Genomic DNA, 243265 nt, shown 5'->3' on the forward strand with positions numbered 1-243265 from the left:
TCTTGACAGACTTTGGTACTTTCCTGTTTATTTGGTGTGATGTATATTGTTTTGTATACATCATCCTCTACAGAGAACACATGTCTTCACGTTTTAATGCACAATTACTATGTATTTGCTAAGTTTAGCATATTTTGAAAATATATAACACAAAATGTGGCCTGTACAAAAGTTTTAGCACATTTGATATTTTCTGTTTTTCATTTAAGATATTTTTCCTGTTTTCCAATGTGTTAAACTCACCAAATAAACTGTAATTGCTTATAGTAAATCTCATATTGAAGCGAGTTCTCTGTTGAAGTTGTGGAAACTTCTTTCCACTTAGAAAATCAACAAAGTGTATTTTGTGACCAGAAGTGCTCAAACATTTGCATACGACAATATTGCATTGAGCAAGTTTAGGACACTTCAGCAGAATTATCTAGCAAATGTGTTTACGCTTGTAAATGCACCATATAACATTGGAATACATTCAAACAAACATTTGTGCATTAGAAAGTAACAAGAAGTCTGAATAATTTTAGTTCACCACTTCTCTGGACATCCTTAGCCATTGCATGGACTTCAAATCCATCACTAGCACACCAGATTTAACATAATGATAATCAATTGAGCCAAACCTGAATCCACTCCAGACTTAGACCATGTGTAAAGCTACAGAGGACACAAGGTGGCTCTGCTCTATGAGTTTGCATGGTCCACTGTTCTGTGGCTGAGCTGTTGTTGCTAGATGCTTGTTTTAAATTACTAATGTTTTACAATACTATTATGTTAATTATTGCTATATAATAGCAATAAACAGACACGTATAGGGTGCGGTGTTTGCCCAGGCATGGAATTAAGCCCCAGTCTACAGAGCAGAAGGAAAAGGTGTTACCCACTACACTATACCAACCATCCAACAGAAACAGGTTTCAAAAAGCTGACACAGGACAACATAAGACTGGTAAAGTTGTATAATGCTAAAAATAAATCAGTGGAACATCCCCCTGAAAGCCAGTATTGGATGCTTGTGATGCTTGTGCAGGCCCTCAGGTGGCATTGCATTAAAAGCAGACATGATTCTGTAGTGGAAATCACTGTATGGGCTCAGAAACACTTCCAAAAATCAATGTTTGCGAATAGAGTTTGTCACTACATGCAAGTAAAACCATGACAAGAAGACAACATATAAAAACAGGTTCCAGACGTGACGCCACCTTTTCTGGGCCCAAGCTCAATTAAAATGGACTGAGGACTGATGTAAAGTAGACAGGAGTCCTGTGGTCCGACGAATCAAAATCTTTAAAAAAAAATGGACGTTGTGTCTTTCTGGCTAAGGAGAACAGGGACATTACAGCTTGTTATTAGCACGCAGTTCAAAAATCAACATCCATGAAGGTATAGGGGTGCATTAGTGCGCATGGCATTGGTGACTGTGGCGGCACCATTAATGCTGAATGATACAAACAGGTTTTGTAGCAACAAATGCTGCCATGCAGACAACGTCTTTTCTAGGGAAGGCCTTGCTTAGTTTAGCAAGACAATGCCAAATCACATTCTGCACATATTACAACAGCATGGCTTAATAGTAAAACAGTCTGATTGCTAAACTGGCCAGCCTGCAGTCCAGACCTGTCACCCACTGAAATCGTTTGGCACATTATGAAAATATGACAAAAGAAACACAAAACTGTTAAGCAGATGAAATTCTATATCAAGCAAGAATGGGAAAACATTTCACTTTCATCACCACAGCAGTCGGTCTCCTCAGAAACCAAATGCTTCCGCATTGTTGTGAAAAGAAGAGGTGATGCAACACAGTGGTAAACATGCACCTGTTCCAGCTTTTTAAAATGCATTGCTGGTATCAAATTTAAAATGGGCAAATATATAAAGAAACAATAAAATTTCTCAGTTTCACTGTATGATGTGTTGTATTTGTACTATTTTCAATTAAATATAGGGTTTAAATGATTTTTTTACATCTTACATTACATTTTACACATTTTTTTAATAGGGTAACAATTACATAGCAGTAATGATGGTTATTGAGCTGACATCAGCTGAAAATGTTGGATTGGCTTTCAGAGGGGAAAATAAATAATCCATCCCAATACTGTCACCTAGGCGCCACTGCTGGACTGAGAATACTCCACCAACCAAAAATATCCAGCTTACAGCATCTTGTGGGCAGCATCCTGTGACCACTGCGAAGGACTAGAGGATGACCAACACAAACTGTGCAGGAACAGAGCTGTTGTCTCTGACTTTACATCTGCAGAGTGGACCAACAAGGTAGGAGTGTCTAATAGAGTGGACAGCGAGTGGACAATGTGTTTAAAAACTCTAGCAGAACTGCTGTATCTGATCCACTCATACCAGCAGAACACACCAACATCCACAACTATGTCAGTGTCACTGCAGTGCTGATCCACCACTCAAATAATACCTGCTCCATGGGGGTCCTGACCATTGAAAAGCAGGGTGAAAGGAGGTCAACGAGGTATACCGAGAAACAGATGGACTATATTCTGTAGTTGTAGAACTGCAAAAGTCTCCTATATAGTAAGTGGAGCTGATAAAACTGAGAAGGAGTGTAAAAACAAGGAAGTGTATGTATTGCTAACTCTGATTGGTAGTTTGGCAGATCTGATGTCACCTGCACCAAATGTTGTCATGCACAGCTCAAATCTAGCTGAAGAAAATGGCAGAAAAGCCCATTTCAAAAATATCTCAACAGAATAGGCCAACATTTGTATAGACTATATTTTATTAGTGAAAATATCTCAAAAACTATAGATATAATAAGAAATTAAAGAAAATAAATATTGAGATATTGTCACCTAGGGACTAAAACCCCCTTTTTCTGAAGGGTCATACTTCAGTTAAAAAGAACTGCACAGGGAGCAGCGAGTAATGATTTATCATTGCTGAGAAAGGCAACAGGAACATTTACACATCAGTAATTGCAAATCTCTTCAGGATCCCATGGGTATTGTGTTTGATGATGATAGTGCAATTCCAAATGAAGGGATTTAATCAACCGGCGTCCCCTTAAGGACATCCTGTGATCAGTTTATAGTGAATATAAGGGCACTGTAAAATCCCGCTGGTGACATCCTTTCTTAATAAAAACAACATGTGGCCAGCATTTACTTTAGTTGTGGGAATAGTGTCCTAAAGCATGGCTATTATTGATTAAGGAGAAAAAAACACTAAAATATGGTGTCTGGTGCTGCTTTGAGTCACCCTGTAAAAACTTCAATGATAATTTAAAAGTCAGAAGTGTCGAGTTGGAATTGGCAGGATTTTTTTAAGGTCACATCACACGTCTTCATGAATTGACATCCCATACACAGGCTCAAAAAGAAGGTACAGCACAATGTTTAGGTCGCAAAAGAAAAATCAACATTATACTGATGAAGATATGATGTCAGTGATTTCTTAAGCAATCTTTATAACAGAATGTAGCCAGTAAACAGTGCCCATCACCTGATTTCTTCTATACATGCTAATTTGTGACACTTAAATATTTCAGATCATCCAACTAATTTGAAGATAAAGACAACACAGGAAACACAAAATCATTCCATTTATTGAAGATAAACATTTATTCAAAACCACTTGGCAGTAACAACTGCAATTAAATTATTGTAAAAACTTGTGATGAGTCTTTCACATCATTGTGGAGGCATTTTGCCCTACTCTTCTTTGCAGAATTGTTTTAATTTGGCTACATTGGGGGGTTTTTGAACATGCAATGGCTGTTTAAGGTCATGGAGATGGGATTCAAGTCAGGACCTTGACTGGACCAAAAAATGTTGTTTCTGTTGAGCCATTGAGCAGCGAACGTGATCTGTGCTTCAGATCGTTGTCCTGAATAACTCAAATGTGCTTGAGCTTTAGGTCACAAACTGACAGGAGAGCATTCTCCTGCAGGGTTTTCTGAAGAAGAATTCATGGTTACATCAACTATAACAAGTATGATGTTCTTTTGGGGGAATGCAGTGTTAGCTTTACACCAGATGTCTCAAAAGTCTTGGGGGTCATCTAGATGTTTTTTTTTCGCAAATGAGAGATAAGCCTTTGTGTTCTTTTTGGTCAGCAGTGATTTGCACCTTGTAGTTCTTCCATCGATGCCATTTTCACACACTGTGTTACTTATTGTGGAATCTTGCGCACTGACCTTACCTGAGGCAAGTGCGGCTTGCAGTTCTTTAGATGTTTGTCTGTGTTCTTTTATGACCTCCTGGATGAGTTGCCAATGTGCTCTGAGTGAAATTTTGGTAGGCCACCCACTCCTGGGAGGGTTCACCACTGGTTCAAGATTTTTCCTTTTGTGGATAATGGCTCTCACTGTGGTTCACTGGAGTACTGGAGCTGTGGCTATGGCTTTGTAACCCTTTTCAGACTGCTAGATTTCAACAACTTTGTTTCGCATCTGTATTTGAATCTTTGTAGAATGTTGCACCATGCCCTGCTTTTTGAGACCTTCTGCTGCTTGACATTGACAGGTTCTGTTTAAGTGATGTTTAGATTCAACAGGTCTCGCAGTAATCACAACTTGGTGTAGCTAGTGAAATTAAACCCAATAGTCCATTGAATATAGTTAGTTGATTTAGTAGCTAAGGGGGCAATTTTTCATATAGGTCCAGGTAGAGCTGAACAGCATTTATCCTTTAATAGATGTAATCATCATTTAAAAACAGCATTTTGTGTTCACTTAGATCATCACTGTCTTATGTTATAGGTGAATTTGTTGGTTTGCAAATATGCAACAATAGAAGAAATTGGGAAGGGAGCAAATACATTACATTCAAAATATTAATTATTCATCTGTTAACCATCTGATTTGCTGTAACTTAAAAAAGCAAGCACTAATTATTATTTATTTATGTCATTGAGATTGCATAGCAGAGTGCCATCCTGCAGGGATAGAGTGAGTGCACCATAGGCTGTTGTTTTCTATTAAATCTAAATGCTACTTTGCAAGTTATAAACAAAGTTTCAGTCCAGTTCACATGGAACTGCGGGATTATATTATTGGAGGTATACAAATAGACTGAGGAATTGAGGAATAGCAGATTTCCAGACCTTATCTGTTCATTCCTAATAATTTATTTGTATCCATTTACATCTCTAAGATTATATATATATATATATATATATATATATATATATATATATATATATATATATATATATATATATATATATATATAATGTATATATGTATGTATGTATACACCTCAAATTTTTGCAAATATTTTATTATATCTTTTCATGGGACAACACTATAGAAATGAAACTTGGATATATCTTAAATTAGTCAGTGTACAGCTTGTTCACACAGTTCACAGTTCACAGTTCTCAGTACTTTATTAGTCCCAAAAAGGGCAATTCATTTGCAGCCTCAGTATCTCATCGATACTCACGACTATACATATATACACATATACACACACACACACACATCTATTATCCACATTTAATTTAATAGCTTGATAGCAGAGGGAATAAAAGACTTGGAATATCGATTTGTTCTACTGAAAGGCATAATATAATGCTGGCCTGACAGCATTAGAGTACATTACAGTAAAAAAAAAACAAAAAAAAACGGGTCTCTCTGTCTGACTCCAGTTATCTTTGACCAGATTTTTACAAACGCCCTTCAGGCTATTCTTGTCCCTCACCGACAGCCCATTGAACCAACAAATAAACGAGAAAGTTAAAACACTTTCAATAAAAGCCTGGTAGAAACTGCACAACACTGTATGACAAACATAAAAAGAATTCAGCTTAAGCAATAAATGACCTCTTTGTTGACCCTTCTTAACAACCAGCTCTGTAATCGCATCAAATTTAAGTTGGGAATTGAATACTGTCCCTAAATCGAATACTGTCCACAATTTGTACATCTTTTCCATGTATGACACTAGCTTTTGGTTCCTTTTTATTTTGCCTGAAATCAATAGTTAATTCCTTAGTTTTGACACATTAAGGTCAAGAAAGTGCTCATCACACCACATAAGAGCACAACCATGATCTGACTCTGAACCCTGAAGAAGAGATAATAATACAGTGTCGTCAGAAAATTTTACAAGACAGCTGCGCTCTCTAAAACTCCTGCAGCTGTCTGTATACATAATGAAAAGCAAAGGAGACAGGACACAACCCTGAGGTGTGCCCATATTTGAGACATATGGCCATTCACCCAAACTTGCTGAATTCTATCGGTCAAAAAATCCAAAAGCAACACCAGCAGCTGATCAGGTAGTTTAAAATAAGAAGACAGTCGCTCAATCAAAGTATGAGGCTGCATCTTATTAAAAGCCAAAGAAAAATCAGCAAATAAAAGCCGGTCTTAACTCACTTAATTCCTTTTGCGTTTTTCAATTTTTGGAATAGGTATTATCGTGGATGTTTTCCAGATTGTAGGTATCTGACCACATTTAATACACAACTGGAAAAGTCTTGTGAGCTGGTCGGCACAATGACGCAAAATGTGCCCACAAATGGCATCAGGACCGGCAGCTTTGTTCATGTTCACACTCTTAAACAGTTCTGTAACACATTCCTGAGTTATCACAATCTCATCCAGAGATACAAGAGACCCGAGAGACCCTCTAAGCTTAGACACATTCTCAGAAAACTCAGGCCTTTCAAAACGCAAAAAAAAAACTTATTGAAAACATTTGGTAATTCAGACTCGTCCACTCCGTTAATCCTAATAGACTGTCGTGACTCGTCTACTCTTTGGTTAACAGAGGCCATTTTTTAAATTCCTTGCCAGGCTTCTCTTAAATTACCCCTGCTATACTGCCTTTCTATCTTTTCCCTATATTTCATTTTTGCCTTCCTAATTTCATTTCGTACGTCTCTGGAGATAAGCTTTTTCTCCAGCGGATTTCTGATTTTAAAAATCCTTTTCTTTTTATTGAGTATCATTTTGAGCTCTTTTGTTACCCAAGGTTTATTATATGGATAAATAACAACCTTTTTAATTGGAATAGTAATGTCAACACAAAATGTAATGTAAGATGAGACCGTATCAGCTAGTTCATTAATATCATCACAAGCATCATAAAAACACTGCCAGTCTGTACAATCAAAACATGCTTGGAGAGAGGAAATACTGTCTTTTGACCAAATCTTTACTGTTACATGGGCATCAGATACACACTATTATGATAGGATGCCCCAAAAGCAGGCATCAACAAGGATTTATAAGCACCAGTCAGAGAACCATAACAAACATCAATCATGGAGTTTTTTCATGTAGTGGTATAGCTCACATATTGATCATACGTCCTAAGAGTTTTGTCCAGTTTGCAATGGTTAAAATCAGCGAGAATAAATTTGGGAGCATCCGGACAAATTGAGTCCAACCTGTGCATTACATCGGCAATCACCTGGGCAGCTACCGATGCATTTGCTCGCAGGTGTATATACACTAGTGTGAAAAATACCTGTTGAAATTTGCGAGGCAAATAATGAGGGAGGAGTGAAATTGTCAGCAGTTCAATATCTGGCGTACGCATCCTCTCCCGAACCACCACTGTATTACAATACCTCTGGTTAATGTAGAAGCACACACCTCCTCCACGGTGCTTGTTAGTTATCTAAGTCGAAGCAGGCTAGTGAACCAGTCGAAGTGGGCTACTAAACCCACTTATTAACAGTTCTTCGTCCCGGTCTGATTCGTTAAGCCATGTTTCAGTAAAGGCCAGAAGACATGCTTCCTTCCTTTCATGTCTGAATTTAACCCATGCTTCCAATTCATCCATCTTGTTTCGGATAGACTGCATGTTGGAAAAAAGGACTGTTGGCAGTACAGGAAGCTTGCTGCGGTCACGGAGGCATCTAAGTCTGTGGCGTATTCCACATCTTCTCCCTCTTTTCCCGATGATTCTTCTTAAAAAACGATCTGCAAAGCCATGTGGGAATGCTTACTAGCACAACGCCATTTGTTGAAGCCCGTAAAGACAGGAGAAGCTTGCGGGTGAGAATGATTGTCTCCATGGTAGTACCGCGATGTTGGCCCACGCCATGGGCGGTTTCCCAACTAAAACAACAAGGGCTCAAAAACATCCATAAAAATAAGAAAAACACCACAAACATTGCTACGTCCATGTCAATATGTCCCGACATACAAAACATGCAAAGAAAAAAAAACACATATGACGAGCCGCTACTCGAGTCACACACTATGAAGCTGTATAGATTTACTGTCCTCTATAAATAACTCAACACACAGCCATCAATGTCTAAATAGCTGGGAACACAAGTGAGTACACCTCACAGTGAACATGTCCAAATTGTGCCCAACTGTGTTGTCCCTGGTGTCATGTGACTTGTTAGAGTTACAAGGTTCTAGGTGTGAATGGGGGTCATGGCTGTTAAATTTGATGTTTTGGGTGCAATTCTCTCATATTGGCCACTGGATATTCAACATGGCACATGGCAAAGAACTCTCTGAGGATGTGAGAAATAAAATTGTTCCTCTCCACAAATATGGCCTAAGCTATAAGAAGATTGCTAACACCCTGAAACTGAGCTATAGTACAGTGGCCAAGGTCATACAGTCGTTTTCTAGGACCACTGGGTCCAAAGGTCCTCGCCAGGGTCAACCAAAGAAGTTGAGGTCACATGTTCAGCGTCATATCCACAGGTTTGCTTAAAAAATAGACGCATGAGTGCTGCCAGCATTGCTGCAGAGGTTGAAGAACAGGGAAGTCAGCCTTTCAGTGCTCTGGCCATACACCGCACAATGCATCAACTTGGTCTGCATGGCTGTCGTCCCAGAAGGAAGCCTCAGAAACACCCAGAAACAGTTTGCTGAAGACAAGCAGTCCAAGAACATGGATTACTGGAACCATGCCCTGTGGTCTGACAACACGATAATGACCCCAAACACACCTCCAAGATAACAACTGCCTCGCTGAAGGTAAAGATGATGTACTCGCCAAATATGTCTCCAGACCTAAACACAATTGAGCACCTGTGTCAAATCGTCAAGCAGAAGGAGGAGTGCAAGGTGTCTGACAGTGGTTTTACATATAGTTCATTTTAAAAGAACCGAGTCGAGTTCTGTTAAAATGAACCAGGAAGGGAACCAACTGCAACTCCTCATAAACTGGCTCTGGTTTTTCAGAGGTATCCCGGATATAGTTACAGTTGCTTGGCTACAAAGGACCACCTGGGTGAACCAATTTTCTACACCCCAAGGCAGACCAGTGCAGCATCACTAATCAGAAAGAAGACAGAAGCTTGTCGACTGTAGGTGAAGCAAGCCAAAGAATGGGCCTCAATTACCAACTCTAAGAATTTTCTCCTTAAAACCAATTTTTTCTTATTTGGGGTTTGTTCTTGAGTAAGAACAGAATATACGCACACTCAAGAGCACAAAAGGAACAGTTATGCAGTTTCAAAACACGTTTGGAATCTGACACACCCTTTTTCTCAGGGTCGTCCTCAAGAACAATTTTAAGAAAAACCTACTAAGATATTGGTGAACGAGGCCCAATGGCTTCCCATGAATTCGTATTTGACCGTCTGGTTTTCTCCTAACAGACAAAATAAGTTTGTTTTCAGGGAGCCTTCAGAATTTTGACTGAAACATTCAAGGAGGCCAAGAGGTTAATGGGGTGGTTGTGGACCCTCCAGGACCCCCGTATGCCGCACCTTGCATGTGGTTTCTGTTTTGTATACCCCCTATTGCGCCGCTCAGTGCGGATGAGAAAAGCGCTTTTGTTTACACCAGCTCGCGCTCTGCTCTTTGTCATGTGACCTTCCTGACTATCTCCCGGATCAAAGCGATGTTAGTGTGATACTGTAAGCCCCCCCCACTTCTCCCCCTCCAACCCCTCCGTGCCTCTCGTAAGGCGGCTGAGCCTCGCAGTGGTAAAAGTGAGGCCCTGATGCAATCTTCGTGACCGCGGTCGTAACGCGCGGCGGTGAGATAATAACGGCGCGTTGAAGAGCACCAGCTCTCCCAGGAAAAGCGCTGACTCTCCCAGCTCACCGCGCGTTAATTGGTCCGCGGGGGCGCCGTGTTTGCGCAGAGCGTGAGAGAAAAGTCAGCACACACACTCAGACGGGGCACCTCAATCACTGTGTGCAGAGACGGCTAGTAACTAGTTCCGTTTACTCAGTTCCAGCTACTTTCCTACACTGCATGCTTCTTGTACTTTTCTAAGTACTTTCACACGCTAATACTTTTACTTCTGCTCCACTGCAGGCCCATTGGTGGGATTTTACCCTCACTTCCAGTTTAGTTTGTACTTCTTTGTTTTGGAGTTTAAATTCTTTCAGTTCTGTTGGATCAGTGCTTGCACGATAACTTGTGTCAAAAATCTTTGGCTTTTGAAATTTTCACTTCTTTTTAAGCGAGCTTTAAGCTGTAAGTCTCCAAAAAAAATTATAATTGAATTTTAGACCTTAAGTAAAAAAACATTATGCTGTTTGCAGAGAAAACGTCCTATCTCCACTTTTATCACTTTTCAGTTGACAGTTTGACATAATTGGAAAATGCCCATTGTCTTTTACATTGTGTGTAAACTTCTCTGCTTCCACTGACTTACATTATAAGTAAATCAAGTTTTTTCCTTCTCACGTAAAATGATCATTTTGGAGATATGAGGTTTCCTTACAACAACAGTTATATACAGGGTGATTCAAAAAGTTTAATCAGATTTCAAAGCATCGTATTTTTACAACCGTGAGGCCCCTAGGAACCAATCATATACCAGTACAGTGACACTCAACATACTCAATCGAGTATGAGATGAATTTGACTGTGGCGTTGATATTGTCTGTATAGCTGGTGGAGCCAATATTGAGCACTTGTACAGTTACATAATAAACTTTATGTTCACTTAAGCCATTTACAATTTACTGCATTGTTCTGTAATAATTTAAAAGTGAAATCAATCATGAAATCGGATGAATCTTTTTGAATCGCTCTGTATATTTACAGCTTTAAATTGCCCTTGGGCCCATATAGTAGAAAAGTGGAAAAAAACATGTACTAGTTATAAGGAGGGTTTTAGCCTGAATGAGATATGCGGTACAGAACAAAGATCATTTACATATATCCGTCTTAAAGGCACATTAAAAAAACAGCCTGTTGAAATTTATGGGATAAAGAGAAGGAAGTTGGAAAAATAGTCATGGGGAAAGGGGAAACTCAGACAATGCTGGTGAGCAGCATCCATCTGTTTAGCATGACTTAAAAATAATCTGTTTACTTGTGTAACTTCCTAACATTTGTGATCAAGAATATTTTTATATACAACAGTTCAGTCATTTTTGGAACACAGAATTGCATAAAATATTTCAAAACTGCTGTTATATTTTTAAGCACTTGAACTTGAGTTATAGGACTTTATAACAGTGCCAAATGTACATCCATGACCTAAGTGAGCACAAATAGCTTCACTCAGCTCACCAATCAGCACTCAGGAACACTAATGTCAACCAGTCAGCACTTAGTAGCAGTAATGCAAACCAATCAGCACTCAGTAGCAGTAACAACAAATCAGCACCCAGTAGCAGTAACAACCAATCAGGCTGTAGTGCAGTTTAAGTTGCACAGTTTGTATTTTCCACCTTGCAATGCATCATCAATAAAACACTACAGCACTTTGCCTTTCCTGGCCCATCATAACTACACTTTATAGTATATTTGTATAATATAATTGTAACCATTGTATTATTTTTTCATGCTTGAACAGGTTACAGGAAAATCTACATTTTAGTGTTCCACAACACAAACTTAGCCCTGTAAGCTGAACACATTCAACACTATGGAATATCTGTAAAACTCCAAATGTCTCAGGTTCCACAGGAATTTGCATCATCCAAATTTCCTGAAGATCATGGGAAGAGGAAGAAAAGTCACTCTTTTTTTCCTTTGCTATCAGTGATATTGCAATATTGACTCACATGGACACTCACAAAAGCACAACCCTGCTGTCCAAATTAAAGATTTAAGTAAGTTATTCATTTAAAAACTAAATCAATACAATGTCCTTGATGTCCTCTTGCCTTTCGCATGGTATGCTAATTCTAGGCTTTATCACTGAAAATCTTTCATTTTTAAAAGTTTCAAGGGCTAAATGGTACCCCAGCCATGAAATCACCTGCTAAAAACTTCTCTTCTTATGCTGATAAATGTTGAATGCAGTAAGAAGCATCTGTGCTAAAATGCAGGAAGATCTCTCCAGGACCAGGGTTGGGACCACTGTTCTAGTTATTATGGAATAACAGAAAAGATGAGTTAAAAGTTACAAACCCATTTCCAAAAAAGTTGGGTTGCTATGCAAAACATAAAAGAAAAAACAAAAACAAAATGCAATGATGTGCAAATCATTTAAACTATATTTAATTGAAAATAGTACAAAGAAAATATATCAAATGTTTAAACTGAGAAGTTTTATTGATTTTATTGATTTATTGCTCGATTTGACAAATCAACATTTGAAATTCTTTTTGGAAACCTTAGATCTTAGTGTCCTCCAGGTTAAAAACCACTCAGCTTGTTATCAGTGCACAGTTCAAAAACTAGTATTAATGATGGGATGAGGGTGCATTAGTGCAGAGGCATGGGTGGCGTGCTCATCTGTGAAGGCACTATTTATGCTGAATGATATTTACAGGTTTTGGCAACATGTGCTGCCATCCAGAGGACGTCTTTTTCAGAGAAGGCCTTGCTTATTTCAGCAAGACAATGTCAAACCATATTCTGCATGTATTACATCAGCACTGCTCTGTATTAAAAGAGTCCAGGTGTGAAACTGGCCTGCCTGCAGTCCAGACCTGTCACCATTGAAAACATTTGGCACATTATGAAATGAAAAATACAACAAATGAGCCCCTGAACTGTTGAGCAGCTGAAATCCTATATCACACAAGAATGAGAAAACATTTCACTTTCAAAACTCCTGCAATTGGTCTCCCCAGGTCCTAAACCTGAGTGTTCTTAAAAGAAGACGTGATGAAACACAGTGGTAAATATGCCCCTGTCCCAAATGTTTTGGAATGTGTTATTGGCATTAAATAATAAGTGCCAATAAATTGCATATTATTGCACTGTACTTTTTAAAAATACTGCACAATATCCCAACGTTTTTTGAAAATGCAGTTGTATTAACAAATTATTGAATAGCAAGAAATGTGTCTTGTGTCTTCAGTTTAGGAATGGGTCAAATTCCACTTTTCCCTCTGAACTCTTGGAATACTGGTTGAGTCATTTTAACAGTGCCCAGGCCTTGTTTAAGTTGCCGTTGAATGCATTTATTCAGTATTTTAAATTATTTTCTAATGTCTTTCTAATGGATGGATGGATGGATGGATACATAGAAGGTATGTGACTTTGGCCAGGGTGAAAAAATGTGCAGATGTGGTTTTACATGCCCATTTACAGCCCTATGATTTGGCCATAGAAAGAAAAATGCTGTTTTCCTTTTTTTATTTAGTTAGCAGTGCCAATTACTTGGAAGTAGTGAGTAGCTAACATTACCTATACTAGCTACCTGCTTTCAATGTCGACAACAACAGAATGTAAATCAAAAAGTTGTTAGCTCACTGTGCAAGCAGTTAAAACCACACAGCATGGCTGCTACTTACAGGTGTGGTTGAGGTTGTAATGTTAAAGTTGTACTGAAATCCTGAAAAAGTCTCTTTATTCTATGCTAATATAAATATAGTTTCCATTCTACACACCGTCAACGTTCCTAGGCTGTGATTGGACAGATAATAATTGGAGGTGGGGTTTGGCGAGAAGTGTGTTATGATTGGTTTGTTTCGATATGAAAGGCCATGGTATTAGTTTAGAAATATAAGCTTTTATTCTATTATAGAAAGCAGGGGAGTAAAAAAAAGTAGGATATGTACTTTGAAACATAGTAGAAAAAAATAAAGTAAAAGTTCTTGGGGAAAAAAGTATGTACAGCAACAAAATGTACATACTTCAGTGTCCACCGCTGCAGAAGAAACTCAGGTTTTTTTCATTTGTTCACACTCAAGATGGCTTACGGTAGCTAATTGTACTTCTCCTCAAGTCATTGTTTCATCGAAGTAACACTACTTTTCCCTAAGCGTGGTTTAAGGCTACCTCCGACGGTGTGTGTATCTCTCTGCTTACTTTTAGTCTTTTTTTCCCTCACAGTGTGAAACAATAGCTGATTCTGCAGCCACAGACCCACTTCAGCCTTCAGCGTCGATTAATCAGAGCTAGTCCGGATTAAAAGCGCCCTTTAGAAGGGTAAATCTCTCCTTAAGCCTTGCTGTCCATAAGCTTAACCAAGTCAAACGCGCTCCTGTACGCTTTTCACGGTGCTGTTTCTCCGATGGGAAAGCTTAGCCTACCATAGGCTACATAGGGGGCGATAAATAATAGAAACGCTAAACTTCACGAAGAGCCCCCATTGGAGCCCTTTATGTGTGTATGTTTGTTTTTCTGGCCAATAAGAAGCGCACCCCCAATCCCTCCCTCCCTCGCCCCCTTCTCCTTCAACTCATCATGTGTGTGAGTGAAAGTGTGGGTGAGGGAGTAAAGCACAGCACGCCAACTTCATGTATGGCACATATTAGTAGCAGTTACATCACAATTTCATCACCATCTCTCTCGGAATTCATTGTTGTCTCTAAGTTTCTCTCCCTCTCTCCCTATCTCTCTCTCACTCTTGCACATTCGATCAAAACATCTGAAGTTTCAGAGTGACTTGATACTGTATCAAACGGCTAACCATACAATGTGTGTGTATGTTTTTTTTTTTTTTGGACCAACAGGGACCAGCAAGCCGAGAGAAATCTCAGCAGTATTTCTTTTGTTTCATTTTCCCTCACTCAACCAGCCTTTCTGGGGACTTTCACTAAATAAGCACTACGTCTCCCTGCACAAACTACTCCTTTTCTTCTTCCTCCTCCTTTTCTTCTTCTTGTTGCTCTCATAAAGCATCCACAGATCACATAATGAGTCTAACGAGTCTATTTAAACAAACACACTCCGGTTTAGGCAATTAACTAATAGCCTGCGTGGTGCAGACAGAGGTGTAGTTTGTATGCAAGCGGTGCAGTGATTTGGGCTCCTCGGAGAAGGAGAGAGGGGAGAATTAAAAGTTGTTTGATTGTGAGTGAAGCCCATTTGTCTCGCCGCTCCCGAGGGGTCGCACCGCTCTCGCTTTATCGTTTTTAACTCGCACAGCAAGGCGAGGGCAGATAGGCAGAGAGGAAAAGGCACTCAAGGACAACAAGCTCACCGAGTTTTTCCCCGTGCCTAGCATTTTTTTCTGCCATGCAGCACGGAGCCGTTAATTAGAGCGGAGTCAGGCACTGTGGAACATCAGGTAATGGCACAGGTATGTGTTCAGGGGGCGAATAACTGGGAGACTTTGGGGGAGTCTCACCCAGACGTGAACTGCCCCAAAAAGCTGTAAGCGCAAAAGATTTTCTTAGGAATTACACGAGATTTCTCAGATGTCCTTAACCCGTGTTCCCCATTGTGTAACTACCATTTTGAACACCCCTACGGCGGACCGTACCATTTCTTAACCGTTGTCACTGTAACTAGGTAAACATTTCGCGAGTTAGCTAGCTAGCTATGTATGGAAATGTATGGAAGCCCGTTTCCGCCACTGGAGAAAAATATATGGCTATTTAGAAAGTCATAATGATGAAAATTAAATTATAACTTAGTATGTCATGATAATGGCTGTCATAATTATGCCTTAGTATCTCAGTTATTTGCATCTCATAATTATGACTTACCTTCTCATAATTATGACGTAGCATCTCATAATTATGACTTACTTGCTCAAAATGATAATTTACCTGCTTATAATTGTGACTTAGCATCTCATAAATATGACATACTTGCTCAAAATGTTTTTTTACCTGCTTATAATTATGACTTAACATCTCATAATTATGACTTACGTGCTCAAAATGATAATTTACCTGCTTGTAATTATGACTTAGCATCTCATAAATATGACATACTTGCTCAAAATGTTTTTTTACCTGCTTATAATTATGACTTAACATCTCATAATTATGACTTACGTGCTCAAAATTATAATTTATCTGCTTATAATTATGACTTAGCATCTCATAAATATGACATACTTGCTCAAAATGTTTTTTTACCTGCTTATAATTATGACTTAACATCTCATAATTATGACTTACGTGCTCAAAATGATAATTTACCTGCTTGTAATTATGACTTAGCAACTCATAATTATGACTTACTTGCTCAAAATGATAATTTACCTGCTTATAATTATGACTTAACATCTCATAATTATGACTTATGTGCTCAAAATGATAATTTACCTGCTTGTAATGATGACTTAGCATCACATAATTATGAATGGTCATCTAAAAATGATGACTTACCTGCTCATAATTATGACATACCTTCTCATAATGATGAGAAAACTTTCTCATTATCATGAGATAATTAATAACATTGAGAAAATGAGAATTTCATTATTATGAGACAATAAGTCGTAATCTCCATATAATGAGATAGCAAGTTACAGTAATGTGATGCTATGTTATAGTTACGAGATCCTAAGTCAAAATGTGTAAATATGCTCCTTCACACTGATAAAGTGAATGTAGTTCATCATTAAAGCTCATTTAATGGACACAGTTGGGCCATAAGACCATTGTTGTACAATTTAGGTTCAATGTACATTGTTTGTACTGTATCAAATTGTTTCTGACAAGGTGCACTTCTGAGTTCATGGTTCCTTCACTGAACACAAGTTCTATGTTCTATTTAGAACCTTAGAGTTCTACAAAACCACTGTATGCTTAAATAGTTCTTTGCATTGTTGAATCGTTCTTCAAATTAATGGAGAAGGTGCTGTGTATGGTTCTATATAGAAAATTTAAAAAATGTATATAACCAAAAATAGTTCCCCTATTGTTACAAGCTTGGCATCACAACTAAACAGAAACATAAACAACACATTCTCTGTCAATCTGAAGAATAATTTCACCAAACAAAGAACTATTTAAGCTTTAAAATGGTCCTATATAGAATTCACGTTTCTAAATAGGACCATTGCCTTTACTAAAGAACCCTTAAAGAACCATCTTTTTAAGTGTGTAAAATGGGGCACACATTATAGGCCAAAGCCATTCTTTTTATTAACCTGTCAACTAAAATGAATTTTTCATTTTGTTTGCTTTGGAGTTTTACAGTATTATACTTTTTTTCATTTAAAAGTGCTCTACTAAGCATCAGCTAAAATTGGAAATTGGAAGTTTCTTAAAGTGTCTTCTATTATCTGATGGTCCAGGGTACCTGGAAGTAGCCTACATTTTGCTGCATGGTTATTAATAGCCTAGTTAAATTGGCAAGCTTGCATGTGTCTTTCTCTAATGCTTGTGTGTGTGTGTGTGTGTGTGTGTGTGTGTGTGTGTGTGTGTGTGTGTGTGTGTGTGTGTGTGTATGTTTCTGTGTCTGGTGTTTGGATGTGTAATCCCTACTGTACTGGCGTGTACTGAGCTGCGGAGCCCCATGGTTCATTCAGCTGGGGGTGTCAGTCCCTTGAAGCAGCTTCAAAGTGGGACGTGTTTGACTCCCGTGTGGCTGCTAGTGTTATAAGATGAACTGCAATAGTGGCACTGCTCTCATAGCAGCTTAAAACGTCACTCAGTAGGTGTCGTTTTCACTTTATGCATTGCGATGAATATACAGACAAGTCCAAAGGCATTTAGGCTGTTGATAAAAAAAAAAACCCTGTAGCACTTCATGAACTCACACTCTGACTCTCAAGTTGGCCACTTTGAGTTATACACATTGTACTTCACTATGTACAGTCTGTATCCTGGATTTTTGTAGAATTGTATAGTTTTCAAATTAGGGTAGTCAAATTGAATGTTGGATGACAGGTTACAGCACGACACTTCACGTCCTTGACAAGGCCGCCTGAACAGCTTAGTGAGCAGTAGTTTTGTGGTTATGGTTGTGTACTGTAACATTAAAAAAGAACTACCTTCTACAAAATGAACAGAAATGAACTGCCTGACATGTGAAATATATGTTGTGCGTTGTTCACAGCCACAATTACATGGGTAACACTTTATTTGGATGGTCCCCTGTAGATGGTTTGTAAATGCTCAGTATATCTTTAAGTAACATTCAACTAAATATCTATGTGACTGAACTTCAAGTTCAGTGTGAAAGATTTTATTAAATCTGTTCCTAACCCTAAACCTAACCCTAACCTAAACCTCAAGACAAAACTTACACATATTCCTAACCCTAACCATTCTGTTGTTGAATTAGGCCAGGCTTAAATGTCTTAGGCAGTCTGCGTTAAAAAAATAACTATAGCATACATTTAATAAACGTCTGTTTTTAAAAAGCTTAATGACAATTTCTTGTCCGTAGAAAAAAAAGTTACTGAAGGACTAATGTTTAAAATTTGATAAAGCATTTTGAGGTGGACACATCACTTCCAAGTGACCATTGAGACATTTCTTTGTTTCACAAGGGTCTGTTTTTGGGTTCACCTACTATCACTGCTACACATTACACAAAATAACATTTTGGTGTTTGGTCATTTTGCATGTCAGTAAAATGGCCCCTCCCAGTCAAAGTAAATGGTTCGTGAGTTTGATCCCTGTTGATGCTACAGCCATCCGTGGCTGGGAGTTCAAAAGAGAACATCTGACCCCGCTGTCCCTGGGAGAATGGCCCTCCCTCTCCTGCTCCTCCCATGACTCAGTGCAGGCCTCTGTTAGCTGACATAACAGAATTGGCATTTAGTTTGTCCTAACAGTTAGAAAAGATGCGGTGGCTGGCTCCGCATAACTCGGACTCAGAGGCTGGTGTTTGCCCTCCTAGTGCTGGTGGAATTGGATATGACTAAATTGGGTAGAAAATTTGAACCCCCCCCCAATAAAAAACAAACAGAATTCAATTTATTTTAACTCTACATTAAATTTAAAAAGTACAAACCCAACATATCAAATGTTTTTTAACAATGTGCTGAGTAATGAAACCGATGCCGGCAACACTTTTCTAAAAAGTTGGGGCGGGGTCATGTTTACCACTGTGTTGCATCACCCCTTCTTTTAGCTGCACTCTGTAACTGAAGACTGTAGTTTCGAAAGTGATGTGTTTTTCCATTTTTGTTTGATATAGGATTTCAGCTGCTCAACAGTTCAGGGCTTATTTGTCATATTTTTCATTTTTTAATGCAGCAGATGTTTTCAGTGGGTGACATGTCTGGACGCACCCCGGATGCTTTTACCATGGAGCCATGCTGTTGTAATATGTGCAGAATGTTGTTTGCCATTGTCTTGCTAAAATAAGTAAGGCCTTCCCTTCCCATATATTGCTCCAAAACCCATTTTGGAATATTTGGAACCCAAATATATAACTCATAGGTATCTTCACAGATCAAGTCCCCCTGCCATGTGCATTAATGAACCCACATACTATCATGTTACTGACCTGTTGTTAACCTAATTAGTTGAAAGATGTTCCACCAGGAGTGTGTTTTTAGCGTTATACACTTTATCAGTCTTTTGCTGCCCCCGTCCCAACTTTTTTGAAGTGTTGCTGGCATCAAACTCATTGCATTCTGTTTTTATTTATGTTTTGCACAGTGTCCCAACTTTTTGGAAACAGCACTGTAGAAATCTCTCTTTCAGTGACGTACTTTTCAATAATAAACTTAAAAAAAACAGTTTTTAGCTGGACTTTTGGCAGGCAAGCTGTTTTTTTAGATGTTGAATGCAGAAGGAAGGCAGATAGCTATAGGTTTATAGCTAGGATATCTCAGTACAGCTGTATAAATGTGGTAACTGTTCTTCAAATCATAATTAAAGAGAAGAAAATCAACTACTCAAGCGACAGAAATGACCTGTATTATGCTAAGCTTAAATTTGCAAAGTAGCTACCAGGCTATCTACATGAGCTACCTCAGTTTGGCTCTTTTTCTCTGGCTAAGAGGCTAAAAAACCGGTTTGTGTTGTCCATTTTGTAATGAATGAAGGTAGAATCACTGTTTTCTTCATGAATTTGTTGGTTGACCAAGATAACAGTAACAATAATGCTAGCTTAGTTGTTCTTAGCCTGTAGTTCAGTGACTAAGCTAGCAGTTACAACTGGTTTATATCACCAGTGTTTGTATGATGTATTTACAGAATGCATACTCTGTTGTGTAGTGAGAGAACACTGATGAATGAAAATAATAAAAAAAATAATACTAATAATATAAAATTCTGTCAAATCAATGAGGCTAAATGATGGTAATGCTGCTCTACATGCTGCTAAACACTGTCTAACACAACAAACAGCATATAATGCTGTAGTTTTAAGCTGGAATGCCCCTTTAATTCAGGCTTGTGAGGCTGCAGAAAAGATGACCCAGTGACACTTCCATGCCATGGATTCACATTAAAGAGAATGTTTTATTCTGTTTGGTCTCAGGCCTCACTAAGTCAATGTGCAAATTCAGAGTAGTGTTCTACTTGTCGACTAGGTGGCTACATAATGAGTACAACCAACTGCCACTTTAAAATAAGATGAAGATATCTAACTCACTATTGCACACTGTTTACACCATTTTCAAAAGTGCTGCAGCCTCTGATGCCCCTCCCCTTCCACTATATATGCAAAAGAGTGCTGTTCCATTCCAATCATTCTTATGCAGTTCAAAACACATTATGCAGGTACGCTTTCATTTTGTTTAGCTGCTCATGTGTTTATATCTTAACTACATAATTATCTATTTTACAATTATAATCATATTTACTGTTCTAATTTGCATATTGTGGCTCTTTTTTTGGCTACAGAGTTCTATAAAAGACATAAACAAGTTCAAACAACATAATGCTTTGATGAAACTTAGCTTTTAAAATGAGCTTGTCTGCTTGCTTTTCTGAGTTGTTGTTGGTTAGCCAAAAGCATGATCCAGGTGGCTGCTAAGCAGTTGAACTTTGTATGCCTGTAATAGCTGGACTTTGTTAGCTGCCTCGTAGACTGAACTCACTTAGTCCCGTTACTTATTCCCCGACAAGCCATGGCACAGCTCCAGCGGCTCTGTGCTCCATTACACAAGACTTACTACTGAGCCAAAGCACAACTTGTAGCATTTTTTAACATATTCCAAAGTGTCATTGCTGTTTTTTATTCTGAATTTAAATAAAAAATATTTTTCACACTTCTCACACACACATAATCCATTTACAGACTCAGTAGGAAAAACGACAGTAATGATTTGCATGTCCTTTTTGATCTGTATTCAGTTAAAAACAGTACAGAGACAAAATTTTTATTGTTTCGGGTAATTATCTTTGTTGTTTTGTTATGTCAATATTCTTATAAGAAATTTGATGATGCAGTGTATTCCACAAAAATTTGGACAGCGGCACATAGTAACACTGTGTTACATCACCCTTTCATTCAGTAATAGTTTGGGAACATATATTTGTAGAAGTGGAATTTTTCTCCAATTCTTGCTTGATATAACACTTCAGCAGCTCAGCAGTCCGGGGGCTCTGTTGTATATTGCGCTTTATAATCCACCACATTTTTGGGAGACGGCCAGTCTATCATTTGCACTACGAAGCCACACTGTTGCAACACGTGCAGAATGTGACCTAGCATTGTCTTGCTCAAATAAACAGGAACGTCCCTGAAAAACATGTCATCTAGATGACAGCATATTTTATCTCCCCCTCAGCAACATGTTTCCCACTAGAACACCCCCATACCAAGACAGATGCTGGCTTTTGAACTTTGCGTTGGTAACAACTGGGACGATCCTTTTCCTCTTTGGCCCAGAGAACACGACATCCATTATATCCAAAAACAATATGAAAGGCGAACTTATCAGACCACAGCGCATGCTGTCAGTTTGTCCATATTCCATCAGTCCATCATCGAGCTTTAGCCCAGAGAAGTCAGAGGTGTTTCTCGACATTATTGATCTCTGGTTTCCACTTTGCTAGTAGAATCTCAACTTGCATTTGTAAATGCAGCAACAAGCTGTGTTTACTAAAAAGGGTTTTCCAAAGTTTTACCAAGGCCATATGGGTATATTTATTACAGGTGCATGCTGGTTTCCAATGAGGTGCCATCTGAGAGATAAAATGTCACAGGCATTCCGTATTGGTTTTCGGCCTTGCCCTTTATGCACAGATTTCTCTAGACGCCCTGTTGGACTATTCGTTCTTTTTCACAAAGTGGCAATCCTTGACATATCCCTCCTAAAAAATAAAGCATTTCATTGCAGCATCACTAGCATCACCAGTTTCCTATTCATCTATGGAAAGCTCCAAAACAGGTGTTCCACAAACTTTCCAGTCTTACAATACCCTGAATATAAATTTTGTGGAATGTGCTATAGGTATCATATTTGGAATTAGCATATATTTGCTACAGTCAGTAATAAGGAAAAGGAAAGATAAGGGAAAAAATGAGATATCTCTTAACTGTGCTTCAGTTAAATACATTTTTGACATCTGGCTGGACACAAATTGCCAATCAAAATCAATTGGCATTTAAATATGCCTACAGTACTTTGAAACATGGTTATTTATGACATAATAAAGTCTTCATTATCAGCTTTGGCTCTTGGAGCCTATTGTTGGTGTAAAACATCAGGGGGACGAAGAATGTGGTAATGCAATCAAAGCAAGCCACTATCAAGATGACTGGAACACATCAATCATGGAAATAGCCGAAACATTAGGAATGCTATGTGGTACATCATTAAGAAGAAAAAGCACCAGTGAGCTCAGCAAGGGCAAACAGGGGAAAAGAACAAAGAAGACTGCAGGTGAAAGGCTGAGGAATCCTTTTAGTTGTAAAGTGAAGCCCTGTAATGAGAGTAGTTAATTCATTCATTGATTGTGTGTGTTGTGTGTTTTTACTAATTGTCATTAAAGCTTGTGAACTATATATAAGTTGTGTACTTGAATTAGATACACTTAATTTAGTTGGTGATTGTGGTGAATTATTAGTTTGTAGCCTGCAGTATTTAGATGTTGTTTGTGTATTTGTAATGCTCTTCTGCGTTGTAACACCGTTAAATGCCTAGCAGCACACGTCCATGAACATTGTTAATTCACTGTTCATTTTACAGCTAGAGACAGTTTCACCAAAGTCAGAGACCACCTTCATTTATTTAATCTCTAGCCAAAACACCCATTAGATACAAGTTAATCATTTTTCAGGAGATATTTCGAGGAGATCACATATATCTTATCCACTTGCATAAGGAATCAAAGGAAAATATGTGTAAAAGCTTCCAGGAGCTTCCAAAACTGGAGTTCTTATCTGAGAAGTGATATCTGGAAAAAATCCACAAATATTTCTGTCCTCCTTCCGCTGTGAGAAGACAACTCAACACTATGTCTGAAAGGATGTGTAGCTGTCAAGAGGTCGTTACTGAAAATAAGGTATAGACACAAAAGAAGACCATGTACAAAGTGAACATAGAAGCTGCTGGTGTTCTCAGAACAATGGCGTTCAGACCTCAACCTCATTGAATGTGTTTGGGATTGCTTGGCCTTATAGCACCCTGCATCCTCCATGAATGGATTTTAAAATATATGTTGTGGGGAAAACCTTACCTACAAGCTTTTGGAAAGCTGTGTCTTAGGCATCAGGCAGCATCTGTACATGTTGTGTAATAACTTTCTGCGAGGGAGCTTTTAGACACATGAAATGCTTTAGACATCTGGTTCCCATCACCACCATTGTGAGTTCATAAATTCAAAAGAGTAAATTCCTCTAGTACAGTGCATTTCACATCAAATCCCTCTGAAAGACTTTGTTTTATGACTGTGTTTGGGATTACACTGAAAAACCGATAATGGGTACTTAATGGATATTAAGTAAATAAAGGGTGGTCTCTGACTTTTGCACAGTATTGTATATAAACCTTAACTGACCACGACCTGTGCTGCTGCCTTTATGAAGTAAGTTAATTCCTCGTCCTCATCCTGGTGCTCTGATAAGCCTTCGAGCATGAGCCACTCCTGCAATATAGGCCTTAGAAGCATTCCTAACATTATTTATTCAGTAATATTCAGTACATCTGGTTTGTTGTGTCATTGCATCATAAATGTGCTTGATATATTAGGGGAGATTGATTTAACACGGCTGAATGTCATACATATGCATCATGACAACAACGTGTAAGAAGCAAGAGGGGGTATGCAGCAGGAGGTTTAATGTCTGAGGGAATACGGCACTATAAAAAGTTTGAGCACCACTGATCCATGTTATTGGATAACAAATAAATGGAAACTTTTTTTTTGTTTTTAATCATATTGAAAGGATTTGAGCAATACAACAAAATACACTCCTTTATTTCTGGTGCCTATTATTATTATTTATGAAAACTTCAGCTGAAAGTGACAGGAGTGCAACCTTGCATACTCTATAGCACTCTATAGGTGGGGTTAACTGTAACAGAGGGGCTTGTTGTAGCAGTCACTAAAACGTTTGCTCATTTCAATACAAAATGAATTCAATACAATGTACAATACAATACAATGAGTATTTATTTACATGATATTTGAAGCATATTGTTTGATTGATCTGTGAATTAAAAGGCCCAAAAATGTACTATTTTGAATTAATATGAGAGAATATGGACTTTTCTCCTATTTTACTTTAGAAGGCTTAGTTATTACACTGTGTTACAATTAACCCTGCCATGTGGGGGCTGTACTTTAGAGTGCCTAGCTTTCACTGCAAGCTGTTACAGCCACCAAGAAGGTGAATAAAATAATATAGGAGTGTATTCTGTGACTTGTACACACTACTTATCAACTGAAAATCAATTATGTTCAAAAAGAAGTTAAGGTACAAAAGTGTTTAGGGTGAATCTTGAGAAATATTAGTCTATTTATAATCTGTTAGTAAATTCACAGATTATGTTACAATGAGGATACAAGGGTATGTATAAAAGCACAGTCAACCTGAACCTGTTTATTTACATGAAATATCCATGTTGCATTTTACCCTGTGTTAGTTTGCGCACCCCACCCCAACTTATTCATTGTAAATGCAGTAATTGTAAAACATGTAGTAAAAAAGTAACTCTTCATTCCACTCCACAGTACCACAACTGAAACAAGCATGCACACATGATGGCCAAATGAACCACCTGATCTGTCTTCACTGGTGGTTTAGTGAGCAAGACAACTGTTTGAAAAGTCTTTTCTGCCCAGATACAGCCAAACGTCTTCAAGTCATTGAAATTCACCTCATGACACAGCATGGCAATGACACAAAACACACAACCCTGGCAACCAAGGAGATTTGCACGGCCACAAAGTATTGCGTTGACTAGCTATGTGAAGTAGTCAATCTAGATAAAGTGCGGCATGTGTTTCACACAGCCTGAAGGCAGCGAGACCGAGTAACTAGTGGTCACTAGTGAATATATCACTACAGGCCTCGAAGAACATCACCATAGAAAATCTATGTACACTCACTGTATGTACTAAAGGATCCAGACACCGCTTCTGATTACTGAATCCAGCTACTTTGCTGACACAAGCTTACCTGTGCAATTACTTTAGAATGGGATTCTCTGGAGCAACTGTACATGAGCCAAAGGTCACCATGCCCAGTGCCAGGCTTCGGATTGAGAGGTGTGAAGCTCCCTGGAATTTGGCTGTGGAACGATGAAACTGCATTCTCTGGAGCGATGGAGCTCCATAAGACACCTTTAGAATGTACTGGAGTGCCGTTTGTGATCCAGAACTAATCATCCAACATCACTACCTGTCCTCACTAATGCTCTTGTGACTGAATGCAGTCAGATCCTCACAGCAATGTTCCAACATCTAGCATAAAGCGTTCCAGAAGAGTAGAGGCTGTTACTGCAGCAGAGGGAAGAAGAGACTTCTTGACTTTACAGTGGTGGTGATAGGATCCAGGGGTTGTGATGTCTACAGTTAAAGTACAGCCTGTTAAAGTACAGTACTGAATTTATGAATTTATGAACCTACACGTCTTCTGAGTTTTTATACGTAATGTTGATAATGGTACCACGCAACCCTGTCTGGCCTAAGCGGTTAACGACGATGGTGATGATGATGTTGATAATGGTAAACTAGTAGTGAATCTGAAAAATATATATATATTTGATTACACCACTAACCCCTAAACTATTGTAAAGCAATGTCTTAGGCATCAGGCAGCATTGTTCCTGTACTAACTGAATTATTAGCCTTAGTATGTAATAAGCCTGAGATTTTAACAGTTAAGTTAATAACTTTCAGTGTGGGAGATTTTAGCCACATCAAATGCTTCGGACGTCTGGTTCCTATCACCACCACTGTGGGTTCGGTACATTTCTCTAAAACAGAGCATTTCACGTCAAACCACTCTGAATGACTTTACACCTTAATTAAATTGTGCAGGAAAACTGGTGGAATTCCTCTTTAAGCACGGACTCCTCACTGAACATTTCCGCTTAAGTACTTTTGGTAGAACAAGACAAGGTGACTAAGTCATGGTATAATTTCTAAAAGGATGCAGTTTTTAGCTCCAGCAGGTGTTGAAGTCCACAAAAACCATATGCTGACTGGCCACTTGCTCTACTTATCATAAAGGAGCATTTTGTTGCTCTACAATTACAGTCTGTAGTCCATCAGCCTCTCTGATACTTTGTTAGCCCCCTTTTACCCTGTTCTTCAGTGGTCAGGACCCCCATGGACCCTCACAGAGCAGATACTATTTGCATGGTGGATCATTCTCAGCGCTGTAGTGACACTGGCGTGGTGGTGGTGTGTTAATGTGTCTCGTGCTGGTATGAGTGGATCAGACACAGACACAGTTTTTTCAACACTATGTCCACTCACTGTCCACTCTATTCGACACTCCCACCTTGTAGATGTAAAGTCAGGGACGGTAGCTCATCTGTTGCTACACAGTTTGTGTTGGTCATCCTCTAGCCCTTCATCAGTGGTCACAGGATGCTGTTGGCTGGCTATTTTTGGTTCTCAGTCCTGCAGAGATACTGAAGTGTTTAAAACCCCCAGCAGCACTGTGTCTGATCCACTCATACCAGTGCAACATTCAATCCACCACCCAAATAATACCTGCTCTGTGGGGGTCCTGATCATTGTATCTTCTTCTTCTTCTTCTTTCGGCTGCTCCCTTTATAGGGGTCGCTACAGCGGATCATCTGCCTCCATCTTGCCCTATCCACTGCCTCCTCTACTTTTACACCAACCATCTCCATGTCCACCTTCACTACATCCATAAACCTTCTCTGAGGTCTACCTCTTCTCCTTCTACCGGGCAGCTCCATCTCCAACATTCTTTGACCAATATATCCACTATTCCTCCTCAACACATGTCCAAACTATCTCAACCTGGCCTCTCTGGCTTTATCTCCAAACTGCTCCACCTTCACTGTCCCTCTGATCTGCTCATTTCTAATCTTGTCCAGCCTTGTCACTCCCAACGAAAATCTCAGCATCTTCATCTCCGCCACCTCCAGCTCAGCCTCCTGTCTTTTAGACAGAGCCACAGTCTCCAAACCATACATCATAGCAGGACGGGTAAAGGCGTTACCAAAGTATGCAGAGAAACAGGTGGACTAGAATCTGATTATAGAACTACAAAGTGCACCTTATAGTAAGTGGAGCTGATAAATTGGATGAGTAGAAACAAGGAGGTGGTTTTAATGAAGTGGTACATTTATCGTCTTAAACAGACACGTATCTTTTAAAATTGAGAAACACTGTAAGGACAAAGACGGTTCTCTGTTTGCTACAGAAGCTGTGTTCTTTGTGCTAAACGCGTTCGCGTGGAGTTCTTCTGCGCCGTGTTAGCTAAAACTGCTCCGCTGCGAACTTTAAAGGCGGATGAAATTGTAACAAGTGATGAATTAATTGGTGAGGCTCCTCCGCCGCCGCAGACAGATGGGCTCGTTAAGAGCGCTGATGACATTTGTTAGTTGCACATTTAACTGTTGTGGTGATGGTGGAGGCGCAAAGGCGGCGAGGAAAACAAGCCCTGAGCCCCGAGGCCTCAACGCGAGAGAGAGAGAGAGAGAGAGAGACAGCCTCCCCCATCTGAAGCGCAGAGCCGAGCAGCAGCGTGAGCTGTGAAACAGCGCCCTCTAGTGGACGTTCACAGAAACGGTCACGTCTGTCACAGACTGAATTAAAATAATGGAAAAGAAGAGCCAGTCAAAGGTAAACAGGGCCAAATATCACAGTACTACACATATATAATGCTGAATGTACTACTGTTGGTCCGTGCCGGGTGTATGCAGCGCCATTTAAGGTGGAACGGATAAATTAGAATGAGAAGAGCGCGAATAGGAAATTTCACACTGGTTTCGCAGCAAGTGCCACAGTTTAGACTTTGGCCAGGGTTTCTCGCCGGAGTGTGTTGTTTTCACGGGGCGTTTCCAGGTCTTTTTAACAGGGCTTTGCTGTGAGTAAAGCCGAAGGCCGGGATGAAGTGAACTCACTCAAAACTGTCATAAACTCACGTGCTTAACCGAGCGGGACTCAGGGCTTAATCTCAGGCAAGGTCTCAAAGACCTAAAGCAGATGTCAATATTGTTTTAATAAAGGATCAGTGACTTCTCAATTCTCTCTCCTGATTCCTCCCTTCCACTGGTGGAAAGTGTGAGTTCTCCTTCTGCACTGACAGAGTTCTATGAGAGAGAAATAAGAGCTGTGTAAGAAAACAATAAGATCTTATGAGATTTTTCTAATGGAAATATTCCTCAGTCAGACACAAAATAGCTCATCCACACGTGTGACAATGTTTTGATCACTGTGAGAAAACCAGAGGGTTTATAAAACGGCTCTAGTCTCACTCTGCTTTCAAATAGGACTTAAGAGTGGTTAGAAGTACATGAGATTAAGAGGAGATCTCATTCAGAATGCTTCTTTCCTCTGGGGAATAGAGTTGTAATTACCACTTATTCACCTGTAATTGCTATGAACCTAGATCACTAACCCTGTTAGACTAAAGCCTTTTGTTGTGGGACTCAGGCTGGAGCTGTTCTCTCTGCAAAAGTCGAATAAAATGCATTTGTGAGTGAATCTGAGGAGGTAGAATTTACGGAAGAGAGAACTGCCCGATGGCTAATCTGTAAAAAGTGCTGTTTTATTTCATACAGTTTCATGAAAAGGATGACACTCAAAGGAAATAAACTATCTTACTTCAATTATACCCCACATTTCCATTCAGTCAGACTGAGTACAACATAGAGTTGAATTGCTGATGGAACAATACTGACACATTTCAGTGTAATTTATTTGGGTTTCACTGGTATTGAATTCTCTTTGGATCACTGTACACCATTTTTTTTATAACTTGAAATGTACTTTCATTCAAATTTGTCCATTTTACATGAAATAGTTCACTTATTTAAACCAATAATAAGTTAAACAGCACAGTTGAGGAAAGAATAAAAACAAAAACAATAGTTTTTGTTACACATTTTATTTGGGTCTGGCATCCATATATTTATCACTGGAGCTTATAAAGGTTACTATATATGCCGTAAGAGTGCACTGGTGGAGTTTTGTTAGTCTATTGCTTCAGTCAAAGTGGACAGGTTACTGCTATACAAGTTATACTGAGCTATTAAGAAGGCCACGATACTCTTTTCTGTCAAATTATATATTACATTTCAATACATCTTTGAACGGATTATGTAATTAAACATGAGAACTCAACAGTGGAGTAATGCTGCATTTACACATGCCTGAAATGATAAAAGGCACGTTAGGCCATTGTCCATAATCACTACTGTTCCACACTCACATATAATTTTGTGATACAATGTAATACTGGACTTTTGAGGTTAACCTTTGGCATGAACTGCACTTTAACAACACAATTAGGTAAAAAAAAAAGTTTCAATGGTCCCCCACCAAACGTTTTGGACTCAAACATACAAACCCAACAGCAAGCATACGTTTCTTGTTATTTAACAAAGTATAAAATATATTTGAAATATGTAAAAAAAAAAAAAAAAGCAGCTAATGTGTCTATTTCAGACAAACTAAGACAATATATATAACAGCACAGATAACAATAACACATGGAAAACGTCAGTTACTTTTACATAGCGAACAAAAACAAGTGTTTTCCTTACAACAGGATTTCGCAACATTAATACTCATTAATACTTTCTTTTCGTAGCTTCTATTCTGTACGGCAGTAACTCACGACGTGATTTATAGTGAACTGATGTAACACGCTCTCAAGGTCTTGGCACCTGAAGTTCATAAGGACTATTGTGGTCTGATTATGACAGGCCCTAAGTGGTTTTAAACATTTGGCAGAGGAAAACAATATTTAAATCCCTTTTGTATTAATCCAAATAAAAAATTCTTCAAGGCAAAATGATAACATGGAAATGTTGGTATAGGCAGACCCAAAGTGATACATTTTTTACATGAATGAGTAATAATAATAATTATAATAATAAAAAAGAGCAGGTTGTATAATAGTCTCTCTTGCTTTGTTTCTTCTGAGCACCTTGTTATCTGCCCACAATAGCAGAACACTGTCCTCCTCCAGTCATTATGCGTCCATCCAAACTGAGTCCTGATACAGACCACATACAAGTCAATCAGTGTGGGCTGAGAGCTCAAGTATAGCTGAAGTTCAGGTTTCCTGGAAAGAACCGATCGACCTGACGAGCGCTGCCCACTCTCACAGCCAGTGTTTAGTCATCTTTCCCTCAGGTCATAAACTGCGTGTAGCCCTCGGCACCTGTTACTATCACATCCATCCATATTCGCATGGCCTCTGGAGAAGGGGCCACCATGAAGTAGAGCCGGTCGTGGGTCTTCACGCAGAAGGTCAGGGAGGGATTCGGACTCTGTTGGGACATAACAAAGAGAAAAGCGTGTGTAGGGTGAGGAGAAGTGACAGAATAACAGTAGACGGGGGGAAAAATGAAGCAGAGGAAAGCATGACGAAATGAACGTGAAGCAGCCTTTGATCTGCGTCTCTTTCTGCTTGCCGTAAGAAATTCTCTTTACAACGAGATGTCTGTGTTTAAACTTTCACTATAAACTTGCCGACCATCAGGACGAGATCGATGGCTCTGGCTTTGTGTGGCGTGGTGACTTATTGATGCTGATTCTAAACAGAGGGCATGCAGAGGTAAGACGGCAGGCGTTTTTACCTTTGTGGCGCTGCGTAGATGGTCGTAATAGACTTCCTCGATGGCCTGGAAGTAGATGACTCCTTTCAGCTTGGTCTCATGCTTGTCTGAAAGCAGAAAACGGCTTTTAATGAATAATAGGAAAAAATAAGGCTTTTGTGTTTTATTGGAATAATAATAATTTACTTTTATTATTATTATTTGTATCATTTTTATAAGTATGAGGAGATGGTAACATGTCTATTACAAAGCTGTTTAAGAAACAGCAAGAGCTGAGAGGACAAACGGTGGACAATAACACTTGTTACATTTTTGCAGCTGTGGACAATTAATTATTTAACTGCAAAATTCCTAGTGCTGGTTTGACAAGAAAACGTGGCTCCAATCACATTTAACAAATGACTCTTGATGATTTAAAGAGTCAAAAAACCAGAAAGAATAAAAGCATTAAGAACATATTTTTAAACCCAAAGTGTTGTTTAAGTTTCTTGTAAGCATCTTGTAAATTCTGTATATTTTACAGCTCCTCCTAATATTGCAGTTTCCTTCAGGACTGATAAAAGTTTCTGTTTATCGATACATTCAAATGGTTTGGAGGCCGCAGCTCTTATTACACCTACCTCTTTGCATCTGTGCTCGCAGTGGAGATGTTTTGTTTTATTTATCACTGACATAAATCTGTCAAAATCAGCACCGCCCCAGGGTTTAAACCCAGCATTTACAGTATAAGCTATAGCGCATACAGCGTGAGTCACCTAAAACCTCCACTGACGCTTTTTAATGGAGTCTCAATGCCACCCACTGGAAACCGTAATTCTAAGGAACTCCTCTTTTCAAGTTAAAGCCAATTTATTTTAATCTTTCAAAAAAAAAAAAAAATCTCATAAGCACCGCGCCTGACGAATACTTCTGAAGCACCACAGTGCGCTGTAAGCTTCCTCACACCTGTATCTCCGGTTTAAACTTAATAGTTTCCTTTGAACCAACTCCTGCCTGTTTTTTTCCCCCTTTATTTTTACGATCCTGCCTCTTTTTATTATCCAAATGTGCTTAGTAATGGGCTAAATTGTTTTGGGCTTTTTTCTGTTTTTGAAGAGTTGTAAGTCTGGTTTTGTTAGTCACGACCAAGCCGGGGGTAAATCTCCCTACCCCCTCCTCCCCACCTCCCTTGCACACCCCTCTCAAACGCAGGGCTGGAGAAAGTATTGCAGTTTATTTCATCATCATCATCACTACTACTAACATGGGGAGTGAGGGGGTGAAAAGGCTACACACATGAGCTACGTGTGTGTGTAAGAAAGAGAGAGTGAAAAGCGAGAAAGGCAGGACAAGTGAAGAAAAAGAATGTATAGTGAGGAGAACGGCCAAAAACATCAGAACATGCCATGACTTCATTATAACGAGGGCGGGTCATGGGTTGCGAAGATATTGCTTGTTTTCTGCCTGCTGAAGCTCTGACACTCGCCACTCATTTTTGCAAATTATTCTATCGTTTAAAACGAAGCTCTACACACAATAAGCTAAATGAAGCATGGCCAAAAAGTGAATCTGAACTGAATCCTGCGCTTCTCAGTTTAATCCAAGGGCGCATGCTCTTTCAGTTAATTCTGCATTAAAATGTCTTTTTTGTTCAAAATATTTTACGCAATATAATATGTTTAGTATTTCTGGAATCTGGTGTATCAAATGTGATTAATGTCAAATGTGATGCAGTAAATGGGATTTCATGACTGTCACTCTGTTTTCAGCCACGGTGGGAGAAAACTTTATTTAATTTGATCAGGACTGGGTTCAGCAGAACCTCTTCCTCTCAGAGCTGACACCTATTCACCTACCCACGTAATAGGAGAAGGTCCTCTTTAGACGGTCAAAGACGAACCAGCGCTTCTTCCATGATTTGATCTTGCCGCCCATCTTGACCAAGTGGCCTTTGCACATTTTCTCCGTGACGATGACGTAGGGGCAGGTGTCCACGCAGTGACCCGCTGACTCCACATGAGACCGTAGGTCAAACTCCTCCTTTCGGATGGGGAGGTAACGTGTCATTGGACGAGCCTGGGAGAGGGCGGAGTTTAGATTTAGATGAGGAACAGGTTCTGTGATTTTTGGGCACAAAATAAAAATGATTCAGTCTTTTAACTTAAAAAGTATCCTGGCTGCCTTAAAATGCTGAGTTAATTGAAAATCTAATAGCAAATTACCAACAACAACCTGTACTTTACATTCTGTTAACCTATTATTTGAAGTTAATTTAAAATTTTAAGGCAGCCTAGTATCTTCAAGAAACACTAGATAATTTTTTACAATGTAGATGTATTTATTACACATTTAATGTAATGTGTACTGTCAGCAGGGCTGGGCAATATGACAATATTTAACATTAAATTATGTCACAATATGTAACCACGCTGTTCTCTAAGCATACTGTGCATATTGTCAGTAATTTAAAAATACTTCCCAACTGCATGTTTAATTACAAAGAAGGCTTATTTAGGCTTGTTTAATTGGATTAAGGGCAGCACAGGGTGTGAAATGTTGAATACAATTCACTGTATTAAAATTTTTAATAGTGTTTTAATGTGGCAGCACTGTGACATTGTGTAGTATGAAAATCTCCTGAAGTATGATGATATCACATTTATCGCCTAGTACTAACTATATATTATTAGAAGTTATTAACAATGTATTGTACAACATATTATCTAATATATAGAATTGTTATTGTTCTAATATATTATTGTTGCAAATATTAAATGTGCAAAATGTATTTATCACTATTAAGGTGGTCAGAATTACTTGATTTAAAAACGGCAATTACATACTACTACATACTTAAGTACTTTTTTTGATGAATCAGCAGTGATTAGGCTGCAGTTTACATGGTGATTAGGCATGTTAAACCCTTTTACTGGTCTCTCTTACAGTAAGAAACAGAACTTGATGAACCCATTTCTTGAGATCCATTTTTTAGCTTTTTTTTTTTTTTTTAATTTAAATATAATCTCTTTATAGTTGGTATGTCATTTTTACAGGCTGCCTTTACAGTTTCTCTTTTTTCATACAATGCACTGGATTTTTTTTTTTAAGTTTATACATGGTTTGTTATCTTTCAGTTAAGTCCATTGTCACTGTTTGGCCTTTAAAAGCTTTGCAATTTTACAATTTGTCAAAAATGATCAGTAGATTACTTGATCACTTCTTTAATTATTACTGACAGCCCTAATTACTACTTGCTGTGCTCTAATTTTCATAATAATGTAAGTGACAAAATACATCATACAGCAAGTCCTTTTTGATGCTTGTACACATGGTGTTTTATAGTAACATTTTTTTTAAACAACCTACTCGCTGAACAGTGTTTTCCAAATTTCCATATCTGTGTGGACAGCTCAGAATACATTTGTAAGGTGTATTCATACAGCGTCCTACGGTATTGCCCTGCCCTCTGTAATTCCTCGCCTCAGCCTCCGCCCCTCCTTTTTCCTCTCGTCTTTTCATCTTTTCATCCTGTCTTCCTCTCACCATCTGTCTGAGTGTCTCCTCTCATCTGCCTGCTGTGCGGAGTGGTGCAGCCCCTGCGCTCTTCCCACAGCAACCTACCCCTCACCTTCGTGTTTTCCCCCCTATCCCACCTCTACCCCAGGATTCACAAGTTGACCTGATAAAGACTTTGCACTCCTGACTTTGGTGGCTTACTGTGTACATTCATTGACCTCCACGCTGTAGGCAGGGATAAGTCACTTAGCCACTCGATTCAATTTATTTTCCACCCCACCCCATGGCTCTTTAGATTGACTTTTTACTGATATGGTCACAGCTGTGAGTGCTCTGCCACTCTGAGATCAGCGTGCAAGCCTGCCTTTCTAAGTGCTTCCTTTCATTTGAAGCTATTGAGCATTGGAATAAAATGCCAGCTGACCTGAAAACCTGTACATACTTTTATACAGTACTGTGCAAAAGTCAGAGAATGCCCTTCATTTATTTAATTTCCCGTCAATACAGCTTGTAAGGACAAGTCATTCAAGAGAGATTTCTGATGAGAGATATAAGATTCTCCACTTGCATAAGGGAACTAAGGAGTTTCCAAAATTATCCAAAAAAATTATTAAAAGATGTAGAGAAAATGGGACTCCGAACAGCTGCACAAGACCTGGTGAGCCACTTAAATAAGCACACGCACGCACACACACATACACACATTTTCTAAGCCACTTATCCTCCTGGGTGAAACAAGCACCCTCAGATAAATAACACTTAAAACTTTCATCTTTAAGAAACAGGAGAAAATAAAGCTCCACTCTTGTTTCAGATATGAAAAGTCCAGATGTTTCTTTCTGTAATCCACTGTGTCAAGACAACTCAACACTATGAATCTGAAAGGACGTGTAGCTTCAAGAGGCTGTTCAAACAATAAAGTTGCCAGTGTTTTCAGAACAATAGACAAGACTCTCCAGAGTCCAGACCTTAACATCATTGAATGTGTTTGGGATTACTTGGATCATGAAAAGCAGAAAATGCAACTACTGTGACTGAACTTTGAAAAACTGAAAGGAAGTCTCACTAAAAGAATTGAAGCTGTAATGAAAAAAAAGGATAAATATATTAAAAATTGTTTTTTTTTATTAATAATGTTGAATTGCTGAGGCATCTGTTATTTTCAATTAACTATATATTTTGTGCTGTTTTTTTTCAGAAGGAACAATTAATTATTTGCATTTAATGGTTGTTTTGACTGGAAATGAAATAAATTACATTTACATGTATGGCATTTGGCTGACGCTCTTATCCAGAGCTTACAATTTGATTAATTTACACAGGTAGGCAAAGGTAGTGTTAGGAGTCTTGCCCAAGGACTCGTATTGGTATAGTGTAGAGTGCTTGTCAAAGCAGGGGACTGAACCTCAGTCTACGGTGTAGAAGGCAGAGGTGTTACCCACTATACTATACAAACCACTATTAAAACATACAAGAGCAGCAGGACAAGCCACATGCAGGGAGTGTCCACTAGCAGAATAAATGAAGCAAAGACGCTGACCATTGCGCAATACTCCAATTTCCTTTAAGTAAAATGGAATTGAAGTAACATATGTCTGCGTTCATTTAACTGGACACAAGGACCATTCCATCACTATTGTAAAAAAATGAAAATAGCAATTTTACAGAAGGAAAAAACACTTTTAGTTTAACAGATGTTAATACAGCCAATTAATATTATTCCAATTAATTGTATGCAATTTCTATTGGCCCATTCATCATGAGATGTTCACACAATGTAAAGAGCAGCTGTCATTTTCAAATGGTTTGGAGAAAAAAGGATTTCTGGTGTCAGTAGTAATTTGAGTTTTATCTTTATAAACTAACAACTATGATTATCAAGGTGTGTATTTGTCTCTATTGTATTTGTATATATTGTGTATTTTGTGCTTTGTATCTTTCTGCCCAAGGCTGCATATTCAAAATGTTTTTTACAGCCACTTGAGATTAATGTTTTTTGTATATGGTACCTGACAAAATAGAATAATCATCTAAAACCAAACACAAACTCCGGACAAAAAAGCCCTCCAACATTTTATGTCTGTAAGAAGTCTCAGGCAAGCTGCACTCTGAGGGTGCAACTGATCTCCAAGCAGCTGGTACTCTTTCATGTCTGCTCCTTTTCATAGCCCTGCGCTGACCTGAGAACAGTGTTTCTCCCTCAGCTTGACCTCCTCCTCCACTAGCCTCTGCCGGTGCGCGGTCTCGTCCTGCAGCCTCCTCTCCACCTCCTCTCGCCTCCTCCTCTCCTCTTCCAGCAGCTGCCTCCGAGCCTGTGCCTCCCTCTCCTGAGAGAGAGAGAGAAAGACAGAAAGTGAGAGAGAGACAGAAACAGAGAGAGAAGGGCATTGAACTAATAGTGAGAAGATGAAACAGGCTGAAGGGGGAAAAAAATACATTTGCAAAAGCACACAGTGAGAAGTGACTGGGGATATATGAAAAAATAATTTCACAGGAGAATGTCAATATGTGTATTACTGTAGGAGAACTTGTTAAGAGCCTGTCTTTCATGTCAGTCACCCTTTGTAGGTAAGAAACAATCTTCAATGCAGCAGAGGCAAAGGGAGTTGAGGCTCTGCTTTAAAATTCAGGAGAGAGATTATATTTCGCAGACAATTAAAGTTTAATGGGACTCACACGACTCTCCACCAGTCGGGCCTTTTCCTGCTGAGCTTCCTTCAACATCTTCTCCATCTCCTCCAGCCTCAGCCCGGCCAGGCCGCTGCCACTGAGACACAAACACATCCAGCCGCACTGTTACTGTGGGAGCTCAAAGACAAACATAAGCACTTATGCTCAACTGGCTTTTTTTTATGCAACTGGAGCAGCTGCTAGAAAGATGTCGGACAGTTGGAGGCGCTTGTTTGAAACTAGATTTCTTTCCCCACTACAACTGATTCGGCAAGGAACAGCCAACATGTTACAACTGATCTAAGTGCTAGCGCTCAGTTAGAGTTTGTTTTACTATCTCAAACAGGGAAAGGGAAGCTGACCGTAGGTCGGGACCGGGGGCTGTAGCTCTGACGTATTAAAACTTCAAAGGGGATGAAAACATTGGCAAGAAATGGAGCCAAAACCTTTTCTGAGCTCCGAATCTAACTACTAGAATTGAAAAGTAGGCTGGCATCAAGAGAACATCCTCTCACGGCTGACAAAATACCCGAATCCTCCCCTACTACGGGGGAATACATAATATGACAGTCTACCCTTGTTCCGCCTCGGGACAAGACAACTCTGAACAGGTGAGGAATCTCTTGTCTCTTGCATGGTTGGGGGTTGTCATGGCAACAGGCTGGGCAACTTTTCAAAAGGAGAGAACCACAAAAAATGAAAAAAAAAAAAAAAAACATTTAGGGGGAAATTGGGCAGGATGACCCGTTGTCAGGGGAACAGAGGCAGACCAATGTTCCCATGGAAACTGTCTCTCACCTTTCGGGTGAACAGGCAGAGTTGTTGCCAGTGGATACGCTGGTCTCCACGCTGTCTGAGCTTTCCAGACTCAGAGTGTCGTACGCAGGGCCACTTGCTGAGGGCATCTGGTGGTGCAGGATGGAGTGGTGCACAGTGGGAGCTCCTGTGGAAGAGTAAGGGCCGTTGAGCTGGGAGTAAGAGCCTTGCGGCGCCCCCCAGTGGAACTGGGGCTCCATGTCAAGCCTCTGTTTCAGATCCGTGGGGCGGATTCTGGAGTCGTCAGATGTTTGGAGCCCTGGGGAGACATGTACAGAGAGCAGGTGAAGCTTGACAAGAGAACAAATGAGAAGTACCTGGATGTATCTTGTGTATTAGAAGCTCTTTTCCAATTGCAATACACAGTACAACTTTAAGAGTCTTGAACCTTTATGTCTACACGCAGCAATTAACACTCAGCACGATATACACAAGTGCTACTGTTACAAGAAAGCCTTGTAACACACACACACACACACACACACACACACACACACACACACACACACACACACACACACACACACACAAAAATATATATATTTGTGTTGTAACATTTGCCAGCTGCCTTTTACATTGTGTGAACATTTCATGATGAATAGATTGGTAGAAATGGTCCAAAATTACTTGGAATACTTAAGATGTCTATTTGCTATACTAAGAATGTTATTTTTGGGTCAAATTACTTTTTGCTGTTTTCTTATGACATTTATGACACTCTTGTGACTGGCAAGCCTTTTTACCTTTGCCCTCCGGAGCGAGTCTCTTGGTGTCTGTGTCCAGATGCGAGGTCGACAGGTCTGGCAGGCTCTGGTGGTTAAGGAACACGGTGGTAATGAACGATAATTCTACACATGTAATTTGAAGTGAAAGATCTGCAATGACAAGCCTGACCATTATAAGATATTGGCTGCCACAGATTGAGCCAACAGCTGTCATAACATGGCCCTGCAAAAATTAGTAGTAGACAACTCTGACAGCTTGGATGCTGCAAAACACAGCATCTGTAACGACTATGACAAAATCTTTAACCAAAATAGGGGAAATATCATTAGAAGTAACATAATGCAGCCTGGAAGTAATTGTACAGTGACAACCTTTGTTGTTTTGGCTCCAAAACCCAGCACATTGGACTTGAAACGCAACAGTGATTATGAGGTTAAAGTACAGAATGCTGGCTTTCATTTATGGAATCACAATCTGTTTTGTACATAACCCATCAGGGAACCATATGTAACTGGACAAACTAACATAAATAAAATTGTCATGTTTAACGTCTGCTGTGCAATCAATAACTGCCAGAATCCTGCAATCCACAGACAATCCCCCAATGCTGGGTATCTTCCCTGGTGAATTTCTGCCAGACCTGTAAATGCAGCCATTTTCACCTCCTACTTGTTTCAGGCTTTTGTCTTTGGCCTTGTCTCCAGTAAGTGAAATGCATACCCAGCGGGGTTCAGGTTAGGTGATTGACTTGGCCAGTCAAGAACATATCACATTTTGGGTCTGAAAACATCCACAGTATATTTTGGTATGTTTCCTGGTGCAAAGTTTAAAGCTGTCCACTGAGTTTTGAGGTATTTGTTTGGATCTGGACAGATAATGTACTTCTGTATGCTTTACAGCATGCTTTATGGCAGTTACATCATCAATGGATTATGTGCAGTTGTTTTTTTCTCCACACTTTATTCATTCCATCACTTTGATCTCATAACAAGAAATGCAACAAATTTTCAGAAGCCAAAAACGTTTGAAAGATAAAGCAAGCCAAAAATCTTCACCCAAAACAACAAAAGGAATATAATGAGGTGTCCAAATCTAAGGCTATACAAATAATGTTAATCATGAAAGAAAATTAGTAGTTATTAAAAACACTCTTTCATTCAACAGGGCCAAAGAGCCAAATCATTCTGTTTTCTAGGACGTTTCATTTAGTGGCACAAGCTGTAGTCTACATACTGTAATCATTTTAGCAAGTATGTAAACAGTTTTTTGTCAGCTTTTTTGACTTTCTTTTTTTGGCCAAGTGTTCATTTCCACTACTCATAATGGCCTGCTTCAACACTTTTTGGTTCTCATTCTGAGAGACACCAGCAGCAGCCTACACCTGCAAATGCCACTGAATCAACTCTAGACATTTTATTTTTGGGTGTGCAATATTTTATTATAGTCAGTCTAATATTGCTATTACAAATGGAAATTAAAACCGATAACTTCATGTTCATAAATGCACATGCAAATGGTGACTGTTCTTCTCAAATTCACAGAAATGAAAATCACAATGGGTACACAAGGTTTACTTGTCCAGACAGAAATGCTACTCTTATACCAATAGTATAGGGTTGCTGATATGATGACAGATGGACAGATGTTTAAATCTGACCTATATATTTTAAACTGATATTTAATGACATACAAAAGAGCAGAATGTTTAAGTCACACTGGGCTACTGAACTTAAATTGTCTTCTAAAATGCATTTTATTCATTTTACTGCATTTATAACCTGCCAGAACAAAATTATATTTCCTTATAATACTAATCCTAATATAACTCCAATTTTCATATTTCATAAATGTTTATTTCTCTGTGTTGGCATTGGCATCTGCAGATATGCACATTAAAAAATATTGGCCCACAATTTCTATATTAGCATTACCCATAGTAAACAGATGAAAATCAAGCATGTATACACTTATGATACACATGCATGACATATGTGGTAGTCACTATTTAACTCCATGAACTGCTTTCTTTATACAGTTCTGGAACTATTATAGTCGGTCATGTTAAGCCAGCAACAACATCTTTTCAACTTGCTGCTGACACAACACTGTTCTTACATGCTTTAAGGAGAACACTAACCGACAATTCTGTTACATCTGCCAACAGACGCACACGTTGCCTAGTGCTGTGCTGAGTGATGGAACAAGGAGGGAGAGCCATCCTACTCATTCAGAGACAACACCCTATTATATTATCTTGGACTCCTGGCCATGGATGGCAGTGTCATTGCTGGAAAACGAATTTGTGTTCTCCTACCGACAACAAATGTATAGTACTTTGACATTAACAGGTGATAGAACAACAGGCAACAGGTCATTTTCTATGGGTATATTCGATTTGTAGTCACGATTTAGCAACACAGCTGGTTTGGAATTTTCACAATGAAGAAGTTCCTATTCCTAATAGTATTAAACAAAAAAAAGAAGAGAAACATTTTAACTTACAACTGCAGTTCATATATTTAAAAAATGGTGATACATCCACAGATATCTTTACATTTTCTTGTGAGCAGCTCAACATGGCACACGCAAACACAAAAACAAATGCAGCCTGGAGCATAGTCACAAGAGACAAACTTGAAGCAACATTAGGTGATTTGACACCTGCTAATGTGACTGCAGCACTCTGATCATTCAGTTCATCTTAGTATTTAGGCATTATCTTAGAATTTAACACCTATAACAGCAAAACATGCAACAATTTCAGACATTTTAAGACTTTATAGGACATTTTAATATTCTACAGGAACTCTGAATAACAGTCCTTCAGCTGGATTCTAAACATTCAAATAGATGAAAGTCACTCTAAGAGCTTCTGCTAAATATGCAAATGCTAACAACAATTGTCTTTACGCTCATTTAGTTGTGTCATCACCATATAAAATTAATGAATTATTCAACTCTTAATCTGGAGTTTTAAGCTCAATGTACTTCATATTTGGCTTTTAATGTGAACTTTATATAATAAAAGCTGTTAATTATCCATTATAGTTACTCGCCCAAGAAATCCATATTGGTGCATCACAGATGTGCACAACTGGAACGACACACAGTTGGCCAGGAAACACATCAACAGACAATTATTTATTTACTTAGGATCCTGAAAATAGGACTGACATGTAAAAGCACACATTAAAAAACTCTCAAAACTCAAAACTCTCAAAAATCTAGAAAAATTTGTCTAAAACTCTGTGTTACCTTAGTGGGGGTGTTTCTGCCCGGTGTAGCTGTGCTGGGTTGTGAGGAGCCATTAGTCTGACAAATCCCTCTTTCCTGCTTACACCTGTACATCTGCGAACACATCCATGAAAGACTTTGTCAGATTTAAGCACTACACACAGCACTATAGCCACAGTGACAATCACAATCATCTTACACAACACAGAGACAAGTGACCAAAAAGGCTTTAACTAGAAATGGCACAATATGATGCTGAGTAGTAGCTGATACTGATTCTTTAAAAAACAAATTCTTTAAAACTGGCTTGTTTTTTAACTGAAGCACTTCAATGGCCATCTGTAAGTGCCATGCTCAAACTGCTTAAACAAATGTTGTCATCACATGACCTACTTTGCATTATGTTGGGCAAAGATGATAAATATATAATATGACATAATAATTCTGATATTTAAGGCTAGATTTATTCCAGAATTGTGTTGGATTATTTTTTTCTTTTTCCAATGTCTTGCATTTTCTGGTTGTATCAGTCTTATATCAATACATCAGATCTGTGCCATGTCTATCTTTAACACAACACAAAATGACACTTTCCAAGTAACAATTTTGAAACTAAGGCAATTGTTAGTGGGCGATAACTCTTGTGCAAAGACAGAAAGCGACAGAGGGTGCAGGGGTGGACATGAAAAAATGAAGGCACAGAGTCGAAAAGAAGCAGAGTGGAGTTTACCTGCGTGGGCTTGCGTGTGGAGAAAGACTTAGCTGGCAGAGGAGGAGGACAAGCATGGCTCGGCTCTCCAGCAGCCATGATGTCCTGGTACCAGCGCTCTAAATCCAGCCTGGGGGCCAGAGGCCTGCTTCGATCAGCCTGGGTCTTACATGCACGGCAAAGAAATGAGGAAGGCAGCAGAGAGGGAAGAAATGAAGGAGGAAATAGAATGATCGAACAGATGCAGCCATAACTTCAGAGAGGAAAAAGGACACAGATTTGCAACTGAAGACAGCAAATAGAAAATTGTAGTAGATCTTAACTAAAAGTACAAACCTCTGACTGATTCTAATCCTTTTGGAAACAATTCATTGCATCATGAAATTAATTTTTTTACCACAATACAATTTGATTATTTTTAAAACCTACTAAACACACAAAAGGAACAGAGTATCATTAGTTGATAAACAGTCGCTAGTCAGCAAGCAAAAAAATAGGAATGTCTCCCATAAAAATATCAATTGTAGACAGTTAACTCTGAAATCTGATTGGCTGAGCAAAGGTTAAAACCATTGCAAAGCACTTGATATACACACATGTATGTATGTGTACATATCAAATAAAAAGTGTTTCTTGTAAGGATTGTAGAACACAGTTCAGACGGATGGAACTATGCATCAGCGTGTACATGAAGTAAACAGCTCAACCACCTGTGAAACCCTTCATGAGAACTTAGCTTTGACAAAACTGCGGGGCTCACAACTATAATATCAGCTCTCAAAAGCCATTGCCATCCACTATGTCCTTCTCTTCACACCACCATGCAGGACACTTCGTCTCTGAGAACATGGACAAAGTAGGTGTCCGTCTTATCGCTTACAGATGTTCACTTTTGATGTGGTACATTGTTGCAATTGTACTGTCTTTTCACAAACATGATCACCACTATTTTCAGTTGTATACTTTTTGTAGTAGGCCTGTCTAGTGGAGCCAACTGCCTATTGCTCCCTCTCGTGCACAATTAAAAAATGTTCCTCAACTTGAATGACATACCTACCCATTAAAACAGAATAATTATTTTTCAGATGGTTGCTTAATTAGTAATTTACTTCTCCAGAGCCCACTTAATTTGACTATTGTTATATCTTTATGTAATAACAATGAATCATAACCTTCAGACCAGGCATCATAACGCATCAATGCATTTTTGCACCCTATTGTACTCAGTATAAATCAAGCCATCAGTACTGTTTTCTCTTGTATGTATTTATGTATATTTTTATGACGATGAATACTAGAATGACACAATAAATAACAGAAAACAGTATAGGAAAAAAAACACACCTCAGCAGAGGGAGACTGGACTGGGCCACACTCCGTTATGTGGCTAGAGAAGGCAGGGTCAGCTACAATAGCTTGGAATGATTGGACAGGAGCCGTTGGGGAAGGATCAGCCTTGGGCATCCCAAAGATCTGGTTTAATTGACTAACTGTCACATACTCCTTTACACAATGTATTGTGCACACATACACATACATACACCACGTGCCCACACACATACACGCACACACACACACACACACACACCAGGATGAGAATGTGGTGAAGGTGTTTAAGGTGGTAGAAAGCAGAAAAAGAAAGTTACTATGTTTAGAAACACCAATAAGCAGTAAATAGACACTGTGAAAGAACTGAAAAGAAGCCAAAAGTGGCAGTAGCAAAAAAAGTGAGAGATAAATGGGTTGTAAGAGCAAGTGAGAGAAAGGAAAAGAGAGAACTGAGAAAGTGGAGATCAGTCTGACAATGATTAATAATGGAGCAAAAACAGAAGGAATAAGAATAAAAACTGAATGGTGACAAATAACACATCTGTGCATCAGTTAAAAGTTTGGACCTACTTATGGAAACCTTTTCCCTTATTTGTACTAATTTCCATATTTTAACATTCACAGTGGAGACAAACAAAACCATGAAATAACATGAAATTATATAGTGCCCTAAAAGTGTGCTAAACAAATTCAAACTACAAATCTTCTACTGTGGATTCTTCAAGAGAGCCTCCCCCTTTGCCTTGAGTGAGCTTCACACACTTTTGGCATTCTCTCAAGCAGCTTCATGAAAAGCCACTTGGGATACTTTTCCAAGAGATTTGAAATTCTACATATGCTGAGAGCTGTTGAGGGGGTATTTAATATATTGAGAAGAGGGCATAAGTTTGGAATCACCTGTCATGTTAATAACTGCCTGAGATTTGATCAACACATTTCAAATATAAGGCATTCTGGACATTCATTTCAGTATAAACTTAATTCCCAACTTTTAAATTCTCTAACTTTTAACTTCTGATCCCAAACATTTGAATTATCATTTCAAACATTTGAATGCTAATATATGTCAATGTCATTTTATTAGTTGTGACAAAGTTAGTAAATTAATAATGTGTAAATGTGATAAATGATTAATGGCCAAATTTTTTCAATGCTGTTAGCATTTTTTCCAGAATTCCAAACTTTTGACTGCTACTGTAGATGAGTGATGGGTAGGAAATGCAAAGGAAAAGAAAGAGCTGTAAAATCATACCTCGCGAGGGGTATCTGGTGTTACAGAAAGAGAGAGGCAGGGGGTGGGAGGGGCAGGGGATGTGGCTGGAGCTGGAATGCAACCACTGCCATACATCTTAAATACATCTGAAAGTCTGAGGTACTCCTGAACACACACAGTACAACATCCACTCACTAATCACAAAAAACACTAATTCACAACAGCTACCATATACTGCTAAATCTCCTGTCACAGAATAGGCAACAGCAGGAACACATCAGCACATGCTCAAATACACTAAATAACACAAGCCCACCACTAGGGGTGTCACAATACACATTTTCCTGTTAATTTTTGTAGATACAGGGGATGCGAGACAATGCAAGCTGTGACTCAAAGGCCATCACGTTTTATGCAGTGTCACATATGCTGACATAAATGTCTTCAAATGTTCTATTAAAAACTGCTTCATCCTAAAATACTAATTTGAACAACATTACTTGTTTGTGTTAATTATGCATTCACCAAGCACCTGTGCTTTGTTTTATGCTCTTGTTTTGACAATATACAGAACTTTCTTAAAGTCACAGTTCACCCTTCATTCATTTAATTTTAATAAGTACAATTAGTCATTTTTCAGCAGCAGAAAAAAGAAGTGAACACACATTAATAAAGATTAAAACAGATTGCACTGAAGCCTCAACAAATAAATATTTAGCTTGTCCTCCTTTTGCCTTTATTACAGATTCCTTTCTATTCAAGCGACTCAGTGTTTGTGCAAAGAATCTGCAAAGATAGCTCCAAAGTTCAGTCTTAGAAGTTGGTTACATTTACTTGGATCTCACAATACAAGTAAACACAAACACATTCAGACTCTGGGTTGGACAGTCCATTGTTCTGAACACCAAAAGCTTTGTTTACTTTGCCCATGTTCTTTTTTGTCTATTTCCTTTTCTTAGAAATGGCTGATTGCTACAAATACTTTCATACACACAGCGGTGATAGTTTTGGTGGTCTATCAGGTCTGGCATGGTTGCTAGGAGTTTTTTTCTGCCACTATTTTTTTGTTTTATTTTGGAAACGCCTGGTTATTTCATTTACTTTCCTTTCACTTTCCCCTTGCTTATGCAAGTGCTTCACATCTCTACTTAAAAATATGTCTGAAATGAATAACTCTGTATTTAATGTTTTGACTGGACATGTAATAAATAAATTGTGGTTTCTTACTTTTGCACAGTAAAATTTATCAATGTATCAGTATATTTCTTTTCAACTTTTATATATTTTGACAATGTGCCATATTGTGTTGCACAAAACACAATGAATATCACATTGTGAAACGTGTGTATTGCTACACCCCTACACACCACACTATAAATATAAATATATAATTGCATTCCCACATGAAAATACTCCCATGGTCTCTAAAATATCTGCCTACAACTAATGATCAATTAATGATCAGCAACACCCACAACAGAGCTTAAGTCTCAGGAACAAGGTCTGTGTCCACTGAAACTGTTGAGTATACATGTTTATCAGGCTTTACACTGAACCACAAGAGGTGGTCAACTATATGCATTACACAGTTCACAGGAAAGACAACCAAACAGACCAGAACAACGCTGAAAATCATGCACCACTAATTTGTTAATAAATTGCTACTTTAAAGCAACAGTTTGGCAACTACTGTTGAATGCAAAAACCCCCCCCCTCAAACATAGTAAATCAGCCAAGACGGCTGGTGTTCGATGTTTGCTTCTTTAATTTTACATTTGAGCTCCAAGCTCAAAACAATCATCATGCAACACTGCATTTCTAAATCACCCACAAGTTGTCAAGTAATCTCAAATAAATTTCCTCACAACTCTCTAGAACATACTACTATCTATAAAATGGACAAAATTGCTAGCATTAACACTGATTTCTGATATTTTCGTATTTATTTTTGTATTTTTTTGTATGTATATGTTTATGTGTCAACACATCAACATTCATTAAATGTAGAAATTTGGAATTCATCTGTCTGGATTAGCACCTTCAACAAATACATTTTTTTCCTATTGGGTTAAAAATTCAGTAAAGTCAATGCAGACTACATAGATTTTATTACAGTAGCCCAACATCACCTAAACATTCTGCTTTTCCAGATTACAATAAATACATCATTAAACACTGGCTTGAAACTTTGGTCAAATATAACCAATATAATATATTGGTCCGATGTTGCTCATTTTTTAACCCCTTAAAATCCCAGACTTATTACATACTAAGGCTTATTATTCAGTAACTTCATTGCAAATGGGTTGAGCTATTCTTAGGTTGTAAATGTGTGCAACAGAACTCTGGGCCAGATGGCAGAACCATGGCCATGTAAAGGGTTCAGCCATTATTCTGATATTATCTGAGATCTCTAAAAGTACCTAATATAGATGTAAATTCAGTGGCAGCTGCTATCTTGAAGCCTGAATTTTGTTTGTATTTTTGTCCATTATTTGAGAATACTTAACAAGTTGACGCTGGCTTCTATTACTTGTAAGCTTTATTGGCCTTTTAGCTCCAGTGCTAAACCAAAGAGCTCTTGGCCTACCACCTACATTTGAGCAGGAGGAAGACTGTGTAAATAGATTTTTCACCAAACTATCTCTTTAAGTATCTTGTTAAACAATTACAACAATATAAGCACCTGCTTTAGAACTAAGATAAACATCACAATCAGTCATGATTAGGGCACATAAGCAGAGAAATCGTGGTAAAATACCATGCGGTTGAAGTTTCTTGAGTTAGCTTATTTAAAATTCTTCACAACCTGTTTGAATCCATCACCCATTCATGCATTTCTCCACCAACCACCTTTCTCTTATCATAAATGTAATATTAAAGATCCCAGATCAGCTCTGAAGGCCATTGAGCACTAGCATGCCACTCGTTTACCTCCTGAGGTCTGATGGGGCAGGTCTGAGAGGTGGGGCTTTGGGTGCAGGGAGCAGCAAGTGGGGAATGCTGGGTAGAGACTTCATTGTAAAGTTCAGGTTCGCTGATATGTAGCACTTCCTGTTTTGAATATCAGTCACAAGGTCAGAATGAACGGTGGGGGTCGTTTTCACACACACACACACACACACACACACAGGAGCACCATTTCCACAAGCCGCTGTGCTTTATAATTCTACCCCCTACTCCTTTTACATATTTAATGGCCAAGCGGAGAGGCATTGCCATGGAGCTTATCGCCAACGGCAACAGTCGAGACTGAATTTTTACATCGCTGCCCAGAGACAGAGTGAAGCGGATCCCTATAGATATCAGTAGCACCAAGAAAAGTACACAAGATAAGGGTGAGTATTTCAACAGCCAGTACAAAGCACCCAGCTATCAAACAAACAGCAACTCATGAATATTGATGATGCTCCAGAAGAAAACAAGTTCAAGTCATGCAGCCGTTCTATATACTCTGCTCTACAGAAGAGGGCCTGTCAGATCAATGACAGTGAAGAGTGACAGGAGCTTAATATCATCAGACAGCGCTGCAGTAAAGATTCTTGGATCCTTTGCCTGTGACGGTTAAAGAACTCGGCTGGTGCCAGTAGTGAGTTCTTACCTCCTGCATGGTGGTAGAGATTTTTGGGAAACTCTTCCCCCCAGTCAAGCTGTGGAATCTCTTTTCCAGTGCAGCCAGTCGCTCTCTTTCCTATAGGGGTCATACAAAGCATGGTATTTAGACTCTATGGCTATGTATCTAATTGATTTATGTTTCAAAACAAGAGGGTCTGTTTTACTGACACTGGCACTAATATGGTCCTCAACAGCATGTATGGCCTGGCCACTGTGACAGATTTGTCACTGAAATTGATACAACTTTTAAGGAGCTGAGAAGCAGCCTGACTTGGTCAAATGCAACAGACAACACCACTGTCCTCTGGCCTTGTGTATGAAATAACATATAATAAATTAATATAACATAATATTATCCATCCATCCATCCATCCATTTTCCAAGCCGCTCCTCCGTCAGGGTCGCGGGGGGGGGGGTAACATAATACTATGTTTGAAATATATATATATAATTTTTTTTTAACAATTTCTCTCAGCAGTGAGTTTATCACAATACACATTGGAATAAAGTCATATTCATAATTCAAATAAACATAAAAACAATAAAAAGTAACAAGAATTTCTTGGGTTCATTTTTGTCCTTGACACCTTCACAGCTACCACAGAGACTTGTTAATATTATCAATTATATCATGAGCACAATTTACTAAAGCACTGATTGGTCAAACCAGGAGTTGCTTTATAACTACATATAATACTGGGCTTCCTCGAGGATAGGCTTGAAAATGGTTAAACAAACACACAAACATCCATAAAATCACTATTTATTATATATATATATATATATATATATATATATATATATATATATATATATATTATTTAATCCCATTCCAGCCTACGCTGCTATAATAAGTGGCTGGTGATTGGTGAGATTAGGAATTGTTAGAGATGTATGTTCATTGAGTGAGGATATTATTGATAAACAATAATATAAGAACCTTAATATCAGCCAACTGATACGTGGTTATATATTGAGCTCCACTTATGGTAAAATTTATGCAAATGACCATGCAAAGAATCTAAATATTTCAGCATGAACTAAGTGGTCATGGTTTCTGGCAAACCTTTTGCAGCATCTGTAGGGCCAGGGTCCGGTCTTTGGCCATTCTCTCACAGTCCTGAGCTGCCTGCACACCTAGCTGGTTGGCCTGAATCTCAAGCGCTGCCATTTTCTCCTAGGGGATTATGTTAAATGCAGTTTCAGGCATGACTCACAAAGTCCCAATCTGATCATTAATCTGTACCAGCTTCTTCAGGTCAACCCCTGAATTACCAGTTACAAAAACTTGGATTGACTGAACAGGACCGAACAATGGGAAAGATTCATAAAAACGTCCTGGAATCATACCTTCCTCTTTGCCACGCTGCGTTGGTAATCGGCCTTCTCCTGCAGCAGCTGCCGGCTGAGCGTCTCCTTCTCCTCCTCCAGGCTGCTCTCACGCTCGAGCTGGCGGAACTCCAGGTCTTCAAAGCGCTTGGAGCTTGACTCCAGCGCCTCTACTTTCTACAGATGAACGGGGGAGATGGAAAGAGTAGACGCAGACAGTGGGACAGACCAACAGATGGACAAGACAAACAGGCAGATGGACAAAAAAAACCTCAATGGCAACCTCACGCTGGTCACTCAGTGTATTGAACAGTGTTTTAGAGTGTTTACATTTAGGGCTGTAAAAATGTTTTGGTATAATTTAGATTTTGTTTTTAAAAATTACACTGAATTTTTTTTTATCAAATTGTAGAAACTCATTTTGTTTTAAGTGTATAGATGATGCATACATTACTGAATATGTTTGTATCTTATTAAATGTCATTAACTTATTAAACATATCAAATTTCATGGAGCTGAATGGCAACCTACAGATGCATTTTTTATTATGTTTCTCACAGCCAGTCACAAAACCTTGGTTTAATAAACAACACTGCATTCTACCATTCAGATGTGGTAGTGATGAAGAAGAAAAGACAGGCCTTATGGATCCTGTGTGATATCAATCGATTAGTGAATTGGTTTGGTTAAAACATACAAAGCAAGCAAGCAGCTGAATTTGCAAGCATAGGAATATTAGGTGTGCGATAGTAGTGGAACTTCATGCAAGGACTGAGAAAAACAACTACATACTCAGGAGTAAACAAGAGTGGAATAGCCTTCACAAAACAGTCCATAGCGTGATTCTGGCTATTAAAAGATCTCAAATGGTAAGAGTGAAAATGGAAAAACAGCCAACATTCTCAGACATATCATTATTTCAATAAAGCTTTCCTGTGCAAAACATGACTTGGTGTTGGTGTTATTGGAAAAAGTTTCAGAGCTTTTATCATTCTCTATGTTGATTTTTTCACCTTTTCAAACCTGGTACATGTTCAGTATAGTACCATTATATTACTATTTTGTTCCTGAGATGTACAGTAACCTGAAAAAATTACATTTAAAGCTTTTTATCTGTGCAGTAAGATAAAATATACTCAGAAAAACATTAATATGAGAGAAAATACAAATAAACATTAGTATAATAACTGCTTTTATGCCTTTCAGTGTGTTAAAACAGTACTTACAATTAGTATCCAGAATCTGTTTGGCTAATTCATACTTCCTTATGTCATACTACCATAAGTTAAATCAGGAGAAATCAATGGCACGAATACAGAAGAGAAGAGGAGTCAAACCTACTTTCATCTAACATACACATACCGCCATGATCCAAAAACATTATGTCCCCCTTTTTAATATGCTTTCTGGTTAAAGATAACAGGACTCATCGGATCAGTTGTCCTTCTTCGATTACTCGGGTTAGCATGGGCACTCTAAGCATTCTGCAGCTATGCAGCCCTATATGCAGCAGGATATGATGCACCGTGTGTCATTCTTCTCACTACCATCATTAAAATTTCTGTGACTTATGCAATGACAGCCCTTGTGTCAATTAGATCAGAAGAGACAGCCTTGGCTGCCCTTATGCCTCAATGAGCCTTAGGTCCCCAACACCCTGCTGTCAGATCATGGTGTGTCCCTCCTCTAGCCACTGTCGATACGTACTCACCACTGTAGACCGGAAGCACCCCAACTCACTTCTCTATTTATACTGATTTGGTCGTTGTCAAAAACAGGTCTTCACAGACTTTTCCCACATTCAACATGTCGATTACAAGAACTGACTTTTCATTTATCATCTAATATATTCTGCACCTTGATATGTGTTGTTGCTAAACCATAAACAGTGTGAGTGGTCATAATGTTTTTGGCTCTTCAGTGTATATCAATAACTAGAAAAATGTAATGTTATATGTTGTTTCTAGAAGCAAAACTACACTTACTGCCCAGATAAACAGTAATTAATAATTTCCTCATGTGGCCTAACTGACTCTAACTGAATACTCTACTTCTGATTCACTCGAACTATTCCCCTGGCTCTTCTTGGACTGACTCGATTTAATCTATAAAGAGCTCTTATGTATGCGCTCTGTACTCCATTAGGCAGCAGGAGTGAAGACTGACCCTGGCAAGCTGTTCTTGTAAGTGTTCCCTCAGAGACTCGGGGCATTTGTGAAGCTGGCTCTTCAGCTCACTGTACCCATCCCTCAGCCTGGCCAGGATGTCCCGCTCAGCCGAGACATTAGCCCTCCCCTACGAAACAACATACACATACGTACACACACACACACATACATGCACAAACAAAGAGCCAGCCAGGGACAGAGGAGAGGGAGAAACAAAAATAACACACTGCTCAAAAGCTCACCATACAGAGGTAGGACCAGGGCCTCCATGTAAATCTTTTCATATTGTGTCTATGAGGTTTATACTGCAGCCTGCTCTTCTTCTATAGTGTAGATTCATAGAATGAAAGAGTTATGTCATGCAGTGACCTCATACAATCTCAATGTTTCTCTTTTGTAAGTAATGTACCCTTTCAATAATGGTAACTTACCATGTTTAAAAAGTAATCTACACTTTTTTTCTGCAACTCCATTTCCATCACACAGGAAAATTTCTCCTGTGATTTTATAATTTCCCCTTTGAGTTATGAATTTTGAGTAGTATGTCAAAATTTAGCATATTATGTCAAAATGTAGACTTTTTATCTCCAAATACTGACTAATTTATTCACATTTTAATGTATCCTGTTGAAATAACAACATACATTCTAAATTACTGATAAATGTTAACCTATGTTGAAATAATGTCCTACTTTCACTGAAATGTGACAATCTTGCTCTTTTTTGTGTTAAAAATCTGACTTATTGTGACAAAATAATTACTTATTTTCTCTTTCTTTAATACTTTCTTTAATAACTCACTATTTTGTCACTGTAAGTAATTATTTAAAAATATTACACTACGAAGGAAGAATTTCAAGCCAAAATAAAAAATCTGTCATTATTTTGAGATAGTAATTTTTTTTTATTTTGAGAAAGTATTTTGACAGAAACAAAGAGGAAAAAAGCAAATGCACTACTTTTCTACTACGTGGTGGAAATGTGGGTTCCCTCCTTTTTTTACTAATGGTTCACCAAAAACAAATCTCTTTCTCTGAACCCACTGCCCAATCAAACACCAGTCATAAGCCAAATAAAGACAACCCCATTTGGACAAAGCATAGCATTAGGTTGTTAAAGGTTAGAAAGAGGTTAGTCAAGAGCGCCCAGAAACATCTTTCAAGAGAGAAACCAGGAACCAGGAAATTTAAGGAAGGCAAAATTGTTTTTCCTTACTAACGACAAAGCAAAATGCTCCTAGGTAGGAAGGGATGCCTTAATTAACTTGTGCAAGCGGTATATGCACACTGTTTACCTTATCTTTCTCCCTCTGGATAGTTTTCTCCACTTCACTCAGCTTGAGCTGAAGCTGATTGATGATCTCTAATTCTGCCTCCACTTGATCTAACTCTGCCCTCCTCTCCCCTTGCAGCAATGCCCTCTCCATCTCGGCCTGTGGAAGAAAGCAAAACACAACTGTTGTTCTGATAATATTCTAAGCATGTCCTATAAATCCTATATAATATTTAAATCCTATTCAATATTCTGACCAATTCTGATTAATGCTGTAACATAACACATGCAGTAATTAATTTATCATTCAAAATGACCCAAATTCTACTTCTACCCTCTAACTACATTGAAAACACACTCAGCATTCAACATATTCCTAAAGACGGTGCTTCTGCTGATTGTACAAAATTTACTATTCATATCAACACCATTCATTAATATTCAACAACACTAATGACAGTAAGCATATCTAGCTATGTAAACATCCAACCTCTACGTTGTTACTCAAACAGAGAAATGGAAGAATGTGGCCAACTAGTTTAACCAAGGAAATAATCTGAAATAATTCTAGGCCTATATATTTCTCTGTCTTTTGTTTGGTGCTATAATACTACAAAACCTCTGCAACATATTGCTTAATTCTATTTTTTGCTCAAATGGGATTTTTCTGCATTTACATTTCACATTTACATCTGTTAGTGATCCACATCTGTTTGTTAATGTTAACACACCTCTGTAGTTTGCATGCACACATTCTGTCATCATGACCTGCTATCAAGTCCCACTGATGACAAACTGCCAACACTGGATAATGATGACAGTGGCATGCACATGCATAGTTACAGGAAAACACACTCCATTGTAGTGAAAAAATGATTTTGTTTGAGAAAAATAATAAAAAAGAAAAAAATTAATGTTTCAGTCACTTTTTCATGTACATCAAAATATAAAATCTGAGATCAAAGATCATTTCATCAAAGCATTTTTTTCACAGACCTTAGAAACTTGAAGTCACTATTATTGACATTACTGTTGCTGCTATAATTAGCTACAATATCCAGATCTACCATATCTATACTACATCTGTCTACCTTGTATGATTATTCTTGTAAAAAATGGATTAACCTTCAAGCTGCCTGCAAACGCCTCTGTTTATTTTTCATATTGTTTATGACTTGCCTACAAGACGACTCTTTAACAAATTGGAAATTATTTAACTGTTTACAATAATGATGCACAGAGATGCACAGAAATTTCCACCTGTGAAACATTTTCATAAGTGACTCATTCGGTTTTTGCCCAAAAGAGATTAAAAACAGAAAAAAAGAGAAAAAAGGATTAAATAGGACTTTCATGAAGCTTCAAAACCCAAAACCTAAGAAACCATAGAATTGATGATGGAAATGAGAAAAAGTGATGAGAGAAATGAATGTTGTTTTTTTCCCTCACTCTCTTCCGCTGGTTAGTGTGGGTGTGTTCAAACAGTTTAAGTAGTAGCATTGTGAAATTGTGAAAAAAAGTTGTATAACTACATTTTTGGTTTCTAAGAAGGACACTAGACAAGCAATTAGTAACCACTGTTTATGCTCAATATGAGGAGAGCATATAACACTCAAGAATTAATTTACTACAGGTTTGATAGCACTGGAAAAAATGACATCTTCGGCATGCAGAATAAGGCAAAACAGCAGAAGCTCCTGCTAGAACACTGATGCTATCTGTAAGCTCAGGTTTTGAAATAAAGAAAAAAATCCCAAACAACATTCCCAGTACAAAGTACAGCTGCTAGATAATGTAATGTAATGAATGACCAGCTAATCTCTGTTGTTGGATTTCATGAGAACACTACAATAATTTAGTCAAGTTAGTTTAATATCATCTGTTTTAATTTATTGGCAGCTCAGTTTTGACCTACTAACTTTTTGTTTTCTATATGTAGTATTTAAAAGCATAATTAAAACAGCAAATAAAAAACAACATTTATTTTAGTTTTGGGTTTTCGGCCACGTTTTAAATTTCAGTTTTGGTTTCAGCCAAGAATTTTTATTCTGTGTATCAAACTACTAACACCAAGAACCTGTTGGTTCTGTTTACTGAGTACGGCAGCAGGCATTCCTGCAGTCAGAGCAAACAGCATCTGTTAACTGCTAAAACTTGAAGTTTAATGTTTATCTATTAAGTTGTTAGCTGCTAGTTAGTTTAAGTTCTGTACCAATGAATCAATGTCTAGCAGAGGAATACACAGCAGTATCCCCTGGAACAAGACAATGGTTTATGTATATTCCAATGTTTTCCAATGATTCTGCTGCCTTGAATGTGATGTTATTACAGTTGTGAAATACTAAATATTTATCTAATCTAGGAGCACATATGAAAGAGGCTTGAATCTGATTGAAAAAAATGCTATATATTTTCACACAGCTCTGAAAAAAATCTGGAAATGATTGTGAGGTTGGTGCCACTTCAACCCCGCAATGTGAATGCAGATTCATTTATTGTAAGACTGGGTTTATCTGGATGGCCAACCTCCTGTCTGGAATCCTGAAGCTGCTGTTCCAGCTCAGTGACACGGGCCTTCAGCTCATCCACTCGAGCCAGAACCCTGACCCGCTCCTCTACCAGATAGCCTGCCTCCTTAGGCCCCAGACCAGCAGTGTCCTCATGCTATAGAAGAGAGACAGAGAAATGGGGTTGAAAAGGGTTGTAAAAATATAATGAGCAAAAGTCTTGTTTACATGTTGGTGTAAAAGATACCATTGTTCCAACCAACAGCGGCATGCAACCATGGAAACACTGCCATGGTAACATTGGCAAAAATAAATAATAATCGGAGAGAGTTTGCAGTGTTGACTGCTGGTGGATTTCTGGTGGAAAAAGGCTATTTTTGGTTGCATAACACTGGGTGTATCTGTATTTTTTTATTGTATAACACTGGGTGTATCCATGGCTGACAAAAAAGTCAAGATTTAATTTATTTTACCACCATGGCTGATGGCAAAAGTTGAAAAAACAAATTTTGACATTCCGCTAATCATCACTGCACCAACGAAAATAACAGAATCGAGTCTGACTTTGACCATCTAGTGTCATAATGTAAATACCGCATTAGGCCAGCCAAGAAAAATGTTTTAGGCTATTTATCAGGGCAGTAAATGAGATTTTTCTTGTATAACCCCAAGTAGTATTAGAATAAATAAATATAAACATTAAAACACAAAAACGCAATAAGCTTTTCTTGGAATCTTGACCATTGCACGGATTTGTCCAATTACACCACTAGCACACCTGATTTAACTTAATATAATACAAAGGAATGCTCTGGCGTTTTACAGATTTGGATGCAAATCTCTTTACTAGAGGGATAGACAACTCATTGACCTAATATATACCTAAAATAGAAGCTAATGGGCAGGTCCCAAAGCAACTGCTTACTGGCCTCTATTATATCTGTTCTGAAGTTTTAATGAAGTACTGATAAGCCAAACAAATAATAGTTTGCCTTGAGGAGCGGTATGAAAATGGTTAATCTAATGATTATCACTGAAAAAATAAATTCACCATTATGTTTACTTTGCATTTGATTAGTGTTATTTAAGCAAATAAACACAACTCCCAGGCGACTAGCTTTAAATACAGTTTTCTCAGGTGGCCTAAGCCCAGTTGGCACAGAACAGAATGTGAGAAAAGTTTAACAGGTATTTTTACAGTAGACAGAGACAGTAGAAATGACTCAATGCAGACACTAGGGAGGGGTTTTGACTTTATATTTAGAACTGAAAGAGCATTTACTGTGTAAGTGTGTCTCACCTCCTGGTGCTGGCTCTCAGTGCTGCTGCACTCCTCCTTCAGGTTCTCTTCATCACTCTCTCTCTGTCGGTGTGCGTGAGCGTGTGTGCGCTGGGCTACCACACCCACAGGGTCGGGGCAGGGTCGCCGGACGGACCCCTCCTCCATCCCAGGGAACTGACCTGCCCTTGCCGTTTCCATGTCTACCAGAGGGTCTCCTTTATTATACTCAGCACACAGACTCAGAATGGTCTCCAGCCTCTGTCTCTCCTGTACGTACACACACACACACACACAGACACACACACAGGCACACACACAGAGTTCAGCATCAAGGTGGTCTTAGAGTGGTCTTCTGTGTAAACAAACAAATACAAACAGACACACTCACACTTCAGAATTCATCCCAAAAATGTCTTCTCCACAGACATAGATTAAAGTTTGAAGAAAACACTAGTCATGTTGATAATTCTATAAAGAAATTCTGTGTACTGGGAAAGGTGTTTTATTAAATATTTCAAGCATGCTAGCAGCATACGATAATATCAAAATCACACTGGTATTGGCAGATAATTTCTTAAAATATTCTGGAATCGAACAGATGTTTGACCGATTTGACCAATATTTCATACTGAAACTCACATTCATTGTTCTTCAGAAGCGCAGAATGTTTAATATGCTAATATTCATGTAACTGCGTTAGCAACCTTCGACAAAGAAGTGTTCTATTTCTCTGTAATGCTAATCTAGGTGGATGCAGCCCTGATTTGTAAGAGTGTCTGCTAAATGCTGTAAAATTACAAAACGCTATTTCACAGATGTTCATTTACCAGCATCAGAAAAAAAAGAAAACATTGATATCAGCCCACAATTCCTATACCATGAGTGCCATTTTGGATAACCTCATTCTTTTATTATAACTTCACTCTTGTTGTTACAGTTTTCACAGCCATTTTAGAATCATCTACAGACGATTCTAACATGTCTTAATTTTTGTGCTACAGCTCCTCCTAATGATTATTTGATTGTTGCACAGCGTATTAGAATCTAAACAGCGAATTAAAATCATTTTAAACATTTATCTACAACCAATAAGCTTTTATATTACTGAAAACTGTCATTCCAGTTTTTAGAAGTGTGATTTCCAAGTTACAAAAAGTGGTATAGATAGAGACGTGCATTTATGACCCTTTTTGCTTTTATGTCTTTGTGCAACATGCTTTGTTTTAAGCAGCCAAACGCTGCTCCCTGAAATCTGAATGCCTGCATTCTGACAACTTAACATGAACACTAGTTTTGAGTGTGATATACAGAACATGCACAGAAACTATATGCAAGCACCAAGTCACAAATTAGCATGCATGCACAGAAATACGTGAATGTGCATTTGCCTGCCTTGTTTGAGTTTGAAGAATGCTTGGTTCCCCTGACAGCTGTGAGAAATCATCCTTGCACACACACCCTCGAAGACCAGCTCCCCCGTACCTCAGTAACTGTCTATGACCCCCCAACTTGTGAACTCATGTGGCTTGTCACCCGGCTACAGTCAGCAGCTGCTACTGCCACTCTTCATCTATTACCAGTAGGGACTGCATGCATATTTTGTGTGCTTGTAGTTGATCTCTACCTTTCTTCAGAGCTTCATTATTTTCTCCCCGAGTCTCTTGCTAGCTGGTTGCAGTCATTCGTCCAATATGCACCTCTCTGTACTTTGCACAGACAGCTGACAATACCCAAAGCTGCCTGGCTAACTGACACCAGTGCTAAATAGTACGACTAGCATGACTAAAATAACACAGCAGGCCAGCGTGTTCTTACACGAGCTGCACTAAAGAGAAGACACAGGAGACCACTTTGGCTAATTTAAAGAAAAAAATTAAGTATTCATTTACACATATATAATTATCAAAGAGACATGTGGCCATTTGAGGCTGAACATGCTAAAGTGTGTGTGAGCCACTGCAATACAAGTTTCATGGTGGACAGGCAACATTTTTAAGGAGACAAATATAGTAACAGTAATTGTAATGACTGGGGCTGGTACAATACTTGAAGGCAGTATCATTATAACATCCCAATATTTAGTTTTATGAAGGTCTGCAAATAAGTTGGAATGCCAGCAAATGTACCAGTAGTCCTACCATTAAAAACAGCCGTAGCTACAATACAGTGCAATTTTTTTTACAAGTTCAGAATCAGCTAGAGGAAACAACTGATAAAAATATATTAATAAAATTACACAATGGCATCAGATCAGCTACTTCTTACTCATTAAGAATTAAGTTGTTATTTGTTTATGTAGTTAAACACTGGTTGCTGTTGTTCACAGGGTCTCTATAATTGGTTTAAATCTGTTTTTGCGTGATACATGCAGTTGTTTAGTGTTCAAGAAGTACTAACTATACACAAAATACTCCGAAAAGCATGTTGGCTTGTAATTTAAAGCCCTGTATTCCATAATAATCCTGAGCATTTCATTTACCCTGCCAGCTACAGAACTGCTGTACTTTTTAAATTAACTGACAGCAGCCATTACACATACCTGTGGGAGGAAAAATAACTCAAAAGGTTTTATAAAAATTTAAAAACTGGTCGCCATCAGGTTCTACTGATGATTATTCCACTAAGCACACATATGAAAAAGTCCACCTTTGGCTAACTGGTAAAATGCAACTTGTTATGAGAGAGTGCAGTGGCTACTGAGAGAAAATAACTGTATATGGACCTCATTTTCAAACAGAATCGGAACAAGATCTAGCAAATTCCATCTGAAATGTGTGAACATATTTTATGCTTTCATTACAACTGTGTCATTTATAAACTGTAATTTGGAAATTCTGGGGTGAATCGTGTCACTCGCAGCCCTCCATTTCTAGAAGGCTGCCAGTGTCACGATTCCTGAATGTGTAAATATTCAAATCTGTACCTTATTTTGCAAACGCAACATCGCATTGTATGCAAACTCCCTTCTCAGCCTCTTACCCTTAAACTGACAGTTTCTGCTGACATTCAATCTAATGAAATTATCGACGTGTCCAAAGCTGAAGTACAGTTCTATGAATTCACTGAGTTCTTTATGGTGAAATCAATAACAGCTCTTAAAAAGAACGGCTGGTTTTTCACACATGCTCTCTTTCTGAAGAGGTCTTCCCTGTCAAGAGAGTGGAGACACAGAGGCTGCTGTGGTAAACGCTATCCGCAGGGTAGCTAAGCAACAGCATTCTCCTTAACAAAGAGAGTGTCAGCTCAGCTGGCAAAGCCCAGGGAAGATGCCTCTGCCCAAACAAACACAAAAAAAAGGCAATGCACAAAACATCTGTGTGCACAGCTCACTTTATGGCAAGAGCTCTCTGCTGGAACACAATACACACTCAGTCTTGGGGTCTTTAAGTGGAAGACCGAACAAATAAAAGGGTGAAATGAGGATTTTACACATCTTATGTGTTCAAGCTTATTTCCAATCTGAAATGGCAGACTTTTAATGACAGAGAGGTTTTGTAATGTAAGGACCTGACTTGGTTTGACCGATTTGGGTCAATAGGGATGTGTATTCTGACTAATACTAATATTAGTATTAATAAGTGATAATAATAAGTACGACAGACAGCTGATGAACAGTTATTCTATCTATTCTATCTATCTATTCTAACTATCACGAAGGACAAAGAAAATGTAGGCCGATAAAAATGTGTCATAAAAAACAATATGAAAAACAAAGAGAAATAATTAACTGAACTGAAGTTCAATAACAAATTTATCAAATGTCAACACAAACACAGAATGCAACTTGTCCCTGATTTTACATTAATGGCATTAATGGCATATTTTGCAAACTCTCTCTCAGCCACTTCCCCTTTAACTTACAGTTTCTGATTCATTATGATTTCTCATAATGAAACATTTTGAATATCTAAACAGTGTTTTCATTATTAAAATAGGTCTTCCTTTGGAACTAGGTCTTCCATTAGCCATAAGAACCTTTAAATGGTACAGAATAGCCTTTCCCAAATTGTCATGGAATGAAATGTAAGAGACTGTGTTTACATCAACAGGATCTTTCAGTTTAGTCAGATAACTTAAGTGTAAATTCAAGTCAGTCCAGTAAGAAAACAGCAGAGATATTCCTACTGGACATTATTATTGGACATCAGCTTAGATTATCTGGCTCATGCTTTGTGAAATACTCCCAAGGAGCCACTCTCAATAACAATAACAACACAGCACGTTGTCATGTCTATAAACAGGTTATATTATCACATTACTGGACAAACAGGACTACTGTTACTGAGGGACCTCCGTATTTCTAAAGTACTTCACTCCAAAATTATTTTTTACAGACTGTAAAAACTACACACTGCAGATTCATGCTGGGTAAAAATCCCTTAAAATAAAGTACCAACTTGAATAGAGCTGTACACATATATGCAGAGACATACACACAAGCAGAGTCACAGACAGACAGACACACGCACTCACACAGAAACTATGCCTGCAGCGTGTGTGAGGGTATAAGGGTGTGAGGGGGATGCTGAAAGCATAAAACAAGATTCAGTTACTATCTATCCTGAATGAGCTTATTACAGACCAGTGTCTCTAGGTTACAGTATTCTACAGCCATTTTCCCTATTAAGACAGGTCCTGGATCATCTGTGAGGCAGGTCATTTACTCAATACAGGGAAATACATACAGTAATGATGTGCTCTCTGTATAAAGATACTTCAATAGAACAAAAGGACTCTGCAGTGTCTAAGGACTTGAACTGCATGTCAAATAATTTTCTGAAAAACAAGTAAACAATGAAATGAGTATTCACATCGCTTTCTAATCCACAAAATGTGGTGATAGGCTGCCCTCTAGTGGCGAGCACCACAATCCGCATGCAGTGGCAATCTTCTCAGTTTCCACGGTGACACCAGGAAGAATAAGGAGTGACCTCCAATACCGAACCACCGCCTTAGGAGGCAGAGCCACCTTGGGACGAACGTAAAAGAGAGGAGAGTGTAGAGTGTAGAGCTGTACTGAACTTTGATGTAGGGAAGGAATGTGTGTGGTGTGTCTGTGAGTGTGTGTGTGTGTATGTGTGTGTGTGTGTGTGTGTGTGTGTGTGTGTGTGTGTTACTTCCAAGATAATACAGGCAGGGCACAGACTGAGGCATCGCAAAACAGCCATGGCTTTGAGCCAAGTGGGCCATGGCCCAGAATCTCTACTTACACGTGCTTACACAGTCCACTCCACTCACACACTCTCACACACACACACACACACACACACACACACACACACACACACAGCTACTGCACTATTGTCGATTCATTCACATTTATCCCTTTACTCTTTATCATCAAGCCTTTTTCCTTTCATCTTACATGTTCCTTCCAATATCTCTCCCTACAATAGAACATTATAGAGGCTGTTACAGAAATATAATAATTACATTTTATCCATAACTGACATCACAGACTTTACAACAACAACTTTTGATTAAAACAACACCAAGCTATTCTTTGAAAGATTCTCCCTCTACTTCATTTGGGTCTCTTCTTTCTGACTCTCTTCCTCCCGCTTTCCCTCAGCCATTCATTCTCTCTAATCCCACAACCAGCTTACACTCCCACGCCATGAGTTCATCACTGAAGGGAGTGATCATAAACACAGGGTTTGATGTACATCAGGTCTGATATAAGATTACTGGAACACAAACATGTATTATATAAATACTTCAACTAGACAGACCACATCAACAGAAAATCTGACAGCTTTTTAAAAAGTGCAGCAAGTCAAGAACCATGACAAACTCAAATGCTGACCCCTTATCAACAGAATCAGACAACTGTTGACTACTCTCCAACAATGAGAATGGGGGCTGATTTGTGGGAGTGGTGTTTGATGTGTAATTTTGTATTTTAACCCCTTACATTGCCAGGGCCTGCCAGTGGGTCCAAAGCTTTATTATACACTTCTATAACCTACAAACAGCTCAACCAGTTTGCATTAAAGTCCCTGTAGTTACTGAATAATAAGCCTTAGTATGTAATAAGACTGGGCTTTTAACCATGTCAGTAGTGACTATGAAAAACGCTGTTCTTTTTGTTATGTAATGTTGTTCATTCTTATAGATAACAGTATGTCATACTGTGTTAGAAACCACAAAAACAATCTATTTGAGATTACTGCACACTAAACTTGTGTGATAATTTAGGCCTGGTGTTAGCACAATAATTGATTTACATAAGTTTCCATTATTTTTTAGCTACTTTAGTCTTGCAGCTCCAGAGCAAAACTAAAGAATCACACATCAGACACTAAACACGTGTTGGTTGGTTAAGTACTACAAGCCAAGCCTGTGTTCTTAGTTGCCTTAAAATACCTTGTTACAGCAGAGGGCTAAAGGGGCTTCAAGGCTGCTTCCAGACTACTGATTATTTCTTTCATGGAAAATGACTTCCTGCTTGTATTAATTTCACTGTTGTCCTAAAGGACTCATCTCCTAAAATAGCTTTTCTGCAGGGAATAAGAGGAATGTGTCTCTGCTGTGACAGCTGCTCGACTGTACATAATTAGGGCTCTGGGTGTGCTCGTGCTTATGCATGTGTCTCTACTTACAGAGTAGTGTGGACATCAGAATCCATTTGCCTTCACAGACAGGTAGACCAGAAATAAATATGTCATGTATATTAAATAATGTATTACTCATGAAGAAGGAAGAATACTCATGAACTTAAGTAGAAAGCTCATACACGACGGGCGTTTTGTAGCTGGACTGGCTTTGGAATTGAAGAGCCATCTGGGTGTATAATGTGTGCAGAAAATTACTAGGTTACTGATGGAGTGAGTGTGGAGGCAGTTAAATGAGGGGGACGTGAGCAAGTGTGTGTGTGTGTGTGTGTGTGTGTGTGTGTTGGGAAGTGGTCTGAGGCTTTGAGACTGTGTTGGGTAAATATAGCATTCAGATAGCCACACCCTCTGCCCTGGGCTCTTTACAAGACACTTAGGAATTTACACCAACGTGTTACTCTTGTCTACGCCTTAACTAGAAATCTTGCACTGCCACCCACCACCAACCAACCTCAGTTTTCAGAGCACTGAAAAATCTACCTTACAATTTAGACATTAACCAACAAATCCCTCTTTACACACAGTCTTCACTTCAAAAAATCTCAGTTAGTTCAGCTTTCAGTTCATGGTAAAGCCGACCCTTGATCCAGTCAAAATCACACCATTCCACTTTCACTCTATATCACTCACATGCACTGGTTGCACTAGTAACATAAAAAAGAAAAGCTGCAGGAGAAAGAAAGAATAAAATTGTACTGAATGATAACATTTGTTCTAATCAATTACTACAATATTTTCAAAAAGTGAAAAAGGCAGTGTGAACTTTTTGTTTACTGTCTGTGTTCCACTACTCTGTAAAAAGTATATATATATATATATATATATATATATATATATATATATATATATGTTGTCGGAAGAAAACCTCCTATCTCCATTTTTGACTTTTTTTGGCTTTTCACATAATTTTTAAAAATACCTCTTACCTTTTCATTGTATGTAAATTTCATGATGAATGGACTAAAAGAAATGACCTAAAATGACTTAAAAGTAAAGTAGGTTTTCTTCTGACATCAGTGATAAGTATGTATTCACTGTATTTTAAAAAATGATTCTGAATTGTACCAAAACAGTCAATGACACATTGTTACTTAAAGAGTCTTAATCAAATCACTCTGAGGTCACCATGAATGACCTAGAATACACACACATACAGACATAGAGAACACACACACACACACACACACACACACACACACACACACACTCACCAGTCTCTCCATCTCTTGTTCTCTCATTCTCTCCTCCCGCTGCCAGCGATGGTACTCTAGAAGTTCATCCTCGTTGTCACTGATTTCAGAGATGCTGTTCTTGCGTTCCCGTGTACGAGGCTGAACCGGCCGCTGCTCTCTGGAGCTCTTCCTCTGGCTGCGGGGGCTGGTGAGGGGAGAAACCCCAGCCTGGGCACTCAGTGCAGGGCTTAAAGAGGCTGCAACATGTCCCTTCTGCCTTCCACCATGGTCCTTTAGGAGTGCAGATACAGGAGAAGGGCTTCTGGTCCTAAGTCTTCTTGTACCTGCTCTATCTTCTTCTGCTGTGGTTCGCCTGTTGAGTCGAGGGCTCTCTGGTACAGCCTTTCCTGATTGGCTACGAGTGGTCAAAGAGACACCAGGTAAAGCTCCAGGTAGGACAGGAACTCCTTGAAGTACTCGACGTGATGTAGAGGGGCTGGGAGGTGGACGTTCCAGCACTGGAACTGCATTGGACGATTCCAGGCATTTATGAGTGGACTGAGGGCTTTCTGGGGGCAAAATTGTGCGTGGCTGGGGTTGGACTGTACGTTCCACTGGAGGAGTCTCCTGGCCCAGGCTGGATCTAGGACTTGAGGAGGCAGGAGATGAGGAAGTTGTGACCCTGATGCTGTTCTGCCTGCTTGTATCTCCAGATGCTGAAGAAGATGATGCTGAGGAGGAACTCAGAATTGACCTTGGACTTTCTAGACCTCCTCTAGAAAAGACATCCAGGTTTTGGCCTTGGCGGTTCGGTGAAGAGCTTGGTGGTGCCTCAGTCAAGGCCTTCTTTGAAAGTCTAGGACTTTCCTGAACTTTCTGCCCCATGCTGCTACTGCTATTCCGAGGTACTGACACCCTTGGCTGAGGAACTGGGACCTGGACTTTATGGCTAGCTGAATGTGAAGGTACAGGCGCATTACTTGGACTGCTGGCAACCGAGGGAGACGAAAGAGGCGAATAGGGAGGAGTGGCATTTTCATAGCTGGAGCTCACTGACATAGCTCCTGGGCTGGTCGGAGGAGAAAGGACATAACGCCCACCCCCATTGAACATCGGGGAAAGGGGGGACTGTGGGATGGGGTGGTGAGAGAGCTTGGCAGCCTCAGATGAGGAAGCCTGAGAGTCAGTCATAGACAGAGAGTCCATGATGTCCTGAAGGTCTTTTTCTATGGAACGGACCAGCGTGCCATGGCCAGGACGAACCCTCTCATGAGGAACAGGCTGGTGGTTTCCATTCAGTAGTCCATGGGGTTCTATGGGAAAAAGAATAATGGTTAATGTTGATATGAAATATCCATCCATATCAAGTTAGGCAAATTTGTACTGGTAAAGACAGAGGAACATAATTCTTAGAAAATATGGTCACTAGGGAAAACCACAAACACATGCAAATGCTGAATACTTACTGCGTTCAATTTAAATAAAATTTATGCTGCTTCTTTTTTCACATAATATATAATAATGTACAGTACCAGTATAAAGTTTGAAGACACATCTACTTTGCCTCGATGCATCTTTGCATTCTCTCAAGCAGCTTAATGAAGAGGCACTTCAGATTTTCCAAAAGGCTTGAAGAAGCAGGAAATATTTTACTTTGCTGAGACCTTGTCGGCTGATAAAAACTACATCTTAAGGGGACTTTTTAAAAATTATTATTTTATTATTATTATTATTTTGAAAACTTACAATTACAATTTTAGTGCTGTTAAAATATGTAGAATTTGTTTTCCTAGTGTGTGTACAGCATACTCATTGTAGTGTATGCCAAAGTCTAGTGCACAGGTGCTATAATTTTGCTGCAAATACAATTTTTAAATATTCCTTTGAAGGCTCTCTTGATGAAAGGTATTACCTGGTATTGCAATGGCATGCAAAACTAACAGCTTATTAGGCTACACTCACAGTAAAATATGGATAAATCAGTGAGCAGTAAGCAACAGTTCACCATGAGAGCCGTCACTGTAGTAAGAATCCACAGGTTGTATGGGCAAAAATGACAGCAAGATGCTACAATCACAAAGTTGAAACCATAGACCTTATATCAATCTGTCTATCTATATACCTGAACTGATTATGACTGCAGTTTAAGTACAGCTAACTCAGTTATTATTTTATACAAGACCATCAATAAATGAAAGTTGCCTTTGTAGATTCAGTCATGAAATAGTGGTAGATACAGTATGTTCAAATTGACAGGAAATATGAAACAAATCCACTGAGAACGCAGATTAACTGTCCATACTTTACCAATACTTCACAATCAGGATAAGCACCACTGCTATAACAAAATGAATCCCATTTAATTCTACTGTTAATATACTTGATTGAATTAAACACTAACAAACATATTAAACAATTCATGTATTTATACTCCTGATGATAATAATAATAACAAAAATAATAATATTATTAAGAATAATAATACAAAGAAGAATTAGTAGTAGTAATAGTAGTATTAACTACTAGTAGTAGTAGTTATTGTGCTTCGTGATGACTGAAAAGCTGCTAATAAACCCTGAGGTAATAAATCCAGGTGCACTTATATGCATATGTGTGGATATGTTACATAGTTAAAATGCATACTTTGCAATTTTTTTCAACCGCATTCACCTTTTAAGAGGACCACCTGGCTAGTGGCTTAAGCAAGTGAAAAAACATGCATTTATCAGGTGTGCCCAAACCTTAGACTGGCACTGTATCTCACTTTACTGGTATCATTAAACACTGTTTAAGTGCCTGCAAAATTGCACTGGCAGCACATGTACACTATGCTCAGTCACAAAAAAAAAGCTTAGGAAAATACAGGCAAAATCTCGCCATCTCCTCCACACATAGTCACTCCACCTCTTTTTTCCTGCCACAAAACACACACACATACACACAGGAGACGTGGGTGTGTCATGCAGGCTTCCCTCCCTCAGTACAAAGGTCGGTATGGACAGAGGAGAACAGAGCCTGAATTACAGCATGACTCACACTCCTCACACTGTGCCACTCTCCACCACACTCCACACAACTCCCTACACTCACTGCCTCATTCGTGGCCCATAAACTCTTCAAGTTATTGAGCAAGTTATTTTCTTAGATAAAGTCTTGACAAATAATCCTTCTACAATCCACTGTACACTCTACAGTAGGGTCTGACTAAGATTTGGCAGATAAAATCAGCCGATATTAAGGTTCCATTTATTTAACTCTACAATCAACTATGTTACACTTTTCTATGAAATAGTTTCACAGCTATGAACAGTATAAAACAGATAATACTTGAATTTAGTCCTTGTATGTGTTTCACTCTGTGCTTTACTCCTCTGTTAAGAACATGTCAACTTCTAAGAGTTGATTTTGTATGCTAACCCCTGCTCTCATTGGCTGTCTCAGTAAAGGCGATAGGTGTAGTTACTGCGCCGTGCTAGAGCACTCAATAATGGCTGCAGCAGAGGACAATATAAAGAGCCTGCATGTTCGACTTGTTTACCTGTTTTAGCGCCTCTAAGATTATGATAAATTCTGCTAGCCTGATTAAAGAGATTTCAGTGTCTTAGCTTTAATTTATTTGTGGTTAATAATTGCATCTAATGGCTTTTTATTTTTTCTCATGAGAGAAAATTCAGCACATCCAACAAAAAAGACAGCATGGTGCTTATTTTACATCTAGAAAACACAGTAGCACAAAAATGCCACTTGCTGTTTGATTTTACTATAGATGCATGCATCATAACTAATCATTTGCAGAATTAAAGGGGATGAAACATTGAGTATGACACGGTTAAAGCACTGAAAAAGCTTTCTTAAGGTGATATAATGAATAATATTCAGGACTATAACGCTATTTGGAATAACATCCAAACATGCCGACAGGCACTATGGGAATGCTAGTTTAATGTTAGTAGAGTTTGTGTTATTGGTTAAATTTTTAAGTTATTGGGCTATTCATAAGTGGTTTGTTTTATTTGTTTTATACATTATGAGTTTCTCCTGTTTACTTTGAAAAATCATGTTGGATAGATGCCAACAGTAATCTTAAAAGTCAGCAAAGCACCATTTAACTAATACTACTTAAACTATTTCCTTTTTAATCATATAAAATATTATCATCATATATAACTGGTCATGTACATTTCAGCTCCTTAAAATCAGTGAAAAAAATTCTCAAAACGTTTTGAGAGAATTGTATTTGCTAGAGAGAACAGAACACAGGACGTTCTCTTAAAAATGTTTATTATGACAAATCTACTACACATGCATTAGTCAAACATAAGGCTAAAAATCTCATCACATGGCCCCACACAGACCATCCCCTTCGTCAGTAAACAAAGCAACAGATTTCTGAACTCTGACCCTGCACCTGCCAGGTCATGCCCTCAACAGTCTAAATATCTTTATCATGATGATGTCATTCTGACTCACACATCCAACAGGAAATTCACCCTGATGGGGTCAAAGAATCTGAAGGGGCTTTCCAGTGACTACACACACACATATAGACAAGTGCCTTAGGCCATTTAGCTTCTTATTCATTCTATTGGAGCTACTTGTCTCCTTACAAACTCACTTCCTGTGCAAAGCCGAACAATTAGTGGATAAAGCACTAAGTGCATCATTGCTGTGTTAAGTGATATCATCTAAGGCCAGGATTGTAACCATCATAGTGAGAATTAATAAATCAAATTTGTCAAATTTTGGGTATTTTTCAGTCATCTAAATGCAGCCTGTGAGCATAGCATAGCTATACATTTTACAGTAAGTTTAAGCTTACATCATCATACTGAAACATTAAACTGAATAATGAACATATTAAATAAAATCTGCCATCACAAAGAACTGTAAATAAATAGCTGCACTTAGAGCCAGTTGTGTAGTGAGTGCAGCTCAGAAGCTGTACCTGAATGGCCTTTGTAGGTGCTTGTGGGGCCGGGGTTTCCTCCTGGTATCATACTCTTCATCCTGAGAGCCTCCTCTGGGTGGTTGAAGCGGAAAAAGGTAGACTGACCAAAACAAAGCATACACCCTGTGAAAAAAGTGGAGAAAGGCAGAAGAATGAGAATGTTGAAACTCTTGGCAAACTCTGGTCCATGCAGCATGAAGTCCAGCATAGTTTGGTGATTTCATCGCTTCATCAGTTAATCACCATGTGTAGTTCATGTGTTAAAGCAGGGAAATAATAAGCAGGGTTTAGGTTTCAAATAAGTCTTAAGATTTGCAACTGAATAATAAACCTGAACAAGGCAAAGAACGTTAAAAAAAAGTTTGCATTCATCTTTAAATGGGGAACAACTCTGAGGGTAGGTAATGAAACAGTATGTTGTGCATTGCATGAGCTACATATGAAAGACTTTCATCATGGAACTGAGTTGGGTGGAATTAGATTGGTTCCGGCCACAACACACACAATGAAACGGCCTTTACTGAAAAACTGAGGCCACGTAAAGGTTAATGGGAAACCTTTTCCAACAGAGGAACAGTGTTTTGGAAACACAGCAGATGTTGCATTATCTGGATCGCATATGCGTATATGTGCCCGTCAAATTCTACAGTAACAGCTAATCCAAAAATAAGAACAAAGTCCACAGAGGCTCATATGAGAAGCTTTCACCAAGGGCAGCTCATAAGAGTAGGAAAAACACAGTCCATTTAGCAGTGTAAGTGATGACATTTGGTTCCAGAACTTGTTCTTTTATTGTATGGCTGAATTAATGTATATAATACATACAACCCCAATTCCAATGAAGTTGTGACATTGTGTAAAACATAAATAAAAACAGAAAATGATGATTTGATTATTTTCAATTGAATACACTGCAAAGACAAGATATTTAATGTTCAAATGGATAAACTTTATTGTTTTTTGCAAATATTCAGTCATTTTGAATTTGATGCCTGCAACATGTTCCAAAGAAGTTGGGACAGGGGCAACAAAAGACTGGGAAAGTTGAGGAATGCTCAAAAAACACCTGTTTGGAACATTCCACAGGTGAAGAGGTTAATTGGAAACAGGTGAGTGTTATGACTGGGTATAAAGGGAGCATCCCTGAAAGGCTCAGTCATTCACAAGCAAGGATGGGGCAAGGTTCACCACTTTGTGAAGAACTGCGTGAGCAAATAGCCCAACAATTTAAGAACGTTTCTCAACATGCCATTGCAAGAAATTTAGGGATTTCATCATCTACAGTCCATAATATCATCAAAAGATTCAGAGAATCTGGAGAAATCTCTGCAAGTAAGCGGCAAGGCAGAAAACAAACATTGAATGCCTGTGACCTTCGATCCCTCAGACGGCACTGCATTAATAGTAAAAGAGTGCGGGTACTAGACAGGCCTGCCTGGCCTGTCTCCCATTGAAAATGTGTGGCGCATTATGAAGCGCAAAATACGACCACGGAGACCCCGGACTGTTGAGCAACTGAAGTTGTACATCAAGCAAGAATGGGAAAGAATTCCACCTACAAAGCTTCAACAATTAGTGTCCTCAGTTCCCAAATGCTTATTGAGTGTTGTTAAAAGGAAAGGTGATGTAACACAGTGGTAAACATGCCCCTGTCCCAACTTCTTTGGAACGTGTTGCAGGCATCAAATTCAAAATGAGTGAATATTTGCAAAAAACAAAATTTATCCGTTTGAACATTAAATATCTTGTCTTTGTAGTGTATTCAATTGAATATAGGTTGAAATGGATTTGCAAATCATCGTGTTCTGTTTTTATTTATGTTTTACACAACGTCCCAACTTCATTGGAATTGGGGATGTATATATAATAAGTAAAACTGAATCTTAGCAAAAAAAATCTACAGAAGGTTTGGATTGTCAACACTTAAAAAGGTCCAATACACAATACATTAACCTCTCTATTCCCTCACCCACTTAGTATTCTGCCATTATGACGGTGCTGTGATTAAGGACCCAGATGAATCAATACTGCCTGCTCAAGAATTATGGCCTCCATTTCATAATGAATACTGGCCTGGGCTGGTTGGAAGACAGGAAGTACTGACTGAGACAAGAAGGACATACATCATGATGCTGGTTTAGATACCAGATATGAGCCTTATCATCTACATCAGCTCAAATGACTTCCATTTAACCCTGCAATAACTGAGTCATTCAGGATCAACAGATTGGTTTTGCGATCATAACAATGTAATTCATATTCAGGCCGTGTCCCGTCTTATCTCACAGGAAATTAATATTGATACTGCCTTTCTTTTGGATAAAAGGCTTTAAAACATGTATCCAGATTGTTTTATATTTATTCACGGCAGCAATAAAATGGCAAACAAATAATGCAGCCAAACTGATATCAATTGGGTATGTTTCATAAGTCGTAATTTGCCTGCAAGCTTAATACTTGTTACACAAGCACCATGAATTGGGTCATGTCTTTTAGAGCTTCTGTTTTCAGACGTACAGCAGAATGTCTACTTTTCTTCTTAGCAGACAACAAAACACACAAAAGAGTAGGGCAGCCTGAGGTAAGCCATTGTAAGTGTTCAGGGTTCAGAAAAAAAAACATGAAAAATAAAAATGTTCCAGCCATGCCTAATGCTCCATTAGGTCACGTACTGACTGAAAAAAGCTAACTGCTGGAAATTCAGGTTAAAGTGCGAATGTCAGCAGGTGTCTATGACTGCAGTACAGTAGATAAGAACCTTCAAATCAGCACGAAGCTCAAGTCAGACAATTCTTTTTTTATTATTATTATTTTCCGTTCCACCTTAAATTGAGCGGCGTTTGCATTCTGGAACGCGCACAGGCTCCAGAATGCAGCTAGTAACTGTTACACACTTTAAGGTGGAACGGAAAGTTAGTATATTAATATGATGTCAGCTTCGTCAAAACTTCATAGCACTTTTTTTTTACTGTACAGTTATTACTGTAGTCTATAATTCTGTTTGACATTCTCTTGTGAGGAGAGGTAACGTTTATATAAAATAATAAAGCAATGTGATAAACCCGAAAGCCTCTTAAATTAGTCCACTGTAACCATGGCTAACGAACATGAAAACAATTTAGTCAATACAGAACTACTGAACAAATTACTGTAACACATTATTGCCTTGTAAAAAAAACTTAAAAAAACAAGCTTACATTTCACACGCTAAACACAGAAAGATAGAAATCCTTACATTTATAGCCGTTCGCTTCCAGTCATTAGCGACAGAGATGCTAACTTTTATCCTCTCAGGAGAGAAACATCCAAACGCCTTTCTTCCGAGCAGCCTTTGCTCGTGTGCCGCTTTCTAGCGCCTTTTGTAATGGTAATGTCACTTACTGACTTTCTCTTTCACACAGAAGAGGCCAGATGTCCACCTGCCAAACTGTTAAGCAAACCACACACGAGCAAAGAGCATAAAGCCAACGGAAAACGTGAGACTGCAACGTTAACGTTACTCCAGCGTGGCCATGTGCTGCTCTGAGCCCGACATCACAACAGTTAGTTAACTAACATACCGGCATCCACTTCTCGGGGGAAAACCTGCTGCTCGCGCTTCTTTTTATCCTCCTCTCCAGACTTCAGTGATGTCGAGGCAGAGGGAACTTAAATAAAGCGGGTTTAAAAAAGAGCCAGGCACAGTAGTAGCACTGCAGAGGAGCAGAGAGTGGAGTGTGTGTGAGTGTGCGTGTGTGTGTGCGTGTGTGTGTGTGAGGGCGGTGCGTCGAGCAGCTGTTGCAGCAACACCGGCTGCTGTCTGAGCCATTAGGGATGATAATATTGTGGTGCGCGGCGGGAGAGCAGAGCAGCAGGCGGGGCTGTAATCTGCTGAATAACATTAACACCCCGCTTTATTGTGGAACTTACAGAGGAATTCTGTAGGGTTTTCTAATTTTCTGTGTAATTCAGCCGTTGAGATTTAAACTAAGTCATTCAGAGTGGTTTGATGTGACATGGTTCATTGTAGAGCAACTTACAGACCCAGATCTCCTTACAATGGTGGTGACAGGAACCAGGGCCTGTTATGTCTACAACACAAGACTAGCCATTTTGCATTCGACCCGAAATGACCAGCAGCCCAAGAAGGTTTCTTCCTAGACGAGTTCTTACATGTAGGTCAGTAAAACAGCAGTAAATCTTAAAGAAAAGATTATTTGTTCACTGTTTCACCTCATCTGTTGGAGCCCTGTTTGCAATGATCATCCTCTAGTCCTTCATCAGTGGTCACAAGATGCTGCCCACAAGTCTCTGTGGGGGTCCTCACAATTGAAGAACAAGGTGAAAGTAGGGAAACAAAATATGCAGAGAAACAGAAGGACTCCAGTCTGTAATTGAGGAACTGCAAAGTGCATCTGATAAAATAGGAGTTAACAAAACGTACAGCATAGAGTGTAGAAACTATGAGGGGGCTATTTGTGTAACATCAGGCAGCATTTTCATAACTATTTCATGTAATAGTTTCCTGTGGGATAACTTTTAGGGTCATTCAGCATTTCAGATTTCTGGTTCCTATCACTGCTGCTGTGAAATTCTCAGTAAGTTTCAGTAGTTTCCCATTTCAAAACACTCTGAATGACTTTATTTAAATCTAAATGAGTTCATTATGCAGGGGTTTCCTATTTAAAAGTATTAAAAAAAAGTAGATGCACTTTTTTGTTTGTTTGTCTTTTCAAACTACTAAAACAGAGAACAATAGTATATTTAGCCAGCCTTCACGTTAAATGCTGACAGCCTGTGTGTTGATGCTACAGAAGAAAAAGACTTAACATCTAAATTAAAAACATCTAAACCTAAATTTGTAATTACCAAACCTGTCAGAAAACAAAGCTAGAAAGTTGTAGAAGTTAGGTTAACTTGCTCCATGAAGCTAGTCAGCTTGTGGCCAACTAAAGGAACACATTTTAATGTCAATGTCAAAGGCAATTTGCTGAATTGTCCATCTATTTTTACCTTTTCCTCAGGAGGGCATGTCAAGGCTGAGCTGGTGAAAACCTTATTTTAATAATAGCTTGGTTTTAACAAAAAGTGCATTTGTTTTTGGCTCACTATATCATTTTCATTCATAAAAATTCTCCAGAACCCAAATCAAACCCTGGTTACAGTCATGCAGACTCTATAGAATAAAGAACATGAACTTGTGTGGGTTCTTTTTACTCTATTTTTCCTGTCGTGGCTGTTTGCTTTGTTGGAGCATCATGTTTTTGAATTGCATAAGATTTGTTTACCACCCTTTCACTATGTACAGCACTCTGTTGTATTTGAATGTCCACTGTACCTACATAAAGTCTATATACAGACCAGTGACATTCCAGACTGGGCAGCCTTAAATAGCCGTAGAATATAGCAAGGTCAATGTCTTTCAGGGGAAGTTCAAACACATATCCATACCATAGCTGTTCAGTGAGTCTGTAGTAAATATTTTGTTACATACACAGAAGCAGAGAATGATGTTCCATTAGTTTAACCCCGTACATGGCAGGGGCCACCAGCCATTCTATAACCTATGAATAGCTCATGCAGTTAGCACTGAAGTCCCTGTAGTTACTGAATAATAAGTGTTAGTGTGTAATTAGCCTGTGTTTTAATGGGGTTGAATGAATAAGAGGACACACTGAAGCTGAAAATGGCAGTGTTTTACTCAGATCAGAGCTGGCGTTGGAGTGGTGACATTTGGCCTAGCATTGTTTTCATCTGACTGAATCTATTGATTTACTGCCCTTTAGGTTTAGAAGTCCCTGTTCTATAAAAAGTCAGGTTCATACATCTTACCTGAAGTTAAAATATTAAGATTAAAACAGAATTTGGCTTTATTTAGATAAAAGGCACATTTGCATTCTTTGTATTGCTACATCTTGATTGTGATTATTAGTATGTCTTTTCCGTTATCCCTGTTTCCTTTTCTCTTGAGTGTCATCTGTTGCTGCCATTGAATATTATAATTATTTTAATGGATTGGCTGGTTAAATTAAAGGTTAAATAAAAGAATCTTAAGAGTTTTTAATGTAAGCTATATGAGAAAGGACTTTTGGCAAAAGAGTTATGAAATTCAATGTTTAAAAGAAGACTTTTAAAGCCCTGGGGATTGTTCTCTCTTAGTACACAAATAGAAAGTTTGCCCTATAAATGACATTCCAGTGTTCAATTAATGGCTCATGTATTTAGCCCATGTGACGTTTTACCCTCACCAATCACTTGTCGTGCCCACACAGCTTTAACTCCCTAACATTCCAAACTACATACTAGGGCTTATTATTGAGTAACTACAGGGACTTCATTGCAAACTGGATGACCTATTCTTAGGTTAAAGAAGTATATAATAAAATGTTGGGCCTGCTGGTGGCCATTTAAAGGGTTAACAAAACCACATCTCCAAATATCTCTTTTTATTCTAATCAGAGTTAGTGACCAAAAGCTAACCACAAAGTGAAAGCTAACCTAGTAAGCACATCAGAGCTCATCTGCCCCTTAATTTGTTCTTCCCACCAGCCTTAGCAGCAGTACATGTGAGTGCAGAGATAATAACTATGATGTAATAATTAACTTGTTCTAATTCAAAAAGCTTATTATTATTATATGCAATGGTATTATAAGCAATAGATAATACTAAAAAGACATGCTAACAATTACAATCAAAACATAGCCACGCAAATGTAAATGTGACTTTTATCCAAATAAAGCCACATTCTGTTTTAATCTTAATGATTAAGGAGCTTCTGAACCTTTCTGATATAATCTTAATGTCCTTAAAAGTTGCAACTTAAAAGCTGGGTGATATTTTTAGTGGGCCGTGGACACAGTGAGGTCTAAAATACCACCTGCAGCAGTGTTTAAGTAGTGTTTTATTCTATTTAGTTTTTTGGGGTTTTTTTAATATACATATGTGTAGTATGATACAAATATTTTAAATATTTTACCCAGTGTTCCCTGTGAGTGTTGCAGTGTAAACTAACAAAGAGGAGATTAGAGCATTGAAAACTGAATGTAAAAGGAACAGGAGCACCCTCTTATTCCTTCTGGAGCTCTGGAGGGACGACTTTCACACATTTTTATTGTTCTCAGGCCATTTAACATTAGAAGCATGTGTATACCTTGAGAGAGTTGTACAGGCTTGGGGACTGCAAAGCCGTCCATGGAGCAGGGGTTGCCGCAGGGGAAGAGCGTAATGGTCCCTGCCTGGTTCTCAATGTAGCAGTGCAGCGCAGCAACGCCTGGACCCTGGATATTAATGTCCGTGTTCCCATGACCCAGAGTGGTTTTCCCTGCAGTCACAAACAACAAATGGTACTTAGTCTTTGCTTATCACAAAATGAGGTAACATTATTTAACTAATAGTTTAACATTATATGCAATATATGCCTCCAAAACTTTCTCACTTACAACTACTTAGATATAAATATTATAAACCAGACACCAATGATATTTTCATATGTTTTATTTCATATTTAAGTACCATACCATATACCATATAAGAATTTTGGAAAAAAAAGCAATACGTTACTATACATGCTGCAATTATTGGGGGGTAACTGTTCACAGATATGACTATTCAATTTGATATGACACAGTGAAACACTTGATTTGATAGATATTTGACACATGCCACAAGAGTTAATGGCTAAATATATGTTAATATTTACATTTTCAATTTATTAGAGCATTCAACAAAAATATCTATTTATAATATCTGAAACAAAAGTTGTATTTTAGTGTCTCTAGCCACAAGCTATGTTGTCCCTAAGCTAACAAAATAGCTACAAGTTATTTTAGCCCCAAGATAACACAATAGCCACAAGCTAATATGTTAACCTTAAGCTAGCACACTAGCCACAAGTTAATGTTAGCTCCAAGCTAACACACTACCCATGAGCTAATACGTTAGCCCTAAGTAAATACTCTTGTTACTAAGCTAACATAGCCCCAAGCAAACTAAGCAATTATAATATTAAAATCTTTAAGTTAAAAGACCTGATACAAAGTGCCCTGGATATTAATTGCATTATGACTTTGTTCTTCATGCTTTCTTAGTCATTCTGGAGTCATCGACAGCTCTGTTGATCATTTCTTTATAGCTTCATAGCTTCCTATTTGAGAAGTTGCACAGGACAAGCATGTGAACGTAGAGTGACCAGACATCCCATTCCCCATTTTGGTGGCCTGTCCCTGGCTTGAGCTGTCCCCAAAAATGTTCCCGTCTGTGAATTCAAGACCCACCAGAAAGTTGTAAGAAAGTCCTGGCAGCAGAACAGGTGGTCAGACTTTGCGCGTTGTGCTTGTTTTGGCCAACAGAGGGGCCTGGCTGCAACTATCTACCACTTCTAATTACATCCACTACTTGCTCACCTAGTTTTAAAGAATACTGCTGTGTAAAACTAGATCAGAAGCTAGCAAGTGTCAAAAAAGTCCACAACATCACCACTAAATATCTTTTCAAGACAGGTGGTAACCCAGGGATTAAAAGCAGGGGTAGGATTACATAACTGGAATCGTACTGCCAGGTTAAATCTAATTTGTATAGATAAACAGTTTACTTATATGTAGGCTTCCATGCAAAGTACAAATAGTGCATCATTTTTTTAACTGCGTCACTTTTTAGCCGTCCATATGATATATGTTGACAGAAGCCATCTCTGTCTCTAAAGAACTGGAGCTAGCCCAGGGGTGTGATTAGGGTCTGGCTATTGAGCTACAGCCATGAGTCTCTTTTTACTGTCAGTATATTTAATATGACTGGGAATTATGGGCTCATACAACCACTGAATCTTCTGTGGTAAATGTATCCCTGCCTCATCCTTGCCTAAGCCACTGGACTTTTAAGACCCTTCCTACTTCGCGATTCTATAATCATCTAGCAACAAACCTCACAAAAGGGGAGAACAGGAAATATAAATCTTTCAAAGGACTATTTATTCCAATGCATGCTGACCATTTTCTTTGCTGAGTGTTCCATATTTTACCATAGCTTCACTTACCATGGTAGGCTATTGTATGGTTTTGTGACACAGTTTAAAAAGTCATTATAGCTTCTTACAGTACAATCAAAATACATGAAATTGCAGTTGTTCCCCCCCTTTTTACTTCATTGATAAGTAGGTATTTCAATTATATATTGACCAATATGAAAAACTGGAAATGTACAGATTTCATTTCAGTAACCGGATCACTTTATATTAACAACTGTTTTATACATTAACTTGCTACAAAATTGTTTTTATATTACTATATTGTTTTAGAACTTTAATTCCAAAAATCCTCTTGGAACAGTGACTTTAAACACTGAACAGTACTGTATGTGTAATACCGAGAAAGCTTCACTCCAACCTTTAGAAGGGTAATGTATGTCCTACAAAGTCATATGCAAAAGTTAGAGCATGCTGTTCAAATGACATATTTTATTGATTTTCCACAGAGAGCAGACATCTGTATATTTTAATGCACAATTTCTGTTTATTTGCGTAATTTAAAATATTGGAAATAAAAATGAAATCTTATGAAAAGGTATAAGACATACATACTGTCAGAGCAGGGGCGTCCCTCGCTATTTTTAAGAAACTCCTGAAGACAGAACTCTTCAGGGAGCACTTACTCTGATCGCCTCTTGCAAATCTAACCATTACCAACCTCATCTCCTTCTTGCCCTCCTTCCCTTCTCTACCCCGCTATTACCCTTTGGCCTCCTTTAAGGCCTGACTATGTTTGTCCTATGTACCACATTATTTGTAAGTCGCTTTGGATAAAAGCGTCTGCTAAATGTAATGTAATGTAATGTAATGTAACATATTATATGTAATGTTTTTCCTACACTATCAGAATCAGAATCAAGTTTTATTGGCCAGGTATGCAAGGAATTTGGTTTTGGTTATAGGAGCTCACAGTGCATAGTATCAGACAAATATTCACATATAGGGAATAAGATAAAATAAATACAAAATATAACAAAATAAAATAAAATAAAACCTGCATTCCTACCTCAATCACTCAGATAGACACACACACACACACACATTCATATCTGTAAACCTTACATTGTGCAAAGTATGAGTCTGAAGTTAAAGTGCTGAGTGCAGCAGCAGTTAAAGGGTGTATAGTGGCAGAGAAAGGGATCAATGAGGTCAGATAGGTGGGGTAATATGGCAGATGAGTAAAATGCTATATCAACAAATAAATGGAAATTATTCATTAAAATATGCAGAAAAAAATGAAGTTTGTTGTCTGTAGAGAATGTGTTAACTTATATTCACTTAGACAATCAGTATTCGTATGACTGCTTTGACTTGGCAGACAGAGCCGCTCCCCTCCTCTGTCTGACTCTCCTTCATGCCTACCATGTCTCTGTCTAGCTGGCTAGACCGACAGATGTGCATAAAGGATAAGTAACTGAAGTTCATTGTGCTGGAGACTGGGGCGTCGACGTAGGCATTAAGGCATTGTGTACACATTTGTTTGCATGCATGTGCTGCATTTGACATGGAATAAGGTTTTAATTCACTTCCTCTTAGCCCTTTATTGTGAGCCCATGCTTCACTTCAACAGTCTAATCACAGAACTTATATATTAGTTTCATAGTACACACACACACACACACACACACACACATCTTCTAAGCCGCTTTTCCTTTGGGGGGGGGTTCATAGTATTTACGAAATCATTCTTATAACCCATTTATAAATGATTAATACATTTTAAGATCAATAACTGAAAAATAAGCCAGCAGTTTAAGAGATGAAAATATATATGTTTGTTCTTTTAACAAAACAAAAACAAAAAACACACAAGCATAGAGTGTGTATGAGAGCAACAGGAGATGGTCAAGGGTCTGGTCATGGGCCTATAAATTTCCCTTCTGCTCTAAAGAGGTGTATTAAATCACCCACAGACCGAAAGGAACTACACAAACATACTTGAATTGCTCAGTTACTAAAGCACATACTGAAACACATGTTTGCATGAAAATGTATGTAAAAATGCAAATTTCCAACACCCTATCCCCTAAATTTCCATGTGAAAAAATAGTTACATTTTATTTTTCAAAGTCTTTCTTTTAAAAGGAAGTGAAAATATTGTCATAAGTTTAATATAAAGATAAATAAATATAAATGTTAATAAATTAAATATAAATAAAAAGAGACTGTATTCCTGTCCCTACTGGCCACATGGTAAGCAGTTAGATTCATTGTTTTAAAGTAAATGTGCTCAAATCAGTGTGTAACTTCAAGAATTGTCACTACTGAAAACACATATTTTCTGCAATTAAGTAAACTTTTTTATGAAAAACATCCATTTTGATCACATATTTATGAATATTAATTGTATGTGTGTGCAAATATTCAAAGCAGTGCTTGCTAGTCACATACTAAAACTTGCTAAAATTGTCACGACCGAAACAGTCGTTACTGTAATTGGTAAAGTTTCAGTAGTATTATGATTGTTTTGGTAGTATTAAAATGGAATGTTCAAAGATTTGTTTTAAAACGATAAACATAATTAATGTGCAGGGTTACTGAAAACAAAAGAAAATTATTTCCAAGTTAATAGTCTGAAATGGGTTTGTATTCCATTAATCTTTGTCAGGTTAGTTAAATCTGATGTATGTCACAAAACTAATGTATCCATCATGCGCCCTCCTGTCATGAACCGAGCATGAAACAAAGGTGTGGGAATGTGCTCAGTGTGCTTTTAAACACAGACGTAATAAGGCTGTGAAGTTTAGATATATGGCACAATCATGAGCAGTTCCACTTGTGTTATTTGATCTGCTGGTTAAAACTTCTAGATCTTTACAAACTCACATAAGTGGATGCACACACACACACATATACACAGACACAGACACACACAAGTCGCTTCTCCCTCAGGGTCGCGGGGGGTGCTGGAGCCGATCCCAGCTGTCATCGGGCAGAAGGCAGGGTACACCCTGGCCAGGTCGCAAGTCCATCGCAGGGCAGACATTCACTGACACACTCACATCTAGGGTCAATTGACCATGTCCAATTGGCCTTACTGCATGTCTTTGGATTGTGGGAGGAAACCAGAATAACTGGAGGAAACCCACGGAGACACGGGGACAACATGAAAACTCCACACAGAAAGGACCCTGGTTGCACGGCTGGGGAATATAAGTAAACGTTGAAATAATCTTTTGCAAAGATATTAAAGCAGGAACAAGGCCACAACATGGAAGAGTTTATTAATTTGGAAGGACATTCCCAGAAGGTAGAGCAGAAATATTTAATGTTGTTATGATTTTTTTAAAAATAATATCTTCTTTTCTTGAGATTTTGACTGATTATGTTGAAAATAATGTCTTGTTTTCTAGAGATTTTGACAGAATATGTCAAAATAATATCTTATTTGCAATAGGACACTTCCACAATGTTATGAAGAGTAAATATAGCACTAATCTTACTACTCCACTACATCACTAAACATTCTCAAGTGCAAGCATCATAGCTGACTAATGCTTGATAGCTAACACATTTTAGCACCAGTTCACACCTCATTCAATGCCCCCGGTGCCCATGGAACTACCTCTTTTATAAAATCAATTGTATCATTCCAAAGTGGATGCAGGTGGGTCACTATCCTTCTATTCACAATGTGTCAATGCATATTAATTTCCCTAATAAGAACTCTTTGGTTAGCCACTTAATAACTGGGTCATATTTTCTGTATTCATTCATATAATAAATGAGATGAATCTAAAGTTCAGTCTCTGGGAATATAAAAAGGCAAGTCAGCTGAGTAGTGTACTACATTTAGCACACTTGGGACTAGCTTCTGCATGCACGTTCCCATTCCTCTTCAGTGTCAGGGGAAAGAAAGTCCTCTATTTGTCATTGTTTGAGTGATGAGATAGTATAGCGTAGCTATGAATACAGCAAATGAGATGCCCTACTACTCTGTTGCCTGTGGTAAACATCCCAGCATGGGTATACGTACACACACACACACACACACACACACGCTTGCTCTCGTACCTTCCATCTCATTTCCAGCTTGGCCAGCTGCCAAGGCACGTTTACGGAGAGAGTGGAGTCATTAGCAGTAATGGAACTGCGGTTTTTACAGGTAACATGAAGAGATCTGCTGAATGCAGCAAAATGATCAGTGACAATCATGCTCTGCCTAATGGAATGAATCGCTCACGTCCTAATCTACAGAGACATTTCTGCAGCAGTGGATGACGTAATCTATATAGGCAAGCTATGTAGATACAGTTGAAATGGAAAGGTTTGGTCAAATTACAGGTTTTGCTGGTTCTCTAAGTAAAAATAAGTACACATTTTCCACAGAGAAGACAAATATGAATGTTTGCGCTGTCGCCTCACAGCAATAAGGGCCTGGGTACAATTCCTGGCAACCAGAAACAACCAGGGTTCTTTCTGCGTTCTCCCTGTGTCTGCGTGGGTCTCCTCCAGCTACTCCAGTTTCCTCCCACAGTCAAAAGACTTGTGGTCAGGCCAACTAGACACACTAAATTGCCCCTAGGTGTGAATGTGTGTATCCTTGTCTCTGTGTCTGGACGTATATGTCTGTCTGTCTGCCCTGCGTTGGACTGGTGACCTATTCAGGGTGCATCCTGCATTCGGCCCAATGACGGCTGGGATAGGTTCCAGCACTGTCCTGTAACTTTTTCAAGTATGTTAAACTCAGAAAATATATAATAATAATAATAATTTTTATTTATATAGCACTTTTCATGCCAGTGGCAGCTCAAAGTGCTTTACAGACAGATGATATTGCTTAAGAGTAGAAGAAATTCTAAGTGTTCATGTAGAATCATACAAGAAAAATGACACAGATCAAATTACAAGATAAATGCCACAAGAATTTACTTAAATAAGTTAAAGAGATATATTTTAGCTTCTTAAAAGTGAGCACTAAGCTTGCCTGTCTAATTAAAGGTGAAATTGAGTCCCACAGTTTAGAAGTATAATAACTGAGCGAGGCCTCTCCATGTTTTCTGTATGTTACAGAAGGTATTTGCAGAACGCCAGTATCTGCAGATCTAACATCTGTGATGTAAGCGGGTGCCAGGTCATTTAGAGCCTGAAATCTGTATCCTGAATGATACAGATAGCTAATGCAGTTCTTTTAACATAAGAGTGATGTGATCTCTCTGTTGCTGATGCATTTTGTATGAGTTGTAGGGAAAATATTGTTTTCTTAAGAAGTCCAGTACGAAGATTGTAAAAATGTTTGTCTGTTTGTAAAAATGCATTAACAAGTTTCTCTGCGTCACTCGGAGATGAAAAAGGCAGAACTTTAGTGATATTTCTAAAATGACAGAAAGCTATTTTAATGACTGTTTTTACATGCAGGATAAAACAGAGCTTAGAGGATAGAATAAAGCAGGTTTCGTACTTCAGGTCTGGTATATGAAGCTAAAGAATCAAGTTCCTCATAAAGCAGCTTTATCTGAGTTTTCGTACTAGCGACTAGTATTTCCATTTTTTTGCGATTTAATTGTAAAAAATTTTGTGACATCCACTGAGAAATATCTGACACAGCTTAATCATCAGAAGGAATGGAAATGTATAATTGGGTGACATCACCATAGCTATGAAAATATTTAGATTATGTTTTGTAATGACATCACCTAGAGGTAGTATAAACAAAGAGAGGAGCAAATGCCCTAAAACTGAACCTTGAGGGACTCCATAAGAAATGCCAAATCTTTTTGGTGAATGATATAGAAATTGTACAATATTTAGTTTGTTCCATGTAGAAGATGAGGTAACTTCATTGAAGTGTACTTTGAAAAGAGGTGTTCAAACTTTTGAATACAATAGTATAAGCTAATCTAAAAGACTGAAGTACTGGAGAAAGTTCTCCTAATGACAGAGGAATGTACATTCAAGAGGCTGCATTTTATTATTTTTACTGTAAAGTCCAGTTAGGACATTTATGTGGTTCATGTACTAAAAACAGTCATCTCATTTTCATATGAGCATTTTGCAGCTCTTCATTCATAAGAACCAAACAGGCAGCTGTTTAAGACTAACATATGTATATTATAAATTTGCTTCCTGACAGTCAGAAGCAGCACAATGTTTGATCATTTTCTCATCTTTTCATCTTTCATCCAAGAAATGGATTCCTGGAGTAGCAGCGTTTATGAATTCATCGTTTTTATTTTAAGCACCCCCTTTAACTTCAGAATGAATGGGAACTGCTGAAGATTGCACAGGTAATGATATTGAAATATGTTCATTCCTTTGATAACACAACCATATTAATTGCCAATTTAGTTTTCATATGCAGACCATGTGGACTGGGGAAATAAGACTTTGATAACTACCAATTATCAAACTCTAGTTAGAAAAAAGCAAGTTGTCAATTTTATGACCCTTTTAATGAGTAACTATAAGCATATAAGTCGAACATTCACCTTCTGGTAAGGGCAACAGTGTGATGGCTGTGCTCAGACGTCCACTTCCCAAGCTGACCAGATGGGGGCGCTCTGCTTGGACCTTGAGGGTCTTACCAGTCTCAATCAAGTCCAGTGGGGTACTCTGGGAAACATATGAGAACAGAAGAAAAAACATATTAATGTTTCTAATAGGTCTATTTTTTTTTAGTTGTAATAAGCAAAGATTATCCTTCCTTATCTACAATAACTGGATGCCTCCTTAGAGGTGAAATTGAATGTTGAACACCAACAATCTTTGACCATTCAGTGTACAGACTGACATAACCTCTACCAATGATCACTCAGAAGCATTGATGCACTGCTTAATGTAGTCTATACAGCACAGTAATTCAGTCTACATTCAGGGTCCACTGACGTCCGATTACAGCACAGTTCGAAAAATCCACCAAAATGACCAGCCCTGTTTTGGATGACTGCTTGCAGTGCTCCAAACAGGATTAGGCTGATTCGATTAGGGCCATGGAGTAAAGCAAGGGAAAGCTAAAAGGCTAACGGGGCTAACCAGGTTTGGCTCTATTAGATATGGCCACACACACGACAGGAGGCTAACAGGATTTAGCCACCGAGATGAAAGGAAAAGAGGCTGGGTCATGACTGACAGAGAGGACAGAGGCAAAGACACAGCCTGAAGTTTTCAAGGGCAACATGATGAAAATTATTTGCACAAAAGCAACTCTTGACATTCTAGTAGAACAAGACTAAGGCTAACAAGGCTAGCAAGTTAGCATTTAACATTATAGTGAATAATCGTTTCGTAAGATATTTAGCATTAATCTGTTTAGCATTTTTAGATTAAACTGGGAAACAGCTGCTGTTAGAAGAACATGCTAATAGTTTTAGGCTGGAAACTTCCCAGCCTCTGGTTCACACTCAGAACAGAAGAAGGTGTCAAAAACGTGTTCACAGTACTAGCCTGGAAATTTCTCCACAGCCTGTACCTCCTCTGAGATAGAATGAGTTGTCAGTCTGAATAAAAGAGCTCTTTGTGGGTTTAGTTACTTATTCCATTTCACAATTGTAACCAGTGAGTCAACCCCCCCACTCCCCATCCCCCCATCCCCTTAAAACAATTTACTGACATACTGAGGAATAGTTCTACAAATAAATCAAATCTTTCCCCCTTACTCTATTTGTATTAAATAAAAAAAAGTAGTATTTGGTTTCAGTAGTTTGCTTCTTTTGTTTTGTACTGAAGTTACGAGGCTCATGTAGGCAACAAGCAACGGACGCTTATTTTCCAGCAATTAGCACCGTGCTAAATGCACACCTAGCACGCACTTGCCTCAGAATGCAGAATGTTGTTATGTAACTTCCAAAATACCTGCATATGTGTAGTTTCTAACATTAAAATGACATACAAAAATGGCCAAAAAATGGACACTGCATAGTTGCACTTGAACTGCACTGCATCTTGAACCTTCCACTTTGTCCATCCTGCTGAAAAGGGACTGGTAGAACCATTAGGAAATTTTTTTTCTAATGGGAATTGGTTTAATGGTTACTGTTTGAGACCATTTTCCTGCTAGCTAGCTATTTAGATAGACAGATACTGTGTATGTATATACAGTGGGGCAAAAAAGTATTTAGTCAGCCCCTGATTGTGCAAGTTCTCCTACTTAGAAAGATGAGAGAGGTCTGTAATTTTCATCATACTTACACTTCAACAATGAGAAACAAAATGAGAAAAACAAATCCAGGAAATCATATTGTAGGATTTTTATAGAATTTATTTATAAATTATGGTGGAAAATAAGTATTTGGTCAACAACAAAAGTTCAACTCAATACTTTGTAACATAACCTTTGTTGGTAATGACAGAAGTCAAACATTTCCTGTAAGTCTTCACCAGGTTTGCACACACTGTAGCTGGTATTTTGGCCCATTCCTCCATGCAGATCTCCTCTAGAGCAGTGATGTTTTGGGGCTGTCACTGGGCAACACGGACTTTCAACGCCCTCCACAAATTTTCTATGGGGTTGAGGTCTGGAGACTGGCTAGGCCACTCCAGGACCTTGAAATGCTTTTTACGGAGCCACTCCTTCGTTGCCCGAGCGGTGTGTCTGATCATTGTCATGCTGGAAGACCCAGCCATGTTCCATCTTCAATGCTCTCACTGATGGAAGGAGGTTTTGGCTTAAAATCTCATGATACATGGCCCCGTTCATTCTTCCCTTAACACGGATCAGTCGTCCTGTCCCCTTTGCAGAAAAACAGCTCCAAAGCATGATGTTTCCACCCCCATGTTTCACAGTAGGTATGGTGTTCTTGGGATGCAACTCTGCATTCTTCTTCCTCCAAACACGACGAGTTGAGTTTTTACCAAAAAGTTCTATTTTGGTTTCATCTGACCACATGATATTCTCCCAATCCTCTTCTGGATCATCCATATGCTCTAACTTCAGACAGGCCTGGACACGTACTGGCTTAAGTAGGGGGACACGCCTGGCACTGCAGGATTTGAGTCCCTCTGGGCGTAGTGTGTTACTGATGGTAGCCTTTGTTACTTTGGTCCCAGCTCTCTGCAGGTCATTCATCAGGTCCCTCCGTGTAGTTCTGGGATTGTTGCTCACTGTTCTCATGATCATTTTGACCCCATGGGATGAGTTCTTGCGTGGGGCCCCAGATCGAGGGAGATTATCAATGGTCTTGTATGTCTTCCATTTTGTTACAATTGCTCCCACAGTTGATTTATTCACACCAACCGGCTTGCCTATTGTAGAGTCACTCTTCCCAGCCTGGTGCAGATCTACAATTTTCTTCCTGGTGTCCTTCGACAGCTCTTTGTTCTTGGCCATGGTTGAGTTTGGAGTCTGACTGTTTGAGGCTGTGGACAGGTGTCTTTTATACCGACAACGAGGTCAAACAGGTGCCATTAATACAGGTAAGGAGTGGAGGACAGAGGAGCTTCTTAAAGAAGTTGTTACAGGTCTGTGAGAGCTAGAAATCGTGCTTGTTTGTGGGTGACCAAATACTTATTTTCCACCATAATTTACAAATAAATTCTTTAAAAATCCTACAATGTGATTTCCTGGATTTTTTTTTCTCATTTTGTCTCTCATAGTTGAAGAGTACCTATAACGAAAATTACAGACCTCTCTCATCTTTCTAAGTAGGAGAACTTGCACAATCAGTGGCTGACTAAATACTTTTTTGCCCCACTGTATTCATACAGACCATCATAGACAAGCTTGTTTATATATACTGTATAGCACCAGACCATCATAGACCAGCACGTTTTTTCTATGGTTTCTATTATTTATTTCAGCAGGTTACACTTTAAAGTACAAGATAAATTGTGCATTTGATTTCTTGATTTGCCAAACTTCTTATTCTCTTGACCATCATGAAAGAAATGGCAAGACTGCATATCTATTCATCTTGAGATCCCAGCTAACTTTGAAGCATGCTAACTCTTTGTAACAAGCTCAAAGGCAATGTTGGTTGGTTTTAGTTCTCATATCTTCCCCTGTAATCTCCTAACACTGGTACTATGTATAGTGTTTAATTGCTTCTATTGTCAACTGGCATTTCTTTCACCAGTCACATTGTGCGCCAGCTGACCACTGGCCATGCTTCAGAGCCTGCATGTGTTATCTGTGAGTGGATGTATTGTTTCATTGTTGTAATCTGCCCTGGGTCACCTTTGTTTTGGAAATGTCCAATAAATAGGCAAGCTAAACTAGTTCCATGCAAGCTTTTAGAAAATAGGTTAAGACAAAGATCTGAAATACAGTGTTTTTGTTCAGTTAATGGCTTTGAGGAGCAAAATATCTACACATACAATGTTTGACTGTGATCAAGATTAATCACTTCACTTAATTATATCTTAATCCAAAAATATATATTTCCCCACTAATCTTAATGTAGACTACCTTTATAGATATTGTCCTTCTTGATAGATAGATAATGATAAATCATTTAAACCCCACATTTCAAAGAAAATGTTTCAAAGACAACATATCAAATGTTGAAACTTAGACATTTTATTGTGTTTTGAAAAAAATACATGACTGTTTTGAATTTGATGCCAATAACATGTTACACACAAAAAAAGTTGTGACAGGGGCAGCAGAAGGCTGGTAAAGTTGTGCAATGCTAAAAAGACACCTGGTGGTTAATTGGCAACAGGTCAGTAACATGACTGTGTAAAAAATGAGCATCTTGAACAGTCTTTCAGAAGTAAAGATGAGGAGGGTTCACTGCTCTGTGAAAGACTGCATGATAAAATAGTGCAACAATTCAAGAATAACGTTTCTCAACATAAAATAGCAGAGAACTTTTACTTTTCATCATCTACACTACATCATAACATTAAAAGAAAATCAGGAGAAATCTCTGTATGCATGTATGACATAGGCCAAAAACCAGTACTAGCTGGCCATGATCTTTGGGCATTAAATCAGACATGATTCTCAAGTGGAAATCACTGCATGGTCTCAAGAAAACCTATGTTAAGCAAAAATGGGAAAACATTTCACTTTCAAAACTATAGCAGTGTCTCCTCAGTTCCCAAATGCTTACAGAGTGTTGTTAAAAGAAGAGGGGATGAAACACAGTGGTAAACAAGCCCCCTGTCCCAACTTTTTTTAAACATGTTGTTGGCATCAAATTCAAAATGAGCATATATTTAAAAGAAAAACAACAACAATATTTCTCAGTTTCAACATTTGATATGCTGTCTTTGTACTATTTTCAAGAAAATGTAGGGTTTGGATGATTCACACATCATTGAATTTTGTTTTTATTTACATTTCTTTGTCCCAACTTCTTTGGAAATGGGGTGATATATATCAGGTTTGCTCTTTATGCCAGCATTCTGTGATTTGTGTTTGACTGTTGTGGCATTATGGACCTGTAGTCCACTCAGGTTACTCACCTGTAGGACCTGATGGGTCTGGCGGCCGTATTCAGGAATGTTCCTGTTCAGGCTGTCCATGTCTTCTTCGTTATCATTCACTTCATCACAATCATAAAGGTCCTGTTTCAAATAAAAGGGCAGATAAAGCAAAAGGAAATAAATACAGGGCTAAATACAAACAGTTACAAACACAATACAATGACACTATTGACAAATACTGTTACAACATTACAATGCTTTTGTCATTGCATTATTGCAGTGTATATTGCTCTTGCAAAAAATGCCATACTTACAAACAAAGAGTTTTTGTGATGACTATCTGAGCTCAATCCATTTGCACACAAGTAGACTGTAGACCAGGGGTGTACAACTCCAGTTTTGGAGGTCTGGTGTCTAGCACAGTTTATCAGTTTCACCTAATAATAACATGCCCATTAAACTTGGCAATTAACAGATGAGCGTAATCAGGTGTGTTTGAGCAGGTAAATTCTCAAACTCTGCCAGACACCAGCCCTCAAGGACCACAGCTGTGCAATCCTGCTCTGGACTAAACGCTAAAACAGGGTGTCCAATCTTATCTATCACGGGCTGGTGTGACTATAGGTTTTCATTTCTATGAACAGGATCACACCTTATTCTGCTTGTTTAATCAATTGATCAGTCTTCATACAACTGATCACTTGTGCTGCTGCTTTGCTAGAGTAAAAACCTGTAACCACTGGCCCTGGTTGGACACCCCTGCATTAAAGGAATACACTAGCTTTTTTCTACCTAATCTGTAACATCTGTTGTTTATATCAATACATCTCTACTTACATAATTCACACATTAATTTGCTTCTATTGGCTCCTGCTAAGTGTAGGTGATAGAGAACTGGTTGTAGGCCTATTCTTGGCATAACTGTCATAATTACAATACATTTAGGTATTCAGATCTTTGATCCTGTTTTTTATTGGGTTTTTAGAAAACATGGCCCACAGGTGGCAGCTTGTTTTAGCCCACGGGGCATGCCAGCACATCTAACACGCAGGCTAGAAATGACCAGCTGTTAGGATGGGTTGAAGCGTGTAGTTCAGAAGCTGTGCACAGCATGGCTCAGTATGACTCATCCAAAATACACACACTTGGAACAGATGCTGCTGATTATCCATGGTGCAGGCATATGCACATTACAGTATAAATAGGCAGGTACAGGCCCTCAGGTCAGTAGATAGCTCAGCAGACACATCACAACAGATCAGTCATCCGAACCAGTCACTGAGCTGGAACCCCCTGCCCCCCGCTCTCCCAACGCTCTCTGACTCACACAAATGTCTGTGACTGACACCAGGGAAAACACACACAGATGAAACTTTGTGCACTCACCTGCCACTTTATTAGAAACACTATGTTGTCACTCACTGATTGCTTTCTTAGGCCTACTTGTACTCTGTAAATGTCAGTGACCTAAATTCATTTGTTTCTTTGCCAGTCCAAATGGCCATTAATTATACATTCATCATCAGGGAAAAAGCAGAAAATATATGTTTACCAGAAAATGACAAGCCTCAAAAACTACTTTATTTTAGTCATAATTTCTTAGTAGTCTGTCCACCACACTTATTACAGCCTCTGTTTTTTCAGGAGACTTTCACTTTTTCAAATAAATCTGTAGATTCTTGTATCAAAAAGAGTTCAGCTATTGCCAATTAATCTTTTTGGGTAGTGTATAGACTTCTTTTTGCTAAGAGTATAGCATAGCATCACTCTCCCTAGACACCAATGGGCAGAACAGACAGACAGTATTGTATCCTTTAAAGAGAACTTGAGATATCAATCTGAACATGACAATTACTTTAGTTTTGGAAATGTGATTCAAGCACAGTAGGTCATCACAACAGTGATGTTATTTTTGATAACATACAACCCTGAGTGTTCTGTTGCTTTTATACAACTGTTATGCAAAATAAATTCAAAAACCCAGAAAATGAGTTCAAACATGCGTTAACACTGGCAAATCTGTCCGCCAAAAGAAGTAGCTCGCTAAAGTTAGTTTTATATAAGAAATTCGCTGGATATTAGCTTTTATCTTCTAGCATCCTCATAAAATAAAACTCCAAAAACAAAACAAAAGACAGAGAACCAACTACATTTAAAAAATGTCTCCTGTTAAATTCCACTGAACATCATGGTCTAGAAACACAGATCGCTAATGCTTTCATCATTAAGGGGCCTATGAAGTAGCTGCAAAGCAGTTGTTACTTAGCAAACAGGGCTCAGTGAAATGATGTGAAAATATGATGTTATTTGTAGGTAGAATGCATTTCAACCAAGAAGATTGTGTCGTCAGAACTAACTGTTGTATAATCAGTTATAATAATATTCAATTAACAACACACTCATTCAGTTCTCATACAATTCTCGGGCTGTTTTCAAACAGGTCGTCCATTCACATTTGTGTACTAAGGGATTTCTTTAATACTTCTGGATCTAAAATAATGTAATGAAATTTGAATGAAATTCTTGAAGTGTTTAGCTGAATCATAGTAAATCTAATAATTGTGAATCAGTTACTCCTTTAGAAGAGAGAAATCCTCTCTGTTGGCATGTTCGGTCAGGGGAACTGTAGGAATGTGAAGCTTCGCTTCCTTATACAAGCAAAGACAGAATGCTTACAGGATATAAATATTAACTGAGAGTGATATTTGAGAATAACTTGGTGAAAGGCACTTATATAATCTCACCAGTCTCATCAGGGGTCATATGACTACTACTGGAGAATCCAGCCACAGCATGGCCACGAATGGCCCTACTGTAGAATAGAACAGATCTGCACTAAAGTAAAGATGCACACACAACACACTCACAGTTCTCTGATCAAGGTCACTTTGCAGTAGCAACCATACAATTAAGACCTGGGTGGGAAACTAGCCTGCGATTTGGTGAGATTGCTTATGTTGATGTTCCTCTCGCCAACAAATAAAACAGACTCACATGTTTATGTACAGTGTCAGGATGTGAAGTAAAGAAATATCCCATGGACATGTACGTGGTTGTGTGTGTGTATAATGACATGCCCCCTAACCCTATAACATATAACATATTGCATATAATGATTAACATGTGTATGTACACTATATTGATAAACTTATTCACTCACCCATCCAAATCATTGAATTCAGGTGTTCCAATCACTTCCATGGCCACAGGTGTATAAAACCAAGCACCTAGGCAAGCAGACTGCTTTTACAAACATTTGTAAAAGAATGGCTCTCTCTCAGGAGCTCAGTGAACTCCAGCATGGTACCGTGATAGGACGCCACCTGTGCAACAAGCCCAGTCATGAAATTTCAGGAAGCAATTGGGAAAAACAGCAACTCAGCCACAGTGGTAGGCCATGTAAAATGACAGAGCAGGGTCACCGGATGCTGAGGTGCACAGTGCACAGAGGTCGCCAATTTGCTTCAAAGTCAGTCTCTACAGACCTTCAAACTTTATGTGGCCTTCAGATGAGTTCAAGAACAGCGTAGAGAGCTTAATGGAATAGGTTTCCATGGCTGAGCTGCATCCAAGCCTTACATCACCAAGCGCAATGCAAAGCGCATAATTCAGTGGTGTAAAGCGCCACCACTGGACTCTAGAGCAGTGGAGACGTGTTCTCTGGAGTGATGACTCACAATTCTCCATCTGGCAGTCCAATGGACGAGTCTGAGTTTGGTGGTTGCCAGGAGAACGGTACTTGTCTGACTGCATTGTGCCAAGTGTAAAGTTTGGTGGAGGGGGGATTATGGTGTGGGGTTGTTTTTCAGGAGTTGGGTTCGGCCCCTTAGTTCCAGTGAAAGGAACTCTTAATGCTTCAGCACCTAGAGATTTTGGACAATTTCATGTTCCCAACTTTGTGGAAACAATTCGGGGATGGCCCCTTCCTGTTCCAACATGACCATAAAGACATGGATGAGTGAATTTGGTGTGAACTTGACTGACCTGCACAGAATCCTGACCTCAACCCGATAAAACACCTTTGGGATGAATTAGAGCAGAGACTGTGAGCCAGGCCATCTTGTCCAACATCAGTGTCTGACCTCACAAATGCATGTGTGCGTGTGTGTGTATAGTGCCTAATCTCCCTGTAATAAGATTTTTCAAAGTATAGCCAAACAAAAACAGTTTTTAAAAACAAATACTTTTAAAAACAAATACCTATCTTGTTTTCCTACAAAGTCAGGAATGTTTGTCCTGAAAATGCATAAAAACAAACGCACATACAGCACACAATCTCGCAGTGCTCCACCACGGGGCGATGGCTTATGTGGCTAAACGGAGTGCCATGTCTCTGAAACATGTCATTAGGTCTGCAGCCATGCCACTGTGTCCTGGCCCAAGCAGCAGAAAATAGCCTCAGCCCAACCACACTGTACACACAGGGCTCCTCTTACAGGGGTAATAATCATACACATACACATACACACACACACACACACACACACACACAGAGCACTTCAGTACATTAGTGTTACAGAGAAAACCACAGTGGGAAAATATAGCTAATGCAGTTCCACAGGCAGAACGTGGCATAAGAAATACCAGAATGGAGAGGAGCTATGTCTATGGGTGAATGTGAACTGGTAGAGAAGTATGATAAGCATGTGGGACCAAAATATAACTGAGAATAGTTTTGGACTTTAAATCAAATAGGTGCCTGACACCTAGTTTTTGTAGGCTGGCCAATTCAATTCTGACACCTTAACTTAAATATAAAAAGTTGTCAAGCTCATACGAAGCCAATACACTCACTCAACTAACTCTAATTCAGTGAATGGCAGTGGCCAAGCAGTCCACTGATTCTCACTCTCAAGCCAAAATAAAGAAGCACAGCTTTAATGTGCCCAGCAGAACTGGATATGACAGGAAGTCATATACTCACCATCATTTCTACTCAAAGCTGTCCAAATATTGATCCATCACCTTGTATGGCCTTAGTCTAAATGTTACATGCTGTGTTTACTTCTGCTCTTGTTTGTTCCTGCGTCTTCTGGAGCTCGTGTACAGTCCATGTCTCTGACTAAACACTGCTAAACACTCAGGAGTTCCAGAGCGCAGAGTTACGACTACTGTCACCACCACGGCTGGGGGGGAGAGAGAGAGAGAGAGAGAGAGAGAGAGAGAGAGAGAGAGAGAGAGAGAGAGAGAGAGAGAGAGAGAGAGAGAGAGAGAGAGTAAGAGAGACAGACAGACACAGAGAAAGAGAGAGAGAGAGACAGACAGAGAGAGAGAGAGAGAGAGAGAGAGAGAGAGAGTAAGAGAGACAGACAGACACAGAGAAAGAGAGAGAGAGAGACAGACAGAGAGAGAGAGAGAGAGAGAGAGAGAGAGAGAGAGAGAGAGAGAGAGAGAGAGTAAGAGAGACAGACAGACACAGAGAAAGAGAGAGAGAGAGACAGACAGAGAGAGAGAGAGAGAGAGGAAGACAGTAAGAGAGAGAGAGGGGGGGGGATAGAAAAGAAGAAAACAAGAGAAAAAAGAAAAGAGAAGATGATAAAAAGAAGAGAAGAGTAGAGAACAGAAGAGAGGAGAAGAAGAAAATAGAGAGGAGAGGAGAAGAGAAGAAGCTTTTTGGGATTCTCTGCTCTGTTGTTTCTACTGCACCAAGCTCGTCAGCCTCCGAGTTAGCAGCTAAAATTAGCAAGCTATTAGTGAGATAGCACCAGTGCGAAAACATGGAGGATAAATATTGATGAGGTTGAGCAGAGGTCGCCCTCAGAGTCAACTTGACCCAACTGATTGCTAACTTTTCTATAGAAAAATAACTCAAAAAACTACTTTTTTGAAATGACCTTAATTCTAAAAAATATTGAGGAGAGGAACTACGCTGAGTTTTAACACCCCCACATGTTTTTTTTTATTTTCTAAGTGAATTAAAATAATAATTAGTGATTGTGTCACCATTTATTTTTTGCTGTTCAACTGCTGTTCTGGTGATTTATGTGATATAGCAAGATTCTTTTTTCCCCTCATGTCTTGCCCTCTAATTTGACATATTTCGGATCCAAAGGGTGAAACTTTATACGGATAGGAAGCACCTGATGAGTCATTTATCAAGTAAGCTACATATTCATTTGATACACTAATGTATAGGTTTAACATAAACTCAACCTATACTATATAACAAAGAAGCCTAGATCAAATACGTCTAGATGTAAAATATAAAGAGATATAGAAAAATGGCTGTGAAAAAAAAAATTGTGAAAAAAAGATGATAAAATTCTGGAAATATGTAAATTACATAATTTGTATTGAGAAAAATATGGTGTTTCAGAAACAAGAAGCTCTGATTTGGTTAACCAGTGGAGTAAGTGAATGTGTTGCGTGCAACTTTAATTGGACTTGCATCAAGTTGCAAGGAGATGATGTGGCAGGAAATTCACAACATGCAACTAGTTGCATGAATGTTTCTCCTCAGTGAAACCTTCATAAGCAACGCATTAAGTATGAAACTTTAGGTGGAGCTTTTCTTTGCTCATTTCTTAACTGTAATTGAGGGTTAAACATTTTTGAAAGTTTGTTATTCTCATTTTGCTTAACGTTTACAAAGGAGAGACTTAGCCTACCTTGTGATCTCCAAGTTGTCAAAACTAGTATGTGTTACTAAGACTCTAAGAGTATTATTGGCAGATTAGCAGTAACAGGTTGAGCCGTCACTGGGGCTTTGAGATTTGGATAAAAGAGCCTCAATTCACTCCGTTTTGACGGAGGTGGAGATGGAGGGATGTAAAGGGGCTTGATATTCCATGTAGAGTTCCGCTCAGTGTCTTCCTGTTCCTCCATCACCCTGGCAAAACACCATGGTGTTTTCCTAGCCGGCATTAAACCAGCTGCGGAAAGTGCTGATCCACGCTCTCCAAATGAGTCACCTAAAGACTGGAGTGTTCATTACTGAATGACTCATTTTATTCAAAGAAACAATGCATCTCCTAAGGATTCCCCCACGCAGCATAGTTGCCATGGAACTTTGGAGTAAACAGCATGTGGGATTCTGAACTACACATGTGGACTGAAATGGCTGTTGATAAAGCTTAACCAAGGTTACATGGCCAGAGATGAGGGCCAAATTGGGAAAAGGACATGGGAAAAAGCTGTAGAGTCACAAGGCAGTCTCGCAGGAAATGAGCAGAACACTCTTTGATAGCAAGAATAAGAAATAGCAGAAGAAAAAGAGAAGGAATATCTATCAGCATTATGGATTTTTCCCCTGACCATTGCCAACAAAGCTGGAGTATGTGGGGAAAAAACCCTAACAAATAAAACGGAGACACAAACAAAGTCGAGCTGAAACCAAGCAACCACAGCTGGATCCCGAAGATGGTTCTTCCGGTGCTGCCTCCAGAGCAGGGGCCGTTTCCTGTGCGTTGACCCCGGACCGAATAACTCTCATTAGGAAGGTCGAACAGCTTTCTTTTTTTCTGGAACGTTCTCGATAACATCTACAATCCAAGAAATATGGTCAAAACAAAAGGAAATTTTCATGACCTAACTGCTGTGGATGAATGTCAAGGGCATTTGGTTGAACTACCTTCAAGAAGGTGGCAGGGATCCCCCATCCCTGCCACCTTCTTGAAGGGCATTCAGATTCTCAAAACAGTTGAAGTTTCTACCCATCCCTTGAATGCTCATCAGTGGTGGCATTATGATTGGACCCAGAGGGCCAAAATGACTGCTTAATATAGTTTCAATATTAAAATCTTATAAATAAATAAACCAAATAAACAAAGTCTGAAAAAAATAGAAATATATGACGCATTTAAAGCAGATATTGACCAATCAAAATCCCAGTTCTCAAAATTCTCATTTTGCTGCAAGATGTATGAGTTTATTAAGTCCTGCACCAACAGTAATGAACACAGCTTGTTTTAAGCACAAAAGCGTTTGGGCACACCATATAGTAGCTACAGTTTTCCAAGTGTATGTGGCACAATCATCAACAGGGCTGGGGCGCTTATATCGTATCACAATATAAGCATCATGTGATACAATGACATAACACACAAGATATACAATAGACATTTTGGTCAATTTATCGGTATTTTACTACATTTTATCAAAATCTACAATAATGGATGAATATCTAATTAAGGTTGGGGATAATTATAATGACTTTTTTATATTATTGCATACCCAAATTTTTTTGTGTAAGTTTAAAACAAAAACAAATGATACCTAGCATACGTGTATGTGAGAGCATCTGTGGATGTGAAATTGTCAGTGAACAACTAAATCTTCACTGACCCAAGTTACAGATTACATAAAGTCTGGTATCATTATCTGCTTAGTCTTTAAAAGTGCCAAAATATGAAGCAGCTGTACAAGCAGGTACAGCTTTGGTATAGTAATGGTTAAGTGCTAATCACAGCTGCTACAAACTACTACCCTATTACAACTGCAAACTAAAGCACTTAAAAGAAGTAAACATGTCTAGAAACAAGTTAAACAATCTTCTAATAAGCTGACAACAAAAATATTGTAAGCTAATTAAATATATCAACTAGATTTAAAATAATTTCACTTGCCAAAATATGATTAAGGCATAATGCTAGAAACCGAGAGGACATTGAAATTATGTTGGTTATAATTGCTCATGTGCACAAAGCAACAACTTACAGTATTTAGTTATTTTCTCCTAATATGAGTTAGGAACTCTTTGAATTTGGTCGACAAACTAGCAAGTGTCTTCTACGGCATTTTTATTGCAAAATTTGAACAATGTTTAGCACTACCTCAGTTAAGGTTATATAGTTGTAGCTTATATAACCCTCAGGAAAGAAATACAAGATTTGGCCTACCTGTGAATTTGTTGTGACCATTCAAAATGGCACTACTGACCCATTAACCACACAACATATGTACTTTCAACTAAAATTAAATAGCTGAAAGCCATGTGTAGTTATTTTACTCTTGTCTATGCATGCTGATTGCAAATGCTTCTCGTAAACTGCAGCCTCTTGAACCGATAGCAGAGGTGGGTGGTAACTAGTTATATTTACTCACACATATGCTCAAGTAAAATACTGCTAGATATATACTTTCCTGAGTATTTTCAAATTCTAACTAATAAGCTAATTCTAACTAATAAGCCTAACACTAAAACACAGCTCACAAATAACCCTGATTATCATGTCAAACCTTGCTAAAGATAATGAAGAAAAAGACAATGAAAAGGTGGGAGCACCGCTACCTACACTGGCAGTTGTAGGTATCAATCAGTGTTATCAGAGTCTCTTGCCACTTTGGCTACTGTCAGTTAATTGTTTTGAATTGTAACAGCATTTTTTGATGGATCATTTGAAGTTCACCGATCCGCCACCCATTCTTTGATTGTCCACTATAAACAAGCTACTCAAGGCCCAAGTCCATTATTAATCCCAACCTTAAACAAGGTTCTTAAATGATGTTCTAAGTGCTCCAAAGTTAGGCAGAAACAGGAACTCAGGTAAGCAATGAACAAGAAGAAATATATTTTAGAAAAAACAGGAACTTGAAATATATTTTGTTCATCCAATGTGGATTTATTTCAGAATTAGATGTATGCAATCTCTAAGCTAAGCTAGCTCTGACTCATGAATTACTAGCAGACCCATAAGGTTTTTCAGCTCTATCAGCACTTTTCCCAAAGTCAGCTCCTTCATTATAGTATCAGCTTAAAGCAAGGAGGCGTCATAAAGTGTACCCACAGCTCCCTTAACAGACAAATGTGCATCTGCATACGTGGCTTAAACATTCTTCACTACTCAGACCAGGGGACTGTAAGTGTGTGTGTGCAACGGGACTGGGTCTACTTCTTTGGCACTGTGATATGGAGGCAAAATGTTCTGTCTGTCTGGCCAAGAGAGTCCACGGAATTTCTGCATCATCTGTTTTTGGTTTGATTAAGACATTTTTTCCCCTTTAAATATACACAGACATGCAACCAACTGTCAGAAGTTTTATCATCTATCTCAAATATTTGCTCTAATTTGCAGTTTACGATGGAAAGATCTAATGTGATTGGCACTGAGTGATCTTTTCAGGTTGGGCTGTGGAATTTGGAATTCTGTTTGGATCCTGAAACACACCTGTGCACTCTCCACCTCTCTCTCTTTCACATACACACACACACACACACACACACACACACACTTCATCCCAGCCAAGACATGTTTGGTGTCCAAAGTTTTCTTCTTTAGCTTTTCGCTAGAGCTACAAGGGTAATGTAGCCAACAAGTAATTTCAAGTCAGTTTATGTCCCACCAATTAGCACTATGCAAATTGTCATTAAGTAATCTCAAATAGACTTGCTTATGTGTTTTTGATGTCATACTGTTATCTATAAAAATGGATAAACATTACAGGTAATTGCATTATTTCATACAACTGATCAGCTGATCAACTACAGCAAACGTGTCTTGGCTGACTGACCACATCTAAGATGAGGCGAAAATTCTGTTATGATTGTCTTCCCTATGTTGTGCAACACTCTTTATAACTTCAGCATAAATAGGCGGGGTAAGCTGTTGTAAGCTGAATAGACAGATGTAAATTGTTATATCATGACATCACAAAACACACACACACACACACTTTCTAAGCCGCTTCTCCCTCAGGGTCGCGGTGGGGTGCTAGAGCCTTTCCCAGCGGTCATCGGGCAGAAGGCAGGATATACCCTGGACAGACCAGTTCATCGCAGGGCCATCACAAAAACAATGAATTCAAAATAGACTGTTCTCATTAGAGTCATCTGGGGGGACTTTTCAGTCATGCTAACTTATATTACATCCATGGGCTAACAGCAAGCTTGTTATCTTTTGGACAGTGTTAAAGCCAAAGCATTGGATAGGTTTAGACATTTCACAGTTTGTGCCCACCCTTGTTAGTCCTCACCCACATTCAGTCCACAGTTTCTCATGATTACACGCATGAGCAGAGGTGGACGAAATACACAAATCATGTACTTGAGTTAAAGTAGAGATACCCAAGGTAAAATATTACTCCAGTAAAAGTAGAAGTTCTTACTCTAGACCTCAACTTGAGTAAAAGTACAAAAGTATTCGCCTTCAAATGTACTTAAGTATCGAAAGTAAAAGTGCTAGAAGATTGATTATGACTTTAATGTCCTGTTATCATTTTTATAACAAGACTTGCTTCCTGAACTTATTTTAGGTGAAAATACTCCAGTGTCTCTCTTGGTAAACCAGTCTTTTAATAGAATGTCATTAATTAGTCTGACACTGATCTCTATTAAAATGATCATACGCACAAAAAACTGAAGGCAAACAGTTTCCATCAAGGGAGAACTGAGTGGCTCTGAAATCACTTTTTACACACAAGCAAAGTTTCAGTTTAAGATTACTTTGTAACTTAATTACAAGTTGAATAAAAACTGTCTTTAAACTCAGGATCACAAAGACATTTTCCTTTACTATATTGATCTGTAGGTCTCTGTTCATAAACATAAACTAACCGAAACTAATTTACTATAAAATGAAAGTGTTTGTATGAATTCAGAAAAAAAGAAACACGCCAGTCACGACTGCACATGTGGACATATTTCTATATTGTGCTCTATTTACACAAAGTTAGGTTAGTTCCATCATTTAGGTGACGCATGTGCTCCCAAGTTTTTACGCTGCTGCACTGATGTTGAACCGTGTGCTGCACTGGGTCAGTATGATGCTTTGTGGTTCTTTTGTTTTGACATGTTACATTTTTATACACACAAAAACCAAAAGGAACAACAGATTTCTCAAAATGTTGTGGAATAAAAAGTAAGATATTTGACTTTGAAATGTAGTGGAGTGAAAGTAAAAAGTCACCCAAAATGGAAATACTTAAGTAAAGTACAGGTACAGAAAAAAAACTACTTAAGTACAGTAACTAATTACATTTACTTAGTTACTGTCCACCACTGCGTATGAGATTACGTCTGGCCTGCTAGACTATGCATGGGGTCACCAGACAAAGAGGGGGAGAGGGTGCCAAAGCCACGACAAGTGATACAACATGAAGGCTAAGCTAAATTATATCTAATGTATTGTCACTGACCAAAAAAACCAACAAAAAAAAACAACAAGTATCTCTCAGTATGCTCTTCCACGTGGAGCCATATGGCAGGCTTCATTACATCCTCTGCCTGGAGCAAGGAAGCTAGATACTTGAGTTAATGCAGTATGACTCAACCCCAAGCTAGATACTTAGCTTAAGGGCACATCATTTCCAGATTTGTGTGCATGCATTCAACAGTCTAACCGACATTCCAGCAAGACCTGTTTCTAATTCTTCCTTCTCAGAAGCACAGATTTAAAATGCTGTGCGACAACAGACGAGTGAAGCAACACACAGCATCCAGCCAGGAAAATAACATGCATGAGAAGTGGTCTGGGAACAGATGAAAAGTTGGAAATAGTTGTATATCAGCAACCCAGGCCAGGCAAGTATGAGAACATGCCTACCTTTTTTTAGTGGTTTGTTTCCTAAAGCCCTGCTAAGTAGGGGGAAATCCTTGGTGGAAATTTGAGTTCCCACCTGTAGAAAGGGAAGAATGCAGTGGCTCACGTAGCCATGGCCAGGTTTACTCCGCACCTGTTTTTTAGGCTGGTGTGAACAGGGATGAATAAAGGAATAGACAGAGAGCAGGAAATTGTGCCAGAGCAACCGTAACTCTCTTGGCTCCCTCTCACCTGCTCTAACTCTGCATTAAATAACCCCTTTTGTTCTCCTTCTCAACATCACACCCACACACACACACACACACACACACACACACACACACTTGTTTTCATAGCTTTTCTGGACATGGGCTCAAAAAAATCCACAGGTGCTTCTGTTCATCCTTCCACTGTGAGAAGAAAACTCAACACTATGGGTCTGAAAGGATGTGCAGAAGCTGTTACTGAGAAAAGGAAGATGCTTTTGTTCTCAGAACAATGGACTGATGTGTTTAGCATTACTTAGTAACAAGCACAAAAACATGCAAAATATAGGGGGTCCTGGGGGCACTGTCAATTTATCCACTTGGACTCCCTAAATGTCTCAAAATTAAAGTTCTAGGTAATCCCTGACAACAAACTTATTATGATGTTACGCTGTTCATTAGGGTAAAATATACACTCAAATACAAATTCAGGGAAAGGAAATTGTTTAACCTGCTTAAACCACCAAATGGCGAAGTAAGCCTACTCTTGGTATTCTTAACTGACAAGAGATATACTGGGCTGCCTCAAGGGGGCACTGTAGCAATCTGTTTTGCTCCATTCATTTTTAATTTTAATCTTAATCTTAATCTGGCTATTCTTAACTGACAAGAGGTGAACTGGTCTGCCTCAAGGGGACACTGTAGCAATCTGTTTTGCCATATTAATTCTTTTAGCCTAGATACTGTAACTATGGCCAGAACACCACAGAAAAAAAATTATAATATGCCATAGCATCTTAAGAAATCTGGCAAGTTTTTGGATTTACAAAGAGAAAATTTAAATTATAAAAGAGCATTTCTAATAGAGAAATTGCTAAACCAAAGTTTTTTGCCATTGAAGCTAGCTTCAGCCGCAAAGGCAAGTGAGTTAGCAGCCAGCCAATACTGGAGTAGTAAACAAACATAGGACCCCCAAATACCAAGGAGTATTTTGAACACTCGATACAATTATTTTTTCATGACTTTCTGTTTGATGTTGTTGTGAACCAACTATGACCACATGCTCATTTATTAAAAGGTCTCCTCAAATATTTGATGGTCAGTGTATACAGGCCAGTGATTTAGATGAACTTTCTCTCTCTCTCTCTCTTTCACACTATTCCATTACAGCTCAGAGAAACAATTCATTAAAGGAGCACAATGCTGCTTCACATTAGTGCCCAGTTTATGTGGCCTGATCTCTCTGTCTTGTATGAAAGCTTCCATTCAGACAGACCTGCTGTGCTTGGCTTGTAATCTCCCCATGCCCCCCATACACACACACACTCACTGACTGCAGCAGGTATTAGGAGTGTGTGGAATTTGGCTGATATCTGTGTCACATGTGCATTGCTTTAGCTACTCCATACACACGTATACATATTGTATTGCAGCCGTATCAATGGATTACTTAAATGACAGAAATGACTCTGGTGAGGAGGACAACAAGCTAAAAGCTAAAATTAGGAAAGTACCTAGCTATCAAGAGACCTTACTTCAGTTTGGATACTGATAAAATCCATTTAATTGGAAAGTAACATATCCATATTCACTTTTATACTCCCACCTCTAAGAGGAAGAAAATGGATCTTCTGGAGATCTGCTGGAATGGACAGGTGAGTAATCTATAGGACATCCCTAACTGACCATAGGTCACTTATAACCACAGTGTGTAACTGGGCTGACAGGTACTGCAAATGTGTGTCAGCGGACCAGTCATTCATACACACTTACACACACACACTCACATGTCCAGTGCTGTCTCCACTGGGACAGTATGCTTATTGTTTGTGCTGAGGTCAGCACTATGATCTGTGGGCTATGCTGGGTCCAGAGTGGTCCAGTTTCTCACTGTTCCATTACTCACTCTCTCACACTCATCTTTATATATATATATATATATATATATATATATATATATATATATATTATATATATATATATATATATATATATATATATATATATATATATATATATATCCATGTCCACAAAATGTCAGACACTAAAACATCCTCTAGAATTACATAATGTTAAATGACGTAAATATACAGAGTTTTTCTGCTTACTCTATATTCCTTATTTCCTCTTCCTGCCCAGATTCTTCCTCTTGTTCTAATTCTGACACTGACTCATGAGGAAATTGCAAAACTAGCAATTTGACACAGACAGACTCATAGGCAAGTATATATTACCTTTGTCTCATACTCATAAAAGGAGAGAGAAACCATACATGTTTGTTTTAGGATGCAGAATAAGACAAGCTAATGCAAAGACAAACCCACAGAGTCTCTGCCCATAATTGCCTACAAAACAGGGAAAGCCAAAACTGCACATGTACTTGATCTAGCTGTCAGTCAAACTCACCTCGCCAATTCAAGAAGTCTTGGAGGAAAGTAAAGAGTAACCAGGCTCCTTAGTGGCAATACACCATTCCACCACTTAATCCCATGAAGACAGGGATTACAATCCAAATGAACTTGGACTGGACTTTGTCTCTGGAGCTGAACAGAGAACCAAAACTTAACACAAATCACTTGCAACTAGTGATGAGAGACAAATATGCTCTTTAACTCCCCTCTCTCTCCCTCTCTCTCTCTTTTCCTCCACCCACACAGCCTCTCTTTCTCTCTCTGCCCACCCCTTTTTCTCATTCCCTCTCTCTAATTCAACCTCGGGCTCTGTCTGCCGCCCTCTCTCGCTCTCTCCCTCACCCTCTCGCTCTCTCATTCTGCGGACACAAGGCTGCCTTTTATCCTCGCAGCTGAAGAGGTCCACACTTGTTCAGGCTCTGGAACAGAGACTAAGAGGGATGGACAGACAGACAGATGGGGAGAAAGACAGGCAGGACATAGGAGGCATTGACAGTGGACAGAGAGATGTGGGGTACAATGGGGTCAATTAGGGCTGGGCGATATGATGATATGATATCTCTATTGCAATAAATAATGTCACAATATGCTGTTCTCTGTATGCTGTGGGCATCGTCAGCACTTCTAGAACACCAAAAAAAGTATGCATCATTAAAAATGGCAGATTTAGATCAACTGACCTATGTTTCACACACAAACGTGTTTTTCATAGCAGCTGTTGCAAGACTAGGCAAGTTTTACTGAGCGCTGGCAAAAATTCGATTGAAGCTAATGGCAAACTGTAATAACTAAATTTAGAGTGTGTTATTACAACCCCATTTCCAAAAAAGTTGGGACACTAAACAAAAACAAAATGATTTGGTAATAATTTAAACCCCTATTTAATTTAAAATTGTACAACAAGTGAAATGTTGAAATTGAGAAATTTTATTGTTTTTTGAAAAATATTTGCCCATTTTGAATTTGATGCCAACAACACATTTCAAAAAGGTTGGGACTGGGGCAACAAAAGGCTGGTAAAGTTGTGTAATGCTTAAAAAACACCTGCTGTTTAATTGGCAACAGGTCAGTACATCCCAAAAAAAAAAAAAAATCTCAACATAAAACAGCATATAAATATATACATGTTTCGGCAACATTTTTTCAGGGAAGGCCTTCCTTATTTCAGCAAGACAACCACATTCTGCATGTATTACAACAGCATCGGTCCATATTAAACGAGAGCGGGTGCTAAACTGGCCTGCCTGCAGTCCAGATCTGTCACCCACTGATAACATTTGGTGAATTATGAAATGAAAAATATGACAAAGCAGACCCAGAACTGTTGAGCAACTGAAATCTTATATCAAGCAGGAAAAGGAAAACATTTCACGTTCAAAACAACTGCAATTGGTCTCCTCAGTTCCCAAATGCTTACAGAGTGTTGTTAAAAGAAGAGGTGAATAAACACAGTGGGAAATATTCCCCGTCCCATCTTTTTTAGAACATGTTGTCGGCATCAAATTCAAAATCGGCATATATTTTTTTAAAAAAATAAAATTTTTCTCAGTTTCAACATTTGACTTATTGTCTTTGTAGTATTTTCCTTTAAAAATATGGTTTCCATGATTTGCATATCATTGCATCCTATTTGTATTTACATTCTGCACAGCATCCCAAGTTCAACTCAGAAGCATTTAGCATAGCATACAGCATAGTATAGCACTATAGCCACTTTCTACAGGCCCACAGAAACTATTCCATTTGTGAAATGGAAATCAGAGTTACTTGTGCTGCTAGTGACTAATGAGGGGTGATATTGGGAGAAGTAAGAACCACCTGGCATAAAAATAATCCATACCTCTCCACAAAGACGGTTGTGCTGAGATAAAATGGACAATGCATTTCACTTCCAGGTTTGTATATTATACTCAAATAGAATGCATTTCTGGGCAAAGCACTGATAAATCAATTATAGACAGCCTCTAAACAATAACAACCAGTGCATAGCAACTGCCTAAACATAGCATCACGTAGCTTAGTTTGTTAAATAGTATTTTTTAAAAATTGAGTAAATATATTTTTTTACAATCATTTTTAAGGATTTGTAAATCATGTTTATATTTATCAGATTTATATTTACATTCTGCAAGTATATCAATCTTGATTCATTGTTAAGTTTTGGATCAAAAAAGAACTCCCAGAAAAAAACGGACCAATCAGGAATTGTTTTGTCCGTGGTATCTTGGTAGATACAGCTAAACGAGCTTCCCTATTGGTCAGGACTTTAGGAGCTGAAAAGACAGTCTAACACGTCAGATTAAGTAATAGCATTATTACAAAGTGACACAGTAATGAAGCAAACATGTTTTGATTTCCAGTTGGCAGGAGTAATTTAGAAAAAAGTTTGCTTCTGGCCTTCTGGAAGTCCTAGATAAGGCACTGACTGTGAATACAAGAAGCAGCCTAGGTAGTCGGTTGTTAGAAACTGAAAACAGTGGTGGCAGCGCTATACCAAAGTTCACTTTGAAAGTGTGATTATGAAACTGGAACAAGGTAAAAAAAAAATATGCTAATGTTTGTCACAAGCTTCAAGTAAAACTTAGATTGTCTTTAAGAAGCCTCAACTGTATGTGTTCAATCAAGTACTGCCAAAACCACCATTAGCTTAGTGCTAACAAGCTACTTCCCAGAGTATAATCATAATCATAATCCCAGAGGCATTCTAGCAGAAGTTAGACTTATGGTAGAGGTGGTATTTTCCTATCTGTTTTGAATAAGCTTCGACATTTATCGCCTGAACTCAAGGCCTAGCTCTGCCCAAATGGTCATAATTTTAGGGTCAGTTCACTCGTACTAGAGTACAGATGTAAGAGATCTCCACACGATGTCCATAAGCTAGGTGCTTACTTCCACACAGCAAGTGGAAAGCAGAACAGCATTCAATTTACATTTCATCGGCATCATTTTGCAAAGTGGAGAAGCAAGGGACTCTATCATTGTGTCATTCCAGTGACAAGTTGGTTTAGTACAGAAAGGTTTCATTTCCATGCCACTTCCATAGCTTTAACCAAGCCAGACAGAGCAAAACATAGCATTAAAGTCAATTACGTTAAAACAAGAAGGCAATAAAACAGCCCTTCCAAGAAAAGCTTTCTGTCAAGTGCTTTATGGAAGAAAAAAAGGATGCAAATGGGTACAGCAGTGACTTGAGAATATCATGTTTTTCCCCTTCTGGAGAAGGGAAATGAGGAACTCATGCTGTTTTTGGACATATGTATGTTCTCTGCTGTTGTAATGTGTTCAAGCTGGCCTGGGCTTGGTTCAGACCATGTTGCGTCATCCTGAGGTTTGCTACAAATAAAACCCCCCGACACTCCAAGTGAGACATGAGCCATTCCGCCCACCCGTGTCTGGAGCGTGCACTGGCGTGGGATGAACTACATGGTGAAACAGGGTGGGGGCAACTTTGAGGGGAATAAACAGTCTGGACTGTAAATCTAACAAACACTTAGAACTTGCTGAACGGACTCCTGCCCAGTCACAATAACTGCATGTACATAGCTCAAACTCTTTAAAAAGCACCTGACTGAAAGGTATTTACCCTGAGGAATGACCTTCAGACTTGCAGAGGATGATTTGATGACATCAGACAAGCGAGGACTTAAATACTGCCAGCTCACTTTACACAAGGGATGTCACCATACCAGATTTTTTCATTTGATACCAAAACATTACAGCAAGGGGGAAAAGTGTTTGCAATGTCTGTTGGACTGAACACTGAAAATACTTACATTTTTGCAGCTTCATTAAAGTGAAATTTCAACAAATTAAATGGCTAAAATGTAAACAAAGCAATTCAGAGTGATCTGTTGTAAAATGTGCTTTTCTAGAGAAACTTACTATTAAAATCATTCATGTTGTTGGTGATAGGAACCAGACATCCAAAGCACTGAACACCTCTGAAACTTATAGAAAGTTATGACACAAAATGGGTACGCATATGCTGCCTGATGTCTAAGACATTGCTTTACAACGTTCTGGTATGGTTTTGGCCAGAAGGTATTTTTAAATTACATCAATGATGAGATGTCCCATCAGATGTCCCATCAGACTTGAACACCACACAAGTCTAACTTCACAACATGAAACAAAACTCTTCCAAAGCCAATATGTTTTGTTGTATGTAAACCTTTTCCCTAAATATAATCACTGTACCCACTAAATTATGATTGCCTTTGTTAGCCACAAGACACAATAGCAGCAATTTTTGTATTTTTATTTTTATGGCCATTCATTTTTCCAATAGAGATATAAAACCTACAGCCAGAGTTCCTAAGATGGGGATGACAGCAACAACTGATGTCCGAGCCAAACATTTTGCATTCATATATCTGTGAATGACCTGTCATTTGTGGTCAAAATAAAAAATAAACCTAGACATAAACCCAAAATAAACCTACGCATATATAATTAAAAACATCTAATTGAGGTCTTTATTTTCACTGACCAATTTCACAGATTTAAGGAAAGGATTTTTACGCAAGGCATCTTTCTGATTTCACAAGGTGGCCCTCATATCATACCTAGCTAACAGCTTACAGCTAGTGGGGTCATCACTATGTTGCTCACTGAAATATATAGAAAAGAGCCTTGTGTGTGTTTGGTTTGTTATTTTGGAATATATCGTATATTTCCAGGGTGCTACATTCCCTCATTAAAATTTTTGAGGGAACAGCTATTGCATAGCCATGTTTCATCCCCAAGACTAATATCTATACCTCTGAAATAGATCAGGATATATACACTAATATTACATACATACATACATACATATAAATAATATACACCACACACACATATACATATACACACACACACACATATATTCATACATATATTTTATATATATATATATATAGAAATATAAAAATATACACACCACACACACACACATGCATACACACATATACATACATACATATATATACACACACACATATACATACACACACACACACACACACACACACACACACGTAGAAATACAATCAAATTCAATAAATTTTAGATTTCAACAGCATTCTACATTTTCATTCCAAAGGTGGTATTCATGTCAACAATGGAATCTTTGAGGACATGTATAAGGAAAACATACATTTTAATATCATTTCTATGGACCATGCTCTGGAGACTCACTCTCTAACATATAGTCTCAGGAGCAGAACTTGCCCAGAAGTTCACTGCAGTCACACCATGCAAATTCCTGCAATATTCCAAAACTAGGATATTTGATTTGCCTTGTAGAAGTTGGGATTTATGCATTAACCCCATCATTTTCTTTACTCTGCTAGCTTGTTTGCAAGGGCAACACAACTGTCCACTGCTCCATGCTGAAAAAGGTCTGTACACTAGGCCCTGACTTCTAATACAAAAAGAAGAGAAAGGATGCTTTGCATTACATCATTTGCTTATCTACATAATATCACTAATAGCTGAGGGCAAATGCGCTTCTGTTGAACATATTCCTCTCTGTTGTCCCCTGTAAGACGACAGTGACCCATTGTCCCTGCCTTTGACCTTAGGAACCTCCTCTTATGTTTCCTTAATGCATCATGTACAGGTATGATGAGTCATTCATATTATAGATTTTTAGCACAGAAAAAAAATAATGGATCATCTTTTTCCCCACTCTCTCCAACCTGTCAATCGATGGCTATTAAACTGATTGAACAGTGTTTCTCCATTTTTCCCCATTCACCTAATAAATGCTATACTGGCTTAGGGCTAGTTACATTCCCTCCATGTACTTATGTACATTTTTAATGAGGGCTGTATATACATTTGTGAAGAACTTCTTTCCTGAGCACAATTTTAGCTCTTCACATTTTATTCCTAATTCTTTTGTTTTGAGGTTTAATTTCGTTCTCTTCTGTGTTCAGCACCTGAGCTGTAGCTGTAGACCACACTTCTCACATTTCAAGCTTTAACGTTTTACTTTTTAGATCAGGGTCTGTATTTAACATCACAGAAGAGGGTTACATGAACGGATGAGATCTGATCTTAGACCACTGTTCTTATTCTAAGATGCTTGATAAAAGAGGAATCTCTACCAAGAGAAGCATAGCATCTAACAAACTTGGTCCCTTACTTGATGGAAAAAAAAGTACTAAGCAGGTTTATGCTGGTCTAGCTGGGCACCCAGCATAGTCATGCTGGTTAGCCAGCATACCAGCACACAAAACTCAATATATGCTGGGTTTGCTGTTGACCAGCATTCCAGCATCCAAAACACAACCTATGCTGTGTTTTTCTAGCAAGGTACTGATAACAGCTGGATGCAAGTTCCACTACAGCTCCATTGGGGACTCAGTACTTAAGGATGGTTTTAGGCTTCTGTACTGTTTCCACCTGGGATTGAAGGTAAAATAACTCCAGTGAAGAAACTTCAAAGCAATGCTGCTAGCAGGGGGTGGACATAATAGTCTAAGAGAAAGTTTCCAGCTTGGTGAGACGTAGCTTTTCCAGAATTTATAAGATGAATCACAGTAAGTTAGTCTGAACACGGGGTGGTGGTGCTCCGTACTGGGTAAAACACAAACACATTTGCCTTGAATAGGCACCAGCCTGTTTAAAACGTGTTAACAAGCGCCCTCTTATGGTCAAACAAAGGTATTCCATGAGACACATAAATTATACAGTATGAGCGTCCCAAAACGTCACTGAAAAGCTAATCGGATATCTACACAGAAAGGTTCTAAAATGAATTAACAGTCAGATACCTGCATAACAAAAATATAAAAACAATCAACTTTATGATTCAAAACCTGCTGACTTACCTGAAAACGGACTCTCTTAGGAGCCACCCTGTGGCTCTTGTTGGCCTGGTAGGCACTGCAGATCATGCTGGACACTCTAGGTTAAATGAGATCAGCTAAACGGTCCAGAGATCCCCAGCTGAATTCACTACCATCCTGAGAAACTTTAAAACAGCTCGGTAGCATTCATTCTTCTTAAAAGAGTCCACATTCAAGACAAGAACTAGACTGAACTGATTCCATTGACGTCCAGGGCTTGCTCTGTTCCTCTGCAGAGGACTGTATGGTTATTCATTTAAAAGTGGGAGGAAAAAACGAAAAAAGGCAGGCACACCTTCTCATTCCTCTCCTCCCCAGCTCCAAATAAGGGCATTCATGATGAACTTCACATGCCCAGCCTGATGGCGCAGACAAAAGCCTGTACTATACACCACAGAAATTATTACTCAAGCTGTGCATGTCCCTCTTGGACATCCAGTTATATAAATAACAAACCATCAGGACAGCTCATTCTGACACTTCCTGAGTGATTTCAATTCCCTGTGGTTTGTGGGTTTGGGTTTGTTGCCTTCTTTGACTCACACACACACACACAAAACATTAATCTCTCACTTGATCAACTACATGCCCACACTCTCCTCTCGTTCTCATCTCCCCACCCTGTGGACATATTACGATGAGGAAAAAAAAAAAAAAACAGATAAAAATCTGTACTCTAGCTCTCACCATCCCTTCCCCGTCCGTAAAATCTCTTTACAGATTGATTTTATAGCAGGAAATGCTGCAGAAGTGATTTGTTTGTTCAATCAGAGGAAGCTTCGCAGTGAGCCAAACCAGCTGTGCTAGAAACATGAAATAAATATAGATCAGGTAAAGTTGGGGTGGCTTACACTAGAAAGTGTTACACTGGGCAGAGAAATGAGACGAGTCATGGACTAATTTTAAGATGCCACAAGCAAAAATGTATAGAATTTCATGCAAAAAAAACTAATTCTGATCAGAATTAGCAATTGCTTTTTCTTCATAAGAGAAGACATCAGAATAAGGAAAGCTTATTAAATCGGGTCTTTTTATACACTTTAATAATTTCTTTAATAAGTTTACACTGGAATGTTATTCATCATGACCCTATTCATTATTTTACAGGGTTACAAAAACAAAAAATCTGATCTATCTTTCCATTTCCCACCAGCAATATGATTCCAACAAAACAGACATTACAAAGAAATGAAAACTCAAACATTTAGTATTTCTTTTTTCTTTTTCCCTTGTCAAAGCTATGGAGAGACTCAAGGCATAAGTGGACAGAGAAAGAAATGAGGGGGAAATCTGTGTTTCTTCTGTACAAGCATAAGAGCTCGAGACTGAGGAAGAGGTCCAGGGCTAAGCAGGCCTGAAATGAGGTAAGTTATGCATTACGCCAATCCCAACCACAGTTATAAGCAACCAGGGGGCAAGACTGATGTAAGGCCTGCACTGGGAGTCAGCTGCTAGCAACAGCAGGTAAAACAAACAGCTAAAACATTTTCTGCAGTGCTCTCAATCAACTCCACTTTAAGCTAAACCAGTAGATGCTAGAACTTTTGATTATTCTGGAATAGAAAGAAACACATTTGTCTTTTAATAATGCAACAAATAAGATCTACATGAGCCAGATTTAAGGTGGTTCTTTCAGATCCTTCTAACAGGTCAGAAATAACACGGCTGAGTAAAACGATCACCGAAACTACAGGCAGCAAAGCTGTCTGCTCTCTGAATTACAGATAAAAGTGGCCCCAGGTGATTTAAAAACAGCAATGTGTGTATTGCACTTTCTACAACAGCACCAGCACACAAAGCTGAGTGGTTGTGGATTTATCACCACTTGCTGGCGCAAAAGACAGATTACAGTTTGGAAATTCATTTTCCTAACACAGAAGAAAAGATGAAGCCCAAATGCACATTCACTGGCATTACAAACGGATTGAAAGATTTACAGTGACTTCAAAAAGGAACCCAAAAGAGTCCAACATGCTAACAAGACAAAATAAAAACTTATGAAGAAAAAGAAAAAAAAAAAAAAAAAAAAAAAGAGAAGACAATAATGCAGTCAAAACAGACAGGAAACAGACACATACAAGCTTAGGCTTGCAGCAGACCACTTCACAGCAGATGAAAGATAGTTATATAAAAAAATCCAGACATAAGATACATGAAAAAAGAGCCTTGCCATCAGACCTAGACAAAACAATGAGGTCCATCTCAAAACACATGGTCCTGCCAACGCAAGCATGAACAGATCGTGGAACAAATCAATGGCGGATCATCCGGTCAAGGACCGCTAGCAGGAAAAGACAAGCGTGTCTTAGAAGAGAATTCAGAGCAGTACCCCAGTACGTGAGATGAGAAGAAAAAAAAAAAAAAACACCACCCTACTAAATTAACTTTATCCTTAATGCTAAGTTAGATCAACCGTCGATAAAACTCAATCATCTACACAACTGATTAAACAAAAGGTGGATTCATATAAATTATTCTTCTCTAGAATGGTACAGTCCCCCTTCACGGTTTGGCGTCTCCAGTTAAAACGCATCATCAGTTTGGCTGCGGCGGTCCTTCTCCTCATCTAAATAAGTCAGCCAACACTGTCAGCCATGGTGAAAAGGGTAATTTTTCTCTTGGAGGAGAAAAAAGAAAAGAAGAAAGGTTCAAGTCCTGTTTAAGTACCGCTGAGGGCAAAAAGGTTCTCAACAACCTCTTCATGCCTTCTCTCTCTCACTCTAGCCTGTACTGTGTTTGTATTCATGTATTCAAGTCTACTGAACTGGTTTTCTTTGAAGTTGCTTTTAGGCTTTTCGTTGGCAAAGGTTCTTCTTTTTATAGGATCTCGTACTTGTCGACAACAAATGAAGTTTCTGTGGAGAACCGTACCGGACTGCTCCCGTCAACCTGAGACACTTTAGCGACCTAGAAGGAGCAAGGAAAGACACAGTGATATTAAAAAATGGCCAAAGAATAAATTAATTAAAAGTGCCTCATAGTTGATGATAGATAAGGATCAAAAATATCACAGTTTCACAGCATAGCAGTACTAAGCAGGAGGTGAAGATAAAAGGAAAACAACTGTGAAACAAACATTACCATTCACTTATGCATTAATTTCAGCATTTTACACTAGTATTTTCCTTAAATAATAAAGCTTGAACTATTTCTTTAACCTTTAAACAAGACATTTCTGTGGGGAGAAGGCTTCAAGTGCAAAATCAGAACGTGACCATTTTGTATCTTATGTTATCCCTTTATGTTACTCTGAAACACAAGAGCCTGAACTTGAGCACATTGCCAAGAATGCAATGTGGCTAAGAAAAGATTAAGATTAAGATTAAGATTAAATGACCCTTATTAGTCCCACAACGGGGAAATTTCACCTCCGCATTTAACCCATCCGTGATGTGAAACACCACATACACTAGTGGGCACACACACACACTAGGGGGCAGTGAGCAAACTTGCCCGGAGCGGTGGGCATCCGCAGCCCCCGGGGAGCAGTTGGGGGTTAGGTGTCTTGCTCAAGGACACCTCAGTCATGTGCTCTTGGCTCTGGGGATTGAAACAGCGACCTTCCGGTCTGGAGGCTGGTTCCCTAACCTCCAGCCCTTGACTGCCCCCAAAACAGAGATAGCATGGCTAACTAGGCTAACTACTGTAGCTGATGTTGGAACACTGTCCACTGACCAAATAAAAAAAAAAAACCACTCTGGGTAGAAGACTAGCCTCCATCAGCATCCAAAAATAACACTTTTTAGATCTGTTTGCTTGTTAGCTTATCAGCTTCTTGCAGTAATTAACTGAATTTCCTCAGCTGATTTTGAACAATAAAACATGTTTCTCTGTGGTCTTTTTATGTTAAACCAGTGCTGTCCCCCCCCAATTGTAGATAACCAAATATCTGTTCATTAAGTCTGATTAATATTCAAATATCAAAATTTATTTGAATGCACATCCCATTTCTAGGCCATCTTGTTGTTTAAGGCTGTGGTTCCGGTGGAATTAATTTTGGGAGGGGGAACCCAATATACATACATAATTTGATATATGATTCCATTAAAACTCAAGCTCAATAATATTTTTGTCATTATAAGAAAGAGTGCCTAAGTCAAAGTGAAAAGGGGGGGGGGGGGGGGTTCTAATCCAAAAGCCGGTAACATCTGCTAACTTCATGTGCATGAACATTACGTGATTATTAACTACCTATGCTTAAACACACATACAAAAAAGACACCAAAGTGGAGAAAGACCTTGCACAGTTATTGTTTGGGGTATTTATGGCTGATAATTCCATGTTTTCTGTATGTTTGGTAGCCAGAGTGTGTAAAATCACTAACAAGCATTGCAACATGGGTTTACAAAAGATATGGACTACAAAGCCAATCTCTCGGCACTATGACGTTCACGTCCCTAGCACACGCCAAAACATGAAAGCTGCTGAAGTGAGTTTTAGGGGAAAATAGAGAAGGAGAGATCACTGTAATAACAGGCAGAGAACCACTCATTTAAGAAACTGTAATTCATAAACAAAAATAGACAGAAATGGATTTTAATTTGTATTTTGGCAAAGTTAAATGGTGAGGAAACTGTCTGATTATAAACTGTGACTTACTGTGAAACCAATATTCTTACAACCCTACTGATCATGCTGGGACAGACCTTAATTAAATCAGTGTTGTGCTCTTATGAAAAACGAATCTAAGTTTATAAGTTTATATGTGTGAATTCGTCTGAGAGCATGCTAAACTGAAGTCCATGAACAAAGTGATTCTTTTATTCAGCTACATGAGGTAGATGTTGTAGATCGTTTACTACCACAGCCAAACCTCTTTTTTGCAGGGTGTGAACATTCTTGACAATTTGAGAAAAAGAAAAATCCAAAAATGGTCCAAAATTACTTGGAATAAAATGTCATCATAATAATTTACATTTAAATTAAGAACTTTTTACGCTCTTCTCCAAAGACACCATTTGGAAGATGCAAGGTTTTCTTATGGCATTGATAATATACTCTTATTTATTTGCTTCTGTACCTGGATGTCAGAATAGTTGCCCTTGGAGACGAAGGAGACGTTGACAGGGAAGAAATCATTGGGCTGGCCAGCTATGCTGAACTCTAGACTGCCAGTCTTGTTCTTCACGTCCACCACAGGCAGACACCACTCCAGAACATTCCGCCTGCTGTCGTGACGATACTCTCCATCCAGGTCACCAATTACAGGAGCACCCACCCCTGACCTGTAAAGAGCCATAAATAGCAAATATGGATTAGCAAATTATAAAACAATTAAGAATTATGTGGTCAGTGTTACTAAACATGAACTAGGGATCCTTCTGGCTTTTGTGGCTAATAAATAAATATTGCAAGCAAAAACCACACCACCAGCACTGATGAGTTGTTTATGAACAAATCAGCTCTGAGCCAGCACCAGGGAGCTGCCTTTAGTTTCTCTCTAAATTAAAACAAAAAAGGTCTGATCTTAAGAAGCTATAGCTGAAAAATAAGTAGATTTGTCAAAAAATCTTGGCTGTGTTTCCTTAAGTCAGTCCTTATGATTTTTACTTCAGTTCTTAGTCTGCCTTTGTTTGTTGATGGATTTGCCTTTCTTGGATTTTGGCAATAATACTTTTTTTGAATTTCCCCTGAATGGTTGACTAGCATTTGCATTGTGTCTCAAATCTCTTAAGACAAAGGCGATCACATGAGTAAATTACTGCATCTGGCTTATTTGGCTACATCCAAATCTAGCAAGAATGGTGGGGTTTTTTCACTGTAACCCCTTAATAGATTTACATTTATGTAAATATTTTTTAAACAAATATAATGATAATCTTTTTATTAATCAGAAAGTAAATTATGGTTTTGCTGAGTATTAAATTAGAGTCAACATCGCTAACTTGGCTAAAAATGGGAAAAAACTGCCAATGCTGTTGAAAGTAAAGTTGTTTGGGAGCTGAAAAGGCCAGCTTATATTGGTGAAGTGAACAAACTGATCTAACTCACTGAAAAAAGCCAGAACATCCAACACTGATTTGCAGTCCTTTATGAAAAGGGCAGTCAATAAAAACTAGGCACGTGGATGAATCCCATCACAGGTAGGAATAGACGTTAATGTTTTGCATGCATTCTTGCTTAAAAGACTGGTTCCTTTTTCTGAAGTATATAAAACGTGCTTGCAGCTTTTTTGTTAAAAGGCAGTGTGGCAGACTGTGAAAATGATTAGTTTGTTCTGACTGAGTCAAACCAATGTATGTAGTGTGCAATCAGAGATTGGTATGAATGGAATTAAATAAGTCTGGGACCAAAATCATCATCTCAAACTCTTAATACAATGTCTCAGGTAGCAGACAGCATAAAGTTTTTGGAGGCATTAAAGTCTTTGAGCACTGGCTCCGGTGAAACACTGACTTAGTAGGTTTCTCTAAAACAAAGCATTTTACATCTAATCTAAATGGCTTCAACATCTCAATAGTTAAAAGAAAAGGCCAATGACAGTACAACACAATAATACATACAGCACGTTACACAGCACCAAATCAACCAAATTCTCCCATCAGTAATATTAAACAGACATACGGTATGGGGATTGAGATAACAACATCATTGAGTTCCAGGGATTCTTCCTGCAGTTCATACTCTATGTTAACATCACAGCCTGATCCACTTTCTGAGGGCCAGCAGTTAACTGCAGGAAAATAAATATATAAGAATAAACATTAAGCAAGTCAACAGTATAACACCACAAACATAATAAAACATAGGTCTGTTGAGCTGGTGAAAAAAAACACTAACTTGTTAGCGGTATAAGGGACTCATCTGTGGTCTGTAGTCTCCACTTTAGCACACCCACGTCATTGTTCAGGGGGAAGGACTTGTCTGGGTTCTTCAGACCAATTAATGACTCTGCTGTGAACAGCTTCTTGTCCACGTTGGGATGGGTCTGTAGGACAGAATTCAGTTTCTTAAGGGATCTTGCAAGCCACGGAAATCTACGGGTCCTGATTTTTCCCATGAACCAAGCCTTTACATCTAACCATATACTGTTAGTCAGGCCTGCAGCTATCAATTATTTCAATGTTTAAATATTCTTTCTAATACCATCTTAAAAAAACATTGAATATGATTTGAGAATAAGAAAAGCTCAAGACAGTTTTCATCTTCACGACTACATGAAACGTGTGTTGCTTTGATCATTGTAATTGTTGATATTGTATTATTGCTACAAACACTGATTACTGTTATCATCATTGCACCATATGTTTGCTTATTAGATTTCTTGATAAATATGTATCAATTTTTTTTTATACATTTGACAAAACTATTTTCAGAGTTACATTAATATGTATAAAGTTAAAAGTATAACCAGAGAATATTACTGATCAAAGTATTCACAGAATTGTTAAAAGACCAAATAAAACATCTAAAAATACCTTTTGGGAATTAGTCTGTGATATTAAATCCAAACTTAAATCCAAGCTGTCTCCAAACCTTTAAATGGTTCAGTGAAACATGTTGCAAATAATGACCAACTGGTATGAACTCTCAAAAAGGTCTAATCCAAATACTTATATAGAACATTTACTGTCATGCTGGCCTTACGGATCTCGCAGTCAACAATGACAGACTCCAGAATGCCAGATTAAAGACTGTTCAAGTAGTTCAAAACAGAGAGAAATAAAACATAGCAGGGATAGCAGGGGTAAAACCTGAAATTTGATAAAGGAGGAAGACCTGCAGCATGAATTGTAAAACTGACCCTTCACTAAGAAAATATGTTTGAACCAGACATGAATTGTTGGGGCACGTCAGGTTCTGGTAAAAATAAGACAAAGCCCACCTGCAGCTGTACACCCCTCTTGTCATTGTTGTTGATGAGCAGTCGGATTCGCCCGTTTTTCTCGTCAGACACCCGGAGTGTGATCATGCCCAGTACCTCCATGTTCTGAAGACCTCCGTCACGTCCACATATGAGCGTGATCTTCTCCTCCACCCGTAGATGCACACTACAACCAGCAGAGGGCAGGAGTCAAAGAAACACTGCTAAGACACTACACAAATAGGATTTTATCATTTTTGATTATCAACATTTAATCACTACTAAACTGATGTGGATTGCTAAAGGGAGGCCCAGAGGAAAAAAATATTTTTGTATATATTGCCGCCATACTCAACACATAGCCTACAAAAACTGGAACTGTACGGCACCTTAAAAGGTCTGCAATATGGAACAAGTTATTATACAGAGAACTTGAGCCATGTCAAACCATGTGTCTCAGAATGCAGTCTTGAGCAGACAACATAGTTGGTTACAAGTTAATCTGAATTATACAGCCATCACTAAGGCTATGATGAGGAATATTCCTGCAGCTTCATTCAACCAATGCATTAGTCATACGTCAGCATAATCAAACAACAGAACATTCCTCTGCAAATAACAGAATACCTCTCTAGCTATACTGGGCGGGAACAAAACAAAAGAATACAAAACAACGAATATCCTGTCTAGCTTGTTTCTGAACATCTCAGCCAAAGGTCTGTAACATGAATGGGTATAAAAAGAAATTGGGTTGTAATGTCACACTACAATTTTAACCCTAAGAATCCAATAACAAAAAGCATGGAGTAATTAGATAATTTTTTACTTCTGTAAGAAGTGCAGATTCTTAACATTCAATCAACATCACGTTACATTCCATTATATATTAAAAAATAGTAAAAGGAAGACACATTTTAATGTTATTTGAATTTGATGAAAAGTTATTGCTGTCTACACAGTCTTATTTCGAAGAGAGTTGACCCAACCCACAGTCTTTGGCATCAAAAAGGAAAAAAATAAATAAAAAAAATGCAAACTTGATCCTGTCGACAGAGAAAGTAAACGGAATGTAAATTACTATATTGCATAATTATTATGTAGTAAGATTTTTTTTATGTATAGCAATAACGTCCGACTTTTGAGAGTCACAATCACAGCACACGCAGACCTAAGCAACTGGCCTGCTGAGAGTTGTGATGTACCTTTCTGTGTTAACAGGGGCAGGCAGAGATTTGGAGGCCTCAGAGGGTCTTTTGCCAGTATTTGGTAGGATAATGTTCTCGCCCTCAGACTTCAGCTTGTCCACAAAGTCGTCCACCTCCTTGCCCCTAGCCCCCAGTTTGAGGGCTTTGCTAGAACCGCTAGGCCTGTGGGAGAACATGGACATAGAAATACTTAGCACAGTGAAAGCATCTGCATTACAGTCTACGAAAAATGTATCTGAGGCTCTACCAAAATTGTAGCTGTACTCGAGGCTGTTCTGTCTGGTTTTAAGTATAAGGCTAATTCTACCATTAAAGTCTACAACATAAGTGTGCCATTTCTTATGAAGTAGTTGTGTATCTGTGAGGATGCAAAATTAGGTCAGCCAATTTACTGTCAGCATAGCCTGGCACTACTAGTAAAACAGGAATTCCAATGACTATTTTTTAAATTTCTGAATAATTTAATGTTTAAGATGTCAACAACGTCATTTAAAGTGGTTTTACATAAAATGCTCCATTTTATAGAACTTCATTTTCAGCAGTGTTTATAGCAAAGGACAGCTGAAGAGGTTAATGGATGTGAAAGCTCCTTCAAAGAAAGTTATTATATGAAACTATTATGAATATGCTGTTTGATGCCTGAGAAACTTTTATGATAGTTTTTAGGTTTTTGTCCTACAATGGGTGATTTTAAGCCCATTCATGTCAGTCACACACATGTAGGACATTGTAAGCAAATTACCACTATTTAGGGGCAGTCGTGGGCTAGAGGTTAGGGAACTGGCCCTGTGACTTGAAGGTTGCCGGTTCAATCCCCAGTGCCGACAGTCCATGACTGAGGTGCCCTTGTGCAAGACGCCTAACCCCCAACTGATCTGTGGATAGGGCTGCCCACCGCTCAGGGCAAGTGTGCTCACTGTCCCCTAGCGTGTGTGTATTCACTAGTGTATATGTGGCGTTTTAACTTCATGGATAGGTTACATGTGGAGGTGGAATTTCCCCGTTTGTGGGATTAAAAAAAAAGTATCAATTAAATTTAACTTATTTGACCATTACCAACATTATATTATAAAACTCAAAGATGTGTGTGGATGCCTGGTTCCTATTACCACTACAGAAAATCTGAGTTGGCAAGTTTTTCTAGAATGGCATGTTTCATATCAATCCCTCTGAATCTCAAACATTATAATAATAAATCCAGAATTCTGAAAAACTCTGCTATACTCAATATGTATTGATTAAATAAGCAAGCATGACCTTGCACTTTGAAAATGACTTGCACAGTTGGGTACCTGATGGGTGCTGGGGCAGGTTTAGGTTTCTCTGCCTCAATCAACGTGTCTGTTATTATGGCTGAGCTGCTGCTGCTACTACTGGTGCTACCAAAGCCACCAAAGCCGGGAGACTTCTTTCCTCGCTCAGCATCCCTCCGTGCCTGCTGCAGCTCCTTCGCCTTCCGTCTCATCTCTGCCTTCGCCTCCCGTTCCTGGGTCTAAAGAGACGTTAAGAAAGAAACAGTTAAATAGTGAATTTAAACCAGAATATAATCCTTTTGCAAATAAAACATCTGCTATATAGTTGCATCACAGGGTTATTAGGCATACACCTGCAATGAATAGTCAGCAAAGTCAATTTGCCATCAAGAGCAACTATGGGAAAAAGTTGAGACATAATTTTTAAAAAAGAGAAACATGCTGATGTTCTGTAATGTTTATTTAACACATACAGCCGTTCTCCCAGATTGCACTGCACTACCAAAACACTGGAAAAGCTTCTAATGTTTCATCACAGCACTTGGAATAATGGCAGTCCTGTTTATAAAAAATTTTTATTAATTAATTTTTACAAAGGTTTGGTGCAATTGACAACTGACAGGTTGATGCACAAAATTTTTAATTACATTCAGTGGTTTTTAATACTTCAAGTCCTCAACATAAGCATAATACAATTGAACTGCACAAATTCTACAAATTCAAAATCTTGTCTGGTTTTTTAATTGGTTTAATATATTAAATAACCTATTCTGTTAGGAGTCATCTGAGAATTTAATTAAGGATGTCATAATTTGGCCCTTTCCCCCCTGCCCTTCATTCTTTAATATAGAGTATCAGCTGATACTTTGGCCAATCTAGTCTGTGTTTTCACAGATAATACAGCTGCATAGCAAAGGCAAGATTTGCAAGGCTACCAGTTAGTACTACAGTAAAAGCACTTCATTTCCAATGTGTGCACAATATAACACTCTAGACCAATATGTTTAAATTTATGGCTTACGGTTTTATATGACCTAGATTTACTGAATTGCCAAGGCTATCAGTTACATTAACATTAAGTTATTAACATTAAGTATATTAGATTTTACTGTATGTTAGTACCCTTGAAACTATATATGTAATAATTTATGGATGAGATGCTTTTGGCAGGTAGTGCACGACAAGCATCCGTTGTTTTATCCTCCATAACGGTGTTTAGACGAAGGCATATAGACAAAAAAAAAAAGCCCAGCCCATTCTGACTATCTATTATGTCTAATAGAGAGAGAGGAAAAAATACATTTTCAGACATTTTATGATACTCCATTTCCCCTATCAAATATGTACAGAATTCGTTTTGGATTCTTGAATAAACTGCAGACATAACTGACAAGCAGTGGTCTATTTCTTGCTTTCAGCAATGTAGTACTTGACATTTCCTGGAACGAGTGAAGATGCACCTCAATCCACATTTCATCTGAACTATGAATAAATGTTAATTAAGCACATAAAGCAGGGCAAATTACCCAGCAGCTGCACTGCTGTGGATCAGCAGGTCTGAATGATCACTTTTCTTTGCAGCAACGCCAAAGGGCTTAGCCAAGCAGAATCAGCAGAATGCACACTGCTACATATATCAAAGCGCCACTTTTCCCCCGCTCTGCTCTCTCACCTCTCTGACAGCACGGAAAACCTTCTCCTCGTGCGAGTCCATCTCTGTGAAGGTTCTGATCTGCGCCAGGTTGACGTTCTCTCTGTAACCAAGGGCGACGATCTCATCGAAGGCAAAGATGAGGTCAAAGCAGTGCTCCGAGATTTCGCTCTCCTCTAGCATGCGACAATACTCGGGTATCTGCATAATAAATGTGACACTCAGTTTCATAGCAATAAACAGCCATCATTTAGATCAATTTTACAAAAGGTGAACATAAATTATTTTGACCACATGAACAGCTGAATGCAAACCACTGTAAGACACAAAAGGACATCGACATGCACAGAGATGATGCTCATCTAATAAGTATCTAATAACTACATCACAGCAGTATTTTGACACATTAAATAGGGAGCTCATCTCTACATAAAAAGATTCAATGTCCCATGAGATCTCTTGGACTTAAAAAAAAAAAATAATAAAATTATTGTTAAAATATACTGAACACACTAAAGCACCATGAGGATCTATGTAGAGAATAGTACAATATAAACAATAAAAATAAAAGACACTTTATTTATAAACAATTTTATCTATTTTGGCCAAAAAATGAGGGACTTCGTTATTGACCATTATTATTATTAGGGACACATCATTACCAATATTCATGTCAAGTGTCCTACCCATATAAAAAACCCATTTTCACCACTACAATGCTACTCTAGTTAAGTAATGAAGCAAAGCTAACTAATGCATATTATTTAAAATCAGATCTTTTTTTTTATTATTTAAGGTTAATTTAATTATTAGGTGCATTGCACTTATTTACATTATCAACTACTTATTTATAAGTAGGCTATAATATTATGGATGGGCAAGCACTTCAAAACGTGTATTAGTACTTGCACTCAGGCTGACGAAAACTGTATCAATGCATCCCTAACTATTGTATTCAACTCTAACTGCAATCAGTGCAACTGTACCACCAGCTTCAGCATCACCCCTAGTATCAAAGCATTTATGTTTGTGTGTGCATCTGAGAACCACTCTCACACGTACCACACGTGAGAAGAGGCGGAGGGTCTCCAGATCTTCCAGGATGTTGCTATTCTTGGTGGTGACCAGCACCATGTACAGCTTCTCCAGAGGCTGGTAGACATAGCGCACACTCTCTGTCTCCACAAATGTGTGCTGCTTCCCAGTGTTCATTAGTTTAGGGAAGGCAGCCAGCAGGCCCTCCACGCGCGTCCGTGTCATTTCCACAAACTGCCGTGACACCAGAGCCTTTCCCGCCTTGGTGCACACTGCCGCAGCCAACAGCACCTGTACACACAATCAGAACAGTCAGTGCATCTGATCTAGCAGCAATGACAATAGGAAACTCCAGGACTGCAGAATGTAGGATTTGTTAAACGATATCAGAACACCTGTCTCCTCATTAATGTTAATGTTATCACAGAGGATTACCATATGCAAATTAGCGCTCAATTATTGCATGCAGTTGTATTTTTGATTCGTAAGAAGGCAGTAATTTCAGTTAAGATAATTCAGGAGATTTGTAATCACATCATTAAGTGTTTTAAATATTATCATAACATACACTACAATGGAAAAATGTCCTCACATTAGCAGCTGTAACTTGCAGCTATATGGCTGATTATTTAAACACCGAAATTGTTCTTGGCTGAAAAACAAACTCAGTACACGCTGGGCTAAAAATGTCAAGTTTTAAAGTGGAATCAAACCTGTAGTCTAAATGTTTCTGGGCGTTGTACCCCATTTGATACGTGGCAAGAACAATGAGTGCAAATCGCTTGCCTGAATGATCCTAAAAAACTCAAAATAGTTCAAATAGCGCAACTAAAATTTTCACTGGTTATCTGCTGCCGCTTAAATTGTCTGACCATGTCTGTGCTGGCAAGCAAAGGAAAGTGAAAGAAACTCTAAGCATTTTTAAACACTGGTCTTCTTTATTATCATTAAGTCACTTTGTTATAGGCCTACATAATTTTTTTAAAGGTTCACAATTTTTGTCCAAAGTGGCACTGTTAACCATTTTGTGACAAAAAAATTCTGCGGTCAATGTTCTGGTGCATCCTTACAGCTGATGTGTTATAGATTTAGCACAAACGAAGCACCAACTGGGGGATGCAAAGACTAAGAAACTAATAAAATATTACACAAACAGCTGCTCAATTTATCACTTGTTAATTGTTATCGCAACACTGGCCTTTTACAATACTGACTATGCAGAAGGCTGTAACGAGCACTTCAAGTCATAGCATTTTTATTGTGTGCTGTAAGCATGCTATTCTAAATGAACATTCTGGCGAACCATTTTGTGCATATGACCCAACAACCAAAATCAAAAATACCACAATGTATTGTACACTGTAATATGTAGTAATACAACTGCAATATGGGATTTGGGAAACACTGTGTAACACTGGACCATTCCTCAAAAAGAAAATAACCCTGAAATATAGTCATTATATGATTTTGCAAGGGTTATGTGCTCCTTTTTTAAATCGCTCGTCTACATTCTGCCAGGCATTTATCAGCCCAAGACACACAACTTCTCCACCTGCTAGAACACCTCTCCAAGCTAAGTGCTAATTATTCAGCTTTTTTTAAGCCATCAGATTGACACTTTGGTTGGCTGATGTTAGGCAGAGTGGAAGCGCTTGCCTCTTCCAATCCTCTTTCAGTTCTGTGAGGACTTTCAAGAAGCAGTAACACAACTAGAATTCAAATCCTGACCTCCACCCTTTTGCCAGCTAAACTACCTTTCAGGGACCATTAACTCCACACTTCTTGAAGACAGAAGTGCATTCCAACAAGCAGCTAACTGTCCTTTGAGGAATAATAAGGGAAATCTCACCAATTACTAAAATCTGTTTCAGCTAACATTACTGTCTGCACAAGATCAACTCAAGACCAAACTTAAAGTGACAAAGCCTGTGATTTCACATGATTCATGTAAAAAATTTGCCAAGGCCAGAAATGATCTGGTTGAAACCTAAAATAAACAATACTTCAAATTCTAAAAGACACTAATGATTATTAGAACACAGACAACAGAGGATAATACTGTTGCATGTGAAAGTAACTTTCACACCGAGTGACCTGGCTATCTAATATTAGAGAACACAGAGTACTGGATTTGAAAAAGCTAATGTTTGTTCCCATTCATATCATTTAAATTACACAATCCTTTAAATATGAATCCATCTACAACATATACTATATGTCCAACAGTCTGAAGTCACTTGCTTACCCCAGGCTTCTTCAAAAATCAAGGGCATTAATACAACATCTTTCCCTCCTTTCCTGCAGTAAAAGCCTCTACTCATCTGGACAGGCCTTCCACTAGAGGTTGGAATAATGCTATGAAGATCTGATCACATTCAGCCAAGAAAGCATTAGTGAGACGTTAGATGATTATTTCCAATTCCGCCACGCAAACTCATCCCAAAGGATTTGGATGGAGCTCCTTCTCTCCACTGTAGTCCAGACAACGGCAAAATGATGGTGAATTGGACAAAATGACCTTAGGCTCATTTGTGGCTGCTCCAGAATGTCCATTCTATTGGTCAGTGGTCGTCTATGGAAAATTTACAAGCTATGTGAGCCTGTATCAGCAATGGGTGAGCCCTGAATAGCTGAACTTACTAATTTAAAGAAGCGTCTAAATTATTCGGGACATACAGCTCATGTTAGTGCTAGTTTCCCAGGCGTAGATTAAACCTAATCTTGGACTCAATATTAAGTGTCAGGGAAGAAGGGCGTTTTAGTCCAGGCGTAGACTTTATCTCGATTTGTGAAACTGCCTCATGTATGACATGAACCAGCTCCAGATGGAAGGCAGCTGTGTAATACGAATGAAGAATGGAGAGAGGTCTGCAGTGAACTGACTGTGCGAATGCTAACGTTAGCGTTAGTGCCCTACACACACCGAATGCTAGAAACAAAAGGTGGCACAACAAAAGGAACGACCAACATAATACAACACTATCATCACTCGGCCAATGCAAAATGAAACTGTCATATACCAGCTACGAGTACCTGAGACTGTTAGCTACCAAACCCGCGCTAGCATTGGCCTACAGCCGTCCACTGAGCTGACACTGATGTGGACAGTTAACCTAGCTTAGCAGAGAAAGCTAACGAGCTAACCCTATGTTGACGTTTCCAACACCAGCTCGTCCCCTTGTAAGCTAAATAGAGGATGAAGACAGCGGTCATAATGAGTGGTTGAGCTCGATGTTTCGTTACAACACCGCCATAAAAGTGGCCTAATTCAGTTTAACCGGCATGCTAATTTAAAGTGTTTTTTGTCCGTAATTTTAGCCGCTAGCTTGCTCTTAGCTTCGTATGTGTATCGCGTCTGACTGAAAAACCTGAACCCGTCGCTTGATTTTCAACCGTTCATTCAGCAACCTAATAAGACGGACTCACCATTTTCAGCGTCTGCTATCTTCTTTCGTGTCTAAGCTCCTAACGTCGGCTGTCCTGTGTAATGAAACCGGGGTCGTGGTGAATAAAGGGGTAGTTTGTGCGCAGCGGTTTGCCTGCCCGTCTGCAGCTTCAATATGGCAGAAGCGCTGAGCCACGTCTCCACCGGAAAAGCCCCGTCAGCGGGGTAAAAGGGCAGCAGCACATGTGGAGGATTCAGCATCAGCAGTGTTACTGCTGTCTGTGTAAATGAGAAGCAAGCACGACACGTCCTGAAGGGGGGCGCATAGGAGAGCATGTACATGGATACAGCTCCGTACAAGTAAGCAACGTCTCAAATGACTGCTGTTCACACGGTTGGGCAAAATACTTTGGAAAAGTAGCTGAATATCCTGCTCTAAATGTATTCAGTAGCGTTAATGCGCTCCATTACAACACATAATGTACTGTATGTCTTCTTAATGTATTAAGAATACACTTCGAAGACATACTGGTAACGTCTATGGGGGAAAAACACTGCTGTTATTGGCAGGCCGTTTTGTTCATGTATTTATTCTGATGATACTGTAGCATGTTCGAGATATTTTACATGTCTGCTCTGGGCATTGTTCTCCTGCAGCTGTCTGTTTTTTGTTATAATTTTTTTGTTTACTTTTTTTTTTTTGATAAAGACTCTTATTGTGAAGATGGGGCTAGTGTTCCCAGCTGCATGAAGTTAATTTTATGCCAAAAGGTTTAAATAATATAATAAAATCCACAAGGATCCACAGTCCAAAATACATTGCAAATACAAAAAATAAGAGTTGAATCAAGCTTCATTTTTTCAAAAATATTCTCTTCCCATTTTCTCTCATTCCAGTATAAATATAGTTACTCGTTTTCCTAGTTTTTGCTTTTTTTCTGTTTGCTGATTTTGCTGATTTTTCTTGTGCTCCTGGCTTTTGGCACTTTTTTAACAGGGGGCAGGTCTTAGAAGAGGGTGTTCACCTGCACTTTCTGTTGGTTAACTGATTTGGAGTGACAGTTCTTCTGAACAGAAGCCACTCAGTGAACTGCCACCAGCACGGTGGAACACGTATTGTCTTCTGATTTAGCTGCAGCCTTGAGCCAGCATATCTGACATTATGAGCAATGTTTGTCATATTCTTTTTGAATTATTAATATAACACACGTTTATGGGTCTTGGGTCGAGCTGTGTAAAAGGATATAATTGTTTAAAAACTTTTTTGATTCAAATTCCTTTTCCTTTTCTTAGGTCTTTGAGAATCATGGTCTTGCAGTTATGTAAAAAAAACATTACATGTTTAAAAAATAAATATTTTTAATATATATATATCCATCCATCCATCCATTTTCTAAGCCGCTTCTCTGTCAGGGTCGCGGGGGGTGCTGGAGCCTATCGCAGCAGTCATCGGGTGGAAGGCAGGATACACCCTGGACAGGTTGCCAGTCCATCGCAGGGCAGACAGACAGACACAGACAGTCACTCACACACTCACACCCAGGGGCAATGTAGCATGTACAATTGGCCTGACTGTATATCTTTGGACTGTGGGAGGAAACCGGAGAACCCGGAGGAAACCCACGAAGACACGGGGAGAACATGCAAACTCCACACAGAGAGGATCCCGGTCACCCGGCAGGGGAATCAAATCCAGGCCGTCCTCGCTGTGAGGCGACAGCGCTACCCACCACGCCACCGTGCCGCCCCATATATATATATGCAGATTCACATATTTCTATTCTTTTTCAGTTTTCCCCTTTTTTAATGTCACGGCATATATATATATATATGCCGTGACATTAAAAAAGGGGAAAACTGAAAAAGAATAGAAATATGTGAATCTGCACTCTATCATGTGTTAACTGAAAATAATCTACTGGCTTTCCCAAAAGAGTAATTGTTCTGTCTCGAGATGTCTCTTTAGTTTTGAGGGTTTTTGTGATTTATTTGAAATAGCCAAATGATGCTCTACTCACCAGGCTTTTGGTTTAGTGTCCTCACAATCAACATTAAGAATAAACTGTTATCTGGTTTCTTTATGATACGTTTATCAGTCTGAATTTAACCACTTAGGGCCATACATTCCCATACATGAGACAAAATCAAACACATCTTAACTATTATTTCATGTTACAGCAGCTCATGCTGTAGAAATGATGTGAGAGCAGACGAGAGTCTCTAAAAAGTCAGACATTAAAACAGGCAGATTATGCTGTAGTACAGTGCCGACATACTGCTAGAAGAAGAAATCCAGCTCTGCTGGTGATTTCCCTTGTTACATCATAGAATGCATTCCCATCAGTAGTGAACTGAACAGGGTTCGCTTGGAAGCAGAGACACACGGTTTTTGCTGGACCAGTTCACTCGTACTCAGGTCTGCAACAGACAGCCGAAGTGTCCACAGATGGCATGAAAGCGTCCTGAGAAACTTCTCCATCTCTGATTCGCTAACTGCCTGTATCACACGCCCATGGCTGCATTGTCTCAAACTGATGAGCTTTATTTAGCCCACTCCTGCAATGTTTTCATTTGCATGCATAATGGTTATGATTTGAAAATGTTTCATTTTTTGACACTTAATAATTAAGTTAATGTTTTTTTTTCTACTTTTATAGCTCAAAGTTGAGAAACCCTAAAGATTTGGAGCAGCAACATTCTGTAAACTGCTATGCTGAAATAGAACACCAGTGAACAGCACGGAAGGATTCTGTGAGTAGAAACAAGAAGAGACTGACATAAGTCTTCATTTCCCCAGAATGTACCGGCCAACTATGACATCTTGACTTTATACCCTTTTGTAGTGATTGAACATGACTGTCTGTCAACTGTCTCATGGTAGCAGTAACTCTTGGCTGGCAGTAATCAGAGGTCTTTTCCTCTTTTACTGTGTTTATTCCAGTACTATGTTATTTCATTCAGCAGCCAACAGCACTGCAGATTCAGATTTCTTGACCAACACATCTGATTCAGCTCATGGAGGGCTCGGTAATCAGATGATGAGCAAAATTAGCCCCAGAAAGCTGTAGCCTCAGAGTCGGGGAGCTCTCAGGCTGCTGTGCTCTCATATTCGCTCACTAGTTCCCTATGTACTGAATCAGTACGTAGTAAACACAAATTCAAGACAAAGATACAACTGTAAAATACCAAGATACAACTGTATCAGTAAAATAGTAAAATAAAAGTAAAATAAAGCCTTTCTTTAGGCAATTAACACTACTAGCATAAAGGCTAATTCCATTAACATTGTTAGCACCAAGCTAACCATGGTGAACCTAAACAGTTCATAGCTGCTGCGGCTAAAACACAGCTAAATGATGACACAACAGGCATTAAATATGATCCTTTCAGTAAGTATTGAAAATCTTCATTCATATTTCCGAGGGGCCTAGCCTGGTAGCTATATCCTGCTACCTTTACGTCATGTTTTGCTCATAAAATGAATAAATAAAGTACAGAAAACTAGTTTCCTGTAGAAAACCTTTAGATCCCATGAGGAAAACAAATCTAATGAATTTAGAATCAGCCATTGGTCATCTGTTAGGCCATTAGAATCCTTTGCATTGTGATATCAACCACCATTAAAAATATTAAAAACCATTAGGAACCAACAAAAATACTTAATGGTTTCTATGTTATTTTATTTATGTTATGTTATCTATGTTGTATTTTATTTAGCAGAAAATCCCACTGCCATTTCAAGACCTAGGCATGTACTTACTACATTTTAACTGTTTCAAAAATTAATTTATGATATCAGCAATTAAAAATAAATAGATTAAAAGCTAAAATTCAATCTTCTGTTGCGGCTCATCCATTCGTATGCGCAGAGCAGCGCCAGCCGGACGCCCTTAAACACTGAGATTCTAACTCCATGCTCTTGCATTGTGGTGGCAGGAGACGGAAGTAGCGACGTCCGACTCGTGAATGAATCGATTCGTTTGAGCCGGTTCTTTTCAATAAACATTTCGAACCGAGTCAAACTGAATCAAAGTATTTGCGACAACTACGTAAGGGTTTTCCAACCATTGGGCCATTGACCACAAGTGGCCCCCGAAGAACCCTTTGGTGGTCCATGAGCATATATTAAGGGAGCCAGTGGTCTGTAGTGGGTCTGTGACTTTGTCATAAAATCAGTGAATGAATAATTGTCTTAACCATATAAAGGAATACAAGCCCCGCAACTTCAGCGCACAAAGGCAGCTTTCTGCAGTTTTTTTGCTCCAGAAACACCAGTTTTCAGTTGTCCACTTGCACCAATATTATGCTGATATTTTATGTTCACTTATACATGTTGCAAAAGTAGCCTCAACATGTCACTGTGTTGAGTTTCCCATAAATAAAATTTTTAAGCAAAGCATTGAGTTTTGTCTTCTTGTAGGCCTTCATGCTTTCTAGTGATAAAAGAGGGCCTTGATGTGTAAAAGGTTGAGAACTGAATGAACGAAGTGCCTTAATGTGTTAAATGATATGTAAATGCTTGTTCTTTGGTTATAGGTGAAGGTATTAACCTAATAGTCATTAAAATACTATTAAAACGTCTGTGCTCATATAAAAAACTATTTGTGGAAAATGCATTTTAAAAAGGGAAACAATTTATAATCCCATTTTATCTCTCAAACTGTCTCAGAAATCACGAGGCATTTTCTTTCTTTCCTATCTACAAGTGACAGAGGGTTTTAGTGAGGGTCTCTGATCTGGCTGAGCATTTCACTCAATTGGAGAAACATAGTACTATTGGTTAATATCTGGTGCATGGCGTCATAGTCACAACTCAGATGTTTTTGAGGGAGTAAAAGTCGCTACACTTCCATCTTTAAAAATCATTTTTATTTAATCATTTTGTCTTTTAAATGTTCCGGTGCTCTCCTGTTTCCTCCTACAGTCCAAAGACTGGTCATGCTAAATTGCCCCTAGGTGTGTGTGTGTGTGTGTGTGTGTGTGTGTGTGTGTGTGTGTGTGTGTGTGTGTGTTCCGGTGTGATTCATTGTTCAACAAATATCAACATGTTTAGCATAGAAAGGCAGAGGAGCAGTTTTGATGGCGTATTCTAACAATTTCCAAAAAGTGTCTCACATTACCTGAATTGACTGTATATGAAAGGGATGAGAATAAAGTTGCCTTAACTAATGTAAACAAATGATTGAATCGATTAATTGAATAGGCCACTCGAACGAGTCGGTTCGGTAAACTGAATCGAACTTCCTCTCACCAGGGAAGTGACATTCCAAACGAGGTCACGACTGGCGGTTGTAGTGTTGGTAGTGGCCGGCCGGGAGTATTCAAAATCATTTATACATGTGAAATTCCCGCTGCTGTTTCGCCTACACGATTGGGAATTCTTCATGACAGAGACGGGACGACTGTTTTCATCGTTGGACATTTCATTCAGAAAGGAAAATGTCTCAAGAAGCGAGCACGAGTTCAGTAAGTTAACCAGAGTTTTGTGATTGAGGACGAATAGCCAGTGTTGGCCTTTGATTGGTTGTCCCAGACGTCAGTAAAAGCAGTCGAGCCGTTCTATTGGCTGACGTCTCACTGCCCATCATCCATTGGAGGGTCGTGAAGAAAAGGCGGGTTCTGTAGAAGCGCGGTGGAAGGAAACACTTCCCTTGATTTTATCTGAAGTTTTTCTTGGTGTAACGCTGAAATGGCCTGTTTGGGAATGTATGAATTTTGTGAGTTTACAGTTGGGCTGTTCAGTCGATATGATTGAAAGGCAGATTGATTCACTCTTTAGCCGTGACTTGCACTCTGAAGCGCTGTAAGTGACCGACATCAACTCGCTAGTTACACTCAAAGGAGAATTCCACCAACTTTTCACAAGTTCTTCACATTTCAGATGTAAACAAAGTAATGCAACGTGTTTCAATATGAAATGCATGTGAAGTCCATTGTAAAGAAACTTACCGACTCGGATTTCTTAAAGGGGAACGCCACCGATTTGCCACTTTTTGAAATTCAGAGGGGTTTGATGTGAAGTGGTCTATTTGCAAAAAGCATACAGACTCAGAGTTCTTTACAACGGTGGTTGTAGGAACCAGAGATCCCTACACGTCCCCTCTGAGTTTTTCTCATAAAAAAAAAAAAAAAAAAGTGGACTTGGGGACGATTTAGACTTTGAACACCTTTCACGTATCCCTCCGCTATAAATACATTAAAATAAATTGATTAAAATGTTGTTTTTTGTTTTTTTTTTTAGACCAAAATGTTTTTCACACATGCAGATATCATAACCACTGCTTGAAATAACTTCTTTCAGAGCTTTCAGAGGCATCAGACTCCTCTGATGTCTGGTTCCTATCATAACCACATAACAATTTTTACAACTTAAGTTTCTCTAAACATATCAGTCCAAACCACCCTGTATCATGTTAATGATGTTATTCTGCAGAAAGTTTTAAAAGCTTTGGTGGAGTTCTCCTTTAAACAGTGATAGTGATGGATCCGGAAATCTGGTAATTAATGTTTTGCAAGCATGCAGATGCATGAATTCTGCGTTTTATTTATTATTAACATAGTATATGATTTGTTGTATTTTAGTAACACTGCATTATCGTTCAGCCTCAGTCAGTCAGATGAAACTGGCAGCACCTCTGAGATACTGAGGCTGTCTGTGGTGCTGTCCCCTCAAGCCGAGAGGCTGTTAAGCTATCCTACCTCCTCCTTCAAGAAAACATGTCAGTTAAGATGACTGAATAGCAGTGAACAGTAGCAGTCTTGTGGAGAAATGTGTGTGTATCTGACGCCACACACTCCACACAGCTAACAATGAGTTATCAGCATTGTCCAGAAGACGCAGGGCGTGGGGACTCCGGCCCTTCAGGATGAGAGTATGTTCTTTTCTGAGCTCCTTCCCCAGAGTTCATTCATTAGTTAGGCCTCGGACAAGAAGGGACATCATCCTTTACCGTCTAAACGCTTAAACTGCCAACCACATTAAAATGGAAGGACCGTTTAAGTACATAAGAGTGAGTTGGAGGAGTTTTGTTGGCCTTTGTCACCTACAGGTGCTGAGGTTATTGGACCGTGGCACCTGGATGAGATTTGTAACTTGGCTTCTTTCTTGCAGGAAGGAAATGGAAAAGTCACCCGGGTTATTCGCATGGGAACCAGGAAAAGCCAGGTGAGAACATGATTTGTTCACTGCAGTGGTGTAAATGTCTGACCTTTTTGATTATGATTCTTTTGGATATGATTCAGCTCATTATAAAATCACCAAGATTCAACTCTTCAATTCAGACTTTACAGTTCAGAATTCTTTTAAAATACAGATTGCACAAATGACACTGGAGTTAGACATATTGGGGGAAAAAACCAACATATATAACATCATAACTTTTGCACAGGTCACAGTTTATTTTTGTGCAGCGCTACTGATGCTACATGCTGTCTGTGCAGAATATACTGTAGATAACATTATAAATTAAGCGCTATTAGATGCTATTCCAGTGGGTTATTACGTGGTAATTATATTTAGGAATTTGGCAATTAAAGCATCAAGAAACCTGCAAGCTAGAGGGCTCTGTGATGCTCACATGTAGTTCATTGTAACTAAAATTGGATCGTGATATTAAGTCTGCAAGTGATAATCATTTTTCGAAATTTACATTATTGTGCAAGCTTAGCCCCTTTCTGCAGGCCCCCCACTGGTTGTTCTGCTGGTGAAATAGATAGATATTTTGAATTAATGTTATCAAAAAATATTTTTTTCCTCCATGACTGTATCAGATTAACTAGGACTTTGTTGGCTCTCTGTGTGTAAAGTGTTGTGACTGTGTTAAGCTGCTAATGAGCAATAAAATCCCAGTTTTGAAGCTTCTGTTCCATTAATTCCATTAATAGTACCGAAGGAAAAATGCATAGCACAAAGACAGAGAAATTCCATAGAGGCAGAAATGGGTTGATTCTAATATTTAGAAAATGATTCTCATGTTTAGAATATATTTTAACTGGAGAGTTCTTGTTAAAGAAAAAAGTCATTGGGTCATTTAATTTAATTTATGTATACTTGAAAAGGACCTAATTTCACATTTTTTCTCATCCTGTATTTCTTGAAGCATCAATAAGTGAAGAACATGCATTAATAACGGGTAACAGTTTTATTACTTTGACTTAGTTTAATCACTTTTTTAAAGAGCGGTTAGGAGCTGAGGGTGGATAGATGAATGAGAGCGGGCGTGTCGGACAGCGTGCTGTGATCAGATAAGAGCTCATCTTCATCTGTCCATACAGAGATTGCTGGGAGTGACCAAGTCCATTTTACACAGTGCGACTTGAACAACATAAACTTCATTTAAGATAACATTACTGTCAGAACATGCTTCGGTATAAAATAGTTTATTGTAGAGAAGCTTGAAAAGAGTTCTTCACAGCGGTGCTGATAGGAACCAGGGATCACACTGTCTACAATGCAAATATAGCAGTTTTATATACTGTTAAGCTTTTATGTGGAATGTTTATAATGGTAATATAAGTAAATCTGAAAAAAAAATTCTTTGGGAATCCCTCCATGAATGCATTTTATTTATTTCTGTGTATATATACTTCTTGGGTAAAAGCCTACTCTCAGAACTACTGGAAAACAATGTCTCAGACACCAGGCACAAGATGTGTAACCATTTCATGGAATAACTTCCAGCGAGGTAGCATTTAGAGGCATTAAATAAGTCAGAGATCTGGCTCCCATCACCACTACTTTGAACAGTTGTGACTTGGTAAGCTTCTCTACAAAGGAGCAAACAATGACTTTGTTTAAATATAAACAGCGCAATGAACTTCTTCTGCAAAGCAAGGCTGGGTGATAAAGCAAAAATATAACATCACCATATTTTTCATTTTCACAATACACAATAAATATCACAGTATTTAGATTTCCTGAAGTTTGATATATTGGAAGACAAAAAACACAATAGAGCCACGTTAAAAAAAATACCAAACTGTAAATACAGTGATTTATTATTTAGCATTTCACAAACTGTACTGGGCACAGTTAAGCAAGTCTAATTGAACTCTCTTTGTAATGAAACATAGTTATTCTCTAAATACTGACCTTATCCACAATGTGCTCAGAGAGGTCCATAGTGATATCATTTATTGCCCTATTTCTTGTAAATATCCTATTTCCCACCCCTATGTTAACATACATTCTCCTGTAAAGTTGAAGACATTGACACTTTGAAAGGTAGTAGATCTTGCTGATTTGCAGGGTTCTTGGTGTTGTTTGAAGAATTAGCCTAAATATTTTGACAGGTAAATCCTCTGCCTTCTACACTATAGACTGGGGGTCAATCCCTGCCTGGGTAAGTGCCCTACACTATACCAATAAGAGTCCTTGGGCAAGACTCCTAACATTACCTTTGCCTACCTGTGTGCAAAATGTAAAATTGTAAGTCATTCTGGGTAAGAGCGTCTGCCAAATGTCGTAAATGACTGCAGATCTTGTTGATTCTTGTGTTCACTGATGGAGATGTGTGTATGTTGCAGTTGGCTCGAATCCAGACGGACAGTGTGGCAGAGAAGCTGAAGGAGCTGTATCCTGACCTGCAGCTGGAGATAGGTATGAGACTCTGAAACTTGGCCTGTGCAGAAGTCAGAGACCACCCTTCCTTTATTTCGTTTCCAGTCAAAACAGCCATTATGTGTGAGTTATTCATATATCAGCACATATTTCTGGGAAATTTCAAATGGAATTACTTGCATAAGGAAGGAGAAAGTAAAAAAAAAAGAACAGTTCCCAAAACTGGAGTTCAAAAATAATTAAAAGTTACTGACAAAGTGGGGCTTCTAACTCTGCAGGACCTGGAGAACCAACACAACTATCACTCTCAGATAAACAACACTTAAAGCTTTCGTCTTTGACAGATAGGAGAAATCAAGCTTCACTGTTGCTCCAGATCTAAAAAAAATCCACAGGTTGTCATCCTTCCACTGTGAGAAGACCATCCAACGCTAGAGGTTTGAAAGAATTGGCAGATGTCAATAAGTCATTATTGAGAGAATAGGAAAAAGACAAAGCAAGAAAATTTGCAAATCAAACAAAGAAGCTGCTGCTGTTGTCAGAATATTTGACTGACCACTCCAAAGTCTAGTCCTCAACATCACTGAATATGTTTATATGTAGTTAAGAATCCGATAACCACAGGAAATCTGATTTTGTCAGGAATTAGATAATCACTGAACTTTCTGAAATTATGATACATCAATTTATAATCTCATTATTAAGTGCATGTAAACAGACTTGCTAAATAGGTTTGGGATTAATTGGATTGCAGGCAGCAGAAAATGCAATCAACTTCTAAGACAGAATTTAGGAGGTGTGGAGAAATTTCCCTGCAGGTTTCTTTGAGAAACTGAAAGCAAGTCTACAAAAAGGAATGTCACAATAATAATGTATAGAAAAGAAGCTGTAATAAATACAGAGTGGACACACTAAATACTGAAAAGTGTGATCTTTTCAGGTGTTGAGGCTTCTGTGCAGTTTTCTGTTAAAAATGTTTTCAGATTTTTTTTCGTGACACTTTTAAAAATGAGCAACCTCTGCTTACTGACTGTTTTGACTAGGAATGAAATAAACGAAGGCCGACGTCAGTGAATATTATCTGTAAATTTCTAGGTCTGTCAATCAAAGCTTTTTAACAAGCCACAAAATAGAAATTCATAGAGGCTTAATTACAGAAACATCTGGCAAAAATGCTCATGAATCTGTGTCTCTGTGAGGACTCTATTTCTTGCTGTAAGAGAGATCAGTAGGACAATTTCAGATATGCATAATCATCATACAGCTTGCGAAATAATCACTGCTAATTTATTTAAAGAAGGTCAATTTTCTGTAGCTAATAGTGACACAGTGTAATATTCTCTGGATGTTTCTACGATCCAGTTTCTTTTATTTGCTTATTGTCTGTGTTTATTTCATTCTTCATTTTCTTCTCATGTCCCATTCACCACTGTTCTCTCCGTCTGCTCCTCTCTCTCTGCCTCTCTCTGTCTCTCTCTCTCTCTCTCTCTCTCGCTCTCTCTCTCTTTCTCTCTCTTTGTCTGTCTCTCTCTCTCTCTCTCTCTGTCTCTCTCTCTCTCTCTCTCTCTCTCTTCTCCATTTTTGCTGCTCTTTTCTCCACAACCCTTTCAGACAGTTGAGCGATTGTGTTTTAAAGGGACTGTGTAATCGACACCATTCCTCTCGTCTCCTCCTGTGATGAATCCTCCTGTCTGTGTCAAAGTAGATCAGCACTGATGTCAGAAATGGAGTCAGTGGGCACAATTACGTTTTGTTAAACATTTCCTATGTGTTTCAGTTGCCATGTCGACAATCGGAGACAAAATCCTTGACACCGCATTATCAAAGGTAATAATACACATAAAATAGATAATATTACACATAACAGAGCACTGTGAATACAGTAATAAGAAACCCAGTGTTTAGGGCTGAATGAATAATCGTTTCGCTACTGAAATTGCAATTAAATAAAATAAAAATTATATCCTACATTATTCAACATCTTAACAAGTGAATAAACCTAATAATGTATGGCTTGTGAATGCATGACTTCATTCAGTGTTCAGCTTTTAAAAAAATAAAAGAAAAAGATGTGCTGTTTTGGCTGAAAAAGGTTGGTGTAGTGTAGTGGGTAACACCTCTGCCTTCTATGCTGTAGATTGTGGTTCAATCCTCTGCCTGGGTAAACACCACACACTATACCAATAAAAGTCCTTGGGCAAGACTCCTAATACTACCTTTGCCTTTTAGTGTAAAATGATCAAACTGTAAACTGTAAGCCAAAGGCTGTAAATGTAAAAAGGCCTGGAGCTTAAGTTTGCAAAAATAACTGCTTTTAAATTGTAATCACAGTTGGATGTTTTCCCCACATCATTCAACCCTGTGTTTATATTACTGCCTTCTACAAACAGTCATACTTGGTGTTTCTGTGGCAGTTTGTTTGCTGTTACGTAATTATGTTGATGCTGTTACTGTTATTTTTAATAAATTAGATTATATGGATAATTTCGCAGAGTCGGTTCAACTCGAATTGGTTCCAAAGAGTTGATTAAAAAAAAAACTTAATTCTTCTCCTCCAACAGGTGTGGCACTCGGGGTCAACTCTTGGCCAATGACTCTGAGTCTAAATGCTCAGAATCAAGTCTTCGACTTTGTGTTTTTTCATCATAATTGTCTTGAGGGTCATTTAGTGTAGGAAAGAGTGTGAGTTTGATTAGTGTAGTTTGAAAAGCTGGCGAATATGAAGTCCATTTCAGCTCTGTGAAAAGAGGAACAAGATAACATCCAACTGCTTCCTTTTCAGAGGATCCTGACTAAAGTAATAATTTTATCAGCACATCACTCAATTTCTATAATAGCAATATAATTTATAGCTGCTCAAAAGTTGGGTAAATGATTTAAGATGGTTTCATCTCTGCTTTATCCCTTTATCAATGGCTCTGGAGCTGTTTTGGTTTAAACTAAGTGGACAAAAACACATTTTGGACTTTTAACAGACTTGGACTTTAGACTAAAATCGTTTCACTTCGAGTGACCTTATACGTTAATAAAATTTTATTGAAACAAATGATTTGAACATTCTATTTTGTTGCTACCAAATCAATACCAAATATATCAAAAGTCATAATACTACAGACACAAATGTTTCGGTAGTGACAATTTTGGCTAATTTTGAGCAGAACTCAAAAAACACTAGCCAGTACATGATTAGCAAACACAGCTTTTAACAGTTGTACAGACATAAAATCATAATATTTTTCATTAGAAAAGTTCACTTAATTGCTGAAAATGTGTTTCAGTAGTGACACTAATTTTCAGACTTTCGGACACATTCACTTCAAAACAGTGGGATCTAACTGATTACCATGTGGCTATGAGAGACAGGGATACAGCCTCACTTCCTAGTATAAAATGCAGGGTGTGGCTAAAATAAGGCTCCGCCTATGAACTAAAACTGTGTTTTAGTAGTGACATGAAAACTTGAATGGCATTTTGGAAAGGCCTTTCATTTAACATTTAAATTTATGATGAATCTAAAATTTTCAACGTCACTTTAAAAGAAATCAAAAAAGATCTTTGAAAAAAAGACAAAAAATGTATAAATATTTTATTCAGAAGTCTAAGGGTTATGGTTTAGGACACCCACCTCCCAATAGAACCCTCTGAATAGTACCCTATCAATTTTGTATATATATTTAGTTTATTACTAAATATATATATACTATTTTAATTAATGCTTTGGGTTTAATTAGATCATAACATAATATTTGTAAATATCTAAAGTCTGAATACACAAATGTTTCTTAAATAGTTTTTTTGGACTGCAGACAAACTTGACAAACATGCTTTGTGATTAGGTGTGTTTTAATATATTACACAAAATTAGTCTTACAGCTACGTTCTAACTAATAGCTGCTGGAAATGTATCTTCCTTGCTGTTGTTCCAGATTGGAGAGAAGAGCTTATTTACCAAAGAACTGGAGAATGCCCTTGAGAGAAACGAGTAAGCCGTATCCGCTGTGCCTGAACTGAAGTGCTATTGTGGTATCCTGCCCATAAAGTGACCAGGCTGGATTAGATTTTGCTTAAACTGCATCACTGAGAATCAGCATAACAAAACAACAGACCTTTGCCCTGTTAATTATGTTGTAAGATGCTTGAACCAAAGCTTGGGCTTAAACATTTGGCTTGGAACTTCTTTTGTTGGGCTTATAGCACCCTCTGCTGTGAAAACATGCAGCTGATTCTAACATAGCAGTTTGGAATCTTAAAGGGGATTTCCACTGTTTTTTTTTTCTGAATTTTGGCATAGTTCATTTAAGATATAACCAAAGTCATTCAGAGTGGTTTGATGTGAAATGCTTGATTCTACAGACTTACAGAGTCAGAATTGTTCACAGTGGTGATGATAGGAACCAGACATCAAAAGGGTTTAATGTCTCTAAAAGCTCCCTCACAGAAGCTTATTACATGAAATTGTTATGATGACGATAGGTTTGAGAATGTTTTTCAAAGTTTTTTTTTTTTAAATACATGGCAGAGAGGTACATGCAGGATGTTGTGAAACAAAATAGCCCCCAAAGAAAACTTTTCAACATTTATCACTGTTTTATTACATGTATTACGTGGCATATAAAACAAAACAAGTGTAGGTTCATCTGTGATTTTGGATGGCAAATTACATTTTATTTGGATACACATTTTGCATTAACCACCACTATAAAGGAAATTAAAGTTTCTCACTATTTAATATTAAACCACTCTAAATCATTTTGTTTACATCTCAAGAGATGAATTATGGAATATGAAAAAAAAAATCATGGAATTAAAATTAAACAATCATTGTTTATTTTTTCAGCTTTTTAAACATAGCTTGTCTTTCCTATTGGAATATACTATATCTATACGCAGTTCCATTCAAAAATCTGATTGATCTCATCTGAAATGTATTTCCATATATTTTTTAAAATGTGTCATGTTTGTAATATTTTTCCATATATGTTTGACAAATGGAAATATGAAAAAAAAATTATCCTATTACATATATGTACATAAAGCACAATGCTCTTATATTTCAAATATGTCTTGAAATATTCAGAAATTCTTTCATTTGAGCATAACATATATTTTTCTTCCATATGGGCATGTGTGTTTTTCTTCTTAATCTATAGGCTTATGATTTACATGCTTGAAACAAATGGGGCAAAGAATGGGCTTTAAAGACTCTAACATGTCTCACTGCACAGTTACCGTCTCTCTCTCTCTCTCTCTCTCTCTCTCTCTCTCTCTCTCTCTCTCTCTCTCTCTCTCTCATATATAAATATATATTGTGTGTGTGTGTGTGTGTGTGTGTGTGTGTGTGTGTAAAATGTGCTAATTATATAAACAGAAAATAGAAGAAAATGTCAAATGTAACTGTTTTCTCACTGACATTGACTAATTTCTGTTCTGTTAATTTATGCTTTTTCTTTCACCAGGGTGGACCTTGTAGTGCATTCTCTGAAAGACCTGCCTACCTCACTGCCACCTGGCTTCACTATCGGCGCTGTTCTTCAGTACGTTTTAGCGCTTTTAAGGCTTTATATGGTGAAACTTTTGTGCAAATGCAATAGTGGCAAATTGCTAGCTTCTTGAAACATAACCTTCCTATGACTTAAGAGCTACAGAAAGCAAACACTTTGTATTATTCTGCTAGTTAGTAAGAGTAATAGTTAATGTCTCTCTCTTTTGAATTCTTGCCATATTAAAAACTCTTAAGTGTTACTTTGCACATATGTATCATTTTTATGTCAAGAGGACATAAAATGATCTTGCTATGTAATTTTGAAAAGCAAGTTTCAAGTTTCAAGCAAGGTTGATGTGAGTTGCAGGAGGTATGGCAAGCCGATTTAGCTCTTAATCAAAGACCCATATAAATTTAACTTGATAAAATTCTGGTTATGTCTTGCTTAAAATGACCATTGAAAACTTTTACATGTAAGAGCAACATTTTTCCTAGTAACAAGTCAATTACAAGATTTATTAGAACAAAGTCTGAGCATTTTTTGATGAAAATTTAATAAATACAGGTTAAAATATTATTGGGTGAATTGGGATATTTTATAAGTTGATGTCAGATTTCATTGAATTGCTGATATAAAAAATGGTGGACTAACAGCTAAAACAGCTTTCCATAGACACAAAGTAGTCTAATGCACCTAATGCAAAGTAGTCCAAGCACCAAAAGATGCAACCAAGCTGCTTCATTTTAAAATAATTTGAATAGTATGACGGTGCTTTCATGAGTACTGACCTTGACATTGTGGATATCTCCCAGACGTGAAAATCCCCATGATGCTGTGGTGCTTCATCCAAAGAATGCTGGACTCACCTTGGATGGTCTGCCAGAAAAGAGGTAGAACATTTATAGACATTTCTTAGAATAACTAGCATCATATTCACAGCCTAGGATTGGAAAGTTCTTTTTAAGCCAGAAAGTGCTCAGAGCTCTTACCCATTCTGACCTTGGTGTCCTCTTTCAGTGTGATTGGCACAAGCTCACTCCGCAGAGCGGCCCAGCTTAAGAAGAGATTCCCTCAACTGGAATTTGAAAACATTGTATCCTTTCTCACCCGGTGATTCACTAAGTGTCTGTCTGCATGTTCATGTGTGGGTAAAATGCACTGTGTACTTTCTCTTTTAGAAGTTGAATACTCTTACAAATATATGTATACAGTTATTCTAATATGGTGATTCTCTACAACTTTCCATTTTTAAAAGTATTGTAGGAAGCTGGAGAGAAATATTAGACATGATCAGAATGACAAGCTGAGCTACAGATGATTATAAAGCCATATAATTTGTTAATGAAAGTATAACGAAATATGTAATATTGCTGTTAACTTCTGGTGTTTACTTATTGTAAAATCCTACCATTTCTAATATGATGGGTCATTCCAAACTTAAAGTAAAGTGTTTTGATTGCAGTAGGAACCCAAAGGGTGCTTGCAGTCATGAGTGTTCATATATATGTGGTGATCCTTCACTGGGCTGATTTAGAGGGGAAACCTGAACACTCGTCTGAGGAAGCTGGATGAGAAGGATGATTACGCTGCCATCATTCTGGCTGCAGCTGGTTTAAAGCGCATGGGCTGGGAAACCCGCATCAGTCAGGTAGACGTCCATGTGAATCTTCATAATAATTTTAGTACCTGTTCAGTATCAGCAGTATAAAAGAAGAAACATTACATAGAAGAGTGAGTATTTACAATTGTATGAAGCAATATCAACAAATTAAAATATTATTGTTACCAGAAGGATTTTAATTAAAAGCTGAGTTAAATATGTTTTCAAACATTTCTTGAAAGTGTGTACCGAGCTTGGCAGCCTAATAAAAGGTGCATAGTAGCTTAATAAAGAGTGTCCACGTTTTCTGTGTTTTATGGAAGAGATCTATGATCATGTGTTAGAACATAAGCAGAGGTGTTTTCAGACCATAAAGTGCTTGAAGTGCAGGGTTACGAGCTCCCTTTTTTGTTTTGTTTGTTAGTAGATGTAGAATTTTTTTAAGAAGTCCAGTAAAAATGACATTACAGTAATCAACTCTGCTTGTAACATACATGAACAAGTTTCTCTGCAAGCTCTGGAATCACTTCAGCAGTATTTCTCAAATAATTGAGTGTCAAAGTGTAAAACATTACATTTCTTTTTTATTACTTCAACTCTGTATGTACTCATGCCCTCAGTACATAAATCATATGTTGAGGGAGAATCGGTCGGGTAGGTTCATCCCTTCTTCGTTCATAGATAATTAAAGACTTTTTTAGCAGTATAACAAGCACATACTTTGTGTTCTGGGGTAAAAGATTGACTTGCTGAAAGCAGAATTAGTGAATGCATGGAGCTAACAGGTTTTGAAAACATATCACTTCATAATGATTTATTAAGGATTTGTATGTGATGTTGGTTTAAAACTCTGGCTTTTTATCTGTTGTTCCCCACTGAGAGCTTAATTCTCTGTTTAACATGGTCTCTTTCAGGTCCTGGGCCCTGAAGACTGCATGTATGCTGTAGGCCAGGTGAGTTGTCAGGACCTGCGAACACTTACATTACATTTAAAACAGCTGCTACTGGACAATATTGTCAATTAGATTTCAAGATTATGCATTCTAAGCTTGGTTGTCTATGTTTGCCCTGTACAAGTATAAAAAAGAGACGTATACAGCTTTATCCTGAAATCATTGTGTTTTGCAAGAAAGCAACGTAGGAAACACCTGTGTAGCCATCTGTGTCAACGGCCTCCCTATAGAGCAAAACACTGCTATGCTGCTGTTGTGTTTTGAGTGTGAGCAGATGCCCCAGAATTTCATAACGAAGGCAATCATATACAAACCCAATTCCAAAACAGTAGGTAAAATGCTAAAACAGTATGGGGTGATCAGTAAAGTCTGTTTAATCTGTATTAAATTGAAAATGATACAAAAAACACAATATTTGATGTTTCTCTTTATAAACTTTGTTTTTTTAATAAATATATGCTCATAAATATGATGCCTGCAACCAAATGTGTTGGGACAGGAGCATGTTTACTGCTGTGTTACCTTTCAGTTTTGTGCAAAAGTAGTTTGGGAACTGAAAACACAAACTAATCTGTGTCTGAGGGGTCAAAGGTTATAGGCATTCATGTGTGGGTTTCTGCCTTTTCCTTTACGCGCAGATATTTCTCCATGTTTCCTGAGTCTTTTGATGATTCTATGCACTGTTTAGGATGAAATACATACACATATTATTAAACTGTTGGATTCTTTGCTGATGCATTTTTGGCAAAGTGGCAAGTCTCAATTTAGAGGTGCATCTAACCTTTTGCATACTACAGTGACGATTACTGTCATCGACTGAGTAGTTTCGGATTTCCTAACTTCAGATGAGATCTGCTCACATATAATGCTTTGTTTATCATCTTACCTCTAACACTTACAAACACTGACAAACTTAATACTGAAGTTTCTCTGATATGATCCCAGAACAAACAAAAAACTTTAAAATACTCTGTACGTCTCTAAGATTTAGTTTGTGAAATAGCACAAGAATTTTATTTTCACCAAGAAATTTGCTAGTTTTTCATCATACCATATTATTGTAATAGATTATAGTTCATTCTGACATTTTGCACTTGAATTGGCATGGCACAGATAAGCATCTCACGGTTGTACACAACTCGTTTTGTTTTTCTTTTTTTCACGTTTAGTTTTTTTTTTTCTCATTTGAAAACCACTCAATAATTTAGTTTTTAGCAAGAAACTTGCTATTCTTTTATTATTGTAGCATGGGGGGTACACAGAAGTGTAGACTGCTCGGAGTTCATGCCCCTGACACAGCTTTACTTTGATGCAACAGCCAAGGCACGAGAGAGGAAAATCATTCTTATTTCCAAAAGAAAAAATGCTCTTTAAACCTCTAGCACAGCCAAAGCCTGCTACAAAATCTTGCCAGGGGTTATGAATCAGGACCCAAACCTGGATGACGGTAGCTTACGCTCCCAAACACAGAACTCCAAAGTTCACATATCCTGTAAACATTAACTCCACATATGTGAAAATGCAACTGAAAACCTATATCTACTTTTTTAAGAACTATTTAACGGTTGATGGACTTGAATTGGTACAGATGAGCATCTCACGGTTCTACTCTACTCAACTGTTTTTCAGGGGGCACTGGCCATAGAGGTGAGGGCGAGAGACCGGGACATCCTGGAGATGGTTTCTATCTTGCACCACCCTGACACTGTACTGCGCTGTATAGCAGAGAGGGCCTTCCTCAAACAGCTGGTTAGTTTTCACTCACTCACACAAAGAGCCAAAAAGCTGAACTGTTGCTGCCATCACATGGTTATCGGACGGTCCTGTTTCCAGCTTGTGAAGCTGTAATTGGTACAGCTTTGCGTTAAAGTGCTTTTGTGCCTGGGAGCATGGTTAGCTAGTTAGCTCGCCTGATCTACTTTGGTGTATCTCGTGCACCAGTGGGAATTTTAACCTGTAATATAACGATTTACCTACCCCCACTTATCTCAAAGCAGAAAACTAGCTTAAAGACCCACCCTAACTGTCTCTGCCATGGTTGCTAGCTGGTTTGTAGCTAGGCTAATTTTGCCTTTTCTCTACTTAATACTTGGGGAAAAAAAATCCATCATTTCGTATTTGCTTTCTAAGAGCTAACAGGCTAGAATTAGCTACTTAGAATTTCACTTACTGAAGAAAAAAGGTCACTAGTTGTTAGCTTCAGCGTAAACCATTTTATATAGCTTTTTGGTCAGTACCTGGGCATAAATTCTGGTATAAAATTGTTTACACTTATGATTATGATTAGAAAGGATGGTTATGTGCTTTTAGATCAGAAAAGGTTTCATGTTTTGCTTTGTATTTAGAAGAAGCGTAAATCTAGCTATAGCTTGGCACATTGCAGCAAGGCTATGACTGTCCTTGTCTATATGTGTGGCAAATAACCCTGAAACAGCAAACAGCCCACATACAGTTAAATGGATTTGACTACTTTTGTACTGTTTGACTGCTATTTTCTTGTATTATAAATCTCCTTCTCTCTGCTCTTAGGAAGGAGGCTGCAGTGTACCAGTTGCTGTGTACACAGAGATGAAAAACTCTGTGGTAAGTATTATTCACATATGCTCAGTGAATTTGCACTTAAGGGGAATAAAGCATCCTGTCATGTCTCAGTCACTTAATTGTGCTGCTAGTCATGTTACCTCGGATAGATTGACCTGAATATGTGCTGTTGACTTATAACCATGCATATATCTGAGCTAAACTAATCTTTTTTCTGGTTGCAGCTTTATTTGACAGGTGCAGTTTACAGTCTAGATGGTTCCGACTGCTTGAAGGAAACTATGCAGACCAACATAGAACTAGACAACAAGGTTAGGATCTAGACATACACATACACATTTTCTTTTTCTGTTGCTCATTCTTTCTAGCCGTCCGCTAAACTGCATTTTTTAAGTGAGTTTTAATTAGTCTAATGGCTTAATTTCACTCTCATCCAATTACACAAGGCAGTTTCTGAGTAGCCACGTGTACATGCAGCCTAATAATCTGTTAATAATTTGACTAATGGCTCAATCGGAATAGAATGTCCATGTATACTATTGTTCTTCTATTTAACAGATTATTTACAGGATTCTCCACCTCGTTCGATCAGATATAAATTGTTTTCTGAATGGCCTCAATTCGACTGGACTAGTCCGATTGAGGCCATTCAGAAAACAATTTATATCCGATTGAACGACGTAGGTAGTCCTGTAAATAATCTGTTAAAGAGAACAATAATATCCGTGTAAACACCTGAATCTGATTACACTCCAATCGGAACGTCTAAGTACGTTCTGCGCATGTGCTTCGCGTTAAGCAGAAGCTGGTCTACAGAGGAGATGAAGTTTATGCTCTGAGCTTTAAAAGATGGCGGTGGGACGGACGTCCAGCTTATGTCTCAGGACACGACGTCTTTCTCTCGCCGCTTCTTTTATTAGTACATGTGAGGTGCATTTTTCTGAGTCTGACATCCTTTTAAATCAATTAAAAACACAAGCGCGCCAACTGGAAACTCACGTGATGTTTGCTGTCACGTTAACGTTTACTCTAAATTGCATTTTGGTTCGGATTATCTGAAGTGAGCATGCAAAGATTTTTCATCAGATTGTTGAGCAGAGTGAGCACAAACACCTCAGTCCTAATCTGTAATCGGAATGTATTCCATCGGATTGGCAAAAATCTTTGTAAACATAGGATGCATGTTCAGAATGCAATTCTAGGCACACTCCTCACAATTTTACACAATTTATTATTATTTTAAAACTTGGTGTCACCTCACTGGAAAAGTATGAAGTGAGCCTTACACGCGGAAACCATTTACTCCTCTGTGTGCATTTCAGGTGCCCGAGAGCGCAGAAGAGAACGTCCATGTTGGAATAACAGCAAATAACATCTCTCAGACGGCTCTAGATGCTGCAGAGAGGCTGGGCGTGGTCCTCGCCAAAATTCTGCTTAGTAAAGGAGCCAAGGACATCCTTACCACAGCCAGACAGCTCAACGACGCCCGATAATGGCTCTTCTCAGACACGGCGGTGTGCAGGCCCCTCGGGAGATCTCTGACCCACACAAGACTTTTAACACTGTCAGCTTGAAAACTGCATACAGACACCCACCACATTCAGAGTCATTGTCACCTCATGCATAGTCTGATTATATTTGTATCTATCAGCATGTAAGATATCCAGTGCCAGAGCAGGATGAGTACAGTGCTGTTTAACTGGAAGTAAGAAAATGATTGTACGCCTCCGTATAACAGTATGACCACCATGAGGATTATTCTTTTAGCACTGCTATTTGTACCTTGTCTACACTGAGCCTCAGGCAAAAATAGTTCATTTGGAGCTGAATATCAACTGTGATAACATTTTATTTATCAGTTATGACAAGTATTTGTAACCATATTATATGTCAGATGGTCTCTGCTCTTTCGATGTGATGGACTTTTGTCCACCGTAAAATAATTACTTTTAGTAATGTGGGACGATTTCATAACATCAGGCAAATCTGCAGCCACGTTTACTCCCAAATGCTTCCTCCATTTAGCCTGAATCTTTAGTGTCTTTTACAGTGTCATTGTAAAAACACTGGGTGCTACTTTATTTTAGTGGACTTGGGCCTACCTACTTCTGCTATCCACTGCCAAGCCCTTAGGAGGCCCTGACACAGATTAGGCCTAGTGGTGCACTAAAAAAAGATTTTGAGTGGTGAACCCCCATAAGCACTATTAATTTAGGGCCTGGCCTAATTTGTGTTCGGGAAACCGCCCTTTATTGTTTAATGGGCAAACAGGACTGTAACAGTAACACTCTCCCAAGAAAGGTCCAGGCAGTAAGATAGACCTTGTACTGGATATCATTTGTGGCCTGGGTCCTCTGAAATTGCCAGGAGGCTGATTAATCTTCATGTATGTTGTTCTTACTCCTTGAAATGTGCCTTATTGTGGTAATGCAGTCCTGAGCTGTACTTCTTAAACTACTGAAACTAAAATTCTTTTCCAAAGGTTTCCTGTACATTTATTGAATCATCAGACATCATGAATTTCCAGCCACGTTCAATCAATCCGTGAAGCTTAAAGAAGTGAAATCATAAGTGTATCTCCTTAGTTCCACCAAATATCATGTATAATCTTCTGTGGCTTGACTGGTGTTGCTACTGGCAGAAGCTTAAGGGGAAATATCTGTTATGCATAAAAGTACTTTAGTTACAGTTAGGAATGATCTGCTTACTTTCATTTAAATTAGGTAGCCAATAATGAAGTTGGGCTACATTAGTAAGTGAATTCCATGAGTTCTCCAATTAAGTTTCTGCATAATTCATTGGATGAGATCTAAACAAAGTAAATTGGAGTGTTTTGATATGAACTACATTCATATACATTGCAGAGAAACTTATTAAAATTCTCTACAGCAGTGATGTACTGCTCCAACATGAATTAAAATGAAAACTCAGACAGTGGATTCATAGCACTTCATGTGGCTATGCAGCTTTTGAACACTTCAAACGACTGGTTCCTACCACTATTACCGATTCTTACTCTGGCTCAGTAGTTATGTTAAAAATATTCCATTTAACCACTTAAACCGTCTTTGGTGGTGGAATTACCCTTTAACTTCATTAGCAATGCTAGAAATGATGACTTAGCGGGAAGTTGCATTCAGCTAGGTTATGTCCATTTATAACTATCATCAGCAAACATAAGGTCCCACCTGAACTTACATGAAGATTAGTTAGCAGGCACCAAAATAAACAATAGCTTCAGCGTAAGTTCGAGAAATACGTTTATTGGCAACCGTAGAAAAGACAAACAAACAAATCAACAGAGAAACCGTGGAAATCGCTCTTTTTCAGAAGAGCTGGGTGGCCCTTAAAAGGGCCTTTGGGCTTGTGTTCAGGCAGTCAGAGTTCGCACCACTGTTTAATATTCTTGGGACTGTGAGGATCCCTTCTTTCCCGCCTTGCCGGAGCTCGGGGCGGCCTGGCCAGTTTTCTTGGGCAGGAGCACGGCCTGGATGTTGGGCAGGACGCCACCCTGAGCGATGGTCACTCCGCCAAGCAGTTTGTTCAGCTCCTCATCGTTGCGGACGGCGAGTTGAAGGTGACGGGGGATGATACGGGTCTTCTTGTTGTCCCTGGCGGCATTGCCCGCCAACTCCAGGATCTCAGCGGTGAGGTACTCGAGCACAGCGGCCAGATACACAGGAGCACCGGCACCTACCCGCTCAGCGTAGTTTCCTTTCCGCAGAAGACGGTGGACACGACCGACTGGAAACTGCAGACCAGCACGGGAACTGCGGGTCTTGGCCTTGGCACGGGCTTTTCCTCCGGTTTTGCCTCTTCCAGACATAATCGCTGCTTTCTTCTCGCTTCTCTCAACTAAAGAAAATTAGAGAGTGAGGTGTGTGGAGTTGGTGCAGTATTTAAGGACAGGCTGAAAATGGGCGCTTCGACCCTCCCCACATTCCTATTGGTCACGTCCACACAGAGAAGGTTCTCATTGGCTCTTGGGACAAAAGCCTGACAGGATGTAAGCTTTCATTGGCTGCAAACTGCTGTGCATAAACAGCGCAAACCTAAACGCCAATCAGAGCTTTGCTAGCCAAGCTTCACGCTGATTGGATGGCAGGGTCTAGCTGTTCTACCATTGGCCTTTACTTCTGTCAATTGACTTTGGGCGGAAAATTCAAACCAATTAAATATATTCCCTCTGAATTTGAAGTCCATACATTTTGGCGGAAAGTCAACAAAGACTTTTCTTTGAGATATCCAGGATTACACCCCGGCCCTCCCCCCAAAAAAACTAGCTGAAGATTATTTTAAGACATCTTTGAAACATATCAAATGTGTTAAATGCATTATATGTGTTAAAACGTCATTCAGATTCTCATGCAGGACAAAAAGGACTTTAAAATTCATATGGACTCTCACATCTGTATCTACATTTGTTAGTATTAGAAACAGACATGACAGGAAACCTTGAGTATACAGATTTAATATTTGTCCTTTAAATGTACTACTCTTAACTGAAACACTCCACTTAAGCTGAGTGTCTTAATTTAGGCCATCATGCTCAAAGTACACAGAGCTACCTAGATGCAAATGTGTGTGCCATTTCAGGCTATATTTGTTACAGGATTAAATCAGATTCCTTCTTTTCCCCCCTGCAATATCTGATCCAGGATTTTCTGTTGGTGTCGGCTAGATACTGATCAATATTGATATGGCCTCTCTAATTAGAAGTTTTTATTAGCTCATCTGTACTTAACTGTATCATTGCAACACTGTTCTAGCTCTGGCACAATACTAAATAATCAGCCAACAGTTTGCATATTTAAAAAAAAAACTGAAAAAAAAATGCATTTTTCAAAAATAATTTATTCAGAATAAATTAAACATTGAAGTAACCACATAGTATTATAAAGCTCCAAATATCTGAGAGGCATTCTTTTCTCTTTAGGCGACTCACTATTACCATAGAGACTGACATTCTGGGCCTAATAGTAGAGTAAGATTGGGGTCTTCATTCAGGCTCTGTAGTTATTTTTTTCGGTAGGAAAGAGCAAAGGATCTCAACCATTCATAATCAGTTGGACTTCTTCCAGGTGTCTTAAACATAAATGTTCAATCAACTCTGCAATCAAAGGCAATGCATTGGAATTTGCTGGCCTGAAGTAATCATTGAGAAGAATGGAGAAAGGGTTAGAAGACAATGACCCGGATAAGCGCTTACATTTTCATTCAACCAGCTTTCACCAAGGCCATGGCACCACATTTACTAGAACAATCTTACTATTGTCTTGTGATGAACGAGAATGGTCAGACAATTTGTCCTCGAATAGCTAAAGCCATCAGAAGCTGAGTTAAGCATTCACCTTGCCGCTAGAAGTCTGCCATTTTAGCTGTTATGTAGATTTGAAGGTGAAATTGAGAAGTGGTCTCCTCCTCCAAAGCTCCCACTTAAACAATATCGCTATTTACACATGTTTAGGTTGAGTCATCTAAGCTATGCATGCAGGGGAACCCACTTTGGGCATTCTAAGTTTATTGCAACTAAATAAATAAGGACTTAAGTAATGGTAGTGAACTTTTATTTTGGAGCATACTGTCCAGGATGTGTCTTTTTTTGTCCTCTAAGCAGTGAGTAAGCTTGAAAAGATTTAACATAATTTATGGAAACCGTTCGTAATATCCCCTGAGGTTTTTTATTTTTTTAACCTGAAATACTTATTATAGCTTATTGTAAATTTAACTTGATATAATTTATAATCAGAAACTTTTAATCATAGTTAAATTTGTCTTACTTCTGTTTGTATGGTTCATATCTTTACAACTAAAATTCACTCAAACATAATTATTAGATATGCATACTACTCCTGTGTATTTTTTTTTAACAAACATTATAAAAGAAGAAGGTGCCACAATGAAAGTACCACTATTTGAAAAACAGGGCTTAATATTTGTTGATCTAACTTGCTATTAACTACAGCAAAACAACAAAGCACACAGCATAAGCCTCACCATAATTAACTCATTAACAAATCCTTGTGTGGTAAGGAGTAATAATTTAGTGTCAGTGACAGTAAACAATACACAACATAAGAAAACCGAAGAAGAAAAAGCTCCCCAGCGTTGTAAACAATCAGAGAAAGTTTCAAAGTGCAACTGATGAAAATTAAATAAATAATAAAAACACATAGCAACATAATGTGGGAGGCTTTGATAAGTATTGGTTTATGTCGCCCCCTTGTGCTGAACAAGTCTTACAGCATTTCACTCCCCTCCTATTTTCAATTCACTTCTGTCCCTTATCCTCCATGAAAGCAGCTATTTAAAGTCTATTATTAAGCCCACAGTTTAGACAATCAATAGGTATTTCAAAAGGAGACAAATCCCTTTGTTTTTCCTGGTGTTTCTTTGAGAATTCTGCCCTGAACAAAACATTAGCCAGAGCACAGATGTGTGTCCGCCTGAGGCGTATGTACTCATCACGCTCGTGAAGCAACGATGGCTGTTTGGGTCAAATATTGTGGACAAGGAGGGTCAAGGCTATGCCTGTCACCTCCCAAAAAGGGAGCACAGGCTTCATTTTTTTCCAGGAACTGTTTCTAACGCTCTAGCTGCCCCTTGCTCATTCGACTGGCGCCCGCACCACGTCTATCCAGTTTCTCTCTCTCTGTCCGTCCCTCAGTTGTCAGCCGTGTTGGCCCCCCCGTTGGTGGCGCTACTTTTGCCTTTGCTTTTAGACGAACGGAAGGAGAAACGCTTGATCAGGCGGCGTGAGAAGCTTCCGGACTTCTTGCGGCTGCTGGAGGAGCAGGAAGCTGTGGACGAGTCGTTGCCCAGGTTGCAGACGTCCTCATGGGACTGGCTGAAGCTGGGGTCCTTCTGTCTGTGCCTTCTGCGGAACAGCAGTTTCGTTCCACTGCGGAGGAAGCCCACTGCAACCCAAAAATCAGAGCCAGACAGTGAAGGCTTATAAACACAGATGCACAATATTTCTCTACAATATTAACACAGATGTAAAACACAGTCAGAGTGGTTTGATATGAAATGGTGCATTGCAAAGAAACTTACCTACTTTGATCTCTTTACAATGGTGGTGATAGGAACCAGGGGTCGTAATGTCTACAACGCAAATATAGGCATAAGCAAATGACTAGTATGCCTACACATGTCTTCTAAGTTTTCCTATGTATAATGTTGATAATGGTAAAATAATTACAAACCTGAAAAAAAATCATCGGGGACTATATTGCCTTACAACACGCTGCATGTACCCCTCCACCATAAATGCATTTTAAACAAATTAGTTAATCTCAAAAAGTCCTAAAACAATAACTCAGGCATTAGGTTGCATGTTCGAAATCGTTTCATTTGATAACTTTCTATGAAGGAGCTTTTAGAGTCATTAACCTCATCAGACGTCTGGTTCTCATCACCACCACTGTGAACAATTCAAACTCAATTGGTGTAATTAAATTTTTGAGACATAAACAAAGTCTTTCAGATTGTTTGATGTTAAATAGTTCCTTGTACAAAAGGTTACAGACTCAGATTTCTTTATAGTTGGGGTTGGGGACAGGAACCAGGGGCTATCTAGAGCGACCAGTGAACCTATGCGTGTCTGAGGTTTTGACAATGATAAATAATTGTTAATCCAAAAAAATGCCTTTGAGTTCTGTTTACCACATATTTAAAACAATTTTTCAGGCATCAAGCAGCATCCTTGGAACCATTTGATGTAATAACACCTTTCTATGAGGGAGCTTTGAATGTCTGGTTCCAGTCACCACTGTGAACAACTCTAAATCACAAAGTTTATCTAGAACGGAGCATTTTCCATCAAAGCATTCTGAATTACTTTGTTTACATCTTTACCATTTATTCATAGTGAGATTTTGTAGAATAAGTGGAATTCCACTTTAAGCTGAGGGCACACTACATAATTTTAGCACTGAATCTCCAGGCACAAAGTTTTGTTGTTATTTGCATAAAATCCTTTAGTTCGTTGATAAATTAAGCTGTTTTAGATGTTCTGAAATTTTTAAATATGTTTGAACATTTCAAATAAAAGATTCTTGGCGGTGTTGTAGTTTGAGCTGGTGAGAAGTCCTAGGAACAGCAATGAGCAAAAGCCAATGAGATCCAAAGAAACATCGGATCAAGGCAAGAAGACTCCAAAGCAATTGGAGAAAAAAAAATGTATATTTTCTGTGGCTGCTGTGCTTTCTCCTCCGACCAAGGCCACTCGCATTCAGTATGAACTCAGTAAATACACAAACAGCTGCAAATGAACTATAGTTTGGCACATGATAGGCATTGGGACTTAGTCACTGGTGCTTTGCAACAGCTTTCTCTATTTGAAAAACTGTGCTGTGTGAGCCTCATCTGCGATTGCTTACATAGTGTGCACGCCACCCGTGTTTGGAACCACAGGTGTACTTAGAAGATAGTAATGCCTCCTGTACTGTAAACAGCTATACCATGTTTTTAAATACTTTTGACGGTAATTTGTTTACATACTAATTATTGTTGGTTTTTAACATTTTACATAGCAGTCATTGTACATAGCACATCCTCTACAGAGATCAAACAATTCTGCACAATTTCTATTTATTATTTGCTTTGCTAAACATTTTGGGGAAAAATAAGATATAAAATGTGGCACAGCTTATGCACTGGCCATATTATATTAATTTTCCTCTCCAATAAGTTAAAATCAGCAAACAGACAGCCATTGTGCATCTCTGTAGAGGATGTGTACTTACACCAATCAGGCATAACATTATGACTACCCCCTTTTTTCTACTCTCATTTTATCAGCTCCACTTTCTGTATAAGGTGCACTTTGTAGTTCTACAGTTACAGACTGTAGTCCATCTGTTTCTTTGCATACGTTTTTAGCTCCCTTTCACCCTGTTCTTCAATGATCAGGATCCCCTCCAGGACCACCACAAAAAGAGAATATGGGTGGTGGATCATTCTCAGCAGTGACACTGACGTGATGGTGGTGTGTGTGTGTGTGTGTTGTGCTGGTATAAGTAAACCGGACAGCAGTGCTGAGAATAGGGTAGAAGGGGGCTTTTTTGAGGAGTATGCAGAGAAACAGACAGATTACAAATGGTACTGCTTATTTAAGAAGAGCACCTGTATTAAGAGGAGCTGATAAAATAGACAAAAAGGTTAGATAAAATTGTAGATACTACTTAATGAAATGGCCAGTTGGTGTATATAGATATTTGTTTGTGTGCCCTAATGTACTCCAGACTCAGGCACCTTTATGGTCTTTGAGGCTGCGTGTCTCTAACGCTCCAGTAGAGCCCGTCTCTGACTCCACGTCGTCGACAGACGGCCGCTCAGACACGTCGGATGGCGTGGTCTCTTCCGCATCCTGGTTGGGGGATGCTCCATGGTGGTTTGGGGCTCCACTTGGAGAGTGATCCCCCTGCAGGGCAGCATCCATAGCTGCAGCATAGCCCACTGACAATGCAGAGTCATCTTCTGTAATAGGAACCTGTATGATTGAAAGAGATTTTTAAACCCTAGCCAATGGTTAATTTGGCTTATTTCCAAGGTAGGAGCTCACTAGGATGAGGTGATTAAGCAATTAGCTACCTATGAGTCACACTAAATGTATTATGATATATTATAAGTGATAGTCAAGGTATATTAGCTTACAAAGAGCTTTCGTTGCACCATTGATTTTGCATTTACTTAAAAAAGATATTAAATGTAAAAAAAATTCCTAGAAGCATGACATATGACAAAATCTTGGAAGACTTGGAAACGTATTTTTAGAGCTGTGTCTATGATCTTTTCAGATGTGATTATATTTTAGAGTCTTTAAGCTGATGACAAGCCGGCCTATGTAGTGCCCCACACAATAAGTACAGAATGTAATTAAATTAACTTAATGAGGGAGAGAGATGTCAGAGACAGCGGGATTAAAACTGCACAGGCTAAGACAATGACATCATTATAGCATCATATGACATCAGCAGACCTTTGACACTCCAGAGATGATGAGTGTGCTGCGTTTGGTGGGGGTCTTCTTTGCTGCTTTACTGGCCGACTCGGTCAGCTGCCGGATGGCCGTCTCTGCTACAGGGTCCAGCCCATTCGAGAGGGGGCTTTCTGCTGAAATACAGACCATACATACACATGTAGATAAGGAACAAAATGAACAACGTTCACATTAAGGCGCTTAATAAGAAGCACCATCTCACAATCATAGCTTCTTTCATACGTTAGAGCTGTAATTGACATTGACACACTGCAGACTGTGTTTTATAAACCTCTATAAGCCTTAATAATGCTGAACTGACTGCTGGGTGTGGGGCTGATGCTGGCTCGGCTCTGGAAGCTCTCTGTCAGCACTGTCGGCCTTTTCTCCGTCACCTCCACCTTAGACGGAGACCTAGAGGGAGAATCGCCTATACGTACATGCAGTTGTATAGAAAAGAAAGGAAGGAAAACAGTTATAACCTTGACCGTGATGAGGATCATGGGTCAAGTGGCCCTTATTCATTAAAGGTGCATATGGTCAAATCTCATCGTAAAATAAGCACATGCAAAATTTTATCTTTGGCATATCTGTATGATTAAACTATCTGGTAGAAGTGTACATAATATTTTCATAGCTTGAAAAATGTCTGATTTACATTACATTACTATATGTACATTAATATATTTATCACGCTGGTAATGTAAATGCCTGATTTACATTACATATGTATATGAATATATTCATCAAGATGGCTGTTTTTCAGCCCATTAGTGACCTGCCTAGAAGGCATTAATGTATGCAAGAGTAAAAGTACTTTATGGTCATTTGGACTGGCTGTGATGAAAGGGGAATTAACTAGCAACGTACCTAGCTTGCGGTCCAGCTTCGGCCGTGACTGGATGGTAGTAACTGTGGTGACGATGGTGCCGTCTGGCATGATAGTGCGGTCTACGTCCACCTTTTTGGACGGCGTGAGTGAGGAGCGAAGTGGTGTAGCATTCTGACATCCACGCACATCATTCAACTCCATGTATAGGAGCTGAAAAGAAACAAAACACTGAAAAATCTGATCACAACAGAACACACTCATAAACAGTCTGAAAACAAACCTAATGTATAGAAATTGACCATGGTCACAGAGATGGATAGCCATGTGTAGTTACTGAGTTAATCAGGGACAAGCGGTCAGTCAATTTGGTAGTCTGAGGTAAGGAGATACACTTCTGTTAAATAATTCACATAGACATTTAAAACAGTAGCTTATCACAACTCCCATCAGTGATGGAAGACACTGACTGAAGCTTTGTGGAAGTTGTAAACAACAGATTCTTTTGCATAACCCACTAAACGTGCATGAATTCAGTGTATAATATAGTTTTTATTATTGTTAAATAAATTATAAATTTGGTCCAAATGTTTTTTAAAAGTAGGGTTGGCCTGAACAATGGTAATACAAGTTTACCTTTGGTATTCTGGTATCAGTTTTCCTCTTTAGTATTAAGGGGGTTTGCTTTTGTTTAGCCACAAAAATAACAGCCTAAAATAAATGTGAACAGCAAAGGCTTCTGGCGGGAATATTAACCACCGAACTTTCTAAATTTCAACATAACTGAATTGTCGAGATGTAAACAAAGTCATTCGGAGTGGTTTGATGTAAAATGGTGGTGACAGGAACCAGGGGTTGTGATATGGCCAGGGGTCACAAATACAACCATTTTATTTATGATACGAAACACCCTGAGAACCTACACATATTTTGAGCTTTTATACTTTATACTAATTTTTATTGATGTAACAATGTAGATCTGTTTACTTTGATGAATTCATAAGTTTTTACCACTCCACAATCTCCAACATACACACACTGGCACAACATAGGTGCTGCTCTGCCACTACCACACCAACAAGATGCTGTGCTAAATGTTAATAAAATGTAATAATGTATAAATCACTTAAACCCTACATTTAAATGAAAATAGTATTATATGAACACTTCAACATATTCTGAATTTGATGCCAGCAGCAGACTACAAAAAAGTTGTGGCAAAATCATGTTTATCACTTTGCTTCATTACCGCTTCTTTAAACGACACTGAAAGCATTTGGGAACTGAGGAGACCAACTGCTGTAGTTCTCAAAGTGAAATGTTTTCCTGTTCTTGCTTGATATAAGATTTCAGCTGTTCAACATTTCCTTTTTAGCACTTGGACTCTTCATTCAGAATTAATGGTGCCTTTACAGTTGTCAATGCATGCCATGTGCAATAATGCAATCCCAAACTGGACTGTCTGTCTCATTTTTAGCCTGGAGGATGCAGTGTCATTCATTTTGATTTGTTGGATCACAGTACACTTTTCCACTTCACCTTAGACCATTTTCAATGAGCTCGGGTTTATATATGGTTTCTGCAACTAACTGTGTTTCAGAAGTGTTCCTGAGCACATATAATAATTTCAACTAGAAAATCTTGCCTGTTTCTTGTGCAGTGCCACTGGAGGGCCTGATGATCACGGCCAGCCAATACTGAGTATACAGAGATTTCTCTGCAATCTCTGAATATTTTAATGTTATCACATACCGCAGACGATGAAAAGCTCTTTGCTATTTTACGTTAAAAAACACTATGCTTGAACTGTTGCAGTATTTGCCCTTGCATTCTTTCAGAGTGGTGAACCCTCCCCATCTTTACTTCTGAAAGACCTGGCCTCTCTGGGACCCATCTTCTTATGCACAATCATATTAATGACCTGTTGCCAATAAACCTAATTAGTTCAGGGTATTTTTTTTACCATTAGACAAGTCTACCAGTCTTTTGTTGCCCCTCTTCCAACTTTTTTTAAACATGTTGCAGGTATCAAATTCAAAATGTTTTTATTTTTCAAAAAAAAAAAAAAAACAGTAAAATTGATCGTTTCAACTTTTGATATGTTGTCTTTACTATTTTCAGTGAAATATGGGGTTTAAATAACTTTCACATCATTGCATTCACATTTTTATTTACACTTTGCACAGCGTCCCAACTTTTTTGGAAACAGAGTTTTCAAAACATAATAGAAAGTGGCTGTGTTATTTTATTGGATTTCTTTGAAGTTTACAAATAAAAAAAAAGTCCTACGTTTTGATGCATGTCTAGCATAGCTGGTGTAAACTGCTACACTAATTAATATGGAAGCATATCTGTTCTATCAGACAGACAACTAAATAATCTTTAAATATAATTGTCTTAAAAGATGATTTTCGAAAATCATTTGGAAATATCAACAAAAATGGTAAAATGCTGTTCAGGCCAACCCCATCTAAAAGGTACATTAGTTTAAGACAAAACACATTTAGGTATATAAAAGAATTGCCAATGAGGTGGAACTGTAATACTTTTGATACTTAAATGCTCAGGAGAGACTCAGGAGACTGAATACCATTTCCAACATTCCACTCACTTCCAAGGTGACAGTAGCTGTCGGTGCCAGACCATGACCTGGTGTGATGGACAGTTTGTGAAGTCCATTGGGACTCCTCCTAGGGAGATCCAGTGATAAGCAGGCATGACCCGGCAAGAATTCTGCCAGATGGGACAGAAAAACCTGATTGTGCCAGAGTAAACACAAAGGGTGTCCATCCTTCCATTTGAAAATAATTTGAATAGGGGATAGGATTGGGGTTTCTTTGGTCTCATGAACCAACTTTCTTGCACAGTTTCAGCTATTCCTCGTTATAAAACATCTTTATCCAAACTGCAAAGAGCTTGATAACTAGCTGATGAGTTTGATTAGGTTTGGTTTTGGGGAGAATACCTGAAACTATGCAGGGCATTGGAGACCGAAACTGAGAATATTCAACATTTTATGGGTATTTAAATAATCAAATTCAAAATGTTTTTCTTTTACTCAAAGCATGCTCAACACAGCTTGTTAAATTACATAATAAATAAATAACATTTTTATTTAACACAAAAGTTAAATAAAAAATGTTATTTTGGGACAAATGATTGACTTACGTTCTCCTTTGCTGTTGCGTTCCACGAGTCTAACTTTGAGTTCTTTGGTTTCTGGTTGCAAATCCCTAAAAAAGAGGAAAATCCATTCGTAATAGATGCTCAGTCACGTCTTCACAAATAACTGTACACACAAAAGCACTACATGAAAGACAAAAAAATATTTGTTTATGTTTAACGACAAAGATGTTTTCCATCAATGTAAACATCAAGGTTAATTCTTCAAGCACCTTAGACGATACCAACTAGCCTTTGTTTTGTAATAGTCAAGACCTTCACAGTACCACAGCATATTCACTTCACTGATCTATTCAAAGCAGGAGTGTGTGAACATGCTATGAATGGTTAAAGTGAGCTAATGGCCCATCGTCTGCTCAGGCAATGGCTTTCGACATCCATAGCCGAATGAGTGGAGGGTGGATTCACTGGCAAACTCATGCTTTTATAAATAAAAGGATTCTGAAAACACTCAGCTCTCCTCTATTAGCATGAAAGGAGACTTGCTTAATTAGCATGAAAGGGACATGCTAAAAAGGTCACTTAAGAACGTTTAAGCATATCTAGGCCAGCCTGTAAAAAGGTTAGTCTCCTGGCGAAGAAGTCTCATTTAGAGAAAATACCTAACGAAACAAATGGCTAAAGATAAAAGCATTATAGCAATTACTGAATGAAAGACTTCTTTTCATTTGCAGTAGCTCAGTTTGGATGACTTCACTCTTTCATTCCATAAAGCTTTCTATAAACTCTTGCAGAGATCACATTCACATGTCTAAGCTATTGTATCAAACTCCTGACAAAGACATATTTCCAATACAGAATATTCATTGTCTGTAGAATACAGTCTAATACCTAAGCCTAATCTGTCCTATTACATGTTCCTCAGAATGCCTGTATAGCATTATGTCTCTCATATTTCTCTTAGATCACCACTTACATTTTCACCAAAGCAATTTTCAGTAGTGAAAAACCATGTAAAAAGTTATGATATTCTCTGTTTCATCTCTTAGCAGCAGCTGTCAGACATGCCTGCTATTTACATTAAAAACTAGCATCCATAGCACACAGTGTTTGAGCAAATATGCGATTGTTCATACTCAGCAACTACTTCATGTTGTCCACGAGAGCTGGAAGTTCCACCAGAGATAAACTCAGAAGAGCTCTGAGACATTAGTACGACCAGTCTTCTACTGGCCAGATAGGGTGCACTCACAGCATGAGGTCTTCTCCCCAGTCCAGTGTGGCTCCAGGGCTGGTGGAAGGTGTGAGGAACCGTGTTCTCTTCTCCAGTGCAGGGACGTCCAAGCTCAGTACGCAGCACAGCTCCCCGACATGAGCCTGGCAACCTGAAGACACACAACATCATTAACCTACAGCTTACCCACACATCTGAACACAATAGCTGGAATAAAGCTGCCAAGACTACCCCATTTTACCAACAGGGGCTTTACTCCAGCCAAAATGAAAATATTAAGCATAGATAGGCATGTCTGATGTAAACATACCAATGCACCTCTGAAAGGGGTGTGGCAGTAGTTTCTAGAGCAAGATTTTCTGGTTCAAAGACTAGACTATGACATCTTGAAAGTGGAAGGGACTTCCTGCTCTGGATCTTTTTTCTCACTAGTTGGCAAATGTAGAAGGACGCCAGATAGCTAATGTTACTAGTAAGCTGGACATATTCTAGCCATCATTTGTAAATCATAATTAAAATGAAGACAAGAGATTACTCGTTGACAGAAATGACTTGTCAGATGAGGAGGACAACATGCTAAAAGATTAAAGTTTAGTTACCTAAATACTTCAGTTTGATTCTTTTTCCTCTGACATTCTTCTACTGAACTGTGTGTCTATAATAATGGAAAGCAAGCTATTTTGCTTGACAACTGAGGTAAGAGTTACATTAATGCTAGCTCAGTTGTATTTATTAGTCTACAGATGGTTGCTAGGCTTGCAGCCAGGACTGGGCGACACTACATAGATTCCCAATATTTTTGGCATAATGCATGCCGGGTATTGTAATGGTGAAACACTGAGGAATGAAAACATGAAAACAATCTAAAATAATGAATTCTGTCAAACTGATGAGGCTGAGGTATACAACGTGACAGAATACTGCATAACACTGCAAATAAAATATTAAATGCTAGTTTTAAGTTGGAAAACTCTTTAACAAGCTATATTTGTCAAGAACCTACAAAAAGCAGTTTATGGGTGCACTGTTAAAGGATTTTATCTTTCTAAGCTTATGATTCATTTAAAGAACGATGACACAGCATGGAAGGTGCAGATAAGACCAAAATACTGCTACAGCACAAAGGAAAGACCAAGTCTTCAGCACAAAGACTTCTATCGTGAATTATGACATTAAGTTGTAGGAGTAATCCGTCTTTTGTTTTAAAAGGAGAAAGACTATTCTACTTGAAAATCCTGAATAAATGATTAAATGAAAAGAAAGCCTACTCAAGCAAGTAACATGCAAACAAATTTGTATACAGCGGCTGGAAGGCATGTCTACCTTTTTTCACACTAGAGGCTTTCAGATGACGCACCAGAAGGCGTCTAAGAGCATTGTTTTGCTGTGGAGAGTTGTGGCTCCCTTCCTTCTTCTCTCTGGGAAACTGCACAAATGTAAGAGCAGAGGTTACATATAAAGCAGAATATGGACCTTTCTACTGAACTGGTTCAAACTGTGGTCCCTACAGTAAGGAAAAAAAAAAAGGATTAAAAAAAAAAACCCAACAACTAAGTATTCAGATTTTAGATCAAATCTCAACCCCTAAACTGATTCACCCTACATTTAATAAAAAAAAAAAAATTATGCAATCTTAAAAAAAATGTTATCTGACATTTTTATGTAACTACTAAAACACACATGAGCTGGAGTCTATAGGCGGAGGTCTGTTTCAGCCAGAGCCCTGTATTTCTGAACAGGAAATTAAGACCATATCACTGCACATTCATGACATCAATGAGTGAAAACTGCTTTACTCTGCCAATAAGCTGATCAGCACACCAACCAATGAACAGACATGAACCTCAGGTAGGAAACTGATGGTGTGTGTGTGCTTTTTTTTTTCTTACAGCAGGGCTGGAGACACATGCTCTCAGGTTGAGGATCATGGCAGGTTGCGTGGCATATAGTGTGTCTTCCACCAATTTTGCTATCATATCCACGTCCACCTCTGCCTCTGAGCTCTACACACAGGAAACAACCTAATTACACAAATCAATTCTACGGCAGCTGCCGGTCACTGTGCTCAACATTACAGTGCCATGTCTGTTACATAGTTTAGTGGGTGAGTCCCTCTTAAAAGCACAGTCCTACTAGTCTTGGAATAATGTTAGTATTACTAAAATGCTCACTAAATCTCATATGTTATTCAGCTGACCAGTTTTTAAGCTCAATCAGGCATGTTACGAGTGCTCTAGTTCTATTTCTGGACACTAATTTAGTCTATAGAGCACAAGCTGTTATGTGTTAGATATTAACACATTCTGAGCAGCATTATCTACTTACTACAAACAAAATGCAAAAAAGCCAGAAGCTGGTGTATAGCTCAGGTAATTTCCCTCCTCCTACCTCTCTCTGAACTCTCTGTCTTGGAGTCACGGTTAAGGATGGCAGGGGTTGCTGGGAAAATGTCCAAGAGACCAGCAGGCCTTCTTCCTCCACCTCCTCCAGACAAACCTGCAACTGCAGCAGCACCCACACACCAGCATTTATAACAGTAGAAATTAGCTAGCATTAGTACTTGCACGTCTTTCAGCACTACAGCTCGAAATATTTATCTGGACCAGACAGGGCATGACTGCATATGCTGGGCGTCAATTCCCAAATATGTATCAGGTTTGGGTTAGGTTCAAATTACCCAACTGCATTCTCACAGTACATCCCCCACTTTAAACAGATTTTTTTGCATTCTTAAAACCACACTATAAGCCTATTCATGGATTAATTTTACATGAGGAGGTGTGATAATGTAATTATTACCAGCGTTTCACAGTGATTGTAGTTCTGTCTGAATGTGCCAAATGTCATGTTTTACAGACTGTGCACTCCCGTGACAGTAAAGATTCCAGTGTCTTTTACCTTTTGTAAACAAGCGATTAAAATAACTTTATCATTATTATTATTATTATTATTATTCTTAGTAGTAGTAGTAGTAGTAGTAGTAGTAGTAGTAGTAAAAAATATTTTAATCCTGTGCAAACATATGGAAGCATTTACCTTTGTTCTCTGATGAAGTAAAAATTTTTTTATATAAAATAATACATTAATTTCCCAAACACAGAACAGCATAAAACATTTTAGCATCATTATTATATTTTTAAACCCCAGTTCATGACTTCTGTGAGCACAAACAGTCAAAGAGCTGCTCTGCTAGCCACACCAGTCAGCACTCAGTAGCAGTAATGCTAGCATCTTGCTGCCTAAATTCTACGCTTTATAAATAAAGGAAACATACAGGTAAGTTTTCTTTTCTTTGAAATACATCCTTCTATTTTATAAAATTAAAGGAAAGTTCTGGGCAAGTGATTAGAAACAGTTAGGAAATGTGGGAGCCCTCTGGGGTTTTGCAAACATGTTTTGGATATAATGGAGGAAATAGAAGAGGCCATAAACTGGCTCTGGAGTCGTGATGAAAAGTGGAGCGGAGCTGAATTTCATTCAAGTGAATCACCATCTGTCAATGCAATGAATCTACCCAATCAGGAGGCAGCTCGTGTTTGCGTAATTCGTGTCCGCAGCACAAAGTATGAAACACTAGTTCCCCTTTTCAGATGTTCCACAATGAAAAGCTGTACCAGTGACAAAGGCAAATATATTTACATAAAACTGTTTATCTCCAAAATTTAAAACCTGTGTAGGAAAGCGATCATTTGGATAATAATAAACAGAAATGTCTGATAATGGCCGCAAGTGATAAATTAAAGACATAAACCCTAATCTTTCCAATTTAATTTCAGTAACATTTCGGAAAATATTTCATGACGCGTAAAAATTATTCAAAATAATAGAAGCATATCTTCACATAAATATTAACTTAGGGTGACTACATTTTAATTAAATTTCTCAGGGAACACTCCCGTAACACCCACATGCAGGCAACTGAAGGAGGCAGGATGCATTCACGGCCAACGATGCGCCAGAGCAGTATAAGTACAGTGCGAGGTGCTAGAATGTAACTGCTGCACCATTCAAGAAAGCGAAAATGTGAACAAGAAGCTGGCTAATACAAAGCAAACTTCAGCCTAGTACTCTGTGGCTAAAATCAGGCAAATATGTAACGTTACAGTCCTGTCTCAACTTTTTCCAGGAAAAAAGTATGATTTTATACACTGAAGAAGACTGTTTGCTATAAATTCTAGAGCTATCTTTTTTGTTTTCTAATAATTTAGGATGATACTAAAGACAGTGTAATAAACATCGTTAGTCAACCTAGGAGCAACTAAGGAGTTACAGATCGACCCCATGATGTTCTTATCAAATACCGCGTGAACATTTTGATGAATTACAGGCGCTCACATGGTCTGAAAGCTTCCTTCTTAAAGCACTGAGATTAAGTTTTAAAAGGCGCTTCTCCATTAGTCACAATCAATAATCAGAATAAATGCAATAACCACCTCTTCTATTCACATCTAGCTCTAAAACTGTAGATTCACATTATAGGGAATGGATATCATCTTCTGATTACATGAACTCTGTGAACTACAGTCACTAGAGTCACAATAAGGCTACATTAAATTATTGAAATGGCGAAAGGAGACCTACATGCAAACTGATACTGCAGGCGTACCTCCCTCAAGAAATACTGCAGTTTCTAAGGCTTCACTTGGAGCAACACAGAGATCCAAGATTATCAAACATATTTGAATTCTTTACATTTTCATTGCAATTTAAAGGGCAAATTTTGTGATACAAACACAGATGCATTAGCAAGTAAGCTTGTCCTTTTCAAAACATGTCAAAAAGAAAACAACGCTGAATGGGTTGTTGGCACACAGCAAAAAATGGATTTAAAAATGAATCCAATGTGATCTTGCTGCTTAATCGTGGCCTTAAGGTCCATCTAGTTTGCAACACACTCTTGAAACAATGAAGCAGCTAAGCACATAACAATTACTGCCACTGTGTAACATCTTAGGACTCTTTGCACATATTTACAAACAAAAAACTCACCTTAAAATCTCAGTTCTCTACAAAGCTGGATAAATCTGTGCATTGCTGAGAAAGTAACTATAAACACACAGATGCATATTCCTGAATGTAGTTACTTTTTTTTTTGTTTTTACCTGGGCCTTCATGGGGTCCATGGTGATCTGGTACATATCCATGGAGACGGCCGCCGGTGACTGCTGAGTGACAGTCACTGGGAATGTTACCGTGTCAATGGAACAGTTGCACTGCAAAACCTGGAAGGGGAGAGCAGTGTGGATTTGAAACACTTCCTAATACAGGTTTAACACAGGTTAAAATATCTATGCCAGAACACTCGACTATAAAAAAGTGGATGGGTGGCATACCATGCTGTGTGCTGATTGTTCTGTGCAAGTCACATGGTCAATGGATGCAGAGGTAGGGAGCTGAAGGCTGTCATCAAAGGTGATTTGAATTGAACTCTATGGAAGGAGACAGAGACACAGACTGACAGTGATTTTCCAAGCAGAACAGGCATCTCTATTGTGGTGCAGTCAAAAACTCCTCCCATCCGTGAATCCTGCTACCAGCTCAAAGCGATGCTGAAGGAGACTGAATATGAACAGCGCACTGTGATATCTATTTATGGACAGTAAGGTGTACAACAGCATAGCTATTCACATTTTTGATATACAGACTAAAAAACAAAGCTGAACAGCTTTGACGAGCAAAAAATGAGCCACAAGAATTTTGACCACAATCACCTTTAAAAAACAAAAACAAGCCATCTCTAATGATCAACAACAACCCTCTCCAACACGGCACTCTACATCTAAATATGCCATTACATAAACAACTGAGATTACACACTGCAAAAATCGAACACATCCCCTGTGTCTTTTCACAGACACACATGCTGGCAGGCCAAAACACATTGGTCAGCGAAGCCCAGGATGTGACATCACTCTGTCCCGGGTGACAATGGCAGGTGGCCATGGCTTGGAGCTGCCAGCATTGGTTTGAGCCAGAACACCACAGCTCCAAAATGACATAATGCAGCATAAAGGAAGGCTGTGCCAAGTGGGAAAGAGCTGATTCAGGACCCTGTTCCTCAGTTCAAGCTCTGACCCAAAACATTTTCAGTCCAGCAGAGATTCCTGGTCTCAGATCAGCACAAAAATGGCACGGCGCAACATGGAGGGAAGCCAGGATGAAGCAAGACAGGCATGCAAGCCATCAGCTAATGGAAATGACTGAGGAGAAGCAGGCTGGCAAGCACAGTGCTGTTCAAACTGTTGCTCAAGGGAATGTTTGGAGTGAATGGGCACATTCTGTCCATGACATTTTCGTATGTTAGGGCAGTGGTTCTCAAACTAGTCCTCAGGTTCCCTGTACTCCAGCTCCCAAAACACTTAACAAAAACACAGAATACATGGTATTCATGGAAATTACAGGGCACTTTGCAAAAGAGATTTCAAAGGGCGTATCCCATATCTCTAATCGTGCAACTTTAGTTTCCTTTTCTTGTATACAGTAACAGTGAAAGTGAAAATGGAGCAAACAAAGTTTATTTATATAGTGCTTTTTACAACAGGTGTCACAAAGCAGCTTTACAGAACAATCAGTATTACAGAAAGAAAAAGGAAAACTCCAGGTCAAAGCCCCCATGAGCAAGCCAGTGGCAACAGTGGCAAGGAAAAACTCCCTAAAAGAGGAAGAAACCTTGAGAGGAACCAAGACTCAGAAGGGGAACCCATCCTCCTCTGGTCGACAATGGATAGCAAAACATTTTATGAAATGTTAGTATGAAGTATTATAGAACGAAGTGGTAAAAAAACAGAGGTTAATTTGATTAGTTTATGATTATGCAGCAGCATCTGAGGGTGAGGACTGAACAGCGTTGTACAGCAAGAAGCTCAGTGGTGGTCAAGCCAGTCCAGAAGGCTGGTAAGCAGTGGCACCCGATCAAAGCAGAAGAGGCAACAGCATCAGACGCACAGGATGGGCAGTTGTTCAACTCAGCAAAGAGCAAAGAAAAACAGTTCTGTAATGAGTGACTGATCACAGATTACAGTGTTAACAGAGCAGCAGAGACTCCGGCAGGTCTAGATCTGACAGGGAAGACTAATTACCAAAGGCTTGACTATACAAGTAAGTTTTTAGCCTAGACTTAAAGACCAAGGCTGTGTCTGATTCCCGAACATTAACAGGAAGATTATTCCAAAGCTGGGGGGCTTTGTATGAGAAAGCTCTCCCCCTAATGTAACTGTATTAATTCTAGGTACCAGTAGTAAGCCAGTACCTTGTGATCTAAGTAGGCATGATGGTTCTGAGTAGGAGAGAAATTCACTCAGGTACTGAGGGGCATGTCCGTTTAGAGCTTTATAGGTCAGTAATAGAATTTTATAATCAATGCGAAATTTAACTGGTAACCAGTGTAGGGTTGATAAAACTGAACTAATATGGTCAAACTTTCTGGTTTTGTGAGGACTCTGGCTGCAGTGTTCTGCACTAACTGAAGCTTGTTAAGGCTTGCTCTGGGAAATCCAGACAGCAGGGTATTACAGTGCATTACAGTGAGTGAAAATGTTTGGTGTTAAATCCTCCTCTCCTCATCTTTTACCCCACAATCTCAGAGAGGGGAGCTCAGACATCACTTTCATCATCCATTACTGGACTTAGACACGTAAATCCTATTTATTTATTTATTAAAATGCAACTATGTCAACTATTAACTTGCATCATCCTTTCCATTTCCTTAACCATAATCATCCAATAAAAACATAGGGTGAAGGAGGAAATATTACACCACAGACCTGGGGCGGTCAGTATGGCACAAATATAACATCAAGATACTCAAATATTTTTCCATAATGCACAGTTTGTATAACAATATTTCGTTCTTCTGAGGTTTGAGGAACTATGAAAAACTGAGAACAGTGATTTTTGTTCAATGTTTCACATACTCCAATGCACTAAATACAATTAATGAGGTATATTATGCTCTTCTTGTGATGAAACGTGCAATCGGTCAGTGTTCTTTACGTACTGCTGAAATCCACAATATGCTTCAAAAGGCAGAATCTGGCATAATGAATCAAAACAACAATAAAATATTGCCCAGACCTGCCACATACATGTTACGTGCTACAAAGTACACTTCTCTATGAGAGCATCCTCTCTATCCACTCCTGTTTCCTTGATTCCTCCACTCTTATTTAAAGAACTTACATCTCCCTAAAGTCGATGGACTTTTTTTCGATTTTTGGCTTACATACTGGTGGATGTAGGATAGAGGAGTCAAGGGGGCATCAATTAGAGTTTTAAGATCCACCCATATTGAGGCCTTTTGATACACTCCCATTATTAACCACTGGCACTAGAGATGCACCGCACCAACCAACCATTCTTTTTGTATCAGCCTTGATCCTGCATCTATTCATTACCACAATATTCGGCTTTTAAAAATGCAAAAATGAATCTAGGTTCTTCACAAAACTGGAGACACTCGCGCATTGGGAGCTGATGCCAGCAGAAAATGCTGCGTCTATTATCAAAGAAAAAAAGTCTCTAATCAGATTATGTAACAAATTGAGCCTGAAATAGTGCCACATAAAAAAGCATAAAGAATAAAAGAAATTTTATTTGGTCATCACACCAACTGTGAGTCTTGCCCTCCACAAAATCAGAGGCAAGCCAAAATTGGTGCCTAGAGTTTCTTTTTACAGAACATATTGCAATTACATCTGCCCAGTGGGATGCATTTCAGTGTGTATTCTAAAGGTTCTGCTATTAGCAGTACCAGTTCAGATTGGTTTTAAATTATCATTGCTGCATATCCATTAAATTGCAATGCTGTGTGTCCTTTGTCCTTTGCTAAATTCAAAAACACTGAATAGCACATACGAAAGCACATACATACATATACACAGACCTGTGAACATTTAAAACACTTAACACTTTATGCAATCAGAACTCTGTAAGAACTGTAACGCTAAAGCAAGGGAGATGTGAGAATCAGAAAGGTTTTGATAGGTCAAGCTAAACATAATTTGCCACGGAGTCCGGGTTTCTCTTTCCCCTTCCTGTATACTTTCCAGTGTCTGTCTGTCTGTCTGTCTGTCTCTGTTCATCAGTCTCTCTCCCTCTTTCTCTCTCTCCATGATCCAAAGGGATTAGTAATTGTGTTTGACTGGATTGCTTCAACTGGCTCAGGCTCAGAGCTCTGTGGAGCAGAGGAAGAGGGGACACAAATCCCCTATTGTCATGGCATATGTTCATCATCGCTTTATGGCTCTGTCTCTCTCTGTCTCTCTCTGTCTCTCTCTGTCTCTCTCTGTCTCTCTCTGTCTCAGTGTGGAGGTACATATGTATGATCATTAGGGGAGTTACAAAACTGAATATAGTTAGATTTTAAGTTGCAAAAAATCTTTTAAATATTAGTGACATTAAACATATTGACATAAATGAATTGGACTGAATAATATTGAATAACATTCCTTGATATTCATTGAAGAGACAACCACGAAAATAAGGAGAAACATGTTCTTGCACCCTGACATTAGTTATACAGTTATTACATTCTGTGTGTATTTTAACTATTAACTATTTTATATATAATTAAATATACACTGTGGAAAAGTCAGTTTTTTGAAGTCCTGTTTTGGAAGCTGTTGATTTCCCTTTATTCTCCTTTGACCCCCCCCCCTTCTTATATTTAATCACCTCAGAAATATTTCCTTTAACCATTTTAGATGCACATGGGAAAGAAATTTTCAAAACCGCTGAAGTGTATTTGGCAGTTGCTTGTGTGAATGTTCATGTCTCTTTGATGGATAACAATGTGAGTGAAACCTGTGGGAACAGCTTTTGTGGTTGGTTTTAAAGTTAGAAGGAGGGAAGAGTTAAAATGGCAGTAGGAAGCACAGAAGTAGAGATACTGGATAAATGAAATTATGATAGATTTAATACTGTACTATGATAGATTTAATATTGTGTGTTTTCTGCTTTTGTTTCCTGACAAAGAAAAAATAATAAGTAGTACTGGACATTTTGACTGCATACTGAATAAACGAAAAGGAGGGATATCTTCTAAGAAAAGTACCTGCTTGTGGTTGATCATGCTTTCACCAGGCGCTCAGGCTTTGATTGATTATATTTATTGTATTGTATTGTGGTGCCAAAAAAACAAAATACATATTGTATGATTAAATTTGTATATCATTACACTACTAGAGAGAGACTGTGTTGTGTGGTAACCAAAAGTGGTGGTTGAGCTTGTTAAAGATATATGGCTGCATGCTCTGAGTGTAGGCATGTAGTCTGTCAAACAGGACAGGAACGTAAGGTATGGCTGGAATTACAGTAAGGAACATAACGATGACTAAGCAGGACAGTCTGCCCTCCATCCTTTAAGAGCAAAAATGAGATAAGAGGTTTCAGCAGGAAATGCGTTAAAGCTGCTTTTGTAAGACTTCAGTCACAATTATCTACAGACAATAAGATCACACCCACTCCCTTCTCTCCATTCCAGCACACATCATCCCCAATGTTCACTCAGTTCTGCCTTTCCGAAGCAACCAGTTTTATAATTACTAGTCAATATCAGTTTGTAAAGTTTGGAGTTCATATTAGGTCTAATTACAGTCTTAAACTAGGGCAGCACAGCACTGCAAAAGAAGAAAATGATCAAAATTTAAGTCAGTTAAATCATACATCATGCTGCTTTCGATCATGTACAGAGATCCTTACATCACAACACAAATTCACTACCATGCATCTCCCCTGCACAACTCATTTGCATAGAATGAAAAACCCTCCAAATTTACATCACAAGGTTTGCATGGCTGCTGCAGAACTCTTCCTCAGATTTCCTTATCAGATGAATCACCCAAGAACAACAAAACGACTTCAAGTACATAAACACTTAACATCTTTGTCTTCAAAACTGACAAAGATATATGTCCTTAGAACCAAATCACAGCTAAAAGCACAAGTTAATGGCTAAGATTTAAGTGCAGTCAAGTCGTTTCAGACTCCTGGTGACCAAACAGATAGTGTTTCTCCAGAATATCCTGCTTTCTGTTTTGGTCTTCAGGCAGGCTTCTGAATGAGTTCTTTTATGATTTCTTTTATTGTATCCATCAATCTTTTTGCTGGTCATCCTCTTCCTCTTTTACCTTGAACTCTTCCAAGCATAATGGTCGTTTCCAATTAATTGGTTCTTCTTAAAATAGGTCCAAAGGTAGATTTTCAGTTTGGTTTTCTGGGCTTCATGTGAGGCTTGAGGTGTTTGTTTTGTAAGAAAAGCTGTCCACTCTGTCTACATCTCAATCAATGCTAAAGTTAGCAATCGTTTCTTTCATCTTCTATCAAAAAAACGTAGTCTTCTTAATACTGAGATGGCATATCACTACATCAAGTGTCTTGCGGTTATACCACAGTTTCATTATTGAGACCCGCATGTGCACTTCCTAATTAATTAAGTCACATAGATTAACCATGTGCGTCAGGAACAACAAACAAACTAGCCAGCAGAACAACCCTTCGTCACAATGATAATTTACTCTGAACAGCTCTCACTTAATTAGAGTAAGATGAGGGGGAAGGGCCAAATGCTTTGTTTTTGCAGTTACTCACTTCAGGTTAGGCGCTGCTGCCAAGTTAACGCTGAATGATGCAAAAAACAAAACATGCATTCTGGTCCGAGTGTTCCCATCAATCGAATAGCACATTTTAAAGTGGTTCAGATCCATGAGACAGATCTGAAAACATTAGATCAGTATCACGTTAAGAAAAAATATCAGGTTTGTGCCCCTTCAGCCTGGTAACCTGAACATTACCTAACTGTGGTTAATGAAATATAAGCGTGACTGCCATGATCCAAATTCTAGAGTGTGTATGTGTCTGTGTTGACACTGTTCCTCCCCTCTCTGATATGGTGTCACTTTATGTTTAAATCACCCAGGCGTGGAGCCCTTTGGTGTCCTCAAACACACCACCAGTCTGTCCAATCATCCAGAAATAAAACAATGCCAGGACTGCAAAAAAAAAAAAAAAAAAAAAAAAAAAAAAATCACAGCATTTCCCAGCCAGCCTCAGGCCATTTCTAGCACAAAGAGGGCTAACAACTTCAGAGGACAGACACAGGGCTACCTCAAAAATAAACATACGCAGACATAGCGCCTGAAAACTGCCAGCTTTGCTGAGAGCCTTGCTTGAAGTATCCTGCAGCGAAACTCAAGACATTTTTTTTGAAGATATCAGTGACTCATGTGGAAAGTTTGGCCTCAACAGATCTGCCATTTCATTTCTGGCTTTAAAATCTTACAGCAGATGCAGGCTCAAGTCCTGGTGGAAAGAAACAAATCAACAATTTGAAAACAGGAAAAAATGCAGATGCTTCATACGCAATCAGGTGTGAAAAACTGGGGTTTCAAACGATTGAAAGAGAAGGAAACACATTTTACATCCTAGACCATAATATAAAAACTGCAAGTGCACTTTAATTACTACAGGCAATCTGTGTCATACGAAGGAGTCACCAACATGAAACAGAGAGGGACATAAGGAGAGAGAGAGGATGAGAGAGAGAGAGAGAGAGAGAGAGAGAGAGAGAGAGAGAGAGAGAGAGAGAGAGAGAGAGAGAGAGAGAGAGAGAGAAAGAGAAGAGACAAAGCTTTGACCTTGAGTCTGTAGTCTTTCACTGCACATGTATCTAGGTTGTCTCAGACACTGAGAGACATATTCTAGACCCGAGGCATGATAATATGCCATCCTCTCATTTTGACACTCACACACATGCGCACACACAGTCAGACATTATCAGATGACCCAGAGCACTGTAGATGAGAACAAAGTGTCCAATTAATTTGATTACAGAAAAATACTTTTCCTCACTCATTCTCAAACAGTAGATGTGGAATGTGGCTTGAGCTTTGACTGCACATGTGCAGGCTTGAGCTGTGAAGGCATGTTTCACAAAACAGACACTACAGACCAAGAAAAAAAAAAATAATAATAACATACTTAAAATGTCTCCTACCCACCCCCACCCCACCTCCCACCAAGGTCTTAACACATCAAGTTTATGTGGTTAACTTTTAAGGTGTGGATCTAGCCTGATCTATACAAATGATCTCTATTCTAATTGGCTGTCCTTTATTGCAACACACTTAAAAGGCAGTCCAGACTGGAACACTCGAATAGTAGAGATGTGCACAGGTACTTGAGTACTCAGTTAATCTTTCAAGGTGGTGATATTAAAACACTGAAATGGTTATTCATGTCTTTGAATTCTTTATGGGATGATGGAAAAAAACAGACCCACCAAACGTCAATATGATGTTTTGCTAATACTGTGAAATTAAACAACTGTCCATTCATTAATCCTTACAGATACTCAAATAACAAAAGAAGTCAGAATGCTACTACTACATTGCTACTAATATATGTTGGTTTTTATGACCGCACAAAAGCAATGAATTTAAAACAGCCTGTTTTTGGAGCTTAATTTCCATATGTAGGCCACACAGCCCAGGAAAAGGATGGCACATTTGATGCTACATCAAACGTCTTCTTTCAAAAAGCAAAGAAACAGTTTTTTTCTTTGATCCGAGCCCTTTAAACCTTGTTAATAAGTACATTACAGACATGTTACTAAATATATTCCATACAAACGTTTCCCCAAATATCTAACCTAAACATCTTTATAAAGCAACACGTACTCCTGCCAACACTTAAATGGTACATGGTATATCACATAAGCTGAAGGAGTTTTAAAGGGTGTGGAGTGGCACACAGAATGCAAGATGGCATATACTAGCTGTGTCAGGGGCACATCTGCACATGCCCTCATCTGCAAATGCCCTCTATTCTGCCATCATGTGATTGCTGTGCTCAACACGTCCTCTGGGTGATTGTATGACTCACACAAACACACATTCACAGCATGAATTCCACGCACACATACGTACATACACACATACACATACACATACACATATGTGCACCAGAGCCAGTCAGGACGTTGCGTAAATGAATCAATAAACTGATTTGGCAGTGATCATTTCAGGGAAATCTGAGTGACCTTAAGAGTTGTAAAATTCTCTCTATGTGTGTGTGTGTGCGCCTGTGTCTGTGTTTGTGTGTGACCAAGCGTGCATGACATATGTGCCTGCAGACTTCAGTCATTGCATAATCTCAAGTATGCGATGCATTAGCCTGATATTTGTGACTGAATCTTGGTAAAATGTGTTCATTGAAAAGGTGAAAACAAGTCAGTCTCATTAGTCAGCTGAGAGTTAACGACTTTACAATGAGAGATTTTGTGCGAGTGCTTAATCATCTTAAGGAGATATTACAGTAAGTATGTGTATAACACATATAATCGGTAAGTGATACTATATGTGTGTGTTTCTGTCTTGTTTGTTTGTGTGTATGTGTATGTGTGTTTATCAGCACTCAGAGGACGTCCTTCTGCTGACATGGTCACACGTAACCAGCTGTGCCAATCCCTTTCTGCCAAATCCCTGGATTATTGAGGCAGAGAGAGAGAGAGAGAGAGAGAGAGAGAGGGAGAGAGGGAGAGAGGGAGAGAAATAGAAAGAGGAGAGGGCATAAGAGACCCAGAGAAAAAGACAGAAGACATAATATATGAAGAGAAATGATGTTAGAGGATAAGAAAACAAGAGAAATAAGAGAGTGACAAAGAAAGTAAACAGAAAAATGGGACACAAGAAAGAGAAAAAATGAGAAAGAAAATCTTTGCAAGAACATATCTGGACAGAACGAAACAGAAAGAAAGACAGAGTAGTTTAAAAACAAAAGAAAACGAATGTAGGATTGTAAGAATATGCATGAATTGGGGGGGGGGGGGGGGGGGTTTGGGGATGAATCTTCTTAGAGCCCTTAAGTTTTACACAGAAACACTCAAGAGTGTGGAGGATCGCAGCTGCAACACATAGTCCACTATTCACCTCTACATCACAATGAACAACTGGGATGAAGTGCTGAGGCCTGCATGATTCAACAAGGCAAACAGCCCCATAAGGGTGCCACTACAAGAACAGCCAATTTATTATTAGTTAATATTATTATTGGTCTGGGATTGGAATTACAGCTGATGATTACCACCAATAATTTTACATTCATGCATCATGCACCATCCCATTTTCCATATCTCTCTCTCAATAAAACATGGCACTGATCTCTCCTTTCCCACTCACTGAACGCTCAAGCCACTCTCTTTGCACCAGTAATCTGATTAAAATGCCACTGTGTGTGGAATTGCATGGTGAAGATTAACCGGCTGGTCAAATTCCCATCCGACTTCCTCGCGAGAGGTCACATGGAGTTGGTGTGAGTTTCTTAGCACGTGCTGCAAATAACAAGAGCTAAAGGCCATCTAAATACCATCCACTGTCATGAGAGCGAGAGTGCGCTTTCTCTGTAAGGGGATGCTGCTGGTGTTGTGTTCAGTTCCACTGATCTGACTGCCCATGAGTCATAAGCTAGTGTCCACTCCGACACATACACACAAAAAGGTCCCTGACCTCTTCACCTCCTCTAGCTGTCATTTCAAATATACTCATAGTGCTCGTATGTCCGAGATGTGAGCCAACATGGTGCTCAATGTATGGTATTACTTCTGTCTCTTTCATTTAATTTCTTTTTCTTATGCCATCTCTCTTCTGCAGCTGTTCCTTACAAAAGGTAAGGTGTTAAAAAAGCACCACAAAGGGTGCTTTGGACCAATGCCACTCAGGGATCACTCGTGGTTCCCCAAAGAAGCTTCTAAAGGATAGGTCATGAAAGGGCCAATACCATGGGGAAAAAAATGATGTAAGGCACATAGTGCAGTATGCAAACGCGGCTAAAGCGCCAAAACATACCACTTACTCTGAAGCCAATACGGTCTGTACATACAAATTAACTTGCAAAAACCATTTGCTTTGAAGTCATCGTTTTTGTGATGTCACGAAAAACCCCATAGATCCACCTATTCAGACGACAGCAGTTTAGCTCTGCCCATTTATGGTGAAGTTATAAGCAGTGTTTCAGCACAAGCTGCTTTCTGAATAGACACAATGCAAGGCAACAAACAGGAAAGAGATTTACATACATCAATCTTAAAGGCAAAGCCTGTTTAAACTTGTGGAATAAAAATTAATTAATTGTTTTTGGTACATACGTCTTAATTAGCATCCAATGTGGTGCCAGCTTAGCCTTAGCTCATTAGCTCCTCCAAAGACAGTTTACATTTCTCTAGGACATTTTTTTATAATAAAATGTTTTCAAATTTATTGAAATGTTTTCAAGTTTTTTTTTTCCTTCCCTGCCTTTAACAGTTAATCAGATATCCATTTCACCGAAGAAGCAACAAGCTATATTTACAAGAAAAAAAAAAAAAAACAAATATGCAAGCAATTTACCCATAAACTACTTAATCATAATGGCTCCACATCCATGAGCAATGCCATGTTTATGTGACAGCAGAGGAACAAACTTGTCATAGTAGAAAAAGAATTGCATGCTCACTGGTAAAACTGCTAAGGCTACATCAGTCACTTTACCACAGGTTACTCAAAGCAGAACACGACAGGCGAGTTGCATGTTGCCAAATACTGAATGGGAAAAATTAGCAAAGCGGATTATAGCTACACTTTAAACACAGAAATGACAGGGAGTCTGCAAATAACGTCAGGTCACATATAAAGGAGGAAATAAATAAATAAATAAATGCGTTTTCCATACGGAAAGGACACAGGACTTCAGAACGATGCCAAATGTGTTTGTTATCCTAGCTGACTAATTGAATATACAATTACTTTACTTGATGCGTTGAAGTATAACAGTTTTTTGGCGCTAGCATATACACTAATAGCATTCAAGCTACACACCAATCGAATGCTTTCAGCACTCTAAAAATAGAAGTAAATCAACACAACTCTAGTTCCTCTTATGCAGCACTTAATATTGATGCAATACTGCTTGGTAGTCATCAGAAAAAAACTTCATTTGCTAAACTGTGTTGCTATCAGTCTGACACTTCAACTAGAAGGGATAGCAAAGTTTCAGAATAATTCAATCAGAAATATCGCAAACAAAAGCTGCTTAACACTTTCGGTAGCTGTCATGTGTGACAGAGAACTGTTACTGTCAAACCGATTATAACAACAGCCGTGTCAGTTGTCAACTACACAGATTAGAAAAACTAACATTTCTTAAAGTTTCCAGTTACCTTCTAATTCAGACATATTTTGAGCAACACTGATAACACACTCCTGATCATCTGTCCACTATCAAATGAGGAAAGGTCGATTGCCTCCCCACAACACCAGGTGTAGTTTAGACGCACCGCATGTAGAGTTCCAAGAACACTGGCATACTGGTTGTGTCGTAAGGCAAAGAAGAAAATCGCTTACTGCACCTTTAACTCTTATGGATCCATCAACATTAGTCTGGATACACATCCTGCTTGTTCTATATGAATTACAGGTTTTACCTAGAACCCTACATCGATGGAAAAAAATTAGGAGCCTTTGTTTTTTTGTACTGCAACAAGGCAAATAGTGGATGCATTATTTGCCCAAACAATAACCCTAACTGGTTGAACAGGTCCATAGAGTTACAGTAAGCGTACACTAGAAAAAGTCACACTAATCAGAATGTCAGTAAAAGCAAAACGACAAGTTCTTTTGTAACCACCTCCTCGCTCTCTCTCTTTGTCTTGCACGCACACACACACACACACACACACACACACACACACACACACACACACACAGACATACATATAGAGAGTCTAAAAAGGTTGTCACTAGGACCAAGACAGAACTAGGATATCAGTTTTCCTGGAGTTACGCCAACAGGTGGCTTGCTGTGTGTTAAGGTGGTCGGGCATGACCTACCGTAGGCTATAATTTACGCTTGTGACCTGAGCTCTTGTTTTCTCTCTCTCCCTCTCCCTCTCTCTGTTTCTGTCTCTCCCTCTCTCTCTCACACACACACACACACACACACACACATACACAAACACACACACTGAAATCCCACTAGCAGGTTTTTCAGGTCAGATAGATTTAATTGTGCATATCTGAGGGGGTGGGGGGTTTCCATCGAGACAGAGTGTATATCCGAAGAACATAGGGAATTAGCCCATCCACCTCTCAGCACATGAGATGCACAAAGTGCTAGGAAACCGATGTCTTGGCAGCAAATGTGGTGGCATTATGACAGTGCGAACCCAAACCACGCATGTCACAGCAATGCTTCTGGTGCCATCTTGTAGCATACAAATCAGCAAAGAGATCCAAGGTGTTGTCTTAAATTATAAAATAGTCAAAATAAATATGATTCTTCAGTCATCTTTACTCATGAGTTAGCAGGTTCCAATGTGGTGTAGATCCCTGTCTACTGAAAGCCAGACCAACTTATGCAGGAGACTAATCTGAAAATATGCCCTTTGATCTGTTCACTAAAGCATATACTTTCCTCCTGAATGAAAATCCTAAAACCTAAAGTCTTTTATCTTGTATTAGAAGACAGAATGTAGATAAGAGTTTCCAAATTGGAGCATTTTCTCTAAACCTTTTTTGACAGACTGAGAGGCTTTCACAAGCAAGCCTCTAAGAACATTACAACATACAACATGACCAATATTTAGATGAAAAAAGTAGAGGAAGGATATTCAATAAACAAAAGAGAACTTAACAGTCTGAAGAAACAGAAGCAGGAGTTCCTAGAAAACATTACATTTCCAGCTTCTACAAAATCCTCATTTCATTATGCAATACTTCTAATCAGTTGAATGCAAAAGTGAAAGGTGATGAACAAGGCTAGTTATTCTCAACCTTCAGCACATCCAGGAAGATATCCTCATGTCACATGGTCATTTAATGACAAACGTCTGAATACGTCTTTTTGGTCAATGTGACCTTTCAAACTGTAAAGGAAACATGTCTTTCACTCAGTGCTGTTGTTCATGTAACTGGGGTCCTGAAAACAACAGCAAGAGGTCAGAGAAACATACTGGAGGAACAAGGAGACTCAGCATCTCTCTCTCTAGAGCAGCAGGGTCAGGCACCTAACAAGAGCACATAGGATTGTGCCACAGTCTCATGACATAATATCCACCTGTTTCTTATATTCACTCATAAACTTCACACCAACGCTTCACATTTGACCTCAATAGCTCAAAACCAAGAATTTGCTAATTTGTCTTTTAGTCACAAGAGAGACTCTTGAATCTAAAACACTTCATTAAGAAAAGCCCTGACTCCACAACAGCGTAGTCCATCATGCTCTGTAGAATCTTACACAGCAATCGACAGAATGAAAATGCTTGGTGCTGTTTCTGCACTTGGCTCCCATCCAGACCTGAAATTAAACGGAGGTCCTGTGAACAGCGTTCTGCTGGATCTCTCATCTTTTCCCTGAAAAATCCAACTGACTATGGAGAAACTGAAGCTAGAAGACATGAGAATTACATAACCAAAATCCTCTCCACACACCTCCCCTTGACAATCTAATGAAATAACTAGGTTTCTGAAGTGGCACAACTATTGGCTGGAGACCTTGCGACAGAAATAAAGTGGAAAATGACATTTCGAGTAATAATCTCTTTACTTCATATTTTACAACACCTTCAGATTCGGGAGACTCAACCGCATTAAAAACAGCCGAGATGCTTTCGGAACGTTGCATATGAGTGTGCAGACATACAGTTAAAATTTCCACTCTCGCTGATCAGAACAACTGTGTAGATGGCTAGTTTTCACAAATATACAAGCATATCTGCATGGTCTCCATAGGCAACATCACTTCAAAGCATTTTTGGATGTTTCCAAATGGGGAAGGCCTAAGTCAAATCATGTGAGATGTTAAAGTGGGAATGGGGTTGGTATAATTCTTCTCCCCTGTGGAGGGGTGATTAGGGCTTTGATTGACCCCCTTTAAACTCAGCCACCACACAGTAACCGGAACGATGACAAGGCAAGGGGCAGAAAGAACGAGGGAGGCAGGACATCACTCAATCTCTCATTCTATGCCCAGAGGGCAGTCTATGGCGCTGAGCTTTGATACCCAGGCAGATCAAACGGAGACACAGTTAAATATAGGAAAGGAGACCTTTGGACACGGCAGCTATCTCACACTATTTTGAACAGTCTGAGTGATGTGCTCAGTGCTGATAAAAGTCATGCTTTTGTACTGAGCTGAGAACAGTTTTCCATGGTCTTCCAAGTAAAGCACAAAGGGAAAAGCTGGCTTCAGATCAGGAGATAAATAAAACACCTACCCTGGAGCTTCTGGAGCAAAAAGAGAAAATGAAGGACAACTCAAATTTGGATAGGGGAGTCAGAGCCTTCACAATATGCCCATGAATGCTGGCATCTTAAAACTAAAACACACATGGTGCAAACATCTGTGAGGTACTGGCAGAGTTCTTACTATGACTTACGCTGCATAGCTAATTAAACAAACTGTGTGAAAGCCAAAATTAACAGCTTGAGCATGAAAGAGTGACCATAAAAACTGTTCAACATAATCTCAGGACTCCCTTAATTGAAGAGTTTTTACATGTTTTAAATACTGCCTAGTGCCCCTACAGTTCAGATTTTCTCTACTAAATGCAAAGCTTGTGACCCAAGTGTACAGGTTTTTCCCTTTTGCTGAACCTGTGAAATCAGACATGGTGACTAATCAGGGAAATCAGATATTGTTGAAATCATTTAACCATCTGCGATAGCTAATGTAGTGGCATGACCGTGGGCGTCCACCCCACTACGCTTGTCCCCTGGGAGCCCAGATACTGTTCCTTTGGCTAAATGTTTGCTCGCATCATTCCAGGAAATAAGGTCTTAAATAAAAAGGCGTTAAATAAAGAGCTGCTATACAGAGGTGCTGTCAATGTAAAAGCTAAACAGTACCTAACGACATAAACTACATTCTGTCTACCACAGAAGGGTATTATATATATATATATATATATATATATATATATATATATATATATATATATATATATATATATATATATATATATATATATATACACACACACACACACACACACACACACACACACACACATACACATATTTTATATATCTATAGATAGATAGATAGATAGATAGATAGATGGACAGAGACAGACAGACGCATGTAGGGGGGGGGGGGTACAGGAGATAAGCCTCAGGAGAAAGATTTGATATATGATGTAATTCAGAGAGAGAGAGAGAGAGAGAGAGAGAGAGAGAGAGAGAGAGAGAGAGAGAGAGAGAGAGAGAGAGAGAGACAGACGTTACACAAGAACCTGTCTTTCACTCTTGAAACTCAAACTCCTACACACTGACTAACGAGTAACCCCGCTACACACACGCTGCCCACACACTCTCTCCAAAACAAAGCCTATAAATACCTGTGCCCATACATAGACATATACACCCCGAGATATGACTACATACACCTACACACAAATGCCCAAAAACATATGTTCAAACACTGCCACAGTCTCAGGACCAACCACACACAAAAACAATTTCTTACTAACGTCATACAGTAACATGCGTTCCCTCAAACATCTGAGTGTAATGCACAGTGTTAACTCACCCCTTGTCTGCAGGCTTGTTCGTTGAGCGCTCTCACCCACGCCCTCTGCCAGTGTTCCCTGAACGACTTGAACGCGAAAAGGGAGGACAGGAGCCCTTTGACCCCAGCCTCAGTGTCACTTGCCGAGCCATCTCGCCCAAATCTGAGCCTCAGGAGGGAGCCCCACACTCCGCCCGTCAGAGTCTGGTGGGTGAGGCTGAGGGGCAGCTGCCAGGAGCTCTCTTCGCTCCGCTGGGGCCTGGCACCTCTCCTAGGCCTCAGTAAGGCCAGGGAGAACTGAACAAGCCAGACTAGCACGACCAGCAGCGAGACACAGAAGAGCGCCACTAGGACCAGCCAGCTCACGTCCTGGAAACTCATCATCTCCCCTCTCGCCGATCACTTCAGTCGCATTTTTATTATGGGCTGGAAATTTTTATTAATCGAGGTGGGAATCTGTGGAGAAGGAGAAAGTGTGTTATTATAAGCACAACGGAAAAGCTTACAAAATATAAAAAGAGTTACAAATGCTGGAGTGAATTATTTTATATGCAGTTCTTGAAAGGAGAATGGGACAATATGAAAATATTCAAGTCAGAGACAAGAACACCACGCTCTATACAGTATAATTCACGTACAGAAAAATGTCAAACTATAAACTTGTACCCCAACAAGATGATGGCTACAGAATCTAATGTAGTAAATTACCTGAAGGCTTGTATAGACTGACCTATCTTGCATACTGCAAAGGTACATGTAACACTGGAGTTCAGTAAATCCACAACCGGTAAACTTATTCAAAGAAAGCAAGTTTTTCGAGCTAGCCGTTTATTTCTCAAGTTCCTCTGCAAATGTATTGTGAGTCTACGGATCTCCGCCACGTATGAGAAAAGAATATTATTCAATGCTTGTCTCCGACTACTAGGCGAGAGTGCTTTTTCCTCTATCCGCTCAGGGTATCTTGCTTGGCGGACACTTGGCAGCTCCAACTAGCTGCGGCGTTTCGCTTCCACACACCAGCACGGCAGCCAGTGCGGCTCGGCGGTAACTTACGTAGCTACACCGACATGTCAATAATGCACTATTTAAGTTTTTAATATAATTTACACGTGTAACTCGGAAAGTATCTCTGGCTATATTGAGCTTTGTTGTTGACTATTTCTTTCCCTTCTGTTTACGGCCACTGTGAGTTTAGCCGGCTAGCTCGCTAGCTCCGATCAGGGAGGTTAGCTAGCTTCATTACTCGCCAGCTTCTTATTCAAATTTTCCGTTCCACCTTAAATTATGTGAATGTCGCATTCTGGCGCATGTAACTAGCTTAGCTAAGGGCGCCAGAATGTAACTGCTGCACCATTTACGGTGGAACGCAAATTTCGAAATAAGAAACCAACTTCAGCTTCGTTTAGCTCCATCAGCCGTAAACACCATGACTAGATGGTCTCAAAAAAGCAAACAAATGTAAGAATTAGTTACCGTTTTCTTCAAACTGCACAATGGGTTACGTCCAATGAGTAATGTCCAGCAGCAAGACGCCAGTCCACCAAACGCAGCCTGGCAACCAACATTAACGTTGCTGACAACCACCGTTAGCCTCCGCGACTAGCCGCTGATATTCTCGCTCGTAATCCGAACAGCCGTCTTTTCCTGTGGTTTTACGGTCACTTTTCTTCCTCGCATCTCCCCGAAAACATTTCCTCCACGTTGTAGGGTGCTCTTCGATTCGAAACATTGATTTATAAGCTCGTGCCTGACCGTAAATATGACTGCGTCTGCCCTCCCACCGCTCCCGAAGCGGACAGCGGAGAGCCGAGCGCAACTGTCAAAATCGCAGCACAAACAGCGCGCGCACCCAGCGATGCGCGACTCCCTGAATGGATCGCTTGATTCGGTTCTTTTCCATAAATCGAACCGAACCGATTCACAAGTACAACTTTGGGAGCATTTACAGAGCAGGTGTTTTCTGGGCACAGATTAAGCCGAGTCTAGGACTATATTATAATGTCAATGGCGAATTAACATCGAAAAGCCTTTCCAATGTAGGATTAAGCTAAATCTGCGTCTGGGGAAACTGTTAATGTAAGCTGAAGATTTGTAGTAAAACTCAATTATTAATATCAACTGAAATCCTATTCATTTGTCCCTGCACACGAGCACACACCCACACACACACACACATATGCATTTTAACTCAAAATTACATGATACGCATACTGCAATAACTTGTGTTATTCTCAAAACACTGGAGAATTATCTGTTCTAATTTGAGAAAACAAACATATCAGGTCATTTTACAGGCAATATTTTTTTTATTATTATATTTTATACCATTATTTGTTAATGTTTTTACCATGTCCTATCGGGAACCACGTTAAATATTGTATTTTTTTTCTATGTATATATTGTATTGAACAGGTGTAGAAGGTAATTACCTGAATCTCATAACAAAAAAATGTTTGTACATATTGTACATGTGATAAAAAATAAAGTTTGACTTGACTTTTTTTTTTTTATTAGCCCCATAAAATCATAAATCACTGATTTTCATCTAACAAGATAGCGTTTAATGGCTTCCATAATTTATTATGAAGTATTTTGCTGTGTGTGATTCAGTGAAGACACTAAATGAATCTTGGCTTGAGAATGAATGATTCGTTAAATCGGATATCCAATCCACTGAAGCGTCCAGTTCGAAAGAATCGATTCGCTAAACTGATTCGAGCTTCACAGCACATGTCGCGCGCATTTAAAGGGGCATGTACTGCATGTTCTCGGCAACGCGCAGTCTTTCTCATCCTCAGCCGCCTTTTGCCTTCTGGCGAGTTTAATGCCTCTGAAGGCCGCCTCACAGAAAACTAGTACGATACCCGAGACGTTATTTTACGATAGTTTTGAAACAAGCTTTTAGGCTAAAATGTACTTTACATTTATTCAGGGTTGAGAGGTACATGCAGGGTGTGTAGTAACAAAAGTTGATTGGAATTGAAGTTGAATTGAGTTGAATCGAAAAGTAGTACCCAAAAAACTTTGTTTTCCTTTTTACCTATATTTTACCATTTTCAGCATTACACCTAAAACAGGTCACATAGGCCCAATCCCATTTCACCCGTCGCCCCTACCACTGAGCCCTTAGCCCTCGCGTTCACGTCTAGCGTAAGGGTGTCCCGATTCTGTGTTGAGACGGAGGAGTAGGGCGAAGTGTTGGGGCTACATGGCCCACCTAACGGAGTGTTATGAGGGAAACCCGGCAATATGGCTGTGCGAGCGACCAAAAAATCCCACAAATGTAAGTATTTTCTCCGTTATGAACCTAGCCATCGTATTATCTTAGTTTAAAGTCGTTTCCTTCATAACAACCACAAAAATCATTAATTGCGTGCTAATATCTCGGTAGCTAGCTATAACTAACTTTCCCTTTCCACCTTAAATAGTCCGGCAGTGTTGACGCCTGAAGCACCAGAAAGGTGGACACCATTTAAGGTGGAACGAGACAATTCGATCACGAAGCTGTTGAGTAACTGACTTCAGCTCGGTATCACCAAGGAATTAGGAGTGGGTGATAATAAATAATTGTCTCTCTCTGAAGGCAGATGATACCTTAAATGTAAGCCCAGCAGTGAGGTTGCTGAAGTTTTCCCTTCTCTGCCATCACTGAGAACAGGCTGGGTCGCCCAGAGCAGTGCTAGAAGCTGTTAATGAAGCGATGCTTTTTCTTTTAATCGAGGGTTGTCCCAGTTCGTAGGGCAAGATATCAGCCACTACCCCTTTTAACTCCGTTCCAAGGGGTTAGGGTGACACTCGAAAACAAGGGGTAGAGGTAAAAAGAAGAAATGGGGTTGGGCCTTATGTCCACATTTGCGTTAACACCATCCTTGGTTCCTACAAGGACCGCTGTGAATAAATCAGAATCAATAGATTTCTCTACAACGTGCACGTTATTTACATCTCACCCATTTTTTTTTAAATATGTGGCCCGTCTGAAGGGGAACTCCAGCAGTTTTTCAAAATTGGTGATAGGAGCTAGACGAATCTGAAGAGATTAATGCCTTCAAGTTTCCTCACAAAAGGGTTATGAACGCTACTTGATGCATGTGACCGCGTTTCATGATACTTTTGTGTTAAAGTTTTAGCTAAAACATCTTGTTAACCCATTTTAAACCTTTCATGGCGGAAGCAATAACTGAGAGGTACAACAATTTGAACTGCCTTATACTAGATGTTTAATATTTATTATCACAGTCACCGCCACTTTACTATATCCATAAGAACTTAAATATCGTGTACATATTGCAAATTTCTCTTTATCTTTGTTTTAAATTAGTAAAGTGTTTATTCTTTTACATAAATGGTTGCAACTGCAACAACTGCAATTTCCCTCTGGGATCAATAAAGGATTCTGATTCTGATTTTACACCAGCTCCACTAAAGTGAACGTTTATTATGGAACAGTCTGAGCTCTTGTTTTACTGACAATAGTCACGCACAACATCGCGAATTTTTCCATGTATTAACATATAACAAACATAAAGACGCGGTGTGTTGACATACGATAAACATAAAACACAAAATTCAAAATGCTCGATTAGATTGGGGTCGATTTTTTAGTTTGAACGTTTTTAAATATGTGCGGTGCTTGAACGCACCACCGAACTCCGAGGTCTTCCGTTTTACTGTTCACAACAATTGAGTACGAAAGGAGATCTATTGGTCCGTGGATTTTAGATCGATTCCGTATATCGAATTTTATCCTCTAATACGCGGCGGTTTGTGTTTTTGTTTGTGTATTTAGCAGGAAAGATATTATGAAAGGTCAGGCTATGCAGCGTTCATGTTGACGGAAGTAGACGTGGAGTTTTCGGTGTGTCCGGCGGCTCGGCTGGAAACAGCGACGTTTCTGTCAAATGTAGCTGCATTTTCAAGCGCTAGCGTTAAGCTACGTAATTTTTTTTGGCTTATAAATCGTGATCTTTCACGCAACTTTGTAGCCTGCGTTCTGTAATTTAGCAATGCACGCTTTTCACCGGAAAACGATGAGCCCAGTGGTGTGGGAGCTAGCTAACGCTAGCTTGCTACATTAGCTCGAACTGTCATTCATGAATCTGATGACTGCTCTGTTGAGCGGCTGAGTTACAGCTTGCTGAACATTAATGAAGTAGTTGTGGTCTAAACCAGCGAAAGAGGTCGTATGTTAGCGCTTGCTATTTTGTTAAGATGTCTTTAGAACTAATTTCGACTACTTTAGGATTTACAAGCCTTTTAACTAAAGTTGGTAAGTCAATAGTCTGACAAACGTAACCGACAGACAGGAGTCTGCCTGTGTTTTCTATGAATAGAAGCCATGAAAGCTTTATAGTCGTGTTCGTGAAGGAAAAATGTTTGTGTAACTTACTGGCAAGGAAACGCTAACTAACTAACTTTTCTATCGAACTTAAACGGTCCACATCGCTCCGTCCGAGCTATATTACAGTAATAGATAAAGTAATAATTTTACCTAAATTGAAAAATGTCTCCCATTCCCATTCTCCCCCTTGTTATCAACTGCTGCATGTCTGCTCTTGGGTGTCTTGCGACACTCAAGCTCATTCCAGCCTTCAAGGAGCACTTCATATCTGCCAGGCTCTATGGCCTGGACATGAACAAAACAACCAAAAAACAAGTGTGAGTTTTAAGTTGTTTTATTTTTACACTACGCTACGTTAATTGTTATTTTGGATGAGGTATGTGTCTGGAGTTGTTGACATGAAGGAGTATGGCTAAGCCATCCTGTTTTCCTTTCTTTCAGGCCAGAGTCTCAAGGTGTGATCAGTGGCACAGTCTTCCTCATCATCCTCTTCCTCTTCATTCCGGTGCCTTTCCTTGGCTGCTTCATGGGAGAGCAGTGTCGTAGCTTTCCACACAATGAGGTAAAGCAATATGACTGAGTGTGCCTCTATAGCATTAAAAATACTTTCCATTTTGTATTTCCAAGGCCATCACCAGCAGTCAAAATCTGCTTAATCCCAATACCATTGAGTTTCTTTAATTTTACCGCACACTTGATTACTTTTCTCACTGGTGGTATGCTACATGTATGCCTTCTAATTAGTGAATTCAGCCCCTTAAGGTCCAATGTTTTCAATAACGAACACACAGCTTGTATAATTTAAACAGAAAAAGCATTGTCAATAATGGCAAACTTTGGAGCAGAGGTCACCATGTCCAGTGCCAAGCATCAGCTTGAGAGGTGTAAAGCTCCTCAGCACTGGGTTGTGCAGCAGGGGAACTGCATTCTCTGGAGTGATGGGGCACCATCAGGTACCTTTGGGATGAGTTGGAGTGGTGTTTGTAACCTCACTAATGACCTAATGGCTCAATGCAATCAAATCCTCAGAGAAGTATTCCAACATCTAGTGTAAAACCTTCCTAGAAGAAGGGGGGCTGTTATAGCTGCAAACTCCCTATAATACCACTGATTTTAAAAGAAATGTTGTTGTCTACAAACTTTTGGGCATACAATCTATCTAAAGCTTTGTTCTGGCTCAGTTTGCTTTTGTTCTTGATCTATCTGTGATGCAGTTTGTGCAGCTGATTGGTGCATTGTTGGCCATCTGCTGCATGATTTTCCTTGGTTTTGCTGATGACGTGCTAAACCTGCGATGGAGACACAAGCTGTTGCTGCCCACAATGGCCTCACTGCCTCTCCTCATGGTCTACTTTACCAACTTCGGCAACACTGTCATAGTGGTGCCCAAACCGTTCCGGGCCCTGTTGGGGATGCATCTGGATCTAGGTTAGTTGGGCTTTGATTGAAATAACTTAAATGTCTTTTAAATGTATACATTCTTTAAATAGTGTACGTATTATAGTGTTAAGACATTAAGGTAGCAGTTAAACATTCTGGTTAGGCTGTATGATATGGAAAAAGTATCTTATTGAAATTTAAATTCCTACATATTACAGTTCCAGTATATGTTCAGGTATATTGATAATATGCATATGAACGAATACTTGCTGTGACGATGATTATTATTATTATTATTATTATTTATGTTTGTTGGATCGTGTGAATGCCTTGATTCATCCAAACACCAAAAGAAACATCCATAGATTGTCTGTTTTCCGAGTAGGTATCCTGTATTATGCATATATGGGCATGCTAGCCGTGTTCTGCACTAATGCCATCAACATCCTGGCTGGCATCAATGGCATTGAGTCCGGACAGGCTCTCTTCATCTCTGGCTCCATCATCATCTTCAATGTACTGGAGCTCAACGGTGAGCTGAGGTTCTTTTTTGAATTTCAGTGAATTTGTGTATGAGCAAGAACCCAATCCTTCTCGCAAGGTCTCAGAGCTTCCAGCATATAGACAGGAGAGAAAAATTCATTTGAATGCTTAAAACACATTAGGAGAGAGCTCATATTTCAAGCTCACTGAAGTTCTCTGAGGCTTTCCCCTGTGGCAGATCATGCGCTAGTACTAGCTTTCATGAACAAACTCTCCTGCAATGAGAAAAGCGGCCTCTCTTTAGCTTCATGTAGTTTTTATCACATATTTTCTGGCTAATGTATATTACAAAAAATGACACTGTTTACACAGATTGAACTAACATCCACTTTTCCATTGCAGGAGACTACAGAGATGACCATGTTTTCTCTTTGTACTTCATGATCCCGTTCTTTTTCACCACGCTGGCCCTCTTCTACCACAATTGGTATGTTTGTCTTCTTTTGTACATACCTGTTACTAAAATAATACATTCTAAACATCATTGATGTGTTCGTAACACGAAACATGTATACATCCCTGTTTGTTGTTTAACAGTTAGGTTGAATGGAAAAGTTACAAGACAGTACAGGCTTCTCTCAGCTGAGTGTATCATATGCAGTGCTAAGGAACATTACAAAAACAAATCATATACCAGCAGCAAATATCTTGACAGCTGTATCTTTATAATTCAGTCAGCTCTGTCATGCTTTTGCTTGTTTCTTAGGTACCCCTCTTCAGTGTTTGTAGGAGACACATTCTGTTACTTTGCTGGGATGACATTTGCTGTAGTGGGTATTCTCGGCCATTTCAGCAAGACCATGCTGCTGTTCTTCATCCCCCAAGTCGTAAACTTCATCTATTCTCTGCCTCAGCTGTTCCACATAGTCCCATGTCCTAGACACCGTTTGCCCAGGTAGTCCAGTTTTTGTATTTGCAATGACCTATTTATTTCATTTATATTGCTATACAATAGCCAAATGATTTTTCTTAGAATTCAGTTTTTAGTGTCTCACAAGGGGAAAGTTGTTTGGCAGTAACTACACAATATATGACCCCACCAGTAACATCCTGATCCGATCCAATGGAAAATTTGAGAGAAAAGAGCAGGTTACTGTGTGCATACCAAAGCAGTATGAGTATTCAAGTGTTCCACATCTATAACTTGGTTACTTCAAACATGCCACACAAACAAGAGATATACGTTTAGAGTGTGTATCACTGTGCAAAAATCCAGTGATTTTACCACAGCACTTTAAACTAACTGGGGCCCATATGTACAGAGTTTCTCAGTTTAGAAGTGCTGATCTAGGATCTGTTCTTGTCCATAAGGTCATAATAAATTAAAATAACAGATTTTTACATTATGCACAGTGACCAATTTTATTTTATTATATGTAAATTGTGGTATATCCAATATTCTTTAATACACATTGTGGAATACCCAATATTCAGTATTATTGAGTAATATTGAGTACAATAAGTACTCAAATTGAATAGGGGTGGCAAAATGGATTTGGACATGCCTACATGCCAAACAAAATGCATACATATATATGAATAATTTAGGTTAGTGATACGCTAGTTACATCTGGTGCCATAAACCCCATTTCAGTTTCTGATTGCATCTAAAATCATCAACAAGACAGCAATAGTTAAAAAATGTCCCTGCAGTGGAAATTCAAGACAGTCTAAAATGGCTTTTGCCTTCTTCAATACTTGCTTATGAATTGTGACTTTGGATAATAGACAGTGCTGGGAATGTGCTAGTGTGTTATGTGTTCACTAAACCCACACAATGTGATGAATAAATATCAGGTTATAAATATCAGCAGCAAAAATGTTTAGCCAGAAAGAAGTCAGAATTAGCCATGAAAACCTGTGATCAGTTAATCTCTATAAATTATGTAACAGCAGAATAATTTAAAAGTAACTCAATAAAACTTCACATCATCGAGGAATTCGCATTAAAAAGGTTCATCTTCCTGGAGAAAAGCAGATGGTTGAGGCACTGTTTTACATACAGGCACAATTTATTGTACGCAATTTATTGTACGTTACCAAAGTTTTAATACTCAACTACACTGCTCAAAAAATAAAGGGAACACTTAAACAACACAATATAACTCCAAGTAAATCAAACTTCTGTGAAATCAAACTGTCCACTTAGGAAGCAACACTGATTGACAATCAATTTCACTGCTGTTGTGCAAATGGAATAGACAACAGGTGGAAATTATTGGCAATTAGCAAGACACACTCAATGAAGGAGTGGTTCTGCAGGTGGGGACCACAGACCACTTCTCAGTACCTTTCTGCTTTCTGGCTGATGTTTTGGTCACTTTTGAATGTTGGTGGTGCTTTCACACTCGTGGTAGCATGAGACGGACTCTACAACCCACACAAGTGGCTCAGGTAGTGCAGCTCATCCAAGATGGCGCATCAATGCGAGCTGTGGCAAGAAAGTTTGCTGTGTCTGTCAGCGTAGCGTCCAGAGGCTGGAGGCGCTGCCAGGAGACAGGCCAGTACACCAGGAGACGTGGAGGAGGCCGTAGGAGGGCAACAACCCAGCAGCAGGACTGCTGCCTCCGCCTTTGTGCAAGGAGGAACAGGAGCAGCACTGCCAGAGCCCTGCAAAATGACCTCCAGCAGGCCACAAATGTGCATGTGTCTGCACAAACGCTTAGAAACCGACTCCATGAGGATGGTATGAGGGCCCGACGTCCACAGATGGGGGTTGTGCTCACAGCCCAACACCGTGCAGGACGCTTGGCATTTGCCAGAGAACACCAGGATTGGCAAATTCGCCACTGGCGCCCTGTGCTCTTCACAGATGAAAGCAGGTTCACACCTAGCACGTGTGACAGAGTCTGGAGACGCCGTGGAGAGCGATCTGCTGCCTGCAACATCCTTCAGCATGACCGGTTTGACAGTGGGTCAGTAATGGTGTGGGGTGGCATTTCTTTGGAGCGCCGCACAGAACCTCCATGTGCTCGCCAGAGCTAGCCTGACTGCCATTAGGTACCGAGATGAGATCCTCAGACCCCTTGTGAGACCATATGATGGTGCGGTTGGCCCTGGGTTCCTCCTAATGCAGGACAATGCTAGACCTCATGTGGCTGGAGTGTGTCAGCAGGTCCTGCAAGATGAAGGCATTGAAATTATGGACTGGCCCACCCGTTCCCCAGACCTGAATCCGATTGAGCATATCTGGGACCTCATGTCTCACTCCATCCACTAACCACAGACTGTCCAGGAGTTGGCGGATGCTTTAGTCCAGGTCTGGGAGGAGATCCCTCAGGAGACCATCCGCCACCTCATCAGGAGCATGCCCAGGCATTGTAGGGAGGTCATACAGGCACGTGGAGGCCACACACAATACTGAGCCTCATTTTGACTTGTTTTAAGGACATTACATCAAAGTTGGATCAGCCTGTAGTGTTTTTCCACTTTAATTTTGTGTGTGACTCCAAATCCAGGCCTCCATTGGTTAATAAACTTGATTTCCATTGATGATTTTTGTGTGATTTTGTTGTCAGCACATTCAACTTTGTACAGAACAAGGTATTCAATGAGAATTTCATTCATTCATTTTTTGAGCTTTCCCTTTATTTTTTTGAGCAGTGTATTTTGATACTACATCCTTTCATTACAGTTGCCTTGAAGCAAGGCTAGATTTTTAAGTTGATCCACACTGATCACAATCATCTGTCACCAACCTGAGACAAAATATTTGATCAATGTCATTGGACTTTTGTTGTATAAATATGTCTAATCTGTCTGCAGATTGCAGGCGGACACTGGAAAGCTTGGCATGAGCTACTCCAAGTTTAAACAGAAGGACCTTGGCAAATTAGGACAGCTTGTTCTGAAGGTGAGACAGAACATACCCTCAATAGTATTTGAGAATTCTATCAGAGAATATGAAGTGACCTGAAGTACATGTTCTTTGTTTGTTAGTTTTTCAAAAATAAACAAACAATTAGGGTAGCCTTTTTACAATGAGAAAATTTGAGATTTAGTTGTTGAAAAACCTCCATTTCTTTCATTGTCCTGCAGGTGGCAGAAGCATTATGGCTGCTAGAAGTGCGCAGGGGTCAGGAGGGAGATGATGAATTTATTGAGTGTAATAACATGACTTTAATTAACCTGGTGCTGAAGATACTAGGCCCCATACAGGAAAGAAACCTCACAGCCATTATGCTCTTAATACAGGTGAGGGTACAGTCTAAAGCCTCTATTTCACTTCCCTGTACGACTACCTCTCCTAGGCTAAGCTCACATTACACTGTTAAAATGGAAGAAGTCTTTTTTTTGCCTAAATGTGACTTTGTTTGTCACTACTATGTGATCACAAAAAATCAGTTTTGTGTTTTTTTTGTTTGTTTTTTTGGCTTAAATCAGATTATCATCCCACACATCTTTCAGGCACATATAATATTTAGTGTGTTTTTTTGTTTCAGTATGTTAAACTCTTAGAATAGAAACTGTGCCTCAGAATTTGCACACAAATGCCATATTTAAGTGTGTTCTCTGCAGAGGAAGTTATTTTCAGTTAGAAAATCAACAAAACATAATTCAACATGGGAAAACTTTTGTATATGACTACATATGTCATGCATGATCTATTCATTTTCCTGTTTCATCTCGTTTCATCTTGCTAACATTTGTTTTGAACCATTGTTTGAAAGTCATACTAAAAGACGATGACCCAAAAGTAACATAAGGTACTCAGGATTATCAGTAATCAGAAATGTGCATTAAAATATATTTTTACATAACTTTCCCAACTTTTGCCTTTGAATTTATTCATTTATAAAGGTCTGCATTCTGTTCCTTTCAGGGCAGAGTTGTGGTCAAACTAAAAACAGATATGGGTCACTGAATACAAACCGTGAGACAGAAAGCAATCTGTGCAGAAAAACTGATTTAACATTAAGCGTGTGATGTAAACATAGCCTTAGATCCTTTTTCATTGTTTAAGGGTTTGTCATTTTTTAAGCATTCCTTCATGCTGTGTTTCCTTGATTAAGTTAAATGTTGCATTTTCCCATCTCACGCAGGTCTTGGGGAGTGCGATTGCTTTCGGAATCAGGTATCATCTGGTTCGGCTCTTCTATGATGTCTAGCCCTCAGCACACACAACACATAAGAGCAACAAGGACTTCCCTCCTGAAACAACATTACTGTATTTCTAACAGCGGGTAAAGAGCGATTCTGAATGATTGCAAGTCTGCCTCTCATTTACCACTTGCCTGAGGATCTGTTTACAGTGTCGTACAATTCAAGCTACTGTGTTAACACTTCCATATGTGAAGGTGCACAGTCAAGCATTTCGGTATTGCTGGTTGAGATTTGCTGTTGTTCTTGGACAGAAGGGCAGCAGTCAACATAATTCTGTAATGTACCAATTCTAATACAGTAATGAAGTGAGATCAATGAGCATCACATTAACACTACACTGTCAGAACTATTTAGCCTATGGCAGAAGCAATACTGAAGGAATATGTTGAAGAGAAACATTGCTGTTCCATAGATAACCTGCCTGGAAAGTGTAGTTTGGATAAGTAAATAAAAAAGGTAGGACCACTGAAGTACTTCAGCTTTACAGCTTATGCCTACAGTGATTTCTTTCACTTAGTAATCCGTATTCGTTATTTTTGCACTTGTGAGTGCAAGAAGACTAAATTTGAAAGCTTGTAGTACAATATCTCATTTACATTGTACTCAAAAGTGCAAAATGTGGATTAAAAAAATAAGCATAGTACAGTACATATCAGTAAATTCAGTTTTTTTTTTTTAAATTGACTACAAAACAGTAAATTACTGTCTCTGGATTCTGTTTTGATGGAATGTAGTTTGGAAATGAGAGTAGTGTTTCTGGGGTCTTGCCTGTAGGGTCTGGGTTTTTCAGAGCACTTGGTATCCTGAATGCCGAGCAGCACAAAGCGAAATATTTTTGTTGTTACCTGAAGAAGTTACTTGTGTCATTTTTGAGCGAATGCCTAGAGATTTTATGGTATGCATATAAATTCATATATTTTTCCTTTATCCAATGTAACACTGAGCCTTGTGGTTTCATCAGTTTGACACTGGAACGAATATGTGTCAGAAATGATTGTTTACTGTCCTCATGAAGAGCTTGTGTTGAAATTAAACATTTTTAAAACTATTATTGTGATGCTTTATTTCACCAATTTTTTAATATTACACTTGTAATTGTTAATAATTGGGCTGTTTCGCATAGTCCTAGGTAACTGCAATCTTTCAAATAAAGCAGCAGGACTTGTCTGTACTCTTCTAATATGTAAAAGAGAAAGGCATATTTCATCTAAACATTCTTGGAGGGGACCCTTTATGATTTAGCCAAATCACACAAATGCATATTAACTGACTGACAAACAATTAAATTTTTGATACCAGAAATTACAGTTCAGCATGTAAAAAGGTTATTAATACTAAAAAAATGGCATTGGCCAGAATTCAGTTCTAACAACCTTAAAGTTTTACTGCTGCATCAACAAGAACAGTCCAGTCACAGCTACATGGAGAGATATTATAGTACTGTTGCTGTGCATAAACCCTCTTTGCAAAGATGAATACACATTTGAGTGTTTAGTGGAGCAATACCCCTAAACACTGGTCAAAAGAGATGTGGGCAAAGCAGTCATCCTTTACCTTATTTTCTACAAGTGGGTAAGTACATGTGCACCAAGAGAACAGGCCTGAATGCTTGACTTCTACAGTGAGCGAATCTGATGGCTTTGTTATACTGTGGGGACATTTTGCTGCAATGCTTTGAGTCCACTTGCCCTGTTAGAGGGAAGGGTCACTGCAAATCAATATGCTTATTCTGGCCGATCTTCATTCCATAATGAAACATTTCTATCCTGATGGGAGTGGTCTCTTCCAGGATGACAATGGCCCCTCTACAGGGTTTGAGATGTCACTGAGAGGTTTAATGATATATTATGGGCTACACACATCAGATCTCAACCCAGTTGAGCCTCTCTGGAAAATTTTGGACTGTGTTAGACAGCACTCTCACAAGATACTTGTGGGACCAAAGGCTATCCTATTCAACCCCAGGCCTCCAACATAATTTTATGAATAAAAATAAATCTTTTAATACCAGCTAAACACTTTCATTAAAAACTGTTTTCAGTCTAAGCTCTCAAAAGATGTCAAAAAGGGAATAGTCTTCAGACGCTGAGTTTGTGGAAGAGGGAAAAAGGCTTCTTTATTTCAGCATCAGGTGGCACAGGGTCTCGAAAGACCCCAACTGCATACAGTGTTCCAAACAACAGTTTATGTACCGTTTCTCTGGGGTAATTTGATATCCACCGCCTTCTCAAATTTTCATATTAGCTCACTCTAATAGGTGCATCTCTTCATCCATCACTATGGCCATTGCATGATGAGCTCACTCCTAAATACTGGTTTCAGCCGGTTTTTACGAGCCTGCTCTGCCTTTCAAGGTCAACTTGCCCCTCTCTTCACTGGGTCAGCAGGTACACACAGGCCTCTCTCTGAACCCAGCGGCTTTCCAGTATTTAGAATCTCCTATGCAGGCAGACTAAGGCCTACCCTTTGTGAGAGAATTAATACTCTCTGTTAGCCATTACTAATTACAATATCTAATCTATTGATTACGGATTAAGGGAATATCCTTTAGAAGAATGCTGCTCCATTCCTACAGTAGAGTTTCACACTCTACTGCACGCTCAGCACTGTATAAAGCTGTATAAAGCTGTTCTGGCGACCTTACTGACAGACTTTATACTGATTCTGCACTTTAATGAATCACCCTCCTGCATGTTTCTATGGCTTATAGATATATTTTGTATTGCCCCGTTTATACGGAACACTTTAGGGGACACGAATGTCCGGAGGAGGAAGATCTCTGGCGGACTGAGAAAGGCCTGTTCTGATTGGCTGCTCTGGGAAGGGGCGGAGTTTGTGCGATTCGTTTGTTTTTGTGGGAAACAGTAGCGCGGAGGAAATGTCAAAAACAGGAGCACAAGGTGGGTCAATGTTATGTTTTAAAACAAAACTTAATCTGGAAACTGTTAAAAATTACCACTCTGAAACAATCTCTCCATATTTTACACCATAAATACAAAAACCGCCACTGGGTACTAACTTGAAGTTGTCTCGCTCATGCTAACTGGCTATCGAGCCCACATCCTCCTCCGTCAGTGAGGAATGGTGAACCGACCTGTGTGGTTTTTAAAAAGTGACGTTATTCATCGGTTTTAAAGCGATTTTAGCTTCGTTCCTCCAGGACAAGTTATCTGGCTGTTAACCCTGGTGCTTTAATTTAACCATGTATGTTGCAGCAGCGTTAAGCTTAGCATTATTGATAAATGTACGTGACTGTGCGGCCACCGCACACTCTTCTATCTTTCTGCGCCCTTCAAAGGGCAATTCCACCGATTTTCAAAAATATCTGCATAGATTTGTGGTTGAAATGTAAACAAAGTTGTTCAGAGTGCTCTGATGTGAAATGGTAGATAAAACTTGGCAACTCACCCAGGTCAGATTGTGTTTTCAACGGAAGTGATGGGAACCGGGGTCGCAATATCTGTAAGCGCAAATATAGCCGTTTCATTAACGATCCAAAACCACCAGTTAAGGTGTAGCTAGCTAGGTTAACTGCGTGTCTTCTTAAGTTTTTATGTGTGTGGTTGATGATCCTATAATAGTAGTAAATCTGGGGAAAAATAGTTTTTTGTTTTTTTTGCGGACTTTTTGCCTTATAGTGTCCTGGATGTACCCCTCCAACAATATGAATGCCGTATGAAAGATACATTCCAGGCCAAAACCTTACCGAAAAAACGGGGGAATTGCCCTTTAAGCCACCGTCCGAGGTTGGCTTTACTAACGGCGTTAACTCACAGGTTGTTCACTGTAGCTGGTCACAAATCTGTTGTAGGTTACCGTTGTGTGGTTAAATCCTGTAATGCATTTCTTTGAATGTGTTCATGATCATGCTTCAATAATAATGGTTAAGCTGATTTACAACAAGGCCACGCAGGAGTCGGAGTCCAAAAGAGGGCATAGAAAAAGCGTTTTTAAAGGTGGGATGAGTGTTCGTCGGTCAGCGATACCATGTGGCATCAAAGCGGCTCGTTGTTGTTAAAGGTGACACGTTAGTAAGGGTGGGCAACATGACAAGGCTTTATCATTACCGTTATAACGTATGTCACAGCACCCTTTTCTGAGCTTATCGCGGTCATAGTCAGTTCTTAGAAAACTATGACCAGCTTACAAAGAGAGCATATTTAGCGTTATTTTTAACTAGATTAATTGCTAGAAAAATTATTATACACGTCATTTTTTTCAGTGATTTTTTTTAAGTGACGATGGATTTTTTCTGTTACAACTTGTCATACCTCAGAACACAAAGAATTGAGATGCATAATATATTTTGTATCACATTATGTAGTATAAAATGTAATCTCACAATACTTGAGGATATTTCTAACACATGATGCGCCATGATATTGTTTATTGTCTGACGTCTAATAAGTTAGAACAGACAAACTGGTGCCACAGTTTAAAAATACTATCAAAAATGATAAGTTCAACATTTCAGCATTTCACAAATTAAATATAAGCAGGACTAATAAAGTATACAGTGTACTTGGAAATGAGCTATTTTTAATTAAAACACTACTTAGGAAGAGGGTCTGAAAATGCTGTCATGTCTAAACTACTGAAACACATCCCACAGGAAGAAATGCACAGTTAACATCACAGTATGTGAGTGACTGCTATTTCATGACAGATTTGTTACAGGGTTGAATTTAATTTATTTAATCTGAAGCCTTAGATTACCATGCTCAGTGCCTAGCGTTGGGACTATAAAGGCCAGCCCAGCATTGGGCTGTGGAGCAGTGGAACTATGTTCTCTGGCGTAATGGGCATCCTATATCTTTGGGATGAGTTGGAGTGGTGTTTGTGACCCAGAACTAAACAACGTCAGTACCTGATCTCATTAATGCCCTTGAGGCTGAATGCTATCAAATGCTCACAGCACTGCTCCAACAACTAGTTTAAAGCTTTTGCAGAACAGTAGAGACTGTAACTACAGCAAGATAGGAATAAACTCCCTATTAATACATTTGATTTCAGTTAAAAAATGCCAACTATGCAAGTGTCTACAAACTTTGTAATATTTACACTCACCTGCTACTTTATTAGGTATACTAGTGTTGCTAGTGAAAGGTTGGACCCTATTTTGTCTTCAGAACTCCCTTAATTCTTCGTGGCATACTTTCAACAAGGTGTTAGAAACATTCCTCAGAGATTTTGGTTGGTTATTTGTGTTGCCTTTCTATCATCTTGAACCAGTCTGCCCATTCTCTCTGACCTCTCACATCACAAGGCATTTTCGTGCACACAACTGACTGCTCACTGGATATTTTCTCTTTTTCTGACCATTCTCTGTAAACTCTAGAGATGTTTGCGCATGAAAATCCCAGTAGATCAGCAGTTTCTGAAATACTCAGACCAGCCCTGTCTGGCACCAACAACCATGTCAAGTTCAAAGTCACTTAAATCACCTTTCTTCCCCCATTCTGATACTCAGTTTGCACTTCAGCAAGTTGTCTTGACCACCTGTACATGCCTAAATGCATTGAGTTCTGGCCATGTGACTGGCTGATTAGCTATTTGTGTTAACAAGCAACTGAACCTAATGGTGTACCTAATAAAGTGGCTGGTGCGTGTATATATTGTACCTCTTATTCAGGTTGGTGGATGTTTTCAACATCTAACCTGATGTTTTTAAGATAGTATGTTGACAATAGGTATCATGCTGTTGTTTTTTGTTTCAGATACTTGGCCAAGTTTAACGTTCAGTTAATCTCTCGCGATGGCTCCTTCGGGCAAACGTGCGCCGCGCCGTGAGGAGTTCACGTTGGAGCTTGTATGTGAGTGGGGCACATGCCAGGAGATGTTTGGGGGAATGGAGGAGTTCTGTCAGCATGTTGAAGAACATTACAAAGCAATGGAGAGGGACAGCCCTGATATACCAGGTGAGAATGCTTTATCATAGAGGTATTAATTAGTTCTGTTTGCTTGTTTGGTTTCAACTACAGTTTTGTAATGTTTGTAATTTCTTGATTGTTTTTTTAATAATAATTCATTTGCTATTTCTCCTGTAGGGACCTGTAGTTCATAGTTTCTCTTAGTGTTTGAAGAGGAATTTAAGATGTAAACAAAGTCACTGAATGTGGTTTGTTCTTGAAATGCTCTGTTCTATAGAATTTCGCACAGCCAGACTTGTTTGCAGTGGTGTTGACCAGACATCTGAAGTGATTAAAGCCTTTACATCACAGATCACTGTTACATGAATTAGATATGAATGGAGAAATGAAAAAAGTAACAGGAAGGCAAAAATGCATTTGGGCAAAAACAATCATATAAAATAAGGAATACATATAATGATTGAAATGTTGCTCAAAAATGTTTGGAGAAATTTCTTACCATTTACATAATGGAAATAATTTCTAATGATACAAAAGTGTTTTTAAATTAGTGTAGTCTTTCAAAAACACATGGGGCAAAATTATTGACACCCCTAAAGAATTTTTGAAAGTAAAATCAAAGATTTTTTTTCCTTCTTCTTATTATTTGCTCCTGGACTCCAGGAACTCTACTGATGTCTGTGACCATTTCCTGTTTCCCTAGGGTATAAATATGAGGCTGCACGTGTCAAATCCACTTATCATCCGTCAACATGAGTAAAACTAAAGAGCTCTCAACTCAGATGAAATAAAAGGTTTTGTACCTGCTCAGATTAGGAAATTGTACAAAGGAAGTTGTAAAAATTTGTAGTCTGTTGGGCATCCCCCTCGGAAGGCATGAAACCAAACATCACAGTTTCAGAACTGCACAGTTTAGCTGTCATGGGGTTTTCAGACTTCAAAATTCACTGTTAGGCTCCATGACCAGATCGTTTTTGGAAGCCACTCAATGCAGTAACTGAGCTTTTACAAAATGTCAATGCAACTACATTGGGGCTGTTTTGCTGCTAGCAGACCTGTGGTTCTTGTGAGTCAATGGCATAATGAATGTAACTAAATACCAGTAAGTTTTAGCCCAAAATCTGTCTGCCTCCACCAGAAGACTGAAACTTAGGTGTGGATGGACGTTTCAGCAAGATAATGACCCCAAACACACATCAAAATCCACAGAGGAAAAAAGATGTAACATTTTTTGTTGCAAAGCATAGTGTAAAAATAAAAATAAACCATTTTAACCATTTGTTTAAGCCTGAAATATCTCTCACTGCATGTGTAGTTTACTTAGTGTTGATATTAGTTCACTTTGATGAAAGATGCAATGAAAAACAATAATTCTGCGCTGTATGTGTAATTTAGTAAGTTTAGGTGTTATTTCTGTTTTATAGGTATGTGCGTGTATGTGTGTGCAGTGCTCGCTGTATAGCAAAATTTGGATCTCACTTTGAGCACCTGTACAGTTTTCAGATAAACAGTTCCCAGATTCCACTGTTGTTTCAGTGGGTTACTTATTTGGCTTTTTGTGCATTTTGCAGAAGAGGTGTACAGTTGTCTCTGGCAGGACTGTGGCTTCTGCTCTGTGGAACTGGACGGAGAGTTGCTGAGGCATATGTTTTTCCACTGCTACCATGCCAAGCTGAAGCAGTGGGGATTAGCCGTCCTCAAGGGTCACCCAGACATGGGCACCTGTTCGGTGGATCACCAAAACCGCAACATTGTGCCAGAGGTCCAGGACAGCTTCCTCTGCCTGTGGGAGCACTGTGAGGTGATGGTGGTCCAGATCAAACTAAAACTAAAAAAGCTTCTTCTAAAAGACAGTCCATGTTTGTAAGACACATATTTTCATATATTTTACCTTGTAGCAGGGTTACAGTGACTCTTTCAATAAGGAGCTCTGATACAGAGCTGGCTCTGCTGTTTTCTGTTTCTAACAACCCACTGATTAGACTGCTGCTCGTGTTCATAGTCAGTGATGTATCTAGAACTTCCAGAAGGCCTAGAGTGACCTTTTTTTCAAGAAATTGATATTAACTCCTGAAATGCAAAATCAGTAATTGTTAAGAGGGATGAATTGAAATCTGGAGTTAATCGTGTACAGTTTATGTGGCTAGAAAGACTAGATTTGTGCAGGTATTCGTTTAAGATGTCAAAACATAGCTATATGAGTGAACTGCATGTTGTCTCATGTTTTTCACAGACAAACATGGACAACCCAGAGTGGTTCTACAGGCATGTGGAGATGCATGCACACTGTCTGGAAGCCAATGCGGAGAGCGTACTATCCTGTGGCTGGAAAGGTACATAACCGTTAATCAAGTTTTTAATGTTGTGGGCTGACATAAGGTCATTCGCTTTAGGTTAATCAATTTTAGTAAGACTAGGACTTCAAAGTTCTTCCCAAAATTTCATTTTTCATGCATTTTGTTTAGTAATTTGAGATCTGTATTAAAGTATTGTAATGAACTCTCTCACATTCCTACAAGTATTCTAGCACGTGTTAATACAGTCTGAGAAATCATAGCTAAAAAATACATACTAATTAATGTTTGTACCTTTTTTCTGATAGTATGGCCGTGAGAAACTTGTCCCCTGACTCATATTCATTTAAGTGTCAATTGAAGCTGCTTACTACAAGCGTTATAAGCAGTCATGTGGGGACCCTTAGCCATGAGGGTTCCTATATGTATTATATTTTTTAATTGTAATGTCAACAAAAATATTTTTCTGCTTTCAGAAAGTCATGAAAGGACACATTATAATTGATTTTATTTTATCTTTAGTCTTTTCAATTAATTACATGTCTGTTGGTAAGACTGTTCTGCCAAAAAAGTCCAAGCTGTAGAAAAAGACTGTAAGAAAAAAAGAAAAGTTCTTTAAAAAAAAAAGACATATTCAGGCCTATTGATTTATATACACCCAAGACATTAATTGAGATAGTAATAAGCAAAATTTATTTATTTATTTATTTATTTTGGTAAACCTAATTTCTTTTAAGTGAAATTTAAAGGTTTAGCCCGCAACCCTATCTGGACTAACGGTTAACGATGATGATGATGATGATGATGATGATGAAGATGATGAAAGGTTTCGATTTAACATAAGTTAAAGTTTTAAATAAAAATAATTTAGTCCATATTATTTTAGCCACTCCTTGCATTTTAGAGCAGGAAGTGGCCACATGTTCAGTAGTTAGATCTCATTATTTTGAAGTAAATATGTCTGAAAATCTGAAAATCAGTGTGTGACATTAAGAATTATCACTACCAAAACATGTTTTCTGCAAAGAAGTAAACATTTTTGTGTTTTAATGAAAAATATGATTTTATATGTGTATCAAACTGTTCATAGCTTTGTTTGCGAGTCATGTACTAAAATTGCCACTACAGAAACAGACACTACACAAGGTTATGATTGTTTTGTTAGTGACAAATGTTCAGTTAGAATGTTCAGTTATATATTTTAATATACTAGACGTGATTAAGGTATGTGTTCATTGTTCATGTGTTCAAACCAGATGGATTTTAGTCTAAATTCCAAGTGAGTTAAAAGCCTGAAATGCATTTTCAGCTCTGACTTTGAACCAGTTCGGTAGAGCGATCCATAAAGAAATTACAGAAAAGATCGCAATATTTTAAATTCTCTTTGTTTTTGCATACATAGTAATGTACATTTGGGTGAGAGGGTTGTGGTTGCCTAGTTGTCCAAATGTTCAAACACCTCAGTGGAAAACTCCTCTTTCTTTTATCCGTTAGATTGTGAGGCATCATTTAAAGGCCGGTTTAAGTTACGGGAACACATGCGCAGTCACACTCAGGAGAAACTGGTGGCGTGTCCAACCTGCGGTGGAATGTTTGCCAACAACACCAAATTTTTTGACCATATCCGTCGGCAGACCTCCATTGAAGGTGAGGAGCAGTGGGATGGCTGGACTTGGAGCATATAATATGCATGAAATCGCAACAGAAGTAGTGGCATAATTAGCTTTTGCATGCTGTTTATTGATTGTACATCTTAATTGCTTGATCTCCTGTCTTTCTTTCTCTTTCTGCCTGTCTCCCTTTTTCTCTCTCTCTCTCCTGCTGTCTCTCCCTCTCTCACACATTCTGTCACGCCTTCCACTTTTCCCCTACATCTTAATTGCTTAATTTCTTTCTTAATATTTTTCTTTCACTTTCTTTGTTTTTTCTTCCAGTATATCTGTCTCTCACTTTCTCTACATCAAAATCGCTTATTCTTTCTTTCTTTCTTTCTCTCTATCTCCCTCACTGTCTTTCTCCCTTTGTCTCTCTGGGTTTTTTGCTCTTTGTTTATCTGTCTTTCTTTTTTTCTTTCTTTCTCTCTTTCCCTCCCCCATTGACTCTCCCTGTTTCTTTCTTTCTCTCACTATCTGCCTCTCTCTCTCCGTTTACATCTTAATCGCTTAATCTTGTTCTTTTCTTCTTTCTTCTTCTTTCTCTCTCTTTCTTATGCTGCGTCTGTTTCTTTCTGTATTCCATGACCTTCATGCTCACTGTCAGACTTTCTTCCTATTTTTACTGCTGCCTCTCATCTTAATTCTTTGCTTGCTGGTCTGTTTGTAGGTCAAAGGTTTCAGTGCTCTCACTGCTCAAAGCGATTTGCCACCGAGAGGCTACTGAGGGACCACATGAGGAATCATGGTAAGAGCATCTTCTCTCATCTAGTGAATCAAACAAGCATGCAGTTACCTGGACAGATGTTATTAATGTTTTGTAAAGATTCATAAAACAGATTGGTTTTCTAACAAAGCCACCCTGTTGTCAGATTCCTTTGAGAGTCACATCAATGCAAGGGTCATGTCTATTTCAAAATCTCTCCAATTAGTCTTTAAATCAGGGGTGTCCAAGCTTATCTGCTGAGGGTCAGTGTGTCTGTAAGTAAGAGTACACCCACTTCTTAATCAGTTGGTCTTCGTTTTCAAACAATTATTTGGCCATGTGTACTCTTGCTCTGTTAGAATGAAAACCTGCAGCCACACCAGCCCATTGTGGACAAGATTCAACAGCATTGCCTTAAATGATTTATAGCAATATGTCCATGAGACCTCAAATAATGAATGAGCTGGAAAATAAATATGTGATACAGTTATAGTAATGGTAGTATTTTCTTCAAGCTGTTGATATGGTACTAGGCCAGTCCATTTCACAATAACATGCCATATATTCATGTTCACTAAAAGAAAATTAAAATGCTTCTTTTATTTTGCAAGAATGTTCTTTAAGCTCTGTGTACTCTTTGTGCACAGTGAACCATTACAAATGTCCGTTGTGCGATATGACATGCCCCTCACCGTCCTCACTAAGGAACCACATCAAGTTCCGCCACAGCAACGAGAAACCCTACAGGTGTGACTACTGCGAGTACAGGTACAGTGGTAGTCTATCAAATGTAGTCTCGTAACAAGAGTACACATCTGGGGACAATTTGTTACATTTTTGATGCTAAGAATTTGGTGCAATACATCGCTAACAAGGGTACGCCTCCTCTAAAACCCACCCCAAATTTTTCTAGGCTGTGCTCTTGTAACATCAGAATCACAAATGATAGCACACACAAAACAGGCTAGCTAGCAGATTGCTGTTTTATCTTGCTGAACTCTTTTGCTGTCCATGCAACAGACATCTATATTTTAATTGTATTTTTGGCGGGCTTTTCAATACTGTTGCACAGATCCGATAAACTAGATCAATTTCAGCTCAGGTGTTTTTATTAAAACATTTATTGAACTGATGGGGCCTTGGCCAGATGTGACCGATTTGCAATAAAAGCTGTTCTGTACACACATTCTTTCTGAAATATAAGTTTGTTAACACACGATAAACATCAAATTCTTACTGTATGTTTTTATTAATAGAACTGACTGCTCTATATACAGCTAATAATTATCACATGACGGGCAATGTTCTGTTGTTTAAGAAGATGAAACATGAATTGCAGCATGTGTTTTTCTATAAAGAGCAGCAGCGTGTCAAAATAAAATTGCAGGAGGGCTTATTTTATTTCTGTCATGCTTCATGGCAGCAAATAATCAAATTTTTGTATTTGTATCAGTTTGAAATAATCTAAAATACTGAGTGCGTTTACATGCATTTATGCAGTTATCTGGTTATTCAAAGCTCATGTATACAGCATACTCCAGTTTCTCAGATCAGGGTAAGGTATGAAAATCTGGTAAACAGTGCTGGCTTTTAGCTCAATAAGCTTTTTCAGTGCATGTAAACTCTTGATTTCTTTCGGATTTCTCAGTCTGTGCATGTTCGAAAACAGACAGCGGTACCAGAAATAAGCAAACAGCTTTGCCACAAGATGGCAGCAAAACAATTTTGGGGCAACACTGAAACCAATTACATGCTTGACAAAATGGAAGATTTAAATATTCTTCATCTTCTAGATGATATATGTCCATAGTTCCAGGTAAAGTGACACAGTGTTTTTAAGTTTGAGATTTGAGTTTTACATTAAGTTTACATCACAACTTCTTTTGTGAATGTATTGGTTGGTTCCAAAGCAGAAATCCAATTACTGCCTGACTCATGTAGAACAAGAGTTTCCCTATTCTCTGATTACTCAAGTGCATGTAAATGTAAATGGATTACTGACAGTTACAGTTATCAGATGCATGTAAGCACACTCGTCAGATTTGTGGGTGATTTTAAGATAATAAGGTGATAGTTAAGATTTTTATAGTGATCAGTTAGACTTGTAGCCTTAGAATAAGTATTGGATCAGTACTTTGTGTCACTCAAGCCTTGGCTCAGCTCTTGATACACCCATTACCCCCATGGGCTAGTGAAAAGCTTGTGGTCCATCAGACATTATTGACAAGCACACCGTTGTCACCTAATTCAGCTCTGCTTCAACGAGGTGTTAAATTTGTTAAAAATTTTCAAACATTGTTTGCAGCCACATTTAAGCACAAATTTCTCAGAGTTGTCCCCAAATGTTCTCATTACAAAATTTCTCTTAAAAAAAATTTTTTTTTCAAGCATCAGTTACGGATTTGTGTATCTTTGTGTGTTTTTTAGCTGTAAGAATCTCATAGATCTGCGGAAGCATCTGGAAACACACAGCAGTGAGCCGGCCTATCGATGCGACTTTTCTGACTGTGAATACTCCACTCGCTCCCTGCACTCCATCAAAAGCCACTACAAACGTATACACGAGGTGAGCCGAATGGTCAACAACACAGACCAACAACACAGACCAACAGACAAAACGGCAACCGGTTAAATAACAACATGCACAATGAACACAGTAGCACTGCAAAGCACTGCAGCAATGGACTAATCATTACTAGTACAAATGATTCCATATCACCACAACAAATAAACAGAAAATATCAAATTACATTATAAAACCACATCCTAACTTGTGATTTGTCTTTAGGGAGATTACACTCCTCGTTATAAGTGCCATGTGTGTGAGCAGTGCTTCACCAGAGGGAATAACCTCACTGCACATCTACGCAAGAAGCACCAGTTCAAATGGCCTTCAGGACATCCCAGGTTCAGGTATACATCTTTTTTTCACTTGGTGTGTTCCTATATTTAATATCTGTCAGCTTTCTATTTTTAAGTTAATTTCCATGCTTTGCTCAAAATGCATTTTTTAGCTGTTGTTGCAGGCAAGCTTTACAGAACACTGACAAAAACAAAACTCAGTTTTTTGTCAAAGAGTGTACTGTTTCAAATTATTACATGCCATGTAATTAAGAAATAAAAATCTCAGCATGAAGTTCACTGGTGTCTGCTGTTTCAATATTGCTAGCTAGAGGTGTGAACAGTGTAGCCTACACCACTACCTACTGTAGCAGGCCCGTGCACAGACATAGATATGGGCTCAAGGAGACATATCTTCCACCTTATCTACCAACTTGGATAGCATAAAAACATCTTTGTCAAGCCAAATTTAATTTTTTTCATGAACTTTCCTGTCCAAGTTTAATTTACTGTATTGTATATTTACTGTGTATTGCAATCACTCTTATCAAAAAATAATTTGTTTCGGCCACTGACGCTCACTAAGTACCTGATGGTATCCTGTGGCCAAAAGTCAGCTTGGTGTGTCAGGGCTATAAAAAAAAGGTCCAACCTTGTAACAGTAACTACAAAAGACCAAAACTGCATGACTCATAGTTCACAGCCTGTTAAGTATCTTCACCTTATTCCACTACCTCATGTCCAGAATGAGTGCTGTGTCGGTGCTACTCTGTCATGTCTGTTTACCCTGTCTAATGTCTGTTTAATTGATCATATTTATTGTTTAATCTTTGTTTGCACACTATGGCTGGACATTCGCACTTTCTACTTCTTGTTCCTTGTTGCACCGTGTTGTCCCTGGAGGAACGTAATTTCACTCCACTGTGTGCTTGTACATAGTTGGAATGACAATAAAAGCCTCTTGACTTGACTTAAAAACTTGAGCAGGGATCATGGATAGGTTGGCTGAATCTGTCTGTCTTAGTAACTTTCCATCTGCCTGCCTGGCCTTTAGGTATAAAGAACATGAGGACGGCTTTATGAGGCTGCAGCTGATCCGCTATGAGAGCGTGGAGCTGACAGAGCAGCTCATGCGGGAGCGGCAGGGTGAGGGACACAGCAGTGAGTCCGTTCCCCAAACGCAGTGCCTCCAGCCTGGGGAAGATTCAGAGGAAGTTAGCAGTACAGTCAGACGCTCTGAAATGGAGATGAGACAGGAGGGGAAAAGAGACTGCGGAACGCAGGAGGCACATATAGAAAACATGCCTCTCATTCTCCCAGGCAGAGCTCCATTAGAGACGGAGGCAACGAGGGAGGAGTCGGTCATGCGGCAACTACAGGACACTGCCCAGCAGCTAGGCATGGAGGTGGTTTAATGTTCCATCCCAAAACATCTTTGCCCCATACAGATTTTGAGAGCCAATGTACAAAAGAAGTCCATTGGACCTGAAATACAGGACCCACTCAAGACCAGAGGTACTCTAGTGTGGTTATGTTGCCTCTTATGCACTTACAGAGTGGAGATGGTGTAGACTAAGCCTATATCAAGAATGTTTTTGAGAATGAAGTGAGGGTTTGTGTGTGTGTGTGTGTGTGTGTGTGTGTGTGTGTGTGTGTGTGTGTGTGAATGTAAAGGAGAGAGAGGTTCTACTGAATAAGCTTGATTTTTAGGCCAGAAGGAGAGCTCAACATTCTGCAAGAGGTTGTCACATTGTACAGTTTTTTACATTGTTAAGTTTTGCTTGCTAAAGGGATATTAATTGGAAGTTGCTACTGAAGAACTTAAAATATGTTATAAATATCCTTGCTTTTATTTATTGATTTTTCTTTTTACTTGAATTACGGTAAGTTTACTGTCTGCTTCAGAAACATCAAAATACCATGTTAAATAATGCTGTTGTAAGAGAACCTTTTAATATCTGTTTACGTAACTTAAACTTGAAAGGTTTGTTTTTCAGAATTTCTTTCGGTCTGTCGTAGAATGTTCACACACTGGGGGAGGGAAACAAAGATTTTCTTATGACAAAATGTTTTCTTACAATAGTTGGCCCTTCAGCACCATATACTATTTAGGTTTCATCTTAATGGGTAATTTCCTAAGATTTTTTTTTTTTAATTTCTGCGTCGCTCAATCATTGAGGTGTTGATGGTCATTCAAAGTGTTTTGATGTGAAAGTGCATTGTAGAGAAACTCACTGACACTGTTGGTGAAAGGAAACGGGTCACCCTGTCTACAGCTTAAATATGGCCATTTTATTTAGTATCCAAAATGACCAGTAAACCTACACGTCCTCTGAGTTTCTATATGTAATGTTGATGATGATACTGTCTTGCCTCACAATGTCCAGTCCTTTGCAAAAACAGGCCAAAACTGTCATAAAACATTGTCTCAACGTCTTGCAGTATATTGGCAACTTTCATATGATGCAGATTTTAGAAGTACCAAGTACTTGAGATGTCTAGATCTCATCATCATCATCGCTGTGAAAAGTTCTGACTTTGTTTACATCTTAAAGATTGATTATGCAGAACTTTTCAGTGGAATTCCCCATTAAGATACATCTGTTTTTTTTTTTTATTTGGCATGTTTATTGCATATTGCTCTTCTGACCTCCCTGCAAAAAATCTTCTGCTTCTTGCGTTTGGGTCTTATTAGGCTTGTTTACATTAACTGGGTCTTGGCTCAGCATACATGCTACTATAATGGACCATGTTTTTCTACAGATAAAAAACTGTATGATATTAAGGTTTTTTTTAGTAACAATCTGAAATGGATCATTGATATGTGAATTACAGCAGTTGTGGGTCACTTTAGCAGCCTCTGTTGATATTTCCAGTGCTGAAATCAAAATATAGCGCGCATTCTGGTCCAAGTGGAGTAATAAAGTATAATATTTCAAATCGGTGCTGGTTTGATTAAATTGAAATGAAATAAATTATGGTAATCAATAAGGAAGGAAGCTTTTGCATTGTTGTTAAGTATGAAAATAATCAAATTGTTACTAATATTGACTTGAAGAAGCTAAAAATTGATGGTATGATCTTATGGACTATTTATTTTAGATGACAAACATCAAAGAGTGAGCTGTCACCCAGCTGTCAGTTGTTTTCAATACAAATAAATAAGCAGAAACCTAAAAAAAAGCTTAGTATTTTTATGCTAGAAGGCTGAGATACCCAGCATTCTTAGTGGTTTTGCTGACTTGGGTTCATTGCTTTTTCATTTTTGTTCACATAAAAGTTTGTATTGTAATATTTTATCCTCTTGGATACATTGTACTTGTTGCTGTTGATCAGCATCAGCCCACCATTCCCATATCGGTGCATCTTTGCTATAGTTCTTTCGCTTGAACATGACAAAAGTTTACTTACCAAATTGTTGTTGCATCAGTCAATTGTCCTTTGACCGGCTACAAGACCAGTCTGATTGAGAACTGTTCTACCCGCACTGATATAGGTGAAAACAGCATTTTGTTGTATATAAAATAACTATCATTCTGCTAAGCACCAGTTGCCAAGTAACAACTCATTTTACATTGCAGTTAACTCTAAGTGATTTTGTTTGTCTTAGCACATACAACCCCAATTCCAATGAAGTTGGGACATTGTGTAAAACATAAATGAAAACAGAATACGATAATTTGCCAATCCTTTTCAACCTATATTCAATTGAATACACTACAAAGACGAGATATTTAATGTTCAAACGAATAAACTTAGTTGTTTTTTGCAAATATTCACTCATTTTGAATTTGATGCCTGCAACACGTTCCAAAGAAGTTGGGACAAAAGACTGGGAAAGTTGAGGAATGCACAAAAAACACCTGTTTGGAACATTCCACAGGTGAACTGGTTAATTGGAAACAGGTGAGTGTCATGATTGGGTATAAAGGGAGCATCCCTGAAAGGCTCAGTTGTTCACAAGCAAGGATGAGGCAACGTTCACCACTTTGTAAACAACTGTGTGAGCAAATTGTCCAACAGTTTAAGAACAACGTTTCTCAACGTGCAATTGCAAGGAATTTAGGAATTTCATCATTCTGTCCATAATATCATCAAAAGATTCAGAGATTCTGGAGAAATCTCTGCAAGTAAGTGGCAAGGCAGAAAACCAACATTGAGTGCCCGTGACCTTCGATCCCTCTGGTGGCACTGCATTAAAAACCGACATCATTCTGTAATAGATATTACCACATGGGCTCAGGAACACTTCAGAAAACCATTGTCAGTGAACACAGTTGGATCACAGTTCACAGGATCGAAGGTCACAGGCATTCAATGTTAATATTTTGCACTTCATAATGCGCCACACATTTTCAATGGGAGACAGGTCTGGACTGCAGGCAGGCCAGTGTAGTACCCGCACCCTTTTACTACGAAGCCACACTGTTGTATCACGTGCAGAATGTGGCTTGGCATTGTGTTGCTAAAATAAGCAGGGACATCCCTGAAAAAGACGTTGGATGGCAGCATATTTTGCTCCAAAACCTGTATGTACCTCTCAGCATTAATGGTGCCTTCACAGATGTGCAAGTTACCCATGCCATGGGCACTAACACACCCCCACACCATCAGAGATGCTGGCTTTTGAACTTTGCGCTGATAACAATCTGGACGGTCCTTTTCCTCTTTGGCCCTGAGGTTTTGGAGCTCGGGCCCAGAGGAGCCAGCGGCGTTTCTGAGTGTTGTTGCTATATGACCTGTCTCCCATTGAAAATGTGTGGTGCATTATGAAGTGCAAAATATGACAACGGAGACCCCGGACTGTTGAGCAAATTGTACATAAAGCAAGAATGGGAAAGAATTCCACCTACAAAGCTTCAACAATTAGTGTCCTCAGTTCCCAAATACTTATTGAGTGTTAAAAGGAAAGGTGATGTAACTCAGTGGTAAACATGCCCCTGTCCCAACTTCTTTGGAACGTGTTGAAGGCATCAAATTCAAAATGAGTGAATATTTAGAAAAAACAACAGTTTATCTGTTTGAACATTAAATATCTTGTCTTTGTAGTGTATTCAATTGAATATAGTTTGAAAAGGATTTGCAAATCATTGTATTCTGTTTTTATTTATGTTTTACACAACGTCCCAACTTCATTGAAAATGGGGTTGTAGTAAAATAGAAAATGGACATGCATAACTGCTTTAAAAACATTTAAACTGCAGGCAGTTTGGTCATAATTTAAAGAAGACAGAGCAGGACTACGTCAAATTCTGAGCTTGTTGCTTTTTGGTCAGCAGCTGTGATGGCAGAACCACTAACAAACTGGAAATATCCGGAAATGAACAAAATAGTTTAGCAAACAAGATGGACAGAGAAATGCTTCACAAATTGGCTTGAGTTGGGTGAAGAATATAATTTCACATTACTTAAAGAAGTTTTCACAACACAGTACACATCATAATATTTTGACACAAAGGCACGATGCACCAGCAATGCCACATTAAATGCCAGCAATGCCACATAAAAATGGCTGTCTATGAACAGTGATTTTTTAATTTAACATGATAAATAAATGATTAAATAAGAAAATATTTCATGTATTGCACTAAATCAAATTAAACAAGACTGTACATGAACATACAGTTGGTCAGTGTCTTTTGGTACAGATGAGGTTTGTTCGACTAAAACCAGTGAAAGTTACGTCAAATGTATTGTTTATTAAGGCCCTATTAAACAAACTAGCACAAGTAAGTGGTAACAACAGTTACCTTTGAATTCTTAGCCATTTAAAATTAAATAAGCAAAAATACTTTGTTTTTAAAAATATATATATTTTCAAACAAGGTATTTTAACAGAATAGATATATATTTTTTAATTTAAAACATGCTTTTATAATCTAATGAGCATGTTTATACTGTAAAAAAAATGGAATGTATTTAAAATGTGTCCACTTAAGAAAAAATGCCGTTCATAAGGTATAAATGAATTAACTAAACATAAAATTCTATTAAAATAAATATGATACAGACTATTTTTAATGAACGTTTTGTGCTTGGGCTGTCATTGGTGCAGAGCGCTCAAGCACAGTCTTTGAAGTTGAGGTCTGGGTTTTTTTTTTTTTTTGTTTGTTTGTTTGTTTGTCTTCACAAATGAATCTACAGAAAATTTCAATCTAACCAAATTAATCTTTTCACTTTTGACCAGCGGATTCCGAACAGATGAGAGACATCGGTTTTGAACCTTAAACAGGGTTAAAAACTTGTCCTTCTTTTTCACTAATTTTTATTATGATAACAGTAGAAATAGTATCATTTTGAAGCACTAAACCTGATGTTATGACAGTATTACAGCTGTATCTGTAACATAAAGGCTAACTCTACTTCTTGGTGTAGAAGAACAGTATAATACTTGAGGTTGAGTGTAATGGTCTACTCCCGCAGTCTACTCTTGCAGCACACACCACAATATCCCAAAGTATGAATTAATAGCCAGAACTATCATTTAATAATTGGCACATATAAATAACATCTAACAGCAAAATAGCAAAAAGTAATAAACTCGTTCTAAATCGAAGCAACCAATCACATGATTTGCTTGTAGGCTACAGAAACAGTGAAGCCTTCAGACAGACAGGCACAGCTATGGAAAGTGCTCTTAATAAAGATGAGTGAGTCCAAAATGAATGGGATGGAGCATTTGAGTAAAAGTTTGTATGATAGTTTCATAGGTTATAATCATAGTTTATGAATGGGATAGTGTAGTGGCTAATTGGGATGAATGGTTGGGATAGTGTATTGGGTAACACCTCTGCCTTCTACACTGTAGACTGGGGTTTAATACTTACACTATACCAATAAGAGTCCTTGGGCAAGACTCCTAACACTACCTTTGCCTACCTGTGTAAAAATGGTCAAATTGTAAGTCGCTCTGGATAAGAGTGTCAGACAAACGCCCTAAATGTAAATAGTTTATAAATGCTTAAACATTTTTAATGTAAAAGAATAAAATCATTTACTAAACGCTGAACAGCATAAAACATTTGACCACTGCTGTTACATTTTTTAGTGCTTTTAAACTTGAGTTATGTAAGTTTAAAATAAGGCTGCAAAAGATACCTTCAAAAAACAGTCAGTAGATTTTTATACAGACTTTGACTTCGGACATGACTGGGTGCCTTACTGCCCCAGGATACTGTATGAATAGGCAGCATTAGTTACATTTCATGCACAGCCATAAAAGAGAAAAGCTGAAGATGATGTTAGGCTGAGCATGAAAGTCTGTGAATAATTTGAAGCTTGATTGAAAGTGAGAAAATAGATTGTCATGAAGGGTCATGCGGCAGATAATCCGCTATGTCCTTTAGCCGTCCTGGTTGTGAGAGACGCTGTTTATTAGTCATGGCTGCTTAGAGGTTAACTGAGGTTATAGTAAATGGAGTTTATGTGGTTTATTTCACAGTTGTGGCAATGCCTGGATTTGAATAGCATATACAAATATAATACTGTCCAGCGTCCACCTCCAACATGGTATCTGATCTTTGTAGTGTACAGTTCGATAAAGATTAGTCCCCTCACACAGCTTAGCATAAGCTAAGCCTCTCGCTCTTGCTCAGCGGGTTGCAGGGAAGAGCTGGTTGCAACCATTAGCGTATACCACCATAAGCTGTTTGTGGCTTGTCCACTGTATGGTTTTCTGGTCAATGTACTGACATATTTAGGTGGTGATTGGAAGGTTGGTTAAGTAGATTTCAGAGAATGGACTAAAGAAGGAGCTAAAAAAGAAAGATTACGGTGAGAGGAACGTGCTGAAGGGAAGGTGGAGGTTTCTGTATTGTGCTGATTCATCCCTTTTCTGAAGATGAGGTTTAGAACACTACTTTGGCTGTTTCTGGGGTTCTCATATGGGATGACCACTCAGGTACCTGAAATAACACCAACAGCCGTGACTGAAATAGCAACAACAGAAGAAGACCAAGGAAGTGGTAAGCCAAATTATTATTTTGATGATCATTATAACTTATTACAGCACTTATCCAACCTTTTTTTTTTTTTTTGCATCTAGAACCCCCAAAACTGCTTACTGACGACTAAATCTTTTTGTTGTACACCTTAAATGCAATTTTTTTTGATTAGTTGAAAAGATAATAAAATATAGGCTGTTTGGAACTTCTTGCTGATGCATCTTAGCAGCTGCTAACAAAGACCTTGGAGTCTACACTGGGAGGCAGAAAATGTCAGATAGCTATTGTCAATATAGTCAATAAATAGCAATATTTATTGCAGAAACCTCACTATTTGCTGTGTTAGTAGCTATTGTATACAATTACCACTGCTAGCATAATCTGTTAGAAAGTTGTAAGTGGCATTCATTACACTTTTCTAATATATATATCAAATTTTTGTTTTTCAATTTTGTATTGCAATTTTATTGTAGTTTTTAGTAACTCTAGCAGAGACAAAACCCTAGGGGAAACTCCAGTTGATCAGCTCTTCTAGAGCTTGTTGTTAATGGTTGCTAATATATTTTAATGAATTCAGCTGGATTTTCCACACCAGTAGACACCAGTAGTTCCAATGTCCAGGGTTCCAGTTTTCCATTTAAAAACAGTTTTACTGGTATAAGTGAGCTGGTCCAAACTGAAACCAATAGAATTTTCCTACCACTGTTCTACTAAACTCCACTAGGGCTGTGCATGAATATTATTGGAGAAGCCTGTTAACGTTTAGCTTTGGCTATCTGCCAAAAATGTTCACTCTAATGAGGGCAGAATGTATTCCAGTTACAACAAATATAGTGTAGAAAACAGATAAAAGAGAGCCTATTAACAGCACCCGAAAGTCTCACATTATCTTTAAAAGGTTCTTGGGAAATAATAACCGGAGCTGATAAAATGGACAGTAATCAAATATACTTACGTGTGACTGGAAAATAATTAAGCGGTAAGACACCAGAGGGAGTTGCTACTCTTATTAGGTGTCATTATATCACTATATCACATACAGCAAATATATGTACATTGAGGACTAGTCCCTTTTGAATAGAGAAATGGGAGAGAGTGAAATAACACTGTTATTTAAAAAAATATGCCTATATATTGTATGTTCATGCTAGAGCCAGTTAGCTTTTAATGATGATGCCCGTTGCTCAGTTGTCTGAGTTTCTTTTATGGAGATTAATTATTTGGGTTAGGTCTGCTGGAGGTGGAGCAGGAGGAGGAGCTGGCAGACACGTACTGGTCTGGGACGGCGCCACTGTGTTTCGGAGGCTGCAGGGGGCGTCACAGGGAGCTGAAGAAGGACAGCTGTGGGGACTCAAACTGCTGCTGGGTAGGCTACAAGTCCCTCTGCAGGGGTATGTATTACCGTTATTCATATGCATTAGACCAGAATGGACTGGTCCACGTGAAGGTTCACTGATTGTTTTGAAAAGCAAATAAATTAGCTATAAAAATTGCTATACACACTACGACTGCTGGTTCCTGTCACCACCACTATATCAAAATCAGAGTCTTTAAGTTTCTCTACAACGAGCTATTGCCAATTAAGTCATTGTTTTTAGATAAAAAGGCAAAATGCTGTCAGAAACAGAGAGGGAGAAAAACAAAACATGATGGTGTTTGGAATGGGCTTACAAGTAAATAAGCTATTCTACATTGTTTCTGCTTAAGCTTTTCAGCAAAATTCTGAAAAGTGTAAAGTTAACCTTGTAAACTTGTGCTCACACAGCTATTTCTACTGGAAGTCAAATTTTCATTTACAAAAAGTAGGTGAGTAAACACCTGTGTTGGCTCTTCTCTCTAATAACAGCAGGGTGCGCATCCTCTATTTGCTCAGGTGCCTATTTTGAGCTGGCTGATGTTATACAAGCCCTCATCCACTTGGCCTCATCATTTGCCTCTTTGGAAAATCCCTGACTGCAAGGATTGTTCCATTACTTTATTAACTCAACCCCCCAGAGAGACGAGGGTTTGAGTAAACGCAGGTGGCCCAGAAATCATTGCGACCTGAAGCATTTATTTTTTCAAAAATAGTGAAAATAATGGCAGATTAAGCTGTTTATAGGCTAAAACAGTAAATTACTTTACAAAGCATTTCAAAACCATAACATTTGATTTGACAGAGTTTGTTATACCGCTGATACAACCTCATCACTTAGCTAGCTGGCTAGTTAGCACCCTAAAGGCTGCATGACTACTAACAACAATACACCATGCTTCTACAGAAAGTTCACAGTTATGTACATTCAAATTCAAACTTATGAAAATAAGGGATGAATACTAAAGTTTGCATGGCTAGCCGATTAGCTCACCAAGGCTAACATGCCGAAGTAACAAGTGTCTTATGTTTGATTAATCCACTCCTTACTGTGCCATCCTCTCCTTCTTTCAGTGGTCACTTGTGTAACATAGGTGGGATGCACATCCGAGTGGTAAGACCAAATGGTCAAGGGCGTATTAAAAGTATTGAAACAGGGCCTAAGTACTTACTTGCTAACATACAAATACATACACTACAAGTACATGTAGCCCAGCTGTATGTAGACACTGTACAGACTCTCATTTCCTAAATGATAATGTGTTATAATATTTGTAACCACAGCATTAGCAATCTAGTTTCTTATCATTTCAAAAGAAATGTGCTGAATGTGTGTGCTGTTAATACGACTGACACTCAACTCATGCGGTGTTCTTTTTCTCATTATGTATTTGTCCTTCACCCTGTTGTTAGTTAACTGTGGCCCTCCTGATGTGGATTTTAATGGGATGGTGTATGGTAATGACTGGTGGGTGGGCTCCGTGGTGCGATACGAGTGCAGGCCAGGCTTTGTCTTAGTGGGGGACCCAGCACGGGCCTGCCAATCCAATGGGAAATGGACCCCGAAGCCATCCTGCCTCAGTGAGTTCTGCACCCTTTAGACCTTCACTTGCAGACACCCTGACAGTTCAAATATGCCAGGTTTTCTCATATGTACTAAAATGCCTCAACTGTACAGAGATGTTATTACTATTGAGCTATTGGTTTGCCTGCATCAGCCATCTAACAAAGTAATTCTCAAATTTCACAATCTCAGCAAGTGTGACACAGTCGGTCAAGAACCTGAAGCTGGAAATGGCAATCATCTACAATAAATGGACAATGATCCAAAGTGTTTGGAAGTGCCCTCGTAGTCCACTGACATGAGCATCATTGAAAATCTGAGGGTAGATGTTACATACTGTATGTTTTGAATGTAAGACAGCTCAAAAAGATGGGTGCATAAGCCCAAATGGTCACAGAACAATTATGCAATATCATTTAACAGCTTCTGTTTGTGCCTAAAACACAGATACAAAAAATCCAAATATTGAATAACCCATCTAAAACCACTTTTAATGGACGGTTTATAATATTGAGACATTGTGTATATTGTGTATAAGAAATTTTCTATAAAATGAATATGGACCATTTCACCAAATTAGTTCAAACACTGGCCCCACAGTAAAAATATGGGGGATAGTTAAATATTTAGACCTTTGATATTTACAAGGATTATGCTCTGATCTATTTAAAACTAAGACATTAATTGGGGTAGATATAAGTTACATATACACAAAATCATCATTTATAAGGTACTTTCTATTAAGAGGTCACTGTCCCAAACACTAAACCCTAAATTTGTGAGAAGGATTTTTTTTTTGCATTTTTTTTTTTTTTACAATTTGAAAGATTTTGATTTATCATGAGTTTCATTTTTTTATTAAAAATGTAAAAATACTGTCTCATATTTTTGTCTCGCTAACAAAAAAAACCAAAAAGAAACAAAAAGAGTTTTAGTTCATAGGTGGAGCCTTATTTTAGCTGCACCCCTGCATTTTAGGGCAGGAAGAGAGGCTGCATCCCTGTCCTTCATGGCCACACAGTGATAAGTTAGATCGCATTTGAAGTAAACACGTCCCAAAGTCTGAAAATCAGTGTGTAGTCAGTGAAAATGTGTTTGCAACTCTGACTGAACCAACTAATTTATTAGAATGATCCATATTGAAGATATATGCACATATACCTAGTTCATATTGTATACAATTGTATATACAAGTTAATAAAATTATAGAGACTATTATTATAATAATTCCAAATTGCAAAATTTTCCAAAAGTTTGTATCCCATATCTCTCTCTCTCTGTCAGGAGTGTGTCAGCGGGGTCTGGTTGAGGTCGGTCAGAAGGAAATTGATGGTGCATGCACCTCCACCTGCCCATCAATTAGCTATACAGGCTTCGGCTCCCTGAGCCATGGCTGCAGCCTCATCAACAACTGCAGGACCAAAGATGCTGGCTGGCAACGCTGGTTTTCACGCTGTGCCTCTTGCGAGTGTGACTGCTTTATCCCCTGTGGTGAGACTCTACATGACTTATTTAAAGCGTTGAGTGGATGACACCAAAAAACAGTTAATCAGCCAAGGCATGTGTTTAATATTTTCTTCATTAGTTTTACCCAAGAGCTACAAGGCTATTGTAGATGAGAAGTAGTTTATAGCCTTCAAATTAGTATCATGCAAACTGCATGCTAATCACCACTTGCCTAAAAATGAGTTTTTATGTAACCTCAAATAGACATTATGTAAGTGATTTCTGAGTCTGTACGATATACTGGTATCTATAAAAATGGACCGAAGTACATCACACAGCTAAAAACATTAGTAGTACACATGTTAAAATCTGAATACTGTTCATATACTGTTAGCTCTAGTTCCAAACTAAGGAAGCAAATTTTGGACACCAAACAAGTCTTGGCTGATTGGCCACATTTGGGTTCTGACAACATTTTTTCACCTTAAAGCTTCAGTGGTCAGGACCACCGCAGAGCAGGAATTATTTGGGTGGTGGATCATTCTCAGCACTGCAGTGACACTGATATGGTAGTGCTGGAGTTTTAAACACTGTGTCCACTCACTGTCCACTCTGTTAGACAAACCTACCTTTTTCGTCCACCTTGTAGATAGATATAAAGATGATAGCTCATCCTGACCTTTATAGAACAAGGTGAACAAAGTATCAGAGAAACAGATGGACTACAGTCTGTAATTGTAGAACTACAAAGTGCACCTATATGATAAGCGGAGCTGATAAAATGGACAGTAAGCATAGATACAAAGAGATGTACTTATTGAAGTGGCCAGCTGGTGTTCACAGAATGTACAAAGTATGTCCTGTAATGAATTTGGCAGGGTCCACTATGGCCGATGTATTCTACCAAAAAGCCACCCAAGATCAAGAGTGACATAGGTTGTCCCACCCACACAGCTTTAACAAAACTGTGTCCCTCTACAAGTCAGAGAAAGCTAAGAACCAAACAAAAGCTCAAGCCAGAGCAAATGACTGTCTTCCTGACACTCATCTTTTCATTCATGTGTTTGTAGGACATTTTATCACATTTTTATCTTGAAACATGTTTCATGTAACAATCAATTTTAGTTATCATAGTAATACATTTAATATTTCATTCCCTGGAACGTTAATTCACATAAACACTAATTTTCTACAAACATGTCTGAGGATGCCTTCAAGAGGTCTGTCTGATCAAATGAAAACATCTAATTGAAATGCTTTGTTTTCTGTTTCAGCGTCAGCAGGGTAGAGGATTTTGCTCCTTCTCCTCCACTTTTACATGGACAAGCCACACAAAATACTGAAATGCAACTCTTTTCAGGATTAATTTGTATGGATGATCAAAAGTTCAGGGATATTTGGATGGTCACCAGTCAAGAAGGTTATTTACACAAGAAACTTCATTTCAAGATGCTTTGTTCTTCTTACAGACACCACAAAAGAGACGTCTGTTTAGAAGAGACAGTCCAGACTGGAGTTATTTACTTAAACATGAAGGATGTTTAATTCAACTGTGACTGTACATGGGAACACAGAACTTCTGGTTTGTCACTGACCAAAACCAGTTACTTTCAGCCTGTATTTCAGGCCGGTGTTAGGAGAAGGCCCCTCCTCTGCATTCACGTTTCAGCAGGGATTAAAGTTATTGACCTTCACATTCAGCTCTAGTCTGAGCTCAGCATGGAACTAAACACCTAATCTTGTTACCCACCCAACACAGGCATCTCAGTGTTGTAAACTGTTGTGTACTGTGTGTTACTTCAGTTTTTCATTATATAGTGAGCTGCTATTTTATTAGAAACATCTACCATGTGTCTGTACGCAGCTGCCATTCAGGTCCACTTTGTAGATTTACAGTTAGTACATGTAGTTTATGAGAAACTGACCACTGATGAAGGGCACACATTCTGCATCAACAAATGAGCTATGGTCACTAAATCTACAGCAAGGTGTACTTACAAGGTAAATGTTTTTGTAATAAAAAGGCCAGTGACTTGATTTATCCCATGAAACACTACATCAGGTGGTGAAGATTGCTCTTTATTTAGTCTTTTGGACATCATTATGTCTGTTCTAGAGAAACAGCAGAAATAAACAAACAGTTAGCAGTGTTTGAGGGGAAGTGTATTGATTTGAACATCTCATATGATTTAGCCATTAGTGAGAGTCTTTGGACCAAGTGGTGTACTTCAGGATGATATGCTCATCTGTTTTGGGTTGATAGCAGCCAACACCTGCAAAAGAGACACCAGTTCACATAATAATAGCAACCATTATAACTGACCAGCAGTTAGTAGACAGCATCAACAAATAATGTAATTTTTGAGTATTCCATTATTCTGGAAGGGTAGAATATTTAGGTGTCTACTTCACTTGTAAACCTACAAAATTAGATGTTATTTTCTTAATAATGCTAATCCAGGTAGATGCAATTCCAATTCCTACATTTTATAAATGTTTGTGTATTGATGTTGGTATTAGTGTTGGCAGATACACTATGTAGACAAAAGTAGTGCGACACTTCTAATTATTGTGCAGCTACATACAAGCCTAAGATCAAAGTGCACAATGCTGAACAGGTTGAGAGGAGGGCTATGTGGTGTAAACTGGAAACGCATTCTGAGGCAGGGAAACGCATTCTGTGGAGCAGCAAATCACGCTCTTCTATCTGGCAGACTGATGGACAAGCATGGATTTGGGGAAATCCAGAAGAACATTATCTGCCTAACTGCACTTTGCCAAATGTAAAGTTTGGTGGAGAAGGGATAGCGCTATGGGGTTGTTTTTCAGGAGTTGGCCTAGAACCTTTAGTTTCAGTGAAGGGAAAGCTTATTGCTTCACCAGACTAAGACATTTTGGGCAATTGTATGCTTCCAACTTTGTGGGAACAGTTTGGGGAAGACCGTTTTCATAAAGGCATTACTGGGTGAGTTTGGTGTCGAAACATAGGACTGGCCCACACAGAGCCCTGACCTCAACCTGATAGAACACCTTTAGGATGAACTAGAACAGAGACTGTGAGCCAGGCCCTCTCATCCAACATCAGTGTCTGAACTCACAAATGCTCTTCTTGGTGAATGGGCATAAATTGTAGAATCTTGTAGAAAGCTTGCGAAAAGAAGGGAAGTTGTTATACCTTCAAAGGAGGGATCAGCTCCATATTAATGCAGATGGATTAAGAATGGGTTGTCATAAAATCTGTGGGTGTAATGTGTAGGTGCCCTAATACTTTTGTCTAATAGTGTACGTACAGTGCTCAAAAGCAGCCTTGGGATTCTTCTATCATTATTATTCTTTAAAATTAATGTTAAGTGTTAAGTATTGTACTGCATGATAGAATAAGAAAATCTTTCCCCCAAACGCCTCATTTTACTTCAAAACAAATTGTGGCATGCTTATCTAAATGCAAACGAGACAACGTTCACCGCTGGCCAACCTGGCCATTCAAAAGAGAACATCCAGCAAGCCTTGCAGAGCTTCAAACTCATGCACTCCATGCCTTGGATGACTTTAACCTGTCATAGAAAACCTGGGATATGCAATCAAATACAATCACCCTACATTAAGGAAAGAGACACTAATATATGTCCCATGAATGTTTCAGTATTTTTTCCCACCCTACTGAAGTTTTCTGTTATTATTTCAAGTTTCAGACAGTAAATGTTGCTGATATTGCTGGTTGTTATAATTTTCTTGATGGGTAAAAATTAATAAATGCTTAATATTAGTTTGCAAAATAATTAATAAACAAGACATCAGTTGTATTTAGAGAGTATCCCAAGATTAATCTTGTGCACCGAACATGGAAAACAATGGATAATGGCATCGGCCCACATTTCTCTTGTTGGTTCCTGACCCTACCAGTTTAGGAGGGTTACTTTGGCTGTGTTCACATTACCAGGCAAGACCAAAATCCAGTTTTTGCCTTAATGTGACACAGATCCGATGTTTTTCAGAGCTGTGTGGCCACGCAAATCTGACATTTTCAAATCCGATCTGAGCCACTTTCTCATGTGCTTGTGCAGAGGGGCTTACAATTTGATCTTTTGAAAAAAGAAAAAAAAAAAACACAGGTAGGTGAAGGTAGTGTTAGGAGTCTTGCCCAGGGACTCTCATTGGTATAGTGTAGGGTCCTTGCCCGAGCAGGGCATTGAACACAGATACATGTCTAATTAATGGACATGCAACCTTAAAGAGAATGCTTAGATCGGAATTCATGTTTTCACTGCGCATGTGTGAAACAAGGTAGCAGTGTAAACAAGCCGGCAGAACCTAGCTTGAACTAAATGGTAAACAGTGCCAAAACAAAGCAACTGACTGTTTTTTTCAGCATCGTCTTGCGCTGGTAATGAACAAAAAATAGCTGTTCAGATCAGAGAGCCTTATTCCGCTGGTTAGCTTGTTTGTTGTCTATGACGCACACAGTTCACAGTTCATTCACCTGACATTTTTGATTAGCCTGACTGTGCGGGTTGTTTTAGAACACAGGTTTGTTCACATTAATGACAGATTTTAGTCTTTTACCTACACGACTGTGAACAATCAAGTCTGAAAGATGGGATCTGTGCAAAAAATCTAAATTAAGCATTTAGGCTTGTAATGTGAACGTAGCCTTTGTGACCTAATTCAAATAATTACTATTTTAATGTACCGTAATTGGATTATTTCCTGTGACCTGTGGATTGCCTGTCTTTTAAAAGTCTTAATTTCTATGTCTAAACTGATCAATTGGTGTTTTTTTTTTTCCCTAAAACAATTAGAAGTGCTGTTAAAAGAAAGTTGATGTGGTCACACAGCGGTAAAAAATCCTCCTGTCCCAATGTTTTTGAAATGTGTTTCAGGAATTATATTTGGAATGAGCATAATTTTTACAAAAAACAATGAAATCCATAAGGTAAAGCATCAAATATTGTGTTTTTGTACTTTTTTTCTTTAAATAATTCAAATCAGGTTGATTTACAATTTACTGTTTACTGATTTTCTTGCATTTCACAAACTCTCCCAACTTCTTTTGAAATTGAGGTTTTGTAGAAACAATGTACATAGTCACAATGTGCAGTGTTAATGTCCCCCGAAGCAAATCCTTACCCACATCCAGCACGGTGACTGTACCATTGTGATCAGAGAGAATCTGCCAGTATTTGTGTTTAGCATCTGAACCTGCCACTCCATTCACACTCTCCAAAAACAGGCCAAAGTTTGGGTCCACCGTCACTGTGAACCTACAGAATTACAACAGCACAGCTGTATCATCACAATGTCTCTTCACATCAGCTCTTAATTCTGCTTGTTACAGAATGAAATTACACCTTACATCTGTTTTATGGTGCGATCTAGGGATGGAACATGTTATCAGTAACCAAAGTGATCACAATTTCTGATATTAATGCAGTAACAGTAATAATACAGACTGAAATCTTTTAATATGATCAGACCTGGCATTCCATTTCTACACATTCCTCACATTATCTTAGAACACCAACAAACAACTGCAATTTAAGTTGATGACATGTTAAACAAAATGACACATTGATTTTCTAAGTGAAAACAAGTACACATCCTCTACAGGCAACACTCGGCACTTTAAGCATATTTTAGTGCACAATCTATTTATTTGATGAGTTTCACATATCAGAAAAATGAGACAACATAACTATAAATTCAACAAAGTTCAGAAGTACGTTTTCTGTAGAGAATGTGAACTTATTGTCACTTAGCAAGTCAACAAAACATATCAACTGACCAGGGGCACACAAATTTTTGCATATGTCTGTAATCGTGTCATTATTAAAATGATTTAGAACTGCCAATATTTCATTGGGTTTTATACAGCTATATATCATTAACACCAGTAGCTACTCTATTAGGTAGTTAAGAAGCCCTGAACTGACTGTTCATTTCTTTTTGTTAGTAACCCTAGAATGTTTCTTATCCATGATGCTAAAGGACTACGCTATTAAAAATGTAAGTAAAGATAAGGGAAACAGTTTTTGCTCCCTAAATAATCTTTCAGAGAATAGTTCTTTACTCCAGCCATTCTACCTGATCTCTATCTACCGCATCTGTAGCATGCAGCTGATTTCTGTGGATAATTTTAACGCATTTTTTCTGTACTTAGAAATGAACAGAAAGCCTGTTGATGCAAAACACATTTTTAACAGTAACATAGTTTTAAGAATGCAACAAAGAAAATCTTCCTCCAAAGAACCCTTTGTTTTTATTATGGTATAAACACTCACCAGCCTTGTTTATCACAAACACCTATTAGAATTAGAATGGTTACGTTGTATTGTACAACAGTTAGTTCTGGCCATGCAGGCTGATTGGTTAATAAGCATTCTAACCGTGCTGTTATTTCACCTTAACATCACGTTTTTTTCACAAACACTGTCTCACTCTGCTGAGGCATCGTTGCTAGGCAACAACATTGACAGCCAGAGGAGACGCTCAAGCCATTTGAACAATTTCACTTCTTTCTTTGCCACAGACAGAAAATGGATACTTTTAAGATCACATTTGACCTACAGCCAATTTGGTCAGACTCTGAAGATGAGACTACACTAAATTCCCAAACTGTTATTACTACTGAGCAAGCTTTTCAATAAACAGCTATGACAGAAGAACACAACCTGGAATTAGCCAGACATGAACTGAATACCATTTGGCAAACAAACTGGGCTGTAAGATGCTTTGCAGATGGGCTGGAACAAAATAACATTAATATTGAACTAGCAAAAATTGACAAAACTGAGCTTAACTTGATATTGTGGCAGTTTTACACAGAGAGTGAGGGAAGTCCATTACTCTGATGTAGCAACAAGCTACTTATTATGGAACTATAATTTGGCGGAAGGAACTGCTAACATTAAAATACACTGCTCAAAAAAATAAAGGGAACACTCAAATAACACATCCTAGATCTGAATGAATGAAATATTCTGATTGAATACTTTGTTCTGTACAAAGTTGAATGTGCTGACAACAAAATCACACAAAAATCATCAATGGAAATCAAATTTATTAACCAATGGGGGCCTGGATTTGGAGTCACACACAAAATGAAAGTGGAAAAACACTACAGGCTGATCCAACTTTGATGTAATGTCCTTAAAACAAGTCAAAATGAGGTTCAGTATTGTCTGTGGCCTCCACGTGCCTTTATGACCTCCCTACAACGCCTGGGCATGCTCCTGATGAGGTGGTGGATGGTTTCCTGAGGGATCTCCTCCCAGACCTGGACTAAAGCATCCGCCAACTCCTGGACAGTCTGTGGTGCAACGTGACGTTGGTGGATGGAGCGAGACATGATGTCCCAGATGTGCTCAATCGGATTCAGGTCTGGGGAACGGGTGGGCCAGTCCATAGCTTCAATGCCTTCATCTTGCAGGAACTCCTGACACACCCCAGCCACATGAGGTCTAGCATTGTCCTGCATTAGGAGGAACCCAGGGTCAACCGCACTAGCATATGGTCTCACAAGGGGTCTGAGGATCTCATCTCGGTACCTAATGGCAGTCAGGCTACCTCTGGCGAGCACATGGAGGGCTGTGCAGCGCTCCAAAGAAATGCCACCCCACACCATTACTGACCCACTGCCAAAACGGTCATGCTGAAGGATGTTGCAGGCAGCAGATCGCTCTCCACGGCGTCTCCAGACTCTGCCATTTCTGTCACATGTGCTCAGTGTGAACCTGCTTTCATCTGTGAAGAGCACAGGGCGCCAGTGGCGAATTTGCCAATCCTGGTGTTCTCTGGCAAATGCCAAACGTCCTGCATGGTATTGGGCTGTGAGCACAACCCCCATCTGTGGACGTCGGGCCCTCATACCATCCTCATGGAGTCAGTTTCTAAGCGCTTGTGCAGACACATGCACATTTGTGGCCTGCTGGAGGTCATTTTGCAGGGCTCTGGCAGTGCTGCTCCTGTTCCTCCTTGCACAAAGGCAGAGGTAGCGGTCCTCCTGCTGGGTTGTTGCCCTCCTACGGCCTCCTCCACGTGTCCTGGTGTACTGGCCTGTCAACTGGTAGCGCCTCCAGGCTCTGGACACTACGCTGACAGACACAGCAAACCTTATTGCCACAGCTCGCATTGATCTGCCATCCTGGATGAGCTGCACTACCTGAGCCACTTGTGTGGGTTGTAGAGTCCGTCTCATGCTACCACGAGTGTGAAAGCACCACCAACATTCAAAAGTGACCAAAACATCAGCCAGAAAGCATCGGTACTGAGAAGTGGTCTGTGGTCCCCACCTGCAGAACCACTCCTTTATTGAGTGTGTCTTGCTAATCGCCAATAATTTCCACCTGTTGTCTATTCCATTTGCACAACAGCAGTGAAATTGATTGTCAATCAGTGTTGCTTCCTAAGTGGACAGTTTGATTTCACAGAAGTTTGATTTACTTGTTGTTTAAGTGTTCCCTTTATTTTTTTGAGCAGTGCATATTAAATGACCCATTCAATTTATTTATTTCTTTCTTTTTTATTTAACTGTTGAATAAAAGCAATAGGTCACTCGAGGTCGTGTTTTATCACGACTGTGATGATCTATGGCGACTAAATCACAGCTGTGATGTTATTTCTAAATAACAAATTAACTCTCATGTTCTCTTGCTTAATTAGAACATGGTGTATCATAATATATCATAAAGTATTGCACTGTAATGCATTGTATTGTACAGTTTCATCATAATATGGTTAGCAAGTTAGCTTGTGGCTACAGATTCTTCAGTGCTGCTAAGAAACTACTCCACTTTGACATTTGAAAGTCTGCCATGGTACTATGTTTTATAATGCTAAAAGTTCTAATAAACTAGAGATAGAAACATTATATCATATTTCAGGCACTTCTTTTTTGGTGCATGGCAAAATTTATTGAATCTAGGTACCACTTCATTGTATTTTTGTTTTTTATAATGCATGTTTATTGTGTAGTTTTATGATAGTTTTGTGTGCATACAGGGCATGTGACCAATGTACTATTGTTTTACCATTTTCAACATTACACATAAAAACTGGGTCCCTGGTCTTTTTGCATAGTAAATAAAATGGCTATATTAATCTTTTAGACACCCGCGTTGTATAGAAATCTTAGTCAGTACACTATTTCTATCAAAGCACTCTGAATGACATCTCAATGATTAAACTGTGCAAAAATGTGGGGGAAAAAAATCCTTAAAGAGCCAATTGTGTCCTGCAGCATGAAACAGTATAGTGTGTATGCATTTGTGTATGTGTTGCCTACTTGAATCCATTGTTGCTCTCTTCCAGTCTCCTTAATGCCCCGTACAGCACCCCTCCCTCCAGCACAGAGGTATGGTAGGACTGTAACATGGTGCTAAAATCATCCTTCACTGTGATTCTGATAGGCAACGTCTTCGGCTCCTCTGTTTCAGTAAAGAGAGTGGAGAGATTTTACTGTTACTGTGTTTTATTCTGGCCCATTACCAGGTGTATAAAATCTAGCACCTAGCCATGCAGTCTGCCTTTACAAACATTAGTGAAAGGCTGTGTTACTCTAAAGAGCTCAATGAAATTGGGTATGGTGCTGTAATAGGATGTGACCGTTCCATCAAGTCAGTTTGTGAAATTTCTTCTCTCCTAGATGTTCTACGATCAACTGTGAGGGGTATTATTGAAAAGTAGAAGTGTTTAGGAACCATGGCAACTCCTCAGCCACAAAGTGTCAGACCACGTAAAGTTACAGAGCAAGTTGCCATGTGCTGAGACGCATAGTGCAGAAAAGTCAGCAATGCTCTGCTGACTCAGTAACTGCAGAATTCCAAACCTTCTCTGGAATTGACATTGGTCAATAACCGTGCACTGGGAGTTTCAAAGCATTCCCATGGCTGAGCAGCTGTATGCAAGCCTTACATCACCAAGCAGTGGAAACACATTCTGTGGCGGGATGAGTCACGCTTCTCTATCTGGCAGTCTGTTGGAGGAGTCTGGGTTTGGCGAATGCCAGGAGAACATTACCTGCCTGACTACATTGTGCCAACTGTTAAGTTTAGTGGAGGAGGGATGATGCTATGGGGTTGTTTTTCAGGGGTTGGCCTAGACCCCTTAGTTCCAGTGAAGGGAAATCTTAATGCTTCAGTTTACAGAGACATTTTGGACAATTTTATGCCTCCAATTTTGTGAGAACAGTTTGGGAAGGCCCTTTTCTGTTCCAGCTTGACTGAGCCCCAGTGCACAAAGCAAGTTCCATAAAGGCATGGTTGGGTGAGTTTGGTTTGGAAGAGTTTGGCTGGCCCACACAGAGTCCTGACCTCAACATTATCCAACATCTTTGTGATGAACTGTAACAGAGACTGTGAGCCAGTCCCACTTGTCCAACATCAGTGTCTGACCTCACAAATGCTCTTCTAGATGAATGGGCAAAATTTCCACAGACATTCTTCAAAATCTTGCAGAAAGCTTCCCAGAAGAGTTGAAGCTGTGAAGAAGGGCCCAACTCTCAAATTATTATTATATAATCTCATATATATATATATTGTATAAAATTAATTTTAATTGCATAAAAGGATCTGGAGCTATTCAAAAATATTCTGAGCTATATATAAAACTATAAAACTCAACGTCCAAAGTACACCTGCTGGTCACTAACAAACCAGCACATGTTCTGTTTTGCATGCTGGTATTTTGCTGCACCAGCACCAGTGCTGGTTTTTTTTTTCTCTTTTTTTTTGGGTCAGTAGCTCAGACCTACTTGCATCGCTGGTTGTAATGAACAGCATAAGAAATCACTGTAAATTCCAATTGTGATCTTGGTATAACTCTTAATATATATTAAGATATTTTTAAGTATATTAATACTGGAAGGTTGCTGCTATTGAAAACCAGTATACAACAGTTTTAGAACAGCATGTAACCAAAAGAACATGTATCTACTAAGAAAGTTTACTATTATAAAAAGTGGATGGGAGAAAAGAAGAGAAATGAACAGACACTTCTGGGTCAGAAATACCCTGTGGAGAAAAGCAGTACGGAATACACAATGAAATATATTGTTTATTTTCTAACAGTGATTGTGGCAAGTGTAAAAGTTTGGACACCCATCCAGTTGTTTCAGTACTCCTCTAAGCAGCTTGGTGTGGATGTGAACATGAAGCTAATTGATGCATACAAAGCAGGAGAAGGCAACAAAAGTTATCAAAGCGCTTCCAGCTCACAATTTCAAATGTTTGAAATGTCATTAAGAAATGCCAAATGTGGAAGTCGAAGATCTGGAAGACCCAGAAAATTCAAGTGTTGCTTGCACAAACATGAGCTATGTGGAAGAGTCATCAAAAGGAAACCTTACTTTCAACCCCTTTACAAAAGTCAGCATCTGATGGGGGGATTATATGTGACCTGTGCAAAAGTTCTGGCACATTTTATATTTTATGTTTTGTTATTTTTGGTTTTGTTTTTTAATATGTTAAGTAAAAAAATAGGAAGTTGTGCACAAAGTTTACCCAAAAAAAATAAGTTTGTACCCCCTATATGTATTAACTCATTTTCACTTAGAACATCAACGTCATGTAGCTTGACAAGGGGTGTTCAACCTTTTGCATACAACTGTACATACAAGCAAAATAAAGAGAAATAGATAGAACATCCATGTGTACTTTGATAGATAAAGACAGACTATAAGAGATCTCTCTTTTTACTATAAATGCTGCATTTTCCTTTGGTGGACAGAAAGGCCCCGGCTTCATTGTCTACTCACCTGTTTGCACGGGCAGGACCAGTGTCAGAGTGAAGAGCAGTGCTACGGAGCACAGAGCAGAAAGCAGCTGAAGTGCCATTGCAGCGGTCAGTCAGGTCTGAGTTCCTCCCACAGTCTTCCAGCCTACTTATAACCCTCCATTCCCTGCCTTTTTGCGTGGATGTCCACGTTGCATGATTACAAAATGTCTTCTGTGTTGCAATGAGGCCTTATTTGAGGTTTTAAAGGTGGAACGATACAGTTGAAGATATGGAGCATATTCTTTGATGTTTTGTCTCTCTCTTTGGTGCAAACGTGCTTTGCTCCACATATAGTTTGCTATAATGGGTGTGCTCTGTGTACAAATGGAGTATAAACACTTGACGCTGATTAAGACTGAGGACTAATGATGTGGGCAGGATGGCCTTTTGACCCAGTGTTCTTTCCTGAGCTCCTTGAAATATGAAATAAATGTTTACTATGGTTTTTGTTGCATACCTACAGAGTAGGTGTATGCGGGGGGTTAGATTTCTACAGACTTTTACTTGAGTTTTTAATATGTTGTGCTTGATAATAATAAAAACTGCAGTAAAGATGAGAAAATACATTTTAAGTTAGACTATTTTAGCCCAAACTGTTAGAAATAAAGGTTCTATGCAGGTGCATTTTTCATTACAAACGATGTAAATGTTCCCTCAAAGGTACAACAGTGATTTTAAGGTCCAATAAGTTTTTCCAGGTGAAAAGTACATATTTGTACCTTTTCCTGATCTAATGCTTTAAAACAGAACAATAAAGTTAAAAGCCTGACGACGAGATAGGGTCCATCCATCCATTTTCTAAGCCGCTTCTCCATCAGGGTCGCGGGGGGGACTGGAGCCTATGCCAGCAGTCTTCGGGCGAAAGGCAGGGTACACCCTGGACAGGTCACCAGTCCAGACAGACAGACAGACAGATACAGACAGTCACTCACACACTCACACCTAGGGGCAATTTAGCATGTCCAATTGGCCTGACTACATGCCTTTGGACTGTGGGAGGCAACCAGAGAACCCAGAGGAAACCCACGCAGACACGGGGAGAACATGCAAACTCCACACAGAGAGGACCCTGGCCGCCCGGCCAGGGAATTGAACCCAGGCTCTCCTTGCTGTGAGGTGACAGCGCTAACCACCACGCCACCTTGCCGCCAACAAGATGGGGTGTGTGGAGTAAATACAACATAGAAAATATAATTTCAATGGATTATGGTACAATTACATTCTCTGACTAAAAGTACTGAGATGTAATCATGAGGGTACCACCCCAGTGACAGCAGTGAGCTTTTCCTACCTTTATTTCTGAGAGTGGACTATACCCTGCATGTACCTCTTTACCATGAACATGTTTTAAACAGTAGGTTTTTGGGAAAATCTTATCTCAAAATTATTAGGAAACAATGTCTCAGGCATCAAACAACTTTTTCATAACCATTTCATATAATAAGTTTCTGTGACAGAGCTTTAAGAAGCATTAAATGCTTCAGACGTCTGGTTCCTACCACCTCCACTGTGAACAACTGCGACTCTCCAGAATGAAACATTTCAAATCAAACCACTCTGAATGACTTTGTTCACATCTTAACAACTTAATTATACAGAAAATGTAAAAAATAACATTGAGCTGTTGTCTACACATCTAAGCAGAGATTAGCGCTGTGCTTGTGTATTGTCATTTGTGCAATGTCTTTCTTTAAGGGAGTGTCACTAAACTGTCCAAAACAGTGTTTATCAGCCCTGAATAAATGCCCTGTCGCATTTTGCATGTGTCCAACTGAAATATTTAACCATATGTTTTCAGTTATGGGTACTTAACTACGGTTTTGATGGACTTATGCCTTTCTGAGTATTTTTAAATAATTTCACTTTTAGTTCTTTTTCAGGAGATATTTTAAATGAGATTAGATATGATCTCTGATCCACTCACACCAGCGCAACACTCACTAACACACCACCACCACGTCAGTGTCACTGTGGTGTTGAGAATGATCCCCTACTCAAATCATACCTGCTCTGGGGTGGTTCTGTTGGGGGTCCTGACCACTGAAGAACAGGATGAAAGTGCACTAAAAAGTACGCAGAGAAACAGATGGACTACAGTCTGTAATTGTAGAACTACAAAGTGCACCTATACAGTAAGTGGAGCTGATAAAATAGATAAAGAGCATAGATCCAAGGTAGGTGTAGTGGTTGGTGTATATTTGTGAGGATGTGAGTATATTTTCCTCGGTTCCAGTTTAGACAGACAGACAAACAGACAGTTCCTTCACATGTGCCAAAACCCTATTTTTGGGAGCAACTGTTCTGTTCTGTTGGTTCAGCACCTTTGCTGTAGCTCACACCTCTCAGGCTCAAACGTTAGCATTTTATTTTAGGTAGAAAGAATCCAAAAAAGGGGAGAACAGCATGCTGGATATACTAACTCCCACTGTAGCTCTAACTCAGAACTACTTTTTGACTTGATATAATTTTGAACTCCTGCTCAAGTTGGTTTTCATTAGTTACTTTTACTTCTACTTGTGTCCTTACACTGAGTTGCAAGTTTATTAGAAACGTCAACCTTCTGCCTACACCCTGTGGCCATTTTATCAGAAACATCTACCACAGAACTGCACTGGGTTTACAATCTTTGACTGTAGCCTATATGTTTCTTTACAATTTGACTACCATCCAGCAGCCCACACTATAAAAGGTGCTGGTAAAAGGTGGACAAAATTTGGACTGGTTTGTTAGGATTGTGGCTGTTTTCTTCAGCCATTACAACTTTTATTGATTTACATTTTATTAAGTCACTGCCCAGCCCAAAGGCAAGCTGTGGCCTAGACTATCCAGTGCACCTGTTGAAAATGTTGAAACATTTCTGACTGTTTGTAGTTATGCAATAGCAGTATGTTAGAATTTAGTTTAAATGGGTATGAGCAATAGTTATGCTTCCTTCATTGATTGCAGTATTGTTATTTGCTTTCCTTTCTGATTATATGATATTGTAGGTCCTATTACATACTTTATGCTGCATTTAAATAAAAAATGTTAACATTTGAAAAACACTGATGAGTGTGTGCTGCTAAAGCAGACATCCACAAGCTTTGCTAACTGGATAGATATCCAAATAACATACTTTAAATGTCCTGTATTATTTTTATTGAAATTTGTTGTTCTAGGCATTTCTCAAATGATTGACAAGGAGTCTAAAAACTATGATGACAGCCTTGTTTCTTTGTACCAGTGACAATAAACACAAAGGACCAGCACAAATTAAATACTTATCTGCAAGTTGTCAAATGAAAGACAGCAGCATACTCAGTAGTTTATTACTGATGCCACGTTGGTTTAAATGTTTATTTATTATTATACTCTAATACTCTTTTTGATACTTGTATTTTTCATTCATTTTTGCTGGTTTTGAATATTGTCTTAGTTGGATTCTATAGACCGGTAGTACTCTGTAACGTCAGCCAGCAGTAACCATATATTTGACACACTGCATCATACGAGTGAAATAGTAGGCCTTACTAACTGCAGACTGAAGATGCGTAGTTACAGCATGTACTGTAGCAAATTATGCTTGATATAGCTGGCTATCGAGTTGCTTGCCAGCTAGCATCAGCTAGCTTTAATATGTGAGGTACACAAAAAGGCAGAGGCTAATGTTAGCTAGCTAAACCTGAATTAGCTTATCACCTTTCGGTTCGTGCCTGCCTAGCAATGGTTGCTTGGCCCGAGCAGCTCCACTCAGTCCCTGCAGAAAACTCTGGGCTGCTGGCTGGGCACCGGGACACGGGGTGGGCGCTCGGTTTTCCCACGAGCTGAGCTATGAGTGGGCAGTTGTCTCGGTGCTTCTCTGAACGTTTTAGTTTGTTGTGCAGGCAGTTTGACAATGAACACTGCAACGTGCTCCCTGCTGCACAGAGATCTGAGGAACGGTGCACCGGCTCCGAGAAGCTCAACTAAAAGACTTCCCACAGGCTACTTCAGCGAAATGTTCTACTGTAGCGCATATTTATACCGATATATGTATAATGTAGGATGTTCTGATAGCCTGTGCCACCGTATAAGGGGCTTAGTAGTTATAATATTATTCGCGTAAACACACTCTCTGACACTAAGATGTGTAAAACCCTAAGACAATGAGTGCATGTACAAGGCAGGTCTTCCTAATAAACTGCTATTTTATTGTTACAATGCTTTTATTTGATAATTTGAGGTTTTTGGGGCGGCTATAGTCACCTTTGGCCATACCTGATTCAACTCACCAGCTCATGGGTAGGAAACACAAAAAGCTACTGCAGGAGCAGGACTGAGCCCCACTGGTAAACAAATAAACAAACAAAAAACTCTTGATCCTGCAAAAGCAGCCTTTTCTCTAATGACCACTAGGTGTCGCCAGACCAACTTTCCTTAAACTGGTCATACACTAAATGTTAACTGAATGTTAAAAGGATCCAGATACCCCTTCTAATTAGTAAATTTGGTTATGGCTTTCAAGTGAACTCGTTGCTAACACAGGTGTTTAATTGCACAAACACAGCTCTTCCATAGAAAATCATTGCTAATACAATAGAGCAGCCGCACAAGCCCAGCATCATCATGCCACATGCCAGCCCTCTACTAGAGGGATATAAAGCCCCCCAGCATTGGTCTGTGGAGCAGTGGAACTGTGTTCTCTGAAATGATCAAATCAAATCTCCATAAAATAACAAAGTTGGAGTGTTCCAGAATGCAATCAAATCCTCATGGCAATGTTGCAACATGTAGCCTCCCCACCAGCATAGAGACTGTCACAGCAGTAAACAAAGGGTAGAAACTTAAAGTAGATATACAGGGACATATAGGAAAGGTGTTGCTTTTTGTGTCTGTACCAAAGTACTGATGAATATCCTCACATAGTCAATAAGGCTGACTATAAAACACTGTGATCTTTCATTAAATTCAGTTACTGTTGAAACAAACAGCATTGCAGTCACTGCAATTCACTCCACTTTAAAATAACAGGGATATTTAAGGTAAAGCTGTAGATAATAAACTTTACAACACCAGTTTTGTGCTTATTGATGTTCCCATGTCAGACTTACATTAAAAGTAAAGTGTGTTTCTCCTTCTCCTGTAAAGTTATCGTTTTGGAGACATTTTGTTCCGACAACACTGACATGTTGGTAATATATGCTGGCTGTTAGAAATAAAGGTTCTGTGCAGGTACATTTTTCATTCATTAAGGGACAAACAATGTAAATGTGCCCTCAAAAGTACAACAATAGTTTTAGAATCCATTCGTGTACCTTAACTAGATTTTCCCTGACTAAAGGTTGAGGGTACCACCCCAGTGATGAGAGGTACTGCCCCAGTGACAGTTTAGTGCCTTTATTTCTGAGAGTGTATAGGTACCTACTCATTTTAAAACAAAAGAGCAAACTATTACATAAAGAAAAAACACAGTACATAACCCTGCCAATGCTTTCAGATGCATTAATTTTAAAAATGTAACCACGCCCACAGCAGTGACGTCACATGAGCGCACATCTCTGTCACATTTATTCATATCGAGCAAACATAACCAATTTATTCACGCTTATTCATTCATATACACTCGACACTTTGTTAAGAAAACATTTTATTTCTCTAACAACATTCATAAGAGTGGAGTTTCATGTGTGTTGTAATAAAACTACCTTCATTTATTTATAGGCGGACGCATGAAGCTACTGATGTCAATCAGCACATATATCTAAGTTATTATTATTAGTAGTAGTAGTATCATCATTTATTCATATTCATGCAATATGTAATCAGTAGGCCTATGTATTCACACTCGGACGTATACATGAACATATAAGGTACATTTGTCGTGTGACAGAAGACATAAATCTCGTGCCATTAAGCTGCTCTAACACCACCTGATGTCCCAGGAAACATTAACCCATACCTATGTATACATTTCAGAAAGCAGGGACATTTAGATACATATTTGCTGTATTAACGCCATCTCGGCGGTCTCTGCTGTATTTCTGGTATTTTTTGTGTTTGTGTAACCTGTCCGTCTCTGTTCTGGGCCTATTGTGTGTGTGTGTGTGTGTGTGTGTGTGTGTGTGTGTGTGTGTGTGTGTGTGTGTGAGTGTGTGTGTGTGTGTGTGTGCGCATAGTGCTGTTTGACCGGGAGTTACCCCGCGCGCTTCACCGGGAGTAACCTGCCCCGCCCACTGCACCAGCAGCAGCAGCAGCAGCAGCGGCAGCAGCGCCGTTAAAGGAACCGACCACCATCAGCCCGAGTTTGTTTACATCCACAGCGAGCTCCAGACATGACCTGATTCATCTGAACTCAGCAAACCACAGCACACACTGCAGCTCGGTGATGTTAAAGTGGGATTTCTTAGTTAACCTCAATAAGGCACGTCTTCCTTACGGCTTGTCTGTCGGCCCAGGCTAACTGGAAAATCCCTGATTTGGCTACATTCATCATGGCCAGGTACATATCAGCTGTAGGCTCGTGTACGCGCGTATGGCCGGTGCTCTAACAGTTTGTCCTACGCATTGAGCCGGTCGTACCGAGCATGCGCACATCATTACGTCGTGTGAGGACTTGTGTTTTTAACGTTAAATGAGCCTTACCTCAAGTCTCCTGTGCAGACTCAGGGGAATATAACTACTAAGCCCCTTATACGGTGACCCAGGCTATCAGAACATCCTACATTATACCTATATCGGTATAAATATGCGCTACAGTAGAACATTTCGATGAAGTAGCCTGTGGGAAGTCTTTTAGTTGAGCTGCTGGGAGCCGGTGCACCGTTCCTCAGATCTCTGTGCAGCAGGGAGCACGTTGCAGTGTTCATTGTCAAACTGCCTGGCGCGACGAACTAAAACGTTCAGAGAAGCATCGAGACATCTGCCCACTCATAGCTCAGCTCGTGGGAAAACCGAGCGCCCACCCCGTGTCCCGGCGCCCAGCCAGCAGCCCAGAGTTTTCTGAAGGGACTGAGTGGAGCTGCTCGATCCAAGCAACCATATTACTAACTTGCTAACTCCCTTCTGTTCACCTATACCTCCCTGCTCAAAAAGGACCAGTAGGGTTTAAACCTAGTGGTTTTGCTTTCAAATGGGAATTGGCTTAATGATTCCCAATAGGGACCACTAGTTTCCTGCAGAACAACTTTAGATCCCATAAACCACCTTCAAATGAGTCATTCTGTGGAAACGTCCATTTTTGTGTCCATAGAGTTTGCAGGCATATTACACTTGGCAAACATGTTAGGGTTGCAATGTATTACACCTTCTTGAGCCTCAATTTAGCAACCTTGGTTTTTTAAATCAATTCTCTAGAATTCCAAGCATCACAGAGGTGCTCGTCCTCACAGTCTTGTAAAGGGTGAGGCCATATTTGGAAGTAAAAATAAGTTTTTCTGCAGTTGTAACAGCAATAATCTATACATGAGTAGCTGTTGTGTCCAGGAGTCGTGTCACTGTTGTTACTGTGTAACAAAAACCTCTATTTTGAAATAAAAATCATACTGGTTTTATCATACTGATACCATTTGACTTCCTTTTACCTATTTTCTGAAGCTCTAGGAAGAAAAGCACAAGGTAAGTCCACTGTGTCTTCACTTTCTCCTTAAATTTCCTTATTTAGCGCATGAAGCTTTTAGTCGAAGTCATTGGTGCTTTATTCTTAGGTAACTGTAAAAAATAGTATCCACATGGATTGCATGACATATTTTAGTGGATATTCCATGACTGACAACATGTAGTATGGTGTTTTGTAGCAGCCATTCTGTAAAATGCATTTTTCATTTAAAATGTCAGTGGTGTGACCTTCCTTGTGTGTAACACCAATGACGATCAGTAACACCAGT

The 243265-nt window shown here is 38.8% G+C and overlaps 8 protein-coding genes across 22 annotated transcripts; 4 read left to right on the forward strand and 4 right to left on the reverse strand.

Moving 5' to 3' along the window:
• Window positions 1-29433: 29433 nt before the first annotated feature.
• Window positions 29434-112667, reverse strand: phldb1a (pleckstrin homology-like domain, family B, member 1a). 5 transcript variants are annotated; one of them, XM_017701765.2, is made up of 25 exons: window positions 112429-112494; window positions 90578-90679; window positions 85660-85783; window positions 77360-77530; window positions 70227-70352; window positions 65321-66594; window positions 57514-57762; window positions 56233-56370; window positions 53729-53866; window positions 52433-52561; window positions 50288-50443; window positions 50004-50114; window positions 48924-49013; window positions 48257-48376; window positions 45362-45487; window positions 44125-44283; window positions 42802-42945; window positions 42093-42185; window positions 38855-38921; window positions 38094-38370; window positions 37302-37392; window positions 36806-36952; window positions 32966-33185; window positions 31152-31237; window positions 29434-30842 (listed from the first exon to the last, which is right to left on the reverse strand). In XM_017701765.2, exons 1-25 carry the CDS (start codon window positions 112492-112494, stop codon window positions 30702-30704), a joined length of 4545 nt encoding a protein of 1514 aa, XP_017557254.1. In that variant the 3' UTR covers window positions 29434-30701. The 5 variants fall into 5 exon arrangements, with proteins under 5 accessions (XP_017557254.1, XP_017557256.1, XP_017557255.1 ...); XM_017701767.2 differs by lacking the exon at window positions 112429-112494 and adding an exon at window positions 105606-105811 and having other exon boundaries at window positions 30702-30842; XM_017701766.2 differs by lacking the exon at window positions 112429-112494 and adding an exon at window positions 95463-95672 and having other exon boundaries at window positions 30702-30842.
• An 800-nt stretch (window positions 112668-113467) lies between these two features.
• On the reverse strand, window positions 113468-129031 carry arcn1a (archain 1a). The gene is made up of 10 exons (XM_017701760.2): window positions 128822-129031; window positions 125423-125686; window positions 124382-124561; window positions 122749-122948; window positions 121454-121618; window positions 120273-120438; window positions 119228-119375; window positions 119012-119120; window positions 117468-117672; window positions 113468-115353 (listed from the first exon to the last, which is right to left on the reverse strand). Exons 1-10 carry the CDS (start codon window positions 128822-128824, stop codon window positions 115264-115266), a joined length of 1530 nt encoding a protein of 509 aa, XP_017557249.1. The 5' UTR covers window positions 128825-129031; the 3' UTR covers window positions 113468-115263.
• hmbsa (hydroxymethylbilane synthase a) lies at window positions 129021-151357 on the forward strand. 4 transcript variants are annotated; one of them, XM_017701763.2, is made up of 15 exons: window positions 129021-129140; window positions 131438-131531; window positions 135892-135945; window positions 138306-138378; window positions 140117-140166; window positions 142266-142321; window positions 143796-143873; window positions 144635-144712; window positions 144840-144915; window positions 145357-145470; window positions 146337-146375; window positions 148005-148124; window positions 148905-148958; window positions 149141-149227; window positions 150239-151357. In XM_017701763.2, exons 3-15 carry the CDS (start codon window positions 135925-135927, stop codon window positions 150407-150409), a joined length of 1017 nt encoding a protein of 338 aa, XP_017557252.1. In that variant the 5' UTR covers window positions 129021-129140; window positions 131438-131531; window positions 135892-135924; the 3' UTR covers window positions 150410-151357. The 4 variants fall into 4 exon arrangements, with proteins under 4 accessions (XP_017557252.1, XP_017557250.1, XP_037389435.1 ...); XM_017701761.2 differs by lacking the exons at window positions 129021-129140; window positions 131438-131531 and adding an exon at window positions 134045-134246; XM_037533538.1 differs by lacking the exons at window positions 129021-129140; window positions 131438-131531 and adding an exon at window positions 134495-134583.
• Window positions 151358-152159: 802 nt separating this feature from the next.
• Window positions 152160-152836, reverse strand: LOC108429707 (histone H2AX). The gene has a single exon (XM_017701651.2). The coding sequence runs from the start codon at window positions 152740-152742 to the stop codon at window positions 152314-152316; it is 429 nt and encodes a 142-aa protein (XP_017557140.1). The 5' UTR covers window positions 152743-152836; the 3' UTR covers window positions 152160-152313.
• A 914-nt stretch (window positions 152837-153750) lies between these two features.
• Window positions 153751-187466, reverse strand: c2cd2l (c2cd2 like). Of its 4 annotated transcripts, none has more exons than XM_017701751.2 (16): window positions 187095-187466; window positions 185643-186077; window positions 169418-169513; window positions 169187-169306; window positions 166473-166586; window positions 165974-166087; window positions 165408-165510; window positions 164103-164235; window positions 162896-162960; window positions 162339-162460; window positions 159769-159940; window positions 159221-159328; window positions 158899-159029; window positions 158172-158409; window positions 155970-156020; window positions 153751-155833 (listed from the first exon to the last, which is right to left on the reverse strand). In XM_017701751.2, exons 2-16 carry the CDS (start codon window positions 186003-186005, stop codon window positions 155580-155582), a joined length of 2184 nt encoding a protein of 727 aa, XP_017557240.1. In that variant the 5' UTR covers window positions 186006-186077; window positions 187095-187466; the 3' UTR covers window positions 153751-155579. The 4 variants fall into 4 exon arrangements, with proteins under 4 accessions (XP_017557240.1, XP_017557238.1, XP_017557242.1 ...); XM_017701749.2 differs by having other exon boundaries at window positions 158899-159032; window positions 187095-187465; XM_017701753.2 differs by lacking the exon at window positions 155970-156020 and having other exon boundaries at window positions 187095-187465.
• Window positions 187467-188542: 1076 nt separating this feature from the next.
• dpagt1 (dolichyl-phosphate (UDP-N-acetylglucosamine) N-acetylglucosaminephosphotransferase 1 (GlcNAc-1-P transferase)) lies at window positions 188543-199033 on the forward strand. 4 transcript variants are annotated; one of them, XM_017701756.2, is made up of 10 exons: window positions 188543-188904; window positions 191197-191276; window positions 191401-191521; window positions 192174-192387; window positions 192725-192871; window positions 193225-193309; window positions 193589-193777; window positions 196648-196735; window positions 196921-197076; window positions 197925-199033. In XM_017701756.2, exons 1-10 carry the CDS (start codon window positions 188830-188832, stop codon window positions 197988-197990), a joined length of 1221 nt encoding a protein of 406 aa, XP_017557245.1. In that variant the 5' UTR covers window positions 188543-188829; the 3' UTR covers window positions 197991-199033. The 4 variants fall into 4 exon arrangements, with proteins under 4 accessions (XP_017557245.1, XP_017557247.1, XP_017557248.1 ...); XM_017701759.2 differs by lacking the exon at window positions 188543-188904 and adding an exon at window positions 190298-190887; XM_017701758.2 differs by lacking the exon at window positions 191197-191276 and having other exon boundaries at window positions 188545-188904.
• A 1718-nt stretch (window positions 199034-200751) lies between these two features.
• Window positions 200752-214292, forward strand: LOC108429706 (histone H4 transcription factor). 2 transcript variants are annotated; one of them, XM_017701650.2, is made up of 10 exons: window positions 200752-200885; window positions 203703-203903; window positions 205427-205656; window positions 206089-206188; window positions 207644-207796; window positions 208472-208549; window positions 209155-209275; window positions 210935-211073; window positions 211296-211420; window positions 212403-212763. In XM_017701650.2, exons 2-10 carry the CDS (start codon window positions 203741-203743, stop codon window positions 212761-212763), a joined length of 1470 nt encoding a protein of 489 aa, XP_017557139.1. In that variant the 5' UTR covers window positions 200752-200885; window positions 203703-203740. The 2 variants fall into 2 exon arrangements, with proteins under 2 accessions (XP_017557139.1, XP_037389104.1); XM_037533207.1 differs by lacking the exon at window positions 200752-200885 and having other exon boundaries at window positions 203741-203903; window positions 212403-214292.
• A 4011-nt stretch (window positions 214293-218303) lies between these two features.
• Window positions 218304-225807, forward strand: si:ch211-117m20.4 (sushi, von Willebrand factor type A, EGF and pentraxin domain-containing protein 1). Its single transcript, XM_017701748.2, has 5 exons — window positions 218304-219312; window positions 220521-220682; window positions 222059-222226; window positions 223494-223700; window positions 224930-225807. Exons 1-5 carry the CDS (start codon window positions 219189-219191, stop codon window positions 224941-224943), a joined length of 675 nt encoding a protein of 224 aa, XP_017557237.1. The 5' UTR covers window positions 218304-219188; the 3' UTR covers window positions 224944-225807.
• The last annotated feature ends 17458 nt before the right edge of the window (window positions 225808-243265 follow it).

The sequence above is a fragment of the Pygocentrus nattereri genome, chromosome 23 (assembly GCF_015220715.1).
Source record: "Pygocentrus nattereri isolate fPygNat1 chromosome 23, fPygNat1.pri, whole genome shotgun sequence".
NCBI classification, from domain to species: Eukaryota; Metazoa; Chordata; class Actinopteri; order Characiformes; family Serrasalmidae; genus Pygocentrus; species Pygocentrus nattereri.

Bases quoted from the DNA above. Each gene is read 5' to 3' on its own strand.
- dpagt1 (XM_017701756.2), top strand. From the start codon at position 188,830: ATGGCCCACCTAACGGAGTGTTATGAGGGAAACCCGGCAATATGGCTG. The intron at 188,905-191,196 runs GTAAGTATTTTC...GCGACACTCAAG, and splicing joins GACCAAAAAATCCCACAAAT to CTCATTCCAGCCTTCAAGGA. The intron at 192,872-193,224 runs GTGAGCTGAGGT...TTTCCATTGCAG, and splicing joins CAATGTACTGGAGCTCAACG to GAGACTACAGAGATGACCAT.
- arcn1a (XM_017701760.2), bottom strand. The intron at 119,376-120,272 runs GTGGGCTTTGTC...TCTGTCCTACAG, and splicing joins AGAGGGGTGTACAGCTGCAG to ACCCATCCCAACGTGGACAA. The intron at 115,354-117,467 runs GTACAGAAGCAA...TGCTCCTTCTAG, and splicing joins GCAACTATTCTGACATCCAG to GTCGCTAAAGTGTCTCAGGT.
- c2cd2l (XM_017701749.2), bottom strand. From the start codon at position 186,005: ATGATGAGTTTCCAGGACGTGAGCTGGCTGGTCCTAGTGGCGCTCTTC. The intron at 159,941-162,338 runs GTGAGTGGAATG...GTTTCTTTTCAG, and splicing joins CAGCTACTGTCACCTTGGAA to CTCCTATACATGGAGTTGAA. The intron at 156,021-158,171 runs GTGCCTGAGTCT...TTTGCGTTGTAG, and splicing joins CAGCCTCAAAGACCATAAAG to ACATTACGACCCCTGGTTCC.
- hmbsa (XM_017701761.2), top strand. From the start codon at position 134,220: ATGTCTCAAGAAGCGAGCACGAGTTCA. The intron at 144,713-144,839 runs GTAGAACATTTA...GTCCTCTTTCAG, and splicing joins GATGGTCTGCCAGAAAAGAG to TGTGATTGGCACAAGCTCAC. The intron at 145,471-146,336 runs GTAGACGTCCAT...GGTCTCTTTCAG, and splicing joins GGGAAACCCGCATCAGTCAG to GTCCTGGGCCCTGAAGACTG.
- si:ch211-117m20.4 (XM_017701748.2), top strand. From the start codon at position 219,189: ATGAGGTTTAGAACACTACTTTGGCTGTTTCTGGGGTTCTCATATGGG. The intron at 219,313-220,520 runs GTAAGCCAAATT...TATTTGGGTTAG, and splicing joins AGAAGAAGACCAAGGAAGTG to GTCTGCTGGAGGTGGAGCAG. The intron at 222,227-223,493 runs GTGAGTTCTGCA...TCTCTCTGTCAG, and splicing joins CCCGAAGCCATCCTGCCTCA to GAGTGTGTCAGCGGGGTCTG.
- phldb1a (XM_017701765.2), bottom strand. From the start codon at position 112,494: ATGATCTGCAGTGCCTACCAGGCCAACAAGAGCCACAGGGTGGCTCCT. The intron at 77,531-85,659 runs GTGAATGTTCGA...TTGTGACTGCAG, and splicing joins ACTGTTGCCCTTACCAGAAG to GGAAAACCACTCTGGGTCAT. The intron at 31,238-32,965 runs GTAGGTGAATAG...TTCTGCTTTCAG, and splicing joins GACCTTCTCCTATTACGTGG to ACAAGCATGAGACCAAGCTG.
- LOC108429707 (XM_017701651.2), bottom strand. From the start codon at position 152,742: ATGTCTGGAAGAGGCAAAACCGGAGGAAAAGCCCGTGCCAAGGCCAAG.
- LOC108429706 (XM_017701650.2), top strand. From the start codon at position 203,741: ATGGCTCCTTCGGGCAAACGTGCGCCGCGCCGTGAGGAGTTCACGTTG. The intron at 203,904-205,426 runs GTGAGAATGCTT...TGCATTTTGCAG, and splicing joins GGACAGCCCTGATATACCAG to AAGAGGTGTACAGTTGTCTC. The intron at 208,550-209,154 runs GTAAGAGCATCT...CTTTGTGCACAG, and splicing joins GGACCACATGAGGAATCATG to TGAACCATTACAAATGTCCG.